The 232,661-nt window shown below is 40.8% G+C and overlaps 3 protein-coding genes and 2 pseudogenes across 5 annotated transcripts; 1 reads left to right on the forward strand and 4 right to left on the reverse strand.

Moving 5' to 3' along the window:
* Positions 1–5,542: 5,542 nt before the first annotated feature.
* On the reverse strand, positions 5,543–137,863 carry IDE (insulin degrading enzyme). Of its 3 annotated transcripts, none has more exons than XM_054436217.2 (25): positions 136,119–137,863; positions 96,807–96,991; positions 94,072–94,279; positions 91,243–91,412; positions 74,133–74,255; positions 63,333–63,445; positions 62,011–62,173; positions 61,399–61,491; positions 60,861–60,952; positions 59,724–59,804; positions 58,083–58,186; positions 43,775–43,877; positions 40,460–40,582; positions 36,559–36,641; positions 31,965–32,109; positions 29,185–29,295; positions 28,140–28,260; positions 23,532–23,623; positions 22,170–22,281; positions 18,958–19,125; positions 17,011–17,283; positions 14,473–14,534; positions 9,679–9,751; positions 8,897–8,964; positions 5,543–7,845 (listed from the first exon to the last, which is right to left on the reverse strand). In XM_054436217.2, the coding sequence occupies exons 1-25, from the start codon at positions 136,214–136,216 to the stop codon at positions 7,750–7,752; spliced, it is 3,060 nt and encodes a 1,019-aa protein (XP_054292192.1). In that variant the 5' UTR covers positions 136,217–137,863; the 3' UTR covers positions 5,543–7,749. The 3 variants fall into 3 exon arrangements, with proteins under 3 accessions (XP_054292192.1, XP_054292191.1, XP_054292193.1); XM_054436216.2 differs by lacking the exon at positions 31,965–32,109 and adding an exon at positions 32,600–32,744; XM_054436218.2 differs by lacking the exons at positions 31,965–32,109; positions 136,119–137,863 and adding exons at positions 32,600–32,744; positions 117,870–117,981.
* A 14,773-nt stretch (positions 137,864–152,636) lies between these two features.
* KIF11 (kinesin family member 11) lies at positions 152,637–217,513 on the forward strand. The gene is made up of 22 exons (XM_054435885.2): positions 152,637–154,913; positions 167,800–167,932; positions 168,154–168,251; positions 168,695–168,773; positions 170,641–170,826; positions 170,978–171,102; positions 174,704–174,794; positions 175,040–175,282; positions 178,380–178,475; positions 183,022–183,110; positions 190,844–190,931; positions 192,203–192,391; positions 194,207–194,414; positions 195,353–195,525; positions 199,540–199,665; positions 199,743–199,901; positions 202,154–202,260; positions 207,787–208,066; positions 210,656–210,878; positions 212,296–212,447; positions 212,871–212,987; positions 215,772–217,513. Exons 1-22 carry the CDS (start codon positions 154,837–154,839, stop codon positions 215,901–215,903), a joined length of 3,171 nt encoding a protein of 1,056 aa, XP_054291860.1. The 5' UTR covers positions 152,637–154,836; the 3' UTR covers positions 215,904–217,513.
* LOC134740196 (large ribosomal subunit protein uL5-like) lies at positions 158,263–166,038 on the reverse strand (annotated as a pseudogene).
* A 4,971-nt stretch (positions 217,514–222,484) lies between the features above and the next one.
* LOC129007048 (U2 spliceosomal RNA) lies at positions 222,485–222,642 on the reverse strand (annotated as a pseudogene).
* Positions 222,643–230,909: 8,267 nt separating this feature from the next.
* LOC129006171 (eukaryotic translation initiation factor 2 subunit 2-like) lies at positions 230,910–231,984 on the reverse strand. Its single transcript, XM_054435575.2, has one exon. The coding sequence runs from the start codon at positions 231,879–231,881 to the stop codon at positions 230,910–230,912; it is 972 nt and encodes a 323-aa protein (XP_054291550.1). The 5' UTR covers positions 231,882–231,984.
* Positions 231,985–232,661: the final 677 nt, after the last annotated feature.

Raw genomic sequence — 232,661 nt, forward strand, 5'->3', positions numbered from 1 at the left:
CATGTTGGCCAGGCTGGTCTCAAACTCCTGACTTCAGGTGATCCACCCGCATCGGCCTCCCAAAGTGCTGGGATTACAGGTGTGAGCCACTGCACCCAGTCCATCCAGTTATTCTGGCATGATTTGTTGAAAGACTATTTTTCATTCATTGAATTACAATGACACTTGTCAAAAACAACTGAAATCAATGTGTGGATCTATTTCTAGACTCTCAATTCTATTTCCTTTATCTATATGCCTGTCCTTAGGGCAATACCACACTGTCTTGATTACTACAGTTTTCTATAAGCTTTGCTATCAGGATGGATAACTTTGTCCCTTTTTTTCAAAATTAACTTAGCTATTCAGGATTCTTTTCATGTCCATGTACGTTTCATTTATTTTTGAGACAGGGTCTTGCTCTGTCGCCCAGGCTGGAGTGCAGTGGTACAATCATGGTTCACTGCAGCCTTGACCTCCTGGGCTCAAGCAATTCTCCCACCTCAGCCTCCCAAGTAGATGGGACTACAAGCACGCACGACCACACCCAGCTAGTTTTTGTATTTTTTGTAGAGATGGGGTTTCACCACGTTGCCCAGGCTGGTCTCAAACTCCTGGGCTCAAGCAATTCAACCACCTTAGCCTCCCAGTGTTGAGTTACAGGCATGAGCCAACATGCCCAGTTGATTTTTTTTGAGACAGGGTCTCAGTCTGTCTTCTAGGCTAGAGTGCAGTGGTGTGATCACAGCTCACTTTAACCTTGAATTCCTGGGCTCAAGGGATCCTCCTGCCTCAGCCTCCCAATTAGCTAGGACTACAGGTTTGCACCACCAGGCCTGGCTAAATTTTATTTTATTTTTTTGTAGTGATGGCAGTGGGGGTCTCACTATGTTGCCCAGGCTGGTCTCAAATTCCTGGCTTCAAGTGATCCTCTCACCTCAGCCTCTCAAAGTGCTAGGATTAAAGGCATGAGCCACTGTGCCTGGCATATCTTATTACATTACAGTATCACAGGACCTCAGTTATGATCCCAAGACAAGTGAGAAATATTTTTCCTCCCATCCATCACCTTCCAATCCATGTGAGCAAACATCCTTTTAGATCTTTAAATTTTTCTCTTAGCAATGCTTTGAAGTTTTCAGTGTACAGGTTTTACACATTTTTAGAACTTTACCCCTAAATTCCTTATATTTTGCTGTGATCGAAAATTCTATTTTAATTTTGTTGCTAGTATATAGACAATTGAATTGTTAATGTTGAGTTATATCCTGCACCTTGTTAATTGTCATTAGTGGTAGCATTTTTAGTATTCTCTATGTATGTGATCATGTAGTCCGTGAACAGTTTTACTTCATCCTTTCCAATGTTTATGCCTTACTACACTGACTAGGACCTCGCAAGTTTGAAGAGAAGTGGTGTCTTGATGCAGATCTAAGGGGAAATTGTTCAATATTTTATCATTAAATGTTACCTGTAGGCTGGGTGCGGTGGCTCACGCCTGTAATCCCAGCACTTTGGGAGGCTGAGGTGGGGTGGATAACCAGAGGTCAGGAGTTCGAGACCAGTCTGGCCAACATGGTGAAACCCCATCTCTACTAAAAATACAAAAATTAGCTGGGCATGGTGGCAGGCACCTATAATCCCAGCAACTTGGGAGGCTGAGGCAGGAGAATCACTTGAACCCGGGAGGTGGAGGTTGCAGTGAGCCAAAATTGTGCCACTGCACTCCAGCCTGGGCAATAAAATGAGACTCCATCTCAAAAAAAGGAAAGAAAAAAAGTTACCTGCAGATATTTTGTAAATTCCCTTTATTACGTTGAGAAAGTTACCTTCTACTCTTTAAGCTTTTATCATGAACTTTGTAAAATGCTTACTGTATCTATTGAAATAATCCATAATGTGTTTTATTTCTGTTACCATGATAAATAACAATAATTGATTTTTTCTTTTCTTTTTTTTTTTTCTGAGACTAAGTCTTGCTCTGTCTCCTAGGCTGGAGTACAGTGGCGTGATCTCAGCTCACTGCAATCTCCACCTCCCGGGTTCAAGCGATTCTCCTGCCTCAGCCTCCCGAGTACCTGGGATTTCTGGTGTGTGCCACCACGCCCAGCTAGTTTTTGAATTTTTAGTAGAGACAGGGTTTTACCATGTTGGCCAGGCTGGTCTCAAACTCCTGATCTCAGGTGATCCGCTGGCCTTGGCTTCCCAAAGTGCTGGACAGGTGTGAGCCACCGGACCCTGCCTGATTTTTTTTTTTTTTTTTTGAGATGGAGTCTTGCTCTGTTGTCCAGGCTGGAGTGCAGTGGCGCCATCTTGGCTCACTGCAACCTCCGCCTCCCAGGTTCAAGCAATTCTCTCACCTCAGCCTCCCAAGTAGCTGGGATTACAGGCACATACCACCATGCCCGGCTAATTTTTGTTATTTTTTTAGTAGAGACAGGGTTTCACCATGTTGGCCAGGCTGGTCTTGAACTCCTGACCTTGTGATCCGCCCACCTCAGCCTCCCAAAGTGCTGAGATTACAGGCGTGAGCCACCACACCCAGCCCTGATTTTCAAATAATATAGCAATCTTGAATTCCTGGGAAAATTCCACTTGGTCATCATGTAAGGTTGGTATAATATTTGAAAATCAATTATATAAAAAATTCATTTTTATATATTGCTGGATTCAAATTGCTAATATTTTGTTAAGGACTTTTGGAATTGTTTTTAAGGGCTTGGAGCTTTCTTTTCTTGAAATATCTTTGATTTGGTATAGGGGTAATACTAGCCTCGTGAAGTGAGTTGGGAAGGGCTTCCCTGTTTTCTAACATGTTATGTAAGATTGGTATAATTCCTTCCTTAAATGTTGAATAGAATTCATTAGTGAAGTCATGTGGGCCTGGAAGTTTCTTTATGGGAAGGGTTTCAATTATGACTCACTTTCTTTAACAGGTAAGGGAATATTCAAATCTTCTATTTCTTTTCATGTCTCTTTTGGCAATTTGTGTCTTTCAAGGAACGTGTCCATCTCATCTAAGTTGTCAGATTTACTGGTATATAGTTGTCTATAGCAAAGAGAAAGAAGACAAAGGCCAGACTTCCCTCTGAGTGACGGAAAATTCCTTATCACATACTGACCTTGTTATTAGAAGACACTTGATGCAGTATTTAGGGGTAAGAGGTCATAACATCTGCAACTTACTCTCAAATGATTTGGCAAAACACATACGTGCGCACGCACACATACACACATGAGAGAGAGAACGGACAGGATATGAAACAAACAACATTGGTCAATACAGGGTGAAGGGTATATGGGAATTCACTGGACTATTTCAACAACTTTTCTGTAGATTAAACATTTTTCAATATATAAAGTTAAATAATATATTCATATTCCATAACCTGGCAATTTAAGGGAATAATCAGAAAATCACACACATACTCTGCACAAGAAAGTTTATCACAGATCAGAACTTGAAAACACCATAAAACCCCCCCAGAGGATTCAATAAACAAACAATACGATACCAAAGAGCCGCTGCCGACAACAACAACAACAAAAGACATACTTTTTTCAAGGGTATCCATGTGGAAAATGCTCAGTATAAATAGGCTACTGAGGGGAAGAGTTCCAACACTGAGTACGTGACCCCTTCCTATATGCACAGGAAGAAGACTGCAGAGAAACACCATGCAAGCAGTGGCTGTCTCCGTGGTGGTGTCACAGGTGAAAATGACTCTTCCTCATACTCCTCTTCCAAACTTTTTTTTTTTTTTTTTTAAGACAGAATATCACTCTGTCGCCCAGGCTGGCGTGCAGTGCCACGATCTCAGCTCACTGCAACCTCCGCTCTCTGCAACCTCCGCCTCCCAGGTTCAAGCGATTCTCTTGCCTCAGCCTCCCGAGTAGCCTGCCACCACACCCAGCTAACTTTGTATTTTTAGTAGAGATGGGGTTTCACCATGTTGGCCAGGCTGGTCTTGAACTCCTGACTTCAAGTGATCCACCCACCTCAGCCTCCCAAAGTGCTGGGATTACAAGCGTGAGCCACCACGCCTGGCCTCTTCCAAACTTCCTGAAAGATCCCAGAAACTATCACTCCAGAGCAATAGGAAAAAGAGCTTACACTGGTTTAAGACCTGGATTGCCCCCAAAAGGAAGGGAAGGAGATTCTGCAGGCAGTGGTGACAACTGTCTCAAAGTAGCCTGGCGAAGTGGACTGGGTAAGACTGTGCGATCTGGTCTCATGCCCTCCAAAATAGACAAGGTTAAGAGATCAAGTAAGACAGTAAATGGGAAAAAGGTAAAGTTATATACACATGTAAAAGCAACTGTCTATTTGTTTTACAAGGACGTTCATCGGCTTGGAAGCTATTACTACAGGAAATCCACATGGTACAATGACAGCTGAAGTCTAAAGAGCTGAGTGGAGGTTTGAATCTGCTTCCTGGATGATCCTGGGCAAACTACTCAGCCTTTCTGAGCCTATTTCCACCTCTGAAAATCTGGGATGATGAAATTTTTTATCACTATCCTCCCTGTTGAAAGACTGTGGGCTGGGTGCAGTGGCTCATACCTGTAATCCCAGCACTTTAGGAGGCCAAGGCGGGTGGATCACCTGAGGTCAGGAGTTTGAGACCAGCCTGGCCAACACGGCAAAACTCCATCTCTACTAAAAATACAAAAAATTAGTGGAGTGCAGTGGCGTGCACAGGTAATCCTAGCTACTCCAGAGGCTGAGGCAGGAGAATCACTGGAACCCAGGAGGCGGGGGTTGCAGTGAGCCGAGATCGCACGACTGCACTCTAGCCTGGCTGACAGAGTGAGACTCTGTCTCAAAAAAAACAAAAACAAAAACAAAAACCCTAAAAAACAATAGGGGGACCTGCTGAGTCCCCTGAGTCCCTCCATGTATCATGAATGAGGGGACGACTGTCCCAACTCATAAATCCTGGAGTTGCTCTGTTGCTCTTGGCCTCTGTGTGGGGCTGCCACATCGTCCCTGAGAACAATGCTGACTGTGCGGGCTGGACCACTGCCTATGCTAGAAAAGTGAGGAACAAGCAGATTCTTCTTGAAATGCCTGCCTGAGCCAGCTGGCCACTACATGAGTAGAAAAATTATTTTGACAGGGATCAAGAAGACAGAGATTGAACACGATATCTGCCTAAACTGCAGCTGGAGATGTGGCAAGAAGATGTAAGGACTCATTGTAGGGGAGAGAAATATTTTTTCTATCCTTTTTATTTTCGTCCCTGTAAGGGCAGGAACAAATCTTTCTGGGTTTGGAGTCAGTGACAATACTCACAGCAACGAGTCCAACATCAAATACTGAGATTCTTGTTTTACAAAAGTGATCTATTCTTAAGGTTGTGAAATTGAGTCTTCTATTTGACAAAAATCATTGTTACCCAGAAACACTTTTAAAATGTTAATATAATTCACTGCTTTCTGCATTATGAACAACGGAAGCAAGAAATCTGGTCAAACTGGGATGTTGAGAGGTAGGCTGAGGACTGGCCACTGTACTATTTCAGTAAAACTGGAAAAATAATACAAATGCAGACTCCAGAGGTGAAATTCAGGCGATTTATTGTAAACAGGATAACCCTAGCACTCCACCATACTGGCTGTGTCACATGCTCCCTCTTTCACATCAACTGGTCAAAAAAGAAGACTTTCTTAAGAAGCCTCAGGTAACTAATAACTTAGTTCCACAAATCTCATTTACTAAGCACTGAGTAAACTGCAGTATCTGGGGTAGTCTGTTATTGCTCATGGACTGCAGCTTGGACCCATCTAAATGAATCCGTTAGTATGCCTGAGTGATCAACAGCAGCTCTAGATCCAACCTGGAAATTGGAAAATGCTGACGCATACTAAACAACAATTGCAGGTTCATGGAAGACTACATGAGATTGCTCTCAGATCTCTTCATGTGTCATTCTCATAAAAAAAGACACTTAAATTTCACCCATTTTTTTAAAAAGAGCTAAAAGTTACTCAATAGCACATAATTTTCCACATAAAAGGTAGGTGGATTTTTATTTACTAGTACAGTGGTGGATCAGAACACTCAGGCCTAATTTTAGATGTCTTGTATATACTTGCAGTTTAATGAAAAGCTGCATAGTCTACAAGTACATAAAACCAGAAGGAAGTGATGATTTCACACACCTTCTGATGGATAGAGACAGGCTTCATATAAGGAGGTTCTTGAAGGTAGGGATAAAAAGATGGTTACAGCACCACATTGATCTGACAGTAGAAATGGAGCCCCGCTTTTGAAAGCAGCCCCATAGTTGTGACTATATCGTTCTTGCCCCAAATTGAGATTTGGAAAATGGCAAATGTAAAAACTTAAGATGTGAAAAGGTATGACTTTACAGAAGAAAGTCCTAGCCAATCAAATCATATGGGGAGGTAAAATGTCCTTCGAAAATGCCATTCTTTACTTTGCCTGAGTTAGTGGATGACAGGGCCACTTACTGTTACTAGTGCTTGTATATGGAAATATATTCACAATTTCTCTTGAAGCAAGTTTTAATAACAGTAAATATTTCAAAACAGCTGTTAAATCTACAGTAACAATTTCACCTAAAATAGTATCTCATGACAAAAATATTTTTTAAAAGTCCACTCCAGTCATCATCTGTGTTTATATGTTTATATTTATATATTCAAAAAATAACTTAACATTTAAGGCAAGATTAGACTGGTAGCAACAAGGGATTTTAGAGTTTTATGAAGACCTGCTATATAAGAATGCAAGGCTTTACTTTTTATATTTCCAAAAAGGTGGCTTTGTATTTGCTGCCTTTTAAACTCATAAAGGGGCAAGATATTTTGGTTCACATACTGACTGCAATTTCACTGTAATAAAAAGTTATATAGGTGGTTACAAAAAGCTGATGTTGGAAAAGCATGTCACACACTCAGTAGGATCCGAAGTTGACCCTATTTGTACGTGTTAAATAAATATGTTGTGTTAAAGCAATATGTTGATGAGGAAAAGTAAAACTCATGGAACACTGCAAACCAACTATGAAGAAGTAGGTCAATATAATTCAATCAGAATGAAAGAAACCACAGTAATCCTGAGAAATTCAGTTTAGGACAAAATTGATGTAAGGTAAGTCTGTATTTCTAGCATTGTAAATAAGTAGGATTTTCTAGCATTTTACTAGTTGGAATAAAAAACATGTTCAAATTTTATAAAAAGATTAAAACCATGCCTTATATAACCAGCATTTCACTAATAAAAGATTACATTGCTTTATCATCTGCCAAATGTAATGTTTTCCACTGATTTACATGAAACCATCAAGTAAAAAGCAAATTTGAGGATCAATTTTTAAAAAGTTATTACCTTTCTAAATGTTGTGAAGCCTTCCATGTCAACCTAGGAGGATTTTAGAAAAGAGTTAACTTTTAACTTTCTTTGGACAAGTGACTATTTTACACAATAGGGAAGGAAGATTCTATAGGAATATCATTCATTTTAAGCATTGTTATATTGGGGAAATTTCTCTCAGTAATCAAAAGAAAAATTTTAAAATATTTAAGAGGCATGTATTTAAAAAATATTCTACATCTATAAGATTTTGTAATTTAATTACTTTGGATTTATAATATTTCTACATAATAACATTTGACAATTTTTTTGTTTGTTTGTTTCTCTAATAGTGAATCAGAAACTATTAAAGTGGCCAAGATGATTTTCTTAGGCTCTGGAAGACTCAGGAATGCATCCACTTGCACTTTCCCATGAATGGGGAATCTTCAGAGTTTTGCAGCCATGAAGTTAATATGTGGTTTCACAAGGGGAAACAGTGGCAGACCACGCTTGAATTCGGTCATGTTCTGAATCACTTCAGGCTGCAAAGAAAAAAGTTTCCTTTTAGTGTATTTAACCTAAACATCAGAATAAGGACATCGACTTTTTTGGGGGGACACTGGGAGCACACCTCAGTTCTACTCAATATACTGGTTTGTTTTGGCCTGAGGCCGCTCTACCTAATAACCCATGTATCATGATCTGCTGACCTTTCTTCTGGATCAGTAGGTCTGGAGGGTCGTGAATTGGTCTGTACAAACCTATGGTAAGTGTCCTTAGTCCTTTTGGTTTTCCTCTGGGCAAACAAGGGCTGGCTCACCAGGAACTTAGGGGCTCCGCATCAAGGCTTCAGCAGAGTAGCAGAGGCTGGTGTGCCCACCCACAAAAAGCCTAGTTACACTGCCAGTTTCCTCCTCTTGCAAGCTAATGTCAATCCTTCTAGATGATTAAAATACACAGGTAACATGGGAGAGAGACTAAGAAGTCTCTCTCCAATATTCAGTGCTGGGAACAGATGTGGCCAGAAATGATCCACTGCAAAATAACACAACTGTTCAAACAGGAGGCAAAGGCAGACAAGGGTAGAGGCTGAGTGACTAGATGTTCAGGGAAGAACTAAAGTAGAGGCTCCAACACCTGGTGACCTGAAACTTTTAGTTCATCACTTTTAGTTCCCAATGAACAAGCTTCTTCTGGCCGGGCACGGTGTCTCGTGCCTGTAATCCCAGCACTCTGGGAGGCCGACGCGGGTGATCACTTGAGGTCAGTAGTTTGAGACCAGCCTGGCCAACATGGTGAAACCCCATCTCCACTAAAAATACAAAAACTAGCTGGGCGTGGTGGCATGTGCCTGTAATCCCAGCTACTCAAGAGGCTGAGGCAGGATAATTGCTTGAACCCGAGAAGTGGAGGTTGTAGTGAGCTGAGATGAGATCGCGCCACTGCACTCCAGCCTGGGTGACTGAGTGAGACTCCATTTCAAAAAAAAAAAAAAAAAAACAAAACAAAAAAACAAACAAAAAAAACCAAGCTGCTTCTTCTAAATAGAAAGTCCTCTGTCAGTACAATCTAACATAACATTAAATTTCTTACCTGTGGCAAGGCTGGTGCTTGTGACAAATTTATGTCATTTTGACATGGGAACTCTCCAACAACAGGACCTATAAGAAAATAAAAGGTTTAATACTTTGTACTTACTGATACTATCACAAAAGAACAACTAAAAAAAACTAAACCAGACTCAGTTAATTAAAAACACTGCACCAGCCCCGTTCATGTACTTCTCAGATCCTCTAAAGGTTGCCTGCTACCCAAGGCCTTTAAGTACTTGTCCTGCCTCCTATCCAGAGCCACCCAGTGATGGCTCATGATATTCCTGAGGTCATAAAACTTTGGCCACAGCAGTTTTAGGGCCCAGGTCTAATGTGACTTTCTGGCCACCTAGAAGGACCTTACTAGGTTTCTAAACTGTTAGTAAACTTACTAGTTTTACTAAACTGCCCAGAAAGCAAGGGAGTTAATGGCCACAGGACAAACTTTGGCCAGTAACAGCCAGGAAACGAGGACTGGGAAGTTAACTTGCTTACCCATACTCCCCACAAGCAGTGGTTCATGCAGCCTGTTTGGAGACGCCCCAACAGCAAGCAGCTGTGTTTTCCTGTGATGCTGTGGCTAGCTCAGCATTCTATCACCTGGTATTGCCTCTCTCCTTCACTGCCTCATTTCTCTTTTCCCCTTATATCTGCAGACCTTATCTCCAGTTTCCGTTCTCTACCTCTTTTACTTTCTGGTGTTATATAAGGCATGTAGCTATGACAAAGGCCAACTATCAGATGGCTCAACATGAGCCTAAAAAGGCAACATTTAATACTTACAAGAATCCATTTCCCTGGCAAGAACATGGACGGATACCTTATGTCTCCTTGGGGCATCTACTGCCAACATTTCCTAGGCAGAAAGAAGAGCAAGGTCACCCTTTTGCTCCACTAAAGAACTTACAATGAGATGTTCTCTGATGACTATGAAGAATCAGCTATCACACAGTCAGATACAGAAAAGATGCTTCCCTTTCTGGCCGGGTGCGGTGGCTCATGCCTGTAATCCCAGCACTTTGGGAGGCCGAGGCAGGTGGATCATTTGAGGTCAGGAGTTCGAGACCAGCTTGGCCAACATAGTGAAACCCTTTTACCAAAAATACAACAATTAGCCAAATGTGGTGGCACATGCTTGTAATCCCAGATACTTGGGAGGCTGAGGTGGGAGGATTGCCTGACACAAGGAAGCAAGTTTGCCACGTGCCGTGAGCCGAGATCACGCCATTGCACTTCAGCCTGGGTGACAGAGCCAGACTCTGTCTCAAAAAAAAAGAAAAGAAGAAGAAAAAGAAAAGATACTTCCCTTTCTTTCCCCTCACTTACATTATTTTATTTAAGCTCTAGAAAGATTTAGCAAGGCAGGCAAGAATTATTCTTTTTTTTTTCCTTTCCTTTTCTTACTCTAAGGAAAGAATTATTCTTAACCCAATTTTACAGATGAGAAAACTGAATCCAAGGAAATTAAAAAACTGCTCAAACTCCTACAGCTAATAAGTGCCTGAGCTAGGATTAAAAACCTAGCCTAGTACTCCCTGGGATGGGCTGTGCAGGGCTGCACTTGGTGATCTTTAGTGTCTACAGAGACAATGGTCTGAGCTTAGTCAGGGATAAGCACAACGCCTGCTCCTCTAAGAACCTTCTCAGATTCTGCTTGTAAACTGTGGTTCATCTACCAAAAGAGAAAGGAAACTAACAATTACTGAGTCCTGCGTTATATCAGGCACTCTCCTATGTCAGTTCACTTAATTCTCTGTGAACTAAGCATCATGATGATTCTTACTTTAGAGGCATGGACTCTTAAGACACAGCAGCTTACATGAATTACATGGGTCACACAGTTCATAGGTGATGGTGTCAGAAGCTAGAGTCTGCTTGCTCTCTCTATTCCACCATGCTGCTTGGAGGGATTCCCCTTAGTTACTACCATGAATGCCAGCAGTGCTAGGCTGGCGGGTGGATCCTGTGGGGAAGTATGTCCCAACCTTTCCCTTAACAGCAGACTTTTACTGTCTTTTCTAAAGGGGTACAAAATTGTGACAAAATTCCTCTTATTCCTTAGCCACAAGCAACGTTTCATATCCTTAGAGGAAAGAAATCATCAGCCAAACCAAATCCACTCAACAGTTATTTACTAATAACTATTACTAGTTACTAGTAACTGGGCAGTTACTAATAAGCCTGGTCCTATGTGACTGCAAGGAAGCCCTGTTGATGTTGCACAGCAATCCTGCCCATGGCTCCCCACTCTACTCCCTGCCAGCAGGCAAAACAGCCCAGATTCTCACAGGCCTGCTCTGACCTCTCCAGCCTCTTTCCAGGAGCTCAGCCCAGGTCTGCCTCTATTAACATGTAGCACCTCATCTAAGAACTTCATCTTACTGGAGTAAAAAGTTTGCTTCCAAAGATCTCTTCTCCATCTCTTGTCACCCAAACCTTCATTACCCCCTTGTCTATCCACATCAGCAGACAGCAGAACACCTTCTCCAGTTTCAGATTGTTCCCGATTTTCTGACCAACTCTGGACGATCCTCATTTTTCTAAAAACAAACAACTGCACCTTCATGCAAACTATTAATATGTTCTAAGGAACACTACAGTCCCGGGAGATATTTATAGGTATTCCGTGTAAAAAAGGATGCATGGTGAAATCAGTTTAGAAAATGTTAGTCAAAATTAAATAAATGCAGGCTAAAGTCTTTACTGTGGGACTTCTTATAATTTCTAAAATACCAATACACTCTGATTCTCTAAGAATGCGAATAGTCTTTCCCAAACTTGTATGGTCATGAAACTCTTTTCCTAGGTACCCCTATTAATATCTTGCATACCCTGGAACACAGCTAGGGAAATGCTGTTCTAGACTTAGCTTAAGCCTGGTTATAAATACTCTCTCTGTTGTTGTTTTTTTTTTTTTTTGAGATGGAGTCTCGCTCTGTCGCCCAGGCTGGAGTGCAGTGGTGCAATCTTGGCTCACTGCAACCTCTGCCTTCTGGGTTCAAGTGATTCTCCTGCCTCAGCCTCCTGAGTAGCTGGGATTACAGGCATGCGTCACCACACCTGGCTAATTTTTGTATTTTTAGTACAGACGGGGTTTCACCATGTTGGTCAGGCTGGTCTCGAACTCCTGACCTCGTGATCTGCCCACCTTGGCCTCCCAAAGTGCTGGGATTACAGGCGTGAGCCACCACGCCCAGCCCCTCTCTCTTTTTTTTGAAACAGGGTCTAGCTATGTTTCCAAGGTTGGTCTTGAACTCCTGGGCTCTAGCGATCTTCCTGTCTCAGCCTCCCCAGCAGGTGGGACTACAGGCTACTATTGCAAAAGAACAAGAGTAATTTAGATGAGACTCTTCTTTTCCTCTATACAATGCAAAGGAAGCCATGAGGTAAAGAAAATCACTTGTCCAGCCATCCATTTTCGTAGCCAAAATGGGTCAAATCTCATTGCTGAAAAAGGTGCTTTCAAAATACTGGCTTCTGCTGCTCAATTCTGAAACTATAGTCTCCTTTCCTTATTGTTAAGGTGATACCAGCTATATTAATACTTGTTTGCATACAGCCTTAATAATTTTGCAGAAGAGTTGCCGAGAGAGGTGTAAGCAACTCATGGATGATACAAAATCACCATTTTTCTCAAAGAAACTATCAGCACCTTCGGGTCAAAGACTGTTACTTTTTCCTTACCCTCTCACTCAGCACTAAGAGTGGTGAATTAAACTAACATTAGAAACCCTAGTACAGGAGAAAATGTGATCAAGCCTCATTGTACCACTAACTTCATAAAGTCATTCTAATGAAAACTGTAAGCACTGACTCCTATGCTGGTAGCTATAGTACATCCCTAGAAAAAAATACTGTAGAGTATCTCTCTAAAAGGATGTGGGCACAGGGCAGGACTGAGTCCCCGACCAAACAACATAATGACAGATACAAACCAGAAATGGCTAGAACATTAAGGGACAATTCTAAGGTACTACGGTAATCACAGAGTATAATTTTGCTCCTTATTTTGAAAAATAGGCATATAAGTATTTTACACAAACTAGAGGCCCCAATATATTACAAAAAACATATGTAACACTTTAGGTGCAACTCCATTGCAGCATAAATTTTGAGTTTTTGCATTTAGCATACTTATTACACATTAATATACCTACTTAATGGAAATTTTGCTATCCTTCTTAGAATTTTTATATAGGGGAAGATTTAGATGGTGTGAACCTCTTTTTTTTGAGACGGAGTCTCGCACTGTCACCCGGGCTGGTGTGCAGTGGTGCGATCTCAGCTCACTGCAACCTCCGCCTGCCGGGTTCAAGTGATTCTCCTGCCTCAGCCTCCCGAGTAGCAGGGATTACAGGCACCCGCCATCACGCCAGGCTAATTTTTTTTATTATTATTATTTTTAGCAGAGACAGGGTTTCACTATGTTGGCCGGACTGGTCTTGAACTCCTGACCTCGTGATTTACCCACCTTGGCCTCCCAAAGTGCTGGGATTACAGGCGTGAGCCAACACGCCCAGCCGGTGTGAATCTCTTAAAGCTTGCTAGGAAGACTTTAATGGTGGTGCCTCCCTTTCCAGTTGATAAACTTCCTAAGTGAGCACAAGCATGTAAAACTTATAATATCTCTGACCACAATTCAAAGGTGAGTAATCATTTATTTTAAAAAGCAGCCACAGTGGCACCTAAATGGGTGAAGATAATTTATAGTTGTCAGAGCTTGGAAAATAATCTGATTCTCAAGTTCTTTTGTTTTCTTTGTTCTTCCTTCCCACCAAACAAGCTCAGCAATATTCTTTGCAGAGCAGGGTGGAGAACAGAGAGAAGAAACTGAAAGGGTGCCTAAAAAGGTAGATCTGGAAGTCAGGAAAGGCTGTCACAGTCCTTGGTTTAGAGCATGGGTCAATCTTTTGGCTTCCTTGGGCCACACTGGAAGAAGAAGAATTGTCATGGGCCACACATAAAATACACTAACAATAGCTGATAAGCTAAAAGAAAAAAAAATTTGCAAAATATCTCGTAATGTGGGCTGCACATGGCCCGCAGGCTGCAGGTTCGGCAAACTTGGTTTAGAGGGAGAGGAAAACAGTACTTGGTTCAATAAAAACTGTCTTTATTCTAAAAGTCATTAAGCGTTTGTGTCAAAAAACTCAGATCCACAAAAACACCTTCATAAATCCAGCCTGAATGGCTTCAAAGGAGCAACACACAATATAGCACATACAATAGGTGTTTTGGTTTTTTTGAGGCACAGTTTCGCTCTGTCACCCAGACTGGAGTGCCGTGGCACGATCTCCACTCACTGCAACCTCTGCCTCCCAGGTTTAAGCGATTCTCATGCTTCAGCCTCCTGAGTAGCTAGGATTACAGGTGTATGCCACTATGCCCAGCTAATTTTTGTATTTTTAGTATAAATGGGGTTTCACCATGTTGGCCAGGCTGGTCTTTAACTCCTGACCTCAAGCGATCCTTCCGCCTTGGCCTCCCGAAGTGCTGGGATTACAGGTGTAGGCCGCCATACCCAGCCCTATAATACTTTCTTATCAGTCAAAATCTAAATATATGAATTTGACTTACCTTGTAGAATTTGATGATATCTTCCTTGGTAAGTGTCTTTAAATATGCAACCTCAGTGCTATCTGAAAAAGTAATCAAACAATATTTTACTAACATTCCCATATGAAGCAGCCCAGAACAGTACATTAAATGACAATATACTTCACTCCAAGACTCTTAAGTATCCATATATATTTTTTTGAGACAGAGTTTCACTCTGTCGCCCACGCTGGAGTGCAGTGGCTCGATCTCGGCTCACTACAACCTCTGCCTCCTAGGTCCAAGTGATTCTCCTGCCTTAAGCCTCCTGAGTAGTTGGGATTACAGGAACAAGCCAACACGTCTGGGTAATTTTTATATTTTCAGTAGAGATGGGGTTTCGCCATGTTGGCTAGGCTGGTCTTGAACTCCTGACCTCAAGTGATCTGTCCACCTCAGCCTCCCAAAGTGCTGGGATTATAGGCATGAGCCATCGTGTCTGGCCAAGTATCCACATTTTTTTTTTTTTTTTTTTTGAGATGGAGTCTTGCTCTGTCACCCAGGCTGTTGTGCAGTGGTGCAATCTCGGCTCACTGTAAGCTCTGCCTCCCGGGTTCATGCCATTCTCCTGCCTCAGCCTCCCAAGTAGCTGGGACTACAGGCGCCTGCCACCATGCCCAGCTAATTTTTTTTTTTTTTTGTATTTTTAGTAGATATGGGGTTTCACCGTGTTAGCCAGGATGGTCTCAATCTCCTAACTCGTGATCCACCCGCCTCGCACTCCCAAAGTGTTGGGATTACAGGCGTGAGCCACTGCGCCTGGCCAAGCATCCACATTTTTACGTGATCATTTGCTTTGATTTCAGGTAAAAGTAAGTGGATGCTGGCTGGGCACAGTGGCTCACGCCTATAATCCCAGCACTTTGGGAGGCCAAGGTGGGTGGATCACTCGAGGCCAGGAGTTTGAGACCAGCCTGGCCAACATGGTGAAACCCCATCTCTACTAAAAATACAAAAACTAGCTGGGTGTGGTGGAGTGTGCCTGTAGACCTAGCTACTTGGGAGAGGCTGAGACATGAGAATCACCTGAACCCGGGAAGCAGAGGTTGCAGTGAGCCAAGATCACATCACTCTACTACAGCCTGGGCGACAGAGCAAAACTGTCTCAAAAAAAAAAAAAAAAAAAAAAGAGGCCAGGTGTGGTGGCTCACACCTGTAGTCCCAGCATTTTGGGAGGCCGAGGCGGGGGGATCACCTAAGGTTGGGAGTTCGAGACCACCCTGACCAACATGGAGAAACCCCGTCTCTACTAAAAATACAAAGTGGTGGCACATGCCCGTAATCCCAACTATTTCGGAGGCTGAGGCAGGAGAATCGCTTGAACCCGGGAGGTGGAGGTTGTGGTGAGCCAGAGATCGTGCCATTGCACTCCAGCCTGGGCAACAAGAGCAAAACTCCATCTTAAAAAATAATAATAATAAGTGGATGTAGTGCAATGGGTAAGAGCCTTGGCTCAGGAGCCAGGCCAGCCTGGATTCATATCCTGGCTCTCTGGTTATGAGCTTTTGGATCTTGGCCATTCATCTCAACTTTCCTGAGCCTTAGTTTCCTCATCTGGAAATTGGGGATAATAACTACTTAATAAGGGCTGCAGTGAGAATTAGGAAAAAGATATATGACAATAACACTGCTAGGTAGATGGTAAACGCTCAATAAATGAGAGATAGTATTATTAATAGTGAATCCAACTGCTAGATAAATTATAGGTAGGCTGGACGTGGTGGCTCATGCCTGTAATCCCAGCACTTTGGGAGTCTGAGGCAGAAGACTCGCTTGAGCCTAGGAATTCAAGGCTACAGTGAGCTATGATGACACACTGTACTCAAGCCTGGCTGATAGAGTGAGATACTGTCTGAAAGAACAAAAAGAAAAATTATGGGTAAGGAAACTGAGGTCCAAAAAAGGTATCTTGACCAAGATTTTTAGCTTGTTGGTGTCAGAATAAGAACACAATCCACATCCCCTGACTTCTAGTACAGCTTAGCACAATCCATTGTTAATCTATGCTCTAGAAGCAAAGTGAAAGGAAGCTGATTCAAGACAGGAGACTTCAAGAATCACAGCTCTCCCAAATCTGAAAGGAGTGAAAAATCTTTGGAGATCCCTACAGGCAAATGTTTGAACTCCTGTGCCTCAAGGACAGCATTTGCCTCAAAGGGGTTCAATCTGGTATTATCTCATTTTTTTAGTATTATGGGAAATAGATACTTAGGTATCTGTGATCAGAATCTCAGGATACGCTGATGAAACAAAAATGTGAAATTGAATTATTATTAATACTTTATTGTGAGATATAGGTAGATCCACGTCTAGGTTTGGAGGAAAAAAGAGATAAGGTTTGTAATAGAAAATTGGAGTTAAATTAAATAACAATTCTTTAGAAGTGCCAGCCATCCCCCCACCCCAACTCCCCAAATAGGTAATGGAATATCACCTACAAAATGAATACCATTTTGTAGAATAGCCTTAATCAAATGTTACTTGAATGCCATAAATGTTAGGGCCCTAATTTTACCTTACCTCTGTCAAAATTATATTGCTGGGAGATGATTTCTCCCCAATATTTAGCACACTCAGCAGACAGCTTCTTTGGTTTGTCTAGTCGACGAATTGCTAATGCTTGAATGTGTTTTTGGAAGGCCTCTTCTGTCATATCCTCTATGGACTTTTCCATGGTAATTAAGAAAGCTTCCACTCTGCTTTCTAGGTAGTGAGGTGGCTTTTCTGACTGGATGATGAATCTCAAGCCCTGTATGCCATTGGCTCGACGTGGCCCGCTGAAGACAATATAGCCTGAAACACAGACATCAGCCAGTCATGACCTTGGCATTTGAGATCTGGGTCATTTTTAATCCTTCAAAAACTAACCTGTCTGAGCAAATAAAATCTAGTTTAAGGTTTTAGATTATTCACCTCTTAAAGAAATAAGAGCACTTAAGATGGTTTCAGTTCCTAAGGACAGAGCAGAAGAGCTCTCTGAAGAATTACAAAGTTGGAGATGACTTTTTCTTCTTCTTAGGAAAAAAATCCTATTCATTATTCAAACTCCCATCTTGTCACTCCTCACTCTCTGCTAGTTAATCCTCTTCAATCTACGCTAAAATTACTCCCAGACTATAAAATGCTGGACTCATTTTCATCCCTTAGTCACAGTCCTAGCTGTGTTTCCTTTAACATCCAAGTTCCATGTATGAACCTGACTCTCCTACTGTATTTCTTGTTAGATAATCCATTCCAGAGCCAATTAATTCAGAATGCAACTCTCTAGAGATCAAGCTAATTAAAAGTCATACTTCCATGTTATCTCATGAGGCCATGCACTACCTCCCTTCAACATCTTTTCAAAACCAAGCTCTTGGCTTATCTCCTTCAGCTGCCCTGCCCTGATCCACCACTTCCAACAGCTGTGGTGCCTCTGGGTCTCACTTCTGAGGAAGTTTCTATCTTCAACATAGCCATTCAAAGTTTGATTTTTTTTGAGATGGAGTCTCGCTCTGTCACCCAAGCTGGAGTGCAGTGGCGCGATCTCTGCTCACTGCAAACTCCACCTCCCAGGTTCAAGTGATTCTCTGCCTCAGCCTCCCGAGTAGCTGGGATTACAGGCATGCACCATCACGCCCAGCTAATTTTTGTATTTTTAGTAGAGATGGGGTCTCACCATGTTGGCCAGTCTGGTCTTGAACTCCTGACCTCAGGTGATCCACCTGCCTCAGCCTCCCAAAGTGCTGGGATTACAGGCGTGCGCCACCGTGCCCGGCCAATAGTTTGAGCTCTTATAATAACATTTACCATGCTGTACTAAAATTATTCCTTTACAGGCCTGCCATCCTGATTTGACTGTGAGCTCCTCAAAAGGAAAGACCATCTGGAGCATCCATTTTCCATGTCCAGCACCTAGCACAATGGGTATTTAAACAATGATAGGTACTTGGAGAGACTCATCCTTTTTTCACTGGTTCCTTTCTGTCATTATTGGGGCTTCTTTGAGCTTCTTTCCTCATTGATTAAATCTGCCAGTACCTCAAGACTTTTAACAGTATCTAAAACTGCAAACACTTGCTGAGTGCCTTCTGTATGTCCCAGGCTTGGGATATAAAGATGAACGAGAAATAATACCTACCCTCAAGGAACTCAAGCTTTAGTGAATCTAAGCTCCTCTGGATGGCTTGTTTCTCATCTTGCTACCCATAAGCTTGTCCTTAGTATCCTTTTCCCCCACCTAAAATGTCCTCTTTATTGACATGTATGTAATATACAGTATCATCTCATAAAGAATTGCTTTACTGTCCATAAGATAGTGATTGCTTATCTTTTAGAAGTGGATTCTCTGTAATAAGGTTTTCTCAAGTCTGTCTAAGTAGAGCATGCCTGATACACAGTGTCAGGTGAAAATGTGGAAAATGTTTTACAGGGAAAACAATTCATCGAAGTCTACAGTACCCTGCTATTTCCCCACTTTCCTCTCACCCAACTGCTCCTTGGTGCGCAGGGTGTTGAAGCAAGGTTCCGAGATAATCTGACAGAAGAGCTCCAGAAACATATTCTCTGAGGTGCTTTGCATGTCTGTTTGGTAGTATATTTCGATGCCACAGTTATTGTGAACTTCATTTCTCTGCTGATAAACAAACCATCCTCCTAGGAAGTTTCAAAAAGACAGCAGCAAGTTCAAAAACTTATTTGGGGTTTAATAAAGTCAATGCTATGTCTGCCCACACTTACAGATGATAATTTAGACATTAATAGAAAAGGGAGGTAGAGAAGCCTGGAGTTGTATTTCATTGATTTCACTTTTCTGATCATGTCCAACTTTGACCAACAGTCAAACTTACTGATTATAAATTGGCAGCACTAAGTTCCCTCTCATCAGAAGGAGGGGAGCCAGCATCATGGCTCACATTTATAGTCCCAGCTACTTGGGAGGCTGAGGCGGGAGGATCACTTGACCCCAGGAGTTTGAGGCTGCAGTGAGCTGTGACTATACCACTAAACTCCAGACCAAGATACAGAGTGAGACTTGTCTCAAAAAAAAAAAAAAAAAAAAGCAGAGAGGAACGTGGCCTGTAAGCCTCTCTCCCTTACCCACCTCACATCCTTCTAGCCTTGTCATACTTTTTTTTTGAGACAAAGTCTTGCTCTGTCACCCAGGCTGGAGTGCAGTGGTGCCATCTCAGCTCACTGCAACCTCCGCCTACCGGGTTCATGCAATTCTCCTGCCGCAACCTCCCGAGTAGCTGGGACTATAGGCATGTGCCACCACACCTGGCTAATTTTTCTATGTTTGGTAGATACGGGGTTTTGCCATGTTGGCCAGGCTGGTCTTGAACTCCTGGCCTCAGGTGATCTGCCTGCCTTGGCCTCCCAAAATGCTGGGATTATAGACATGGGCCACCACGCCTGGCCCTTTTATTTTTTTATTTTATTTTTTTCTTTGAGACGGAGTCTCGCTCTGTCGCCCAGGCTGGAGTGCAGTGGTACAATCTCAGCTCACTGCAACCTCCATCTCCTGGGTTCAAGCAACTCTCCTACCTTAGCCTCCCGAGTAGCCAGGATTACAGGTGCCTGCCACTATGCCCAGCTAATTTTTGTATTTTTAGTAGAGACGGGGTTTCACCACGTTGGCCAGGCTGGTCTCAAACTCCTGACCTTAGGTGATCCACCCACCTCGGCCTCCCAAAGTGCTGAGATTACAGGTGTGAGCCACCACACCCGGCTGCCTGGACCTTTTCATATATATTCTAAAACATCTCCTTGATTGCAGTGAGCTGACACTGCACCACTATACTCCAGCCTGGGTGACAGAGTAAGACTCCATCTCAAAAAATAATAATAACAATAAAGATAAATAAAACATCTCCTTTATAATGCCTGAAAATTTTCCTTTTCACTTGAGATAGTCTCTCACTCTGGCACCCAGACTGGAGTGCAGTGGCACAATCATGGCTCATTGCAGCCTCAACCTCCTTGGCTCAAGCGATCATCCCACCTCAGCCTCCTAAGTAGCTACAGGTATGCGCCACTATGCCCAGCTAATTTTTTTTTATTTTAAATTTTTTGTAGAAACAAGTTCTCACTATTTTACCCAGCCTAGTCTCAAATTCCTGGCTTCAAGCAATCTTTTTACCTTGGCCTCCCAAAGTGCTGGGATTATAGGCATGAGCCACCACTCTGGCCTGAATATTTTATTTTTAAATAGTAAGTGCCTTTCCATGGAGAGTTAAGTGAAGAACTATTTAAAGCATTCACATCTGATCAGTTGGCTAATTCAGAATGATTTCCTACCACCTAGCATTTTGAGAATGAGATGTGAACTGGGCTATTTTTGAACGTGGAGAAATTTGGGAGGGTATTTAGGAGGCAAAAGAGATTAAGATCCTAGGAAAGGAGACAGAAAGAGGGAAGTAGAGTCAAAAGAAGTAAGAAGAATGAATTTCACTTTGAAATATTGTTTCTAGACTGGCCTCACTTTGAAGTCAACTGCTATGGCTCTTGCATAGCATATCCTGAGTCTTTCTCTAATTGTAGTGGAATCAGCATACCCTGAGTCTTGCTCTGGTTATAGTGACTGAGGAATAAACTAGCAAAAGTTGGAAATAAACCACTACAAGATCTGTGATGACTGGTCATGCACAACAACAGAGCTGGGCTCAACATATCTCTAAGCATTCAACAAAGGTATCCTGAAATAATAATATGTTCCAGTTGCTTTAGAAGCTACTCAAATGAACCAGACACAGACTTTGGCTTTAAGGAATGTACAGTCTAATAAGAAGATAGAGATGTACTTCAATCCCAACACAAGAGAAGTGCTAAGTAGCTTGAATAGGGAGGTTCAGAAAAATTGTGCTGCAAGTCCAAAGGTAGATGTGATTATTTCTAGCTGGGAGTTTTAGAAAAAGTTTAGTGGAATAAGTAGCTTATAAAATAGGCCTGAAAGGAGAAGTAGGATGTAGGCACTGGCCCATGAGGAAGAAGGGGGAAAGGAGAATACCATTTTGGGAGGATAAAATAGCTGGGGGGAAAAGGCAGCACAGATGGTTCATGCATAGGGAACAGCCAAACAATCAAGCTTGGTCAAAAAAAGCTTCCCTTCCTTCATTTAATATACCTTCTATTACACAGTTTTGAGCAATATTGACAATAATGCTTAATGAGTTTTTATCAGAAGAAGCCACTGTTAATGTAAAAGTAACCCAACATTGTAAACCCCAATATATAAATTCAATAAAAGTCTTTGTTAATCCCTTATAAAAATATACTTGTAATGATTACATGTTATCTGCACCTGTGGGTTTCCTAAAACTATTTCTGCCAAAGAATCCTATGGGTTTCCAATTAAATATTATAGTTCCAGTTTCCATTTTTATAAATGTATTTTACTTCATGACTCATAGTCAATAGCTTTGTGATATTTTTACTTCCTAATTCCCCTTCATTCAAGTACCCATCAATTCCAGTATCACTCTCTTCAAAATTGTTGCCTATCTCCAATTCTACTTCTTTGGCCCTCCTACCAAAAATTTTTTTGGCAGAATCACCTATCTCTAATCATACTTCTGTAAATAGTAGAGGTTCCCAAGTAAATCTTTGGCATAAAACTATACCAAATTCAGCCCACCTGTAATCACCCACACTGTTATGTCAAAGTAGTCCATTCCCAAAGTAACAACATCTCTACTTACTGTCAGGGAGCTGAACTTCTCTATACCGAACCAGCTGACTTGGAAGGAGAGGTTTGGTATGAGCATGTTCAATGAGGGTGTCTTCAACCATCTGCATAATTCCTAATGCAGCCTATGGAAAAAGATATGTCCCAGCATATTACAAAAACATAAACATATCTTGTTGTGAAATAAACTAGCTTTGTTTATCATAAAAGTGGATTCTAAAATCTTAAATACATTTGATCCTATTTAAATGGATAAAAATTGAATTTGTCAGTATGGTCATTTTGCAGTAAAGTCAATATGGTAGTGGTGAAAGAGACACCCAAACAATCATCAACACTGATGCTGATGCTGGAAAAAAGGCACTGCCAAAGATGGTCTCAAGTGAAATGATCCTGACTACAGGCACCTGGGGTCACAGAAAAGCAAGGGAGGCAAACATAGGCTTTATTGTAGGTAAAATGACCTTGGTAAGAATCTTGCTTCTGCCACTTATTAGCATCCGACCTCGGGCATATTGTTCTGGAGGGGTATAGCAGAGTGGTAGAGACCAAGGGATCTTTTCTTTTTTTTTGAATCAGGGTTTCGTTCTGTTACCCAGGCTGGAGTGCAGTGGCACAATCATAACTCACTGCAGCCTCAACCTCCTAGGCTCAAGAGATACTCTTGCCTCAGCCTCCTGAGTAGCTACGACTACAGGTATGCACTACCACACCTGGCTGTTTTTCAGTTTTTTTGTAGTTATGTTGCCCAGGCTGCTCTCAAACTCTTGGGTTCAAGCAATCCTCCTGCCCCAGGCTCCAAAGTACTGAGATGACAGGCATGAGCCACTGCACCCGGCTGAGACTGAGGGATCTTGAGACAGACTGTCATGGAAATTTTGTAGTGCTTTCCATGTGCTAAGTACTTAGCATGTACTATTTAATCCTTATCACACATGACGTAGGTGCTACTATAACTCTAATTTTACAGAAAAGAAAACAGATAAGCACAGAATTAAGACATTTTCAAAAGATTACAGATCTAGTATATAGCAGAGCCACGATTCGAATCCAGGCTGTCTGAGTCTACAGCATGTGCTCTTATCTACTATACAATTATGCCACCCTATACAGAGTAGGGATAATTACTCCCATTTCCTCCGATAATTGCACAAGGTAGGAAACAGCAGAGGAGGCAGCTGAAAGTAGGTCCTCAGTTAATCACCATCATTCTACTTTCCCTGTGCCCTCTACCTTCCTCCACAGAGCGAGAGAGCTGAGTAAACTCTAATGTGTTTCTTATCACACCATGCTGGTTAACAATCTTGAGAAAGACTAGAGGGAAAAAATACCTTGCAATGATCCACAAAAGATTGCTAAAACCTCAACCACCCACCTGCTTTGTTATATTTCCATGGAGAAGGGCTTCAATGTGTAGCCGTGACAGGAGCTGAGGTATGAAGGCCTTAAGGCGAGGAAGGGTTACATCTGCAAAGGTGTAAGAAGACATAGTGAGCGCTACCTATGAGGGTTTTTTTTTTTTAATTTGAGATGATTTGAGACTTACAGAAGACTTGCAAAAATAGTACAGAGAGTTCCTGTAAACACTTCACTTAGTTTTCCCTAATGTTAACATCTTTCATAACCATCAAAACTAAGAAATTAACATTGATACAATACTGTTAACTAAAGTACCGACTTTATTTGGATTTTTCCCATTTTTGTCTTTTTTTTAATTCCAGGATTTGATCCACAACTCTCCATTACATTTAGCTGTCATGTGTCTTTAGTTCCCTCTAATCTCTGACAGTTTCTCAGTCTTTCCATATATTTCATGACCTTAAGACTTTTGAAGAGTACTGTTCAGTTATTTTATAAAAGTGCCACATTTGGGTTTGTCTAGTGTTTTCTCATGATTAGATTTCATGTCTGTATTACTACAAAGAATACCACAAACGTAATGCGCCTTTCTCACTGCATCCTATCAGGGGACTCATGAAGTTGATATGTTGTAGTACTAGTGATGTTAACACTGATCACTTGGTTAAGGTGGTGTCTGCCAGATGTCCTCACTGTAAATGTATTATTTTATTCTTTTGTTTATAATCTAATAACTCATATGTGCTCTATATGCAATTTGGAAAAGCCCACTTGCCCATCTACACCTATTTTTCCCTTTGTAATTACTAAATATTTATTTTGGGAAAAATAAATGAGATTATACAAATATTTTCTTTTTCTTTAAATTTGACCCACTAATTTTAGCATCCACTGGTGGTTATTGCCTGTAGCAATTATTACTATGGAGTTCTAATGGCAATTTTTCTACTTCCCTCGTTCTTTTCACATATATTGATTTAATCCTTCTGTAAGGAAGAGCTGTCCCTTCTCCATTAGGACACCATAGTAATAATTGCTACATGCAAGATCTACCAATGGATGCTAAAATCAGTGACAGACATTTAAGGAGAAACATGGGAATGGAAATAACAAGTGCTTACCACAGATCAGGAATTTTACAGATGTTATCTTTCACACTATAAAGTAGGTACTATTATCCCCACTTGAAAGATAGGAAAACGAAGTTAAGAAAATTTAAGTTTGTTGTTCAAAGTCATTAAGCTAGTAAATTGCAGAGCTGGATTTGATCCTTGGTCAATTCCAAAGTGGATGTTCATTCTACTCCACTGTACTGCCTTAGGGGTCCTCTTCACTAGGCTCCCTCAGCACTCTCTGCAGCTTTCCACCACAATACTTACCCCCTTGTCTCTCTCTATTAAAATTATCTACTTACATGTATGCTTCACCACCAGAGTAGAGCTCCTTGATCAAAGAAACCCCATCTAATTGATCATTTTAAATTTTTATTTATTTATTTTTGAGACAGAGTCTTGCTCTGTCACCCAGGCTGAAGTGCAGTGGTGCATCCTCTACCTCCCGGGTTCAAGTGATTCTCCTGCCTTAGCCTCTTGAGTAGCTAGGAATACAGGCATGCACCACCATCCCTGGCTAATTTTTGTATTTTTTGTAGAGATGGGGTTTTGCCATGTTTAATTGATCATTTTTTAACCTCAAGCACCTGCAGTCTTGGGCTGGGTGCATGGCAGGCAGTCAGTAAATGCTGCTGGACCACACTGAACCCTGAAGTTCTTGCTACCCTGGCACCTGGATAGCTGAATGATTTAGAGTCACTGAAGAGGGAGCCTCTCACACTGAGTTGTTTCCAAATTAAGCCATTCTGGCATTTTGGATTATTGTAGGAGTATATATATCAAAATGGAATAATTATTTACTTGAGCAGAAAATTTAAACCAAAAAGTACTGACTTTTCTCTTTATAAAATCCATTATAGGAAGACTTCATATCCCTCTGAGATAGTATAGAGCTTATTCTGCTTAAAATTAACATGCCATCTAACCTAGATTCTAACGAAGGGTGAAAAAAGCCCTCAAACCTTTGCTTTTTGATCATTATAAAAGTAGGCTTCGTTTTGGAAAACATTTAAAATTAATTGTGTGGTATTTTTAAAAGATATAATTCTTGCTATTAATTGCATATGACCATAGTCATTTTGCAAAGAAAAGCATATTAACTGTCCCGATAAAAAATGTACCCGTTCTAGTTAATGATTTTTATAATCTAGCCTCCTATCCAATGCCTGAGGCAACCAACAAAATAATGACTTTCAGTACTTTGCTCGATTTGTGTCACTGAAGACATCAAAAGCACAGTGTTACATAAGAACTTGTCATAAAAGGTTATTAAAACATTCAACAGCTTTTTTTTTTTTTTTTTTTTGAGATGGTGTCTCTCTCTGTTGCCAGGCTGGAGTGCAGTGGCACAATCTCGGCTCACTGCAACCTCTGCCTCCTGGGTTCAAGTGATTCTCCTGCCTCAGCCTACCAAGTAGCTGGGACCATGGGCGCGTGCCACCATGCCCACCTAATTTTTGTATTTTTAGTAGAGACGGGTTTCGCCATGTTGGCCAGAATGGTCTCGATCTCTTGACCTTGTGATTCACCCTCCTCAGCCTCCCAAAGTTGCTGAGATTACAGGCATGAGCCACCATGCCCGGCCCAGAATTTTTTTTTTTTTTTTTTTGAGATGGAATCTTGCTCTGTTGCCCAGGCTGGAGTGCAGTGGCATGATCTCGGCTCACTGTAAGCTCCACCTCCCAGGTTCACGCCATTCTCCAGCCTCAGCCTCCCAAGCGGTAGCTGGGACTACAGGCGCCCGCCACAGCGCCCGGCTAATTTTTTGTATTTTCAGAAGAGAGGGGATTTCACCGTGGTCTCCATCTCCTGACCTCGTGATCTGCCTGCCTTGGGCTCCCAAAGGGCTGGGATTACAGGCGTGAGCCACAGCGCCTGGCCCAGAATTCTTTTTATTACATTTTAATGCTTATGGCTGAGCACGCAGAAAGAAAGATTAATTGGTGAGGTAATGTTGAGAAGTAAAAAATCTAAAACAATAATAAAGGGTGATACCAATCTACATTTTTTTCCAAAAAAGAAATCCTGAAAGCAATTTCTTTGCATTCAATAGGCATTCATTAGATACACACTGAGGGCATAATATTATACTAGATACTAAGTAAAGGGGTATGGAAGGAAGGTATAATCACTGCTCTCAAGGAAGCTGGGATTTTCAAGCCAAACTCCTGAAAATTAGATTTAAGATTCTAGAAAAAAAACAACAACAACAAAAGATGACTCTTTAGGCTTTCACATTTTCCAATTTTTAACTGAACTGATCTAAGGATGCTAAAGCAGGAAAAAAAAAAAAAAAAAAAAGCCTGAACATTGTGTGTTAAGACTTTGAAGTTCAGCTAACTTTTTCTTTTCTTAAAACTTCAATATTGGCCGGTCATGGTGGCTCATGCCTGTAATCCCAGCACGCTGGGAGGCCAAGGCGGGCGGATCACTGGAGGTCAGGAGTTCAAGACCAGCCTGGCCAACATGGTGAAACCCTGTCCCTACTAAAAATACAAAAAATTTGCCGGGCGTGGTGGTATACAGCTGTAATCCCAGCTACTCGGGAGGCTGAGGCAGGAAAACTGCTTGAATTCGGGAGGTGGAGGTTGCAATGAGCTGAGATTGCACCACTGCACTCCAGCCTGGGCAACAGAGCAGACTCTGTCTTTAAAAAAACAAACAAACAAAAAACCTTCAATATTAACAGGTTAGTACTTGGGTCAGAGCATTTAGTCTGCAGAAAAAAAATTTTTTTTTTTGGAGGCAGAGACAGAGTCTTGCTCTGTCATCCAAGCTGGAGCACAGTGGCGTAATCACGGTTCACTGCAGCCTCAACTTCCCGGGCGCAAGCAATCCTCTCACCACAGCCTCTTGAGTAAGTGGGACCACAGGTGTATGCCACCACATCCAGCTAATATTTTTATTATTTTTTGTAGAGACAGAGTCTCACTATATTGCCCAGGGTGGTCTCAAACTCCTGGGATCAAGCGATCCTCCTTTCTCCGCCTCCCAAAAGTACTAGGATTACAGGTATGTGCCACCGCACCCAGCCCTTCTGCAGAAATCTAAAAATAGTAATAATTAACTGGTGTAGGTCCAGATTGAAAACAGTAAATGTGGCTAATCTGCCTGAATGCAAAAACCACTTCAAAGCCATCACTGTTTTTTTAGATTTTATTTTTAATTGACAAATAATAATTGTAGATATTCATAGAGTATATAAAATGTTATTATATATACATATAATGTATAGTGATCACATCAGGGTACTAAGCATATCTATCATCTCAAGTTTATTTATCATTTATTTGGGTTGGGAATGTTCAATATCCTCCTTCCACCTATTTAAAAGTATATGTTACTGTTAACTACGGCCATCCTGCCACCACTGTTTTTATAAAACATATGCACAGCCAGCTTTAATAGAACTACAAGTTATTTAAAAGTATAAACAGTCAATATCAGAATAAACCAAAATGAATTTAGGAAAAAAATGAAGAAAGCATTAAGCTTTAAGTAGAAAGTCTCACCATCCAGAGCTTCCTTTAACTCATCTTTAGTCCAGGCCACTTCAGTCATCAGCAAGCGGAGGTAGTACATGGCATGCTGGTGAGGCTGTTCAGCCCGGAAATTGTTAAGAGATCGCATATACTAGTGAAGGAGACATGTGTTCATTAATTTTATAAATCTTTTAAAAATCATTTCAAAAGTCCAGTTATAATCAAATTTCAATTCTCTATAAACTATGTGTTACTAGGATATTCACTTCTTTCCCCTTTCTGAAGTTATATAATTCAGAATGGGGTTTATTCCTCTCTGATCTTTACATAAAAGTGCATGCTTTTTCTTTGTCCAAGCTACATTTGTTCAGCCTCTGACATGGACTATAAGTGCCTTCACTATGGGATATCTTTAGTCCCTCAGAAAGTTATCCCTAGTTTTCAGGGAAGTCTTTTGGAATCTTTAGGTTCTATGCTATAAAGCCATCCCCAAAGTCTCCATAAGCAAGCAACATAAATAGGTAGCCATATAAAATATGGGATCTTTATTTGAAAACTGATGGTGGTTTCTTCTGGTATACAAGAAAAGGTCATAGTTTAGCTTCAGAAGCAGCTGTTCATCCCATACTTCCATTACTGGGCCAAACATGAATTGAATTTAAGTGGAAGATATGTCAAACCCAAATAGTGTGCTCTAATGTGACAAGGTCTTGTGGTAAAGCAGACCTCAGTCTGCTGAATTGTGTGTTCTTCTGAACTAGAGGTTGGGATGGAACCTTCAAGGAGGCCCTGACAGCCACTAAGTGCTTCTCTTTGAAACTGAGAGCTGCAACTCTGAATTGCAGTGAGCTCTTGGCACCCACAGAGAAGAGGACAGGCGTCAACCAGAGTCTACTGGGATTTCTTTCTGGATGGAGTATAGGATTTTGCAACGACAAGGTGAGATGAATGCAACAGGGTTACGAATTCTTCTTTTCCTCCTTGCTTCTTTTGTATTATAAAAACTATTATGAAAACTTTTTATAATATAGCAATATTATCTTATGAATAAAAAAACAAGGTTCAGAAAACTTACTGCTTCTTTGATAATTTCAAATCTTTTTTCATCAATCTCAAAGGTAGCCATTTTCTCAATAATCTTCTTTAGTAAAATTGGCTGCTTGTCATTGTAACCTTTCACTGAAAGCTACAGAAAGAATTCAGGATATTAAAAGTCTAAAAATATCACAAAACAACTTCCAAATAAACGACTTGATTTTTAAACATGTAGAAAATCCCAAGACAGACATATAAAAAATGAAACAAATTCAATTTAATGTCTCATAAATATATAAATATAGTGTAACACATAGGAAGATAACATTAACTATCTTTTTTTTTTTTTTTTTTTTTTTGAGACAGAGTTTCGCTCTTGTTGCCCAGGCTGGAGTGCAACGGCACGATTTCGGTTCACTGCAACCTCAGCCTCCCAAGTTCAGGCAATTCTCCTGTCTCAGCCTCCAGAGTAGCTGGGATTACAGACGTGCACCACCACACCAGGCTAATATTTTGTATTTTTAGTAGAGATGGCGTTTCACCATGTTAGTCAGGCTGGTCTTGAACTCCTGACCTCAGGTGATCCATCTGCCTCGGCCTTCCAAAATGCTGGGATTACAGGTGTGAGCCACCATGCCCAGCCTTAACCATCTTTTTAAAAATATATATTTATTTATTTATTCAAGACAGGGTCTTGCTAGGTACCCAGGCTAGACTCAAACTCCTGAGCTCAAGTGATCTTCCTGCCTCAGTCTCCCAAGTAGCTGGAACTATATGTGTGAGCCACAGTGCCTGGCCATTAACAATCTCTATACCCAAAAGCATAATTTTACTTTTCTGAAACAAAACCAACAGTAAGTAAACTCACCTGACACCGAACTATGGTGGCATATACTATATCATCAAAATTCAAGTTCTTATTATAAAATTAATTGTAGAATGTGGCTAAGTTTTTTCTTCAAAAAGAATATCTAATGAACGGCAGACTTAAGGTTTTTACAGGTGAGGTAAGAAGATAAAAATCACAAGGCATAGTGGCATGTACAAGTCGTCCCAGCTACTTGGAAAGCTGAGATGGAAGGCTTGCTTTAGCCCAAGAGTTTAAGACCAACCTGGGCAACATAGTTAGACTCCTGACCTCAGGTGATCCACCTGCCTCGGCCTCCCAAAGTGCTGGGATTACAGGCACGAGCCACCGTGTCAGGCAGGATCCACAATTCTAACCACTTGCTTATTTGATAAGTTCTGTTGGTGTTCCAAAAGCTAATGACAAAACAAATGTGTAAAAAGGATACACTGTATGTACCATCAGGACCTTGGCTTAGCACATTTTTTTTTTTTTTTTCTGAGACAGGGTCTGGCTCTGCCACCCAGGCTGGAGTGCAGTGGTACAATCTTGGCTGACTGCAACTTCTGCTCTGCAGGCTCAAGCGATCCTCCCACCTCAGCCTCCGGAGTAGCTGGACTACAGGTACACACCACCATGTCTGGCTAATTTTTTGTATTTTTTGTAGAGATGGGGTCTTGCCATGTTGCCCAGGAGGTTGGTCTCAAACTCCTGAGCTCAAAGCAGTCTGCCTGCCTTGGCCTCCCAAAGTGCTGGGATTACAGGCGTGAGCCACTGTGCCCAGCCAACTTAGCACAATTTACTTTGTCTCTAAATGCCTAACATTTTGAAAAGTGGGGAATGGAGAATTTCTATCATGATATTTCCACATGGTGGCACCCAAAGCAGTAGGGGATACACTGCAGCTAGAATATCATGAAAGTCTCTCCGCTGTACAGGATGATAGGCAAGAACCTCAGCAGGAGGGAAGGCCACTGGCCATGGCAAGCACATCATGTTTTCTACTGTAGGAACTAGACTGACAATTAGCAGAAAACCCATTTTGTCATAAATAAAAATTATGTGTTTTGATGGTAATATGCTACTAAAAATCAACAGAAAAAAGAGAAAACAGATGATTACTTTTCTATTTGGAGCTAATTTTGATCTCTGAGCTTCAAACTTCTGTGGACTTTGAGAACGGTTACATTAATATACATTCTTATACATTAAACAAAAGCTACCAGAGAATTTATTTATGTGAATAAAAAAAAGTCACTGGAAAATAAATAAAAATTAAAACTCCTACAATCTTTTGTGTAAGAATTTAAATAACGAGTACCCCAAAATGCTCTCGTTTTCATTTTTACTAAAATATGCAATATATTTTCAAGAAAAGTGAAGATGAATGTGTGCCATAAAAGGGATGTTAACTTGAATTGAGATATAAGCAAGCTTGGAAACACATTCCAAAGAAAGGATCTAGTTATTTCTTAGATGGGTTTAATAATGCTTATTTTAAAACACACATAAAGTAGGTAATGGTGCATGCTACGAAATAAGTTTTAAATTAAAATGTCAGGTGTATCTGAACATAGAAACTTTACAACTACTGTCTGCAGAAATAAAGGGAGCCTATTTATAAGTAAAATTCAATCACCACAACAACTATGGATATCTTCTACTTACAGATGTTAATATACTCAATTATATAGAAAGAACAACATGCTTTCAGGATTAATACGTTAAACATCTCAGGCAGAAGAACATGCAAATAAATGTAGCACACATACATGTTCACAAGATGCACTAAACTTTATTAAATCATTCATTAGTGGAACTAACACTAATTGGAGTTCTTCGATCATCAAAAAGGTGCAAGGAAAAAAACCATCAACTTTCTTGTTTAAAAATGCAGAAGTTAATAGTTTTCCCAAGCTCAACATAATGCTTAAACGGGGTGGTGCCTTTTCTTTGGTTTTCATTTTACTTACAAGTATTGCATTCATTCCTGATGCAATGCCATAGCTCAAACCTGAGAGGCGTGCTGCATATGTATACTCTTTTAAATCATCCTTCAATAACCTGATAAACAGGTATGTCATGTTGCAATGGAGAGGATCAGCATAAATGTAGCGACTAACAAAAAGAAAAACAAAAGAAATGCTTTGATACCTCAAGCAGTGGCATGGTAATGAAGAAACATGACCGAAGAGTATGGATATGCAGCCTCATGATCTGGATTTCTAGGGAAATAGTATATACCAACCTTAGGTTTTACGAAAGAAGGAAGATTTCATTTTCCTTTGCCAAAGACCAAGATTTAAAATACAGAATGGGTAAGATATAAACCTAAATCAGGGTCCAATTTTGTTTGAGTAGAAAAATATGACATTCTGATGAAAGACGTTTAAAAAAAAAAGAAATCAAGGAAAATTTGCATAATATGAATGGTATGTAGTTGAACACTTAGAATAAAAGCTAACTTAAAAATTAAATGAGAAAATATGATTAGCCATAAAGATTAAAAAAAAAGAAATTAAACTCATACCCTCAATCAAAAAATGCTTCCATCAAATCAATATAAAAAATGTTGATGAGTGGAAGGCTCTAAGGCGTGGGTACTTACATACATCCCATAGATGGTATTTTGGAGATCATAGCTCAAGCCTGCTAGCTCTGCTGCATATGCATACTCGTTGAGTGAGTCTTTGAGGAGCTCAAGGTACAAATAGGCCATGTTACAGTGCAAGGGGTCCACATAAGCAAATGGGCTGGAAGAAAATGTTGACAGTAAAATAGCTGATTTTATTACTTCTCAATGCGATATGGCCTTTTGAGATGGATCAAGATATTGAACACTGGTTAATATGATTTCCTGAGGATATGGTTGAATTCTTGAGGCTACATCTTCTTATGAGGAAAAAAACAAGATGTCTGAAAAAGAAGCCTGAAGTGTGTGTGTGTGTGTGTGTGTGCGTGCATGTGCGTGTGCGCGCGCGAGCGCACTGGTGGTAGTGAAGAAGGAGAAGGAACTGCCTACCCCAGATGGTGTGGCAGAACTGACAAGTTAGAAACGCAGGGTATGTGAGGAGTGGGAACGGGCCAAAATGCATGGCTGTGCTTAGGCTAACGGGAGGAACACGGCCAACAGAACAGATACAGCATTTGCGTGTCTTCCCTCTCTCTCCAATAAAGTCACACCCTTGGTGGACAGGAGTAAAGGACTGGGAAATGTGCCTGTGGTAATTACATGAACTTAGAAAAATTGAGACCTGTGAAAATGTTAGCTTATCCCTGAGTTTTCCCCAAAACAGTAAAGCTAGAGAATTGTCAGTAAATTGATAATTTCTATCATATAACAGCAGCCAAAACTAGGGAAAAATAAAATAGAAAAATATTTTAATGAGAAAGAACAAAGAATTATAGAGCACAAGAACTAAACCACCACAGTGATCAACTAAACTTCATTTCCCAGATAAGAAACATAATTTTCTTCAGGTCCCCTGAGTTCGTGGCAGCAGAGCTGGGATTCAAATGCAAGTTAAATGACCTGCTCCTTTGACTATACAACCTTGCTTACCTTTTATCAGAAGAAAGTAAAAGTTTCACTCATTCAACAAATATGTATTATATGCTTACTACAGTGCCAGGCTCTTCTCTAGGCACTGGAAATAAAGAGTGAACAAATCAGGCAAAGTCCCTGACCTCAGAGTTGATAATCTAGCTAGAGGGGACACATAATAATAAATTTAAATTTGACATATTAGTTGGTGACAGTGCTATGGGGTAAAATTAAGCAGGGTAAGGGGAATAGGGAACGATGGGGTGATGGCAGCAGGGAAGAAAGACTGCTGCTTTACATAAGATAGCCAGTCAAGGCCACTCTTACAATGTGACATCTGGACCCAGACCTGAAGGAGGCAAGGGAGTGAGCCCTGGGGATATCTAAGGGGTGGAGTGGAGAACTTCCCAGGCTGAAGAAATAGCTAGTGCTAAAGGCCTGAGGCAGGTGCCTGCTTGGCTTGTTTGGCAGCAAATTAAAAGTTTCACTCTACTTGTAGCACAGTAAATATAACTAATGTACTGATAACAAAGCCAACATTTTGTTTTTTAAAGTTGAGTCAAGGTCTCACTGTGTTGTCCAGGCTGGTCTCGAACTCCTAGGCTCAAGCGATCTTCCTGCCTCGGCTTCCCAAAATGTTAGGATTACAGGTGTGAGCTATTGCACCCAGCCAAAAGCCAACAATTTTATCAAAGCTGATAAAAAAGCAAAAATAGGGATAAAATGTGTAGTCACTTAGAGAATTAAAATCAAAGACAAAGTTCTACAGCTATCCTAATATTCTCCAACTGGAAAATCTGAATAAATGTTCTGCCATTAAATTTTTTAAAGTATGATACACGATGACAGATTTCCTTCTTTGGGCAAATAGCCGCTCAAAAACTTAAGGCACAATTCACAAAAACAAAATCATCAAAACAAAAGAGAGGCTATCACAGCGGTCGGCCCCACAGGCAACTATGCACCTTTCTCAGGTGGAAGTGAAAAGCCAGAAAATCCAAGTTTTGGGTCTCAAAGCACTATGGCTCAGGCTCAGAAAATAATTCCAAGGAGTGTCCTAAAATGCTACATCCAGCCTGGCAAGGTGGCATGTGCCTGTAGTCCCAGCTACTCAGGAGGCTGAGGTGGGAGGATCACTTGAGCCCAAGAGTTTGAGGCTGCAGTAACTGCATTCCAGCCCCGGGTGACAGAGTAAGACTCTGTCTCCTAAAAAAAAAGAACAACAACAAAAACAGCTGTATCCACAGCAGCTGTGCTGGTGAAGTGGCAAAGACCCTAAACTAACTTTTAAAAGAGAATAGGATTCAACTGGGATACCTAAATTCTGGTTCATGTGTAATTTTAAAAATACGTTATTTTGTAACAAGATACTATATGCTTTAATATGGATCACAGGGTTTTAAAAACCATAGCTAACTACACATAATATAATCTTATTTCTGAAAAGATGGAAAGGATATAGACACACACATGAAAGTTTCAATTAAAATGTACAAGAAACAGAACAGTGGTTACCTCTAGGAAGACAGACCAGAGGGAGGGATTTGTGTGGGAGGCAGACATTTTCAGTTCTAGGAAATGTGCTAGGCAGTTTAGAGAACACAAAAATGTAAAATGGTCTCTCAAAGGGTAGTCTAAAGAAATTCATCATCATAGAGGCCAAATGGAAAAGTGGTGACAAGCTGCTTAGAGTGTTAAAAATATTGCTCTCAAATATCAAAAAATAAAAAGCAGCTTTGTAATGCCCTTTACCAATAATAAGCCACAACCTGACAGCCCATGTTTGGTGTAAACAATAAAAAATCTCTGCACAGTTCTAGATAATCTGCAAATCTCATGCTATAAAACCACAATATTTATAATCACTATAATCTCAACATATTTGTTGATGGAAAATCAGATTCTTTTCCCTCTTTCCAAAGCATTTAAACCATATCTACCTTTAATTTCATGTCAAGCCAACTGAATAAAAATTAATGAAAAAGCTGATTATCATATTGAACATTACTGAACAAATGAACCATGATAGGCTTATCTTACAAACCACTGAATTTTAGAAATAGAAAATTATAAAGTATAAACTCACAAAGTAAAATCTGAACCAGGTGATTAACACACAAATAAGTACAGGAAGACAAAGATGAATTGAAGGTGCACTGAGAAATTACTGCAATAGCATTATTCATAAATTTTACTAAACATCTTCTCCCTTTTTATTAGTAATGTTTAAGTAATCAAGCCAGAAATAGAGGAAGCAGTATCTAAGGGCTCCAGACAAAGGATGAAACAAGACTCAGGATCATTTAGTAACTAGTACCTCTTCTTCCAGACAAGTTCCAGGAATACAAAACCAAAGCAATAAAAACACCCTAAATTATTTATTCTTTCTTCAATGAGTCTTCTTCTGGATAAATCTACAGCCTCTTCAGAATCCAAAACCCTGAAGGCTAAGAAGGTCGTCCTAACAATAGCTAACATAAATCATTTCAGCTAAAGGGTATACTCATTAATGGGGAAAGAAAAAAAAAGAATTAACAACACTGGTTTTTAAAATACCTCTTAACAGCAACAGCTCTCCTTTTCTTTTTTTTTTTTTTTTTGAGACAGAGTCTGGCTCTGTCACCCAGGCTGGAGTGCAGTGGTGCGATCTCGGCTGACTACATCCTCCTGCCTCAGCCTCCCGAGTAGCTGGGACTACAGGCGCCCACCACCATGCCCGGCTAATTTTTTGTATTTTTAGTAGAGACGGGGTTTCACCGTGTTAGCCAGGATGGTCTCAATCTCCTGACCTTGTGATCCACCCACCTCGGCCTCCCAAAGTGCTGGGATTACAGGCGTGAGCTACCGTGCCCGGCCAGCCTCTCCTTTTATTTTTATTTATTTTTTTCAGCCTCTCCTTTTCTAGGTGAAATAACTCTAATTCCTTTTATTTCTAGACATGGATGTTTAAGAAGAACAGACAACTTTTGGAAACGTAATTGTTGATTTTTATAAGCTTTATAAGCTAGATTCATCTTACATACCTGAAAAATTCAAAGTTGAGGCAAGCCTTCGGCAAAAAAAACTTATCATCTTGTTTGAACCAGAGTTTGCTCATAGCTGTATCCTGTGATGGAGAAACAATTTGGTTAGGGAAATAGAGGCGCATTCAGCAAAAATGTTCAATCAAATCACTCTTCAAGAGGAGGAGGAGGACAGAAGCAATAGTTAGAGTTTTGTTCTGGAGCTGCTGTCCCATGGCCTTGAAGCATACTCAAGAGTCAGCGGGTAGGAAGCTGGAGACAAGACTGCAGACTCCTGTAGCAGAGTGAAATCTGCCTTCTATTTCCCCTGTATTAGGGAGATGGGGGTACAGTGAAGGAAGAGACAGATCAGAGAAGCCAATACCAACTGTCCTGTCTTCATCTTTCTGGACACTGGGAGGAAGGCAGAGGCAGAAGTCCCTTGCAAGCGTATGGCAGCCAGCTTCCAGGGTGGCCCACAACAATCCTTGCCTGCTGAGATTCACAGCCTTGGGTGGTCCCCTCCCACACTAGATCAGGGTTGGTCTGCCTTACTAACAAAATATGACAGAATTAATGGTATACCTCTGAGACTGCATTATAAAAGACACCACGGCTTGCATCCTGATCACTCACTTTCCCTCTTGGATCATTCACTTTGGGGGAAACCTGCTGCCATGTCAAGCAACTCTACAGAGAGGTCCATGTGGTGAAAAATTAAGGCTGGCCAACAACCACATAACTGAACTAGGAAGAGAATCCTCCAGCCCTGGTTGAACCTTCAGATGACTGAAACCTTGGCCAACAGCTTGACTATAACCTCACAACAAGCCCTGAGCCAGAACTATCCAACTAAGTCACTGCTGGATTCCTGGCCCTCCTCAGAAACTGTGTGAGGACCAGGCGCGGTGGCTTCACTCTTGTAATCCCAGCACTTTGGGACGCTGAGGTGGGTGGATCATGAGGCCAGGAGTTCGAGACCATCCTGGCCAACATGGTGAAACCCCGTCTCTACTAATAATACAAAAATGAGCAGGGTGTGGTGGCTTGTGCCTGTAGTCTCAGCTACTCAGGAGGCTGAGGCAGGAGAATAGTTTGAACCAGGACTCGGGAGGCGGAGGTTGCAGTGAGCCGAGATCGTGCCACTGCACTCCAGCCTGGGCGACAGAGCAAGACTCTATCTCAAAAAACAAAACAAAACAAAAAAAAGAAACTGTGTGTGAGATATGGTGCAGCAGCTCACACCTGTAATCCCAGCACTTTGGGAGGCCAAGGCAGGCAGATCACTTGAGGCCAGGAGTTCGAGACCAGCCTGGCCAAAATAGCAAAACCCTGTCTATATTAAAAATACAAAAATTAGTTGGGCATGGTGGCACATGCCTATAATCCCAGTTATTTAGGAAGCTGAGGCATGAGAATTGCTTGAACCTGGGAGGCGGAGGCTGCAGTGAGCTGAGATTGCACCACTGCATTCCAGCCTGGGCAACGGAGAGAGACTCTCTCGAAAAAAAAAAAAAAGAAAGAAAGAAAAAAAGAAACTGTGTGTGAGAGACCAGGCATGATGAGTTCATGCCTGTAATCCCAGAAATTTGGAAGGCTGAGGCAGGAGGATCGCTTGAGCCTAGGAGTTTGAGATCGGCCTGGGCAACGTAGTGAGATCCCGCCTCTACAAAAATATTGAACAATTAGCTGGGCATGGTAGTGTGTGATTGTAGTCCTAGGTACACAAGAGGCTGAGGTGGGTGGATCACTTTAGCCCAGGAGGCCGAGGCTACAGTGAGCCATGACTGCACCACTTCACCCCAGCCTGGGCAATGCAAGTCTTTTTAAAAAAAGAAAAAAAAACTGTGTGAGATAATAAATGTTGTGGGTTGTTTTTTTTTTCTTTTTTTTTTTTTTTTTGTGACAGGAGTTTCGCTCTTGTTACCCAGGCTGGAGTGCAATGGCGTGATCTCAGCTCACCGCAATCTCTGCCTCCTGGGTTCAAGCGATTCTCCTGCCTCAGCCTCCTGAGTAGCTGGGATAAGGCATGCGCCACCACACCCAACTAATTTTTTTTAATAGAGACGGGGTTTCACCATGTTGGTCAGGCTGGTCTCGAACTCCTGACCTCATGATCGACTCGCCTCAGCCTCCCAAAGTGCTGGGATTACAGGCATGAGCTACTGCATCTGGCCTAACTTAAATGTTGTGGTTTTAAGCTTCTAAATTTTGGAATAATTTAATATGCAACCATGGATAACCAACATGGCCAAGGATGAACAAATAAGCTACTTATCTTGCCTCTCCACTTCACTCATGCTATAGTAAGAATGGCTTTAGTCACTTGAAACTACCTTGAAACTCTGGGAAGAGATATAAATGGTTTAATGTTCTCGTTAGTTTGCTCTGAGAAGGCCTATTTAAAACAAACAGCAAAAGTCGGATATGGTAGCTTACACCTATAATTCCAGCTACTTGAGAGGCCGAAGGGGGATGATCACTTGAGGCCAGGAGTTCCAGACCAGCCCAGGCAACATAGCAAGATCCCATCTCCACAAAAAATTAAAAACAACCTAGCTGGGTGTGGTGTGCGTCTGTAATCCAGCTACTTAGGAGGCTGAGGCCAGAAGATGGTTTGAACCCAGGAGTTTGAGGCTGCAGTGAGCTATGATCCCACCACTGCACTCCAGCCTGGGCAACAGAGAGACCCTGTCTCAATCAATCAATCAATCAATCTAAAGATAAATAATACATAAAAAAACAGCTGAGGTAAATGAACTTTCTCTTTGCATAAGCTAATATAAAACTCTTTAAAATGTCATTTTTAAAGAAAAATGGGCCGGGCATGGTGGCTCATGCCTCTAATCCCAGCACTTTGAGAGGCCGAGGCAGGTGGCTCCCCTGAGGTCAGGAGTTCAAGGCCAGCCTGGCTAACATGGTGAAACCTGTCTCTACTAAAAATACAAAAAATTAGCTGGACATGGTGGCAGGTGCCTATAATCCCAGCTACTCGGGAGGCTAAGGCAGGAGAATCACTTGAACTTGGGAGGCAGAAGTTACAGTGAGCCGAGATCATGCCATTATACTCCACTCTGGGCAACAAGAACAAGACTCTGTCTCAAAAAAGAAAAGCAAAAAAAGACAAATGGTTGCCTCATTAATAATCTACTTGCTTAAGACAAATTTTAATGTTCCTAAACACTAATTGTTATCTCATTGAACTCATCTAAATTCTTCCAAATGTTAGGTCATTTGAAGAAGATAAAAAGATCGATCTGTGTGTGTGTGTGCCTACAGTCATGAGTTTAGAAACAGTTTAGAAGGGAGAAGAAATACGTTTAGAAGGGAGAATGTGCTGTAATAATTTGATAGAATTTTTTACGTACTTTACTCAAGTTCTGAAATAATAGCACGAAAAGGACATTCTGAAAAAGATGGGGAGGGAACCCTACTTCTCAACAGCCCTTCACACTAGTTTATCATTCCATTAATTTGATATAGTCACTATGTCATAATGAATGTTTTTAAGGGCAGGAAATCCAACAGCTCCCCCTGGACTTGCTCTCTTTCAGGCTTTAGAGATCCTTTCTTATCTTTAATGTCCATGATGCAGCATAAACCTACTTCCTTATTGGGTCTTCAGCAGACATGGAAAAGAGGCACAGACCTTTCCACAGACTTGTGGTTACAGCTCAGACTTACTTTTTTCTCCTACAAAGAAAGTGATTCCCTAGATTCTACATTGTTTAGTTTTGTTTGCTTTAATATTTTTAACCTTCTAATATTTCTTGTAGTTATTCTTTCTGCAGCTTTTTTGTCACCTATTAGGATGTGAGCCTCCCCAAATCAACATAGTACCAAATGTAAGAAATCATTTACCCAGTCCCCCATGTATTAGGTCTGTCCCCCAAATTTAAAATCACTGATTCAAACACATTACCTTAATAAGAGCAGGGTATGGTGTCGCGTCTTTTTCTAATGGTAAAATCTCAAAATCTGTAGGAATAAATTCATTCTTTGTAGGAAGTTTAAATTTCCCATTCAGGTCAGCATTTTGCCATTTCTGGATGAATAATGAAACACACAAATGCAGTAAGAGTCTGATTTAAGAGTTTAAAATAGTATCTCTGCTCAACATATGGGCAAATATTAAGTGCACAAATGTCACACAGCATTGTTTTCCATCATATATAAAGGAGGTACTACCAAATCTATTGATGGGTTTTCATGAAACTTGAGTTAGTCTTTCTAGTACTAGCAAAGAATTTGCACTCATATATCTATCCTTCCTCTCCACATCTCCAAAATGACCAGCTGAGGAACAACTGAGACTATGGAACACAGAAAAGCTGACTGGTCCGTATGCAGATCATGTTTATTCTAGCTCTTTAAAGAATGGAGAATAATCTGCCCAGGAATATATTCCCACAACTGCTAGACAATAGGTCATTTATATAAGAGCCATACTTTCAGCTATACTAAGTTATATCCATGTATGGCCTGAAAGCCAGGCTAAAGGGGGTGTCTTTCACTTTAGTACTTCTCTCTTTTTTTTCTTCCTGAGACAGTCTTGCTCTGTCGCCCAGGCTGGAGTGCAGTGGCATGATCTCAACTCACTGCAACCTCCGCCTCCTGCGTTCAAGTGATTCTTGTGCCTGAGCCTCCCAAGTAGCTGGGACTACAGGTGTGCACCACCACACCTGACTAATTTTTGTATTTTTAGTAGAGATGGGGTTTCACTGTTGCCCAGGCTGGTCTTGAACTCCTGGCCTCAACTGATCCACCCACTTCAGCCTCCCAAAGTGCTGGGATTACAGGTATGAGCCACCATGCCCGGCCTCACTTCAGTACTTCTTTTTTTCTTTTTCAGACAGAATCTCACTCTGTTGCCCAGGCTGGAATGCAGCAGCGTGATCTCCACTCACTGCATCCTCCACCTCCCAGGTTCAAACAATTCTTGTGCCTCAGCCTCCTGAGTAGCTGGGATTACAGGTGTGTACCACCACACTCAGCTAATTTCTGTATTTTATTAGAGATGGGGTTTCACTGTATTGCCCACGCTGGTCTCAAACTCCCTTCAATCTGCCCACCTCAGCCTCCTAAAATTCTAGGATTACAGACATGAGCCACTGCGCTCGGCTTTCAGTACTTCTTAAGAACTGGCCCACACCTCTCCCAGATGATCATGTGAACTTTCAAGTGAACCAGTAGTTCAAGCACAAGGTTAAGAACAAAGTTGAGGCCAGGCGCGGTGGCTCACGCCTGTAATCCCAGCACTTTGGGAGGCCGAGATGTGCGGATCACAAGGTCAGGAGTTCGAGACCAGTCTGGCCAACATAGTGAAACCTCGTATCTATTAAAAATACAAAAAATTAGCCGGGTGTGGTGGTATGCACCTGTAATCTCAGCTACTTGGGAGGCTGAGGCAGGAGAATCATGTGAACCTGGGAGGCAGAGGTTGCAGTGAGCCAAGATGGCGCCATTGCACTCCAGCCCAGGCAACAGTACAAGACTCCATCTAAAAGAAAAAAGAAAAAACAAAGTTGAGATTTAGGTTGGGAGGGATTCACACAACCTGTAGTAGACTGGATCTGTTTCCTGTCCTAGTTCCAAAAGCTAAGTGGGACAGATTACAGGCCACTGATTGTTGAACCTAATTTATAAGGCTTTTCATTATTTAAAAAAAAAAAAAAAAAAGCAACTGGCCAGGAGTGAAAAGCAACCAGCCTGGACAACAGAGCAAGGCCCTGTCTATTTAAAAAAAACCCGATTGTCAATAATTCTGGATTTCTGGATTCAGTAATTTGATCTCTAGCTGGTATGGCACAGCCTTGCAGATTTTACAGTTCTTAGTTCCTGCATTTGTGTCTTTCGGCATTGGGGACGTTAGCCATATTTCTTAAGTGGTACCTTAGGGTTCCAGAACGGCTGAATAGGAGGGACTAGGAAACACTCAGTAAGTAATTTCACTACTGAGTTCCCAGATAGATGTGTTCTTAAAAAATTCCCAGCCGTGCACGGTGGCTCACGGCTGTAATCCCAGTACTTTGGGAGGCCGAGGCGGGCGGATCACAAGGTCAAGAGATTGAGACCATCCTGGCCAACATGGTGAAACCCTGTCTCTACTAAAAATACAAAAATTAGCTGGGTGTGGTGGCATGCGCCTATAGTCCCAGCTACTCGGGAGGCTGAGCTAGGAGAATTGCTTGAACCTGAGAGGCGGAGGTTGCAGTGAGCCAAGATTATGCCACTGTACTCCAGCCTGGCGACACAGCGAGAGTCCATCTCAAAAAAAAAAAAAAAAATCCCATTCAGGGCAGGTTTGTTATGGTCAGAGTCCAGTGAACAGGGGGATTCTTTCTTGTTTTAGGACTATTTCAGACCCAGCACTAATTCATGGAAGATCAGCTTTCCTCACAGTTTAGAGAGATGGACATTTTCACACACTGGAGGGCTTTAATGATCTCCTTCTGTATCATGAATATGTCAGAGATCTGTGAAGTACCAGTGATGATTTTCTTTCTTAAACTAATTCCTTTTTTTGTATGTCATCATACAGGTACATTTTTAAAATGTCCATTACTCGAGTTTAACTAGAATCTAGTCAGAGTAAAGTTTTCTGGTCTTTTCCCAGGAATAAGGGACCCAGTCTCAAAGGCACATAGCCAATGAGAACCAAAAGAGAAAAAAGAAAAAGTACTAGATAAGTAGGTAACATTCACAAGCAAAATCCTGACTACTGATGAATGGGACAAAATATTGTTTTAACATACCTGTTCTGAAAATCATAATTCCCCTATGTTGACAAAAAGAACGGTGCTATAACATGAGGCATAAAACATAGCACCTCCTGAAGCGAAGATGGTATGAATCCTAGAGCCTGCTCTCAGCCTGTGTTCACGGCAAGACTGTAGCTCTTTGGAGCCCTTGCATTGGTCTCTCATGCTTTCTACTTCCATCGCTTCTTGCCTTTCTGGTGCCCGTGCCCATGTACTCTGCACTTCAGTTACATTTTATGGCATGAGGCACAACCCTGGTGGTTTGATAGACACATGAGAAGGTGGCTAGAGTACCATGTCTACAGGAAAAGGCTAAACTCCTGCTCCCTATCTACTTGTTGATTTCTCTTAGGATGGTACAAACAACACTAGGTCATCAGTCTTCCACACTCTGGGGCCTTAGTTGGTGGATCTAGGGAGCAATGTTCTTGTGATTCCTCACATGTCAGGCTTATTCATAGATGAGTTAACCCCACCTTGATGACTTCATCTGGTATAGCTTCTTGTTTGTACTGGGTTCCATACCACTCTTCTGTGCGATCAGTTTTTCCTTCAAAAGATTTAGAAACTATTGCAACCCTAGAGATAGAAAAAACAAACAAAAAACCCTGTAAACTCATACTGTATATATGAATTTAAAGAACCTGACTCAGGACAATTTAAATAATATCCGAGAATGTGCTGGGCCTCTTAAGACCCAGCAAATCCTGTAAGGCTTAGTCCAAACAAGCAATATATGAATAGAGGTTTCTGATCATAGTCCCTGTTATCCTTTAGTTACAGTCCATTATTTTTAGTATGAAAAAGTGCTCACAGGAGAGATTCCTCTAGGTTGCTACTGACTAAAATTTAAAAAGAAGAGTAACTACGGGAAAAAAAAAGTAGCAAGGTCAGTTAAAAAGTCAGTTAAAAAACAGTCCTAAAAAAAGCAAAGAAGTTGCGGATGTGGTAGCTTATGCCTGAAATCCCAGCACTTTAGGAAGCTGAGGCAGGAAGATCACTTGAGCCCAGGAGTTCAAGAGCAATCTGGGCAAAATAGTGGGACCTGTCTCTACAAAAAATTTTAATAATTAACCAGGTGAGGTGGCACGCACCTATAGTCCCAGCTACTTGGGAAACTGAGGTGGGAGGATTGCTTGAGCCCACGAGTTTGACGCTGCAGTAGGCTAGAATCACACCACTGCATTCTAGCCTGGGTGACAAGTCAAAACCTTGTTTCTTAAAAAAAAAAAAAAAAAAAGGCAAAAAAAGTACTCCTTCCTAGGAGTATCTCAGGTGCAGAATTAACAGGAATGACTAACAAAACCTGCTGGCTCATCCAGAGATTCTAAAAACGTGACACACATACCCAAGAAACTTTTATTATTGCTTGCTACATTTGTGCTCTATGTTTTTTTCCCTGCCAGAGACTAGCATCAAATTTATCTACTACAAATACACAGGCCTTCCTGCTACTAGGGGAGAAAGGGACAAGACCAAAAAATGTCTACCACTGTAACCTCTGTCTCCCGGGTTCAAGAATTCTCCTGCCTCAACCTCCCAGGTAGCTGGGATTACAGGTGCCCGACACCACGCCTGGCTAATTTTTGTTTTTGTTTTTTTTTTGAGTTGGAGTTTTGCTCTTGCCACCCAGGCTGGAGTGCAATGGTGCGATCCTGGCTCACTGCAACCTCCGCCTCCCAGGTTCAAGCAATTCTCTGGCCTCAGCCTCCCAAGTAGCTGGGATTACAGGTGCCTGCCACCTTGCCCAGCTAATTTTTGTATTGTTAGTAGAGATGGAGTTTCACCATGTTGGCCAGGCTGGTCTTGAACTCCTGACCTCAGGTGATCTGCCTGCCTTAGCCTCCCAAAGTGCTGGGATTACAGGTATCAGCCACTGTGCCCAGCCCAAAAGCTTTTTTTGATGCAACAGTAGAAACAGCCCAGAAGAGAAGTCAGATGGAAAAAAGTGTTCAAGGATGGGTGTGGTGGCTCACGCCTGTAATCCCAGCACTTTGGGAGGCCAAGGCGGACGGATCACAAGGTCAAGAGATCGAGACCATCCTGGCTACCATGGTGAAACGCCGTCTCTACTAAAAATACAAAAAATTAGCCAGGCGTGGTGGCAGGTGCCTGTAGTCCCAGCTACTTGGGAGGCTGAGGCAGGAGAATGGCGTGAACCCAGGAGGCGGAGCTTGCAGTGAGCCAAGATTGCGCCACTACACTCCAGCCTGGGAGACACAGTGAGACTCTGTCTCAAAAAAAAAAAAAAAAAAAGTGTTCAAGGAGGGAAGGCAGAGGTAAAGTGATGTCAAAAGGTAAGTGAACAAAAAAATGACAAGACTAGAGGAGCAAAAGAAGTTCTGAACCAGTGGAACTCTAAGCCATCCCTGTGTAGCACTATCAGGGACACTCCACCTCTACTGCCTTTTAATCATCAAAATTGGAATCATTACACCCCCACCAGTGGACTCAACCACAGGCTGGGACCAATCCTATTTTGAATCTTGTGGGTCAAGGAATTCTAGCCAATTAGCTTGGGCAACTTGGTGTAAAGTCAGTCCTGCTATTGGTTCCACTTCTCCCTTAAGTCCCAATTCCCAATTCAAATAATTAGGTCCATATCTGTTCCTGCTTGTTCTCACCTACCCCCCAGAGGTTTGATTCTAGCCTCTGAATGTTGGCGTCACAGCTGAAAGCCTAGTACTTGTAATTAAAACTCCCCTCTGATGATACTCATCCATTTTGAGAATCCCAATCTCCGTTCCAAATACCTGCCCCTTGTTGAAGCTCCCCAACTTCAATGCTAGTAGTCTGAACTATTGTCTATTTTTTATTTTATACTCTACCTGGCTGACTGGACTTGGTCTTGTTATCTGCTTTTCGGTAGATATCCTAAAGCAAGCTGACTCACCTGTCAGTATGACTGACAAATCTTCCAGCTGTAGGTGTTCCTGATCTGGCCTATCTGTCACTAACCACTACCAGTTCTAGAAAACATGCTAAATAAGAAATACGTTCCAGAGAAAGATACAGAGGAATCAGAGGGTTTGACAGATGAAAGAGTTCTATTATTGTGTCAGAAGGAAGTGATGCATGTTGGTAGTTCAAGAATCCCGTTTGAGGTGTATGGGTAGAGAGTTCACAGAAATCATATAGTTATATGAAGGGTGTATGGTATCTCTTAAGGGCATTCAATACATGATAGAGCCTATGAAGACACAGGCCTAGGAACTCGGGCTTCCACTTTTGTTGATTTCTCAGAGAATGAATGGATTGATTCTTGAGGAGACTTCTAAAAAATATATTGAGCAGAAGAATCTGGTAGATGGTCTTCCCATCTACTCTTCCACGAAACGCTTGATTTCTTTTTTTTTTTTTTTTTTTTTTTTTTTTTAGAGACAGGGTCTCACTGTGACACCCAGGCTGGAGTGGAGTGGACTTGCCCTCTGAAACAAGAAAACCTTAAACTCAGTTCTGAGAGAGAAAGTAAACAAGCTGCCAAGCCAGATGCTCTGGAGGATGACTATCTGACATAGAAAGCAGACACTGAGGCTGTGCAGTAATGCTCAGGTTAAAAAAAAAAGGAGGGGAAAAAGGCAGACTCATCAAGTACAGTCCTTAGGGATTTGGATAGCTATATACCAAAGTGAGGTGTATGGGTAACATTTGAAATGTTATTATAAGGAAACAGACAAGCACAGTTCCTCAGAGTAGGCACAGATCAAATACCAGACTAACAAAAAGAGATACCTTTGCAGACCAAGAGTTCGTATATCATTAAGGAATTCCAGATTGAAATATACAATGAAAGGGTATGTATGAGGTAATAAATAAAGACAGGGAAGAAAATAACGGTAGAGACAGAGTATACACACATCAAACCCATATAGATACCTATGAAGCAGAGTGTGAAAGTACAGGGAAGAGCACTTGAATTAGGAGAAAAGGTCACAGTAATTGAAGTACAGATACCTATGGTATACACAACCGCAGACAGCTGAGAAAAACTAGTACAAATATTGTAGCATTTTAGACCATCTGCTGAAAATCTAATTATTCCAAAAAATAGGGTTTCCTTTTTTTGAGACAGGGTCTCGTACAGTGGTGTGATCATACCTTACTGCAGCCTTGAACTCCTGGGCTCAAGTGATCCTCCTGCCTCAGTCTCTCAAGTAGCTGGGACTACAGGCATATACCACCATACTCAGCCATTTTTTTTTTTTTTTGTGATAGAAATGAGGTCTCACCACGTTGCCCAGGCTGGTCTCAAACTCCTGAGCTCAAACAATCCTCCCACCTCGGCCTCCCAGAGTGCTAGGATTCCAGGCACGAGCCACCACGCCCAGCCCAGTTTTTTTTTTTTTTAATGTGGCTAGAGTGTGGGGGAAGAAAAGGCTGCCAATATGGTAATGATGTGATCCTTAGAAATGAGAGAACAGGCCAGGCACAGTGACTCAAGCCTGTAATCCCAACACTTTGAGAGGCCAAGGCGGGTGGGTCACTTGAGCCCAGGAGTTCGAGGCAAGCCTGGGCAATACAGTGAGACCCTGTCTCTGTTTAAAGAAAAAGAAAGAAATTAAAAAATGAAACATGAGAAAACACAACCTTTTCATACTAAAACTTACAACAGCAAGAAAAGGAAACAGTGGGCTAGAATGAATGCTGTTGACTTCAAGTACATTTAAAAATGTTTGGAGGGAATGCAGCTGTCGAAGCTGGATGGAACTCATCTGGAAACAAAAGGTCTCCTGACTACAGACATGAAAAGGCAATATGGTTCCCAAAGAATAAATTCTCCTGAGATTTTTACAAATGATCCCTGATACAGAATAGGAAAAGGACATCCAAAGAATGAGAAAAGGCTTCATAGGTAATTGTGATTAATTCAAACAATTAGTGGAAAGGGCACAGACTTGGCAATAAGAAACTGAGATTCTGGCAGATACTCTGAATCACTTTCTTTGAAATCTTGCCAAAATCACAGATCTAAGTTAGGCACAAGCCATTTAGCCTCTCTAAACTTCAGTTTCATTAATTTTTAATTTTTCTTTTTTTTTTTTTTGACATGGAATCTTGCTCTGTCGCCCAGGCTGGAGTGCAGTGGTGTGATCTCGGCTCCCTGGAACCTCCACCTCCTGAGTTCAAGCGATTCTCCTGCCTCGGCTTCCATAGTAGCTAGGATTACACCACATCCAGCTTTTTTTTTTTTTTTTTTTTTTAGGTGGAGTCTCACTCTGTTGCCCAGGCTGGAGTGCAGTGGCGCGATCTTGGCTCACCACAACCTCCGCCTTCTGGGTTCAAGAGATTCTCCTGCCTCAGCCTCCTGAGTAGCTGGGACTACAGGCACATGCCACCATGCCTGGCTAATTTTTGTATTTTTAGTAGAGACAGGGTTTCACTATGTTGGCCAGGATGGTCTCAAACTCCTGACCTTGTGATCCGCCCACCTCGGCCTCCCAAAGTGCTGGGATTAGAGGCATGAGCCACTGCACCCGGTCTTTTGTATTTTTAATAGAGATGGGGTTTCGCCATATTGGCCAGGCTGGTCTCCAACTCCTGACCTCAGGTGATCCACCCACCTTGGCCTCCTAAAGTGCTGGGACTACAGGCGTGAGCCACCACAACTGGCCTCATTAATTTTTAAATAGGGATTCAAATTAGATGAACCCTCTCCTTCCACTAGTAAAATTCTACACTATCATGATATCAAATTAGATTTTTAAAGGATACATAGAGAAGACAGAAAGTTGAAAAAAAAATCTATTGATGAGACTCAAAAATCATACTTAAATAGTGATAGGAAAGCTAAAGTGCTAAAGGAATTGAGACTCATGAAGAACGCTAAAAAACTTTTTTTTAAGTGTTTTTTGTTTTGTTTTGTTTTGTTTTGTTTTTTGAGACAGAGTCTCACTCTATCCCCCAGGCTGGAGTGCAGTGGCATGATCTTGGCTCACTGCAACCTCCGCCCCCTGGGTTCAAGCGATTTCCATGCCTCAGCCTTCTGAGTAGCTGCGATTACAGGTGCCTGCCACCATGCCCGGCTAATTTTTGTATTTTTAGTAGAGATAGGGTTTCACCATGTTAGTCAGGCTGGTCTTGAACACCCAACCTCAGGTGACCCACCTGCCTCAGCCTCTCAAAGTGCTGGGATTACAGGCGTGAGCCACCACGCCTGGCCTAAAGTGTTTCTTAAAGTAAGAAAAAAATCAAGAAAGATTAGGCTTAAAGTTTAGAAAATTCAGTCAACTTTTACTGAGTTCTTACCAGGTCAAATTCTGGGAAAGACAAAATATAGTTCCTATTTAGAAGAAACTCATAATTTAATAGGACACATGACCTATAGCAAAATGTAATCAGTTAATCTCATGTTAACAGATGGCAGGACTACTCCTCTCTTATTTACCTTGTCTTTGAAATAAACATGGGTCTTTAAACTGTAAAGGTGGACCAAACACAGAAAAAAGGCGTTAAAAACAGGTGAATGAGCCAAGTATGAAACCACCTCTCTAGCCAGGTGTGGTGGCTCACGCCTGTAATCTCAACAATTTGGGAGGCTGAGGCCGGTGGATCACTTGAGGTCAGGAGTTCAAGACCAGCCTGGCCAATATGGTGAAACCCTATCTCTACTAAAAATACAAAAATTAGCCGGGTGTGGTAGTGGGTGCCTGTAATGCCAGCTACTCGGGAGGCTGAGGCAGGAGAATCCTTTGAACCCAGGAGGCAGAGGTTGCAGTGAGCCGAGATTGTGCCATTGCACTCCAGCCTGGGCAACAGAGCAAGACTCTGTCTCAAAAAAAATAAAAATAAAAAAGGAGAAATCACATCTCCAAACATAGATGAGTCACAATTTCTAATGCTTAGGCAACTACCAAATCCTAACAAAATCATTGTCCATCATCTTTTAGAAATGCTGGAGAACACGAGATGAGGCAGAAAACGAGATGGAGATGGGCAAATGCTGTAACTTTCAAAAAGAAAAAAGGAGTGAAGCCTGAACACCATAAGCCAGTAAATTAGGAATTCATCCCTGACAAAATTCTACAGTTAACTGTCAGACTGTCAAACATTTAGACAAGAAGACCGTCGTTATCACTAGGACTTTCAAGGACTAATTAAGAATAACTTCTCCCAAATAAATGGAATTATTTATGACTAAAGGAAGGCACATGACAAAGACTCTATAGCTGTCTTTGTAGATTTAATATGGTAAAACAGGTACCAAATGATAGGATCGGGGAAGGTGGGTGACAATGATCATGGAGTAATAATAGGTAAACACCTTTGAACAGGTAATCAAGTCTCAAAATTCAAAATAATTTTCTAACAATTAGGAATGGCAAAAATGAAACTGGCTACCTTGGTATTTAATGAGTTCCCCATCCTTGGAAGAAGTTAAACTGAAGCTGGTAACTACTTAGCTGGGATACTGCAGAACAGATACACAGTACCATACTACACACCATTTTATATAAGGGACTTGAGCACCTTGGATTTTGATATCCACGGGGGTCTTGGAACCAATCCCCTGCGGATATGGAGGGCCAAGTGTATACCTAACAGGAGTTGGATTAAATGGCCTCTAAGGTTCCTTTCATTCTTAAGAGTTTCCTGTTTATTTCCCTATCTGGTTGCAATGTTAAACTTGTCTCAGCGGGTATTAAAGAAGGTAATCTTACCCTTGAGCCACCCTAGTCTGGCCTGGCAGCTGACAATATTATCCCAGGCTGTTTTGCACCATGTATCACTGACCTACTGCAATTACAACTGTAACAGTCACAGAGACCAATCCTGTAGAGGAAAAGTGCTTTCTCTTTAAATGCGAGAGTAAAAATTGGTATTTAACTCTAATTGCATAAGATATCAAATTTAGAAATATGCAATTTCAAAAGTAAAACATATGCTCCAGCAAATGCACTCCTACAAAGTGTTGCTGGGTCAATTACTGGCTCTAGAGCAGCAAGAATTGTAATTTAAATCATGGTTTTTTCTTACAAAAATGAAAAAGCACATCCTTATTATATGGTATAACTTTAATACAGCATTACCTTGTGTTTGTACAACACTTTTTGACTTTGCTACATCATTTTACATCATACAGATAAAGCACTATCCCCATTTTGCAGATGAGCAGGGTTCAAGGAAATTAAATGACAGCCAGTATTCATGACATTATATAAAGTTAACTTTTCACAAGTCCCCCTTTCAGGACTGTGAACTCTGAGGTTTCACGTAAGTGATTCAATAAACGTTGAAAGAAAAAAATGATGTATCCAACATCTCATGACTAGTAGTAGGTGACAAAACCACACAAAATTAGTAACTGGAAGGAATCTTAAAGATTGTCTAGTGAGGCCAGGTATGGGGGCTCACGCCTATAATCCCAGCACTTTGGGAGGACGGAGCGGGTGGATCACTTGAGGTCAGGAGTTTGAGACCAGCCTGGCCAACGTAGTGAAATCTTGTCTCTACTAAAAAAAAATACAGGCTGGGCATGGTGGCTCACACCTGTAATCCCAGCACTTTGGGAGGCTGAGGCAGGTGGATCACCTGAGGTCAGGAGTTCGAGACCAGCCTGCCCAACATAGCAAAACCCTGTCTCTACTAAAAATACAAAAAGTTAGCTGGGCGTGGTGGCAGGCACCTGTAATCCCAGCTACTCGGGAGGCTGAGGCAGGAGAATTGTCTGAACCCGGGAGGCGGAGGTGCAGTGAGCCAAGATCGTGCCATTGCACTCCAGCCTAGGCAACAAGAGCGAAACTCCATCTCAAAAAACAAAAAACAAAAATTAGTCAGGCGTGGTGGCGCGTGCATGTTATCCCAGCTACTGGGAGGCTGAGGCAAGAGAATTGCTTGAACCTGGAACAGATTGTCTAACGATTTCTATTGGTAAATCTATAGCTCTTTCTCATGTTGGTAAAAGGTTTTATTTGTAGAAGGTATATGATAAAATTCAACCAGATTTAGGCTGATTTTTCACCCCTGGAAATATAGGTACACTGAGGAAAATACAAATATTTAAACTGTTTTACTTGCCTAAATGAGGCAAGTAAATTAAAACTAGTGTGGCAAGTAAAGTAAAAATTAGTGTGTGTTCTGGGTATTTTTCTTCAATGTATTTTAATGATGTAAGTAAATGCATATATCACTTAAGAGCAGTTTTTAATATTGATGAAGTCCATTTTATCGGTGGTTTTTTTTTTTTTTTTTTTTGAGATGGAGTTTTGCTCTTTTGCCCAGGGTGGAGTAAAGTGGCATGGTCTTGGCTCACTGCAACCTCCAGCCCCCAGGTTCAAGCAATTCTTCTGCCTCAGCCTCCCAAGTAGCTGGAATTACGGTAGAGACAAGGTTTCGCCATGTTGGCCAGGCTGGTCTTGAACTCCTGACCTCAGGTGATCCACCCACTTTGGTCTCCCAAAGTGCTAGGATTATAGGTATGAGCCACTGCGCCCAGCCTTCTTTAAGACAGGGTCTCACCCTGTTGCCCAGGCTGGAGTGCAGTGGTATGATCATGGCTCACTGCAATCTCCACCTCCTGGGCTCAAGTGATCCTTCTGCCTCAGCCTCCTGAGTAGCTGGGACTACAGGCACGCACCACCACACCCTGCTAATTTGCATATTTTTTTAGAGATGGGCTTTCATCATGTTGCCCAGGCTGGTCTCGAACTCCTGAGCTCAAGCAATCCTCCCTCTATGCCTCCCAAAGTGCTGGCATTACGGGTGTGAGCCACTGTGCACGGTCAACGTGTTTTCGTTAGTGGTTACTGCTTTTCATGTTCTATCCGAGAAATCTTTGCCTATCTCAAGGTTTTGAAGATATATTTCTATTTTTTCTGGAAGTTTTATAGATTTAGTGTTTATATTTAGGTCTATGATCTATCTCAAATTTTATAAATAGTATGAGGCAGAGGTCAAGTTTCATCATTTTTCATATAGATATGCAGCTGGTAGAACAGCACCATTTGTTGAAAAGATTTTCCATTCTCAATTATGTTGATGCTCTTCTCAAAAATAAAATCAACTGACTGGCCGGGTGCGGTGGCTCATGCCTGTAATCCCAGCACTTTGGGAGGCTGAGAACGGCGGATCACCTGAGGTCATGAGTTCAAGACCAGCCTGACCAACATGGAGAAACCCCATCTCTACTAAAAATACAAAATTAGCCAAGCATGGTGGTGCGCGCTTGTAATCCCAGCTACTCAGGAGGCTGAGGCAAGAGAATTGCTTAAACTCGGGAGATGGAGGTTGCAGTGAGCTGAGATCGCACCATGGCATTCCAGCCTGGGCAACAAGAGCGAAACTCCATCTCTAAAAAAAAGAAATCCAACTGACTGATAGATGAATGCATAAAGAAAATATGGTACATACAAATAATGGAACATTATTTAGCCTTAAAAAGAAAGGGAATCCTGTCATATGCTACAACATGGATGAACCGTGAAGACGTTATAGTAAGTGAAATGAACCAGGCACAGAAAGATATGTTGTATGATCCTACTTACATTAGGTATCGAAAGTAGTTAAACCCATAGAAACAGAATGTAGAACAGTGCTTATAAGAAGGCAGAGAGAAAAGGGAAGTTGTTTTTTAATCACAACAAAAAAATCAACTGACCATATATGTGTGGAACTATATCTGGACTCTGTTCTGTTCCAATGATTTCTTTGTCTATCCATATGATGTCAATACTACAGTGTCTTAATTACTGAAGCTTTATACTAATGTCCTCAAATCTAGTGGTTTAATTCTTTCCACATTTGGTGATTTTTTTTTTTTTTCAGGAGTGTTCTGACTTATCTAGGTCCTTTGTATGTCCGTATAAATTTTGGAATCAGTTTACCAATTTCTGAAAAAAGAAAAAACAGCCTGGCCAACATGGTGAAACCCCATCTCTACTGAAAATACAAAAATTAGCTGGGCGTGGTGGTATACACCTGTAATCCCAGCTACTCGGGAGGCTGAGGCAAGAGAAACGCTTGAACGTGGGAGGCACACAGTGCAGTAAGCTGAGATCACACCACTGCACTCCAGCCTGGGCGACAGAGTGAGATCCTGTCTCAGAAAAAAAAGAAAAAGAAAAAAAGAAAAAAAAGGCCAGGTGCAGTGGCACATGCCTGTAATCCCAGCACTTTGGGAGGCTGAGGTGGGAGGATCATTTGAGCTCAGGAGTTCGAGACTAATCTGGGCAACATAGTGAGACTCTGTCTACAAAAAAATTTAAAAATTAGCTGGGCATTGGTGGCACATGCCAGTAATCCCAGCTACTTGGGAGGCTGAGGCATGAGAATTGCTTAAACCCAGGAGGAGGAGGTTGCAGTGAGCCAAGATCACACCAGTGCACTCTAGCCCGGGCAACAGAGCAAGACTCTGTCTTCAAAAAAAAAAAACAAAAAACAAAAAAACAACAACAAAAAAACAGGTGCGTTGGCTCATGCCTGTAATCCCAGCACTTTGTGAGGCCAAGGCAGGCAGATCACAAGGTCAAGAGATCGAGACCATCCTGGCCAACATGGTGAAACCCCATCTCTACTAAAAATACAAAAATTAGCTGGGCATGGTGGCGCGTGCCTGTAGTTACAGTTACTGCGGAGGCTAAGGCAGGAGAATCGCTTGATCCCGGGACGCAGAGGTTGCAGTGAGCCAAGATTGCGCCACTGCACTCCAGTCCAGCGACACAGCGAGACTCTGTCTAAAAAAAAAAAAAGAAAAAAGGATCACGCCTGTAATCCCAGCACTTTGGGAGGCTGAGGTGGGCGGATCACCTGAGGTCAGGAGTTCGAGACCAGCCTGGTCAACATGGTGAAACCCCATCTCTACTAAAAATAAAAAAATTAGCCAGGTGTGGTGGCGGGTGCCTGTAATCCCAGCTACTCGGGAGGCTGAGGTAAGAGAATTGCCTGAATCTGGGAGGCGGAGGTTGCAGTAAGCCGAGATTGTACCATTGCACTTCCAGGCTGGGTGACAAGAGTGAAACTCCATCTAAAAAATATAATAATAAATAAACAGGTATAGTGGCTTGCACCCATAGTCCCAGCTACTCAGGAAGCTGATGCAGGAGATCACTTAAGCCCAAGAGGTCAAGGCTGCAGTGAGCTATGATCCCGCCACTATAGTCCAGCCTGGGTGACAATGCAAGACCCTGTCTCTAAATAAATGAATAAAAAGAAGAAAAAGAAAAACAGCCTACCAGGATTTTGGTTATGATTACATTGAGTCTATGAATCAGATTGGAGAGAACTAACATATTAATAATATCAAGTCTCCTAATGTATGACTATAGTATGCTTCTCCACTTATTTAGGTCTTCCTTCATTTTTCTCGGCTACTAATTGCTCTCTTCTACTGTTTTTAGTTTTTTATGTAGAAGTCTTGCTTATCTTTGGTTAAACTCATTCCTAGTAATATTATGCTTTTGTTGCTAGTGTAAATACTTCTTTTAATTTTCTATTTTTTTGTTGCTATATATAGATACGCAATTGATATTTGTATATTGACCTTGCAACCTGTGATTGTGCTGAATTCACTTATTAGTTCCAGATTTTTGAAGGGGAAAGTAGATTCCTTAGGATTTTCTACATACGCAATTATGTGTATCAGTGCATATATCACTTTAAACCATTTAAATTATGTGAACTATATCTCGCCATCCCCCACTAGATTACTTCAGACATGAATAACTTAACATATTACGTTATACAAATATTTAATCTACAACTTTCTCTGTTGTTCACTGAATGGAAAAGGAAAGATTTCTTCATTTTTCAATTCCTCAGTAAAATATCTAGAGTTGAAAAAGAGCATTTGCTGTTAAAGGCAGAATGATCAACTCAGCAATCTCTAATGAATTCACAGCTGTCTGTAACTTCGTCTAGTTTTTCAGTATGATTTTCTGTATCATAATCAATTCTTGAGTAATTAAGGATTAGGCAATAAATGGGGACTTAAAATATTGGCAAGAAACTGCGTAGGAAACATTGTAACCTACTGGGTACCTCAAACCAGAAATTTAATTTCTAAATAATTTCACATGTTATTTTCATTGAAAAAGATTTCTAAATTTTGACCCTTAATATATTTTTTAAACCTCAAAACCATGGTATCTTATTCCAATTTAAAAATTCTAGGCTCAGTAAGAAAAAAGAAAAGAAAAGAAAATTCTAGGCTGGGCACAGTGGCTCACAGCTGTAATCCCAGCACTTTGGGGCGCTAAGCTGGACTGCTTGAGGCCAGGAGTTTGGGATCCACCTGGGCAACACAGTGAGACCCTATCTCTATAAAAAATTGTTCTTGAAGCTAGATAATTATCTGTACTCATCCAAACACTGTATCATAATATAGAAAATCATTAAAACTTTTAAAAATAGAGATGGGGTGTCACTATGCTGCTCAGGCTGGTCTTAAACTCCTAGGCTCAAGTGATCCTCCTCTGCCTTAGCTTTCCAAAAAATAGAATATTTAGCTGAATCCTAGCATGAGGTCAGGTAAAATCTGGCTAATAGTATTTCCTAGAAGAAAGTCACCCGAGTCCACCAACCACCTAGGAGTGACAACAGATAGGCCAAGCCCACCTGAACATTAGAAGACATTAATTATTGTTCTCAACCTAAACAGTATAGTGCAAGTCATATATATGCAACTATCGCTAATGAATCTTTGATAATATGTCTGGAAAAGTTCAAACAATGGTAACTAGGAAAAGACTCTGATAGGATAGTTCTGTCAAAAATACTTTTTTTTTTTTTTTTGAGACGGAGTTTCGCTCTTGTTGCCTAGGCTGGAGTACAATGGCATGATCTCGGCTCACAGCAACCTCCATCTCCTGGGTTCAAGCGATTCTCCTGCTGCAGCCTCCCGAGTAGCTGCGATTACAGATGCATGCCACCATGCCTGGCTAATTTTGTATTTTTAGTAGAGACGGGGTTTCTCCATGTTGGTCAGGCTGGTCTCGAACTCCCGACCTCAGGTGATCCGCCCACCCTGGCCTCCCAAAGTGCTGGGATTACAGGCGGAAGCCACTGCGCCCAGCCAAAAAATATTTTTTTTTTTCAAAAAGTTCTATCACATTGTTGATCTTATTCATAAAACAACTGTTCCAAAAAACGTATTTACTCAATAACCAAATTGCCAGTAGAATTTCAAAAATACTTCCCTAACAGAGGAGAAAAATTAAAAATGTAAAACGTGTCATTCAATTATATTCCCTCTATCATTTGACTTTAGAAAACATAGATGAAATTCAGTTTTAAGGGAGGAATATCATGTGGTAGCTCACAAGCACTTGAAGGACTACTTTCCTCTAGCAAGAATACCTCTGCTACTATAAGAGTTTGGACTTTTGATTTCCTGGTTAACCACTGGTCAATCAGGAGGATTCTGAGATTGTAATCTTTACTGTGGCTTAAGAAAAAGAGGGTGCCTTCAATTGCTTATATGAGTCAGATAGGTGGGCCGATACTATGGGCGTTTGAGTTAGAATAAAGCCAAGTTAAGACAGGTTATTATTCTATTTTATTTATGATAATAAAATTATATTTGTTTTTTAAAATGTCCTCATCTTTTAGAGATATTGCCTCAAAATAATTTAGGGTGGAAGGGGGATGACTGAAGAGGGATGGGTATAGATTAAAAAAGACTGGCCACATATCAATGGTTGAAGCTTGGTGTTGCTTCATTATACTATTCTCTACTTTTGTAACACTTGATAAAATGTTTAAAAGCATTTTATTCACAATTTCAAATTTTTTCAGATTCTAATCATTATTGAAAATTTAGTGTATAATAGTAAAATCTTTATGGTGACTCACCGGACATTTTCTGGTCTGAGTTTATCGAGAACCATCTCTATTAAGTCAGGTCTAAATTCTTCCAGTAAATATTCCGCTGTGAGCACCTCTTCTAGGGGATAATACTTTTAGAAAGGAAAATATAAATAAATAAAATATACAAAGCTACTACATAGTTTATTAAAGCAGATATGTAACACATTAAATTCATTACTGTACACCCTTTCTCTCTTCAATTAAATTTTACTCCATTGGAAAAATTTTCTGTAGCCCTAAATCGTTTTCTCTTTCCTACCACATTGTTAAGCAGTTTCATATTGTTTGATGATTCTGCCAAATATACTGTTAATCCTCAAACATACTTCCATTATAGAGAGCAAAATCACATTTCTTTCAGGGAAAACCATGAATATTTCTGGTTAAAAATTGAGTACTTGTTAATGAAGAAAATTTGATAATAAAATGCTGACACCTACAGGATTTTTAAAATATAAAGTACACACATTTTTATGAACCGAATTTTCTCCTAAATTTCTATGAAACAAATTAGACAAACATTTAAGAAGCAGTTGTGGAAAAAAAAATGGCTTATATTTTTGGCCAGTGTAGAAAAACAATGCAGAAGATGCTTTTTGGTAAGAGCAACTTCCAATATACTGAGACACACTGACTGATTCATTCATCCAATAAATATTTAATGAACATCTACTCTGTGCCAGACACTGTTCCACACACTATGGATACAAAAGTAGGTAAGACACATGAAATCCTTTGTCCTGCAAGAAGCACACAGACATTGTAATTGGGAGGGAGGCAGACAATAAATATTGTAATGTTAGTGAGAGATGCTGTGAAAACAATAAAAAAAGGGGCAGGGGCATTATTTTAGTTTGGGAGGTCAGAGAAGGTCTGAGAAGAACTCTGAGTGGAGACTCAAATGATAAGAACCTAGCCAGGCAAAGATCAGATAGAACAGTGTTTCATGTAGAGAAAATAGCAATGGGGGAGAAATAAACTTAATGCTTGAAAATTAGAGAGCCAGTACAGTTGGAGTGGAATGCAAATGGGAGAGGTGGGCTGGACAGTGGTATAGAAAATGGCCAGATAGGCTGGGGCCACATCACCTTGTAGGCCAAGGAAAATTTTGCATTTTATGCCAACTCTGTTGGGAAACCACTGAAGGAATTTAAACAGAGGAGTGAAACATTCAGATTTTAGTTTTCAAAAGATCATGAGGCTGGAAAAATAAACTACAATGGGGACCAAGAGGAAAATAGGGATCGCAGGTAAAAGACTATCATGGTAGCCCAAGCAAGAAATGATGACAGCTCAGACTAGGATGGTAGCAATGGAAATTTTAAAAAAGTAAATGATCAATAGCTTTAACATAAGTAGCACTTGACATGCTATAGAACTGAAATATATTTAAAGCCAATAAGCAAAATGCATATTTAATAAAAATATTACAGAAAATAAATTTCAGGATGATGAAAATTAAGATTTTAAACATATCCTGACATCAACATTTGCCCTGTTGCTACGAAGTTGAAAGTTTTATACTTCAGCTTCAATTTTAATCATTGACTTATTACTGAAAATATATGCAAGATTGCTGAAATACTCTACACAGCAATGTATACAGTAAAATAACAACAAACTTACATGCAATATTCCTGCAATCTTAGATGTATAGCCCCGTGGCCTCTCTTTGTCTTTAAACCTAAAAGCAACAGCATTCAAGTCCTAAAATAGAAAGTTAATCCAATTAGATATGTCCACCCTTATTTAGAAACACTTTTTTTTTTTTAGTGTTTGGCTTGCACTATAAGCTTTCTACTCCATATTTAACTTTATCACACTTTCTGAAAAAATGGCTATGCTTGATTTAGAAATGTATAGAATATTTTAAAAATTTCTTAATGTGTATAAAATTTAATCCATCAATCTAGGCTTAAAACCAAAAGCAAAATAGGTAAACAACTTTCAATGAAAATAACAAATACAGGATATGGCTCGATAGCCTAAGTTGTTGAAACTAGTAGCCAAAGAATTTAGAAAAACTGTGTGAAAGAACCTTGTGAGATCCAACAATTCCACCACAGATGATTTTGGTGACTCATTCAGAGAACAGCACCCAGATTAGGAGTTATTGTCATAATTTTCAGAAGCAGAGATTATACCTTTAAACTTTTATCTAGTTAAAAAGGATGTTTCTCATACTAAAATACATTTGAGAATCTCGATAGGCTTTAAAGCACATATTTTTAAAAACCCTTTTTTAAAAGGCTTTTAAAAATTTGAAAGACAAACACCATTTGTTTTATGCGAAAAAAAAAAAAAAAAGCCAGGCTCTTCCCATACATACAATAATAAAATCACTTTTAATAACACAATCATACATAAAGCAATTCATTACTTCTTTGAGAGTTTGCTACAAATTTAAAGATCTGAAAATGACAGAGCTCATGCAGCTTCAGGCAGGGAGTAACATAATCCCTGACATATTTCAGCTCAAGAAACTGCTGATTTTCTTCTGAGTGATGGAAAAGCATTGGATTTCTTCCCTTTTCCATCCTAAAAAGGGCTACACGATGCCTTTCCACTTAGTTGTGCCCCAAGTAGCAAATCAGACTAGTACAACTAAGCCTTAACTAATACTATTATACATTGCAAAATTTTAGAGTTCAATTAGGAAAAAAACTTTAAAAGTTTAACTGGGCCTTATATTTAAATTAATTCACACGTATTTGTTCTTGAAAAATAGATTCCTTAAGAAAAATTTTGGTGAAACAAAAGTACCTTGCACTCTTGGAAAACCCATTCTTGAGGTCCTTCTGCACGTAACTTCTGAATGTATTGAAACATGTGCAAAATTATATCTTCAACATGTACTGGAAAAAAGGGGCACACTTAAAAACCATTCAGTCCTTGAATCCTTCAAAGCAGTGAGCTCACTCCTAAGGTAAAGTCAGGTAAGTGGAAGATGGTCCCTCTTAGAAAATGCAGTCCTTACCTCCTTGAGACTGGTTTTAGGTGTCCCACATACATGGCCCTCCGGGCTCAGGGATATGTGACAGAAAGGGTGTTGGGGCAGTAAATGAGCAAATAAAAAGCCAAGTCCACATTTAACAAGTGCAACATAATGATCAGTTGTTAAGGGGGGAAGAATCATCCATGAAACAAAGGCCAAGTTACATATGAAAAATACAATGGATAAGTTGTATGAATTAAAGTGTTATAGCTTTCAACATAAAACAGATCCACAGCATGAAGAAGTTAAAAAACATCATAGAAAGTAAATTTTCATTCAAAAGTAAAAAGGTAAGTCAATACTTACATAATCCTTCCTCGGTCAAGTCCACATTAATGATAAAAAACATAAAACCTCGGGCTCCTTCCTTCTGCCCACCAACAAGAGTATTAACCCAGCCTGCAACATTCAAAGGAAATCAACATGATTGATTGCGTATGTGGCTTCCTTGAAGATAAGAAAAATTTTAAAAATTCATACTGTATGTTCCTAAGATATCAGAATGAACCTCCTGCAAAAAGATTGGGAAAAAAAAAATCAGTTCAGAAAAGCAGTTTCAGATGGTGCAGAAGTGGGGGCTTTCCTGAAGATTCCTCAAATCAATTCCCAGTCAAGAGTAGACTACTGGCTGGGCGCGGTGGCTCATGCCTGTAATCCCAGAACTTTAGGAGGCCAAGACAAGCGGATTACTTTAGACCAGGAGTGTGAGACTAGCCTAGGCAAAATGGCAAAACCCTATCTCTATCTAAAAAAGAAAAAAAAAAAAGACAACAGCATGCCAACAACCACCATCTCACTCACTAACCCAAAATAGTCACATCTAAGAATGTTCCTTCATAGGACAATATTCAGGAGAAAATGAGAGCCAGAGTGAAAAGATGTGGTGGACACTCAGAAGCTGCTGCTCAGGAGACTTACCCTTTGATTTAAGTTCTGATAACAGACTTCCAGGACCTTCATGCCCAATGAGATGACCAAGATAATGACCAGGATTTGATTTGTAGTATTTCTGAAGGTCAGGTATGGGAAATGTCACATAGAGATTCCTAATATCTTTAATGGGTACTATTTTGTAAAGTTGCTGGAGAAAACAAATCAGAGAGATTAGCTGTATACAACTCCTACTGAAGAAAATATTTCTAAACTATGAAGAATGATTTTCATGGAAGAATCCCAAATTTAAGAGCAAATCAATTGCCACAGAAAATGATACACTGACCACAAAGAAATAAATGACTCAGCACTCTCCTAGTGGAATTTCATTACAGTCGGTATATAGCCCATGTTTGACCCCCTGAACCATGCAGCTAAATATTAATGGTTTTGAATGCTTATCTTCAGGTACAGGGTAACAGCTTCAACAGTCTATTGAGACTACAGCTACCAAAACTACTTTTAGCATGTAAAGACCAGAACATACTGATATGTTTTTGGTGATTCATGATCCTAATAAATGTGAGATTGATTTTATTATCCTGACAAATGTTTAAAACCACATGGGGGCCGGGTGCGGTGGCTCACACCTATAATCCTCACACTTTGGGAGGCTGAGGGAGACAGATCACCTGAGGTCAGGAGTTCGACCTCAGCCTGGCCAACATGGTGAAACCCCATTTCTATTAAAATTACAAAAATTAGCCAGGCACGGTGGCATGCACCTATAGTTCCAGCTACTCAGGAGGCTGAGGCAGAAGAATTGCTTGAACCCGGGAAGCAGACGTTGCAGGGAGCCAAGATCGCGCCGCTGCACTCCAGCCTGGGCAACAGAGTGAGACTCCAGGTCAAAAAAACCAAAAACAGAAACAAACAAACAAAAAAAAACTACATAGGGGCTGGGTGAAGTGGCTCACGCCTGTAATCCCAGCATTATGGGAGGCTGAGACAGGTGGGCCACTTGAGATACAGAGTTCGAGATCAGTCAAGGCAACATGGTGAAACCCTGTCTCTACTAAAAATACACAAATTAGCCAGGTGTGGTAGTGTGTGCTTGTAGTCCCAACTACTCAGAACGCTGAGGTGGGAGGATCAATTGAGGCAGGGAGGTTGAGGCTTCAGTGAGTCATGATCGCACCACTGCATTCCAGCCTGGGTGACAATGCAAGACTCTGTTTCCAAAAAAAAAAAAAAAACCACAACATAAATAATGAAACCTCCAAAAATTTTCACCTGTTCTATAGTAAACTAGGTATATATTATGTCCATAAATTAAGAAGACAAAATACCAAAATTTATGCACTTACTTTAAGATGTTCTTCTTGGAAAGGGTGTTCAGGAAATTCTGGCAATGGAACATTTTTGTTCTCTACTTCAGAAAATAACTTTACCACCAGATTAGTCAAGTCATCTAAAGATTCTACAAGAAAACAAACAAGGAATTAAGCGAATCATAACATACAACAGGGAGTGCTTAAAATCTTAGGATCTCCTGAAAAGTCTCAGTACTACTGAAAGAAAAATGTGAAAATGATTACACCTCACACCTATCTCTTTCTACTTTAAAAAATTGTTCACAAATATTATTCAAAATATTATTTCACAAGTATTACAATAAAATTAAAACAAATATTAGAAACAATAATAATTAATTGCATTTGGAAAAATGACTATGATTCCCAACAGGCATATATACTGAACTACTAGCAGAGTATAACATTCACCTTATACATAGATAGAGAATTGCCTTCTATGGTATAAAATTATCTTTTGTGCCTTTAAATGTGAGTATTTGTATTTTATTTATAAAATATGCCTATTTTTGCTTCAGTTTTTTGACATGTATGAAGGACTCCAAAATGCACATTTTATGTGTGTGTGTGTGTATGATATTAGCAAAATTCTACTTTTGGAAGTATAACAAGAAATGAGTTAGGTCTTTGAGAAGAGGGCACAGCAGTCATAGGATGGACTAAAGAACAGCTTGCTTTTTATTTTATACCTTTCTGTGTGGAATTAAATTTTTTCCATTTGTACAAATTACTATTATCCTAAAAAGAAAGCAGTGTAAAAAAAAAAACAAAAACCTATCTTTTTTTTTTTTTTTTTGAGGCAAGGTATTGCTCTGTTGCACAGGCTGGAGTGCAGTGGCACAATCCCAGCTACCTGCAACCTCTGCCTCCCAGGTTCAAGTGGTTCTCATGCTTCAGCCTCCCCAGTAGCTGGGATCACAGGCGTGCGCCACCACACCCTGTTAGTTTTTTGTATTTTTAATAGAGACAGGGTTTCACCATGTTGCCCAGGCTGGTCTCAAACTCCTGAGCTCAAGTGATCTGCTTACCTCAGCCTCCCAAAGTGCTGGAATTACAGATGTGAGCCTCCATGCCCGGCCAAAACCTATCTTTTTATAAACAAGATAACCTCTCATCTTGATTCTGTCTCCTCAAAAATAGGTTATTAATAAATGGTATAAACATTCATAACCTGTTACTGTCAGTAAGCATTTGAATCAAATAAGAATCTTGTGGTGGCAGCCAAGATGGCCAAATAGGAACAGCTCCGGTCTACAGCTCCCAGTGTGAGCGACGCAGAAGACGGGTGATTTCTGCATTTCCATCTGAGGTACCAGGTTCATCTCACTAGGGAGTGCCAGACAGTAGGTGCAGGACAGTGGGTGCAGCGCACCGTGTGCGAGCCAAAGCAGGGCGAGGCATTGCCTCACTCGGGAAGCACAAGGGGTCAGGCAGTTCCCTTTCCTAGTCAAAGAAAGGGGTGACAGACGGCACCTGGAAAATCGGGTCACTCCCACCCTAATACTGTGCTTTTCCGACGGGCTTAAAAAACGGCGCACCAGGAGATTATATCCCGCACCTGGCTCGGAGGGTCCTACGCCCACGGAGTCTCGCTGATTGCTAGCACAGCAGTCTGAGATCAAACTGCAAGGCGGCAGCGAGGCTGGGGGAGGGGCGCCCGCCATTGCCCAGGCTTGCTTAGGTAAACAAAGCAGCTGGGAAGCTCGAACTGGGTGGAGCCCACCACAGCTCAAGGAGGCCTGCCTGCCTCTGTAGGCTCCACCTCTGGGGGCAGGGCACAGACAAACAAAAAGACAGCAGTAACCTCTGCAGACTTAAATGTCCCTGTCTGACAGCTTTGAAGAGAGCAGCATGCAGCTGGAGATCTGAGAACGGGCAGACTGCCTCCTCAAGTGGGTCCCTGACCCCTGACCCCCGAGCAGCCTAACTGGGAGGCACCCCCCAGTAGGGGCAGACTGACACCTCACACAGCCAGGTATTCCTCTGAGACAAAACTTCCAGAGGAAAGATCAGACAGCAGCATTCGCGGTTCACGAAAATCAGCTATTCTGCAGCCACTGCTGCTGATACCCAGGCAAACAGGGTCTAGAGTGGACCTCTAGCAAACTCCAACAGACCTGCAGCTGAGGGTCCTGTCTATTAGAAGGAAAACTAACAAACAGAAAGGACATCCACACCAAAAACCCATCTGTACATCACCATCATCAAAGACCAAAAGTAGATAAAACCACAAATACGGGGAAAAAACAGAGCAGAAAAACTGGAAACTCTAAAAAGCAGAGCACCTCTCCTCCTCCAAAGGAACGCAGTTCCTCACCAGCAACGGAACAAAGCTGGACAGAGAATGACTTTGACGAGTTGAGAGAAGGCTTCAGACGATCAAACTACTATGAGCTACAGGAGGCAATTCAAACCAAAGGCAAAGAAGTTAAAAACTTTGAAAAAAATTTAGACGAATGTATAACTAGAATAACCAATACAGAGAAGTCCTTAAAGGAGGTGATGGAGCTGAAAGCCAAGGCTCGAGAACTACGTGAAGAATGCAGAAGCCTCAGGAGCCGATGCGATCAACTGGAAGAAACAGTATCAGTGATGGAAGATGAAATGAATGAAATGAAGCGAGAAGGGAAGTTTAGAGAAAAAAGAATAAAAAGAAATGAACAAAGCCTCCAAGAAATATGGGACTATGTGAAAAGACCAAATCTATGTCTGATTGGTGTACCTGAAAGTGACGGGGAGAATGGAACCAAGTTGGAAAACACTCTGCAGGATATTATCCAGGAGAACTTCCCCAATCTAGCAAGGCAGGCCAACATTCAGATTCAGGAAATACAGAGAACGCCACAAAGATACTCCTCGAGAAGAGCAACTCCAAGACACATAACTGTCAGATTCACCAAAGTTGAAATGAAGGAAAAAATGCTAAGGGCAGCCAGAGAGAAAGGTCGGGTTACCCTCAAAGGGAAGCCCATCAGACTAACAGCGGATCTCTGGGCAGAAACTCTACAAGCCAGAAGAGAGTGGGGGCCAATAGTCAACATTCTTAAAGAAAAGAATTTTGAACCCAGAATTTCATATCCAGCCAAACTAAGCTTCATAAGTGAAGGAGAAATAAAATCCTTTACAGACAAGCAAATGCTGAGAGATTTTGTCACCACCAGACCTTCCCTAAAAGAGCTCCTGAAGGAAGCACTAAACATGGAAAGGAACAACCGGTACCACCCACTGCAAAATCATGCCAAATTGTAAAGACCATTGAGGCTAGGAAGAAACTGCATCAACTAACGAGCAAAATAACCAGTGAACATCATAATGACAGGATCAAATTCACACATAATAATATTAACTTTAAATGTAAATGGACTAAATGCTCCAATTAAAAGACACAGACTGGCAAATTGGATAAAGAGTCAAGACCCATCAGTGTGCTGTATTCAGGAAACCCATCTCATGCGCAGAGACACACATAGGCTCAAAATAAAAGGATGGAGGAAGATCTACCAAGCAAATGGAAAACAAAAAAAGGCAGGGCTTGCAATCCTAGTCTCTGATAAAACAGACTTTAAACAAACAAAGATCAAAAGAGACAAAGAAGGCCATTACATAATGGTAAAGGGATCAATTCAACAAGAAGAGCTAACTATCCTAAACATATATGCACCCAATACAGGAACACCCAGATTCATAAAGCAAGTCCTGAGTGACCTACAAAGAGACTTAGACTCCCACACAGTAATAATGGGAGACTTTAACACCCCACTGTCAACATTAGACAGATCAACGAGACAGAAAGTTAACAAGGATACCCAGGAATTGAACTCAGCTCTGCACCAAGTGGACCTAATAGACATCTACAGAACTCTCCACCCCAAATCAACAGAATATACATTTTTTTCAGCACCACATCACACCTATTCCAAAATTGACCACATAGTTGGAAGTAAAGCACTCCTCAGCAAATGTAAAAGAACAGAAATTATAACAAACTGTTTCTCAGACCACAGTGCAATCAAACTACAACTCAGGATTAAGAAACTCCCTCAAAACTGCTCAACTACATGGAAACTGAACAACCTGCTCCTGAATGACTACTGGGTACATAACGAAATGAAGGCAGAAATAAAGATGTTCTTTGAAACCAATGAGAACAAAGACACAACATACCAGAATCTCTGGGACACATTCAAAGCAACGTGTAGAGGGAAATTTATAGCACTAAATGCCCACAAGAGAAAGCAGGAAAGATCCAAAATTAACACCCTAACATCACAATTGAAAGAACTAGAAAAGCAAGAGCAAACACATTCAAAAGCTAGCAGAAGGCAAGAAATAACTAAAATCAGAGCAGAACTGAAGGCAATAGAGACACAAAAAACCCTTCAAAAAATTAATGAATCCAGGAGCTGGTTTTTTGAAAGGATCAACAAAATTGATAGACCGCTAGCAAGACTAATAAAGAAGAAAAGAGAGAAGAATCAAACAGACGCAATAAAAAATGATAAAGGGGATATCACCACTGATCCCACAGAAATACAAACTACCATCAGAGAATACTACAAACACCTCTATGCAAATAAACTAGAAAATCTAGAAGAAATGGATAAATTCCTCGACACATACACCCTCCCAAGACTAAACCAGGAAGAAGTTGAATCTCTGAATAGACCAATAACAGGCTCTGAAATTGTGGCAATAATCAACAGCTTACCAACCAAAAAGAGTCCAGGACCAGATGGATTCACAGCCGAATTCTACCAGAGGTATAAGGAGGAACTGGTACCATTCCTTCTGAAATTATTCCAATCAAAAGAAAAAGAGGGAATCCTCCCTAACTCATTTTATGAGGCCAGCATCATCCTGATACCAAAGCCGGGCAGAGACACAACCAAAAAAGAGAATTTTAGACCAATATCCTTGATGAACATCGATGCAAAAATCCTCAATAAAATACTAGCAAACCGAATCCAGCAGCACATCAAAAAGCTTATCCACCATGATCAAGTGGGCTTCATCCCTGGGATGCAAGGCTGGTTCAATATACGCAAATCAATAAATGTAATCCAGCATATAAACAGAACCAAAGACAAAAACCACATGATTATCTCAATAGATGCAGAAAAGGCCTTTGACAAAATTCAACAACCCTTCATGCTAAAAACTCTCAATAAATTAGGTATTGATGGGACGTATCTCAAAATAATAAGAGCTATCTACGACAAACCCACAGCCAATATCATACTGAATGGGCAAAAACTGGAAGCATTCCCTTTGAAAACTGGCACAAGACAGGGATGCCCTCTCTCACCACTCCTATTCAACATAGTGTTGGAAGTTCTGGCCAGGGCAATTAGGCAGGAGAAGGAAATCAAGGGTATTCAATTAGGAAAAGAGGAAGTCAAATTGTCCCTGTTCACAGATGACATGATTGTATATCTAGAAAACCCCATTGTCTCAGCTCAAAATCTCCTTGAGCTGAGAAGCAACTTCAGCAAAGTCTCAGGATACAAAATCAATGTACAAAAATCACAAGCATTCTTATACACCAATAACAGACAAACAGAGAGCCAAATCATGAGTGAACTCCCATTCACAACTGCTTCAAAGAGAATAAAATACCTAGGAATCCAACTTACAAGGGACGTGAAGGACCTCTTCAAGGAGAACTACAAACCACTGCTCAATGAAATAAAAGAGGATACAAACAAATGGAAGAACATTCCATGCTCATGGGTAGGAAGAATCAATATCATGAAAATGGCCATACTGCCCAAGGCAATTTACAGATTCAATGCCATCCCCATCAAGCTACCAATGACTTTCTTCACAGAATTGGAAAAAACTACTTTAAAGTTCATATGGAACCAAAAAAGAGGCCCGCATCGCCAAGTCAATCCTAAGCCAAAAGAACAAAGCTGGAGGCATCATGCTACCTGACTTCAAACTATACTACAAGGCTACAGTAACCAAAACAGCACGGTTCTGGTACCAAAACAGAGATACAGATCAATGGAACAGAACAGAGCCCTCAGAAATAACGCCGCATATCTACAACTATCTGATCTTTGACAAACCTGAGAAAAACAAGCAATGGGGAAAGGATTCCCTATTTAATAAATGGTGCTGGGAAAACTGGCTAGCCATATGTAGAAAGCTGAAACTGGATCCCTTCCTTACACCTTATACAAAAATTAATTCAAGATGGATTAAAGACTTAAACATTAGACCTAAAACCATAAAAACCCTAGAAGAAAACCTAGGCATTACCATTCAGGACATAGGCATGGGCAAGGACTTCATGTCTAAAACACCAAAAGCAATGGCAACAAAAGCCAAAATTGACAAATGGGATCTAATTAAACTAAAGAGCTTCTGCACAGCAAAAGAAACTACCATCAGAGTGAACAGGCAACCTGAAAAATGGGAGAAAATTTTCGCAACCTACTCATTTGACAAAGGGCTAATATCCAGAATCTACAAAGAACTCAAACAAATTTACAAGAAAAAAACAAACAACCCCATCAAAAAGTGGGCGAAGGGCATGAACAGACACTTCTCAAAAGAAGACATTTATGCAGCCAAAAACACATGAAAAAATGCTCACCATCACTGGCCATCAGAGAAATGCAAATCAAAACCACAATGAGATACCATCTCACACCAGTTAGAATGGCAATCATTAAAAAGTCAGGAAATAACAGGTGCTGGAGAGGATGTGGAGAAATAGGAACACTTTTACACTGTTATTGGGACTGTAAACTAGTTCAACCATTGTGGAAGGCAGTGTGGCGATTCCTCAGGGATCTAGAACTAGAAATACCATTTGACCCAACCATCCCATTACTGGGTATATACCCAAAGGACTATAAATCATGCTGCTATAAAGACACATGCACACGTATGTTTATTGTGGCACTATTCACAATAGCAAAGACTTGGAACAAACCCAAATGTCCAACAATGATAGACTGGATTAAGAAAATGTGGCACATATACACCATGGAATACTATGCAGCCATAAAAAATGATGAGTTCATGTCCTTTGTAGGGACATGGATGAAACTGGAAATCATCATTCTCAGTAAACTATCGCAAGGACAAAAAACCAAACACCGCATGTTCTCACTCATAGGTGGGAATTGAACAATGAGAACACATGGACACAGGAAGGGGAACATCACACTCTCGGGACTGTTGTGGGGTGGGGGGAGGGGGGAGGGATAGCATTAGGAGATATACCTAATGCTAAATGACGAGTTAATGGGTGCAGCACACCAGCATGGCACATGTATACATATGTAACTAACCTGCACATTGTGCACATGTACCCTAAAACTTAAAGTATAATAATAATAAATATATATATATTAAAAAAAAATAAGAATCTTGCCTTGATATTCTATGACCCATTTGGAACTTTTCCATGAATTCTCCAGAGTACTAAATGACTATTTGAGAGCTGCCTTTATATGGTGTAAAATTCTCTTTTGTGCCTTTAAGTGTAGGCATTTGCATTTTATTTATAAAATATACCTACTTTGCTTCAAATTTTTAACATGCATGAAGGACTCCAAAATGTCCAGAGCCAAATAAAAGACAGACCAGTGGCTGCTTGTTATATGACAAGTGAATTTAGGAATGGATAGGGAATATTGTAGCAAGAGATGTCAGAGACATCTTTTTTTTTCAGATGGGACGTATGACTTGAAACAAGGTGAGCAGTCAAGAAAGGTTTGTGGGCCTGCAGTACTGGTGACAGCAACACCCTGAGCAAGGTTCTACCAGGTGTATCTTTCCTCTTGCATATTTCTACCCTATAAGCATAAATTCACAGTGTCACTTTTTAAAGGTAAGGGAGCTAAACACTATTGCACAGTCTGTCTACCCCACTAAACTGTGAGCTCCCCAGAGATCAGGGAACTGAGTCCCACTCACCTTCATATCATCAAGGTTTGGCAACCTCAGTGTCTGTGCTTGATGATTACCTATGTGGCAAGTGTTCAGACAATTAGTGCTTCCACAACTAGAGAGACAGCTCCAGGCAAGAACAGAAAAACTTTTTGTTCCCTGGTGACAGAGATCCTTCCACATGGTTACTCTTCCTCTCTCCTCCCGTCAAAAGAAGGAGTGGATTATCTTTTAATCCTCCAAGAGATCCAGTTTCCTCCTCATACCTCTATACTGTAAAGACATCTCTCTTGGGTTCAGCACAGGAAGTCAGTCACAATGGGAGAGTGATGTGTATGGATCAGGGAACTGAGACACTTTTAGATTCTGATTCTGTCATTTCCACTAAACCAAGAACATTCTGAGGACAGGGATCAGGTTTGATTCATCTATTGCCATTGTTACTTGCCCATTAAATGTTTACTGAAATCATGTGTTTAATCTCAAATATAACACAGATTAAAAAAAAAACAAACCCAGCTTTGGCACCTATTCCCAGGACTGGGTTCTAAACAGCAAGTGATATTTTAACATTCTAAACCCACCTACCTGAAGCAAGCACGTAGCATTACAGAGTATGCTTTTTTTTAATTGTCCTCTCTCCCTGAATCCATTTTACATCCTGGTTCTTGCTACCAACTTAAAAAATAGTTTATTTTCTAACTATAAAAGTAACATTTGCCAATAGCAGAAAACTTAGAAACAAAAGCTAGATTATGGTAACAAAAGTTACCATAATTTCATGATTATAAAGATGCTAGAGCGGCTACTACCATTTGTGGAGCATTTGCTATGTGCCATGCACCTTGCTAAACACTTAGTATTATGTCAATTAAACCTCACAACAGGTACAAGGTACCACCCACCACTTTACAAATGTGAAAACTGAAGTTTGAAAAACCTAAGTAAGTTTGTTAGCTCACAGCCACACAGCTAAGTAAGTGGTATATTTGGAATGAAAAGCCAGGTTGTTGGACTGTAGAATGTGAGTTCTTAATTACTATACATTATTAAATTTCTAGTACATGCTTTTCCATTTTGTCTTTTACCTACACCATATATGGTATATTAGAGTTTTTGGTGTTTTTTGTTGTTGTTTGTTTGTTTTTTTGAGACAGAGTCTCACTCTGTTGCCCAGGCTGGAGTGCAGTGGCACAATCTTGGCTCACTGCAGCCTCCACCTCCCAGGTTCAAGTGATTCTCCTGCCTCAGCCTCCCAAGTAGCTGGGATTACAGGTGCCTGCCACCATGCCCGGTTAATTTTTATATTTTTAGTAGAGATGGGGTTTCGCCATATTGGCCGGGCTGGTCTCAAACTCCAGACCACAAGTGATCCACCTGCCTCGGCCTTCCGAAGTGCTGGAATTACAGGTGTGAGCCACTGCGCCTGGACCCTATTAGAGTTTTTAAAAATTTTGTGGGGGGAATATGTCTTGGAATTTTTAATAAATCCCAAAATGGGACCATATAGCACATGTTTTTGTAAACAGCTTTTGTTTTCTCTTTAATACATTAAGAACATTTAAAAAATTATAATATATTCTTATATATGATATACATATATTAATTAAAAATGTTTAGTTATAATTATATATGCATATATAAGAATATATATTCATATATATGAGAATATATTAAGAATATCTTCCCATGGTATTAAAATGCTGTCATAAAACTGTTTATTCATTCAATATATATTTACCTATGATGTGCCAAGCATGAGCCCAGGTACTGAGGACAAAGCAGTGAACAAAACAAAGTTTCTATTCTCAAGTAATTTACACTTTGGTAGGGTGGACAACAAAAACACACAAATATTTAATACCTGAGGTATTAATAAATACTATAAAGAAAAAGCAGGTAAGATGGAAAGTAGAATAAGAAATGCTATTTTTCTATAAGATATTCTATTTGCAATTATAAAATCAGTATTTAGCCAATGTCCTATTAACATTTAGATTTCTAAATTTTTGCTAATATATACTATCCTGACAGAAACATCCTTTTATATCTCCTATTTGAACTCTGATTATTTCCTAAGATTACATTTTTAAAAGTAAAAATGCATATTTACTTTTAAGATTGATATTGTTAAACTGCCCTCCAGAAAGACTAGAGCAATTGATACCAACATTACCAATACAAAAAAGCAATACCATCGGCAGTGGGTATTACTTAAAAACAAAACTGTGATAATTTAACAGCAGGAAACAATGTTAGTAGTTAATCTGCATTTTAAAAATCAAACCGTTGTTTACATTCCAAATGGTTTCCCAAGTTTATCGTCATCTGCTTTTTTTTTTCCAGTTTTTTGAATTGTTATAAGGTCAAATCTGCCAATCTTTGTCCTTTTTGTGTGTTTTTTTTTAAATATGGGATCTCTCTCTGCCACCCAGGCTGGAGTGCAGTGGTGTGGTGATCACAGCCTTTAATTGCAGCCTTTAACTCCTGGGCTCAAGCGATCTTCCTCCTTCAGCCTCCCTAGCAGCTAGGACTACAGGTGCAGACTACCACCTGTAGTCTTAAAAAATTTAAAAAAATTTGTTTTGGTAGAGACAGGATCTTACTATGTTGCCCAGGCTGGGCTTGCCTTGCTTTTATATGCTTAGAGCACCTATTACTGTAGTAATTTGTATTTTTTTTTTCAGATCTCCACTTAAACTTCTTTTGGGAACACAATGATTTAAACATAAAAATCCCCACCTATGTATTCTCTAACAAGTAGATCATTTTCAAAAGATGCTGAGCAAATAAGCAGCTCTATCTTATATCCATCTTCTAACACTGTGAAAAAGCCAACATGAAAAACTTACATTATCCAATTCTATAAAAAATTGTAAGGGTTCTTACCTCGACCTAAAACACAAACAGCCATTAAGTTGGATGAATAGTAAGCAGAATGGAATTTCAGTAGCTCTTGTCTTACATCAATGCCTTCTTGGTTTGGTCTAGTCTCCAGAGTGTATTTGTTACCTGGAAGGGAAGAAAAGGCATTTCTTAGAAAAAGCAAAATATGTGGACTTTTAAAGTTTTGTAATTATCACTGATATTTCTTAAGATGAACTTTAAAAATAGAGTTCTAATACACATAATAACTCAAATTTATTTGAATGTTAAGTGAATAAACAGGATAATAGAGTACAAACCAGCAACATTTTAAACTATAGTCATCTCTACGGAATTAAAAGTGTCTTTTTTTTTTTTCTGAGACGGAGTCTTGCTCTGTCGCCCAGGCTGCAGTACAGTGGTGTGATCTCAGCTCACGGCAAGCTCCGCCTCCCGGGTTCACGCCATTCTCCTGCCTCAGCCTCCTGAGTAGCTGGGACTACAGACGCCCACCACCATACCTGGCTAATTTTTTGTATTTTTAGTAGAGATGGGGTTTCACTGTGTTAGCCAGGCTGGTCTCGATCTCCTGACCTCGTGATCCGCCCGCCTCAGCCTCCCAAAGTGCTGGGATTACAGGCATGAGCAACCGCGCACCCGCCATTTTTTTTTTTTTTTTTTTTGCGACGGAATTTCGCTTTTATTGCTCAGGCTGGAGTGCAACGGCGCGATCTCGGCTCACCCCAACCTCCGCCTCCTGGGTTCAAGTGATTCTCCTGCCTCTGCCTCTCTAGTAGCTGGATTACAGGCATGTGCCACCATGCCTGGCTAATTTTGTATTTTTAGTAGAGACGGGGTTTCTCCATATTGGTCAGGCTGGTCTTAAACTCCCGACCTCAGGTGATCTGCCCGCCTCGGCCTCCCAAAATGCTGGGATTACAGGCCTAAGCCACCAGGCCCGGCCTAAAAGTGTTTTATAAAAATTATACTTTTGGCCGGGTACGTGGCTCATGCCTATAATCCAAGCACTTTGGGAGGCTGAGGCAGGCGGATCACCTGAGGTCAGGAGTTCAAGACCAGCCTGACCAACGTGGAGAAACCCCGTCTCTATTAAAAATACAAAATTAGCCAGGCGTGGTGGCACATGCCTGTAATCCCAGCTACTGGGGAGGTTGAGGCGGGAGAATCACCTGAACCCAGGAGGCAGAAGTTGCGGTGAGCCAAGATCGTGCCGAGTCAAGATTGTGCCATTGCACTCCAGCCTGGGCAACAAGAGGGAAACTCCGTCTCAAAAAAAAAAAAAAAATTATACTTCTTGGCTGGGGTGAGTGGCTCACACCTGTAATCCCAGCACTTTGGGAGGCCAAGACGGGTGGATCACCTGAGGTGAGGAGTTCAAGACCAGCCTGGCCAACGTGGTGAAAATCCCTCTCTATTAAAAATACAAAAATTAGCCCGGCATGGTTGTGGGCGCCTATAGTCTCGGCTACTCGGGAGGCTGAGGGATGAGAAAATCACTTGAATCTGGGAGGCAGAGGTTGCATTGAGCCAAGATCGTACCACCGTACTCCTGGGCAACAGAGTGAGACTCTGTCTCAAAAAAAATATCTATATCTGTATCTATATCTCTACTTCTTAAAATCCCTGAGATAGTAGGTATTATGAGCGCTTAAAAGACAAAATAAGATCCACATGGCCTCCATTCATGCTTATTTTAATTTTCAATTCCCTGTGTACTCCATAATTAATTGAACAGAGTCACTGAGGGATTTTTTTTAGAACTTGCCAAGTTACTTGTGGAAAGAAATTTACTATTTCGGGCCAAACTATTAAATTTGTGATGTGAATTCTCATAGATGTGATCTAGACTGGTTAAAAAAAGGATGCAATGCTATTTTTATAACTCTCCAGCGATGTATGTAGTGTACCACTAACAGCTCTCATGAAATCTTAATCACTAATTCAAGTAGGGTAAAATACGTAAGTCAAAAACAAATGGTCAAATTCTCTAAATAATACCTTGCAGATTAGGGACTGGGAGATGAAATTCCAATGATTGGTGTCTCTCCAAAATGGCATCTTGACTGGAAATATCCTAAGATCCTGGCATAATAACTTTTATTATTGGTTCTACTTACACTACTAAGTGAGAGCCTGTCTTTCTTCTGCAGAGATAAAACTATGGTAGAGTATGTTCTTGATGTGGTTTAATTTTTTTTTTTCTTGTGTTTTTATAATATCTGATAATAGGGGCACTGGGAAAGTCCCTCTTTCATGAAATTGGATGTCTACAGAAAGCCACCAGATGGCGCTCTCAAACTCAGTCTTTAGCTCAGTAGTGCTGCGCAGTACTGAGTCAAGATTCCTCTCCCAGAGTACTTAACAGATCCAGTGAAGACAGAATGTGCATGAAACAGCCTAGCAAGTAACCTTAACCTTAACTCATTAACTTTTTCCTAGTCACAAAGTAATCATATGCATTCATACTCACTAGATGTAGCCTATCACCTAAGTTTCCAGGTTGTTCTTGTTTTTGTTTAAGATAGGGTCTCTTACTCTGTTGCCCAGGCTAGACTGCAGTGGTGTAATCATAGCTCACTGCAGCCTCGACCTCCTGGGCTCAAGCAATCCTTCTACCTCAGCCTCCAGAGTAGCTGGGACCACAAGCATGTACCATCACGTCCAGCTATTTTTTTTATTTTATTTTATTTTTTTGGTAGAACCAGGGTCTATGTTACCCAGGTTGGTTCCAGGTTCTTAATTAGTCCTCTCATTTTCTCACTAATGACCAGTTCAAGCTGGGCACAGTGGGTCATGCCTGTAATCTCAGCACTTTGGGAGGCCAAGGCAGGTGCATCACTTGAGGCCAGGAGTTCAAGACCAGCCTGGCAAGCATGGTGGCATGCCTATCATCCCAGCTACTCAGGAGGCTGAGGCATGAGAATCACTTGAAACCAGGAGGCAGAGACTGCAGTGAGCCAAGATCACACCATTGCACTCCAGCCTGGGTGACAGAGTGAGACTCTGTCTGATTGATTGATTGATAGATAAATAAATAAAATAATATAAATAAACAAATAAGACCTAGTTCTGCTTTACTGCCCAGAGAAGTCCTGAAACATTCTCTCACTCTACCTGAGGGGTCCAGATGCTCTTAGGTGCATACCCATAGTCCTAACTCCTTAGGGAAAAAAAAAAAAGGCCTTTTGCTGGTGAATGTTTAAAGTTCTCTCATATCAAGGTGAAAACTGAGTATTGATGATGCCTTTCTTTTCTACTAAATGAAGATTCTAAAAGCCACAGTTCTAGAGGGAGTTTTGCTTAAGCTCCTTAGTGCTTTACACTGCCATCTCGGCTCACTGCAACCTCCACCTCCAAGATTCAATTGATTCTCCTGGGGCCAGGTATCTTCTGACTGCATAGCCTTGAACAAGTTACTTTACTTCACTTCTCTGTGGCTCAATCTCCTAAACTGATATTAGTGGACTTACAGTACATAATGAGAAAAATACATGTAAAAAAAGTATAAGACTATTACTTAACAAAAATGTTAAAGTCTTACGACACCAACTGTTGTTTAGTATGCAGAGAATGAGAACTCAGACACTGCCTGAGGGAGTGCATCTTGAATCAATCACTACAGGAAACAATCTAGTCAATCTGAAGATTTCCATATCCTACTACATAGTAATTCCACTCCTGGATATATGTATCCAGAGAAGTCTGTGTACAAGGAGACATGTACAAGAATTCCATAGTAACACTGTTTCATTAACAGGAAAATGAATAAATAGTGGTACAGTCATTCAATGAATTTTTCAAAGAGCAATAAAATAAAAAAATTATCAGAGGAATACTTATCAATACGGACAACTCTTACAAAACAAAATGTTGACTGAAAAAATACAAGCGGCAGAGATTACACACAATAAAATACTATTTCCATGAAACCTAAAAACATATAAAACTATAAACATGGAAATGATAGTCATTAAAGAAGATAGTGGTTATCTCTCAGGAGCAGGAAGGAAAATGCAATTGAAGTGTACACCGGATGCTCAAAGTGCATTTGTAACGTTCTCTTTCTTTAAGCAGTGTGACAGAGAATGATCTGGCAAATGTCTGTGTACCTACCTCTTCGTATGACAACTACATCATAAATCTGTAAAAATACTGAAGTATTTAACATAATACTTAATCAATAAACAACAGAAAATAAACAACAAACAGTAGCTACTGCTGTTACAATTTGAATTGTAGGAAAGACTCTTGGCTTCTAAGTGAATCATTGAACAAAAAGATGTACTCCCCAAAGAAAAAAATTAAAATTGTGGCTAGAAGCTGAGTAAATGGTCCAGATGACTGCTCCCAACACCTAAGAATCCATGTATGGAGAACAACATGAATAAGGCTGGGATAATAAATACCAATTCAGTCTCTAGACACATACTGTCCTAATTTTGTGCTCATTCAGCTGGGTCATTTATGTCAAATTAAAATGCTGCTACTTGTACTAAAATCTTGAATCCTACCTTTCTGGCTCTGTTGCCACCCAGGTGAGCTCCAGCAGTGAATGGAGGAGCAGGGTTGCTCACCTACTGTGACCCTTCCACTCTAGGCCTGCTAGGCGAGAACACTGCCTTGGCATTTAGGAATTCAGGGATTCTTGTCCTGACTCCATCATGTGCTAATTAAGCAACCTTGGAAAAGTCTCCAAATATCTCCAAGGTGTCATTTATTTCATCTGTAAAATGGGGATAATATGGATATATGTCCAGTTGTGTAAGAGCAAGGAAGGGCTCAATCCCTGACTCTCCTTCATTTCCTAGCTGTGAGACACAGGCAGGTTTCTTAACCTCTCTTACGCCTCAGTTTACTGATTCATAAATGGGAATAATAAGAGAACCAACCTCACAGGATTGCTGTAAGAATTAAAATATAAATAATCTGCCAGGCGCGGTGGCTGATGCCTGTAATCCCAACACTTTAGGAGGCTGAGGCAGGTGGATCACCTGAGGTCAGGAGCTTGAGACCAGCCTGGCCAACATGGCGAAACCCCGTCCTACTAAAAATACAAAAATTAGCCGGGCATGGTGGCGGGCACCTGTAGTCCCAGCTACTCGGGGAGGCCGAGGCAGGAGAATCGCTTGAACCTGGGAGGTGGAGGTTGCAGTGAGCCGAAATCAAGCCATGCACTCCAGCCTGGGCAACAGAGCAAGACTCCATCTCATAAATAAATAAATAATCCATGTTAAGGCTCAGCATAGCATCTATCAGACAATAGTTACTCAGTATTAACATTGGGTTTTGTGAAGCCTAAGAAATGTAATAATGGATGTGAAGAGGAGTTGGTAAATTGTAAAATCCAGTAAGTGCTACTTTATATTTTCATTTTAACAACTATTTTAAATTCTGTTTAGAATAAATAAAGCTTACAAACTCAGTACTAATGTATATGAATACTGATTTTCAAGGGAATAAAATTTATTTTCCTGGAAAATTCTGAAGCCAGCAATATATTTCTTATACTGGGAAGGAATGAGTTTTAAGTTTTAGAAACGTCTTAGAAACCAGAGGTTTCTCCAATAGTATGTTCTCAGGGAAAGGTCAACTTGATAGTTATAACCCATTATAATTTTATCTGTTCTCTGAAAACCCAAGATCCTGAAAGTTAGGCTAACATACCTAACTTTCAAGTAGTTACTTGGAATTATTACAAACTTTTTTAAAAGCCCTTTCTTCTTGCTATAGCAATCTTCTAAAAATCCTGGAAGTGAGAGACTAAAGCCTTTTGATATATGTGAATTTTCCCACAAAATTTAAACCGACAATTCCTCTGCAGCTGAGTAAGTATATGCAAGTATAAGATATGAGTTATAAGAGGGGACTTTCAGCGAAAACCTCTTAAATGCCATCAGAAAACACTCCTACACTTGATTGGTCCAGCTCTTGTTTTCAGTAAATTTCTAGTTTTCCACAGACACATATCCCAGTAACGGGAAAAAAGATAGTAACAAAATCCATGGAAAAGCTTAGGGAACAATAAATGATTACATGGACTAAAATATATGAAATGTTTTTATATCCACGAGTCTATGTGATACTCAAAAAACAAATTAGTCACCCTGAAGGATGCTGACGAACCAATTCATTATTTCGAAAACTGGTAAATAAATGGAATGGAATAAAAGCATTTATCCTGCCTTTCCCATAGTAACTGTACCACTGACTAGCCAAATAGTAGAAAAGGAGATTTTACAGCAGTACTCAAGTTAATCAAAAGAGATGGAATAACAGAATTAGCATTAGAAAAACCAAAATTAGGGAGGTGATGCACTGAGAACCAATATTTGCAACATCATAAATGACCAGACATTGTATGCCCAATGGAAAAATACATCACCACCTATGAAGATGTCTTGTCAAAAAGTCAAACACAAATTTGATCAAGCCTCTATATCCAACTGCCAATTTGTAGAAATACAGAAGACAGAGGAACTTGTTAAACTACATTGTTAGGGGTGCAGTAAAAAAAAAATCTAGGCTATGAGAAGTTCGATAAAACAAACAACCTGATTATTCAATAAATAAATTCCAAGAGGAGAGTGAGGGAAAGGAGTAGAGGAAGAGATGAAGGATGAACTTATAAACTAAAAAGAGACTTAAAAGACATATCAGACTGGAGTGGTGGCTCACTTTGGGTGGCTCACTTTGGGGTCCTAGCACTTTGGGTGGTCAAGGTGGGAGAATCACTTGAAGCTAGGATTTCAAGACAAGCCTGGACAACATAGTGAGATCCTGTCTCTACAAAAATTAAAATAATAATAATAATAATAATAATAATAAAAGACATATCAAACAATCACTAATATGTGAACCTTATTTGGACTCTGATTCAAATAAACTTTAAAAATTATGATTTTTATAAGAACACTAGAAATTTGAACACTAACTGGATATTTGATAATAATGGTAACAATAATGGTATTTTTTTGTTTTTAAAAATGAATTGTTATGTTTTACAGATATATACTGAAATATTTATGAGCAAAATGATATCTAGAATCTCTTCAAAATAATACAAAAGGGTGAATGGAAATGTGGATTGTACAGAATTGGCCAGGGGCAGGGTGATGCACACATAGGGTCATTATAGTATTTTGTGTTCTTTTGTGTATGTTTTAAATTCTTCACGAAAAAAAAAATGGTGAAGGGAAGAAAAGAGGAAATAAGGGTGGGAGGGAAGAGAGAAAAAAGTAATTGAACTTGTATTAGAGTCTGATTTGGTGTGTTATTATCTTTACCACAGGATCAGGAGTCACTGAACTACCCTCTGGTTCATATTCCACAATTTTATTGGGTTCTATTTTTCTATTCTATTCCTTCCTACTTCTCTATGCAAAAGCATCCTTTGTTATACTCAAACTATCCTAACTCATGTTCTCCAAAAGAAACCAGGCTCACTCCTTGATCTTTTCTTCATGTCATGGTTTTGGGGGTCAACCTAATTATTATCATGAAGAACATAGGCTTTGAGTTCAGACTGACTTGATAATTGAATTCCATAACTTATACAGATAGTTCCACTACCACCCTATCTCTCTCCTCTCTGTACTCCCTGCAAGACTAAAACATTAGTCAAATACAATAAATATTAGTTCCTTTTCTTTTTCCCCTTGAATGGCTCTTCCTTCTGCTTAAGGAAATCTTATCTATACTTCAGGAGAAGTGAAACTGCATCTCCGCTAAGATCCTGGAGAATTAAATTCTGGGCAACACTAAAACAGGCAAAATAGGATAGTGTTTAAAAGCTCCAAATCTGGGCACAGATCCCGACTCCAGCACTTAAAAGCTGAGGGACCCGAGGCAATTTAATTATCTTCTCTTAAGTCTTAATCTACTCATATATAAGATGGAAATAAGAGCATCTACCTACTGGGGTTACTGTGAGAATTATTAGAAATTAAATAATCCACGTAAAGTGCTTAGCATAGCACCCAATAAAAAATAGGAAGAAAAAGAAGGAAGAAAATGGAGAGATGATGATCCTGGAAAATCAAAGCTAAAATTACACTCAATGAAATCCTGGGTTTGCCTTGCTTCCCCAACTAAACTTTCAGCACCTTGAGTGCAATGACACTGGTTACGCTTCTTTGCATTTTCTAATGCACTTTACATGTAGGGGGACTAAAAAAATTACTTGTTAACTGAGAGAGAGAAAATTCGGGCTCATTTATATTTATAATCCTGTGAACTTGCAATAAGCATACTAGAGTAAATAGCAGCGGAGTCAGGCAGATGACTTGAGCTCAGAAGTTCGAGACTAGCCTGGTAAACACGGTGAAACCCTGTCTCTACTAAAAACACAAAAACTAGCCAGGTGTGATGGCACATGCCTTTAATCCCAGCTACTTCAGAGGCTGAGGCAGGAGAACCGTTTGAACCCAGGAGACGGAAGCTGCAGTGAGCCGAGATCATGCAACTGCACTCCAGCCTGAATGACAGAAGGAAACCCTGTCTCAAAGAAAGAAAAGAAAAGAAAAGAAAGAAATTTTCTTTCTTTTCACTTGCTGGGCGCAGTGGCTCACACCATAATCCTAGCACTTTGGGAGGCCAAGGCAGGCAAATGACCTGAGGTCAGGAGTTCGAGACCAGCCTGGCCAACACGGTGAAACCCCCGTCTCTACTTAAAAAAAAAAAAAAAACTTAGCTGGGCATTGTGGTATGTGCCTATAATCCCAGCAACTTGGGTGGCTGAGACACGATAACCACTTAAACCTAGAAGGCAGAGGTTGCAGTGAGTCAAGATCATGCCATGTCACTCCAGTGTGGGCGACAAGAGTAAGACTCAGTCTTAAAAAAAAAAAAAAAAAAAAAAGTCACCCACACCTAAAATACAGCTCCACCCTCTATATTCTTGTCTTCTACTTTGCCTTTCATTCTACCTATATGTGAAGGAGTACCTGTTTTGTTGCTCCCACCCACTCTTTGACTCCTTCTTTTATTTCCCTCCCAGCTGACTAAACCCAGTTGCTCCCACAGTGTCGGTAGGGTTATGTTTGGAGAAACAGATCAGTAAGGAATAACAAGAACTAAGTTTTTCCTTTTACTATTCTAAACCTACTTGAAAACATTCAACTGCTCCTACTTTAATTCCATTGAGAGGCAAACAAAAAAACAAAATAAGGCAGAAAAATGGTTTCTAGTTTATCAGGAACTATGAAACTAAAGGCATATGTGAATAATGAAGAGAAAAAGCGTAAGTGGATACCAACTGAATTCAATAACATATTAAAAATATCATTCAATTCATAAATTAGCTGGGCATGGTGGCAGGCATGTAATCGCAGCTACTTGGGAGGCTGAGGCAGAACTGCTTGAACCCGGGAGATGGAGGTTGCGGTAAGCTGAGATTGTGCCACTGCACTCCAGCCTGGGTGACAGAGTGAGACTCTGTCTCAAAAAAATATATATATATATAATATTATATTATATATTATATATGATATTATATATTATATATAATATTATATATGATATTATATATTATATATATTATATATGATATTATATATTATATATGATATTATATATGATATATTATATTATATATGATATTATATATTATATATTATATTATATATGATATGATATGATATATGATATATGATATTATATTATATATTATATTATATATTATATTATATATTATATATTATATATTATATTATATATTATATATTATATCATATATAATATATAATATATATATCATATATTATATATATTATATATCATATATTATATATATTATATATATCATATATATTATATATCATATATTATATATAATATATATCATATATATTATCTATTATATATCTCATATATATTATATATTATATATATATATCATTCAACATGATCAAGCGGGATTAATCTCAGAGATGCAAAGATGGTTCAACATAAACAAATCAGGCTGGGCACAGTGGTTCACGCCTGTAATCCCAGCACTTTGAGAGGCCGAGGCGGGTGGATCACCTGAGGTCAGAAGTTTGAGATCAGCCTGGCCAACATAGCAAAACCCCATCTCTACTAAAAATACAAAAATTAACCAGACGTGGTGGTGGGCGCTGCAATCCCAGCTTCTTAAAAGGCTGAAGCAGGAGAATCGCTTGAACACAGAAGGCGGAGGTTGCAGTGAGCCGAGATGGCACCACTGTACTCCAGCCTGGGTGAAAGAGTGAGACTCCATCTCAAACAAACAAACAAACAAAAATATATACAAATATATACAAATCAATAAACACGATACATCACAGGGCCAGGTGTAATGGCTCATGCCTGTAATCCCAGCACTTTGGGAGGCCGAGGTGGGTGGATCACTTGAGATCAAGAGTTCAAGACCAGCCTGGCCAACATGGCAAAACACAGTCTCTACTAAAAATACAAAAATTAGCCAGGTGTGTGCCTGTAATCCCAGCTACTGGGGAGGCTGAGGCAAGAGAATCACCTGAACCCGGGAGGCAGAGGTTGCAGTAAGCTGAGATTGCACCATTGCCCTCCAGCCTGGGCAACAGAGTGAGACTGTCTCAAAACAAAATAAAACAAAAACATGATACATCACAATAACAGAATCAAGGACAAACACCGTAAGCTGAAAAAGGCATTCGATAAAATTCAACATCCCTTCATGATAAACATTCTCAACACACTGGGTACAGAAGGAACATATGTCAAAACAATAAAGGCTGTATATGACAAACTCAGAGCTAACATCATATGGAACAGCGAAAAATTGAAAGCCTTTGCTCTAAGATCTGAAGAAGACAAGCATCCCCACTTTTACCACTTTATACAGCATAGTACTGGAAGTCCTAGCCAGAGCCATTAGACAAGACATAAAGGGCATCCAAAATGGAAAGAAAGAGGTCAAACTGTCATTGTTCGTAGACAACATAATCTTATATTTTGAAAAACCTAAAGACTCTACCAAAAACACCTGTTAGAACTGACAAATGAATTCAGTAAAGTTGCAGGATACAAAAGTCAGCATATCAAAATCAGTAGCATTTCTATATGCCAACAGTGAACAATCTGAAAAAAAAAACAAAACAAACAAACAAACAAAAAAACCAAGAAATCAATCCCATTTATAATAGCTACAAAAAACAAAAAACAAACAAACAACAAAAAAGCCCTCTAAGAACAAACTGAACCAAAAAAGTAAAAGGTCTCAGGCTGGGCACAGTGGCTCACACTTCTAATCCCAGAACTTTGGTAGGCCAAGGTGGGCGGATCACTCGAGCTCAAAAGTTTGAGACCAGCCTGGCCAACATGCGAAACTTCATCTCTACTAAAAATACAAAAATCAGCTGGGCGTTGTGGTGAAAGCCTGTAATCCCATCTACTTGGGAGGCTGAGGCAGAATTACTTGAACCCAGGAGGTGGAGGCTGCAGTGAGCTGAGATGGTGCCACTGCACTCCAGCCTGAGAGAAAGAGCAGGACTCCGTCTCAAAAAAAAAAAAAAAAAAAGTAAAAGATCTCTACAATGAAAACTATAAAATACTAATGAGAGAAATTAAAGAGGGCATACACAAAAAGGAAAGATATCCTGTGTTCATGGACTGGAAGAACTAATATTGTTAAAATGTCCATACTATCCAAAGCTATCTACAGATTCAATGCAACCCCTATCAAAATACCAATGACAATCTTCACAGAAATAGAAAAAAAAAATCCTAAAATCTATATGGAATCAAGACAAGGACTTTTTCAGAATCCTACTGTCCTTTCACAGCTACCAATCAGGTATTATACTATTAATATGATTTATTTAACATTATTATGGGCTTCACATGCACAATCTCATTTAATATTGACATCAACCTGACGTGGAAAGGAACTGGGGCTTAGAGAAATTAAGAGGCTGGGCACGATGGTTCATGCCTGTAACCCTAGCACTTTGGGAAGCTGAGGCAGGAGGATCACTTGAGCCTAGGAGTTTGAGACCAGCTTAGGCAACATAGGGAGACCTTATCTCTACAAAAGATTAAATAATTAGCTGAGTTGTGGTAGTGTGTGCGTGTAATCTCAGCTACTTGGGAGGCTGGGGTAGGAGGATCATTTGAGCCCAGGAGAAGGAGGTTACAGAGGGCCAAGATTGCACCACTGCATTCTAGCCTGGGCAACAGGGTAAGGCCCTGTCTCAAAAAAAAAAAAAAAAAAAAAAAAAAAAAAGGACAGGGTCTCACTACGTTGCCTAGACTGGTCTTGAACTTCTGGGTGCAAACCATCCTCCTGCCTCAGCCTCCTGAGAAGCTGCAATTACAGGTGCATACCACCACATCTAGCTTTTTGTGTCTCTTTTGAACAAGGATTTTAAATTTCAATGAGGTCAAGTTTATCTCTAAACCTATGGTTTATCTCTATCTTTATGGGTTTTTTTGTGTGTTTAAGAATATTTCTTCTATCTGAAGATAAAAAAAATTCTCATATATTTTCTTTTAAAAGTTGTAGCGAACCAGACTCAGTGGCACGTGCGTGTAGTCTATAGAAAGTCTACATAAAGTCCTAAGAAAGAACTATATTTTTTTCATTTGTAATGTACCTCTGCCTTATATCAAGTTTCCATATGTTTGTGGATGTTTCCAAGGCCTATAATCTGTTCTACTTGTATCTTCATGCACCCCTGCTTCAATTCTACTACTGTAACAACTAGAACTTTATAATAAGTCTTGGTACCTGGTAGAAGTAGCTTTCCTTGTTCTTCAAAATTATCTTAGCTATTCTTGGCCTTTTACTCTCTTATTATTTTTATAATGAGATTATAAAATTCCTAAAAAAAAAACTTACAGGACTTTCAACTGGCACTGCATTGAATTTAGAGAAATCTGGGGAGTATTTACATTTATGTTATATAGAGTTTAACCATCCATGTGCATGATATACCTCCCCATTTAGGCATTTTTTTATATCTATTACATATTTCTTGCAACTCTTTCATTGGATTTATTTCTGAATATTTTACAGCTTTGTTAAATATGCAAATGAAATAATTTTTACGCCAGCATTTTCCTGTAATTGATTATTGATACAAGAACATGGCCGGGCACAGTGGCTAATGCCTGTAATCCCAACACTTTGGGAGGCCAAGGCGGGTGGATCACGAGGCCGGGAGATCAAGACCATGCTGACTAACATGGTGAAACCCCGTCTCTACTAAAAATACAAAAAATTAGCTGGGCGTGGTGGCACATGCCTGTAATCCCAACTACTTGGGAAGCTGAGACAGGGGAGTCGTTTGAACCTGGGAGGCGGAGGTGGCAGTGAGCCAAGGTCACGCCACTGTACTCCAGCCTGGGTGACAGAGTCTCCGTCTCAAAAAAAAAAAAAAAAGAAGAACGCAATTTTAGTGTGTTTCTCTTCTTTCTGGCAACCTTGCTGAATTATTTTTAATGACTGATCTGAAGATTTTCTTCAGTATTTTTATGGAGACAATCCTATCATATGGAAATAAGGAAACAGGTTTTGTTGTGCTTCCTTTCCATCTCTTATAACCACATTTTCCCCCTTGACTAATTGTAATGATTAATACCTGTAAGTATAGCCAAACAAAAAGTGATAGTGGGCATCCTTATTTTTTCAACAGAAATCCTTTGAAACCTCCATTAATCATGATGTTTGACAACAGTTTTTAATCAGCTTAAAAGTTTTTTATTGTTGTGGTTTATTTTTGTTCATGGATGAGTGCTGTGTTTTATCCAATGCTCAGAGTCTATTGTCTACCACTTTGGACTACTAAAACTGTGGGTCAGGACCCATTATATTGTAATTAAATGCATTTAAAGTATTAGCAGATCAGAGTTTCTCTAGAAAAAAAAAAAAAAAAAAAACAGAATATAACAGAAAGTGCCAGACTACATCCCATGATGTAAGATAGTATTTGACAAAACTTTTGTTTCAGCTGCTTACACAAACACATATATGTACTCTGAACTGCTAAATAAAATGTGCTTCTTACTATGAGTTGTATACAAAAAAGAGTTTGAAAGCCACTAATCTATACTATTTCTGAAGCATGAAAAACGACTGTTAGGGACAAACATCTTACCGTAAAGTTTTCTTAAAACAGATAATACAATGTGTGGTTTTTATTCATTCAAAAATACATACCTTTTCCTGGTATTATTATTTTAAATCAAAATCCCTTGATGAGACAAGGCGTGATGGCTCATGCCTGTAATTCCAGCACTTTGGGAGGCTGAGGCGGGCAGATCACTTGAGGTCAGGAGTTCGAGCCCAGCCTGGCTAACATGGTGAAACCCCATCTCTACTAAAAATACAAAAATTAGCTGGGCATAGTGGTGGGTGCCTGTAATCTCAGCTACTCAGAAGGCTGAGGCAGGAGAATCGCTTGAACCTGAGAGGCAGAGGTTGCAGTGAGCCAAGATCACCATACTGCACTCCAGCCTGGGCGACAAAGCAAGACTGTCTCAAAAAAACAAAAACAAAACAAAAAATCCCCTGATGAACAAGTGGCCCACATTCACAAAAACATCTGAGGCCAAAGCAATCTACATAAATTAGCATGAATTTCTGACAAGGAACCTACTTCAAGGATCACTTTTGCAAAGTTTTAAATATGCATAATATCTGAGACGAGGGCATACAACTGTCATCAAATTTTCAAATGTACCTGTGACCTTAAAAATACACAGAACTTCTACTCCAAAAAATTCAACGTAAGTTTATAATTCTAAAATAAGAAGGTAACTTGACATTTGCATTACTTATATCACATTTTCTGTACTGTGTACTGAGTCTGGCTCACTTGTTTCTCAGCTGTTTATATTATCTTGTACTTTGCTAACTGCCTAGCTTTGTCAGGCTATAAAAAGAAATATGCCCTGAAACTTCACCCATATGGATATGCCATGCAATGTATCTCTTTGCCCATCATTCCTGAAACCCTTCTATAGAATATTTTAAGATTGTTCTTGTGGCCAGGCATGGTGGCTCATGCCTATAATCTCAGCACTTTGGGAGGCGAGGCGGGAAGAATACTTGAGGCCAGGAGTTCAAGACCAGCCTGGTCAACACAGTGAGACCCCACCTCTACAGGAAAAAGAAATGTTCCTTTTTTGTGATCAGAAGTAACGTTACTCACCTTATTCACTGGATTTATTTCTGGAAAATGTGTAACTGCTTTCTGATTATGCTGATTATAATTTGTCACCAGTGAAGCTATTTAAAAATAGGCAACTCCCAAAGAGGAGCTCCAACATATTCTGCACAATAGCAGCATTGTTTGTGTAAGCATCTAACATACCAAAAGGACTACTTTAAAAAACAAATAATCGCCAGGCGCAGTGGCTTACGCCTGTAATCCCAGCACTTTGGTAGGCTGAGGCAGGCGGATCACCTGAGGTCAGGATTTTGAGACCATCCTGACCAACATGGAGAAACCCCGTCTCTACTAAAAGTACACAAATTAGCCGGGCGTGGTGGCGGGCGCCTGTAATCCCAGCTACTCAGGAGGCTGAGGCAGGAGAATTGCTGGAACCTAGGAGGCAGAGGTTGCAGCAAGCTGAGATCAGGCCACTGCATTCCAGCCTGGGTGACAAGAGCCAGACTCTGTCTCAATAAATAAATAAATAAATAAATAAATAACCATTTGAATGTAATGCTTTTGAAAAAACAAAAAAAAAGTTGGGTTTTTTTTTTTGAGACAGGGTCTTACTATCACCCAGGCTGGAGTGCAGTGGCTCACTGCAGTTGACCTCACTGGCTCAAGCCATCCTCAGCCTCCCAGGTAGCTCGGACTACAGGCACACATCACCATGCCTGGCTAATTATTTTATTTTCTTGTAGAGATAGTGTCTCACTATGTTGCCCAGGCTAGTCTCAAACTCCTGAACTCAAGAAATCCTCCCACCTTGGTCTTCCAAAGTGTTGCAGTTACAGGCATAAGCCACCATGCCTGGCCTGATACTTGTTTTTTAAAACTCACATTCCATTCTTGACATACCATGTATGCTGATGTTCTCCAGAAAAATCACTTTTTAAAAAATTCAGCATTATGTAGACATTCCAAGAACCACACTATTCATCTTGGCAATTATGTTAATATTGAGTGCCAAGTACCACAGTTCTGAAGAATATAATATCACTGCTTCAAAGTATAATTTTTGAAAACTCCTAATTCTGTAAAGCTATGCTAATTTCTCTGACTGCTGTTGGATATATTAGAATGATATCCAAACTTAAAGAAAGTTGTCTTTATGGTTTTAAAAAGTTCCCAAAACTAATTTATAAAATAAGCATGTTCTCATAATAGAGAAGTGAATTTTTAAGCATAAATTTCTAAGTACATTAAATAATATATTATTATTCTTACATACTTTTATAATACCCAAAACAGTATTTTAAAAATATAGCAATCTGTTAACAATGATTACCTCTGGTGAGTAGGACTGGCAGGAATAGATAAAGAATAGACAGACTTTGTGTTTCTGCTTTTATTTTTACTCTAAATGCTTTTGTACTGTTTAAATATTTAAACAAGTACTTTTTAATGAAAAATTGAAGAAAAAGGTACAATTATAAAGTCAAGAGTCTCCACATTTATCTTATTCTACTTCCTATTATCCCCATTTCTTATCTCCCTGTAGGAGATTGTAGCACTTTAAGAGCAGGGATCTTGTGTGTCTTCCACAGTGTCCTATCTCCCACACAGCTAACCCCACAGCAGACGCTATGCATCTGGATTAGTAGAAGTGGAGGCAATGAGGACAAGTGGATTCAACAATACTATAGTGAGCCTTTACAAAAAAAAGTACTTTGGAAGGTAGGCTTTGGAATAAAAGAATCTATTATCTTCTCCATATGGAATGCTGGTTAATATCTATTCATAACTCTAACTGCTCTGCTCCTTAAACATTTAGAACCCTGTTTGAACAGGATGTAAGTAGAAATGTGGAATTTTGAAATCTATCCTGAATTGTAAAATATGCCATGAACTGTATATGCCATGGGTTATATACATAAATATATTTTATATATACATAAAATATAATACTATGCAGTGGCCATGGGTTTAAATGAGGTCAAGGAAAGCAGCTGTTGACAAACCTGTCCCAAATTTACTGAAGGGGTGTTTAGGATTCCCTGTAGCTTTTTCCAATTGAAAGAGTCTCCAGGCATCATTCATCACATTCTTCTCATGTTCTGAATCAACTGCATTCACCTCTCTGTCTTTGCAACTTTCATCGAACAAGGGGCACAGAAAAAACTGTGCAAACCTAAGGGTACAAAACATAATTAAAACTTGAAAGATGTCATTTTAAAACAATAGCGTTTTAGAAAGATTTTTGGAACTTATCAGATAGGAAATGTAAATTTTGCAGAATCAGAAACAAAACTACCATTGCTATTAAGAAAAAAGGAATATAAAATAAGTGCTACGTAACAGAAGAAAAATCTAATATTGAACAGAGGTAAATGCAGAGGAGTTGATCTACCCCAGAGATGATAAATAGTGAAAATTTAAAAAATTAACACCAAAAAAGGCAGGTTATGGACAACAGCAGTCTATTTAAGATTTTTAATTTGGTACGTCTATAAAAACTTTGTTATATGTGGCTAATGCTCAAAAAAAAAAAAAAAGAGAAAGAAAGAAAAAGGCAGGTCATAGTTTTTAGGCCAATCTTAAATTTACAGTTTTAGGTGCAATTTCACTAAGACTCAGGCACCTTAGGACAAACAAGTGACCTACTTTTAACAGGCTCAATTTGAATATTTCTTTCTTCTTATGCAGAAAAACAAACTTGAATTAGTAGGAAAAAACATAATGCAGTGAAAAACCTGAGGTATGACATAGTTTGACTAAGCCATGATTATGCACTTTTATGAAATCATAAGAGAAACAGTCCATAAAATTTTAATAAGCAGTGATTCAATCAATAACATGGTATGTAACTTTAACATAAGTAACCAATATGCCTTTCTTGAGGCTATTCCTTAATAATAGTACCAAAATTTAAGATACCTACAGCTAATAAATTAACTCTTCTATATCTGGTTGAATTTAACTCATGATTCCTGTAGTAATTCTTAAGAAACTTTACATCCCATTTTATAGAATAAGACTTGATTCAGATGAAGCTAAGAGCAGAGGCTCTGAATAGGACTACTTTATTCAGTGGGCCTAAGGAACTCTTGGATCTATAAACATCTCAGTTACTACGCCTCACAGTCCAGCTGTCACAGAAGCCATTATCATTACTTGTTATTTACTTTAAGTGCATAAGTAAATATGATACTGTGCTAAGTACTTTACATATACCACAAGGGGAAACTCTATCTATCTGGAGTCTATAATCAAAGATGTATGAAAACAGATAATTTCTGGCCACATAACATCTTTTACCCACCTCAGTACCTCCAGGCTGGGAAAAATGTCTAATAGCTACATACCAAAGCTGGATAGGCCCAGATAAAGGGTCATGTTATGACACAGTATAATAAAGTTTTTTAAATGATCCTCTTATACAAGTGGATTTTTAGTTTGAGCCAAGTAACAGACATCCGCCACCATACAGAGATTATATGAACATCTGCTGCAGCATTTGTAAAGCAAGAAATGAAATTCAGTGTATGATCCCAGGGAACTAATTAATGGAAGTCTTCTGGGAATACATATCAGAGATGATTACACCTCAAAGCTGCTGCCTAAAGACTGAAACATAAAATAGAATAAGTAGGAAACAGACTACTTTGGCCCAGCACATATCATAAACCCATGCCCTTGCCTTGATAATGTTTTTTCAAGAATATAATAACTATTATTAAAAGTAAGCAAATAAAGCTGACAGTGACTAAAACTGTCAAATTTCATTATAGATCCAAAAAGTTGCTGAATTACACCTTGGCATCACAGAAAACTATAAATATTCACCAAGGATAAACAAATAACTACTGCCTACCATAATGCTTTGGACTACCAGAGTGTAGTCCATTATTTGAGTCAAATAACGAATCAAATCACTGATGTAACAAAAAAATTAGAAATTGTTAGCTGTATAAAAAATTGACAAAAAAAAAAAAAAAGCTGACCAATGCTGGGCGCAGTGGCTCACGCCTGTAATCCCAGCACTCTGGAAGGCCCAGGTGGGTGGATCAACTGAAGTCAGGAGTTCGAGACCAGCCTGACCAACATGGTGAAACCCCATCTCTACTAAAAATACAAAATTAGCCAGGCGTGGTGGCACATGCCTGTAATCCCAATTACTTGGGAGGCTGAGGCAGGAGAATTGCTTGAACCAAGGAGGCAAAGGTTGCAGTAAGCCAAGACTGCACCATTGCATTCCAGCCTGGGAAACAAGTGCGAAACTCCGTCTAAAAAAAAAAAAAAAAAAAAATTGACCAAGAAATAAAATCAGCCTAATGGAGCTTGCTCCAGAAAACACTTTCAAAATATCCCCACGGTTGACCAAAAAATTAAATCGGCCTAATGCAGCTTGCTCCAGAAAACACTTTCAAAATATCCCCACGGTTGAAACAGCAGGTCAAAACGTTCTGTATCTACTAAGCATCCTTGAGAAGCAAGGAAATGAATGAGGAGAGAATATTTAAGGTTTAGCATTCTGGAACAGAAGTATGTCTGAAAAGAGATCAATGACACTATCACAGGTTAGTCCTCATCACATGCTTTATATGTAACACCAGTTAGAATGGAAAGGGCTGCTGAAAATTCTATACCTCAATAAAATATTTTGTAGGCCTGAAGGCTCATTTAAAATATGACATCACTCATTTTTTCTTTTTCAGAAAACACAGGGAAAAACACTGCTTAAAATACCTTTTGTTAAACTATGAAGCCATCTCTGTAGAAATAATAATTATTATTATTAATGTGATAAGTACACAAAGTTGGATAATTCATAGGGTATTCTGCATTACCTGTCTAGGGCACCTTCTAGGTGTTCATGAGAAACATCAAAATAGTAATTGGTATGCTCTCCACTAGTAAAGGCATTTGAACTTCCTGCATGCTCACTGAGAAACTGGCTGTATTCATTTTCTTTAGGGTATTTCTTTGTTCCCAAAAAAAGCATATGTTCACAAAAATGACTTAAGCCAGCAATATTTGGAGGATCCGACAATGAACCTGAAAGAGAAAACACATATATAATAAATCATTGTCTTATGTTGAAAGTTAGTAAGTACAGATGATTTGTAGTTCTTGTTAGCATGACAACTCCAACTATATAATCAGAGAAAGTTAAGCACAAGCTACCTAAAATGGTATTATTTAGAAAGTAAATCAGCAGTAAGAAGACTGGTTTCTAGTGCCTGCTCTTGACGCTAATTAGTTGGTAACCTCGGGCAGGTTACTTAGTGTCTCTGAACATTAGTTTCCCCACATGCTGGAGAGGAAGAAGGAGCTGGATTCACAGTTTTAAGAGCCAGAATTTTCTTTTTATTTATTTATTTATTTTTGAGACAGTCTTGGTCTGTCGCCCAGGCTGGAGTGCAGTGGCGTGATCTCGGCTCACTGCAAGCTCTGCCTCCCAGGTTCACGCCATTCTCCTGCCTCAGCCTCCCGAGTAGCTGGGACTACAGGCGCCCGCCACCGCGCCCAGCTAATTTTTTGTATTTTTAGTAGAGGCGGGGTTTCACCGTGTTAGCCAGGATGGTCTTGATCTCCTAACCTCATGATCCGCCAGCCTCGGCCTCCCAAAGTGCTGAGATTACAGGCTTGAGCCACCACGCCTGGCAAGAGCTAGAATTTTCTTGTCATGATTTTATTGCAGGAGACTATACAGCACAGTGCTAACAGCATGCGTTTGGGGGTTACCAGCTCTACTGGCTGTGAAACGGTAAGCACAATACTGTACCTGTCTTGACTCATTTGCTTCAATATATACCCATCTTAGAGGGCTGTGTGAGTACAAATTAGATGACATATGCAAATCACCCTGGTAGTCTAAAGAATTATGGTAGGCAGTAGTTATTTGCTCAATATTACCTTATTTCTTCAGTTCTAAAATGACACTGAGTTAAAAGCTTTTCAAAGAGGACAAAAAGAAACACTGTCCCACTAACGGTACACATACATAAAAAGCAACTCAGCCGGGCACAGTGGCCCACACCCGTAATCCCAGCACTTTGGGAGGACGAGGTGGGCAGATCATCTGAGGTCAGGAGTTTGAGATCAGCCTGGCCTACATGGCAAAACCTCGTCTCTAATAAAAATACAAAAACTAGCTGGGCGTGGTGGTGGGCGCCTATAATCCCAGCTACTAGGGAGGCTGAGGTAGGAAAATTGCTTGAACCTTGAAGGTGGAGGCTGCAGGGAGCGGAGATTGCACCACTGCACTCCAGCCCGGGCAACAGAGTGAGACTTTGTCTCAGAGAAAAAAAAAAAAGAAGCAACCTGATTAAAGCAACATTAAATGTGTAAGAAATGTGCACATGGCAGGGCGTGGTGGCTCTCGCCTGTAATCCCAGCACTTTGGGAGGCTGAGGCGAGTGGATCACCTGAGGTCAGGAGTTTGAGACCAGCCTGGCCAACGTGGTGAAACCCCATCTCTACTAAAAATACACAAATTAGCTGGGCGTGGTGGTGGATGCCTGTAATCCCAGCTACTCAGGAGGGTGAGGCAGGAAAATCGCTTGAACCTGGGAGGTGGAGGTTGCAATCAGCCGAGATCACATGATTGCACTCCAGCCCGGGCGACAGCACAAGGCTGGGTGCGGTGGCTCACGCCTGTAATCCCTGCACTTTGGGAGGCCGAGGCGGGCAGATGACCTGAGGCTGGGAGTTCAAGACCAGCCTGACCAACATGGAGAAACCCCGTCTCCACTAAAAATACAAAATTAGGCGGGCGTGGTGGCACACGCCTGTAATCCCAGCTACTTGGGAGGCTGAGGTAGGAGAATTGCTTGAACCCGGGAGGCGGAGGTTGAGGTAAGCCGAGATCACACCATTGCACTCCAGCCTGGGCAACAAGAGCAAAACTCCTACTCAAAAAAAAAAAAAAAAAAGAAAAAAGAAATGTGCACACAAAAACCTATGAAATATGGTATCAGGCCAGGCACGGTGGCTCACACCTGTAATCCCAGCACTTTGGGAGGCCGAGGTGGGTAGATCACAGGGTCAAGAGATCGAGACCATCCTGGCCAACATGGTGAAACCCCATCTCTAATAAAAATACAAAAATTAGCTGGGCATGGAGGCACATGCCTGTAGTCCCAGCTACTCAGGAGGCTGAGGCAGGTGAATTGCTTGAACTCAGGAGGCAGAGGTTGCAGTGAGCCGAGATTGCGCCACTGCACTCCAGCCTGGCGACAGAGTAAACTCTGTCTCAAAAAAAAAGAAAAAGAAAAAGGAATATTATATTAAATGTACCAAGGTAAAAAAAAAATCGTAACTGTTACTGTAAAGAATGGCAATGAATTTTTGCTGCTAGGTCACTTAAGGTGGGAACCTAACAAGATGTCCTTAGAAAATGTAAGATTATTTGACTGAGACAATTGCAGTTTACCAATAGCTTTACGAGGGTTCTGGTATAAAATAAAGTACATGGAACCGGTAACTATTGAGTATTTAAACACGTATGGAAAGTTCTAATAAATGTCAACATTAGGTCAATGAAACAAAACAAAGCTTAATTCACAATTTTCAATTGTACCTATGTGCACATCAAGTGCTGCTGATGACTTATCCGTGGTAGGATCACTGATAAGAAGTACTTTGATACCATTGGCCAGCTCTAGCCCTCGATATTCTCGTTTGTCTTCAGGAGACTTGGTAATGTGATTTCCTATTCTCTTGATGGCTGGATTATTCATTTTGCTGTAAGTCTTTTTTTGGCAACTGAAAAGAAAGAGATTTTTAATTGTTGATTTGTGACTTTATATTTAAGGACAAACAATAACGTCAAGTAAACCCATATAATACATCATCAGATTTTTTTAAATGCTGGAGGAAACCTTTTATAGCCACTCTACAGGGTGCAGTCATTCCTTTCCTCCCTCTTACCCCTCATTCTTTCTGAGAAATGCTAACAAAATTGTTTTCATGGAGCCATATTTGTATCTGAAAGAGCACATGGATAGGGATTTGAGACAGGGTGGGTTAGACCATGTGTTGGTCTGTATGCAGAACTAGAATAGAGTTTTTTTGCTGGTTTTTTGTTTTTGTTTTTTTGAGACAGGGTCTCAGTTTGTCACCTAGGCTTGTATGCAGTAGCGTGATTTTGGCTCACTGCAGGCCTCAACCTCTTGGGCTCAAGTGGACCTCATCCTCCTGCCTCAGTCCCCTCAAGCAGCTGGGACCACAGGCGCTCACCATCACACCCAGTTAATTTTTCATATTTTTTGTAGAGACGGGGTTTCAACTTGTTACCCATGCTGGTCTTGAACTCCTGAGCTCAAGCCATCTGTCCATCTCAGCCTCCCAATGTGCTAGGATTACAAGTGTGAGCCACTACGCCCGGCCTAGAATAGAGTTTTATTTCACACTATTTCAGAGGTATTTGCTAGAATAAGTGAGGTGAGATGTTGTGTAAGAATTATTACTGGGTTAGCTCAAACACTGCTCAAACTGATGATATTGAAAGATAGGGTAGATCTGGAACTCGCAGGTCTGATATACACATGCTCAGAACATAGGGAACAACCCCCAATGAGGAACAATCCTGTAAAGTTCTAATATAAAATAAGAGACCTGTGCTGTCCTATGATGGCAGCAATAACAAGGACATAAAACAAACAAACAAAAAGTTGGAAGGACCCCAAGTATTTTTGTAACCTGCTGAAGAGCTGAATGCCAGAGCAGGAAAAGTCTGGCAATCTTAACAGAGATGTCAGAAAAATTCTCTTACAAAAGGCTTCCTCTGACAGTCTTCTTTCTTCTCTAGAACGGCTAGATTACAGTGATGGGAAAGGACTATCAGTACACAGAATCCTGTAGGGATGTTGGTTGGAATTAGTGCAGTGAAGGGACTTTCCAGAGTCTGGGGTATGCATGTTTTTTGAGAGCAGGGTAGATGTAACTTTTGTCTATACTGGAGATTGCTTAATAGACCAAAAAAAAAAAAAAAATTGAATCTGCTACTACTGGCAGGTTAATACACTGCCAGTATATAATTAATTAAAGCCAAAAACATATCTGAAACTACAGAGGAAAAATAACCCTCTATGAGCACATCTGCTTCTTACCTGCAAGACAAAACTAAAAAGATTTGACTGTTCCTTAAAGACTGACAGCTAGATTTAAAGGTAAGTAACAGGGGGAAGAAATAGGCATACAATTATTTTAGATAAGTTTTTTCTGTGTTAAAATCTCTAGAGATTGAGAGAGGAAAAAAAATCTAGTTTGCTTTCACCATTATATTTTCCTCTCTGAAATCACCTATAACTATTCTTCCAATCTGCATAACAATTGATAAACCAAAGGGGTTTGTTGCTACTAAGACTGTCCCCTAGATCCCCTAGATCTTTTTTTTTTCTCTCACCCTCTCTTACAGTGCTGATAGATCTTCTTTAGAGGAGAAGAGATAAGGAATTTTAAAGATCAACATATCATACTAAATGTAAATACTGGTTTTAAAAATCACATAGTACTTTACAACAGATAGTGCTAATGGTCTTCTATTTATAGTAAAAATCATTTCTTGAAAAACAAAGCATAAAATATAATACTAACATATTGGGGCTATGTTAGTAGGTCACTGTTGGAAAATTCAAAAGCAACTTGAAACTGAAAAGCCATTATTAACAATTATTTTAGGCCAGGCACGGTGGCTCGCGCCTGTAATCCCAGCACTTTGGGAGGCTGAGACGGGCGGATCACAAGGTCAGGAGATCAAGATCATCCTGGCCAACATGGTAAAACCCTGTCTCTACTAAAAATACAAAAATTAGATGGGCGTGGTGGCGTGCACCTGTAGTCCCAACTACTTGGGAGGCTGAGGCAAGAGAATCGCTTCAACCCGGGAGGCAGAGGTTGCAATGAGCTGAGGTCAAGCCACTGCACTCCAGCCTGGCGACAGCATTAGACCCCGTCTCAAAGGAAAAAAAAAATTATTTTCTTTCTCATTAGCCACAAGCCACTAAAATTCAATGTCAACGATGAAAATATCTGAGTGCAAAGTCTAAAAAATGGTGTTTGTGGTAAAATAGTAATAATTCTCAGGGTGACAGGAAATAGTCTATTTCAGACTCTAAAGAGGGGTACAAGAAACCTCAGATAACAGTCCTAGGCCAGGCACAGTGACTCACGCCTGTAATCCTAGCACTTCGGGAGACCGAGGCGGGCAGATCACCTGAGGTCAGGAGTTCGAGACCAGCCTGGTCAATATGGTGAAACCCCGTCTTTACTAAAAATACAAGAAATTAGCTGGACATGGTGGCGGGTGCCTGTAATCCCAGCTATTTGGGAGACTGAGGCAGCAGAATCACTTGAACCGGGGAGGCAGAGGCTGCAGTGAGCCGAGATCATGCCACTGCACTCCAGCCTGGGCGCGACAGAGCGAGACTCTGTCTCAAAAGAAAAAAAAAACAAAACAGTTCTGGTTAAGACATTTGGCAAAGGACAATCTGTTTAGACTGCAGCAAATGCCTTCAGTGTGTACATAGTTTGTTTCAAAAACATTAATCTGAGTTCAATATAAATTAAACTATTTTTAAAAATGAGTCCAACTTAGCAGCGACATAACACTAAATAAGTCAGTCACAAGGCAGCCTCCATTAAGACTCCCAGCAAGAAGGGCAGTGTTAAAACGGCAGTGTTAGTAAGAACCTCCGTGTGTACCAAAGAGAATGCCTGAACTTACCCCAGGCAACAATCTACTCCAGGGAGAAAAGGGGTTGGTCTTCTAGTGATAGTTATACTCAATTTCCTCTGTGGTGCTTGACCTAGTGAGTTTGACTTAGGTAACCAAGAATTACAAATGATTAAAATGTAATAATGATGATGATGATGGTCTAAAACTTCCGTCCAAACCACAACTGTGTAGAGGGGAGATGAAATATAGCTCACTTTGGTAGTATAAATTATCTTACTATGTGGGAGGTTAAAAACTCTATATAAAGATAACCACCTCAACTATAAGCTACACTCTGTACTTTTTTTTCAGGGTTCCAACTTCCCTTATCTGGATTTTAATTTTTTTAGACAAAAAAAATTTAAATTGTAAAACACAGAGTAGGATGTAGGTAGACAGAACAGTTCCAGCCCAGTAAAAACTATTTACAAATGATCAGAATCCATCACAGCCATGGATATAACTTGTTTGGACGCTGAAGTTGTGCTGGATTAATATTCCTGATATGGTTGAGAATAAGGAGATGGATTTATTCTACAAGTCACACATAAAAATTAGTCCAACTACTTGTGTACAAAGGATCAAAAAAACCTAAAAATTTCCAAGGTGGCAATACTCCCTAATCAAATATCATGACTTATTGAGGAAGTAAAATCCAAAAGAAATAGTAGCAACATTTTCAAACAAAACCTATTCCCGGCAATCCTATTCAATACAAAGTCTGGGTTTACCTATAGCATATCTATAAACACTTTCTACAACGATTTGATTCTCACCTTCTGGAGAAGTGAAGACAATGACTGGGAACTCTTCCTCCTCTGATGATGAATTCATCAACAGCTTGCCTGTCTCTGTATTTATACTCATAAGATCACCTGTCTATCTACTTCAGATCATTAGCATAAAGCCTTCAAGAGCAATTTTATTTATGGCAAATGTTCTCCAATAAGCAAGCATACTGACAATTTAGATGATGAGCTAGTGTTAACTCAAATGCTTTCCCAGACATTTATATTTTTAACTTGTTAAAGTTAAAATTTTAGGAGCAATAAAATTACTTTCAATTCTAGGGACATTGACATACACTGGAAACTTCATAAGAAACAGAATTGTCTTTTCAGCACTCTGATAAACTGGAGAGATATTTAGTAATTACAACACATATTTTGTCATTTTGCTCAGAATTTAAAACAATGACTATAATCACAGAAGATAAAAGCTGGAAGAGCCACTAGATGTTATCTAGTCCTTTGCAGTTCATGGACTGGCTACACTGGCTTCTCCTGGGAGCTTGTTAAAAATGCAAAATATCAGAAGCCACCAGAGACCTACTGAGCCATAATCTGCATTTTAACAAGATCCCCAGGTGGGCTAGATCCCCTCATCTTACATACAAGGAAACTGAACCTCAAGGAGTTTAATAAATCAGTTGCCCAAGATCATACAACAAAAAGTTATAATCAAACTCAGTCTTAACTCCCAGTCCTGTGTCCAGCCTCCCCTCCACATCCAAACAAACACTTAAGGAAGTCTATTAAGGTCCAGGCATCACACTATGCAAATGGTTACAAAGATGAGTACATCAGAGCCCTTGTTTTGAAGGAACCTAGACTAGTGATGAAGTCAGATATAAAAACAGGTCATTATCTTTTTTTTCTATTTTTTGAGACAGGGTTTCACTCTGTCACCCAGGCAAAATCTTGGTTCACTATAGGCTCAACATCCCAGACTCAGGTGATCCTCCCACCTCAGCCTCCCCGGTAGCTGGGACTATAGACACTCACCACCGTACCCAGCTAATTTTTTGTTTTGTTTTATAGACAGGGTTTCGCCATGCTGGCCAGACTGGTCTCAAACTCCTGGCTTCAAGCAATCCACCCGCCTTGGCCTCCCAAAGTTCTGGGACTACAGGCATGAGCCACCGTGCCTAGTCTCTAGGTAATTTTTTTGTAGAGATGGGGTTTTGCCATGTTGTCCGGGCTGGTCTTTCAAACTCCTGGGTGCAAGAGACTGCCGCCTTGGCCTCCCAAAGTGCTGGGATTACAGGCATGAGATGCTACACCCAGGCCAGGTCATTATCTTTTAAGTGTGGTGACAAAATTGTCCCCGGGGCACTATGGGAGTAACCCTGTCTAGGAGGGGAGAGTAGAAGCACACCAAATAAAAGGCAAGGGGACAATCAATCAAAGTAGAAGGGAATTCGTGAGCGAAGCCTGACAATGAGGAAAAAGCATGAGGAATATAGTGGAAAAACAAGAAGCGTGGTGCTAATGACCTACAACAGGAACTCCAGGTCAAGATCATGGACTAAGACATGCAAAGGCCTAAATTTCAGGTTTACAAAAACAAATCCCCAAATGTAAGGTCATTTCCAAATTCCACACCAAGAGTAAATTTTACGCTGCAAAGAATCTTTTATTCAGGTGACCTTTCAGTCTTTCTCATCTCTCTTTAAAGTGTTTCATGATCAATATAGTAGCAGATTGGGAAATTTTACTTTGCTTTTTGCTTCCTACTCACCTCCATTGGTCTCTCACAAATTTAAAGTCAGACCTGATTTAGAAATAACGACCTATAAACCTGAACAGGTGAGTGATCATGTTAATAGTGAATTACAAACCAAAACCTCCCTTCTGTGGAATCCATCCACCCACTCCCAAGACCATAGGTGGAAGTCAAGGCCTATAGCACTCATGCACGTGGAGGAGGAGCCCAGAGAGAAAAGGCATGAAATCAAAACCACACCACATAACATTCCCACTTCCTTGCAGAAGGTAGAGGTAAATAAGCAGAGGGTGACAAGATAGTGGTGGTATGAGCCCAAGGATGCCTCAACATATTAATGCTTAAAACCATATACCCCAAGTACTATTAATAATACATGAACTAAAAAATAACAACATATCTTAGGGAGCCACCTACCCAAAGCTCTTCAGTTATAGCAACAGGTACACCTAACTTCATACACCAGCTAGATCATAAAGTTGGGTACAAAATAAAATCCTGTCAGTTAAATCTTATTCACCCCTGATGTTTTGCCTTTGTGCCAGGCAGAATATCAGCTGTCGTAACTCTATGTCCTGGCCCTCTGGAAAGGAGATTATGATCAACAAATAAACCCTTAAATGAAGTAGGGTGGTTGCAATTTAAAGAAGTTCTAAAGCAGTATCATTCTAGACAGAAGTGCTTTTGCAAATGTTGTTTTAGTTTGATGCATGCCTATCAATGGTTGTTCATTCCAAAAGTGACAAGCTTAACACAGAACACTTTATAGAAACGTTATAAAGTTTAAGCAAATGAACAAAACCTCTGTTTTAGACCTTGTGCCACAGAGGTAACTATAGAAAGTTTCTTAAAGTTGTAGTTTGGGTACCAAGGGTGTTTCACAAGTATCCTTCTTCCACATGGAGTTTTCAGGGCTGTTAGGAAATGTAAGATATAGGCCGGGTGCGGTGGCTCACGCCTGTAATCCCAACACTTTGGGAGCCTGAGGTGGGCGGATCACCTGAGGTCAGGAGTTCGAGACCAACCTGGCCAACATGGTGAAACTCTGTCTCTACTGAAAATACAAAAATTAGCCAAGCATGGTGGCGCATGCCTGTAATCCCAGCTACTTGGGAGGCTGAGGCAGGAGAATTGCTTGAACCCAGGAGGCGGAAGTTGCAGTGAGCCAAGATTGCGCCACTGCACTCCAGCCTGGGTGACAGAGCAAGACTCCATCTCAAAAAAAAAAAAAAAAAAAAGATAGAATACCATTGTATAAATCTAATCCTAAGAATCGCTCTTATTTTTTTAAAGTGTCATAGGCTTTATAAACTGTTCATTTAATCTTTCCATTCTCCCTAAGTGGTGGGTCGTAACAGCTGTTCACAGTCATCCTCTTCAACTCCAAATGAGAAACAAAAGCTCAGTCAGTGCTTGCATACTAAAGTATAACCAAAAAGACAAAAAAAAAAAAAAGATAAGTGGTTAAGTGACTTGCCCAAGGGCAAGCTGATTGTGGTAAAGCTGGAACTACAGAGAAAGAGGAAGCGTGGGAAGGGGAGGGACAGAGGTGGTGCTGAAGGAAATCATACACTAGTTTATTCTCCAGCTCCTGTTTATCACCCTCACAGTCTTTCCCTGACCCCATTCTTCTTCCCTTACAATCCCAAATAACAAAAGCCAGGAAACAAAAATTAAAGTAGGTCAAAACAAATGCTCCAAGGAAAGTTTTCAGTTTTTTACTCCTTCTTCCGCATATAAAACAGAGGTAGTAGGGGGAGTCTGCAATGCTTCTAATCTACCAAAGGAGTCCCTTAGCTAAGAACCATAATACATAGCAGGATTAAATGTATAACAGGTTTAAAGCGAGAGAGTATATGTACAGAACTGACTCATGCATGAAAGGAAACAAAAATAAGTACTACAGTAGACATGAATGGGTTTAAGTATACTATTTTTTAAAAGTATACATTAAACCATATGATCAGAAAAAAGAGAAGAAAATCATAATCATCTCGGTAGGTGCAGAAAAGTACTTAAATTCAACAACCACTCATGTATTTTTTTAAAGTCAGCAAACTGGAATTAAATTTCTCCATTTTAAAAAGAATATCGCAGAAACTATGGTAATTATCATATTCAATGGTATACTCAATAGTTTACATTACAATTAATGTAAACAATCTCCCGCCCTCCCCACCAACACGATGCCACTAACACTTCTTCTATTTCAACATTGTATTGGTAGTTCTAACCAGTCCAAATAAACCAAGAAAAAGAAACAAAACACATAGAGATGGGAAAGGAAAGAGGAAAAAAATTAACATAATTCTCAAGCAATATGATTATGTATACAGAAAATCCCAAGAATCTACTGACAACTTCCACTTCTGGGTAGGATATAGCAGCTCATGGCAAACTAATTCAGCTTCAACAACTAGAAAAGGCCAGGATAAATTACAAAAATCACATTTGCAAAGATGCTGGAAAGTTGTGCAAGCAACAAGGATTGGATAAACCAGTTCCAGAAAGGCGAGCAACCTCTGAGGTGAGCTGATAATCATCATTCATTTTCTTCTCTGGGAATATCTGCTAATTCTGAGTGCAGACTGAAGATCATGCTTGCCCTAAGCAAAGGGACTCTATTGGATGAAGAGGTATCACTGAGGCTTCAGTGGTGGCATGAAGTTGGTGTGACAGATTAAAGTCCCAGGAGGTCCCAAATTTGCAACTAACTTTCCCAACAGAAGATTTTCTGAGATACTACTACATGTTTACCAGAATAGCTAAAAAGAAAAAGAGGGCAAATACCAAGTGTTAGAGAAGTTAACAAACTCTCACACACTGCTATAGACATGCAATTTGGTATGGGTACAACCATTTTCAAAAACTGGCACTATACACTAAAGCTCACACTATGACCTAACAATGCTAGTAACAGATAAATAACCCAAATAAATGCATTTATATGTTCATAGCAACACTATTCAAACTAGCCCAAACTAGAAATGATCAAATGACAATCAACAGTGAAATGATAAATTGTACATTCACACAATGGAAAGTATACAGCAATAAAAAGGAATAATATAGAACAAAGCACAATAAACATGAATCTCACTAATATAAGGTTGAGTGAAAGAGGCTAGACACAAAAGAGTAAATACTGTAACCTTCCATTTATACAAAGCAGAAGAGGAAGTAAAATCAAGCTATGCCTTCATCCCAGGATAGTCATTACCCTTGGGAGTGGGAGTAGTGATTGGATTTGGAAAGGAGAATGAAGGGGGCTTTGGGGTTCCAGGTCATGTGCTGGTTATACAGGTATGTTCAGTTCGTAAAAATGCATTAAGTTGAACACTGACATCTTTCAATAAAAAGTTCTTAAAAATAAAGCTTTTCAAAATATCATAAAACACAGTAAAATAAAAGGAAGGGGGAGATACATGAATTACTGATATTACAAATATCAACCACCAAAAATCATCTGGAAATAGTACCACTTGAATACTGGAAAGTAGCTACACATACCAAAGAGGTGCTAAACTAAGAAGGCTCACTAAGGAACAGTAGTACAATTAACATAATTAAACCTTCTCAGGTGTGTCTCGAGACAATTATTTCAAATATTTCTGTTGATGCTATCTTGGCCACAAGAAATAGGAGGCCCATGTAAGTACAGCATCAGTTAACTAAGTTAATTCAGTATGCTAAATCTTTTAACTCAGGACTTTACTCATTACATATTATTTGAAAACTAGCTTTTAGTAATTACTTTAGACTCTAGTTAAGATCTAAAAATAAAACTTGACACTTCCAGTAACTAAGAGCTAAGTATAACACAGATAAAAGCAAAATGATTAAACTTTGAATAAATTCTCCCCTCAACAATTTCCAATATTTATACCAAACAACTTCTAATTCAGGATTTGAATAAGAAAAATTATTTTTAAAACAAAATTAAAAGAATACCATATAACGTTAACATTTCTTCAAACTCAACTAATTTTACATATGGGCAACCTCCCATAGATGCTTCATGAACCCAGAACAGCAAGGGCAGCTTAAAGACAACTGTCATGGTTTTCTTCTTCTTCTTTTTTTTAAGATAGGGTCTCACTCCCATCGCCCAGGCTGGAGTGCAGTGGCGCTATCATGGCTCATGACTTCCTGGGCTCAGGTGATCCTCCCACCTCAGCCTCCTGCGCAGCTGGGACTACAGGCATACGCCACCATGCCCGGCTAATTTTTTGTATTTTTATTTTTAGTAGAGACAGGGTTTTGCCATGTTTCCCAGAATGACTCGAACTCCTGGGCTCAAGCAATCTGTCCACTTCAGCCTCCCAAAATGCTGGGATTACAGGCATAAGCCACTGCACCTGGCCTGGTTTCTAAACATCAATTCAAATCACAGGCTGGGAAGAGTTATTGACCCGTAACTAATTCTCTCAAGATAGCCCTCTAAAAAAAGCAAACCATAAATATCCCTTATCAAAAATGGTTGGGATCAGATGTGTTTCAGATTTTCCTGGATTTTTAAATATTTGCATTACATTTACCAATACAGCATCTACTTTGAGCATCATGTTGGTGCTCAAAAAATTTAGAATTTTGGAGCATTTCTGATTTTGAATTTTGAATTTTTTCAGATTTGGAATGCTCAACCTGTATTCTGTACAGACGGTTCAGTTCCACCCATATGTACAGAAGATAATCTGCCCAACTCAGAGAATGCTGCCTCACGAAACTTGACCTGTACTTTGCCTTAGTATGATTCTTCACTGTCTGCACTGATCTACTGACCACTTCCAGCTTGTGTTCGATAATTACATACCCTCACCTTTACCAGATGACCTCTCTGCTCCTGAGGTACTGGATACTACTGGACTATTCTGGTCAAACCAGACTTTCTGGCCTCATCTAGCTTGTTTTTTTAAAAAACAGTTCTCCCTATGTTGCGCAGGCTGAACTTGAACACCCAGGCCCAAGCAATCCTCCCATCTCAGCCTCCCAACTAGGATGGTGTGCCATCATGCCCATCTTGGCCTCATCTAGTTTTGACAATCAAGAGTCAGATGAGGCCAGGCGTGATGGCTCACGCCTGTAATCCCAGCACTTTGGGAGGCCGAGGCAGGCGGATCACCTGAGGTCGGGAGTTCAAGACCAGCCTGACCAACGTGGAGAAACCCCCATCTCTACTAAAAATACCAAAATTAGCCAGGCGTGGTGGCAGACTCCTGTAATCCCAGCTACTCGGGAGGCTGAGGCAGGAGAATCGCTTGAACCCGGGAGGCAGAGGTTGCGGTGAACCAAGATCAACCTGGGCAACAAGAGCAAAACTCCATCTCAAAAAAAAAAAAAAAAAAAAGAGTCAGATGAAATGTATACATGGCCCATTAAATTGACAGGGGCACCTATAGTTGCATCACACTCAGGCAACCTTCACAGAGTTTCTCCTGTAAAATATGTTTATATAAACTTCACCAAGGCATAGTTCCTGGTACACAGTAGTCATCCACGAATGGTAACTTGATTATTATAAAATCATCATCATTATTATGGTCATAGTGACTAAGGTGCAAATGGACCACCTCCATAACCACCATGTTATTACCAGCATTCTTAACACATACTTATGTGAATTCCAGATGTTATTTGTCATCTCTGGAGGTCAAAAACATTCATTAGGTAGGCTGATAATAGGATTATACTTTATAAGACTATTAGGAAACCAGGTAAATAATTATCCCTTTATAATTGCTATAGATGAACCAGTGTTTATAGTAAGTAGTTCTCAATGGGTGACTATTCCCACTCACCAACCCCCACTGAGGACATATAGCAATGACTAGAGGCATTTTTTATTGTCACAACTGAAGGTGCTAATGGCATATAGTGAGTAGAGGCCAGGGATGCCACTAAGCAACCTACACTGTACGGGATATCTCCCACAAGAAAGAATTATTTGGCCCACACCTGTAATCCCAGCACTTTGGGAGGCTGAGGCGGGAGGATCACATGAGGCCAGGAGTTCGAAACCAGCCTGGCCAACATGTTGAAACACTGTCTCTACTAAAAATACAAAAATCAGCTTGGCATGGTGGCACAAACCTGTAATCCCAGCTACTCGGGAGGCTGAGGCACAAGAATCACTTGAATCTGGGAGGCAGATGTTGTGTGAGCCAAGACTGTGCCACTGCACTCCAGCCTGGGCAACAGAGTGAGACTGTGTCTTTAAAAAAAAAAAAGAAAAAAAGATTTTGGCACAAAATATCAATAGCGCTAAGGATGAAAGACCCTAGTTTATAATTCTGATTTTATTACCCCCCAAATAATGGATGAATATCAATGCAACCAATTCTATCCACTTAAATCCAAGAGACAGCCTCATTAAAGTACAGAACTCTTCTATAATTAAACTCCCATCTATGTATCTATATATCTCTCAATCAATCAATCAAATCTAAGCCACAAAAGATTTACATGAAGAGAGGGGAAAAACTGATAATGAAAGAGAAAGAGAGAAGGAAACTTTACAGGAACCTTGTCCTAGAGTAAGGAATCTAACACATAAGTGAAGGGGTTAAGCTTAGAAAGAAGCAAAGCCAGTATGTCAGAACAGATGCTTACTGAATACTCAGTCAGTATCTTGCAGCACATATACTTGCTTGGGGAATAAATCTATTATATATTATACATATATATAATATATTCAATAAACCCCTTATATAGATCCTATTAGTCCCATTTTTTACTGGACAGGGAAATTAAAGCTCAGAAAAGTTATTTGGTTGGAACCACATAGGTATAAAATAGAAGAGCTAGGATTCAAACCCAAGTCTTTAGACACAAAATGACCATGCTGTTAAACACTCCACCAAGTTAAAAGTTCATCTCAACACTTTGGGAGGCCAAGGCAGGCAGATCACCTGAGGTCAGGAGTTCAAGACCAGCCTGACCAACATGGAGAAACCCTGTCTCTACTAAAAACATAAAATTAGCCAGGCATGGTGGCGCATGCCTATAATCTCAGCTACTCCGGAGGCTGAGGCAGGAGAATGGCTTGAACCTGGGAGGTGGAGGTTGCAGTAGGCCGAGATTGTGGCACTGCACTCCAGCCTGGGCAACAAGAGCGAAGCTCCGTCTCAAAAAAAAAAAAAAAAAAAAAAGAAAAGAAAAAACATTTAAAAAAAGGAACTAGTTTGTTGGCTCACAACTGGGGCGATTTCCAAAACGATTTTTTAAATGGTTTGTCGGGTGAAAGATTCAAGCAGACAATGGAACAGAACCCACAGCCTAATTCTAACACCTACTTTCCTCACTCAACTGCTAATCTAATGTGGTTTGGCCCAATGTTGCTTCAATTTTAGGTTCCACTTTGTTTCTTTGTGCACACAGGATAATAACTGCTGGAAGTTTAGAAAGTTAGCAGCCTAGATTCTGACTCTTTCTTACCACCGATGCTATTCTATTTCTTTAGATATAAACTTTGTATTTTTTTTGTGTGTGTGGGTACATAGCAGGTGTATAGACATAGACTTTAAGAAAAGTCACCCCCAGCCAGGCACGGTGGCTCACGCCTGTAATCCTAGCACTTTGGGAGGCCGAGGTGGGTGGATCGTGAGGTCAGGAGTTCGAGACCAGCCTGACCAACATGGTGAAACCCCGTCTCTACTAAAAATACAAAAATCAGCCGGGCATAATGGTGTGTGCCTATAATCCCAGCTACTCAGGAGGCTGAGGTAGGAGAATCACTTGAACCCGGGAGGCGGAGGTGGCAGTGAGCCCAGATCGCACCATTGCACTCCAGCGTGGGCAACAAAGCGAGACTCTGTCTCAAAAAAAAAAAAGTCACCCCCTCCAACCCCCATCTAGCATCTAGCTAGCTGTCTACAACTTTGAAATTATACCCTGTTGTCATCCATCTAGAAATAATTACTTCTCCTCTCCCTAGTAATGTCACATTATTAGTCCACATTTATTAAACATTTACTATATGCTAGGGACATACACATTACATGCATTTTCTCACTGAATTCTCACCACACACCTATGAGGCAGATACTATTATGGTCCACATTTTGCTGATGAGGAAACGGGCTTGCGAAAGGCGATTGGGAGACCCAGGCCACACAAAGGCAAATGATGTACAAGATTCAAGTACAAGCATTGTTGCTCCAGAATCCCAGCAGCAATGCAAGCTAAAGAATGATTACCTATATTCCCTTCAACCCCATTAAAATGGACTCATCCATAAAACTGTGACCAATCGATAAAAGCAATCCTCAAGTATTCAAGACTATTAGGTAAAAAAGTAAACCCACTTTTTATTGCCACAGTAGGCAAAACTAGGCTCAATGTTGGTAGACACAAGGAGAGCAACTGATGCTTATATAGACAATCTAATCTAGTCTTCACAGACAAGGCTGTGTCAGCAGTATCACACCACCAAGCATTCAAGTAGAGGCTACTTTATGATATAGGTTTCAAACTATTTTTTAAAAAAGAAATACGCTGTCTTCCACTGAAATCTTATGGAAATCTAATTCATAAAATGAAATGACTGGTTCAAGAAGGGAAGAGGAAATCAGTGACACCCTCCCCCTATCCAAATAAACAAAACAAAACAAAAATTCTGGGCTCCATCAGTGTTGGTGATACTGACAAGGATTCCCAAAGCTCTGTCAAGTATAGTTTAAAAATTAATGCAGAACCCCAATAAAAATACCAAAAAGCTATTTTATGGAGACATACTGATGTTAAAGTTTATACGGAAAAACAAACACACAAGAATAAATAGCAAAGAAAGGCCAGGCATGGTGGCTCACACCTGTAATCCCAGCACTTTGGGAGATAAAGGCAGGTGAATCACCTAAGGTCGGGAGTTCGAGACCAGCCTGGCCAACAAGGTGAAACCTTGTCTCTACTAAAAATACAAAAATTAGCCAGGCACAGTGGCAGGCACCTGTAGTCCCAGCTACTTGGTAGGCTGAGGCAGGAGAATCACTTGAACCCCGGAGGCAGAGGTTGCCACTGCACTCCAGCCTGGGTGACAGAGCAAGACTCTGGCTTGGAAAACAAACAAACAAAAAAGACAGATAGAACAACAGAAAAGACTAGAAAGTACAGAATTAGACTGAAATACATATGGAAACATAGCTTTTAACAAAAGTGGCATTTCAATTCAGTGTAAAAGATGGACTTTTAATAGTGTCTGGACAATTGAGTTGCCATCAGGAAAAAGACAAAATCAGATCCACATCTAACATCATTCACAAAAATAAACTCCCAATAAATAAGAAAACAAAATGTAAAAAATGAAACTATGTAAGTGATATGGTTTGGATCTGTGTCCCCACCAAATCTCAAGCTGAACTGTAAACCCCAGTGTTGGAGGTGGGGCCTGGTGGGAGGTGACTGGATCATGGGGGCAGAGTTCTCATGAATGGGTTAGCAGCATCCTCTTGGTGCTGTTCTTGTGATAGTGAGTGAGTGAGATCTGGTTGTTTAAAAGTGTGTAGCACCTCCCTCCTCCTTGGTCCTGCTCCTGCCATGTAAGTGGTGCTTTCTTCCCCTTTGCCTTCCACTATGACTGAAAGTTTCCAAGGCCTCCCCAGAAACCGAGCAGATGCCAGCAAGATGCTTCCTGCACAGCCTGCAGAACTGTGAGCCAATTAAACCTCTTTTCTTTATAAATTACCCAGTCTCAGGTATTTCTTTATAGCAATGCGAGAACTGAGCAATACAGTAAGTACTGGATAAAAGATAGTTGAATTCCTCTTATTCTTTAACTTTGGTGTAGAAAAAAAATCCGGGGCATGGATAAAAAAAATATATATATAAGAGCTAAAATCATAAAACTCTTAGAAGAAAACATAGGGCAAAGGCTTCATGACACTGGATTGGGCAATGATTTCCTGGATATGACACCAAAAACACAGCCAATAAAAGAAAAAAATAAACTGAATTGGCCAGGCGTGGTGGCTCACGCCTGTAATCCCAGCACTTTGGGAGGTCAAGGCAGGCAGATCACCTGAAGTCAGGAGTTCAAGACCAGCCTGACCAACATGGAGAAACCCTGTCTCCACTAAAAATACAAAATTAGCCGAGCATGGTGGCGCGTGCCTGTAATCCCAGCTACTCAGGAGGCTGAGGCAGAAGAATCTCTTGAACCTGGGAAGTGGAGGTTGCGGTGAGCCGAGATCACACCATTGCACTCCAGCCTAGGCCATCTCAAAAACTAAATACATAAGTAAATAAATAAATAAACTGACCTATATTAAAATAAAAAATTTCTGTGCAAAGGACACAGCGAAAAGGCAACCTGTGGAGTGGGAAAAAATATCTGATAAGGGGTTAATATCCAGAATATATTAAAATCTCCAACAAAACAACAAAAAATTTCTAAATGGGCAAAGGTCTTGAAAAGCCACTTCTCCAAAGAAGATACACAAATGGCCAATAAGCATATAAAAAGATGCTCAACATCACTAATCATTAGAAAAGTACAAATCAAAACTAAAATGAAATACTACTTCATACCGATTAGGATAATTATTTTAAAAACACTGTGAATACAAAAGATTAGCCCGGTGTGGTGGCGGGTGCCTATAGTCCCAGCCAATCGGGAGGCTGAGACAGGAGAACAGTGTGAACCCGGGAGGCGTAGCTTGCAGTGAGCAGAGATAGCGCCACTACACTCCAGCCTGGGCGACAGAGCGAGACTTCGTCTCAAAAAAAAAAAAAAAAAAATCCTGGCCAACATGGTGAAACCCCGTCTCTACTAAAAATATAAAAATTAGCTGGGTGTGGTGGCATGCGCCTGTAGTCCCAGCTACTCGGGAGGCTGAGGCAGGAGAATGGCGTGAACCCGGGAGGCAGAGCTTGCAGGAGCCGAGATCGTGCCATTGCACTCCAGCCTGGCAACAGAGCGAGACTCGGTCTCAAAACATAATATTAAAAAATAAAATAAAATAAATAATAAGTGCAGGTGAGGATGTGGAAAAACTGGAACCTGTGCACACTGCTAGTGAGAATACAAAATGGTACAGCAGTATGGAAAACAGTATGGCAGTTCCTCAGAAAATTAGAAATAGAATTACCATGTGATGTAACAATTCCACTGCTGGATACATATACAAAAGAAATGAAACCAAAGACTCAAACAGATATTTGTACAGCTATGTTCATAGCAGCAGTACTGGCAACAGCCAAAAGGTGGAAGATACCCCAGTGTCCATTGATGGATGAATCAATAAACAAAATGTAGTTTATATAATAAAATTTATTCAGCCTTAAAAAGGAAAAAAATTCTGGCACATGCTACCATATGAACCTAGAAGACATACTAAATGAAATAAGCTGGCTGGGCACGGTGGCTCATGCCTGCAATCCCAGCATTTTGGGAAGCCAAGGCAGGCGGATCAGGAGGTCAAGAGATTGAGACCATCCTGGCCAACATGGTGAAACCCCATATCTACCAAAAATACAAAAATTAGCTGGGAGTGGTGGTGTGCACCTGTAGTCCCAGCTACTCAGGAGGCTGAGGCAGGAGAATTGCTTGAACCTGGGAGGCAGAGGTTGCAGTTAGGCAAGACTGCACCAGTGCACTCCAGCCTGGTGACAGAGCAAGACTCCATCTCAAAAAAAAAAAAAAAAAAAAAGAAATCAGTTAATCACAAAAGGACAAACACTACACTACACAACTCCACTTACATAAGGTACCTAGAGTAGTCAAATTCACAGACAGAAAACAGACTGGTGGTTGCAAGGGTCTGAAGGGAGGGGAAATGGTGAGTTATTATTTGATGGGCACAGAATTTCAGTTTGGTGAGATGAAAAAAGTTCTAGAGATGGGTGATGGTGATGGTTACACAACAACGTGGATGTATTTATTGCCACTGAACAATACACTTAAAAATGCTCAAAATGGGCCAGATGCAGTGGCTCATGCTTGTTACCCCAGTACTTTGGAAAGCCAAGGTAGGAAGATACTTGAGGCCAGGAGTTTGAGACCAGTCTGGGCAACATAGTCAGACCCCATCTATACACACACACAAAAAGGTCAAAATGATAAATTTTATGTTATATATTCTTTATCACAAGAATAAAACCAACTATGATGGGGGGTGGGGTGGGAAACAGAATCAAAATTCTAACAAACTAACCTAACAACTATAAATGAGTAACATAATCACATTGAAGGAGTGTAAAAGAAAAGAACTTAACCATGGAAAGCTGGATTTTGACTGGATACAATAAAGCTTAAGAGAAAAAGAACTATATGTAAATATCGTGACCTATTTTAAAAGTGTTTCTCACAGGTGAGCTAGCAATTATGAAACTATGTGTACACTAGAATTGAGGAAATAAGAAAGTAAATTGTAGAAAATGAAATCCAGTGTTCTCACTGTTGGAAAAAGAAGTTATAAATAAGAAACGGGAAAAGGTTACAATTGTGGTACTAAGTTGGAATCAAAGGTATCAATACAAACTTATATTTTTAATATATACAAAAGGACATAGAAATATAAAAATGTGTATATGTGGCTGTCCACCAGAGGCACTAGACTGGCCACTAGAAGCAATGACACCTTAGCAACAATGAGCACATCTAGTGCCCAGATCTTGGTCTGTGAAGATTATTTTCCGGACAGGTGAGTTGGCTCACGCTTGTAATCCCAGGACTTTGGGAGGCTGAGGCGAGCAGATCACCTCAGGTCAGGAGTTTGAGACCAGCCTGGCCAACATGGTGAAATCCCATCTCTACTAAAAATACAAAAATTAGCCAGGCATGGTGGCACATGCCTGTAATCCCAGCTACCTGGGAGGCTGAGGCAGGAAAATTGCTTGAACCTGGGAGGCAGAGGTTGCAATGAGCCGAGATCACACCATTGTACTCCAGCCTGGGTGACAGAGTAAGACTCAGTCTCAAAATAAAATAAAAAAATTATTTTCCAATAAAAGGAACTAAGTGATTGATTCAAGGGCTAGGACAAGAAAAATATAAGATGAGTCTAGAACAGAAGTAAAACAATACTCTAAAAAAGATGTGGCTTATTCAAAATACACAGGAGCCAAAATGAAGAAACTCCTAAGGGTCAAAGCCATAATAATTTGAGCAACAAAACAAAGAATGATAGTATTGAATTTTCAGCTGTAAGTTAAGATAAATGTATGTTCATAGCAATATAAATAAATAAGAAAAAGAAAAAGCAGGCTGGGCACGGTGGCTCACACCTGTAATCCCAGCACTTTGGGAGGCTGAGGAAGGCGGATCACCTGAAGTCAGGGGTTCAAGACCAGGTTGGCAGACATGGTGAAATCCTGTCTCTATTAAAACTACAAAAATTAGCCAGGTGTGGTGGCACACGCCTGTAGTCCCAGGTACTCGGGAGGCTGAGGCAGGAGAATTGCTTGAACCTGGGAGGCAGAGGTTGCAGTGAGCCAAGACTGTGCCATTGCACTCCAGCCTGGGCAACAGAGTGAGACTCTGTCTCAAAAAAAAAAAAGAATACCAATCTTTCTCAAATTCTTCCAAAAAAGAAGAAGAGAGAATACCTCCAAACTCATTTTATGAAATCAGTATTACCCTGATACTAAAGCCAGACAAGGACACTACAAGAAAAGAAAATTACAGGCCAATAACCTTGATGAATATAGACAAACATTTAGCCAGACTAAGAAAAAAAGAGAGACGACACAAAATCAGAGATGAAAAAGGAGACATTACAACTGATACCACAAAAATTCAAAAGATCATTAGTGGCTATTATGAGCAACTATATGCCAATAAATTGAAAAATCTAGAAGAAATGGATAAATTCATAGACACATACAACCTACCAAGATTGAACCATGAAGAAATCCAAAACCTGAACACACCAACAAGTAACAAGATTGAAGCTGTAATTAAGTCTCCTAGCAAAGAAAAGCCCAGGACCCATGGCTTTCCTGCTGAATTCTACTAAATATTTAAAGAACTAATACCAATTCTACTCAAATTATTCCAAAAAATAGAGAAGGAAGGAATAACTCCAAACTCATTCTGTGAGGCCAGTATTACCCTGATACCAAAACTACACAAAGACACATCAAAAAAGGAAAACTACAGGCCAATATCACTGCTGAATATTGATGCAAATACCCTCAACAAAATACTAGCAAACCAAATTCAACAGCACGTTAAAAGGATCATTCACCTTGATCAAGTGAGATTTATTCCTGCAATGCAAGGATGGTTCAACATCAACACACTTATTGCAAATCAATAAATGTGATATACCACATTAACAGAATGAAGGGGGAACAACCCCACACAATCATCTCAATAGATGCAGAAAAAAGGCTAAGTATAGTGGCTCATGACTGTCATCCCAGCATTTTGGGAGGCTGGGGTGGGAGGATGGCTTGAGTTCAAGAGCTCAAGACCAGCCTGGGCAACACAGCAAGACACCATCTCTACAAAAACAGCTGGGCATGATGGCACATGCCTATATTCCCAAGTACTCAGGGATGCTAAGGTAGAAAGATTCCTTGAGCCCAAGAGTTTAGGTCTGCAGTGAGCCATGATTGCACCATTGCACTCCAATCAGGCTGACAAGAATGCAATAGTGTCTTAAAAAAAAAAAAGATGGTCAGGTGCAGTGGCTCACGCCTGTAATCCCAACACTTCGAGAGGCCAAGGCAGGCAGATCACCTGAGGTCAGGAGTTCAAGACCAGCCTGACCAACATGGGAAAACCCCGTCTCCACTAAAAATACAAAATTAGCCAAGTGTGGTGGCACATGACTGTAATCCCAGCTACTCAGGAGGCTGAGGCAGGAGAATCGCTTGAACCTGGGAGGCAGAGGTTGCAGTGAGCCAAGATCTTGCCACTGCACTCTTGCACTCTAGCCTGAGCAACAAGAGCAAAACTCCATCTCAAAAAAAAAAACAAACAAAAAAATACCTCCTCACAGACAGCTTTCAGATGCCACATGCAGGATCTGTGAAAAAAGGCAGGGAAAAATAGAGCAGAAAAATAATTTGACAAAATTCAACAGCTTTTCATGGTAAAAACTCTCAACAAATTAGGTATACAAGGAATACCTCCATTGTGTACTTCAGTACAATAAGGGCCATGGAAGACAAGCAAACAATGAACATATTCAGCAGTGAAAAGCTGAAAGCCTTTCCTCTATAATCAGGAACAAGCATGACAAGGATGCCCACTCTCATTTCTATTCATCAATAATTTTCTGATTCTGATGGTATTGTGATGATATAGAAAATCACACTAAAGAGGCCAGGCATGGTGGCTCACGCCTGTAATCCCAACACTTTGGGAGGCTGAGGTGGGGGGGATCACCAGAGGTCAGGAGTTCGAGACCAGCCTGTCCAACATGGTGAAATCCCATCTCTACTAAAAATACAAAATTAGCCAGGCGTGGGGGCACATACCTGTAATCCCAGCTACTCAGGAAGCTGAGGCAGGAGAATCACTTGAACTCGGGAGGCGGAGGTTGCAGTGAGCCGTGATAGTGCCATTGCACTCCAGCCTGGGCAACAACAGCAAAACTTTGTCTCAAAAAAAAAAAAAAGAAAATCACACTAAAGTATCCAATGGTCAAATTACTGTAATTGGTTCAGTAAAAAAATTATTTGTGCTATAATGTACAATAACAACTTTTCACTATGAGATTGTTTCAAAAATACAGTATATCTCTTTCATGACAAAAACGCTGATCAAACTAGGAATAAAAGAGAATTTCCTCAACCTGAAAAAGGGACTCTATGAATAAGCTACTGCTAGCATCGTACTTAATGGTGACAGATAATGTTTTCACCATTAAGATCGAGAAGATGACAAGGATTTCCACTCTTGCCACTTCTATTCAACACTGTCCTGGAAGTTCTAAACAGACCAATTAGGCAAGAAAATGAAATAAACGGTGTACAAATTAGAAAGAAAAAAGTAAAATTAGCTCCATTTGCAGAAGACACGATCTTGAATATAAAAATATCAATTGTATTTCTATACAGTAGCAATGAACAAACTAAAAATAAGAAAACAATTTATAATAGCATCAAAAAATAAAATACTGGCTGGGCACAGTGGCTCATGCCTGTAACCCTAGCACTTTGAGAGGCCGAGGCAGGTGGATGACCTGAGGTCAGGAGTTCGAGACCAGCCTAACCAACATGGTGAAACTCTGTCTCTCAAAAAATACAAAAATTAGGCTGGGTGCAGTGGCTCACCCCTATAATCCCAGCACTTTGGGAGGCCAAGGCAGGTGATCACCTGAGGTCAGGAGTTCGAGACCAGCCTGGCCAACATGGTAAAACCCTGTCTCTACTAAAACTACAAAAATTAGCCGGGCATGGTGGCACATACCTGTAATCCCAGCTACTCGGGAGGCTGAGGCAGGAGAATCGCTTGGACCCAGGAGGCGGAGGTTGCAGTGAGCCGAGATCACGCCACTGCACTCCAGCCTGGGTGACAGAGCAAAAGTCTGTCTCAAAAACAAAAACAAAAATTAGCTGAACACGGTGGCGGGCGCCTGTAAGCCCAGCTACTAGGGAAGCTGAGACAAGAGAATTGCTTGAACCTGGGAGGTGGAGGTTTCAGTGAGCCAAGATCTTGCCATTGCACTCCACCTGGGCTACAGAGTGAGACTCCGCCTCAAAAAAAAAAAAAAAAACTTACGAATAAATTTAACAAAAGAAATGTAAAACTTAAACTTTAAATGGAAAGACTCCCATGTTCATGGATGGGAAGACAGTATTTTTAAGATAATGGTAATCCCCAAATAGATCAAAATCCCACCTAAGACTCCTTTTTTGCAGAAATTGACAAATTGATCCTAAAACATCTTTGGAAATGCAGAGGACCCAGAATGGTCAAAAAAGTCTTGAGAAAGAAGAACAAAGCTGGAAGACTCAAACTGCCTGACTTCAAAACAATTGTAAACAAAATAGTGTGATACTGGCATCAGGATAAACATACAGATTAATGGGCCAGGCACGGCGGCTCACACCTGTAATCCCAGCGCTTTGGGAGGCCGAGGCAGGCGGATCATGAGGTCAGGAGATCGAGAACATCCTGGTTAACACGGTGAAACCCCGTCTCTACTAAAAATACAAAAAATTAGTCAGGCTTGGTGGCAGGCGCCTGTAGTCCCAGCTACTCAGGAGGCTGAGGCAGGAGAATGGCGTGAACCTGGGAGGCGGAGCTTGCAGTGAGCCGAGATAGCGCCACTGCAGTCCAGCCTGGGAGAAAGACTCCATCTCAAAAAAAAACCATACAGATTAATGGAACAGAACAGAAAGCTCCGAGATAAACCCTCACCTTTTGATCAACTTATTTTTGAAAGGATGATGGCCGGGCATGTTGTAATCCCAGCACTTTGGGAGGCCAAGGTGGGCAGATCACTTGATGCCAAGAGTTCGAGACTAGCCTGGCCAAGATGGTGAAACACCATTTCTACTAAAAATACAAAAATTATCTGGGCACGGTGGCCAACGCCTGTAGTCCCAGCTACTCGGGAGGCTGAGGCATAAGAATTGTTTAAACCTGGGAGGCGGAGGTTGCAGTCACTGCACTCCAACCTGGGCAACAGAGCAAGACTCCATCTCAAAAAAAAAAAAAAAAAAAAAAAAAGGATGCCAAAACAATTCAATGAGGAAGGACTAGTCTTTTCAACAAACTGTACTGGATATCCACATGTAAAAAGATGAAGTTGGACTCTTACCTCACACCATACATAAAAACTAATTCAAAATAGATCAAAGACTTCCATGTAACAGCTAAATAATTAAACAATACAACTTTTTTTTTGAGATAGTGTTTTGCTCTTGTTGTCCAGGCTGGAGTGCAAAGGTGTGATCTCAGCTCACCGCAACGTCCACCTCCTGGGTTCAAGCGATTCTCCTGTCTCAGCCTCCTGACTAGCTGGGATTACAGGCGCCTGTCACTACGCCCGGCTAATTTTTGGTATTTTTAGTACAGACAGGGTTTCACCATGTTAGCCAGGCTGGTCTCGAACTCCTGACCTCAGGTGATCTGCCCACCTCGGCCTCCCACAGTGCTAGGATTACAGGTGTGAGCCACCATGCCTGGCCAATAATACAAATCTTAAAAGAAAACTTAAATCTTTGTGACCCTGGATTAGGCAGTGGCTTCTTAGATATGACATCAAAAGCACAACCAGTTTTTTAAAAAGACAAATTAGACTTCACCAAAATTTAACACTTTCTGCTTCAAAGAACACCATCAAGAAAGTGAAAAGACAACCTATAGAATGGAATAAAATATTTGTAAATCATATATCTGATAAGAGACTTGTATAGAGAATATATTTTTTCATTTGCATATTTTTGAAGATGGAGCTTTACTCTCGTCACCCAGGCTGGAGTGCAGTGGCACAATCTTGCCTCACTGCAACCTCCGCCTCAAGGGTTCAAGCGATTCTCCTGCCTCAGTCTCCCAAGTAGCTGGGGTTACAGGCATGTACCACCACGCCCAGCTAATTTTTGTATTATTAGTAGAGATGGGGTTTCACCTTGTTGGTCAGGCTGGTCCTGGGAACTCCTGACCGCAGGTGATCCACCTGCCTCATCCTCCCAAAATGCTGGGATTACAGGCATGAGCCAACACGCCCAGCCTAGAGAATATATTTTAAAACTCTTACAACTTTAATAAAAAAAAAACCCAATTAACAAATAGAAAAAGGATCTGAGTAGACATTTCTCTAAAGAAGATATATAAATGGCCAAGAAGCATATGAAAATATACTCACTGGTCATCAGGAAAATGAAAGTCAAAATTCCAATGAGACATCACTTCACACCCACCAGGATGGCTTATAACAAAAGTACATATATCCTTGACAACAAAAGTGTTGTCAAGGATATAGAGAAATTGGAATTTTCACACACTGCTGGTGGAAATGCAAAATAGTGCCGCTGCTTTGAAAAACAACCTGGTAGTTCCTGAAAAGGTTAAACACAAGAGTTAGCATATGACCTAGCAATTCCACTCCTATGCATATCCCCAAGAGAAACGAAAATGAGTGTTCACATGAAAACTTGTACACGAATGCCCAAAGCAGCATTATTCATTATTATCTCAAGACTGAAAATAATCCAAATGTCCATCAACTAATGAATGGATAAATAAAATCTGGTTTATCCATACAATGGAATACTACGAGTACTAAAAAGGAATGAAGTACTGACACATACTACAATATGAATGAACTTTGAAAACATTATGTTAAGTGAAAGCCAGACACAAAAGACCACATGTTGTTTGATGTCATTTATATGAATGGTCCAGAACAGGCAAATCCATAGAAAGAAAGATGAGTGGCTGCCATGGGCTCAGGGAAGAGTGGAATAGAGTGTAACTGCCAAAGGGTATAATGTTTCTTTTTGAGGTGATGAAAATGTTTTAAAATGATTGTGGTGATGGTTGCACAACTCTGCGAATATACTAAAACCCATGAATGGTATACTTTTTTTTTTTTTTTGAGACAGGGTATCACTGTCACCCAGGCTGAAGCGCAATGGTGTAATCATGGCTCACTGCAGCTTTGACTTCCCAGGCTCAAGCAATCCTCCCACCTCAGCCTCTGGAATAGCTGAGATTACAGGCATGTGCCTCCATACTCAGCTAATTTTTTATTTTTTGTAGAGAGAGGGTCCCACTATGTTGCACAGGCTAGTCTCCAACTCTTGGACTCAAGCAATCCTCCTGCCTCAGTCTGGGAGTCACAGGATTTACTTATTTAAAAACTCAATTGTTTAAGGGAAAGGGTTAAACTCTAGTGTGCTTCATTGATTTCCTCTGCCCCTTTTGCTGTTTTATGACAATTCCTAATTTGTTCATTAATATTTCTAGAAAGATGTTATGTTGTTGCCATATAATAATATCGATAATAGTTTGGCTGGTTGACTGTAAGTACAAATAAGATATTCATTTTCCTTAAAAGTCTGTTAGTTTAACCCTGTATCTGACTGGCTAGATAGTCTTATCTATTCGGCTTCTGAGAACGGTGGCTTCCCAGTGTCAAGGTTCCTATCTGCCTTATTTATGTGACCTGACTGACCAGAAATCCTAATGTAGCCATCTTGCTCCAAAAGGTTCTTGGTCTTCCCTACCTTGTTACATTATACTCATCATCTTCTTGACTTACTGTACACTGTTTGCTCTCTTTTCTCCCTCTCTTCTTGGTGAGCAGCTCGAGAGATGCCTCAAAGGTTGAGAGAAGTGGGCTGGGCACGGTGGCTGGGCACGGTGGCTCCCAGCACTTTGGGAGGCCCAAGCACGTGGATCACCTGAGGACAGGAGTTCAAGACCAGCCTGTCCAACAAGGGGAAACCTCGTCTCTACTAAAAATACAAAAATTAGCCAGGCATGGTGGCTGGCACACGCCTGTAGTCTCAGCTACTCAGGAGGCTGAGGCAGAAGAATCACTTGAACCCAGGAGGCGGAGGTTGCAGTGAGCCAAGATGGAGCCACTGCACTCCAGCCTAGGCGACAGAGCAAGACTCCGTCTCAAAAAAAAAAAAAAAAAAGATTGAGAGAAGTGACTTGTTACTCCTTTTATGCATGCTCACAGAGCTCAGGCTGATAGCTCTACTTACTTTCCTAGAAGCAAAGCTAACATGCTCTTCCACACCCACCGCCTTCACTCCATCCTCACCTGGGTTCTAGACAATAAGGCAAACTCAGGCCGGGTGTGGTGGCTCAGGCTGGGCGTGGTGGCTCACACCTGTAATCCCAGCACTTTGGGAGGCCAAGGCGGATGATCACCTGAGGTCAGGAGTTCAAAACCAGCTTGGCCAACATGGTGAAACCCTGTCTTTCTACTAAAAAAATACAAACATTAGTGGGCAATGGTGGCGGGCACCTGTAATCCCAGCTATTCGGGAGGCTGAGGCAGGAGAATCACTTGAACCTGGGAGGTGGAGGTTGCAGTGAGCCGAGATGGCACCACTGCACTCCAGCCTGGGCAACAAGAGTGAAACTCCGTCTAAAAAAAAATAAGTAAGTAAATAAATAAATAAATAAGGCGAACTCAGCAGTAGCAGAGCTGTCTAAAGTAGACTTCTTATGAGCTGTGGGACTTTTCATTTCTCTGTCAACTACCTATAGTTGCCATAAGGATCAAATAAGATGACGTGATCATCTTCGTAAACTTTAAATGAGGCAAAGGGTAGTCCTGCAAGGATCAAATAAGATGATGTAAGCTGGGCGCAGCAGCTCACGCCTGTAACCCCAGCCCTTTGGGAGGCCAAGGTGGGCGGATCACCTGAGGTCAGGAGTTCAAGACCGTCCTGGCTAACACGGTGAAACCCCATCTCTACTAAAAATACAAAAAAGAAAAAAAATTAGCTGGGCGTGGTGGTGGGTGCCTGTAGTCCCAGCTACCTGGGAGGCTGAGGCAGGAGAATGGCTTGAACATGGGAGGCAGAGCTTGCAGTGAGCGGAGATCGTGCCACTGCACTCCAGCCCAGGTGACAGAGCGAGACTCTGTCACCAAAAAAATAAAATAAAATAAGATGATGTGATAATCTTCATAAACTTTAAATGAGGCAAAGCGTAGTGCTGATTACACAATCATTTCTGTACTTTCGGGGCAATTTACATGTGTATTTTGTTTCATTTTTATTATTAACAAAAACCTCCAGTATGTCTGAAAACTACTAAGACTGACTTCCTCCAATCACTGTATAGAACGGTTCACAAATATGTTTACAAGGCCAAAAATGTAATGTAAATAAGCAAAGCAGGCTGTAAGAAGGAATGCATGCCCCTTCTGAAAGACAAATCTTCCCTAGCTCAAGCTAATTGCTGCCAGGCAGGAATGTGGGCCCACTGTTATCAGATTATCCCTTTTTCCCAAAAGGAACTGAACTCTCAGGATTTCTAAGTGTTGATTCTCATTTAAAATATAACAACTGCAAAACATATCCACATGCCACATCCCAGCCTACTGGTCTACACTGACCTCATTTATAGCCGGTCATACTCTCTAAAATAAAAGCAACATCAAGTGAGGAGTTAGTGATATGTAAGCACAAGAAAGGAAAAAGAACTATGCACCTGTAGAAGCCAATGTTCAGAAACCAAAACTTGGTAGGATTAATAAAGATATTTGAAGCTACTTAGTCTAGTGGCTAGGAAAAAGACTCATGCAAACTAACCAATTCAAGATAAAAAGAATAACCAAGTGCCAAGTCAGAGTAACTTTTCCACTACATCACACTGGCTCCCAAGGGGATAGACTATAGAGAGAATAAGGCATTTTTTCAACTGGATGGCAGTTTAAAGTAGTTTGGAGTACAAACTTAGAACAGGTGTCAATCTTACTGATATCTTCCTGGAACAGAAGCTGAATTCAAGAATATTTTACCCTGGACCAAATGCTATCCAACACTCCCAGCCTATATTGGCCTTCAGCAGAGCATACAGAAACCACAGAGTAGCCCAACAATGGGAAGGGAGAAACTTTCACCAACTCAAGAAAGAAAAAAAAAGAAGGAAAATCAGGTGACTAATGTTTGTTTTCATTATTTCTTGTTTTAAAAGCAAAATTTCAAATGTACTTCCTCCATAAAAAGAAAAGTAGGCTGGGCGTGGTGGCTCACGTCTGTAATCCCAGCACTTTGGGAGGCCAAGGCAGGTGGATCATCTGAAGTCAGGAGTTCAAGACCAGCCTGGTCAACATGGTGAAACCCTGGCTGGGCACAGTGGCTCACGCCCGTAATCCCAGCACTTTGGGAGGCCGAGGTGGACAGATCAACTGAGGTCAGGAGTTCGAGACCAGCCTGGCCAACATGGTGAAACCACGTCTCTACTAAAAGTACAAAAATTAGCCAGGCGTGGTGGCAGGCGCCTGTAATCCCAGCTACTTGGGAGGCTGAGACAGGAGAATTGCTTGAACCCGGGAGGCAGAGGCTGCAGTGAGCCAAGACCACACCATTGCACTCCAGCCTGGGCAACAAGAGCAAAACTCCACCTCGGGGGGGAAAAAAAAAACAACATGATGAAACCCCCATCTCTATTAAAAATACAAAAATTAGCTGGGTGTGGTGGTGCATGCCTGTAGTTCCAGCTACTTAGGAGGCTGAAGCAGAATCACTTGAATCTGGGATGCGGAGGTTGTGGTGAGCCGAGATTGCACCATTGCACTCCAGCCTGGGCTACAGAGTGAGATTCTGTCTCAAAAAGAAAAAAAAAAAAGACCATGGTGGCTCACACCTGTAATTCCAGCACTTTGGGAGGCTGAGGCAGGCAGATAACAAGGTCAAGAGATTGAGACCATCCTGGCCAACATGGTGAAACCCCATCTCTACTAAAAATACAAAAATTAGCTGGGTGTGATGGCACGTGCCTGTAGTCCCAACTACGTGGGAGGCTGAGGCAGGAGAATCGCTTCAACCTGGGGCAGAGGTTGCAGTGAGCCGGGATCACGCCACTGCACTCTAGCTGGGCACCTGAGCAAGACTCCGTCTCAAAAAAAAAAAGAAAGAAAAAAAGAAAAGAAAAGAAAATCTTTAAGTTCAATTAAAAAAACTTAAAGTTCAATTTTAAAGGGAGGGGGAAAAAAGAAGCCATATGTCTTTTTTGTCAAAGTCTCGCAAAGGATATCCTTGAAAGCTTGCTGCTTTAACCATATGCTAGATAATCTGTAAAATAACTTAATTCCCAAGTACTTACAATACTAGAATTCTAGAGCTGGATGGAGGGAGTGGAAGCCATTCAGGTCATCTCTCTCACTTTTGTAGTCTTATTCTACAAAGGTGTAGATTCACACTAGAACCCAGATCTATACTTTTCTGTTTGGAAATCAGAAGAGCTACAAAAAGTTATCTCCCATGTAGTCTTTACATGAAAGCTTGTTCCAACATACAACTACTCTTGAATGAAGGAGCAAGCCAAGAAAGAAAAAAATTTGAGAACCAGGAAACAGATCCATTAAAGGAGAGAAGCAAAGGGAAATTCCAGGCAACCATTCTGTAGCAAGCCTGGAGAAAACTAGTTCAAACTACAGCAAGAAGGAAAAAGTGTCCTGAAGGATAGTCTCCAAGGAGAAAATATGGAACCAACAGACCATCTAATAGATTTGATCATATAAGAAATTGTACTAGGCCGGGCAAGGTAACTTACACCTGTAATCCCAGCACTTTAGGAGTCAGAGGCAGGCAGATCTCTTGAGGTCAGGAGTTGGAGACCAGCCTGGCCAACATGACGAAACCCCGTCTCTCTATTAAAAAAATACAAAAATTAGTGGGCATGGTGGCACATGCCTGTAGTCCCAGCTACTCAGGAGGCTGAGGCAAGAGAATGCTTGAACACGGGAGACAGGGATTGCAGTAAGCCGAGACTGTGCCACTGCATTCCAGCCTGGGCAATAAAGCAAGACTGTCTCAAAAACAAAAAACAAAAAACAAAAAACAAAAAAAAACACTGAAACTGTACTAAATGTCCATAGTACCACAGGATCAAGTAGGAAGAATCAGAAATATGTAAATAGTTGGGTGTGATGGCTCATACCTGTAATCCTTGCTACTTGGGAGGCTGAGCAGAACGATCACTTGAGGCCAGGAGTTCAAGACCAAACTCTGCAACATAGTAAGACCCCACCTCTAAAAAAATAAAATAGCTGGGCATAACATAGCAACAGAAGATTTCTAAAATTAAGAGATCAAGAAATAACAGTAGCTGGGTGTGCTGGCTCATGCCTGTAATCCCAGCACTTTGGGAGGCCGAGGTGGGTGGATCACCTGAGGTCAGGAGTTTGAGACCAGCCTGGCCAACATGGTGAAACCCCATCTCTACTAAAAATACAAAAAAATTAGCCGGCGTGGTGGCGGGCACCTGTAATTCCAGCTACTCAGGAGGATGAGGCAGAATTGCTTGAACCTGGGAGGCAGAGGTTGCAGTGGGTCAAGATCTCGCCACTGCACTCCAGCCTGGGTGACAGAGCAAGACTCTGTCTCAGAAAAAAAAAGAAAAAAGAAAAATTAGCTGGGCATGGTGGCAGGCACCTGTACTTGCAGCTACTCAGGAGGCTAAGGAATGAGAATTGCTTGAACTCAGGAGGCAGAGGTTGCAGTGAGTACCACTGCACTCCAGCCTGGGAAACAAAGCGAGACTCCATCTCAAAAAAAAAAAAAAAAAAGAAAAAGAAAAGAAAGAAAGAAATGGTATTTGTTCTTTTCTCAAGACCCTATTCTCCCCAAAATCTCTTTGGCTAGAACTTCAGGCTATTTCACTTCCGATATCATCTTCCACCTCTCTAACTCCCAACCCCTCCAACTATGTTTCCTTCTTACACCTAAATGTGAGCATTGTCAAGGCTGCCCCCTCCCCCACCACATCTAAACATGGATTATTTTTCCTATATCCATCCGTGTCTGTGTCTTCAACTCTATGCTCAGATTTAGGAAATCAGCTCAGGCCTTCTTACCAAGTTCCAGTCATATTTCAAATGCTTCCTGCAGATCTCCCCTTGGCTATCCAGTAATCACTTCAGACTCAATATCATCAACTACCATGTATATTTTTTCTAAAAAAAACTCCCTGTTTTAACGTTCCCATCTCTACTAAAGATATTGTGCTACCTCTAGGAAGAATATAATGGCCAACCCCTGAGGTTCTTGAGTGAGCCCAGTTGAATTCATATCTCGCTAAGCCACTTACTAGCTGTGTATCCTTGAGCAAGTTAACCTCTTTGAGCTTCAATATCCTTATCTGAAAGAAAAAAAAAAAAAAGACTACCACCACCACTCTCCCACATAATTACCGTGGCCATTAAACAAGACAACATATGTAGCCAGGTGCAGTGGTTCACGCCTATAATCCCAGTACTTTGGGAGGCCAAGGTAGGCGGACTGCTTGAACCGAGGAGTTTAAGACCAGTCTGGGCAACATGACGAAACCCTGTCTCTAAAAAAAAAAAAAATCTCCAAAAAATTAGCCAGGTATGGTGGTATGTGCCAAGTTCCAGTTACTAGCCCCAGCTACCCGGGAAATGGGAGTACTCAGATGGCGGGAGAATCACCTGAGCCCAGAGAGGTCAAGGCTGCAGTGAGCCCTGATCACGCCACTGCACTCCACCTAGGGGTGACAGGGTCAGACTCTGTCTCTCTCTCTCTCTCACACATACACACACACACACACACACACACACACACACAAACACAGGCAAAGCTCCTAATAAAATGCATAAACTGGGGGTTATGATGATAAGTGAAATAAGCCAGGCACAGAAAGACAGACATCACATGTTCTTACTTATTTGTGGGATCTAAAAATCAAAACAATTGAACTCATGGAGATAGAGAGTAGAAGGATGGTTACCAGAGGCTGGGAAGGGTAGTGGGTGGTTGAGGGCAGGTGGGGATGGTTAATGGGTACCAAAGAAAAAAAAAAAGACCTAGTATTTGATAGCACAACAGGGTGACTATAATCAATAATAATTTAATTGCACATTTCAAAATAACTAAAAGAGTTTAATTGGATTGTTTGTAACAAAGAATAAATGCTTGAGGGGATGACTACCCCCCACCCAAAAAAGCATAACATACAATAGGCATTCAATAAATATTAGCTACTACATCTTTTATGGTTAACATTATCAGCAGCAGCAAGAGCGTTACAGCTGAATCCACTTAGACCCCAGCACAGGTCAGACTTGTTCTAGGCTCTGGATCCATTTCCTATCCTTAAACAAAACAAATAAGAAACCCCAGTAGTAGGTCAGTATTCATCAATATGGTTCTGATCTTCTAATTGAACTACTCCCTGAGCTACCAATCTACAAACTAGATTTCATTCCCTTGGGTATTTAAGGACTGCTCAGTCCTGTCCACTACCCTACGGGACCTGAGGGTAACAGCCAGCCCAAAAGTGCCTACAAGACTGTGCCCACTGCTGTACCCAACCAACCTGTTCTTTTGGTATGCCTTTGGAAAACCTGCCACCTGCCAGGCAGGACAAACATCTCACCTAGCTGAACTTCTTCCCAGAGCTGGGTCTCCCTGACAAGAGTTTTCCCTACGCTGGTGGCCCCTCCTATTCTAGACTCAGTCACTCAGGCTCAAGACCTCAGGCTTCTCTGACTCTCCCATCGTCCCTACATCCAATCAATAACTAAACCCTGCTGAATCCTTCTTGCACATGTCTTCTGCAGACACTCTTCTTTCCTTGTCATTTGTACTACCTTCTTTATCCCTCACCAGTCTCTGCCTGCGTTTCAAACTGTGCTTACAAAAAACAGCCAGATTAATTAGCCAAAAATACAGCTTTCATATGTCACTCTATTGCTCAAAAAGTATCTGAGGTTCTCTATATCCAATAAGACAAAATTTCACTTTCCTTTGCTGATATTGTGAATTTCCCTACTTCTGAACCTTTGCTAATACCATTCCTTCTATCTAAAATATTTTCTCTTCTGGTTGTGGTGGCTTATGCCTGTAATCACAGCACTTTGGGAGCCAGAGGCAGGAAGATTGCTTGAAGCCAGGAGTTAGAGATCAGTATGGACAACATAGCAAGATCTTGCCTCTACAAAAATTTAAAAAATTAGCCAGGCATGGTGGCACAAGTCTGTAGTCCTAGCTACTCAGGAGGCTGAGGTGAGAGGATCACTTGAGCCCAGGAGTTCAAGGCTGCAGTGAGTTTTGATCGTGCCACTGCACTCCAGCCTGGGTGACAGAGTGAGATCCTGTCTCCAAAAAATAAAATATTTTCTCAATTTACCTTCTTTGTTCATCCAAAGTCAATACTTCCTTCAAAGACTCTTGTTCAAATCCTATGTTCTCTGCAAAGCTCTCCCCATTCTTACTAGTAGCAGGGTGTTCTCAGCAGAGGGAAAACAATGCAAATGATCTGAGGTAAGAGCAAGTCAAGCAAGGAGACCAGTGTGACTCATATTGTTGAGTAGGAAGTTTATTACTTAAAACTGAAATTTGAGGGAGAGGTTCTGGCTGGAGAAATACATTTGGGAGTTGTCAGAATATAGATTAGGCCTACCTTACAGAATTTTTGCAATGATCAATATGATACCAGGGCATATTTGCATGACTGCCATTCAGCAGTGAACTCATACATCTTTATGAATGATGTTAAGTGAATGTTAAATGAAAAAAAGTAACTCAGAAAAGTTTGTAATAAAGGTCAAAAGCTATAAAACTAAAACAATAAAACTAAACAATATACTGCTTAAGAAGTATTCAAATGTGATAAAGCTATAAAGAAAGCTAAGGAAATTGTTATCCAAATATAGGATAATACAGCCGGGCACGGTGGCCCACGCCTGTAATCCCAGCACTTTGGGAGGCTGAGGTGGGTGGATCACCTGAGGTCAGGGGTTTAAGACCAGCCTGGGCAACATGGTGAAACCCCATGTCTACTAAAAATACAAAAATTAGCCAGGCATGGTGGCACACACCTGTAGTCCCAGCTACTTGGGAGGCTGAGGCAGGAGAATCGCTTGAAGCTGGGAGGCGGAGGTTGCAGTGAGCCGAGATTGCGCCACTGTACTCCAGCCTGGGCAACAAGGCCAGACTCTTTCTCAAAAAAAAAAAAAATAATAATAATAATACTAATAATACCTTTACAGGGGAGGAATAGAGTTATAATTGGGCAGGTGAGCACAGACAGCTTCAAAGTTGCTGGAAATGTTTGTTTCCTAAAATAGATGGTACACAGGTGTTCGTTTTGTTTTTCTTCTTTGTCCTATATACTCTGGCATGTACAATATCAAATAAGAGAGTAAAAAAATAAGAGGCAATATATAAACATCAAATAGATGTTTCACAATGTTTTTAAAAATTATTAAGTTGAGAAAAAGGAAGAGTAATTGTGTGACCTGTATAACAAGGCCTAAAAAGAATAAAGGATTTAGTCATATAAAGAAAAGACAGAAAGGGCATCTCGGAATTGGGAATGAATAGGTCATGTAAAAGGAGACAGCAAATTGGTAAGTCTGACTGGAGAAGAGTTAGGCTGAAAAGTTGGGCTAAGGCCAGCCAACAGAATGCTTACATGCTGGGTCAAGAAGTTTGAACTTGATCTTGAAATAGCGCAGAGCCACTGGTGATATTTAGGCGAGACAACAGCTTGGGAAAAGTGGTTTTTTAATCTGACGTGATGATAAGAATCAACTAGTAGGGAGACAGAAGGCTGGAAAAGTCAGTTCTAAAACCTGTTCAGGTGAGATAATCTCACTGATGTAAGATGTTACTGAAGATGATCATGGCCTGAAGTAGGATGGTGATGAGGGTCAAGATCATTCCAAGAAACTTTAGGCGTCTTTAGGATGAAAGACTCAGGAGGACTGGGTCTTGGGAATAGGCAGTGAGGGAAAAAGATTCAAAGATTTTCAAGCTAAACTGAAAACTCTCATCTTCAAGCTAAACTGAAAACTCTCATTTTCAAGCTAAACTGAAAAAATGATAACAACATAGCAAAACTAAGGACTCTACAGAAAAAAATAGTTTTGAAAAACGACCATTAATCAAGTTATGCAGTAAATGTGTACTGAGTACCTACTATGTGTCAGGCAGAGTGTGATGCCTTCCCTTCAGAAAGCAGATTGTGAGTCCTACTTTAAAAAGTTATTCCGAGCGCAGTGGCTCACGCCTGTAATCCAGCACTTTGGAAGGCCGAGGTTGGCGGATCACCTGAGGTCAGGAGTTCGAGACCAGCCTGGCCATCATGGTGAAATCCCATCTCTACTAAAAATACAAAAATTAGTTGTGTGTGGTGGCACACACCTGTAATCCCAGCTACTCTGGAGGCTGAGGCAGGAGGATCACTTGAACCCGGGAGTTGGAAGTTGCAGTGAGCCAAGATCGTGTCACTCTCCAGCCTGTGTGACAGAACGAGACCCAGTCTCAAAAAAAAAAAAAAAGTTATACGTTTAATAGGCAAAAAGAAACTAAACAGTTCTTTGAGAAGAATAAAATAATTTTGTGAGTCCCACTTTTTAAAAAAGTAATCAGTATGGTGATAAAAAAATACTAAGTTGTTTTTCAAAATTAATTGAAAGAAACAACAAAACATAAAAGTGGAGGTGTCCAGTAAAAGGTCAGACGTAAAGCAGTTTACTGTTTATTACTGAAAGCTCCTTGAGGACAAGATTTATGGCTATCTTTGCATTTACACAGTACTGGACACAGTGTGTGATCACTACAGAGTAGACATTCAAATAATGTCTAAACTAACAGAACAGTGAGAACAGACTGAAGACAAGCCAACTGAGAAGGTTCCAGAACCTAACATAGCTACACAGGATCTACCCCTGTGGAAGGAAAGTGCTCTAGCCTTGTCATCCTGGCTAAAAGGTAGCCTGATCCTCTGGCTACATGTTTAGGAGATATAAAATACCAACAGAAAAACAGAAAGGAAACCAGTGTTTACGAAACATATACTGGGCCTGGCACAGTGGCTCATGCCTGTAACGCCAGCACTTTGGGAGGCAGGGGGATTGCTTCAGCCCAGGAGTTTGAGACCACCCTGGGCAACATGGCGAAACCCCATCTCTACCAAAAATACAAAAATTAGTTGTGGGGTGGTGGTGTGAGTCTGCAGTCCCAGCTACTCAGGAGGCTGAGGTGGGAGGATCACTTGAACCCAAGAGATGAAGGCTGCAGTGAGCTGAGATCACACCACTGCACTCCAGCCTGGGCGACAGAGTGAAACCCTGTCTTGAACTTTAAAAAAAAGAAAACATACTGAACTTTTTCTCCCCTACCCTGGGGAGACTGTCCCCACCCCAACTCCTTTTTTTTTAAGGCAGAGTCTCGCTCAGTCACCCAGGCTGGAGTGCAGTGGCACGATCTCAGCTCACTGCACCTCCGCCTCCTGGGTTCAAGCGATTCTCCTGCCTCAGCCTCATGAGTAGCTGGGATTACAAGCGCCCACCACCACACCCGGCTAATTTTTTTGTATTTTTAGTAGAGATGGGGTTTCACCATGTTGCCCAGGCTGGTCTTGAACTCCTGACCTCAAGTGATCCACCCACCTCGCCCTCTCAAAGTGTTGGGATTACAGGCGTGAGCCACCCCACCTGGCCTCAACCCTAACTTTCAAGACAGGCAGAATGTGTGGATTAGGTTAAAGAAACTTCAGGGGTACCCTGTCCTTTTACACTATTAAAAGGCATTTTTCTGATTAAAAGTTTAAAAGCTTGAATGTTGATAGTCCCAACTGACATACCACTGTTTCCTAAGCCTTTGGAACAGGGAAATGCAAAGTAGGGCTGCCTGCAAAGTGAGATGACTGATGCCCAGGTGGCTCAAGTTGTTGCCAGGGAATGGGCTATTATCTCCAGGTGCCCCAATAGTTCAGATAATTCCACACAGTCCCAAGTTATAAAATATGGCTGAACACAGAACAAGGAGGTTACTCTGTAAATGGACTGATCTTACATAAATGCTTTAAGACCATCTCTGTCTCAAGAGGTTAGACCAGAAAACGAATGCCAAAATACCAGCAGAGGCAGTACTTGTGTTTGCAAATACATAACAGTTAGGAAGAGCTCAGGCTCCGATGCCAGAAAGACATGGGTTAAATCTCAGCTCTTCCAGCAAATAGCTGTGTGGCTATATCTGTTAAGACAGTCTTCTGACTATGTACAGTAGGGCTGATTGCATTCCTTAAGATGTGAATATGTGGTAGCTTCAGATGTTAGTGCTTTCCTTCCTAAAACTATGCCCTAATCCCTTTGGTTGGACCTGTATTTTCCTCAAAAGCCTCACTCACTCATTTTAGGGTAGAGCTTTCTAGCTGGCTCATCTCATTCATTATGCTTTGAATCTCTCAAATTTCCATCTTTGAGAAAAATATATCTTAAAACTCTGGATGGTCGACTGGACTTAATAACTACAGAGAAAATGTAATTTTAACTAGAACATACAAACCACTTAGTTATATAAGACTTAAAATTGGTGCTTTCTTTAAAAATCACAAATGCTATATGCTGGAGACAGTATGGAGATAGCTAAGCCTAGCCTATCAGTAATGAATTTAGAACAAAAGCGGACTGACCCAAAAGAGGACAAGAGGAGGCATCCTGCCTGTGCTTACCACCTGATTCTCTAAGCTCAGGGGTCTCTTGCACATTGTAGGAGATTTTGTGATGTAGTGGAAAACAGAGGAGAACAAGTTTCATAGAGTCTTCATTTGTATTAGCTTATCTTAGTGCCCCACTGCTACCATCCTAATACAGGCAGTAAAGACTAAGTCCCAACAGGTTTCTCTGCCTCAGGACTCTCTCCACTTCCTGACATCCTGCACACAGCCACCAAACTACTTTCCTAAATCCCTAGTTCCATCAGATAACTTTCCAGCTCAAAAACTTAATGGCTCCCTACCTACTACGCATTGGGAAAATCCCAACTAAAATTCAAGACCCAGGCCAGCATTACCCTACTGTTATAATACAGGACTTGTGTCCTTCTAATTCTCCCAGGGAAATTCTATAAAGCATCAACCAGACTAATCGGCTCACTGTTCCCCCAACACAAACTGCCCGCCTATCTAGGCTGGATTACGCCCACGCCAGCCCTCACTCCAACCTTTCTGCCATTCCTTCCAAAGCCAGCCTATCCCCCACTTTTCTATCTCTGCCCCCACACACTACCCATACTACCCATCTTCTGACCCTCATCAACACACCCTTTTAGCTATCTCAATTCCCGTGGCATCCCAATCCGCTCCAATCAAGTCAAAGTTCCTTGGAAGGCAGACACATACTTTACATAGAGGGTCCAGCACAGTGCCCTGCACTTAGTAGGTGCTGGCTATTACTGATTAAAACCAGGAGGAGTTCAAATAATGTTTCTAGGGAGGGCAAGATAATACTGCCTATCCTCTTCCATTCGTAGTAAAAAGTATTCAGCGTTCACTTCAAGCCTGAAAATGCCTAGCGTACGCAGATCAACGGTGCAGTGGAGAGGGCACGCCACCGGATGGCAAAAAACCTGTGTCCTAATCCTGGTTTTGCCACAATCTCGGCAACTGCTGGGAAATCAAGCCATCTCTCGGAGCTCCGGTTGTCTCCGACGTAAAACAAGGGAGCTGCTGTAGAGGATCCCAAGGTATCTTTCGGCTCCTAAATGTCCCCCGATAGGAAACCCCACACTCGTCTTCTCACTAAGGCGGGAGGCAGGCAAACTTTTTTCCCAGCGCGGGCATTCCACACGGTCCTGGAAACTCAGTGCCCGGAGGAAAGGGCAGGGCTGAGGGCAAGGTGAGAAGCGGTCCCCCCGAAGTCGCCGGATTCCTTTACCCCATGGCTCGAGTCCGCCTCAGGTTCCCGGCCCCCTCACAGGCGGACTCCGGGAGAGTGACGCGGCGCGGCTCCCGGGTGGAGGCCAGATGACTCTGTCCGGCCCCGCGCCCCCCGCACTAGTGGCACACGCCCCGTGGCCCCGGGTAACGGCCCCGGCCCCTCACCAGCCCGAGGGACCTCCCCGACTCTGGACCAGGCCTCTGGCTCCCGCCTGGCGAGCCGCTCTTCCGGGCCCTGGGGTGGCCTCAGCGCGGCAGTACGGGCCCCAGGCCGGCGGGACCGGCGGCGTGAGGGGCAGCGGTGGCGGCTTTAAGTGCTGAATCACCACTTTGCAACCCGAGCGCCAAACCACTGTGACCCACGGGGCCCGAGGGCCCGGGCGCTCCATTCCGCTTACCCAGACAGGCGCTCCGGGGGCGTCAGGCGGGCGCCGAGGACTGAGCGGAAGGTGCTGGGCAGCGCGGGGTGCAGAAGCCACGCTAGCCGGTACCGCATTAGCCAGCGCAGTCGTCGGGATCACCGCAAACGCTTCCTGCTTGCGCTTCGAGCCGGCCCTGCGCACTGCGCATGCCCTAGCCGAAGCGCCGCGCGGTCTCCCGGGAGCTGCGGAGAGGTAGCCGCTCCGGGTTTTGCCTGGAGCCGGATGGGGCGAGGACGCGGGCGAGAACTGTGAAGACCGCGGACAGCCGAGGCCTGACCAGGCGGACTGGCGGGACAGGGGTCTGGCCGGGGCGCTTTAGGAGCCAGCACCCAGACTTTCCCCAGGCGGGGAGGTCCCCAGCTAGGTCCCACCGGCCGCACTTGTGAGGGTGGCGACGTGTGTCTGACTGTGAGGGGGCGAGGGGCCGCTGATGAATCCAGTGAGGGCACACAGGACTATGTTTTCTGAGGCACCCCCACTAACTAGCGTGCCGGACCCTGCAGGTGTTGGAACAAGGTTCGTGTTCGCGGCGGCCTCACATAAAATGAATCCGCGGCGGGCGCGCGGCCCGCGGGCTCCCTCTAGAGCGCGGTGGGGACGTGGACCGCGAAGGCACAGATGCGCTGGAGACAAGGCTCGAGTGCGGCGTGGGGGAAATTCAGACGCAGGGGTCCGCGATAGAGACGCCAGGACCGAGGGGGACGTTTCCATCCTTGGAGAAGCTAGCAGCTCTCTTAAGAGGAAGGTGCGGATGGGACGGGCGGCACAGCAAAACAAGCCTTCAAATCCAGAGTAGAAACTACTACTCTTATTAGTACTCCGTACTAGGAATACTACTGTCAGTCGGCTTCAGTCGCTACTTTTTAAACAAAGAGTTTTCTCCCCAATGGCTTTATGGGGCTTTGCACCCACGAACAACCTAATGGTTGTTATGAATCTAACTTTCCATAATACCTTATGAGAGTCTTTAAGGAAGAATGCGATTAGGGATGATTTCCCAGCTTAAGTACTTTTAGGTTTCTGATTGGCAGACCATCAAGACTGCAGCCAAAAAGTGTCCTTAGTCCAAGTATTGCTTTAAATGGGAATTCAGTAGGAGGGTTCCTTAATCAAGTTGATGCTTTATCGAAGACGTACCCACGATCTTTTTAACAGTGCAGTTTCACCTAAAGGCAAACCTTTGGATGAAAACAGGTAAAAAATATGGCAAGCCTCGTAGTGGTGTTTGCAAGTGCATGGTTTTAAGAACCTTTAAATTACCAGTCCCAATGCAGAGTAGTCAATCACCTTGAAGCAGCTCCTCTGAGAGTGTTAATGCAGCCTTTCTGAATACATTTATGCTCCATTAATGGAATCTATAAATGGGCTGGGTCAAGGGTAGATTCAGACTTGGAGGGCTTGAAACATATACAATTTGGGGGACCTCTTTGAGACATGAAATACAAATTATAAATACAAAACTAGCAATCAAAAGATTACGATAGAGAGAAAATACATCACAACAAATACTCGAGACTTGGAGATTAGTACCCTTTCTTTTCCTGAGATTTCTTTAGGCTATTTATTAGAAATGCTTACATAAAAATGCTTCCAGATGGCCGGGCGTGGTGGCTCATGCCTGTAATCCCAGCACTTTGGGAGGCCAAGCCGGGCGGATCACGAGATCAGGAGTTCGAGACCAGCCTGACCAAAATGGTGAAACCCCGTGTCTACTAAAAATACAAAAATTAGCCAGGCGTGGTGGCATGCGCCTGTAATTCCAGCTACTGAGGAGGCTGAGGCAGGAGAATCACTTGAACCCGGGAGGCGGAGGTTGCAGTGAGCCAAGATCATGCCACTGCACTCCAGCCTGGGCAACAAAATGAGACTCTATGTCTCAAAAAAAGAAAAAAAAATGCTTCCAAACAACAACTGGCTTTCCCTCTACAACTCCCAGTTTGGAGCCAGTGCAAGTGAGCAGCCCTGAAGTTTAAACTTCATTAACTTCATGATAAATTTCCCTCTAGTTGGAGTAGATGTCCTGGATAAGAAAGAATAATATTAATATAGTCTCATAACTATCATCTCAATAAAGAGGAGGTGGATGGAAAAGTAACAATTTTGAGGGTCTACTCTGTGTCTGGCATTGTACATGGATCCTTCATTAGTCATCATGACCACCCTCTGTAATGGATATTTCCTCACCTACCAGAGATGAGGAAGCTGTGGCAGAGAGAGGTTGAGTAACTTGCCAACAATTGGACAAAAAGAGTGGAGTTGTAATTTGAACCCAGGACTGTCTGATTCCAAAACCTGTGATTTGCTCATCTCATTTATGACTTGACAAATATTTGTTGAATGCCTTACAGATACCAGGTATTATAAAGGTGCTGGGGATACAGCAGTGGACAAAAAAGACAAAAGTTTCTGTCTTGATGGAGGTTACCTTCTAGCTGTGTGGGAAAAACAGATAATAATCAAGTAAGTGATATGAAGGAACAGGTGGTCAGGAAAGGCCTCTTTGAGGAAGTGACATTCAGGCAGACCCCAGAATGATGAGAAAAAGTAGGAAATGTGAAGATCTGGGGTATAATCTTTCCCACTCTCACTCAAACAAGTATAAGGTGTAAACCACCTAGACAACTTTTTTTCTTTTCTTTCTTTCTTTTTTTTTTAGATGGAGTCTCGCTCTGTTGCCAGGCTGGAGTGCAGTGGTGCGATCTCGGCTCACTGCAGCCTCCACCTCCCAGATTCATGCGATTCTCCTACCTCAGCCTCCGGAGTAACTGGGACTACCGGCGCATGCCACCATGCCCAGCTAATTTTTGTGTTTTTAGTAGAGACGGGGTTTCTCCATGTTGGTCAGGCTGGTCTCCAACTCCCGACCTCAGGTGATCCGCCTGTCTCGGCCTCCCAAGGTGCTGGGATTACAGGCGTGAGCCACCGCGCCCGGCCAAGAATTTTTTTTCTTTTTTTTTTTTTTAAATAGGCTGGGTGCGGTGGCTCACACCTATAATCCCAGCTGTTTGGGAGGCTGAGGCAGGTGAATCACTTGAGGTGAGGAGTTTGAGACCAGCCTGGCTAACATGGTGAAACCCTGTCTCTACAAAAAAATTTAAAAATTAGCTGGGCATGATGGTGTGCACCTGTAGTCCCAGCTACTTGGGAGGCTGAGGCACAAGAATCGCTTGAACCTGGGAGGCAGAGGTTGCAGTGAGCTGAGATCGTGCCACTGCACTCCAGCCTAGGTAACAGAGTGAGACCCTGTCTCAAAAGTAAAACTTAAAATGTCTTTTGAGGCTGGGCACAGTGACTCACACCTGTAATCCCAACACTTTGGGAGGCCAAGGTGGGCGGATCACCTGAGGTTGGGAGTTTGAGACCAGCCTGACCAACATGGAGAAAACCCGTCTCTACTAAAAATACAAAATTAACTGGGCATGGTGGTGCGTGCCTGTAATCCCAGCTACTCGGAAGGCTGAGGCAGGAGAATTGCTTGAACCCGGGAGGTGGAGGTTGCAGTGAGCCGAGATCAAGCCATTGCACTCCAGCCTGGGCAACAAGAGTGAAACGCCATCTCAAAAAAAAAAAAAAAAGTCTTTTGAACTAATCTAGCCTAATGTTATATATTCAAAATCAAAATCTGAATTCTGAATCCACCAACTCAAAATTTTGTACAAATAGCTAAAGAGAAAGCATACCTAGGTAGTTAATAACAAAGGAAAATTTAAAGTTAGGGCCAGACGCAGTGGCTCATGCCTGTAATCCCAACAATTTGGGAGGCAGTGGTGAGAGGGTGCTTGAGCTCAGGAGTTCAAGACCAGCTTTGGCAACATAGTCAGGCCTTGTCTATATAAAAAAATAAAAATAAAATTAGGCAGCAGGTGCAGTGGCTCATGCCTGTAATGCTAGCACTTTGGGAGGCCAAAGCAGGAGGATCACTTGAGCTTAGTTCAAGACCAGCCTGGGCAACATAGACCTCATCTCTATTTAAAATAAAGATAAAATCAAAACAAAACCAAAAATTAGCTGGGCATGGTGGTGCATGCCTGTGCTCCCAACTACTCTGGATGTTGAGGAGGGAGGATGGCTTGAGCCCAGGAGGTGGAGGTTGCAGTGAGCCAAAATCATGCCACTGCACTCCAGCCTGGGCAAGACTGCCAGACCCTGTCTCAAACAACAGTTCTTACAAGACCTTAAACATTTTTCATAAACATCATTTTTATTTATTATTTTTTAAGGCTCTTGAGCAACACCAATTCTTTAATGAACAGCTGAGGAACATTGATTTTAACCATCAATTTTCTTTTTCTCAAAAGAAAAATGTCTCAAAAGACTTTTTTTTTTTTTTATTGAGACAGAGTCTCACTCTGTCACCCAGGCTGGAGTGCAATGGTGTGGTCTTGGCTCACTGCAACCTCTACCTTCCAGGTTCAAGCGATTCTCCTGCCTCAGCCTCCTGAGTAGCTAGGATTATAGGCACCCGCCACCACGCTCAGCTAATTTTTGTATTTTTAGTAGAGACGGGGTTTCACCATGTTGGCCAGGCTGGTCTCAAACTCCTGACTTCAGGTAATCCATCCACCTCAGCCTCCCGAAGTGCTGGGATTACAGGCATGAGCCACTGCACCCAGCCTTTTTTATCTTTTTAAGACGGGGTCTCCCTCTGTGGCCCAGGCTGGAGTGCAGTGGAGTGATCTCGGCTCACTGCAACCTCTGCCTCCCGGGTTCAAGCGATTCTCCTGCCTCAGCCTCCCAAGTAGCTAGGACTACAGGCATGAGCCACCATGCCCTGCTGATTTTTTTGTATTTTTAGTTGAGACGGGGTTTCACCATGTTGGCCAAGCTGGTCTCGAACCCCTGACCTCAAGTGATCTGCCCACCTCGGCCTCCCAAAGTGCTGGGATTACAGGCATGAACCAACGCACCCGGCCTTATTTTATGTGTCTTAATTTACTCATTTATCTCCCTCACTAACATGTAAATACCACAAGCATAGAAACCTGGTTGCTCGTTTCTCTGATGTATCCTCAACATTGAAAGCAAGCCCTCAGCCCATAATATTTCCTGAATGGATAGATCAAGAGTTGTCTTAACTGTGTGTGGAAAATATGAATTATAGATCCTGCCCATAAAGTAACTCAAATTTACCTTTAAGGACTAGCAAAGATGAGTCATTTAGGAAAACTCTTAACAAATTTATAATTAATCGCTTATCTATAAAACATTTTTAAAAATTCATGTTGCTTTTAGGATTTTATTACCATAGTATTGTACTTAAAACTAATATACATTTTAAAACTTTTTATTGGGAGGGGCACGGTGGCTCACGCCTGTAATCCCAGCACTTGGGGAGGCTGAGACGGGTGGCTCACCTAAGGTCAGGAGTTCGAGACCAGCCTGGCCAATGTAATGAAACCCCGACTCTACTAAAAATACAAAAAATTAGCCGGGTACAGTGGCAGGCGTTTGTAGTCCCAGCTACCCGGGAGGCTGAGGCAGGAGAATTGCTTGAACCCAGGAGGCAGAGGTTGCAGTGAGCCAAAATCAAGCCATTGCACTCCAGCCTGGGCAACAAGAGCGAAACTCCATCTCATTAAAAAAAAAAAAAAAAGCCGGGCACGGTGGCTCACGCCTGTAATCCCAACACTTTGGGAGGCCGAGCTAGGCGCATCACCTGAGGTCGAGAGTTGGAGACCAGCCTGACCAACATGGAGAAACCCCGTCTCTGTTAATACCAAATTAGCCAGGCGTGGTGGTGCATGCCTGTAATCCCAGCTACTCAGGAGGCTGAGGCAGGAGAATTGCTTAAACCTGGGAGGTGGAGGTTGCAGTGAGCTGAGATCACGCCATTGCCCTCCGGCCTGAGCAACAAGAGCAAAACTCTGTCTCAAAAAAAAAAAAAAAAAAAAAAAAAGAAAGAAGAGAAAACTGTATTATGGAACAAGTAGTCAAACATATACAAAAGAAAAGAAAATAGTATAACTATTCCAGGCAAAATATAATTTTAGAATTCTATAGCCCAACAATGTCAACATAGATTTTGTAATTTAGGATAAAAACATTTTGAAAAATACGATTTTAGAATTCCACAGCCAAACAATGTCAATAAATAAATACCCCAGGCATCCACTCATTATTCAGCTTCCATAATTACCAGTTCATGGCCAATATTGTTCTATCTTTTCCTCCAACTCCCTCAACCTCCACCAAATTATTCTGAACCAAATACCGGGCATCATCTTATTAATATTTCATCTCAGTATTTCAGTATATGTCTCAAAGGACTTAAAGAAAATCCACAGGCACTAACATACTTAAAACATTAAGATAATTATTTAATATAATCAAATATCTAGTCAGTGTTCCCACTTTCCTGAGTGTTCCCACTTTCCTGATCGCCTCAAATGTTTCTTTTTCACAATGCGTTTGTTCAAATCAGGATCCAAACAAGAACAAAACACTTCATGTAATTAATATGTTTCCTTTTTTTGTTTTGTTTTGTATCTTTTGAAGATTATCTTTTTTGAAGAGTTTATTGAAGTATTGCAAACAGAAAAGTAAACAAGTGATAAGTGTACAGCTCAGTGAATTTTCAAAAACTGAACACATCCCTGTAAACACACCCAGAAGCTCTGCCTTATTCTCCCTTTCAGTCACTGTCACCCCAAGGGTAAACACTAACCTGACTTCTAACATGATAAATTAGTTTTGCCTGGATTACAGTTTAATATAAATGCACTCATACAGTATATACTCTTTTGGGTCTGGCTTTGTTTAACTATCTGGTGAGATTTATCCATATTTTTTAGAATAATTTTTGTTTGTTCACTTTCTTTTCTTTTCTTTTTTTTTTTTTTTTTTGAGATAGAGTCTTGCTCTGTTGCCCAGGCTGGAGTGCAGTGGCGTGATCTCAGCTCACTGCAACCTCTGCCTTTCAGGTTTAAGTGATTCTCCTGCCTCAGCCTCCAAAGTAGCTGGGATTACAGGGGCCCACCACCACGCCCTGCTAATTTGTTTTTTTTGTTTGTTTGTTTGTTTGTTTTTAGTAGAGACCAGGTTTCACAATGTTGGTCAGGCTGGTCTTAGACTCCTGACCTCAGATGATCCTCCTGCCTCAGTCTCCCAAAGTTCTGGGATTACAGACATGAGCCACCGCGCCTGCCTGTTTATTTATTTATTTATGTATTTTGAGATGAAGTCTCACTCTGTCAGCAGGCTGGAGTGCAGTGGTGCAATCTTGGCTCACTGCAACCTCCGATTCCCTGGTTTAAGCAATTCTCCTGTCTCAACCTCCCGAGTAGCTGGGATTACAGGCACGTGCCACCATGCCCAGCTAACTTTTTGTATTTTTAGTAAAGACGGGGTTTTCACTGTGTTAACCAGGATGGTCTCAATCTCCTGACCTCAGGTGATCCACCTGCTTTGGCCTCCCAAAGTGCTGGGATTATAGGCGTGAGCCACCGTGCCTGGCCCATAGCTTGTCAATTCTAAATCTTTTATTTATTTATTTATTTTGTTTGTTTGTTTGTTTGAGACAGAGTCCTGCTCTGTCACCCAGGCTAGAGTGCAGTGGCAGGATGTCGGCCCACTGCAACCTCCACCTCCTGTGTTCAAGAGATTCTCCTGCCTCAGCCTCCTGAGTAGCTGGGATTACAGGTGCATGCCACCATGCCTGGCTAATTTTTGTATTTTTAGTAGAGATGGGGTTTCACCATATTGGTCAGGCTGGTCTTAATCTCCTGACCTCACAATCCATCCGGCTTGGCCTCCCAAAGTGCTGGGATTACAGCCGTGAGCCACCACGCCTGGCCAATTTTTGTATTTTTTTAGTAGAGATGGGGTTTTGCCATGTTGGTCAAGCTGGTCTTAAACTCCTGACGGGTGATCCAGCTGCCTTGGCCTGCCAAAGTGCTAGGATTACAGGCATGAGCCACTGCACCCAGCCTCTCCCTCCTCTTTTTTATTTTACAATTTATTTGTCAAAGGAGTTGAGTCATTTATCCTATAGTGTTCCCAACATTCTAAATTTTGCTGACTGTATTCTTTTTATTTTTATTTTTTTGAGACGGAGTTTCACTCTTGTTGCCCAGGCTGGAGTGCAATGGAGTGACCTCGGCTCACTATAACCTCCGCCTCCTGGGTTCAAGCGATTCTCCTGCCTCAGCCTCCTGAGTAGATGGGATTACAGGTGTGCACCACCAAGCTCAGCTAATTTTTTTGTATTTTTTAGTAGAGACAGGGTTTCACCATGTTGCCCAGGCTGGTCTTGAACTCCTGACCTCAAGCGATCCACCCGCCTCAGTCTCCCAAAGTGCTGGGATTCCAGGCGTGAGCCAGCGTGCCCAGCCTGCTGACTGTATTCTTACAATGTGACTTAACATGTTTGTTTCTTATATTTCCTGTAAATGGTAGTTACATCCACCGATTTGATCAGATTCAGCAAATATGCATTTGACAAGCGTTTACTAAGCACCATGCTTGCTGCTAGGTGGGATACAAAAATGACTAAGACATCACTCCTAATCTATTGTTTATTATGAATATGAAAGGTTAAGGCCGGGCGTGGTGGCTCACACCTGTAATCCCAGCACTTTGGGAGGCTGAGGCAGCCGGATCACTTGAGGTCAGGAGTTGGGGACCAGACTGGCCAACAATGCAAAACCCCGTCTCTACTAAAAATACAAAAAGTAGTGGCTGGGTGCGGTGGCTCACACCTGTAATCCCAGCACTTTGGGAAGCTGAGACAGGCAGATCACCTGAGATCAGGGGTTCGAGACCAGCTTGACCAACATGGAGAAACCCCGTCTCTACTAAAAATACAAAATTAGCCGGGTGTGGTGGTGCATGCCTGTAATCCTAGCTACTTGGAAGGCTGAGGCAGGAGAATCACTTGAAGCTGGGAGATGGAGGTTGCGGTGAGCTGAGATTGCACCCTTGCACTCCAGCCTGGGCAACAAGAGTAAAACTCTGTCTCAAAAAAAAAACTAAAAATACAAAAAGTAGCCGGGTTTGGTGGTGCACACCTGTAGTCCTAGCTACTTGGGACACTGAGGCGGAAGACTCCCTTGAATCCGGGAGGCAAAGGCTGCAGTGAGCCGAGATCATGCCACTGCACCCCAGCCTGGGTGACAGAGGGAGACCCTGTCTGCCTGTTTTTTTTGTTTGTTTGTTTTGTTTTTGTTTTTGTTTTTTCTGAGACGGAGTTTTGCTCTTTTTGCCCAGGCTGGAATGCAATGCCATGATCTCGGCTCATCGCAACTTCTGCCTCCCAGGTTCAAGCAGTTCTCCCGCCTCAGCCTTCCAAGTAACTGAGATTACCGCCATGTGCCACCATGCCCAGTTAATTTTGTATTTTTAGTAGAGACAGGGTTTCTCCATGTTGGTCAGGCTGGTCTTGAACTCCCAACCTCAGGTGATCTGCCCGCCTCGGCCTCGCAAAGTGCTGGGATTACAGCTGTGAGCCACCATGCCTGGCAGGGCAGGACTTTTTAAATTCATTTTTGTGACTATCACAGGGTATGCACCTAAGCTCAGCAAACATTTGTTGAGTAATTAAAACTAACTAAAGGTGTTTTTGTTTTTCCTTTTTTTTTTTTTTTTGAGATGGAGTCTTGCTGTGTCGCCCAGGCTGGAGTGCAGTGGCGCAATCTCAGCTCACTACAAGCTCCGCCTCCCGGGTTCACACCATTCTCTTGCCTCAGCCTCCCAAGTAGCTGGGACTACAGGTGCCCGCCACCACACCCGGCTAATTTTTTTTGTACTTTTAGTAGAGATGGAGTTTCACCGTGTTAGCCAGGATGGTCTCGATCTCCTGACCTGCCTCGGCCTCCCAAAGTGCTGGGATTACAGGCATAAGCCACCGCTCCTGGCCCCCGTTTTTTTTTTTTTTCAAGATAAGATCTTGCTCTGTCACCCAGGCTGGAGTGCACTGGTATGATAATGACTCACTGCAGCCTCACCTCCCAGGCTCGAGTGATGCTCCCAGCTCAGCCTCCTGAGTAGTTGGGATCACAGGTGAGTGCCACCATAGCTGAGACTATTTTCATTTTTTGTAGAGATGAGGTCTGGACAGTCTTGGAAGAATTCTTATGTTAAATAAAAATTCAGGATGCAAAATTCTATATTCAGGTTGAGCATAGTGGCTTACCCCTGTAATCCCAGCACTTAAGGAGGTAGAGGCAGAATGATAGTTTGAGTCCAGGAGTTCAAGACCTGCCTGGGCAACATAGTGAGACCCTGTTCTCCATAAAAAGGGGGGAAAGACCAAAGAACCCTATATATTCAATTATGATCTCAATTATTGAAAATATGCAAATAGACAAGTGGAAAGAAATACATCAAAATATTAATGGTAGTAATTGCTGGGTGGTAGAAATCTGCTATCTCTATATAGGAGTTCCAGGAAGAAAGAACAGATGTGACAAGTGAAATAGTCAATGAATAATTCAAAAACATTTCCCAGACTGAAGGTAACAACTTGCCAGACTGAAAGGCTCAGCCCAATTAATGAAAGTAGATGCACACATTGGCCGGGCGCGGTGGCTCACGCCTGTAATCCCAGCACTTCGGGAGGCCAAGGCGGGCAGATCATGAGGTCAGGAGATCGAGACCATCCTGGTTAACATGGTGAAACCCCCTCTTTACTAAAAATACAAAAAAATTAGCCGGGCGTGGTGGCAGGTGCCTGTAGTCCCAGCTACTCGGGAGGCTGAGGCAGGAGAATAGTGTGAACCCAGGAGGCGGAGCTTTCAGTGAGCCAAGATTGGGCCACTGCACCCAGCCTGGGCGACAGTGTGAGACTCCGTGTCAAAAAAAAAAAAAAGAAAGAGAGAAAGTAGATGCACACCAAGGCACATCATTGCAAGATTTCTTTCTTTTTTTTTGAGACAGCGTCTCACTCTGCCAGCTAGAGTACAGTGGCGTGATCTCGGCTCACTGCAACCTCCGCCTCCCGGGTTCAAGCAATTCTCCTGCCTCAGCCTCCCGAGTAGCTGGGACTACAGGCATGCACCACCATGCCCGGCTAATTTTTGTATTTACAGTAGAGATGGGGTTTCACCATATTGGCCAGGCTGGTCTCGAACTCCTGACCTCGTGATCCGCCCACCTCAGCTTCCCAAAGTGCTGGGATTACAGGCGTGAGCCACCGTGCCTGGCTGCAAGATTTCTTTCTTTTTTTCTTTTCTTTTATTTTTTTGAGATGGAGTCTTGCTCTGTCGCCCAGGCTGGAGTGCAGTGGTGCAATCTTGGCTCACTGTAACCTCCACCTCCCAGGTTCAAGCGATTGTCATGCCTCAGCCTCCAAGTAGCTGGGCGTGCATCACCATGCCCGGCTAATTTTTATATTTTTAGTAAGATGCAGTTTCACCATGATTGGCCAGGCTGGTCTCAAACTCCCAACTTCAGGTGATCCACCTGCCTCGGGCTCTCAAAGTGCTGGGATTACAGGCATGAGCCACCACGCCCCGCCTCATTGCAAAATTTCTAGTCACTAGAATGAAATGCTCAGCTATGAACAGACATAATAACCTGAATACAGATAATTGATTTAACCAGAAATTGTAATATTGGGTATATGGAGAAGGAAATGCAGAGAGGATGGTAAAGTTTGAGAACTAAACCTCACCTACCATAAGATGTCAATAAATAATGTCTAAAATGGATTAATCAAAAGATAATGGTATAGGTCTGGCACAGGGGTGGCTCATGCCTATAATCCTAGCACTTTGGAAGGATGAGACGGAGGATTGCTTGAGTCCAGCAGCTTGAGACCAGCCTGGGTAACAAAGCAATACCCTGTGTCTATGAACAATTTTAAAAATTAGTGGGTATGGTGGTGTGCGCCTGTAGTCCCAGCTACTCATGAGGCTGAGGCAGTAAGATCACTTCAACTGATGCAGTTGAGGCTATTCAGGAGGTGGAAGTGGATTGCTGGAACCCAGGAGGTCAAGGGCCAGGCGTGGTGGCTCATGCCTGTAATTCCAGCACTTTGGGAGGCCAAGGTGGGGGAATCACTTGAGCCCAGGAGTTCAAGACCAGCCTGGACAACAAAGTGAGACCCTGTCTCTATAAAAAATAGAAAAAAATTTGCCAGGTGTAGTGACATGTGCCTGTGGTCCCAGCTACTCAGGAGGCTGAGGCAATAGGATTGCTTCAATGGGAGCAGTTGAGGCTGCAGTGATACCTGATAGAGCCACTGCACTCTAGCCTGGGCAACAGAGTGAGACCCTGTCTCAAAAAAATAATAAATAAATAAATAAATACAAATAACAGTATATACAAATTCCTTATGAAAATAGAAATGTGTAAACGCCAGCAAAAACAACTAAAGTGGTTGGTTGTTTCTGGGGTAAAGGTCTAGAGGCATTGGTGTGGGATAAGGCTGAGAAAATACTGGTTTTTTTTTTGTTACAAGCCTTTTAGAACTATTTAACTTTATAAAACATTTCCAAGTTTTTCTTTTCTTTCTTTTTTTTTTTTTTTTGAGACAAAGTCATACTCTGTCACCCAGGCTGGAGTGCAGTGGTATGCTCTTGGCACACTGCAACCTCTGCCTCCCAGGTTCAGGCAATTCTCCTGCCTGGTATTACAGGTATGAGCTGCCATGCCCAGCCTCCATGTTTTTCTTTAAGAAAAATAAAAATCAATTTAAAATAGTTTATTCGAGAAGTACATGTACTCCTGAAAGAGAAATGCCAGAGCAAACACGTGGGCAACGATGTTGCATTGTTAGAATTCAGTTTAACTAGACTTAAATTATTATAATTATTATTATTATTGAGACGGAGTCTTGCTGTGTCACCAGGCTGGTGTGTAGTGGCGTGATCTTGGCTCACTGCAGCCTCTGCCTCCCAAGTTCAAGTGATTCTCCTGCCTCAGTCTCCCGAGTAGCTGGGACCACTGGCACACGCCACCATGCTAATTTTTTTTTTCTTTTGTATTTTTAGTAGAGACAAGGTTTCACCATATTGGCCAGGATGGTCTCAAACTCCTGACCTGGTGATCTGCCCATCTTGGCCTCCCAAAGTGCTGGGATTACAGGTGTGAGCCACCACGCTCGGCCCCAGCTAATTTGTTTGTTTTGAGATGAAGCCTCCCTCTGTTGCCCAGGCTGGAGTGCAATGGCATGATCTCAGCTCACTGCAATCTCCACCTCCAGGGTTCAAGCGATTCTCCTGCCTTAGCCCCCCAAGTAGCTGGGATTACAGGCACGTGCCACCACACCCAGCTAATTTTTGTATTTTTAGTAGAGATGGGGTTTCGCCATGTTGGCCAGGCTGGTCTCGAACCCCTGACCTCAGGTGATCTACCTGCCTTGGCCTCCCAAAGTGCTGGGTTTACAGGTGTGAGCCTCCGTGCCCAGCCGAAAAATGTTGATTATTAGCCTGAGTAGTTTGAACTCAACAAAGGCAATGTAAAATGACATTTCAGGGACTGCTTAGTGCAACAAAACACTTACATGGGGCCATTAGACCCTGACTATCTCTATTAGACTTAGCCCTGAGGGCAAGTACAATAATTCAGCCTGTTTCATTGCTAGGCCCACAGTAAGCATTTCAAAAAGAGTATGATAAAAGTGGATGTGACCAGGCGTGGTGGTTCACGCCTGTAATCTCAGCACTTTGAGAGGCCGAGGCGGGCGGATCACAAGGTCAGGAGTTCAAGACCATCCTGGCCAATATGGCAAAACCTCGTCTCTACTAAAAATACAAAAATTAGCTGGGTGTGGTAGCGCGTGCCTGTAAACCCAGCTACTTGGAAGTTGAGGCATTGGAATCGCTTGAACCCGGGAGGCAGAGGTTGCAGTGAGCCAAGATTGTGCCACTGCACTCCAGCCTGGCGACAGAGCGGGACTCCGTCTCAATAAAAAAAAAAAAAAAAAGAATACATGTGCACTTAGCAAATGAAAAAAACTCAGTGGGAAAGACAGTAGTTAAGAACCTGGGAGTTGGAATGGGAAAGAATTCTAAGTTCCTTCCCTAATAGTTAAACTTACACTATGATTAAAGTGTAAATACAGTCATATGCTGTATGACTACAGACAAACTTATTTGGCTAGTTTACTGATAAAATAGTGGAAAATAATAGTTCCTACTTCACAAAGTTGTTCTGAAGATTAAATGAGATGATACACACAAAGTCTTTAGCATGGAGTCTGACTCACAGTAAACCCTAGGTAAATGGTAGCTGTATCTATTATCAAATGGAGACCCTTGAATTTCATGCGTCAACCCATGTGACAGTTAACGTATATATATTGTTTGAACATTTGCTAAAGAGAAAGGAAAGACGGCCCAGCAGGGTAGCTCATGCCTATAATCCCAGCAGTTTGGGAGGCTGAGGTGGGAGGATTACTTGAGACCAGGAGTTCAAGACCAGCCTGGGCAGCATAGGGAGACCCCCATATCTACCAAAGGAAAAAAAAATTAGCCAGGTCTGGTGGCTTGTGCCTATAGTCCCAGCTACTCAGGAGGCTGAGATGGGAGGATCCCTTGAGCCCAGGAGGTCCAGGCTTCAGTGAGCCGTGATGGTATATTGTACTCCAGCCTTGGTGATAGGGCGAGACCCTGACTCAAAAAAAAAAAACCAAAATGAAAGAAAAGGGGATTTTTTTTTTTTGAGACAGAGTCTAGCTCTGTCACCCAGGCTGGAGTCCAGTGGTGCCATCTCGGCTCACTGCAACCTCTACCTCTTGGGTTGAAGCGATTCTCCTGCCTCAGCCTCCTGAATAGCTGGGACTATAGGCGCCCACCACCAAGCCTGGCTACTTTTTTTTGTATTTTTAGTAGAGACAGGGTTTTACCATATTTATTGGCCAAACTGGTCTTGAATTCCTGACCTTATGATCTGCCCATCTCGGCCTCCCAAAGTGCTGGGATTAAAGGCATGAGCCACCGTGCCCAGCCAAAAAGGAGAAATTAAGATTTTTTTTTTCCTATTATATCCCAGGCACTTTATATGTTATTTTAATCCTCACAATAACAGTAATTATTATTATCTCCATTTTACAGATGAGGAAACCAAGGCTGATAGAGGTGAAGTAATTTCCTTCAGGTACTCAATATATATTTATTGAGTAAAGCCTTACTTTGGTGTAAGGCTTGTTCAAGACACTGGGAAAATAATACTGAACAAAAAGACAGGGTCCCTAATGAAACTTACATTCTATCCAGGGAGACACACAATATATTGCCTGCAGTGTTATGAAGAAAATAGACAGGGTTCTGAGATAGAAAGTTATGAGGAAGGCCAGGTGCAGTGGCTCACATCTGTAATCCCAGCACTTTGGGAGGCCAAGGAGGGCAGATTACTTGAGGTCAGGAGTTCGAGACTAGCCTGGCCAACATGGTGAAACCTAGTCTCTACTAAAAATATAAAAAAAAATTAGCCGGGCGTAGTGGGGCACTTGTAATCCCACCTATTCAGGAGGCTGAGGCACAAGAATTGCTTGAACCCAGGAGGCGGAGGTTGTGATGAGCCGAGATCCCACCACTGCACTTCGGCATGGGGGACAGGGCAAGACTCCATCTCAAAAAAAAAAAAAGAAAATTATGAAGAATGTGCTTTAGATAGGGTGGTCAGGAGAGGTGTTTTTAAAAGAGAAAGTTCAACTGAGAGCTGAAGAATGAGATGGGTAAGCCATGCAAAGAGCCAGAGTTCAGGGCAGAGGGTACGTCAGGTACAAGGGCCTGGTCACAGGAAAAAGCTAGGAGCTCCGAAGCATGGTGATGAGATTTTTGGAAAGTGCCTTTAGTTGGTGGTATGGACAAAGGCCAGATCATAAGGACCCTACAGGGCATGGTAATGAGTTTGGATTTCATTCTAAATACAAATGAGAAGGTAGTGTAAGATTAAAAAGCAGATGAAGAGCATAATCTTATTTTCCTATTTCTTAAAAGACGCTTCCCTTGCTGAGTAAATGTAGTGGAGGGGTCGGGGGGAGGAGAAAAAGGCAGAAGAGAAACTTGTTAAGGAGGTAGATGACAGTTGTTCAGGGAAGAGATAAGAGCCTTGGACTAGGGTGATCATCGCAGGGGAGATAAAATCAACAGGACTCCACTACACGTGGAGGAATCAAAGGTTCTGGTTAGCACCAGTATCCAGATGAGAAAAGATTAGGGTAGAGATAAGAAGATAGGGTTCCGTTTGGGATAGGTCCCATTTTGAAATGCCAGCGAGCCACCTAAGAGGAGATATCAATAGACAGCTGGCTACTCAAAATAGAGATGACCAGCAGAAGGAGCTGTAGATGCAGTTATTTCCTTGGGGCGGGGGGCTGGGGTGGGGGGGTGGGGGTGGCGCATGTAGGGGATTAGCAAGTGGAGGAACACAAAAAGGACGTCAGAACTTTCCACTACACCGGGCTATTACTTAATAGACTAACACGACATTTAGGTTCCCATGGGTTGTGTGGGCCAGAAGCGCAGTTCCAGGAACCGACTACAACATAGCGTGGGATACGATGTTTCTCTTCAAATAACCCGATCAATCTTTTATTCTTGAATTCATGGTACCCTCTCTTTTTTCTCTTTTTCTCCTTTTTTCCTTTTTGCTTTTGTTAAATGCCCAGGCACGCCACAATACCAGGCGTTATCAATACCAGCTCACATTTCTTTCCTTATTTGAAAAGAGGACTAACTTTCTAGCTCATTACAGACACCCCTTCCCCTTTCCTCTCCGCTTTCTTTTACGTGCCCACCTTAGCAAAAAAAAATCAAATGTTTAGCCAACCGGATTAGTTTAGATTATACGACCCGACCCCAGCCAATGGGAAAAAGATACAGGGGCGGGACTTGCGTCAAAAATAAAGACTCATGCCCCTTCGTTCAGGTGTGCTCTCATGGCGACTGGCCAAAAAGGCACCCCTCTGCGCAAAAATAAAATTGCTTTGCTAAAAATCCTTTGTTCAAGTGTTCAATTTCCTTAAGATTTTAAAAGTTATTCATAACAATAGGCTCCTGTTTCAGTATTTCCTGGTGCGGCATACCACACCTACAGCGGTCGAGTCACGCCAGGCACTGCCAAGACCCCGAAAAGTTCGCCCGCAGCAGGCCGGAGGTGACCGAGGGCGCGCAGGCCCCAGCGAGCACTGCATGCTGGGATCCGTAGGCCGGGGCGGCGGATGTTTGCGCAGCTTCCTTGAGATGCCACCGCCCGCTGCGCCGCGCAGAAACCGAGAGCGCAGCGCGCCCGCGGCCTGCGTCAGTCGGTCAGTGCAGTCGTTCTAAAATCGAGGCGGACCCTGCTTTCTTGCCTGGAGTCGCTTAGAGATGATGACTAAAGGATAAATTCAGTGTCTTCCAAATGGCATCCAGTGTCCATTTCATCACGATTTGGAACCTGTAGTAGCCTTATCTCTTAACACTTCCTAATTATTATTATTATTTTCTTTTTGAGAAAGGGCATTGCTCTGTCGCCTAGGCTGGAGTAATCCAGCGGCATAATCCCGGCTCACTGCAGCCTCGATCTCCCGTGTTCAGCGATCCTTCTTCCTCAGCCTCCCGAGTAGATGGGACCAGAAGGCACGTACCACCACACCAGGCTATTTTTCCCCCCTATTTTTTGTTGAGACTTGTTGGGACCCTATGTCGCCCAGGCTGGTCTCAAACTCCTGGAACTTAAGCTATCCTCCTACCTCGGCCCGTTAAAGTGTTGGGATTACAGGCGTGAGCCACCGGGCCCCAACATTAATTATTCTTCAAGACTATCCTGGACCGGGCGCGGTGGCTCACGCCTGTAATCCCAGCACTTTGGGAGGCCGAGGCGGGTGGATCATCTGAGGTCAGGAGTTCGAGACCAGCCTGGCCAACATGGTGAAACCACATCTCTACTGAAAATACAAATATTAGCCGGGCGTGGTGGCACGCACCTGTAATCCCAGCTACTCGGGGGCTGAAGCAGCAGAATCGCTTGAACCCGGGAGGCGGAGGTTGCAGTGAGCCGAGATCGCGCCACTGCACTCCAGCCTGGGTGACAAGAGCGAGACTCCGTCTCACAAAAAAAAAAAGACTAGTCTGGCCTCTGCCTCCGGGATGGCGGCTCGCTTTGGACCTCTCTTCTGTGCTTCTACTGCCCTCTCTTACAATTCTTTAATAATTATAATCATGGCGAGTGCTTACCATATATTCCAATCTATTTACTTCCACAAGCTCATTAATTCTCACCCTAACCCTCTGAGATGGTTACTATTATTTCCTCTCTGCAGCTGAGGGAATTTTGGGCTAGGGACGTTATGTAAGTTGAACCACACTACGCTAAAAGTTCCACACCAAGTTCTAGCGTCTCGGCTCCGGACTACCAAGTTCCGGAGCAAGCGGACAGACCATCTCTTTACGTTCCCGTAGGCCACGCTCCGGGGGCGGGGCTCCGGTGAGGATACTGCATCCCATGGTCCCTTGCGCGCCAGCGCAGCCATTGGTCCGGCTACTCGGTCCCTTTTTCAAATTGAGGCGCCGAGTCGTTGCTCGGTTTCTGGGGATTCGAGCGGAGACGAGATTAGTGATTTGGCGGCTCCGGCTGGCGCGGGACAAACGCCACGGCCAGAGTACCGAGTAGAGAGCGGGGACGCCGAGCTGCGTGCGTCGGTCCTCCAGGCCACGCCAGCGCCCGAGAGGGACCAGGGAGACTCCGGCTCCTGCCGGCCGCCAAGCCCCTCCGCTCCTCACAGCGCCCAGGTCAGCGGCCGGGCCTTGATTTTTTGGCGGGGACCGTCATGGCGTCGCAGCCAAATTCGTCTGCGAAGAAGAAAGAGGAGAAGGGGAAGAACATCCAGGTGGTGGTGAGATGCAGGTAGGGAGAGGGCTGACAGGATTCCGAGCGCCGGGGCTTCGCTGCTGGGCCCTCTACTGCGCGGTCCAGGGAGAGGGATTTTATTTGCATTTTCTGAGGGTCCCAGTTTCTTGGTTCTCCGCGTTCTGTTCAATAAAAATGACACCCGGTTGCTGTGTGTGTCTGATTTTTAGGAGAAAATAGCATGTTTGATTTGATCACTGTTCCATACTGAAAAGTGCGTTCTTATTTTTAAACTATAGTCAATAAAGATTTAGGTGTCACTTTTATATGCTACTTCATGTAGTTTGTCAGTTTGGAAGTAAGACTGAATACCTGTTTGCAGATGGTTAAGCACTTACGTTGGTATTATTACCTCTAAAAAGCAATCAATCACTGTTCTCTTTATTCTAGATGCAATATTTTCTGCATCCCTACTAAACAAGTAAACATTTCTGTCCTTAAACATTAAAAATTAAGTTATAAAGTGAGTTTATGTTTTTTAAAAGATCAAGACAAGTTAAGCTAGTGTAAATTTCTGATTGTGCTGCAGTTTTCTCTTTCATTTGCCTGTTTGTTCATAGACCAAATTAAACGGATATTTCGAGATAAGGGGTTGTGGAGGGGTGTTCGGCCCTCCCCTGACTGGTTTCCAAGTAACTTCCCAATTTTAAAATGAGCTAGAAACTGCTGCTTAGTTAGAATTGATTTATTCAACTTTTTAGAGGCTCTCCACAGTTTACTAAGTATGTGTGTTTTGTGTGTGTGTTTTTGTGGCTGTTAACAGTTGCTGTTGCAACTTTTCTGTAAACCCCAAAGTATTCTAAAATTAAAAGGTTATTTTTTAGAAAAACTTGTATCAACAAACTTTCTTAGGCTATTGTTTACTCAGACCTGGTAACTTGAATTGTGGATATCGAAGGTGATGACTAGGTTTCTAAACTAGGTGCCAGAGAGGAAATTGGGTGGCAATCTTAAGTCTAGCCAGTGACACTTACTAGTTGTTGTACTCTGGGGCTTCTGTTAATAGTTGTTTGAAGATTTTTATTTAAAAATGCAGTGCATATAACAAGTGCAAATTTTAAAATTATTTTGGTTGTTTAATAAAACCAGGCAATATTACCTTTTCCGTATGCGTTTATTTAATTTTTTTTAATGTTAGTTACAAAATACTTCAGACTTACAAAAAATTATTAAGAACAATGTAATAAACATTTGTATATTCATCACCCAGATTAAGAAACAAAACAATCATTGCTGGAGCCGCCCTTTTCCCTCTCCATCCCTTTTCCTCCAGCCACAGTTAACCATTATCTTGAAGTTGATGTTTATGATCCATATACATTTCAAGTCTTGCCTTAGAAGAGATTTACTTTATCACCAATGAATAGTTCTTTGCTTGTGTCTAATATTTACAATAATTTTTGTGTAAAGAGATTTTTTTTTCAGATTAGCCTTTTTTCAAATAGCCTTCCTGGTGCAAGTCTGTTATTAAGCTTTAGTAAATAGGCGACTTATGAGTTGCAAGGTCCTCAGGGGTTGGTAAGCCTTTTCTGTAAAGGGCCCAGAGAAATAAATATTTATTTTATTTAAATACTTTAGGCTTTGTGGATCACATATGGTTTATCATTTTTTTTGAGACAGGGTCTCGCTCTCTTAGGCCGTAGTGCAGTGATGCAATCTCAGCTCACTGCAACCTCCGCCTCCCGGATTCAAGCGATTTTCCCACTTCAGCCTCTCAGATAGCTGGGATTACAGGCGCACACTGCTATGCCTAGCTAATTTTTGTATTTTTAGTAGACATGGGGTTTCACCATGTTGGCCAGGGTGGTCTCGAACCCCTGACCTCAGAGAATCCACCTGCCTTGGCCTCCCAAAGTGCTGGGATTATAGACGTGAGCTACCGTACCCCTCTACATGTGGTTTCTGTCGCATTATTTTCTGATCTTTTTTTTTTTTTAAGAACACTTTAAAACTGTAAAAATCATTCTTAAATCTGGCAGGGCAGGGGCCAGGTTTGACCCACAGATTAAAGTTTACAGATCCCTACATAATGTGCTACTGGTTCTCTTTCTTATGCCCCTCCTACTCCCTCCCCTATTTTTTTCCCAATTTAAAAAGTCGTTTTCAAATACACATAATATAAAATTTAACATCTTAACCACTTTTAAGTGTACAGTTCAGTGATATTAAATACATAATATTCTGCAACCATTACTACCATCCATCTCCATAACTCTTTTCATCATGAAAAACTGAAACTCCATACACATTAAACAATAACTCCCCATTTCCCTCTCCCATCAACCCCTGACACCTACCATTGGACTGTCTATGATTTTGACTACTCTAAGTACTTCATAAAGTGGAGTCATAATACAGTATTTATCCTTTTGTGACTTGCTCATTCCACTTAGGCATAATGTCTTCCAGGTTGGACCATGTTGTAGCAAATGTCAGGGTTTTCTTCGTTTTTAAGGCTGAATAGTATTTGTTATATGTATATACCACATTTTGCTTGTACCTTCATATGTCAATGGACACTTGAGTTACTTCTTTTCTTTTTCTTTTTCTTTTTTTGAGACCGAGTCTCGCTCTCTTGCCCAGGCTGGAGTGCAGTGGTGCGGTCTTGGCTCACTGCAAGCTCCATCTCCCGGGTTCACGCCATTCTCCTGCCTCAGCCTCCTGAGGAGCTGGGACTACAGGCATCCACCATCTCGCCTGGCTAATTTTTTGTATTTTTAGTAGAGACAGGGTTTCACCATATTAGCCAGGATGGTCTCGATCTCCTGACCTCGTGATCTGCCCACCTTGGCCTCCCTAAGAGCCGGGATTACAGGCGTGCGCCACCGCGCCCGGCCTTGAGTTACTTCTTAATTTTAGCTATTATGAATAACGTTGCTATGAATATGGGTTTTCAATTCGTTTGGGTATTTACCCAGAATTGTAATTGTTGGATCATATGATAATTCTATTTTAAAGTTTTTGAGGAATCAACAAACTATTTTCCACAGTGGCTGGACCATTTTACATTCCCACCAACAGTGCATAAGGGTTCCAATTTCTCCACATTCTCACCAACATTTATTTTCTGTTTTTTTTTTTTCAAGTAGCCATCCATTGAGTGTGAGGTGGTATCTCATTGTAGTTTTGATTTGTATTTCCCTAATGATTAATGATGTTGAGCATCTTTTCATGTGTTTACTGGCCATTTTGTGTATCTTTGGAGAAATGTCTGTTTAAGTCCTTTGCCCATTTTTAAATTGGTTTGCTTTTTTGTTGTTGAGTTTTAGGAATTTTCTATATATTTTGGATATTTTCAGATATATGAACGGCAAAAATTTTTTCCCCATTACTGTGGGTTGCCTTTTTACTCATTGATACCGTGTGGTCTTTTCCTTTCTTTTACTTTTTGGAACCAGCGCATGGCCTCTTTGTTGATTCTGTGTTTGGCCCCAGTGCAGCCTGTTCTGTGCTATGTGTCTGCAGTGCTGAAACCAGGTCTACCCAGCACCATATAGAAGTCCAGGCTGTAGATACCAATGCATGGGTCACATTTGATACCCAAATCTATGTGTTCCTGGATTTCCAAACCAAAGTTTCCAGTATCCGAGAAGTTGAAGTTGTTCTTTCTTGATTCACACTCCTGCATCTTTAGACCTTTCTCCAGGGTTTCTTCTGCTTTGGCTCTTTGTGCAGTGGGTGGCAATCTTTTCATTTCTCCTGATGCCAAAGGATCTGACAATGTATTTGACTTTGGAGAACACAGGGGTCTGGCTTATGAGCTGCTCCAACACCTTGGCTGCTGGGGTCAGTCGTCTCCAGTCTCCTCCATACAGATATTGAGACAGAAAATCGCTCTGTCACCCAGGCTGGAGTGCAGTGGCACAATCTCGGCTCACTGTAACCTCTGCCTGCCAGGTTCAAGCAATTCTTATGCTTCAGCCTCCCAAGTAGCTGGGATTACAGGTGTGCACCACCATGCCTGGCTAATTTTTTGTATTTTTAGTAGAGATGGAGTTTTCCCTTGTTGGCCAGGCTGGTCTTGAACTACTGGCCTCAAGTGATCCACCCATTTTGGCCTCCCAAAGTGCTGGGATTATGAGTGTGAGCCCTCGTCTGGCCAGAGTTCTCTTTTTTTACCTTGATCCTGCACCATGATGGAAAAAAACCTTATTTTTTTTCCCCCTTAGGTTTTTTTGTTTGTTTGTTTGTTTTTTGAGACGGAATTTTGCTCTCATTGCCTAGGCTGGATGGAGTGCATTGGTGCAATCTTGGCTTACTGCAACCTCTGCCTCCTGGGTTCAAGCGATTTTCCTGCCTCAGCCTCCCAAGTAGCTGGGATTACAGGCATGCGCCACCATGCCTGGCTAATTTTGTATTTTTAGTAGAGATGGGGTTTCACCATGTTGGTCAGGCTGGTCTTCAACTCCTGATCTCAGGTGATCTGCCCACCCTGGCCTCCCAAAGTGCTGGGATTACAGGCGTGAGCCCATGCCTGGGCTATTTTTCCCCCCCTTTAAATATAGTATCTTGCTTTATTGCTCAGACTGGTTGTGAACTCCTGGGCTCAAGTAGTCCTTCTACCTCAGCCTTGCAGGTAGCTGGGATCACAGGGATGCTGTCTTTTGATACACAAACATTTTAAATTTTTATGAAGTCCAGTTTGTCTTTTTGTTTTTGTTCCCTGTATCTTTGGTGTTATATCCAAGAAATCATTGCCAAATCCATTGTTGGGAAGCTTTTGCCTTATGTTTTCTTCTAAGAGTTTTATAGCTTTAGGTCTTACATACATTTTTGATCCATTTTGAGTTAATTTTTGTATATTGTGTTAGATAAGGGTCCAACCTCATTCTTTTGCATATGGATATTTAGTTTCCCAGCACCATTTGTTGAAAAGATTGTCTTTTTCTGATTGAATGGTCTTGGCAACCTTATTAAAAATCATTTGCCCATATATAAGAGGGCTTATTTCTAAGTGCTATTCTGTTCCATTGGTCTATAAGTCTGTCTTTATGTCAGTACCACATGGATTTGATTATTGCAGCTTTGTATTAAGTTTTGAAATCAGGAAGTGTGAATCCTCCAGCTTTGTTCTTTTTCAAGATTGTTTTGGCTATCTGGACTCCCTTGGGATTCCATATGAATTTGAGGATGGATTTTTCTATTTGTGTGAAACACGTCATTGGGATTTTAATAGGGATTACATTGAATCTATAGATCACTTTGGGTAGTATTGGCATCTTAACAATATTAAGTCTTTCAGTTCATGAACAAGGGATGTGTTTCCATTTATTTATGCACCTTAATTTCTGTCAGCAGTTTTTTTTTTTTTGAGACGGAGTTTTGCTCTTGTTGTCCAGGCTGGAGTGCAGTGGCGCAATCTTGGCTCATTGCAACCTCCACCTCCTGAGTTCAAGTGATTCTCCTGCCTCGGCCTCCCGAGTAGCTGGGATTACAGGTATGCGGCACCACGACCAGCTAATTTTTGTATTTTTACTAGAGACAAGGTTTCACCATGTTGGTCAGGCTGGTCACGAACTCTTGACCTCAGGTGATCCACCCGCCTTGGCCTCCCAAACTGCTGGGATTATAGGCATGAGCCACTGCGCCTGGCCTCAGCAGTGTTTTATAGTTTTCATTTTATAAGTCTTTCACCTCCTTGGTTAAATTAATTATTAATATTTTATTCTTTTTGATGCTATTTTAAATTGAGTTGTTTTTGTAATTTCCTTTTTAGATTGTTCATTCTTAGTGTATAAAAATGTAACTGGAAGCTGGGTGCAGTGGCTCTCACCTGTTATCACAGCACTTTGGGAGGCAAGGTGGGCGGATCACGAGATCAGGAGTTCGAGACAAGCCTGGCCAACATAGTGAGACCCTGTCTCTACTAAAAATACAAAAATTAGCCAGGCATGGTGGCGCACGCCTGTAGTCCCAGCTACTTAGGAGGCTGAGGCAGGAGAATTGCTTGAACCCGGAAGGTGGAGATTGTGGTGAGCCAAGCCACCACAGGCTGGAGGTGTACTCCAGCCTGGGCAACAGAGTGAGACTCTGTCTCAAAAAAAAAGAAAAAAAAAAAGAAACGTTGCTGGATTTTGCATGTTGACTTTGTATCCAGCTACTTTGCTGAATTCATTTATTAGTTCTAAGTTTTTTTGTGTGTGTGTGTGGAATTTTAGGGTTTTCTTTTTTTTTTTTTTTGAGATGGAGTCTTGCTCTGTTGCCAGGCTGGAGTGCAGTGGTGTGATCTCGGCTCACTGCAACCTCTACCTCCCAGGTTCAAGTGATTCTCCTGCCTCAGCCTCCCGAGTAGCTGGGACTACAGGCGCACGCTACGACACCCAGCTAATTTTTGTATTTTTAGTAGAGACGGGGTTTCCCCATGTTGGCCAGGATGGTCTCGATCTCTTGACCTCGTGATCCACCCGTCTCGGCCTCCCAAAGTTCTGGGATTACAGCCGTGAACCACTGTGCCCGGCTTTTTTTTTTTAAATTAACTATTGAACCTTAGTTTATTATTATTATTATTTTTTTATTTTTATTTATTTATTTATTTATTTTTTTTTTTTGAGACGAAATCTCGGTCTATCGCCCAGGCGGGAGTGCAGTGGTGTGATCTCGGCTCACTGCAATCTCTGCCTCCCGGGTTCAAGCAATTCTGTGCCTCATCTTCTGGAGTAGCTGGGGTTATAGGCACCCGCCACCACGCCAGGCCAGTTTTTGTATTTTTAGTAGAGATGGGGTTTCACCATGTTGGTCAGGCTGGTCTTGAACTCCTGACCTCGTGATCCTCCCGCTTCGGCCTCCCGAAGTGTTGGGATTACAGGCGTGAGCCACCGCACTCGGCCTTATTTTTATTATTTTTTTCATCAACTTTTAAGTTCTGGGGTACATGTGCAGGATGTGCAGGTTTATCACATAGGTAAACCTGTGCCATCATAGTTTGCTGCACAGATCAACCCATCACCTAGCTATTAAGCCCGATATCCACTAGCTATTCTTCTCGATGCTCTAGCTCCTTTTGCCCCGATGAATTTTACGGTTTTCTTTCTTTTCCTTTTTCTTTTGAGACGGAGTCTTCCTCTGCTGCACAGGCTGGAGTGCAGTGGCGCGATCTTGGCTCATTGCAACCTCTGCCTCCTGGGTTCAAGCGATTCTCCTGCCTCAGCCTCCCGAGTAGCTGGGACTACAGGCATGCGCTCATGCCTAGCTAAGTTTTTGTAGTTTTAGTAGAGACGGGGTTTCACTATGTTGGCAAGGCTGGTCTCAAACTCCTGACCTCAAATCCCCTTGGGTTCCCGAAGTACTGGGATTATAGGTGTGAGCCACCATGCCCGGCCAGGTTTTCTATATAAAAGATCATATAATCTGCAGACAGATAATTTTACTTTTTCCTTTTCTTTCTTTTTTTCTTTTTTTGAGATGGAGTCTCGCTCTGTCACCCAGGCTGGAGTGCAGTGGCGCCATCTCGGCTCACTGTTACCTCTGCCTCCTGGGTTCAAGCAGTTCTCTGCCTCAGCCTCCCAAGTAGCTGGGATTACATGCACATGCCACCACGCCCAGCTAATTTTTGTATTTTTAGTAGAGATGGGAGTTCATCATCTTGGCCAGGCTGGTCTTGAACTCCTGACCTCGTGATCCATCCACCTTGGCCTCCCAAAGTGCTGGGATTACAGGCATGAGCCACCGCTCTCAGCCCTCAACCTTTACCTTTTCAATTTGGATGCCTTTTATTTTTCTTTTTTCTTTTTCTTTCTTTTTTTTTTTTCTTTTTCTTTTTTTTTTTTTTTTTTGAGATGGAGGCTCACTCTGGTGCGATCTCTGCTCACTGCAACCTCCGCCTCCTGGGTTCAAACGATTCTCCTGCCTCAGCCTTCCGAGTAGCTGATACTACAGGCATGTGCCACCATAACTGGCTAATTTTTTTTTTTTTTTTTTTATGTATTTTTAGCAGAGATGGGGTTTCGCTGTTTTAGCCAGGCTGGTCTTGATCTCCTGATCTCGCGATCTGCCTGCCTCAGCCTCCCAAAGTGCTGGGATTACAGGCGTGAGCCACCATGCCCGGCCCTTATTTTTCTTTCTTGCCTAATTGCTCTAGCTAGAACTTACAGTATTATGTCGAATGGAAGTGGCGAAAGTGGGCATTGGGCATCCTTGTCTTGCTCCTGTTCTTTTATTTATTAGTTTGAGATCCTCCTGCCTCAGTTTCCTGAGTAGCTGGGACTACTCAGAGATGGGGTCTCGCTGTGTTTCCCATGCTGATCCTGAACTCCTGGCTTCAAGTGATCCTCTCCTCTTAGTGCTCCATAGTGCTGTGATTACAGGCGTGAGCCACTGTGCTGGCCCTGTTCTTGTTTTTAGAGGAACATTCTTCAGTCTTTGACCATCAATTATGTTTGCTGTGGGTTTTTCATATGTTGCTTTTATTTTGTTGAGGTAGTTTCACTCTATTCCTAGTTTGTTGAGCATTTTTATGACTAATGGATTTTGAGTTTTGTCACATGCTTTTCCTGCATCGATTGACATGATCCTTTGGTTTCCTTCATTCTGTTAATTTGGTATATTACATTGATCAATTTTTACATGTTGAACCATCCCTATATTCCAGGAATAAATCCCACTTGGTCATGGTGTATAATTCTTGTGCTGCTCAGTTCAATGTGTTGGTATTTTGTTGAGGATTTTTTTTATCAGTGTTCATAAGGGATGGTGATCTGTAGTTTTCTTGTAGTTGCCTTTATCTGGCTTTGGTATCAGGGTAATGCTTGCCTCACAAAATGAGTTGGGAGGTGTTCTCTCCTTTACTAGATTTTTTTCTGGGAAAAGATTGAGAAGAACTGGTATTAGATCTTCTTGAAATGTTTTGTATAATTCACCTGTGAAACTATCAGATCTAGGGCTTTTCTTTGTCAGGAGATTTTTGGTTAGTGAGTCCACCTCTTTACTGGTTATAGCTCCATTCAGAATTTCCATTTCTTTGTGATTTAGTCTTTGTAGGTATTGTGTTTCTAGGAATTTGTTCAGCTGGGTTATCCGATTTGTTGGCATACAATTGTTGAAAATACTCTTTCAACAATAAGAGAGAAGATACAAATAACTAGTTCTTCTGTTTCCAGTTCCTTAAGTTGTAAAGTTAGGGTATTGATACGAGATCTTTCTTGCTTTTTAATGTAAGCATTCATAGCTATAAATTTCCCCCTTAGCACTGCTTTTGCTGTGTCCCGTAAGTTTTGGTATGTTGTATTTTCATTTTCATTAATCTCTAAAATTTTCTGTGATGTCTTTGAACCCTGGTTACTTAAACACACACGTGTGTGTGTGTGTGTGTGTGTGTGTGTGTGTGTGTGTGTGTGTGTGTGTGTGTGTGTGTGTGTGTGTGTGTGTGTGTGTGTGTGTGTGTGTGTGTGTGTGTGTGTGTGTGTGTGTGTGTGTGTGTGTGTGTGTGTGTGTGTGTGTGTGTGTGTGTGTGTGTGTGTGTGTGTGTGTGTGTGTTTTTTGTTTGTTTTGAGACTGAGTTTCGCTCTTGTTGCCCAGGCTGGAGTGCAGTGGCGCAATCTCGGCTCAGTGCAACCTCCGCCTCCCGGTTCAAGCGATTCTCATGTCTCAGCCTCCGGAGTAGCTGGGATTACAGGAGCGTGCCACCACGCCTGGCTGATTTCACACACACATTTAAAAAATACATCTACCTGCTTTTACTTCAGAATCTTTGCAATTTCTGTTCTCTCTGCCTGAAAAATTTTTCCATCAAAATACCTACAGGGCCTGGCTCCCTTGCTTTTTAGGTTCTGCTTAAATATCACCTGCATAGAAGCATTCCCTAACTACCCTAAAATAGCAACCAACTATCTTCCCCTCTCAGCACTTCCTGTCCCCCTTAAACTGCTTTCTTTTCTTTTTCTTTTTTTTTTTTTTTTGAGACAGAGTCTTGCTCTGTTGCCCAGGCCTGGAGTGCAGTGGCGCATTCTTGGCTCACTGCAACCTCTGCTTCAGCCTCCCAAGTAGCTGGGACTGTAGGTGGCTGCCACCATGCCTGACTAATTTTTTTTTTTTTTTTTTTGAGATGGAGTCTCACTCTTTCGCCCAGGCTGGAGTGTAGTGGCACAGTCTCGGCTCGCTGCAACCTCGTCTCCCAGGTTCAAGTGATTTCTGGCTAATTTTTGTATTTTTAGTAGAGATGAGGTTTCACCATATTGGCGAGGGTTAGTTTCGAACTTCTGACCTCAAGTGATCTGCCCACCTTGGCCTCCCAAAGTGCTAGGATTACAGGTGTGAGCCACTGTGCCCAGCCTAATTTTTGTATTTTTAATAGAGATGGGTTTTTACCATGTTGGCCAGGCTGATCTCAAACTCCTGACCTCAAGTGATTCACCCACCTCAGCCTCCCAAAGTGCTGAGATTACGGGCATGAGCCACTGTGCCTGGCCTGCTTTATTTTCATTTCTAATTTATCAGCATCTAATATATTTATTCATTTGATAGTCATCTCTTCCTTCCTTTAACTAAATTAAAAGCTCCCTGAGCACAGGATTTTGGTGTTTTTTTCTTTCCTTTAACTTTGTATTGTTCATTGCTATATCTCCAGTGTCTAGAAAATTACATATCACATAGTAAGTACTTGATGAATATTTGTGGAATGAGTTAATTTAGCACCTCTCCTCAGGATAGGACTTAGGTTTTTTTAATCCTCAATCTCCCTTCCCTCACCATTTTGATTGTTTGAATTTTTATATAACTATAGTGAAGCCAACAAACTGATGGATTTGTTAGTGTGAGCAGCCGAAACTTTGCAATTTCTAATAAGTTAGAGAAGTCTCGGTAGGAAACTAATGACTTGGCAGTACTCTTTCTTAGAGTACAGATAGTCCCTAAAGCTTCTCTGAGAATTTTGATAACTTTTAGGAATGTGTGATCTGTATGAATTTCCTATCACTCAGTCCTGACAATGTGAATGGTATACATTTGGTAACTTAATTTTATATGTCCAGGCAAGATACTAGTTTAGGGGATGCCAAAAATAATAGACTAATTGGAAAAGCTTTAGCCACATGAGAGCAATTCATTCCACTTGATGCTCTTGGCCTACCTCAGTATAAGTTGGTTCTGCCTTAGTTTTGTTGAAGTTTTAATAATACTGTACATTCATGTCGGTTATATGCATTGTGTAGGTTTTAGTATAGTTGGCAAATGAAAGCATTACCAGATACTACCTGGGAGTTAAGTTTCCTAGGATCACAGATTTGGTCTTCTGATCACTCAGAAGTATACTCAGAGTGGGCTGTGCCAGGGGAAGTTGAGGTATCCTTCTTAAATAAGTAGCAACTTGATTTATCTAGTGATAAGGGGAAAATAATTTCCTGTTTGGCACTTTCTCCAAAATATATGGTACTCAATGGGAAAAATGAACTCAGGTCAAGATTATGTCTCTCCCTTTGGCCCAGACATGTATTAAGTATATAATTATCTTATGGATGCTACTCTGTGGACTGTGATTATTTTTAGTTTTCCCATAATTCCTCTTAGGATGACATTTATTAGGCAATGTAGTTTAACAGATATTTGAGAACCTACTGTGTGCTGAGCATAGTAGTTGTTGCTGGGGAAACAGTAAACTAGACAGGATTTCTTAATCTAGTAATCTGAGGTTTAGTGGGTAACACATTAAAAAAAAGATGATAAGAGAGGTGATGTTTAGGAAGGGTGTATAAAGGGTGCTGTAGGAATATATAGCAGACATTTAATGTGGTCTTGGTTGGAGCAGGTTGGGGAGGCACGTAGGATGGAAAGGACTTCCTGAGGAAATAATCATTTCAACTAAATACCTACTCAGGCATTTCCATAGAATGAGGACTCTTGATCCAGTTGGCAGTGTAGACCTTCTGTGTCTATTCACTCATTTAAAAATGGGGCTAATAATATTACCAACCTCACAGTGTTGTGTGGACAAACTGAGCACAATGCAAAGCACTTGAAACAATAAGTACCTGGCACATAGTAAGTACTCAACTTATTAGTCATTATTTTTATGTACTTTTATTTTGTGCCAGGTATCTACTGGCAGATTAGTATTTTGAACACAAATTTGACATGTTTTTTCTACTACATCATAACCTAATTTGATCAGATTTTTTTTTTTTTTTTTTTTTTTTGAGATGGAGTTTTGCTCTTGTTGCCCAGGCTGGAGTGCAATGGCGCACTCTTGGCTCACCGCAACCTCTGCCTCCCAGGTTCAAGCAATTCTGCCTCAGCCTCCCGAGTAGCTGGGATTACAGGCATGTGCCACCATGCCCAGCTAATTTTGTATTTTTAATAGAGACTGAGTTACTCCATGTTGGTCAGGCAGGTCTCGAACTCCCGACCTCAGGTGATCCGCCTGCCGCAGCCTCCCAAAGTGCTGGGATTAGAGGTGTGAGCCACTGCGCCCAGCCTTGATGAGATTTTAAGAATAGGAGAAATGGAATTCTGAAAAATAAGTTTGGCATTTTTACAAGTTAAAACCTGTTAGTGGCTGGGCACAGTGTCTCACATCTGTAATACTAGCACCTTGGGAAGCTGAGGTGGGATGATCACTTGAGCCCAGAAGTTTGAGACCAGCCTGTGCAACACAGCGAGACCCTATCTCTACCGTCAAAACAAAACAATTCTATTAGTATCTACTCTAAGAAGCTGCCAGAATTGTAATGTCTTAACATATCTTTGAACATTTAAAAAATTATATTCGTGAAACTTGAGACACTTATAATTTTACTGTCTGCTTTAGCAGTATCATTTAGTCCTGATTTAATCTCCATCACCAACAATGTGGTCAGAACTTCGCATTTTTCTTGACAAATGTAGTTAGTGAAAATGTCATTGATAACCTGAGAACTAAGAGCTCTTGAATGACTTTGTGTATTTCTTTTTATAGACCATTTAATTTGGCAGAGCGGAAAGCTAGCGCCCATTCAATAGTAGAATGTGATCCTGTACGAAAAGAAGTTAGTGTACGAACTGGAGGATTGGCTGACAAGAGCTCAAGGAAGACATATACTTTTGATATGGTAACATATGGTACAATTTCTTGATTATCCACTAATTAAAATAATTTTAATATACATATTTTACCTGGAAAATTGTGTATACTTAGAAATTTCAGTTGTCTCTGAATTGTCAGATGGCTGCTAATGGGCTGAATTATGAATTAGTTAACATATGAACAACAAAATTATTAAAATGAGTAATTTTGAGGTTGATTTTTTTTTTTAATTCTTTTTTTCATTAGGTGTTTGGAGCATCTACTAAACAGATTGATGTTTACCGAAGTGTTGTTTGTCCAATTCTGGATGAAGTTATTATGGGCTATAATTGCACTATCTTTGCGTAAGTAAAAGGGTGTTTTTTCAGATTTATGAAAAAGCTTAAATGCTTGTGTTTTTTGTTGTTGTTTGTTTGTTTTTTGAGATGGAGTTTCACTCTTGTTGCCCAGGCTGGAGTGCAATGGCGCGATCTCAGCTCACTGCAACCTCTGCCTCCTGGGTTCAAGCAATTCTCCTATTTCAGCCTCCCAAGTAGCTGGGATTACAGGTGCCTGCCACCATGCCTGGCTAATTTTTGTATTTTTAGTAGAGACATGGTTTCACCGTGTTGGCCAGGCTGGTCTCGAACTCCTGACCTCAGGTGATCCGCCCACCTCGGCCTCCCAAAGTGTTGGGATTATAGGTGTGAGCCACTGCGCCGGGCCTGTTTTTCGTTTTTTTAGTCTATCACTAAGAGTCATATGGGTACGTGTTTCTTTTTGATTTAACACTTGTTCATCTTTACAGGTATGGCCAAACTGGCACTGGAAAAACTTTTACAATGGAAGGTGAAAGGTCACCTAATGAAGAGTATACCTGGGAAGAGGTATTTATTGTTTATAACATATTTTTATCTCTAATGTGGCTGAAATTTAACTGTATAAAACTTGTTTGAGGGCCTCTGTCTTGAAATAGAGAAGATCAGAGTACCTATGTCAAAATGAACTTAGGATAAACCACTACTACAGTAAAATTAAACTGCATGGTATGACTCCTGCTTAAGAAACAGCCTCAGTGGAAGAGGAAGGACCAATATATATGGCACAGTTATATGACAAAAGAGGGGTCTATTTATGACAGAATGGTTGGAGCAGAATATTGTAGAAAAGTTGGAATATGAGTGAGGCTTGAAGGCACAGAGGGCTTTGTACTGAAGGAATGGGTCTCAGAAAGTTAGCATGGCCAGGGGAAGTATATTACTTTATTCATGATGATCTTAAGTGTTCAAGAAATTAAGATGAATGTATTGTTTAATATTGCAGAAAGCATATACTATGTTTTACAAAGATTTCCATGAATTTAAGTGAGTTTAATAACTAAGGGAGAGAACCAATACTGGAAGAAAGTTGAAAGAAGAGCAAAGACAAGCTGAACTAGAGCTGAAGTGTTAAAACTTTTTAAAAAAAATTTAGTTTTAAATTTAGTAATGTGTTTAAATTTAAATGAGTTTAATAATTAGATAATTGGCTGGGCGCGGTGGCTCATGCCTGTAATCCTAGCACTTTGGGAGGCCGAGGCGGGCAGATCACCTGAGGTCAGCAGTTGGAGACCAGCCTGGCCAACATGGTGAAACCCGGTCTCTACTAAAAATACAAAAATTAGCTGGGTGTGGTGGCACATACCTGTAATCCCAGCTACCCAAGAGGCTGAGGCAGGAGATTCACTGGAACCCGGGAGGCAGATGCTGCAGTGAGCTGAGGTGGTGCCACTGCACTCCAGCCTGGGCAACAGAAGGAGACTCTGTCTCAAAAAAACCAAAAAAAACCAAAAAACTAGTTAATTTAGAAAAAAAAAAAGAAATTTTTTTTGTTTTTTTAATTTTAAAGTGATGGGGTCCCACTGTGTTCCCCAGGCCAGTCTTGAACTCTTGGGCTTCAGGAGTCCTCCTACCTCAGCCTCCTGAGTAGCTGGGATTAGAGGCACATACTACCTTGCCCAGCTAATTTTCCAAATTACTGACAGTTTGGTAGAACCTTTTTTTCTAGTGTTTACATAATTGAGTCATTAACTTACTTTACATATATGGATAATAAAGTTATAAAATTGTAACCATAGGAGATACGGAATAGGCTTAAAGCATAGTTTCGTTGGGCAGAATTATTGAACTTGGCTTTTTTTTTTTTTTTTTTTGAGACGGAGTCTCACTCTGTTGCCCAGGCTGGAGTACAATGGCTCGATCTCGGCTCACTGCAACCTCCACCTCCTGGGTTCAAGTGATTCTCCTGCGTCAGCCTCCTGAGTAGCTGGGACTACAGGTGCACGCCACCAAGCCCGGCTAATTTTTGTATTTTTAGTAGAGATGGGGTTTCACCATGTTGGCCGGGATGGTCTTGATCTCCTGACCTCGTGATCCACCTGCCTTGGCCTCCCAAAGTGCTGGGATTATAGGGGTGAGCCACCGTGCCCGGGTGAACTTGGCTTTTTAAGTAGATAGGTTCCATTGGTTTCTATGTAATGCTCAGGGATGAAGATGGCTAAGAAGTGTGACGGGTTTATGGAGGGTGTGAAGACTACTGTTGAACAGACTGTTGTAAATGACTTCTCTAACATTAGGTTAGTTGTTTCTTTTTTTGTTTTGTTTTAACTTGCTTTGCCATACTTATGTTTAAATATATTATAAAGGAGTCCCATGTATTTTAACTGCCACAGTAAATGGCATTCTTCCTTTATATTAGTCCTTATTATAATTTCAGGATCCCTTGGCTGGTATAATTCCACGTACCCTTCATCAAATTTTTGAGAAACTTACTGATAATGGTACTGAATTTTCAGTCAAAGTGTCTCTGTTGGAGATCTATAATGAAGAGCTTTTTGATCTTCTTAATCCATCATCTGATGTTTCTGAGAGACTACAGATGTTTGATGATCCCCGTAACAAGGTAATTCAGTCTTTGAGAATGAAATGTCTCTGAATTTTAATGTGTGAGGCTTTGAGAAGTCAGAGAGAGTGTGTGTGTGTGTGAGTGTGTGTGTGAGTGTATGTGTGTGTTTTAACCAATCTAATGGATGTTCTTTTGGTATTTTGGTCAGAGAGGAGTGATAATTAAAGGTTTAGAAGAAATTACAGTACACAACAAGGATGAAGTCTATCAAATTTTAGAAAAGGGAGCAGCAAAAAGGACAACTGCAGCTACTCTGATGAATGCATACTCTAGGTAAGAAAGCCATAGTCTCTTCCCTAGCCCCATTTTCTTTTAAGAAGAATTAGAAACTTGGAGAAAGTCAAATTGGGGTGGGTCAGGGTATGTGGGTCACGTACCTAGATTTTGTGTTATAAGGAGGGGTTGTTGGTAATTGGCTTGAGATTTATAGGGAAGGAACCAATATTGGAATAATGGTGAAAGGAGGACAAAGATAAGTTGAACCATAGCTGAAGTATTAAACTTTTTTTTTTTTCTTTTTTGAGACCAAGTTTCGCTCTTGTTACCCAGGCTGGAGTGCAGTGGTGCGATCTTGACTCATTGCAACCTCTGCCCACCGCGTTGAGGCAATTCTCCTGCCTCAGCCTCTTGAGTAGCTGGGATTACAGCTGTCCGCCACTATGCCCAGCTAATTTTTGTATTTTTGGTAGAGATGTGGTTTCACCATGTTGGCCAGGCTGGTCTCAAACTCCTGACCTCAGGTGAACTACCTGCCTTGGCCTCCCAAAGTGCTGAGATTACAGGTGTGAGCCACTGTGCCCGGCCTAAACTTTCTTAAAGTGGGAGAATCCTTTTATTCTAGTGACATCATATATGGAAGCCCAGGATAAAATGTGGCTGCTATAGTTGATTTTGGAATGGGACGCTCTGAGGCTTACCTCCTTAGCCTTATGAAGGGGTCCCTGAGGCACTTTTGTGGAGCCCCGTACTGATATTAGAATATAGTTTGAAAACCCTTGCATTGAATAAGGATTAGAAGTCAGGTCTTTTAAAATGGCTTCATTTTAATGTGGGAGACAGATGGTCACTAACACCGGCTTTCGTGGGGTGAAAGGGATAATTTTTTTTCTCTCTAAATTATCTTTTACTGAAATATAAAATTCCTTTTTAAAAAATTGTTTATTTTCCTCTCTTACCACTCTATTCATTGAAATATAAAATACCTGTCATAAATTTACGTAAGTTAGGAACTCCTTTTTTCTTGTAAAGACCCCTACAGGACAAATTCTAAACTCTACAAATATAGTTTACTAAAACAGAAGTGTTTTTGTGTGTGTGTGTGGTCTTTAAACCTCAGAATGTAATAGAAAAAGCAATGGATTGCAAATTAGATATTTGTGTGTAGTCTCAGTTTCGCAGTTAATTCAGCATATGACTTTTTGTAAATAAGTGAATTTATCTGCTTATCAGTTTCTCTGAGCTACAAAATTATTGTTAGGATTAGAAGTCTTATTTCTTTGCTGGCTTGTAGTTGAAAATTTGTGTAAAATGCCATAACAATTACAGTTGCAACTCTAAAAAAAGTTGGCATTTAAAGAAAGAAGAAAAATATAACATAAAAGTGATTTAAGATCATGGAATTTTGGATGATTTCAAAATTTTAATTAAATTTTCACTTAATGGCTTTCCAATAAAATGGAAATTTTATTCTGTGGTTGATTTATAACTTAATTTCATGTAGAATTTTGAGAACTGAACTGAAGACTAGGTAAAATTTCTTTAGGTACATTTCACTAAAGTATAAAAGTATACAATTTTATACTAAAGTATACTAAAGTGTACTAAAGTATAAAATTTCTATTTTTCCTTTTTTCTTGTATGTAGACTTGTATAAAGGTCACTTTTTATGAAGCTATGTGACAAAGAGGAGAAGCTAATTCAGTTTTCCCAAATTAGAGCTAACTTCAATGCTTATTTGTATTAATTGCCTAATCTGGATTAGGAATGGGTAGATAATGGTAGAAAAACATGAGATGAATATTATTATTATTATTATTATTATTATTATTATTATTATTTTTGGGACGGAGCCTCTCTCTGTCCCCCACGCTGGAGGGAAGTGATGCAATCTCGGCTCACTGCAAGCTCTGCCTCCTGGGTTCACGCCATTCTCCTGCCTCAGCCTCCTGAGTAGCTGGGACTGCAGGTGCCCGCCACCACGCCTGGCTCATTTTTTGTATTTTTAGTAGAGACGGGGTATCACTGTGTTAGCCAGGATGGTCTCAATCTCCTGACCTCGTGATCCGCCCGCCTCGGCCTTTCAAAGTGATTTCAGGCGTGAGGCACCATGCCCGGTGGAGATGAATATTATAATTCATATCTATAGTTTACATTTATGTTTTTCCTTGGATCTTCCTCCTTTTCTGTAATTTAAAATAATTTAAATAATTTTATAAAAATGATACTTGGCTGGGCACGATGGCTGATGCCTATAATCCCAGCAATTTCGGAGGCCAAGGCAGGTGGATCACTTGAGGTCCAGAGTTTGAGACCAGCCTGGCCAATGTGGTAAAACCCCATCTCTACTAAAAATACAAAAATTAGCTGGGTGTGGTGGCGTGTACCTGTAATTCCAGATACTCGGTAGGCTGAGGCAGGAGAACTGCTTGAACTCAGGAGGCAGAAGTTGCATTGAGCCAAGATCGCGCCATTGCACTCTAGTCTGGGCAATAAGTCTCAAATAAATAAATAAATAAATAAATGATTTTTAAAAAGATACTTAATTTTTTTTTAAAGTAACGTGAAAGTACAAAGAAGAAAATTGAAACTTACCAGATTCTCTGTCAATTGTCAGTGATATTAACAAACATAATAATGTTCACCAAATGCCATTGGATACAGAAAGAATGTCTTTGGTCATCTGTATAATTTTTTTTACCCCTAAGATAAAAGCACAATATTTGTTTTGTTTTGTTTTGTTTTGTTTTGTTTGAGACAGCATCTCACTTTGTCACCCAGGCTGGAGTGCAGTGACTCAATCATGGCTTACTGCAGCCTTGACCTCCTGGGCTAAAGTGATCCTCCCACCTGAGCCTCCAGGGTAGCTGGAACTGTAGGAGCGTGCCACCACGCCCAGCTAATTTTTAAATTTTTTTGTAGAGATGGCGGTCCCACTATGTTGCCCAGGCTGGTTTTGAACTCCTGGGTTAAAGTGACCCTCCTACCTTGGCCTCCCAAAGTGTTAGGATTACAGGCATGAGCTACCACCCCAGCCTGAATATCAGTATTTAGCATAAGGTAGACTTTTGAACATTTTATAATCTAGCAGTGATTATCTTGTAGTGTTTTAGTAATCATGCTGTTTACTATTTCTGCTGTTAGGGGATAGGAGTCATCTATTTCTGATGACAGTCTTGAAGCAGAGAAGTGTACTTGTGCATGTACACAACAGCATGTACACATGGATGGGGAGGTGGAAGAGTAAACTAATGCCTTACCTGGTACCATTTGAATTTGTGGTAATGACATATTTCAAATGGTTCTTATGAATAGAAGATTGATTACAAGCCATCTCTTCTTGACATACCAGGCAACTGTTTCGACCCCACCCACATCCAGCTTTCAGAGGTGCCTCAGGATTCTAAGTCTTTTAGAGTTTTTTTTCAGATAGCTTCTTATTGATGCCTCTTTTGCAGGCAGTAGATATGAGAAAACAAAATCCTAATCACTGTTCTATCCATCTCCTGTCTTCCAAAATATTCTTGATATCTCCTGTCTGATGTTATCTTTCTCTGCTCATGTGGATTTAGATCTTCCTTTCCTGTTTTCAGTTTTTCAGAAGCAGCAAATGCTATTTTACATTATAATGACTGGGCAACTTGATATTGTTTTCTAGTCGTTCCCACTCAGTTTTCTCTGTTACAATACATATGAAAGAAACTACGATTGATGGAGAAGAGCTTGTTAAAATTGGGAAGTTGAACTTGGTAAGCATCCACCTTAATACTACTGTTTCACTCTTAAACACCTTATAGAGCAGCTTGAAATTTTGTCCTTGAGACAAAATTTTTGTGGTCACTGGGTGATTAGCTTTGTAGTGGGAGAAGAAATTTGTTAATTACAGAAAAATTATTTTGCTGGCTATTTAATAAATTATGCATACTGTGAGAATGAAAGTCTTTGAATCCAAATCCAATAGACTCACTTTTTATTTTTATTTTTAAAATTAAAGGTTGATCTTGCGGGAAGTGAAAACATTGGCCGTTCTGGAGCTGTTGATAAGAGAGCTCGGGAAGCTGGAAATATAAATCAATCCCTGTTGACTTTGGGAAGGGTCATTACCGCCCTTGTAGAAAGAACACCTCATGTTCCTTACCGAGAATCTAAACTAACTAGAATCCTCCAGGATTCTCTTGGAGGGCGTACAAGAACATCTATAATTGCAACAATTTCTCCTGCATCTCTCAATCTTGAGGTAAGCCCTTTGAAAGGAAGCTGCGAGTATAGTAGCTGTAATTGTTATTTAGGTATTATATATTTTAAAAGCTCATTTACTAGGATGGGCACAGTGACTCACACCTGTAAACCTAGCACTTCGGAAGTCCAAGGTGGGCAGATCACTTGAGCTTAGGAGTTTGAGACCAGCCTGGGCAACATGCCGAAACCCTGTCTCTACCAAAAATACAAAAAATTAGCTGGGTTTGGTGGTGTACACCTGTGGTCCCAGCTACTTGCGGGGCTGAGGTGGAAGGATCACTTAAGCCTGGGAGGCAGAAGTTGCATTGAGCTGAGATCATGCCACTACACTCCAACCTGGGTGGCAGAGGGAGACTCCATCTCAAAAAAAAAAAGTGTATGTATATACACACACACACATACACATATATATAGTGGGGGAAAAAAGTTCATTTAGTAGCTTCATTCTTTTTTTTTTTTTTTTTTTGAGACAAATCCCACTCTTGTCCCCCAGGCTGGAGTGCGATGACGCGATCTCGGCTCACTGCAACCTCCACCTCCTGGGTTCAAGTGATTCTCCTGCCTCAGCCTCCCAAGTAGCTGGGATTACAGGCGCCTGCCACCATGCCTACCTAATTTTTGTATTTCTAGTAGAAACATGGTTTCACCTTGTTGGCCAGGCTGGTCTCAAACCCCTGACCTCAGGTGAGCCACCCGCCTTTGTCTCCCAAAGTTCTGGGATTACACGCGTGCGCCACCACCCGGCCTAGCTTCGTTCATTCTATGCTATAATGTAAAAGAATCTGGACATTGCATATGAATATATATAGGAGGACACTCCTGAAGAAGTTATCTTTTTCCTTCCTGGCAGAGTTTTTAACCTTAAAAAGCCAGTTTCTTAATGGCTTTTTCCACACAGTCTTCAAAGAAAATTGCTGTGGTCATTAGCAGTGGGTGGTGTATGGAGATTTAATTGAGGACTTAGAAGCAGGTCAAGTGAATGCTCGCTAGTGTGGTAGAGGCTGCTTAGAGAACACTGAAGATGGCTTTGGATGTGTGAGAACAGAGAGGAAAACCAAGAGAAGTAACAAAGATGGTAAAATGTACGCTTATTTTATTGCTGTCATCTGCCTTAAGTGGAAATTTTATTTATTTATTAATTTTTTTATTTTTAGAGGTAGAGTCTCATACTGTTGCCAAGGCCGCAGTACAGTAGCATGATCATGGCTCACTGCAACTTAAATTTCTGGACTCAAGTGATTCCCCTAACCACAGCCTCCTGAGTAGCTAGTACTACAGGTGTGAGCCACCAGGCCTGGCTAAGTTTTGTTTTTGTTTAAATAGAGACGGAGGTCTCACTATGTTGCCCAGGCTGGTCTTGAACTCCTGGACTCGAGGGATCCTCCTACCTCAGCCTCCCAAAGTGCTGCAATTACAGGCATGAGCCACCTCGCTTGACCTAAATGGATTTTAAAAAGCTTTTTTAGGCCAGGCACGGTGGCTTACGCCTGTAATCCCAGCACTTTGGGAGGCTGAGGTGAGTGGATCATCTGAGCTCAGGAGTTCAAGACCAGCCTGAGCAACATGGTGAAACCTCATCTCTACTAAAAAATACAAAAAATTAGCTGGGCATTGTGGTGTGTGCCTGTAATCCCAACTACTCAGGAGGCTGAGGCGGGAGAGTTGCTTGAACCCAGGAGGTGGAGGCTGTAGTGAGCTGAGATTGTGCCATTGCACTCAAGCCTGGGTGACAGAGCGAGACTCTGTCTCAAAAAAACAAAAAAGCTTTTTTAAGGTCTCCAGCTTCCCCTTCATTAAAAAAAAATCTTTGTTGAGATTTAATTCACATACCATAAAATTCACCAATTTAAAGTATATTAATTTAATAATTTTAGTATATTTACAGTGTTGTCCAACCATCACCAAAATCTAAGTTTTGAACATTTTCACAATCTCAGAAAGAAAGGCTGTACCCATTGAAATTACCTTTCCATTTGCCCCACTCCCATCTCTACTGCTTTTTGCATCTATATATTTGCCTATTCTGGATATTTCATATAAATGGAATTATGTAATATGTAGTTTTTTGTGACTGGCTTCTTTCACTTAGCATAATATTTTCAAGGTTCATCTGTGTTGTAGCAGCAATACTTTATTCCTTTTTATGGGTGAATAATATTCTATAGTATGGATATGGGATTTTTTTTTTTTTTTTTTTTTTTTTTTGAGATGGAGTCTCACTCTGTTGCCCAGGCTGGAGTGCAATGGCATGGTCTTGGCTCACTGCAACCTTCGCCGCCTGGGTTCAAGTGATTCTCCTGCCTCAGCCTCCTGAGTAGCTGGGATTACAGGCATCTGCCACCATGCCTGGCTAATTTTTGTATTTTTAGTAGAGACAGGGTTTCACCATGTTGGCCAGGCTGGTCTCAAACTCTTGACCTCATGATCCACCCGCCCCGGCCTTCCAAAGTGCTGGGATTACAGGCGTGAGCCACTGTGCCTGGCCGATATAGGACATTTTGTTTATTCATCAGTTGGTTGATTCATTGAGCTTTGTGGTTTTTTGTTTTGTTTTGCTTTGTTTTGTTTGTTTGTTTGTTTTGAGACAAGGTCCCTCTCTGTTGCCCAGGCTGGAGTGCAGTGGCACATTCACTGCAACCTCAACCTCGTGGCCTTAAGTGATCCTCCCACCTTAGACTCCCAAGTAGGTGGGACTATAGGCACATACTACCATGCCCAGCTAATATTTATTTATTTATTGTAGAAACAGGATCTCCCTATGTTGCCAAGGCTGGTCTCGAACTCCTGGGCTCAAGTGACCCTCATGCCTTGGCCTCCAAAGTGCTGGGATTACAAATGTGAGCCATCATTGAGTTTAAGAATAGTCTAAAGGAAATTATCCTAAGGGTCGAGACTCTGAAAATTGAAGAGAAGGGAAAAAAGGATTGGACAACTTCCTTTTTAAAGGTTGGGCATAGTGGTCTTAATGACTAGATTTCAAAATTAGATATAATTATAAAATATTACTTGTAAGTTATTATATAACATATTTTAGATAACAGAACTACATTATTCTCACAATATCTTCAGTAATTGACCTTTCCTTTCCATGACAGGAAACTCTGAGTACATTGGAATATGCTCATAGAGCAAAGAACATACTGAATAAGCCTGAAGTGAATCAGAAACTCACCAAAAAAGCTCTTATTAAGGTAACTGTGAATTTTTGTAGAGTAATGTAATCTTGTCTGACAAATGTGAAAATAAGAAACTGAAGTGGGAGATAATAGTTAAAGAAGATTTGTTAAATTGCCCATGGAAGGCTTTTTATATAGTGATTTAAACTAAATGTCTTACATGTTAACATATTTTTTTTCTAATGCTAATATGTTGACTTTACCAACTTTATCAACTGAGTTGGTACTCTTAGCAAAATTTTCATTTATTTACATTTACAAAATTTATTTATTTGCATTTTTGAGGTATAATTTACATGCCATAACATCCACCTAATGTAAGCATACAATTCAATGATTTATAGTGCATTTACGGAGTTGTGGAATATAACCACGATCTAGTTTAGAAAATCACTATCCAGTTTCCCTTTGCTCCTTTACAATCATGTGGCCACTGACCTGCTTTCTGTCTATAGATTTGCCTTTTCTGGACATTTCCTATACATGGAATCATGTAGTATTTGGTCTTTTGCATCTAGTTTCTTTTGCCTAGCATAATATTTGGGGTTCCACTTATAACATGTATCAGTAGTTTATTTCTTTTTATTGCTGAATAGTATTCAATTATATGCTGATAATATGACATTTGGATCATTTCCAGTAATGCCATTGTGAACATTTCTGTACATGTCTTTGTGTTGATGTGTTTTTATTTCTCTTGGGTAGATAGATATCTAGGGATTTAATTTCTGGGTTGTATAGTAGAAACTTTTCCAAGTAGCTGTACCACTTTGTATTTCCTACAGCAGTTTATGAGGTCTGCAGTTTCTCCACCTCCTCTTTAACACTTGTTATGGTCGGTCTTTTTAATTTTAACCATTCTAAGGAGTATAAAGTGGTACTTCAGTATGGTTTTTTTTTTTGTTTGTTTGTTTTTTTTTTGAGATGAAGTCTCGCTCTTTAGCCCAGGCTGGAGTGCAGTGGCACGATCTTGACTCACTGCAACCTCCGCGTCCCAGGTTCAAGCGATTCTTCGGCCTCAGTCTCCCGAGTAGCTGGGACTACAGGTGTGCACCACCACGTCTAGCTAATTTTTGTACTTTTAGTAGAGATGGGGTTTCACCATGTTGGCCAGGCTGGTCTTGAACTCCTGACCTCGTGATCCGCCCGCCTCAGCCTCCCAAAGTGCTGGGATCACAGGCATGAGCCAATACGCCTGGCCCCAGTATGGTTTTAATTAGTATTTCCCTAATGACTAATGATGTTGAACATCTTTTCTTGTGCTTATTATCTATTTGTTTATCTTTTTTGGTGAAATGTCTATTAAAATGCTTTGCCCAATTTTAATTGGTTTGTCTTATTAAGTTTTAAGGAGTTCATGTAGTCTAGATACAAGCCCTTAATGAGATATGATTTGCAAATATTTCCTCCCAGTCTGGCTTTACTTTTTCCTTTCCTTGATTTTTTTTTTTTAAATAAAGTTTTTAGTATTGAGATAATTATAGATTCACATGCAGTTATAAGAAATAATACAGAGAAAACAGGCCAGGCACAGTGGCTCATGCCTGTAATTCCAGCACTTTGAAAGGCCGAGGTAAGCGGATTGCTTTAGATCAGGAGTTCGAGACCAGCCTGGCCAACATAGTGAAACCCTCATCTCTACTAAAAATACAAAAATTAGCTGGGTGTAGTGGTGTGTGCCTATAATCCCAGTTACTCAGGAGGCTGAGACAGGAGAATTGCTTGAACTCAGGAGACGGGTTGCAGTGAGCAGAGATCGTGTCACTGCACTCCAGCCTGGGAGACAGAGTGAGGCTCTGTCTCAAAAAAAAAAAAAAAAAAAAAAAAAGTAATAATACAGAGAAATCCTTTGTACATTTTGTTGAACTATAGAATATTACCACAGGGATATTGATATTAATAACAATCCACTGATCTTTCCCAATTTTCCTTACACGTGTATGTGTATGTGTATTTAATTCTAGACAGTTTTGTCACATGTATAGGTTCATGTATTCACCACCACAATCAAGATACTGAACAGTTCCATCACCACCGGGACCCCTCATATTGCTCTTTTGTAACCGCTTTTCTTCCCACCATATCCTTCCTTTCCTGGTACCCAGTAATCTGGCCTCTATCATTTCAAGACTGTTATTGATTGGAATCATACATTATGTAAACGTTTGAGATTGCCTTATTTATTTTATTTATTTTGAGACGGAGTCTCACTCTGTCGCCCAGGCTGAAGTGCAGTGGTGCGATCTCAGCTCACTGCAACCTCCGCCTCCCGGGTTCAAGCGATTCTCCTGCCTCACTCTCCCAAGTAGCTGGGATTACAGGTGTTTGCCACTATGTCCAGATAATTTTTTGTATTTTTAGTAGAGACAGGGTTTCACCATGTTCGCCAGGCTGGGTCTCAAACTCTTGACCTTGTGATCCACCCACCTTGGCCTCCCAAAGTGCTGGGATTACAGGCGTGAGCCACCACACCCAGCAGATCTTTCTTTTTTAGTACTAAGTAGTAGTCCATGGTGAGTATGTACCATACATACAGTTTTTGTAACCATTCAGTTATTGAATGACATATGAGCTAATTTCAGTTTTTTTGCTATTACAAACAAAACTGCTATTGACATTCATTTATAGGTATTTATGTAAACATAAATTTTTATTTCTCTGGGATAATTGCCCAAGAGTGCAATTGCTGGGTTGTATAATAATTGAATGTTTATTATTTTAGGGAACTGCCTGTTTTTCAAATTGGCTATATCATTTTACAGTGTATGAGTGATCTAGTTTCTTCACATCCTCACCAGCATTTGCTGGTGTAACTTTTTTATTTTAGTCATTCTGATAGGTGTCGTAGGTGATAGATATCTCATTGTGATTTTTGACTTGAATTTTTCTAAAGGCTAATGATGTTGAGCATCTTTTTAATGTGCTTATTTGATGTTTATATATTTATGTATATATAGCATATACATATATTGCATATTTACATATATAACATATATATGTGTATATGTATTTATTTCCCATTGTAATTTAATTGTGGAAATATCTGTATATTTGTCCCGTAGAGTTTTACCGTAGTATCTTTTGACGTGTTCCTCTGTTCTTTGTATTTTCTGTAAATTGGTAGCTGAATCTTGAGGCTTGATTAAATTCAAGTTTTGTCTTATTTATTTTTGGCAAAACTAATTCATAAGCAGTAGTGTCTTCTTCCATTTAGAAGTATATAATGTCTGGTTCTTTGTCTTTTTTGTTTTTTTTGAGGCGGAGTCTCGCTCTGTTGCCCAGGCTAGAGTGCAGTGGTGCCATCTTGGCTCACTGCAAGCTCCGCCTCCCGGGTTCACGCCATTCTGCCTCAGCCTCCTGAGTAGCTGGGACTACAGGCGCCTGCCACCACACCCGGCTAATTTTTTGTATTTTTAGTAGAGATGGGGTTTCACCATGTTAGCCAGGATGGTCTCGATCTCCTGACCTTGTGATCCGCCTGCGTCGGATCCCAAAGTGCTCGGATCCCGCCACTCCCAAAGTGCTGGGATTACAGGCGTGAGCCACCGCGTCTGGCCAGAGGTATAGTTCTTACAGGAAAGGCAGGACACATGCTTGACTAATTTCCTTCATTTGCCAATTTTGAGAATAATGAGTTGGTTTCCTAGGTTTCTTAGTGTCCTTATAAACTCATAGATTTAAACTATTTGTGTTAACCCATTGTAGTTGTTCTCCTCACTGATGCTCAGATTGGCTCATCTTTGGCCAGGGGTATATTAGTCTGTTTTCATGCTGCTGATAAAGACATACCCGAGACTGGGCAATTTACAAAAGAAAGAGGTTTATTGGACTTACAATTCCACATGGCCGGGGAGGCCTCATAATCATGGCAGAAGGCAAGGACGAGCAAGTCACATCTTAAGTGGGTGGCAGCAGGCAAAGAGAGAGAGCTTGTGCGGAGAAACTCCTGTTTTTAAAACCATCAGATCTCGTGAGACCCATTCCCTGTCATGAGAACAGCATGGGAAAGATCCACCCCTATGATTCAATCATCTTCCACCGGGTCCCTCCCACAATGAGTGGGAATTATGGGAGCTACAAGATGAGATTTGGGTGCGGACACAGAGCCAAACTATATTAAGGGGTTACATCTTCAAGTGGCTTATTGAGTCCTTTTGATTAACCTAGTAGGCTTTGCTTAGCTTATTTCCTTGTCTTATTTGTCAAGATGTTCTGTGTTCATCTTGAATATTTCCTGCCTCAGTCCTGGAATCAAATGCTTTTATAAGGAATCCTGGTTCATTTTAGTGTGAAATACTGCTACCAACCTGGGTATTGGAGGTTGCGGTTATTCTTGGGAAGTCCATATTTTTAGAATGAGTGCATTTAAAAAGGAGCTTTGAAAGACTTTATTTCTAAACAAATTAATATTGATTAAAAAGTATGGTTATAACTTTTTATCATACTTCTTTAAGTTTTAAAAGACATAAAAAAACTAACTTTACATTGTATTTGATGCATATCCTTCCCAAACTGAATGAAAAAAGTACTAAACTGACATCTACGTATTCCTCTTGTGTAGGAGTATACGGAGGAGATAGAGCGTTTAAAACGAGATCTTGCTGCAGCCCGTGAGAAAAATGGAGTGTACATTTCTGAAGAAAATTTTAGGTAAGCCCTTGGCTATGGAGTTAATTTCCAAGAATAAGCATTTCTGATAACAGGCTATTTGAAGTAAAACTTATGTAGCAGTAAGTAAAATCTTTATATCCAGTACCGATAAATACTTCATTTTGTGTGTGTGTGTGTTTTCTTTTGAGACGGAGTCTCGCACTGTCACCCAGACTGGAGTGCAGTGGCACAATCTTGGCTCACTACGTCCTCAATCTCCTGGGCTCAAGCGATCCTCCTGCCTCAGCCTCCCAAGTAGCTGAGATTATAGGCATGAGCCACCACACCCTGCTAATTTTTGCATTTTTTATAGAGACAGGGTTTCACCATGCTGCCTAGGCTTCTATTTTGTTTTGACATTAACAAGTAGCTATCAAACACTTTTTATAAAATCTTTTACTAACTTTTAATTTTTAAATCATTAATTCACATGACATTTCAAGAAGAATACAAGAGAGCTTTCATGTATTCTTTACCCAGTCTTCCTCAGCGGTTATCTCTTGTATAATTATAGTACAAGGCTGGGTGTGGTGGCTCACACCTGTGAATCCCAGCACTTTGGGAGGCCAAGGCAGGCGGATCACCTGAGGTTGGGAGTTTGAGATTAGTCTGACCAACATGGAGAAACCCAATCACTACTAAAAACACAAAATTAGCCGGGTGCGGTGGTACATGCCTGTAATCATAGCTACTCCAGAGGCTGAGGCAGTAGAATTGCTTGAACCTGGGAGGCGGAGGTTGTGGTGAGCCGAGATCGCACCATTGCACTCCAGCCTGGGCAACGAGAATGAAACTCTGTCTCAAAAAAAATAAAATAAATAAATAAATAAAAAATAGACTGGGTGCCATGGCTCACCCTTTGGGTAAGCACTTTGGGAAGCTGAGGCAGGCAGATCACCTGAGGTCAGGAGTTCAAGACCAGCCTGGTCAACATGGTGAAACCCCGTCTCTACTAAAAATACTAAAATTAGCCAGGTATGGTTGCAGGTGCCTGTAATCCCAGCTACTCAGGAGGCTGAGGCAGGAGAATCGCTTGAACCTGGGAGGCAGAGGTTGCAGTGAGCTCAGATAGCAGCATTGCACTCAGCCTGGGGAACAAGAGCGAGACTTCATCTCCAAAAAAGAAAAAAATAATAAAATAAATAAAAAATAATTATAGTACAATATCAAAGCTGGGAAGTTGATCTTGATACAATATGTATATTAGTTTGTTCTTATACTACTATAGAGAACCACCTGAGACTGGGTAATTTATAAAGAAAAGAGGTTTAATTGGCTCACAGTTCCATAGGCTGTACAGGAGTCATGGCTGGGGAGGCCTCAGGAAACTTACAATCCTGGTAGAAGAGCTAAGGAGAAGCAAGCACGTCTTCATATGGCGGCAGGAGAGAGAAAGTGAAGAGGAAAGCACTGCACACTTTTAGACAACCAGATCTTGTGAGAACAGCAAGGGGGAAATCCATCTTTATCATTCACTTATCTCCCACCAGGCCCCTCCTCCAACATGTGGGGATTATAATTCAACATGAGATTTCGGTGGGGACAGAGAGCCAGACGATATCAACATGTGTATATAGTTCTATGCCATTTTGTCACTTGTATAGATTTGTGTAACCACCACTGCAATCAAGATACAGAACTTATCCTATCATCACAAGGATCTCTCTTGCTGATTCACTATAGTCACACTCACCTCATCTTCTCCATGATTCCTAACCCCTGGCAACCACTAATCTGTTCACTTTTTAAAGCCCTGGAGTAATTTGTTCAAAGGAAAGCTTTTATTGAGGCCTATTATATAAAACAACAATAATAACAGAGAAAACAAGGGGAAGAAGGTAAGTGGGATGCAAAGGACTATAACTTGAAAATTCCTGATTGTGTTTATCCTGAAGATATTAGGAAGCAAGACTTTCACAGAGCATTTTTTAAAAGTTAATAGTGATAAAAGATATTAGACGTAATTAATAATAACCAGAAGCATTTTAGTGTAATCTTTTACTGAACTTTTTTGTAGATGTTAACACTCTAATAGTATATAAATCATTTAATAAACTTAAGTTTTTTCTGTGTTATTTCCAACTGTCATAATGTATTCCATGAATGTGTAAGATGCCCTAGAATCAGAACAATGTAAGATTGTGGGTTAGTTAACAGTTTACCATCACTAAACGAGGTGTCCTTTTTTTGATACTTTGAAGTAAAAAATAATTGGTGAGGCACTCAATCCTGGCCTGTAATCTTTAGAAATGATATCGATTATTGGCAGCTTTCATCTTTCTGATTTTATTTTTGAACTTAAGAAGTAACTTTGGTTTTCATTTGTTTAGTCCCATGATTGAAAATATGGTTTTTGCTCTCTTTTTTTTTAACTTTTATTTTAGTTTCAGGAGTACATGTGCAGGTTTGTTTTACAGATAGATTGCATGTAACAGGAGTTGGTGTATATATTATTTTGTCACCCAGATAATAACCATAGAACCTGATGGATAGCATTTCAATCCTTACTCTCCTCTTACCCTCCACCCTCAAAGAGGCCCAGGTGACTATTGTTCCCTTCTTCATGTCCATGTGTACTCAGGGTTTAGCTCCTACTTATAAGTGAGAACATTTGGTGTTTGGTTTTCTGTTCCTATGTTAGTTTGTTTAGGACAATGGCATCCAGCTCCATCCATGTTGCTGCAAAGGACATGATCTCGTTCTTTTTTTTTTTTTTTTTTTCCTAGACAGTCTTGCTCTGTCACCCAGGCTGGAGTGTAGTGGTGTGATCTTGGCTCACTGCAACCTCTGCCTCCCAGGTTCAAGTGATTCTCCTACCCCAGCTGCCCGAGTAGCTGGGATTACAGGCACCTGCCACCATGCCCAGAGAATTTTTTTTTTTTTTTTAAAGTAGAGATGGGGTTTCACCATGCACCATGTTGGCCAGGCTGGTCTTGAATTCCTGGCCTCAAGTGATCAACTCACCTCGGTCTCCTGGAGTACTGGGATTACAGGCATGTGCCACTGCACCCAGCCATCTTGCTCTTTTTTATGCCTGTGTAGTATTCCATGGTGTATATGTACCACATTTTCTTTATCCAGTCTACTGTGGATGGATAGCTAGGTTGATTCCACATCTTTGCTGCTGTGAATAGTGCTATGATGAACATATGTGTGCATGTGTCTTTATGGTAGAACAATTTATATTCCTTTGGGTATATACCCAGTAATGGGATTGCTGGCTCGAATAATATTTCTCTGTGTTTTTTTTTTTTTTTTTTGAGATGGAGTCTTGCTCTGTTGTCCAGGGTGGACTGCAGTGGCACAATCTCGGCTCACTGCAAACTCTGCCCCCTAGGTTCAAGCAATTCTCCTGCCTCCGCCTCCCAAGTAGCTGGGATTATAGGCACCCGCCACTGCACCTGGCTAATTTTTGTATTTTTAGTAGAGGCGGGGTTTCACCATGTTAGCCAGGCTGGTCTCGAACTCCTAACCTCAAGTGATCTGCTCACCTTGGCCTCCCAAAGTGCTGGATTACAGGTATGAGCCACCATGCCCTGCCAGTATGTCTGTTTTAAGTTCTTTGAGAAATTGCCAAACTACTTTCCATAATGGCTGAACTAATTTTCATTAGCAGTGTATAGGCGTTCCCTTTTCTCCACAACTTTACCACCATGTGTTATTTTTTGACTTTTTAATAATAGCCATTCTGACTGGTGAGATGGTTTCTCATTGTGGTTTTGATTTGCATTTCTCTAACAATTAATGGTGTTAAACGTATTTTCATATGCTTCTTAGCCACATGTATATCTTCTTTTGAAAAATGTCCACGTCATTTGCCCACTTTTTTTTTTTTTTTTTTTTTGAGACACAGTTTCACTGTTGCCCAGGCTGGAGTGCAGTGTCGCGTGATCTCCGCTCACTTCAACCTCCACCTCCTGGATTCAAGCGATTCTCCTGCCTCAGCCTCCGAAGTAGCTGGGATTGCAGGTGCCTGCCACCATGCCCGGCTAATTTTTGTATTTTTAGTAGAGATCGGGTTTCACCATGTTGGCCAGGCTGGTCTCACACTCCTGACTTCAGGTGATCCACCCACTTCAGCCTTCTAAAGTGCTGGGATTACAGGCGTGAGCCACCACGCCCTGCGATAGTTTCTTTTGTTATGCAGAAGCTCTTTAATTACCTCCCATTTGTTAATTTCTGGTTTGTTGCAATTGCTGTTAGCATCTTCATCATGAAATCTTTGTCAGGGCCTATACTAGTTTTTTTTTTGAGACGAATCTCACTTTCTTGCCCAGGCTGGAGTGCAGTGGCGTGATCTTGGCTCACTGCATCCTCTGCCTCCTGCATTCAAGCAATTCTCCTGCCTCAGCCTTCTAAGTAGCTGGGATTACAGGCACCTGCCACCACACCCGGCTAATTTTTGTATTTTTAGTAGAGATGGGGTTTCACCATGTCGGCCAGGCTGGTCTTGAATTCCTGACCTCAAGTGATCTGCCCACCTCCGCCTCCCAAACTGCTGGGATTACAGGTGTTAGCTACTGTGCCCAGCTGGGCCTATATGATTTTATGCTTAGACAATCCCATAGTCTCTGTCCATAAGCTCCTAGATCTGATAAACAATTTAAGCAGAGTTTCTAGATACACAATCATTGTACAAAAATCAGTAGCATTCCTATATACCAATAATGTCCGAGTGCCAAACAAGAATGCAATTCCCTTCACAATAGCCACAAAAACAGTAAAATACCTAGGAATACAACTAACCAGAGGTGAAAGATCTCTATGGTAAGAATTATAAAACACTGCTGAAAGAAATCAGACTTGACACTAACAAATGGAAAAACTTTCCATGCTCATGGATAAGAAGAATCAATATTGTTAAAATGGCCATACCACCCAAAGCCATTTACAGATTAAATGCTGTTTCTCTCAAACTACCAATGACATTCTTCACAGAAGAAACTATTGTAAAATTCACATGGAACTGGAAAAGAGCCCGAATAGCCAAAGCAGTCCTAGGCAAAAAGAACAAAGCTGGAGGCATTGCATTACCTGACTTCAAACTGTACTACAGGGCTACAGTAACCAAAACATCATGGTACTGGTACAAAAACAGACACATAGACCAATGGAACTGAATAGAGAGCCCAGAAATAAAGCCACACACCTACAGCCATCTGATCTTCGACAGAATATGCAATGGGGTTAAAACTGCCTGTTCAATAAATGGTGCTGGGATAACTGGCTATCCATATGCAGAAGATTGAAACTGGACCCCTTCCTTAACGCCCATATACAGAAATCAACTCAAGATGGTTTAAAAACTTAAATGTAAAACCTAAAACTAAAAACCCTTGTAAAAAACCTAGGTGTTTGTTCTCTAATAGACATGAGGCATAATCTGAGATAGTTTTGTCTGAAAAAGCTTTTGGAATTAGTACAGTGTCAGTCAGAGAAGAATCACAAAGACTACAGCCAACATTTAAAACAGGATAATGCTTTATTTAAGCCAAGCTTAATAGACATTTTAAAACCATATCAAAATCATCTCATCCATACAATAACAATGTTGTATTACCCCTTGGCATTCACTATAAAAAAGCATTTCAAATAATCCCATTTTACATAAAAGATGTATTTCTATTTATTTTTATTTTTATTTTATTTTATTTTATTTTTATTTTTATTTTTGAGATGGAGTCTCACTCTGTCACCCAGGCTGGAGTGCAGTGGCGCGATCTTGGCTCACTGCAAGCTCTGCCTCCTGGGTTCACACCATTCTCTCGCCTCAGCCTCCTGAGTAGCTGGGACTACAGGCGCCCGCCACCACGCCCTGCTAATTTTGTTTTTGTATTTTTAGTAGAGATGGGGTTTCACCAGGATGTTAGCCAGGATGGTCCTGATCTGCTGACTTCGTGATCTTCCCGCCTCGGCCTCCCAAAGTGCTGGGATTACAGGCGTGAGCCACCGCGCCTGGCTGTAGAAGATCCATTTCTAATAAAAAGCTAATATATTTAATCAAAAGACTATTCGAATTAACTCTTCTCTTACAGCTCATTTCTAGCTTTTCCTTTAGTCAGCAATATCTCTAGCTAATATGTTAAGGGAATTTGTATTCATGGAAGAATCTTTGTCATTTAAGCATAATGTGAAATAGAAAATTGTTGGTTGTTACCAAAGAGTTAGATGAGCAAATACAGGCATTCATTTCTGAAACTTACTAATACTCAAGAAATCGGAGACCCATTAAAGTGGGTTTGGAAGACCTGTGAGCTTTGTGCTTGAGAAAAGCATTGCTCTGTTTTACTTTTTATGACTTCTTTTGACTTTGACTTCATCTACTAATATTTTTGTTGAATTTCATTTCTGCTGTCAAATTTTTAGTTTCTAAAAACTCTTTTCTGCCATCCCTGTCCCTCCTTTTGAAAAATATAGCATCCTTTTATTTTATGGATCTATTCCTTATCTCAGAAACATTATTAATGTTATTAAAGTTTTCTTTTATGTTTTTCTGTCCTTTGGGATCTTTTTTTTCCCTGTTGTGATATCTGTCATTTGTATTTATTTTCTTCAAATGTCTAGTGATTTTTGCCTGGCAATTAAGATGGATTAGAAGCTTTGTACATGGGTGAGGATTATGGACCTGTAAGTTCACTATAGATGAAAAAGTGGTGATCTCAGTCTTAAGTCTGGGCTTCCATCAGATATCATTCTTTGTTGGATTTTTTTTCTTTTGGACAAGGCCTCAGTCTTTCCTGAGAAGATTTGCCCAGTTTGCTTGGAGATTTTTCTAGCTGCTGATATTTTTTGATTAGAGTGGGTATAGGGGGCTGAGGATTCCATCATTTAGTATGTAGATTTACACTTAAATGCTCATTTCTAGTCCCTAAACCTTCTACAGTCCATGGTGTCTACTGAAAGTGAACCTGGAAATTCTGCTGCAATTCCTATAGACTAGTGGCTCTCAACGGAAGTGGTGTTGAGGGACTGGTGGTGGTGGGTGGTTTTGTCCCCCAGAGGACATTTGGCAGGGTCCAGAGACATTTTTTACTGTCATGAATTGGATGGTACTGAACATCCTAAAATGTACAGGACATCCCCACAATGAAGAATTATTTGATCCACTAGTGCTGAGGCTGAGAAACTCTGCTCTAGAGAGTAATCCTTTGTTCTCATGGGGGTTATGTGGTGGGGTGAGAGTGGTGTTTGTGCTGGTGTATGTGTGTGTTGCAGCAGCAGGGGGTGTAATTGCTCTGTATACATACTTTAAGTCTCAGTTTTTAACCCCTAATCTTACCCCTTCCTTCTAAGATACCTGATGCCTTCAAGTCCCACATTTTTCCAGCATTCTGTGGGGCATATTTATATTCTATATCCCTGATTATAGATACTTAGGTTGCATTCCCTCCTCTCTCTACTTTGAGTTATAGTCAGTCCTCTGTTAGCTTTCTAGCTTCTCAAATTTGATACACACATGCTTTTCCCCTCATAGGTAGGGATTCTTAGTTTCAGAATTGAGGGCAAGGGAAAAATATTTCATTTATAAAACAAAGACAAGGAATATAATTTGTTCTTTGTAATTTGTATTTATTGCTTATTGACACTTAGGTATCAAGTGACACTTGGGTATCAAGTGATGGTGATAAATGTTGGAAATGAGTTTGTGTAGCTGTCACAATTGTGTTAGAATACATTTTGTAGGAGTTAGAAAAAAATATTAACTGTTAAACTCATATTAAACTTTATTTTAGAGTCATGAGTGGAAAATTAACTGTTCAAGAAGAACAGATAGTAGAATTGATGGAAAAAATTGGTGCTGTTGAGGAGGAGCTGAATAGGGTAAGCATTTAAAATGATATTTACTGTTATGTGAAAAGCAAATATTGAAAGAAAATTTTAGAATGTGAAAGACCCAATATTTTTTCCTTCAAGATTTTTTTTTTTTTTAGACGGAGTCTCGCTCTGTCACCCAGGCTGGAGTGCAATGGCGTGATCTCAGCTCACTGTAATCTCTGCCTCCCGGGGTCAAGCGATTCTCCTGCCTCAACTTCCCGAGTAGCTGGGGTTACAGGCGTGCACCACCATGCCCAGCTAATTTTTTTTGTATTTTTAGTAGAGACAGGGTTTCACCATGCTGGCCAGGCTGGTCTTGAACTCCTGACCTCATGATCCACCCATCTTGGCCTCCCAAAATGCTGGGATTACAGGCGTGAGCCACCACACCCAGCTCCTTCTTTAAGATTTTATTTTGCTGACCCTTATACTGAAAGTAAGTTATATTATGATTTTTTGCTATCATTAATCACATCAAAAAAGCTGACAGCTTATATTAATAAAACATTACAAGAAATTAACTGAATTGTTTGATTTTGTTATTAAAACTACAAAATAGTGAATGCTGAAGCATTTTTGTTAACATGTTTATCAGATAAAGGAATACAGATATTGGGAGAGACTGGATGTTAAATAAAAGTAATATAACTAGGGTAGGCAAGAGGCCTGACCTTTCAGGGCCACCCTCATATTAATACCTTTATTTATTTATTTTTAATTATTTTTTAGAGACAGGGTCTTGCTCTGATGCCCAGGCTACAGTGCAGTGGCATAATCATATCTTACTGCAGCCTCAAACTTCTGATCTCAAGCAACTCTCCTGCCTCAGCCTCCTGAGTAGCTGGACTTCAGGCATGTACCACCATGCCCGGCTAATTATTTTATTTTTTTGTAGAGATGGAGTCAGTCTTGCTATGTTGCCCAGGCTGGTCTCAAACTCTGGGGCTCAAGTGATCCTCCTGCTTTGGCCTCCCAAAGTGCTGGAGTTACAGGCATGAACCACCTTGCCGGGCCACATTAACACTGTTATATTCAAATCCATTGACAATGTTGAAGGAAACTGAAGAATTAATAGTACTACACCAAACCTATTATTTAATCTCAAAGTGTTGAGTAAGATTACAGAAAGAAACAGGATGACATATTTGTGTTAACCTACTGGGTAACTTGTTAAAACTTTTGCATGGAAATAATTTGTTTCATTTTTCTAATCTTATGAACTAGCCAGATATCCTACCAGCCAGATCAGCGTTTTTTAAATTCTGTGTTATATTTAGGTTACAGAGTTGTTTATGGATAATAAAAATGAGCTTGACCAGTGTAAATCTGACCTGCAAAATAAAACACAAGAACTTGAAACCACTCAAAAACATTTGCAAGAAACTAAATTACAACTTGTTAAAGAAGAATATATCACATCAGCTTTGGAAAGTACTGAGGAGAAACTTCATGATGCTGCCAGCAAGGTTTGTCCCTTGTGTTGATTTGTACTCATATTAAATAGAGAATGGGTAGAAAATATTTTCTGTGCTTAAGCATTAAATATTCTGTTTATTCACCCCAAATGGTATTTCCGTCCATTTAAAAAACATTATTTTACTATTTCATCCATATTTTTCTCAGTGGAGATGTCGACTTATGAAAAAACTACTCCTGCTCCTGGAGTTTTGAAAATAGAACATAACTTAGCCGGGCGTGGTGGCTCACGCCTATAATCCCAGCACTTTGGGAGGCCAAGGCGGGCGGATTGACCTGAGGTCAGGTGTTTGAGACCAGCCTGACCAACATGGAGAAACCCGTCTCTACTAAAAATACAAAATTAGCTGGGCGTGGTGGCGCATGCCTGTAATCCCAGCTACTTGGGAAGGCTGAGGCGGAAGAATCGCTTGAACCCGGGAGGCAGAGGTTGCGGTGAGCCGAAATCACACCTTTGCACTCCAGACTGGGCAACAAGAGCGAAACTCCGTCTCAATAAAAAAAAAAAAGAAAATAGAACATAACTTTATAATATATTTTGTAGACATTTAGAATAGTGATGCTGTGATGCTTCTTCTTTGTGGGGATGATTGAACCTAATTAGTCATTAAGAATTTAGTATGTTCTGGCCAGGCGTGATGGCTTACGCCTGTAATCCCAGCACTTTGGGAGGCCGAGGTGGGTGGATTGCTTGAGGTTAGGAGTTCGAGATCAGCCTGACCAACATGGTAAAACCCCATCTCTACTTTAAAAAAAAATACAAAAATTAGCCAGGCGTGGTGGCACATGCCTATAATCCCATCTACTTGGGAGGCTGAGGCAAGAGAATTGCTTGAACCCAGGAGGCAGAGGTTGCAGTGAGCCGAGATCATGCCACTGCACTCCAGCCTGGGTAACAGAGCAAGACTCTGCCTCAAAAAAAAAAAAAAAGTAATTAGTATGTTCTGATGATGAAAGATGTTGAAAGTATTTAATTTTTTATTAGTTGTACTTTTTTTTTTTGAGACAGACTCTTGCTTTGTAGTCAAGGCTGGAGTGCAGTGGCATCATCTCAGCTCACTGTAACCTTTGCCTCCCGGGTTCAAGCGATTCTCCTGCTTCAGCCTCCCAAGCAGCTGGGATTACAAGCGCCTGCCACCACACCCAGCTAATTTTGTATTTTTAGTAGAGACGGGGTTTCACCACGTTGGCCAGGCTGGTCTCAAACTCCTGACCTCAGGTGATCTGCCTGCGTAGGCCTCCCAAAGTGTTGGGATTACAGGTGTAAGCCACCACGCCCGGCCATTAGGTGTACTTTTGAGGAAATAGTAGAACATAGAAGGAAAAAAATTTCTGAGGAAGCATAATTATTGCAATAACTGACAAAATCAGTTTTCCGTGCTTGCGTAGATGGCTACAGGAAGGGAAATAAACATTACTGGGCATCTGGATAAATTAGCATGAGTTAAAGCATTTCTTCTGATACGATGTTTAAATTGACTATTTTTTTTTTTTTTTTTTTTTGAGACAGAGTCTCTCTCTGTCACCCGGGCTGGAGTGGCAGTGGCACAATCTCTGGCTCACTGCAACCTCCACCTCCCAGGTTCAAACAATTCTTCTGCCTCAGCCTCTTGAGTAGCTGGAACTACAAGTGTGTACCACCACGCCCGGCTAATTTTTGTATTTTTAGTAGAGACGGGGTTTCACCATGTTGGCCAGGCTGGAAAATTTACTAGTTCTTATCAAGATAAATCCTTGCGTAGATACTTTCCTCAGATTCCTTTCGCCATATCCATTTTGTCTAACACTTATTTTTAAAAATATAGCTGCTTAACACAGTTGAAGAAACTACAAAAGATGTATCTGGTCTCCATTCCAAACTGGATCGTAAGAAGGCAGTTGACCAACACAATGCAGAAGCTCAGGATATTTTTGGCAGAAACCTGAATAGTCTGTTTAATAATATGGAAGAATTAATTAAGGATGGCAGCTCAAAGCAAAAGGCCATGCTAGAAGTACATAAGACCTTATTTGGTAAGTTCAGGCTGTTCTGTTCTAGTCTTGATGTGTTAAGTGTGATGTTGATTTCAAAACTGATAATTTAATTTTGTGAAACATAGATGACAGTGTCACCAATACTCTCTACCATGCACAAACTATTTGTTCAGGCTGAAGATTAATGCTTTTATTGTCTTTGAATTAAAACAAATCTTTTTCCCTCCCCACCCTCCCTTCTGTTTTCTATAAAATGTTACATTTATTAAGTAACTAAGTATATAAATGTTAGAAGTAGAAGTCCTCTTTTTCCCTGACTCTGGCTTCTGACCCTGGGTCATTCACCATAGGTGTTATTGTTAAATTTCTTGGGCCTTTTTCTAGAAATTTTCTGTGCATAAACATTCTGCAACTTGTTTTGCGGAGGGGCATATGTATCTTGATGGTTTGCTATATTGTCAGAATATGTTTGTGTCTCATTGTTTTTAACTATTATCTCCCTTTAGAAAAAAGTATGTTTATTTAGTGTGAAATACTATCCTCATGGAAAATTTGGACATCCAGAAATATAAAAATTTAAAAAATCATCTAGACTCTAGTCTCACTAAGCCAAGCACTATACATTTTGGTATTGATTTCCAGTTTTTCTTTTCTTCTGTAAACTTACCGTAATTCTGTATATTATTTTTAGTTAGAGATTAATTGTAGAATATTCTAATTCTTTGTGTACTATATGAATTATAGTTATGGGTCTGATACACTTACAAATATGTTAAGGGTTTACAGAGCACTATAGAAAATTGTAATGTATATTTAAATATTTCCTTGCTTTGTAGTGAGCCAGTTCTTTTAAGCTCGTTATTACAAATTCTACAACAAGGGTATACTTTTGCCAACTTCTTTGAAATGGTTTGAACTGTATTTAATATATTTATGTCAAAGTTTACATCTTTCTGTTTTTTGTTTGTTTGTTATAGGTAATCTGCTGTCTTCCAGTGTCTCTGCATTAGATAACATTACTACAGTAGCACTTGGATCTCTCACATCTATTCCAGAAAATGTGTCTACTCATGTTTCTCAGATTTTTAATATGATACTGAAAGAACAATCATTAGCAGCAGAAAGTAAAACTGTACTACAGGAATTGATTGTTAGTACATCCTTTAAAATATTTTTGAAGGGTTACATTTGATAAATATTTGATAAAATATTTTAAAGGGTTACATTTGATAAGTCTATAAACAATGTTAACTGCTATTCTTCCATCTTGAGCTTTGCTAGACACAGTCATAGACACGCTCTGTGAGAGAGTACATATATTTTGTTTTGTTTTGTTTGTTTGTTTGTTTTGAGATGGAGTCTTGCTCTGTTGCCCAGGAGTGCAGTGATGCCCAGGAGTGGCGTGATCTCGGCTCACTGCAAGCTCTACCTACTGGGTTCATGCCATTCTCCTGCCTTAGCCTCCCGAGTAGCTGGGACTACAGGTGCTTGCCACCACACCCAGCTAATTTTTTGTATTTTTAGTAGAGACAGGGTTTCACCGTGTTAGCCAGGATGGTCTCGATCTCCTGACCTCGTGATCTGCCTGCCTCGGCCTCCCAAAGTGCTGGGATTACAGGCGTGAGCCACCTTGCCCGGCCAGCCTCTCCTTTTCTTTATTTTTCTTTATTTATTTTTTTCAGCCTCTCCTTTTCTCGGCTCACTGCAACCTCTGCCTCCTGGGTTCAAGCGATTCTCTTGCCTCAGCCTCCTGAGTAGGTGGGATTATAGGCATGTGCCACCACATCTGGCTAATTTTTGTATTTTTTTTTAGTAGAGATGGGGTTTTACCATGTTGGTCAGGCTGGTCTCGAACTCCTAACCTCAAGCAATCCACCCACCTTGGCCTCCCAGAGTGCTGGGATTACAGGCGTGAGCCACCGTGCCCGGCCGAGAGTACGTTTATATTTTTAAAGACAGACCTCTGCACTGTTTATTCTCTCCCAGAAAGGTTATTTTCAAATGTATGGAACTAACTTTTGAAACCTTTTTCACTCATGTCTTGTAACATTAGGAGTAGGAGTTATTAGTGAGGCTTCTAATGACTAAAGGGCAAGTTTAGCACCACATGATATCAAGGGACTTGTTAGTTGGCCCAGAAATTGGCAAGTCACTCTTTCCCCAGGGGTCCTGGACCCAACCAGAAGGGGATATTGGGTAGTTAATTTTAAAACTACAGTAATAAATGATAGTAATAATGGTGCAAGAAAAATATCTTAGAATTCTGGGAACACATATCAATTCTTAGGGTTAGATCTGTGTGGCTATGCCCTTCTGGGCCATAACTATAAATCTTTTCTCCAGAGTTCTATGGAAGTCACACATCTAATTGCACTTAATATTACCTCCTTCATACTTGATTTATATATAGTCTTTATTTTATAATTGTATAGTTGGTCTAGGAAGTTCTTAGCCATATAATTTATTTGTTTTCTTTGTGCAGAGTCTTTGCCTCCCTTTTTCAGTTTAACAATATTTATTAAACAATTTCCAAGTAAATACTACAAATGTTAGCTGACCCTCTGCCTCAATTCAGTGCTTAGATGACATTACTTGATAGGTTTTCTCAATCACCCAAATTTGACAAAGTTAAAAGATATCCTGTCAGTACTAACTTTTCTTTTTTTTTTTCTTCATTTTTCTTTTTTTTTTTTATTATTATTATTATGCTTTAAGTTTTAGGATACATGTGCACAATGTGCAGGTTAGTTACATATGTATACATGTGCCATGCTGGTGTGCTGCACCCATTAACTTGCCATTTAGCATTAGGTATATCTCTTAATGCTATCCCTCCGCCCTCCCCCCACCCCACAACAGTCCCCAGAGTGTGATGTTCCCCTTCCTGTGTCCATGTGTTCTCATTGTTCAATTCCCATCTGTGAGTGAGAACATGCAGTGTTTGGTTTTTTGTCGTTGCGATAGTTTACTGAGAATGATGATTTCCAATTTCATCCATGTCCCTACAAAGGACATGAACTCATCATTTTTTATGGCTGCATAGTATTCCATGGTGTATATGTGCCACATTTTCTTAATCCAGTCTATCATTGTTGGACATTTGGGTTTGTTCCAAGTCTTTGCTATTGTGAATAGTGCCGCAATAAACATACGTGTGCATGTGTCTTTATAGCAGCATGATTTATAGTCCTTTGGGTTTATACCCAGTAATGGGACTGTAAACTAGTTCAACCATTGTGGAAGTCAGTGTGGCGATTCCTCAGGGATCTAGAACTAACTTTTCAAATATTGATTCATTCATTAAATGGTTGTCTGTATATATACAGGCATATTTCAGAGATATTGCAGGTATGCTTCCGGACCACTGCAATAAAGTGAATATTACAATAAAGCAAGTCATGAATTTTTTGCTTTCCCAGTGCATATAAAGGTTATGTTGACCAGGCGCAGTGGCTCACACCTGTAATTCCAGCACACACCTGGTGGGACAATCAGAACACAAACAACGTTTATCAGTTACATTTGCTGTCTTATAGGGGTACAGTTTATGGTACCCCAAGACAATTACAATAGTAACATCAAAGATCATTGATCACAGTGTATAATGAAAAAGTTTGAAATACTGCAGTAGTTACCAACATGTGATGCAGAGACAGAAAGTGAGCACATGATATTTGAAGAAAGTCACTGATAGACTTGCTCAAGGTAGGGTTGCCACAAACCTTCAATTTGTAAAAATTTGGTATCTTTGACGCATAGTAAGGTGAAGCACAATAAAATAAGCTATGCCTGAATTGATATATTTCTACTTACCAAGTTACAATTTTTGCTTGAATTAAAAGAGGCATGTTGCTCTCACAAAATTAGTTGAAATTGGTATGCTAGCTCTTTCCAAAAGAATGTCAGTAGGCCTATAGGTATTTACTAATGTATTTCTGTTATACTTCCTCAGCCCTATCCTACCAAAAGGAGCTTAGATCAGGATTTTTTTTCTTTTTATAAATATTTCCAATCTATACTACATTCTTAATTTTCCCTATTTCTTGACAAGAACAACATCTTTCACAAGTTCTTCTGATACACTAGGATGTAAGTCATCTCAGATCTTCAAAGTTAAATACTTCCAGCCCAAGGGCTAATCTTGATGACTACTTGGTCTCAGCCTTTTTGACTGGTAACCTAAACTTGTTTGAAATTTATTTTCTTAAAATATACCTATAGGTTTTTTAAAATTTATTTTCTTTGGAGTGCTGAAATCTTATTAACTGTCATTTTCCTCTCTTTTGAATTCTTCTGACTTCTATTTCATTAAACTATTAAGAAACAGTTCTGGCTGGGTGCGGTGGCTCATCTCAGCACTTTGGGAGGCCAAGGTGGGCAGATCACTTGAGGTCAGGAGTTTGAGACCAGCCTGGCCAACATGGTGAAACCCTGTCTTTACTGAAATACAAACATTAGCTAGGCATGGTAGCAGGTGCCTGTAATCCCAGCTACTTGGGAGGCTGAGGCAGGAGAATCGCTTGAACCCAGGAGGCGAAGGTTGCAGTGAGCCGAGATCACGCCATTGCACTCCAGCCTGGGCCACAAGAGTGAAACTCTATCTCAAAAAAAGAAAAAAAGAAATTCTATGTTTTCACTGGGCTTGAAAAAAGAGAAATTATTATATTTATTGTAATATAATAAATTATTGTATTATTGTATTGATTTATCTATGTAGACTATAAAAAATGGAGAATGGGGCTGGGTGCGGTGGCTCACGCCTGTAATCTCAGCACTTTGGGAGGCCAAGGTGGGCGGATCACCTGAAGTCAGGAGTTCGAGACCAGCCTGGCCAACATGGCAAAACCCCATGTCTACTGAAAATACAAAAATTAGCTGGGTGTGGTAGCTCACATCTGTAATCCCAGCTACTTGGGAGGCTGAGGCAGGAGAATCACTTGAACCCAGGAGGCAGAGGTTGTTGCAGTGAGCCAAGATCTTGCCACTGTACTCCAACCTGGGCGACAGAATGAGACTGTCTCAAAAAAAAAAAAAGAATGGAGAATGGAAATGTAAATTTTAATGTGAATGTTTAGCTACCAAAGTATTTAAGATATCATTTAGAAAGGTTTATGGAAGTGGAAATATTCTTTTTAAAGACCTATTTGTTTATTTTTGAAACCAGAATGTACTCAAGACTGATCTTCTAAGTTCACTGGAAACGATTTTGTCCCCAGCTGTGGTGTCTATACTGAAAATCAATAGTCAACTAAAGCATATTTTCAAGACTTCATTGACAGTGGCCGATAAGGTAACAAATGCTATGTTCTTAATATCTCAAAATTGATGTGTTGTTTAAGAAGGAAACTCATTTTTGTTTCTTCAAAGATAGAAGATCAAAAAAAGGAACTAGATGGCTTTCTCAGTATACTGTGTAACAATCTACATGAACTACAAGAAAATACCGTTTCTTCCTTGGTTGAGTCACAAAAGCAATGTGGAAACCTAACTGAAGACCTGAAGACAATAAAGCAGACCCATTCCCAGGTATGTTGTTTAGCTGACTTGGGGAGTACAGAAAGAGAGTTTTAGGAGGATTTGATATGACTTGATAATTAATCTATGTTATACAATCTGAATACTGTAAAACCTGAAACCTGAAAATACCATAGCCACTGTTGCTTATAACAGTAATTATTGTAGAACAATTGAGAATACTTCTCTTAATATTTGAAGTTTTGCTACATCTAGAACCCCATGGAGAACCACAATATGACAAAACAGTCCTTTTCTCATATCAAGATGAAAGATGAATCTGGAAAAGCATACCTTTAGAGAAGAATGGTTATAACATTTAAAGTGAACATGTATCTACATTAAAACCTGCTAAGTTGTTTCTTTCTAGGATGGCATGGATAGTTGTCTTTCATAAACCAAGTCCTACTTTCTCTTATTTCTGTCTCACTGATAGACTTTTAAAACATAGTAAATTGATACAATTTTTAATTCTTATTGATTGTAAATGTAATTCATGATTTATCTTCCCTGTAAACTGTTCCTCATTATATGAGGCTTTAAACCAAAACCAAGCCTTCAAACCATAATCTGTAAATATCAGATATCTGAAAAACAGCTTCTGGTATTCTTAAGACTTTAATAATGACTGTCTAAAGTTTTATTAAATGAGCTTATTATAATATGACAGAACTCTTATAATAGTTAACATTTATTGAGCAATTCACTGTGTGTTTATTCCTCCCATCAATATAGATATAAATTATAATACTAGTCAGATTTTTAATGAGGAAACTGAGACCCTGTGAGCATCTAATAGTATGTAGATCATCTTACAGAAAGTGGTAGTGATTGTACTACCTGAAAAGCATCCATGTTTGAGTGGCTCTTCTATGTGTTTCTTGGCAACTTAAAACTGCAGCATTTTCTCATACATCTGCATAGGGTATTTCCCTTAAACCTGTTGAGAACTTTTTAGGTGTATATTCTAAGGCTGATCCCCTTTTTATAAATTTGCTGTTTTGAAATGCTTAAAATTGTTAGGCAGCTGTTTAAAAAAGCAATACAAAAAAATCTGATCTGAAAAGTATCTTAGCATGAATGGTTTGGCTTCCCTGGCTTTAAGGAAGCAAGTTCAGTATGTGAGCTTTTTCTTAGATTTTTCAGAACTTGAAATGAGCACTACTGAAATAATTATGTAAAACTTTGAACACATTTACATATAGATAAATATGATACTACCTGCATTAGCATTCAAATTATTAATCTAATAATACCTTTGAGACTAGTAAAAATACTGACAGACTTTATTCATAATCGGAATGTTAGATATGTATTGTCAACTGATGTGTTATTCAGAGATACTGGCCAACCGGCAGACTGAACAGTGAATAAGAATGTTGGATGCATTTTCAGTTCTTCTTTGGTCATTAGGATGGCTTCTTCATTTTGCAGTGTAGCATGTTATATGCCTATAAGAGCTTGTTTTCAAAGATGTAAAATATGAGCAAAGATAAGACTATTTACATTTTGTTAATATGATCCAACTAGGTTCTGTAACATTTTTTAGCTCCAGTAATTGATAATATTTTTGGATTGCTTGACCTGTTAGTATATCACATTAATTTTCCCTTCTAGTAGTGTTATCAGTTAAAAAGCAACTATATATATCTGTCAAAGTGGGTCTTAAACATAATGTGATATATGGGGTTGTTTGATTAGTTTTGAGGTACACTGAAAGCAATTTGTTACTTACAGCTAAAATAGTAAAGTTTGCTAATTATTTACTTTTTAAAAAATCCTGGCTGGATGTGATGGCTCATGTCTGTAATCTCAGCACTTTGAGAGGCTGAGGCAGGGTGATCACTTGAGGCTAGGAGTTCAAGACCAGCCTGGTCAACATAGTGAGATCACGTCTCTACAAAAAAAAATTGTTTAAATTAGCCAGGCATAGTGGCTTATGCCCATAGTCCCAACTACTTGGAGGCTGAGGAAGGAGGATCCCTTGAGCCCAGGAGGTTGAAGCTGCAGTGAGCCTTGATTGTGCCACTGCACTATAGCTTGGACAACAGAGTGCGACCCTGTCTCTAAAAAAAAAAAAAATCCTATATTTTAATATCACTTCCACTGCTTTCCTCTGGAAGAAAGGTAAAGTTAAAAGATCTCTTGTCAAGAATTTATATAATTCTCACCTATGGACAATACTTCTTGTTTTGTTATCAGTCATAAAAAATGTTCAAATGTCATAATTTTAAGTCTCTTCACTTCCCACACCTTTCTTCCAGGAACTTTGCCAGTTAATCAATCTTTGGACAGACAGATTCTGTGCTTTGGAGGAAAAGTGTGAAAATATACAGAAACCACTTAGTAGTGTCCAGGAAAATATACAGCAGTAAGCTATTTTTAAATTCTCTTAAACTTTTCTGTAAGTCTGAAATTATTTAAGAAGAAAAAGCTTTAAATAGTACAAATAATTCCTCTGTGTACTTTCAAATTTCTCTTTCGTTAATATTTTATTATGTATGTGTGTATGTGTATATATACATGCATATAAATGTCTTTTCATTGCATATTTGTGCTCTCTTTTAAGACACTGAAAAACCTGGCTGTTATCCACAATATATTTTCGAATTTCCTCAATCTTAGAAAACACACTAAGTAATTTCACAATTTCTAACCTATATTACTGATGAAAAATATACTAACTAGAGCAGGCTTTGGCAAACTATGGCTAGCAGGCTGGATGCCTGTTATTGCAAATAATTTCATTGGACACTGTCATACCCATCTGTTTACATGTTGTCTTTGGCTGCCTTTGCACTGCAGTGGCAAAGTTGAGTCATTGCATCCAAGTCATTGAACAATAGCCTAAAATATTTGCTATCTGGCGTTTCAAGAAAAAGTTTGCTGATTCCTGTATTAGGGTTTTGGTTTTGGTTTTGGTTTTGTTTTTGAGACGGAGTCTTGCTCTGTCGCCCAGGCTGGAGTGCAGTGGAGCGATCTCAGCTCACTGCAAGCTCCACCTCCTGGGCTCACGCCATTCTCCTGCCTCAGCCTCCCGAGTAGCTGGGACTACAGACGCCCGCCACCACGCTTGGCTAATTTTTTGTATTTTTAGTAGAGACGGGGTTTCACCATGTTAGCCAGGATGGTCTCGATCTCCTGACCTCGTGATTCGCCCACCTCGGCCTCCCAAAGTGCTGGGATTATAGGCGTGAGCCACGGCGCCCGGCCCTGTTTTGTTTTTTCAGACAAAAACAAACAGCCTGCTCTGTAGCCCAGGCTGAAGTACAGTGGCGCGAGTGCAGTGGTGTGATCTTGGCTCACTGCAACCTCTGCCTCCCGAGTTCAAGCGATTCTCCTGCCTCAGCCTCCTGAGTAGCTGGGATTACAGGCACATACCACCATGCGTGGCTAGTTTTTTGTATTTTTAGTAGAGATGGGGTTTCACCATGTTGGCCAGGCTGATCTTGAACTCCTGGTCTCAACTGATCCTCCCACCTCGGCCTCCCAAAGTGCTGGGATTGCAGGTGTGAGTCACTGCTCCCGACCTGTATTAGAGTTTAATGTTGCTTTGTAGCCTCATTGCTTGCCAGTTCCACATACTTACCATACACTACAGTCAGACCTATGTTTTCTTTTAGGAATTTTATGACTTTATGGTTTAACATTTATATTCATGATCCATTTAAAAATTTTTATAAAACATAGGAGATTTGTCAAGTTTCAGTTTTTTGCCTATTGAGTATTCTATACTCATGAGGAGAAAGATACTATATTTACCCTATTTTTCCCCATTTAATTCCTAAATTAAACTTCCTAAAGTTTCAGGCTTTCTTTGGTGGGAAGAACTTCTTGTAGTCTTTAAGGGTGGGTCTGCTGGACATAAATTCTGTTTTTCTTTGTCCAAGAATGTCTTGATTTCCCCTTCATTCCTGAAAGGTATTTTCACTGGCTGTGGAATTCAGGGTTGACAATTATTTTTTTCCAGCATTTGAAATATGCTGTTCCATTTTCTTCTTCTGGCCTCTATGAAATGAGAAATCCACTGCCATTCAAGTAATTGTTCCCTTATAGGCAATCTCCCTACAGCTGCTTTCAAAACTTTTTTGTCTTTAGAAACTTGATTATATTTTGTCTACTTATATTTCTTTGAGTTTATTCTATTTGGGTTTTGTTTAGCTTCTTGAATCTGTAGGCTTATGCCTTTCACCAAAACTTGGGAAATTTTCATCTATTAATTCTTTGAATACTTTTCAGCCCTATACTCTTTTTCATCTGCCCCTATGACTTTGATGACACAAATGTTAGATCTTTTATTTTGGTCCCTCAGGAGATATGTAGAATATATTTCTTATAGATAAATATATTCTCTTTATTGTTCACATTGGGGAAATTTTATTGATCTGTCTTCATATTCACTGAGTCTCCTTCTGTCATCTCTAACCTACTGTTAAAACAATTTAATGAGGTGTTTTATTTCAGTTATTGCTTTTTTTAGTTTTATAATTTTCATTTGCTTTTTTTATACCTTGTTTCTTAGCTAGGATTTTTTTTTTTTTCGGGAGTATTTCAATTTCTATTTGGAGCATTTTTTGATGGTTGCTTTAAAATCCTTGCCAGACAATTCCAACATCTGAGTTTTCTTGTTGTTGGCATCTATTGATTGTCTTTTCTCATTCAACTTGTGATTTTTGTGGTTCTTGATATATGATAAGTGATTTCCTATTGTACCTTGAAGATTTTGGGTATTATGTTAGGAGATTCAAGATCCTATTTAAGTATTTTTTAGCTGGCATTTACCCTGTTTAGGCTTAGCATACAGATCCAGGCTCACTTTTATGGGCTGTGGTTCCACTGATAATTTAGTTTTTAGAGCCCTTGCAGTGTTATTCTGATAATGCTTTGTTTGTGTGCTACCCACATGAGAAAAATTTGTATTCTGCTTTTGTTGGATGAAGTGTTCTGTATGTGTCACTTTGATCAAGTTGATTGATAGTGCTATTCAGGTCATCCACGGCCTTACTGAGTTTCTGCCTATTTGTTCTATCAATGACTTAGAGAGGAGTATTGAAATCTCTAATTGTAGATTTATTTATTATTTTTAATTAGTTCTATCAGTTTTTGCCTCGTGTATCTGAAACTCTTGTTGGGTGCATATACATTTAGGATTATTATATCTCCTTGGAGAATTGACCTCTTTATCATTATGTAATATCCACTTTTATTTCTGATAATCTTTCTTGTTCTGAAGTCTGTTTTGTCTGAAATGAATACAGGTTCTCCAGCTTTCCTTTGATTGCTATTTGTATGATGTACCCTTCTCCATCTCTTTACTTTTGGTCTAAGTCTTTATATTTAAAGTGGGTTTCTTATAGACAGCATATAGTTGGGTCTTGCTTTTTCATCAGATTTATAATCTATGATGTTTTATTTTTATTTATTTATTTGAGACAGAGTCTTGCTCCGTGGCCCAGGCTGGAGTACAGTGGTGCAATCTTGGCTCACTGCAACCTCTGCCTCCTGGGTTCAAGTGATTCTCCTGCCTCAGCCTCCTGAGTAGCTGGGGCTACAGGCACACACCACCATGCCCAGCTAATTTTTGTATTTTTACTAGAGATGGGGTTTCACCATGTTGGCCAGGCTGGTTTCGAACTCCTGACCTCAAGTGATTTACCTGCCCTGGCCTCCCAAAGTGCTGGGATTACAGGTGTGAGCCACTGCACCCAGCTGCCTTTCCTCATTTAAGTTGAGCACTTTTTATGTTTTTATCTCTTCCATTGACTTATTTATACTTTTTAAATTTTCCCTTTTTAGTAGTATTTCTAGGATTTAAAGTATACATTTTAAGATAATTTGAATCCATTATCAAATAATTTGCTGTTTCATGTGTAGTGAGAGGACATTATAATAGTATATTCCTGTTTCCTCTTTCCCATTTGTCATTATTTTCATATATTTTACTTAGGTGTTTATATGTGCAATAAACACCTAATACATTGTTACTTGAATTGCTTTATCTATTTTATTTTTTAATGTATCTACTAGATTTTTTTTTTTTTTTGAGAGGGAGTCTTGGTCTGTTGCCCAGGCTGGAGGGCAGTGGTGCAATCTTGGCTCACTACAACCTGTGCTTCCCAGTTTCAAGCAATTCTCCTGCCTCAGCCTCCCGAGTAGCTGGGATTACAGGCACCCACCACCACGCCTGGCTAATTTTTGTATTTTTAGTAGAGACGGGGGTTTCACCATGTTGGCCAGGCTAGTCTCAAACTCCTGACCTTGTGATTGCCCGCCTCAGCCTCCCAAAGTGCTGGGATTACAGGTGTGAGCCACTGCACCTGGCCGAAAATTTTTAATTGCATATGTGGCTTCTATTATACTTCTGTTGAGCAGTGCTGCTGTGGAACTCTAGCTATCATTTATATATCCCTACCTAACTTCTGTCATTTGTTTTTCAACCCTGTTTTTGATCCTGTTAAGTACAGCATGTTCCATTGTGAACTCTTCCTATATGCTGAATCAAAAAAGTATGTCCTACTTTTTATTCCTAGTATCTAGACTGATGGATTTCTAGGCCATTCCATAGCTGTGGAGGAAATACTAGAGTAGGATTGCAGTAGGAAGGGAAGTACGATATACTTTCTTAAGGCCCATGCAAATCATTTTTCCTGCTTTCCTGACATTTACTGTCTACACCAGTTTCCCAGTATGGTCGAGGGACTTTGTATTCATCACTCAGGAATCTAGGTGATGTTTATGTACACACTGAACCAACTGCGTTTGGCATTTATTGTCATGGCTTATAGTACTTTTAACTCAATCTCATCTTCCCATTAAGTTGTGAGATTTTGTTTTGTTTTTTGTTTTTTGTTTTTTTTTTGAGACAGAGTCTTGCTCTGTCGCCCAGGCTGGAGTACAATGACACAATCTCAACTCACTGCAACCTCCGCCTCCCAGGGTCAGCCAATTCTCCTGCCTCACTCTCTCCCAAGTAGCTGAGATTACAGGCACCCACCATCACGCCCGGCTAATTTATTGTATTTTTAATAGAGACAGGGCTTCACCATATTGGCCAGACTGGTCTCTAACTCCTGACCTCAGGTGATCTGCCTGCCTCGGCCTCCCAAAGTGCTGGGATTACAGGTGTGAGCCACTGTGCCTTGCCCTTTTTTCAATCATGTGACTTTCATGTGTAGGTTTGGTTTTCAACATCTTTGCTGACTCACTTGGTTTACCCACGTGGTGTACCATCTAGTGGTAATAGAGAGTCACTTCATTCCATGAGGTTTAAATCTTGTCCTGTAAGATAACTTGGAATGCTATTATAGGGCAACTTACCGAGAGGGAAATTATCAATGAATTTTAAATGTATGTCTAACCAACATTAATATTATATCAAGTTTATGTTATATTGTTCTATATGTATAATTTGTCACACCCCAATATAATTTTCTTTTAATTATTAGAAAGCTTTATAGCTAATTTAAACATAACATTTGTAATGTTCATGATTTGTTTTATATACTAGGCAAAGGAAACTGCTTAATAACAGAATAAATGACTGATTATCCAATTTAGGGACTAGACAAGAGGCTGTAGTAGATACCCTGAAGTAACATTGCCTACTAAGAGGAATAAAACAAGCAGACAGATTTTGAAAGCATCATCACTGGAGGAGGGCTGTGAAAGGTTTCATGAGCAAAGATGATCCTTTCAAAGGTCATTTAATGGCAATGCTGTGAAAAGACAGTGGCCAAGGCATCCATTCTCAATGCAGAAGATTTATTAAGATCACGGGCCCTGAAGCCAGACTGCCCACGTTCAGATCTGCCACTTAAGAGCTGAGTGATCTTGGGAAGTTATATATCCTTTGAGTCTTAATTCCCCATTTCAACAGTGTCATTCTCTTTTCCTATAGGAAATCTAAGGATATAGTCAACAAAATGACTTTTCACAGTCAAAAATTTTGTGCTGATTCTGATGGCTTGTCACAGGAACTCAGAAATTTTAACCAAGAAGGTACAAAATTGGTTGAAGAGTCTGTGAAACACTCTGATAAACTCAATGGCAACCTAGAAAAAATATCTCAAGAGACTGAACAGAGATGTGAGTCTCTGAACACAAGAACAGTTTATTTTTCTGAACAGTGGGTATCTTCCTTAAATGAAAGGGAACAGGAACTTCAGAACTTATTGGAGGTAATAACTTTGTAACTGGAACTTAATTTGGGGAGAATAATAATCAGAAAATTAAATATTCTTGGCTAAGAATACATTTCAAAACAAATGATATTTTAAGCTATAATGACTTAAACTTTTAAGTATAATATTTGGTATGCTTACAGATGATCTCGTTTTGTGCTTTGGTGTATGTCTTCTCAATCTTGGAATTAATTTAACATTTGTACAGTTTCTTTCCTGTATTTATCCTTTGGTTTCTGACTTAGTAGTTTCTTCAAAGAAGGGCACCCTGTCTTTTGATATGTAATACCTTCAACTTATATATGCTTTTTTTTTTTTTTTTTTTTTTTTTTTGAGATGGAGTCTCACTCTGTTGCCCAGGCTGGAGTGCAATGGCACGATCTCAGCTCACTGCAATCTCTGCCTCCCAGGTTCAAGCAATTCTCCTGCCTCAGCCTCCCGAGTAGTTGGGATTATAGGCACCTGCCACCACACCCGGCTAATTTTTTTGTATTTTTAGTAGAGATGGGGTTTCACTATATTGGCCAGGCTGGTGTTGAACTCCTGACCTCATGATCCACCCGCCTCAGCCTCCCAAAGTGCTGGGATTACAGGCATGAGCCACTGCGCCTGGCCTATCTTTGCTTTTTACTTTTCTCCAAGTACATTCAAACCTATTATTATTTTAAGTATTTAGGTTATTGTTCTGGTAACCAAAGGATACTTGATAGGTTTATGGATTTGCTTGAACTTAACGCTTGCATGAGCCCTTTGTAACTTGGTTTTTTCTTTCTTTGCATTAGAAGGATTTTACTAACATTCTCAGGAAGTGGGTATAAAGAATTAAAAATTTTAATCTATATAAGCTGTTTTCACTAAAAGGAACTAGAGTTTGTATACAAATAGCTAATTTCAGATTTGCGATAGGAAATGTACAATATATGAGCCTAGAGATCTTGTCATACCAGAAAGTAAGGAAGCTGTTAAAGATTTCTGAGGTTGTCAGAAGGTCTTAGTAGCCAACCCCCCCATCTTCAAAGGTGGTACAATCTGAGCATCAAAAAGAATAATGGCCATAATGAATTAAAACACATCAAATATATTAAAACTTACGAACTCATAAAAATTTCATAGGTCTCCTTTGGATCATGCTAGGGAAGCAACACGTTGTCCTGAAATGGGTAAAGAAGAAGAAAAAATATAGCATCCATCTGCCTTTCCTAAAAGAACCATATCTTGGTTTAGCAGGGTAATGAAGAAAAGTGTTTCATTAGACTCTAAGCTAATAAAATGGAGAAGAAATGATAGGATTAATATATCACCAGTATGCAACTCTTAATAAAATAACCCCTGTGGATGTTAATGATGGCTTAAACCATTTGATCAAAAGCTGTTGGGGAACTTTATAATTAATAGGCTAACCATACCTGAACTCACTTATAAATCTTAACATGAGAGACACAGCAAAGCATTTTGTATTTGCAGTACTACCTATGAAATAGTCTTGCTAAAAAATTAAACCTGAATTAAATCAAGCCTTTAGGTCTAACCAGTTTGTAGAAAGTAAAGCATAGAAATGCAGTTGACCAAATCCAGAATTTGAGATGTTCAATGGGGTAAAGACCTCATATCTTCAGCAACAAGTTTTTTTTTTTTCAAGGGAAAAAATATGAGAAAAGATAACCTGTAGATCAAAAGAAACTTAAGACTAGAGGTCCTTAAGTCTTAGTTTGCCTGAGGCAGTCCTTGTTGACATTGTTGTATTAGAATGATTATTAAGAATGGGCCCTTTCACTCTAAAAGGTGTCCCAATTTGGATGATAAATTATATAGTCACCGACGTAAGACCTATAAACCAAATCTAGTGGTGAATTCTGGTTCAAACAAAGCAATTGTGACACACATTTGAGACAATTGGTGAAGTTTGAACATGGACTAGACATTTGATAGGAAGGAATCAGTGTTAACCTTTTTAGATGTGATAGTGGTCTTAAAGTGCTCTTACCTCTTAAAGATACATGCTGAAGTAAATGGATGAAATGATACAGGATTTGTTTCAAAATAATCCTGGGTTTGTGGAGGAGTTAAGTGGCCAGTCCTGTTGGTAAATGTTTGTACTCCACTTGTTGGTGAATGTTGAAGCTGGGTAATGAATACAAGGGGGTTAATTATACTGTTCTCTCTACTTTTTTATGTGTTTTTAAATCTTTTATTACTGAAGGCCAGGCATGGTGGCTCATGCCTGTAATCTTTGGAGGCCAAGGTGGGCAGACTGCTTGAGCCCAGGAGTTTGAGACCACCTTGGGCAACATGGTGAAACGCCACCTCTTCAAAAAATACAAAAATTAGCCAGGCATGGTGGTACATGCCTATAGTCCCAGCTACCTGGGAGGCTGAGATGGGAGGATGGCTTGAGCCTGGGAGGTCAAGGCTGTAGTGAGCACTAGTCATGCCACTGCACTCCAACCTGGGCAACAGAGTGAGACTTGTCTCAAAAAAAAAAAAAAAAAAAAAAAAATTATGGAAAAGGTAAGGGAAAATATGATATTGAATAAAACACTGGCAACTTTAATTTTAGTAATAAACACTTATTTGCATCATTTACAGGTTGTAAACCAATGTTGTGAGGCTTCAAGTTCAGACATCACTGAGAAATCAAATGGACATAAGACAGCTCATGAGAAACAGCATAACATTTTTCTTGATCAGATGACTATTGATGAAGATAAATTGATAGCACAAAATCTAGAACTTAATGAAACCATAAAAATTGGTTTGACTAAGCTTAATTGCTTTCTGGAACAGGATCTGAAACTGGATATCCCAACAGGTACTTTAAAAGAGAAATAGAATTGTTAAATTTTTTGAAGTCGAATTAAACTCTATGTAGTGTCAGATGTTCAGAAAAATTAGGTCCTTCCATTGCCTGACAGGAATTTACCATCTCACTGTAATCAACTCAAAATGGGAAAACTGGAACCTTAAAATAGTTTTAATCAAGTATCATGATACAGGTGGTATCACAATTCAGTAAAATTTCACATACATTCAGGGAGTTGACTTTGTTAATAGCGGATATTTTTAAAACAACTACAAACCTAGCACTGTTTGTAAAAGGACATTTTAATACCACAAATATGGGAGAGATGTAACTGACTAAATCTAGTTTAATGCAAAGTTTACCACATTGTGCATTTTGTTCTGTGTCCCTCTCATTTTGTCATAGACTATTGCCATTTAGGAATCCCTGTTTTAAGAGATCAGGGATCACCGTGGACCATTAGCATTTAGGAATCAACATTTTGAGAGATCAGATATGGCAAAGATCACTGTAGGCTGTAATGATTCAGGGAGGTCTTCATGAAGAGATGTAACAAGCTGTTTTACACAGCATGAATAATTGGGTTCTTCATTGGATTGTGGTGATGGTTGCACACCCTCTGTAAACTCACTAAAATCCACTGAATTATACACATAAAATGAGTGTTTTATGGTATGTAAATTATATCACAAAACTCTTTTTTTTTTTTTAATTTAAAAAGCAATTGTTAAAATGGGATGGTGCTACATAGAATGTTGGTTTATTTTTTCCCCAAGAGACCTGTAAGATTTACTGTCTACTTTTCAATGAAGTTAGGAATGTAAATGTTGAGTGAAAAGGCAAGTACTTTTGTAAACTATGAGAACATGAGCTCATTACAGAGAAATATAACTGGGGTCCTGATGCGGTGGCTCACGCCTATAATCCCAGCACTTTGGGAGGCCAAGGCAGAAGGATCGTTTGAGCCCAGGAGTTCAAGACCAGCCTGGGCAACATAGTATATATATATATATGTATAACTAGTTAATATTTAACCACCACACCACATTTATAGTGAAATGATTACTCCTATCAAAGTAATCATGTTGGGAAATCTACTCATTCCAATAATGCTGCCATTTTTTTCAGAACACTATAACTCCTTTTAGAGCTTATAGCACATCTTTTATACATCCTTAGAGATGGTAAACTTCATATTTTAGAGAGTAGGATGAATCTTGAAAATAGTAAAGTCTGTTGTCAAATTAGAAAATATTGTTAGTTGCAAACAGTGTCTGACAGGTAGCAAGACTGATCCTCATATATGGCAATTATATTTTTATATTTTATATTTTTAGAAGACAAGACTAGGAAGTTTTAGTTTTTTTTTTTTAAATATTTACATCTCATACTTTAATTTTTACCTCTTTTCTAATGTCCATTAAAGGTATGACACCACAGAGGAAAAATTATTTATACCCATCAACACTGGTAAGAACTGAACCACGTGAACATCTCCTTGATCAGTTGAAAAGGAAACAGCCTGAGCTGTTAATGATGCTAAACTGTTCAGAAAACCACAAAGAAGAGACAATTCCGGTAAATTTAAAGGATCATAATTTTATAATAGAACTCTTTTATGAACTCTTGATGTGGTTGACTTCATGTGAAGAATTTTACTGTTTACCCCTCAATCTTACCCTGCCTCTGCATTAATGATAGGCCTAGCCCTTAGGCTTGTTTCTTTTAATCTTACTAGTTTTTAAATTATGCTAGTAGATAATAATAGCCAATACTTAATATTGTGCTTAGTAACATTGTTATATAGGAACCTCTACTCTCTATAAAAATATATTAGGAATTATTTTCATTAATTTGTAGACTTTCTAATAATTTTGTTGAGGTTTAACTTTTATATTATACCATGGGCATTGTGTTACATTCAAAGAAGAAAACTGCTGTTACTGTTGTGATGACTTTTAAGCCCTTGGACTTAGTCACTCATCCAGTTTCTTCTTTTAGGATGTGGATGTAGAAGAGGCAGTTCTGGGGCAGTATACTGAAGAACCTCTAAGTCAAGAGCCATCTGTAGATGCTGGTGTGGATTGTTCATCAATTGGTGGGGTTCCATTTTTCCAGGTATATCATATCAGATAACCCTTCCATATCTGATGTAAGTCATTCATTTACTATTCAGTATAAAGGTATTATTCGTGGTGAGTAGAACAACAAAAACCTTTCAATTATTCCTTAGGATGGCTTGTTAACACTTATGATTTGAATTATTTACAAAAATCTGATATTGATAAGGGGTTTTCTGTAGAATAAATGAAGGCAGAATTTGACTTAATCTACATCCTTAGCTGATAATCTTTAGCTATTGTATTTATTCCTTTTCTGCTTCCTATATACTCGGACACTGAGAGCAGTCATTTCTCTTCCTTCTACCTTTGACATGTAAGTCTTGGAACCTATCTCTGCCCATAATCAGACTTTGAAGGCAAAGTGATTGAAAAGATTGAGAGACTGGAGGCTTCTTAGGTTATATTAGTGATTTCTTCTACCTGAGGCTCTTCTCTTGTGAACTGTTGCCTCATGTTTCCTGAGTACCTTGCCTGCTCTAATCCAATGTAATTAAATCCTGTGACCCCTCCTACACACTTTTTTTTTTTTTGAGACTGAGTCACCCAGGCTGAAGTGGAGTGGCATGATCTTGGCTCACTCAACCTCCACCTCCTGAGTTCAAGTGATTCTCCTGACAGCCTCCCAGGTAGCTAGGATTACAGGTGTGCACCACCACACCTGGCTAATTTTTTTTGTATTTTTAGTAGAGACGGGGTTTCACTATGTGGGCCAGGCTAGTCTCAAACTCCTGACCTCAAATTATCCACCCTCCTTGGCCTCCCAAAGTGCTGGGATTACAGGCGTGAGCCACTGTGCCCGGCCCCCTACCCACTTTTTTTTTTTTCTTGAGACAGAGTTTCGCTCTTGTTGCCCAGGCTGGAGTGCAATGGCGCGATTTTGGCTCACCGCAACCTCCACCTCCTGGGTTCAAGTGATTCTGCTGCCTCAGCCTCCCGAGTAGCCAGGATTACAGGCATGTGCCACCATGCTTGGCTAATTTTGTATTTTTTTTTTTAGTAGAGGGGGGGTTTCTCTATGTTGGTCAGGCTGGTCTCGAACTCCCAACCTCAGGTGATCCTCCTGCCTTGGCCTCCCATAGTGCTGGGATTACAGGTGTGAGCCACCGGCCCGGCCCGGCCCCTCCTACCCACTTTTTAACACTGTTGAGAACATAGTTGGTTTATGATTCATCTCAGCATTGATGACTGAGTACACAATAAATGTCACCAGTCCCTTAATGTTCTCTATGGGTAAGTAGGAGGATTCCAATGAAATACAGCTTCCAAGTGAGGCTCTATAAAGTGCTGGTATCTTTTCCTCTAATTTGAAGGTACAAGCCTAGACAGAATGTGTGAAGGAAAAATTTCCTTACGTAGGACATTGGTATCTACATTTACAGTTGAAGTTCTGCTTCTGAGATGCATATGCTTGTACCTTTTTTTTTTTTTTTTTTAAATATATAGAGAGACAGGGTCTTGCTATGTTGGCCAGATTGGTCTTGAACTCTTGTCCTCAAGCAGCCCTCCTACCTCAGCCTCCCAAAATGCTGGGATTACAAGCGTGAGCCACTGCGCTCGGCCTGTAACTGTTTTTAATAGATCTACAGCTCCTTCCCTTAAGGTCTAAAGATTCTCCATCCCTGCTTTCAATAGTTAACAAAGTTCCAACTCAGATTCTCATAAATTCCTCCCTGTCTTCTCTCTGGGCAATTTTATTCCCAAATTCTTGCCACCTTTTGCTTTATTCCTTACAGTTAGAGAACTATAAATATGTGTCCTTCAGTTTTCATCCTTCTATCTTATCAAGTTAGGAAAGGGGGAAGGATAAGAGAACCTGGTGACTACTTAATCCCTGGTCAGAAATTCTTTTATTATTATTATCTGTGGCATTTTGAATTAGGCTTAGTGATTCAGCTATGGTAAGGAAGTCCCTACAGTAGCAGAAAGGGTTTGGGATGGGGTTTTAGACCTTCAGCTGAAGTCCAGAAATGATCTTTTCCCTAGTAGCAGTGTGATGTAGGGATTTTTCTCTGGGTTTAAAACTTTAAAAGTTGGTTTATAATTTGTCTCAGCATTGATGACTGAGTGTACAATGAATGTCACCAGTCCATTAATGTTCTGTATGGGTAAGTAGGATCCCAATGAAATAGAACTTCCAAATGAGGAATATGAAATAGGTTTTACAAATAAAATAAAATACAATTTTAAAAAACAAGCAAAAGTGTTTTTAAGGTGGCCCATGTACCAGTTTCTCTGCTTAAAACAGAATTGGCTTTTCTGCATGACAGCAAATCTGTTTCCTTAGAGCAGGGTTTCTTGACAGCAGTGCTATTGGCATTTTAAACTGGATAATTCTTTGTTGTGATGGGCTTTCCTATGGACTGTACTACGTCGATACACAAGAAAAACAGTGTACTATGTGAATACTCACTCAAAGCCAGTAGCACTCCCTGATTGTAACACCAAAAAAGTCTCTAAGCATTGCCAAACGTCCCCTGTGGGAGCAGAATCAATCCCTGATGAGAATCACTACCCTGGAGTAAAATCTGTAACTATATCTTAGAAAATAACACAGAAAATTAATATTTCTTTCACTCTACTCCTTCCATTAGTGATCAAATAAAGAAGGCATTTGGTGCTACTTGCCAAATTGTTGGCTCAAACTTGTGCTGAACCTTTTCTGGTTTTCTACACTTAAGTTTTTTTGCCTATAACCCAGAGAACTTTGAAAATAGAGTGTAGTTAATGTGTATCAAATGTTACTTTATATTGACTTAATTTTCCCGCCTTAAATCCACAGCATAAAAAATCACATGGAAAAGACAAAGAAAACAGAGGCATTAACACACTGGAGAGGTCTAAAGTGGAAGAAACTACAGAGCACTTGGTTACAAAGAGCAGATTACCTCTGCGAGCCCAGATCAACCTTTAATTCACTTGGGGGTTGGCAATTTTATTTTTAAAGAAAACTTAAAAATAAAACCTGAAACCCCAGAACTTGAGCCTTGTGTATAGATTTTAAAAGAATATATATATCAGCCGGGCGCGGTGGCTCATGCCTGTAATCCCAGCACTTTGGGAGGCTGAGGCGGGTGGACTGCTTGAGCCCAGGAGTTTGAGACCAGCCTGGCCAACTTGGCAAAACCTCGTCTCTGTTAAAAATTAGCCAGGCGTGGTGGCACACTCCTGTAATCCCAGCTACTGGGGAGGCTGAGGCACGAGAATCACTTGAACCCAGGAAGCAGGGGTTGCAGTGAGCCGAGATTACACCACTACACTCCAGCCTGGGCAACAGAGCAAGACTCGGTCTCAAAAACAAAATTTAAAAAAGATATAAGGCAGTACTGTAAATTTAGTTGAATTTTGATATCCACCCATTTTTCTGTCATCCCTATAGTTCACTTTGTATTAAATTGGGTTTCATTTGGGATTTGCAATGTAAATATGTATTTCTAGTTTTCATATAAAGTAGTTCTTTTATAACAAATGAAAAGTATTTTTCTTGTATATTATTAAGTAATAAATATATAAGAACTGTACTCTTCTCAGCTTGAGCTTACATAGGTAAATATCACCAACACCTGGCCTTAGAAAGGACCATCTCATGTTTTTTTTCTTGCTATGACTTGTGTATTTTCTTGCCTCCTCCCTAGACTTCTCTATTTCGCTTTCTTCTCGGCTCACTTTTTCCCTTTTTATTTTTCACCAAACCATTTGTAGAGCTACAAAAGGTATCCTTTCTTATTTTCAGTAGCCAGAATTTTATCTAGAAATCTTTTAACACCTTTTTAGTGGTTATTTCTAAAATCACTGTCAACAATAAATCTAACCCTAGTTGTATCCCTCCTTTCAATATTTTTCACTTGTTGCCCCAAATGTGAAAGCATTTCATTCCTTTAAGAGGCCTAACTCATTCACCCTGACAGAGGTCACAAAAAGCCCACTTCTTTAGAGTATACATTGCTATTATGGGAGACCACACAGACATCTGACTAATGGCTCTGTGCCCACACTCCAAGACCTGTGTCTTTTGGAGAAGCTCACAATGATTTAAGGACTTTTTGAAACTTCCAATTATGTCTATAATTTATATTATTTTGTTTACATGATGAAACTTTTTGTTGTTGCTTGTTTGTATATAATAAAATATGTATATGTATGTATCTTTTTCTCGATTCAAATCTTAACCCTTAGAAGGACTCTGGTATTTTTGATCTGGCAACCATATTTCTGGAAGTTGAGATGTTTCAGCTTGAAGAACCAAAACACTTAGAAGGAATATGTACAAAGAATAAATTTTCTGCCCATGATGAGTTTAGTGTGTAAAGTTTAGAGACATTTGACTTTGATAGCTAAATTAAACCAAACCCTATTGAAGAATTGAATATATGCTACTTCAAGAAACTAAATTGATCTTGTAGAATTATCTTAATAAAATAATGGCTATAATTTCTCTGCAAAATCAGATGTCAGCATAAGCTATGGATAATATCTAATAAACTGCCCTCAGTAAATCCATGGTTAATAAATGTGGTTTCTGCATTAACCTGCTTGCTTCATAATTTCTTATCTGGCAATGGGTATGTTTAGAGAGTTAGGCAAGCTGCATTCACATTCCCAAAATAAACTATGCAGGTACCACCAAAGAAGAAGGAGCCTAGTAAACATGCAGGCTTTTAGTTGCACTCCAAGGGGCTATCCTAGTGAGAAATAGGTCCTCACACAGCCTGAACTCCAGCTTTAAGTCATCTCATTCCATGACTGTTTAAAAGTTATCTGAGAATGCTGATGCAACTAATTTCACTGCCTCACAGAAGCAAAAATAAATCTCCAGAGAATTTTTAACATCCAGAGCCATAAATTAGCTCTACCAATTTTCATACACAATGTCGGGCCCTCAGAATGTAACCAAGAGTAGCATCAGCAAAAATGGCCAAGTAGGTAGCTTCAAGGACCTTTTCCTCCACAGAAACATTGAAAAATCAAGCAAAAACATTCAGAAACAACTTTGTCAGAACCCAGGAAAATAGTTTACGGCACCAAGCATTTGCTGAGTCAAGAAAAAGGCAACCTAAAAAGAGAAGGAAAGCTTGGCAGTGTTTTACTTGCCCTTTCCCCATTCTCAGCTCTGCAACAGTCTTGAAGACACACAGACCACATTCTCAGCGTGGGGTCCTGGTCTTGGGTTTCTAGGGAGAAGAGTTTTTTTTTTTTTTTGGAGACAGTCTCACTGTCACCCAGGCCAGAGTGCGTTGGCATGATCTCGGCTCACTGCAACCTCCCGGCTTCAAGCAATTCGTGCCTCAGCCTCCCAAGTAGCTGGGACCGCAGGCACACACCACGACACCCGGCTAATTTTTGTATTCTTAATAGAGACGGGGTTTCACCATGTTGGCCAGGCTGGTCTCAAACTCCTGACCTCAGGTGATCCACCCTTTTCGGCCTCCCAAAGTGCTTGGATTATAGGCGTGAGCCACCGCACCCAGCCCCAGAGATTTTATTCTTGAAAGATTATGTTCTGACCTGTCTGGCAGCCTCAAAGACTGACAAAAGGCACCTGCATTTGTTTCATCTAACTCAGAACTCAATCATGGTGGGAAATTGGCAGGTTTGTCTCTAAATATTGTAAGGCAAATGAACAACCCGCTGCCACCTGAGGCAAAAAATTACAGTTGAGGTAAACAAAGGAGTGCCTAAAGCCTGAGAGGAAAGCAGCAGAATTTCTTAGGGAAATTAGGTTATTCAAAAGCACCCATGTATATTGGGGGATTTAGAAAGCCATGCACAGTCCCAGGTCAGTCTGCACATTCAAACCTGGGAAGACCCCATTTCATGTCTGGCTGATGTGTAGGCTCAGTGCAAGCAGGAAGTAAAGGCTAAGGCCAATTTCAGATGGCCTGGATAGGCACTGAGGGTGTGTCCCAACACAGCCAATCAGCAAAAACAGGGTTTTTTTCTTCCTTTGTCAATTTTTGGGGCAACCAGTTTTCAAAGAAATCTCAACACACTGAACGCAAGCAAAAGGAAGACACCTTACAGACCGTGTAAGTCAAAGAACAGAAACTTTACAAAAACAGGTCAGAAAAGTCAGTAGGACCGGGTGCTGTGGCTCACGCCTGTAATCTCAGTACTTTTGGAGGCTGAGGTGGGAGGATCACTTGAACCCAGAAGTTTGAGACCTGCCTGGGCAACATAGTGAGAGCTCATCTCTATAAAAAAAAAATTTTTTTTAATTAGTTGGGCATGGTGGCACAGGCCTATAGTCCCAACCACTTGGGAGGCTGAGGTGGAAGGATCGATTGAGCCCAGGGGTTTGAGGCTGCAGTGAGCTATGATTGCGCCACTGCATTCCAGCCTCAGGAACAGAGTGAGACCTTGTCTCTAAATATATATAAGTCACTAAACAGACCACCACAACCCATAGCAAGTAACAAAAACCCTGAGGAGTGAAGAATCTGATTTCCAGAGTTAATAGTAAAGTAATATTCAGCTTTCAACAAAAAACTATCAAGCATGCAAAGAAAGTATAGCCCACTCACAGAAAAAATTAGAATAAACTATGAGGAAGCACAGACATTGGACTTTAAGACAAAATTTGTAAATCAACTGTCTCAAAAGTGCTCAAAGAGCTAAGGGAATACAGGAAACAATGTCTCATAGAGATTGTCCAAGAAATTATAAAAAGGAACCATAAAAATTAGCTGAAAAGTACAATAAAAAAGGGGGAAAATGGTTCTAATAGCAGATATGGCCAGAATAGAAAGAATCAGTGAAGCTGAAGGTAGATCAACTGAAATTGTCCATCTGAGGAGCAGAAGAACAAAGGAAAGAAGCAATTTAAGAAAGCTGTGGATTACCACCAAGCAAACCAACCTTTGCAAAATAGGAGTTTCAGAAGGAGAGGAGAGACAAAGGGGCAGAAAGAATATTTGAAGAAATAATGGCCCCAAACACCTCAAATTTGTGAAAACACTTGAATGTACCCACCCAAGAAGTTTGCGGAACTCCAAATAGGATAAATCAGGAGAGATCCATGTCGAGACATACATAAACTGTCCAAAACTGAAGAGAGGATCTTGGAGTCAGAAAGACAGTGGCAATCAGAGACATGCAAATCCAAATTACAGTGAGATACCACTTCACATCCAGAAAGATGGCTATAACAAAAAATATAGAAAAAAAAAGTGTTGTTGGGGATGCTGGAAAATGGGAAACTTTTTGTTTTCTGAGATGGAGTGTCGTTCTGTCACCCAGGCTGGAGTGCAGTGGCACTATCTCAGCTCACTGCAACCTCCGCCTTTTGGGTTCCAGTGATTCTCTTGCCTCAGCCTCTGGAGTAGCTGGGATTACAGGTGCCCACCATCACACCCAGCTAATTTTTTTTCCGGCTAATTTTTATATTTTTAGTAGAAATGGGGTTTCGCCATGTTGCCCAGGTTAGTTTTGAGCTCCTGATCTCAAGTGAGCCACCTGTCTTGGCCTCCCAAAGTATTAAGATTTCAGGCGTGAGCCACCCCACCCAGCCTGAAAATGGGAATCTTGTACGTTGCTCATGGGAATGTAAAATGGTTCAGCCACTGTAGATAAAGAATTTGGTGGTTCCTGAAAAAGATAAACAATTACCATATAGCCCAGCAGCTCCATTCCTAGCTGTCTGCCCAAGAGAAAAGAAAACATGCATCCACAAAAATTTATACACAGATGCTATAGCAGCACTATTCACAATGACCCAATGGTGTAAACAACCCATCAATATATGAATGGATAAACAAAATGTATTATATACATATGATAGATTACTCAGCCATAAAGATGAAGTACAGATACAGGCTACCATATGGATAAACCTCGAAAACATTATGCTAAGTGAAAGAAGACACAAAAATTCACATATTCTATGATTCCAGTTTTATGAAATATCCAAAATAGGTAAATTCATAGAATCAGCAGACGGGTGGTGGTTAAATCTGGTGTGAGGAGAATGAAGAGTGACTGCTTAATGGGTATGGGATTTTCTTCTGGGGTGTTGGAAATATGTTGGAACTAGCCTGTAATCCCAACACTTTGGGAGGCCAACGAGGGCGGATTACCTGAGGTCAACAGTTTGAGACCAGCCTGAGCAATATTGTGAAACCCTGTCTCTACTAAAAATACAAAAAATAGCCAGGTGTGGTGTCGGGCGCCTGTAATCCCAGCTACTTGGGAGGCTGAGGCAGGAGAATAGCTTGAACTTGGGAGGCGGAGGTCGCAGTGAGCCGAATTTGCACCACTGCACTTCAACCTGAGTGACAGAGTGATACTCTTTTTCTTATTTGTTTTTGAGACACAGTTTTGTTCTTGTTTCCCAGGCTGGAGTGCATTGGTGCAATCTCGGCTCACTGCAACCTCTTTCTCCCAGGTTCAAGCGATTCTCTTGCCTCAGCCTCCCAAGTAGCTGGGATTACAAGCGCCTGCCACCATGCCCGGCTGATTTTTGTATTTTTAGTAGATACGGGGTTTCTCCATGTTGGTCAGGCTGGTCTTGAACTCCCGACCTCAGATGATTCGCCCACCTCGGCCTCCCAAAGTGCTGGAATTACAGGCAGGAGCCACTGCGCCTAGCCAGGGTTCTTAAACTATATATGAATCAGTATAATAATTTTTGAAAGCAGACCATGATTAATTCATGATGTATATTGTAAGGCTTTGGGCAATAACTAGGCAAAATTTTTAATGGATATAAAACAGATTCATAAAAGTACTCAGTTAATTTTAGAATTACAGAAAATGAGGAAAAGGGGACAAAGAACAAAGAAAACAAACAGAAAAGAAGTAGCAAATGGATATATTTAAGCCCAATAACCACATTAAATGTAAGCAGTTTAAATAAACTAATTAAAAGATAGATCATCAGATTGGATAAAAAGTAATTATAATCTATCTACAAGAAGCCCATTTCAAATAGAAAAGATATATACAGATTAACAAGAAAAGGATGGGAAAAGATATACAAACCCTCATCAAAAGAAAGCTGGAGTGTCTATATTACTACCAAAGTTGACTTTAGAATATGGAATGTCATCAAGGATAAAAAGGAACATTACATAATGATAAAGATGTTAATTCACAAAGAGGTATAACAATTCTACATATGTATGTACCTAACAACAGAGGTGCTAGAAACTGACAGGACTGAAAGGAGAAATAAACAAATCCACAGTTATAGCTAGAGACTTGAGCATTTTAAGTAACAGAACTAGAGAGAAAATCAATAAAGATATTGAAGACCTGACAACTCTGTCAACCACCTTGACCTAATGAATATTTATAGAACAATACACCCAACAATAGGGGAATATATTATTTGTGAAGTGCTTGAAACATTCAAACAATATGAACTATATTCTGGTTCATTAAAAAACATCTCCACAAGTTTTAAAGAATTGAAATCATACAAGTATGAAGTCAATACACACAACTTGAAGTCAATACAAGTCATACAACTTGAAGTCAATACAAGTCATACAACTTGAAGTTAATAATACATAGTTGGGGATTTTCCAACTATGTATTATTGACTTCAAGTTTAACTCAATTTTAAGTCAAGTTTAATTCCCCAAATATGTCCAAATATTTGGAAATTAAACAACACACTTCTACACTTGATCTTAGCCAAAAGGCCGAGAAACAATAAACAACACACTTCTAAACCCACTGATCAAAGAGGAAGTCACATGTAAAACTAGAAAATTGTAAACGGTGGCTTGTGCCTATAATCTTAGCTACTCTGGAGGCTGAGGCAGGAGGATCACTTGTCAGGAATGTGAGAGCAGCCTGAGCAACACAGCAAGACCCCATCTCTACAAAACAAAAAAAATTAAAAATTTGGCTGGGTGCAGTGGCTCACGCCTTCCATCCAACACTTTGGGAGTCAAAGGCAGGCAGATCAGTTGAGCTTGGGAATTCGAGACCAGCCTAGGCAACCTGGTGGGACCCCCATCTCTACCAAAAATAGAAAAAATTAGCTGGGTGTGGTGGAGCATGTCTCTATTCCTAGCTTCTTGGGGAGGCTGAGGTGGGAGGATTGCTTGAGCCCAGGAGGCAGAGGTGGCAGTGAGCCAAGATTGTGCCACCGCATTCTGGCCTGAGTGATGGAGTGAGATCCCATTTCCAAAAAAAAAAAATTAGCTGAGTATGGTGACACACACCTGTAGTCCCAGCTGAGGCTAAGGCAGGAGGATCACTTGATACATATATGCATACATACATACATATATGTATGTAGGTATAATTATATAATACATGTAGGTATGTACAACTGTAAATTTCTTCCTAAGCACTGCTTTAGTTACATCCCATAAATTTTGGTATGTTGTATATTTGTTTCATTCCTCTCATAGTATTTTATAATATCCCTTGTGACTTTTTGTTTTACCAACGGGTTATTTAGGAGTGTGTTGTCTAATTTCCTCATATTTGTGAACTTCTCAAATGTCCTTCTGTTGTTTATTTCTAATTTTGTTGCGTTATAGTTGGAGAAAAATACTTTGTATTACTGCAATCAATTTAAATGTATTGAGATTTGTTTTATGGCCTAACATATGGTCTATCCTGGAAATGTTCCATCCCCACTTGAGAAAAATGTATCTTATACTGTTGTTTGGTAGAATGTTCTATAAAAATCTATTAGGTCTAATTGGATTATAGTATTGTTCAAGTCTTTTATTGCCCTCTCAATCGTCCGCCTATTTGTTTTATTAGTAAAAGTGGCATATTTAAGTCTCCAACTGTTATTTTTTAATTGTCTGTTTCTCTCTTCCATTCTGTTATTTTTTGTTTCATGTATTTTGGGGTTCTGTTGTTAATTACATATGTTTATAGTTATGCCTTGCTAATAAATTGATACTTTTATCATTAAAATATATCCCTTTTTATAACTGGTAACAATTTTTGCCTTAAAGTCTATTTTGTGGGATATTAGAATAGCCACTGCAGGTCTCTCTGAGTTACTGTATGCATGGAATAGCTTTTGCCATCTTTTTTTTTTTTTTTTTGAGATGGAGTCTCACTTGTCACCCAGGCCGGGGGGCAATGGCATGGTCTCGGCTCACTGCAACCTCCGCCTCCCGGGTTCAAGCAATTCTCCTGCCTCAGCCACCTGAGTAGCTGGGACTACAGGCTCATGCCACCACACCCAGCTAATTTTTGTATTTTTAGTAGAGACGGGGTTCACTATGTTGGCCAAGCTGGTCTCGAACTCCTGACCTCATGATCCGCCTGCCTTGGCCTCTCAAAGTGCTGGGATTACAGGTGTGAGCCACCGCGCCTGGCCGCCAACCTTTTACTTTCAACATATTCATGTCTTTGAATCTAGTGTGTCACTTGTAAGACAACATATAGTTGAATCATTTTTTAAATCCATTCTGCCATTCTCTTACTTTTGACTGGGGTGTTTAATCAATTTCATGTCATTACTATTAAGGAAGGAATTATGTCTGCCATTTTGCTATGTTCTCTGTATGTCTTATGTCATTTTTCCTTTCTATTTTCCATTATTGTCCTCTTTTGTATTAAATAGATATTTTCTAATATACCATTTTAATTCCTTTGTCATTTCTTTTTTTTTTTTTACTATGTATAATTTTGAGTCATTTCCCTTGTTGTTTTGGAGATTACAATTAACAACTTAATTTAACAATCTAGTTTAGGTTACTACCAACTTAATATCAATAGTATACAAAATCTAGCTCCTATGTAGCTCTGTTCCCTTTCCCCTTCTTGGCAATGTTGTCATAATTACATCTTCATACATTGTGTGCCCATCAGCACAGGTTTATAATTATAACTTTATGCAGTAGTCTTTAAAAATCATTTAAAAGATAAAAAGAATTATAAGCAAAAATATATTCATATGGTCTTTTATATTTATCTATTTAGTTACCTTTACCAGTGCTCTTTATTTCTTCATGTGGTCTCAAATTACTGTCTAGTGTTCTTTCATTTCAACTTGATGGACTCCCTTTAGTATTTCTTGCGTGACAGGTTTGCTAATGACAAATTGTCTCAGTTTTGTTTATCTGGGAATGACTTACATTTTGCTTCATCTTTGAAGGCTGGTTTTGTTGGATATAAAATTCTTGGTTGACAGTCTTTTTTTCAGCACTTTGAATGTCATCCTATGGCTTTCTGGCCTCCATGGTTACTGATAAGAAGTCAGCTGTTAATCATGTGAAGGAGCTCTTCTAAATGATTAATTGCATTTCTCTTTCTTCAAGACTCTTTTCTTTGGATTTTGACAGTTGGATTATGATGATGTGTATAGGTGTGGATCTTTTTAAGTTTGTCCTAGTTGGAGTTCATTGAGCTTCTTGGATATGGAGATAAATGTTTTTCAGCAAATTTATTTTATTTTTCAGCAAAAAATGTTTTTCAGCAAATTGTTTCTTCAAATATTATTTCTGTCCGTTTCTATTCTCTTCTACTAGAACTCTCATTATGTGTATGTTGGTATACTTGATAATGTCCCGCAGATCTCTGATGTTCTATTCATTTTTATTTATCCTTCTTCCTTTCTGTTCCTCAGACTAGACAATCACAATAGACTTTTCTTCAATTTTTCTTCAGCTGACTTTTTTAAGAACTTCAAGATGTCTCCTGCATGAATTGTAGGTTTTGTTTGTGAGTTATCGTTGACTCTAAAGGAACATCTCATTGCAGAAACAGGAACCAGGTCTAGGAGTTTTACTGTTAATTCATAGAAATATGCCTGACAGTAGGCCTTGAGCCATTTAATATATTCTTCACTGATAATTCTGGTGTTTCCTAGAGATCCAATGGATCCAAAAAGACTTTTGCTGAGTCTTGGTTTTTGCTTAATCACATTTGCTTGTGAGTCCCTCTAGTGAATTTTTAATTTCAGTTATTGCACTTTTTAACATTTTTAAAAACATGATTTCCTTTAATGCTTTGAACACATTTAAAATATCCTCAAGGATAGTTTCTATAGATTGCTATTTTCCTGTGTAAGAACAATACTTTATTTCTTTGCTTGTCTCATAATTTTATACAGAAAGCTGACATTTCTTTTTTGTTGTTGTTATTTTTTGAGACAGAGTCTCACTGTTGCCTAGGCTGGAGTGCACTGTTGCTATCTCAGCTCATTGCAACCTCTGCCTCCCGGACTTAAGCAGTTCTCATGCCTCAGTTTCCCGAGTAGCTGAGACTAAAGGCATGTGCCACCAAAGCCTGGCTAATTTTTGTATTTTTAGTAGAGACGAGGTTTCAGCATGTTGGCCAGGCTGGTCCTAACCTCTTGACCTCAAATGACCCGCCTGCCTCGGCCTCTCAAAGTGCTGGGATTACAGGCATGAACTACCATGCTGGGCCAAAAACGGACATTTCTAATAATACAATGTGACTACTCTGGAAATCAAACTATTTCCCCTTCTAAGGACTTATTGATGTTTTTTTGTTGTTGTTGTTGATGTTGGGTTTTTTTTTAGTGGCTTTTCCAAATGAATCTATGAAGTATGTCTTCTTTGTCACTGAATTCTCTGCTCACTTAGCTTAGTGGTCAGCTAGTGATTAGATAGTTACTTAAATGACTGAATCTATTTACCCTCCCAGCCATTTCTAAGAGGCTCTGTGTATGTTTGTGTTGGGGCACCCTTCACACTCAGGCAGGCATTTAAAAATGCTGACTTAGCTTTCGTCATTTTTTTGCAGTGCCTCAAGCTCAGCCAGATGTTGTGTTAGAACTTAGGACCTTCTTAGGTCTTTCCTGGGCATGTGGACAGATTTGAGCATGCACATACGCCCATGTATGTGCGTGGCCTTCTAGAGTCCCATGAAATATGTCAGCAGTTTTGTTTGTTTTTTTTTTTTGAGATGGAGCTTAGTTTTTGTTGCCCTGTCTGGAGTGCAATGGCGCAATCTCAGCTCACTGCAACCTCCACCTCCTGGGTTCAAGCAATTCTCCTGCCTCAGCCTCCCGAGTAGCTGGCATTACAGGCGCCTGCCACCATGCCTGGCTAATTTTGTATTTTTAGTAGAGATAGGGTTTCACCATGTTGGTCAGGCTGGTCTCGAACTCCCAACCTCAGGTGATCCGCCTGCCCTTGCCTCCCAAAGTGTTGGATTACAGGCATGAGCCACTGCACCCAGCCCCTAATTTTTGTATTTTTAGTGGAGACAGGGTTTCACCATGTTGGCCAGGCTGGTCTCGAACTCCTGACCTCAGGTGATCTGCCTGTCTCAGCCTCCCAAAGTGCTGGGATTACAGTTGTGCGCCACTGCACCCAGTCATGTCAGCAGTCTTGAAAGCCTCCTATGGCCACCTCATTCCCCAGCTCTTCTTTCGATGGTTTTTTTTTTTGGCTGGGGGGCAGCTTATTTGCCCCAACTGTTACCACTACCTTAGTTAGCTGCATGTTAGCCATGCTACTGATTATTTTCAACAAATGTCCCAGGTGAAAGGCTATTCTCACCGAGCATGGTCTGAGTTGGGTCAAATAAAGGCAAACATTTGTTTCTTTTTTTCTTTAGAGACAGGGTCTTGCTCTATCACCCAGGTTGGAGTGCAGTGGTATGACCATAGCTCACTGAAGCCTCGAACTCCTGGGCTCAAGCAATTCTCCTGCTTCAGCCTCCCGAGTCGCTGAGACTACAGGTGTGTGCCACCACACCTAATTTTTTCTTTATTTGTTGTAGGGGCAGTGTCTCACTCTGTTGCCCAGGCTGGTCTTGAACACCTAGCCTCACACAATCCTTCCACCTCAGCCTCCCAAAGTAATGGGATTATAGGCCTGAGCCACCGTGGCTGGCTAAGCCAAGTCTTGTGAATGAGGGTTTCCAGGGAATTGTCAGACAGGCCAAATAAGGACAGTTCTCAAATAATGCTATTTTGGGGATCTCCAAACCCATTCTGTCCTAGCAAGTGGCTGCTAGGCTACTGGTCTTCACTATGATTGCAGAACTGTTGGTTTTGAAGACTAATGAGGAGTTGAGGAGAGCGTTGAGGATAAGGCAAGTTAAAACACCACAAAGCTCACCATTCTTACTGAGATACAGCCTTTAAAAAAAAAAGTTCCTTGGGTTGTTGCAAAGCTTTGGTTAATTTCAGAATTCTGAAAATTTTTATTTTACAAGTTATCTCAATATTCTCATTGCTTTTATGTAGGAAGAGGTTTTTAGAGGCCCTTACTCCACCATTCCTACTGACCTCACCTCATTCAGTAATTTGAAGGCATCATGCCATTGTCTGCTTCAATTTTTTCTGTTGCAAAATCATAGTCAGTTTAATTATTGTTCCTATGAAAATAATCTTTTTATCCTTGGTTACTTTTTTTTTCTTCTTTGAGACAGGGTCTGGCTCTGTCACTCAGGCTGGAATGCAATGGCACGATTTCAGCTCACTCCAACTTCCATCTCCCGGGCTCAAGCCATCCTCCCACCTCAGCCTCCTGAGTAGCTAAGAATACAGGCACGCACCACCATGCCCAGTTAGTTTTTGTATTTTTAGTAGAGACAGGGTTTTGCCATGTTGCCCAGGCTGGTCTTGAACTCCTTGGCTCAAAGCAATCTACCTGCCTCTGCTCTTTGGTTAGTTTTAAGATATTTCTTTATCTTTGGTTTTTAGCAGTTTTGCTCTGATATACCTCAGTGTGACTTTGTATGTATCCTGCTTAGGGTTTATACAGTGCTATAAGACCTAATTGTGTCTCCCCACCCCCCAATCCACATATTGAAGCCCTAACTCTCAATGTGAATGTATTTGGAAATAGGGCCTATAAGGAGTGAATTAAGGTTTAATGAGGTCTTGAGGGTGGGGTTCTGATACTACAGAATGTGTCCTTGTAAAGAAATACCAGAGAGTGCCCTTTACTCCGCATCCTACTCTGCCATGTAAGAACACAGTGAAAAAGCACCATCTGCAAGCCAGGAAGTGAGCTCTCACCAGAACCCAACTGTGCTGGCACCCTGATCCCAGACTTCCAGCCTCCACAATTTGAAAACATTTCTGTTCAAGCCACCCATTCTGGCTGGGCGTGGTGGCTCACACCTGTAATCCCAGAACTTTGGGAGGCCAAGCCAGAAGGATCACCTGAGGTCAGGAGTTCGAGACCAGTCTGGCTAACATGGTGAAACTACGTCTCTACTAAAAATACAAAAATTAGCCAGGCATGATAGCACGCACCTGTAGTCTCAGCTACTTGGGAGGCTGAGGCATGAGAATGGCTTGAACCCGGGAGGCGGAGGTTGCAGTGAGCTGAGGTTGCGCCACTCTGCTCCACACTGAGCAAAACTCCATCTAAAAAAAAAAAAAAAAAAAAAAAAGCCACCCATTCTATGGTATTTTATGGCAGCATGAGCTAATACATAGAGCTTCAGCCCCATTCTTTTTTTCTGAGATGCCAGTTACATGTATGTTAGACTTCTTTACCATAACCGCTTTATGTTTCTCATCCTTTTGCCTACCCATGCCTTAGTAACAGATGACCCTTAAATAATGCAGGGGTTAGGGGTGCTGTCCCACCCCATGCAGTCGAAAATTTGTGTATAACTTTTTTTTTTTTTTTAAGATGGAGTCTTGCTCTGTTGCCAGACTGGAGCGCAGTGGGATGATCTTGGCTCACTGCAACCTCCGCCTCCTGGGTTCAGGGTTCAAGCGATTCTCCTGCCTCAGCCTCCCGAGTAGCTGGGATTACAGGTGTGAGCTACTGTGCCCAGCCGTGTATAAGTTTTGACTCCCCCAGAACTCAGCTATGAATAGCTTACTGTTGACTGGAAGCCTTACTTGAATATGTCCATTAACACATATTTTGTATATGTATTATATACTGTATTCTTACAATAAGTAAGCTACAGGGAATAAAATGTTATTTAAAAAGTCATAAGGAAAATATATCTACTATTAAGTGGAAGTGGATCATCATAAAGGTATTTGTCTTTATGGTCTTCATGCTGAGGAGGAGAAAAAGGAGGAAGAAGAAGAGGAGGGGGAGGAGGAGGAGGAAGGGTTGGTCTTGCTGTCTCAGGAGCAGCAGAGGTGGAAGAAAATCTATGTATAAGTGGATCCACATGGTTCAAGCCCATGTTTTTCAAGGGTCAACTGTAACTATTTTCTTACAACTATCACCCAGTCTTTTTCTCTTTTTAACTGACTAGCCAGTAAGTAAATCCATCTCGTTTATAATTTTTTGCATTTTTCAATTCTAGAATTTCCATCCGATTACTTTTTATAGTTTCCAGCCAAAGTACTCCATCTTGTCTTTAAAGTTTTTGAAAACTCAATTTTTAAAAATTTTGTTTGGGCTGGGCCTGGTGGCTCTGGCCTATAATACCTGCACTTTGGGAGGCCGACGTGGAAGGATTGCTTGAGGCCAGGAGTTCAGGACCAGCCTGGGCAACATAGAGAGACTCTGTCTCTACAAAAAATTAAAAAATTACACCAGTATGGTGGCATGCACCTGTAGTCCTAGCTACTTGGGAGGCTGAGGTGGGAGGATCACCTGAGCCCAAGAGTTGAAGCTGCAGTGAGATATAATCACACCACTGCACTCCAGCCTAAATACAGAGCAAGACCCTGTCTCAAAATCTTGTTTTGCAACTCCATTAGCTGTATGGTGCTTTTTTTTTTTCACTGTTATAATAACTTTAATTTATCTTGCATTTTACAGAAGTCTATGAACAATTTTTAAAAAGCACCTCCTTACCTCATATCATGTTTCTCTGACAGGTGTTAAAGTAGGCAGTGAGTATGTCAACAGCTTGAGCATCAGCGTCTTGTAAGGACTTCAGACCAATCAACCACTCGCCAAAAATCTTGGCAGCTTTTTTATCTTGTTTTTAATACAACGGCATATCCACTCTGATGGCAAATCTGTCCAGCCACATCTCCACAACACGCTTTGCAAAATCAGTGATTAGCAAATTAGTTAGCTTTGGCACGGAGGTATGCTCACTTGCCCATGACAGCCTGGAAGCTGGTTTTGATGCTGGCAACAGAACATCTAGAATGACAACTTTCGCACTGTAGGAAATAGAGTTGCGTGTCCTTCTGCAGGATTGTGTCCAGTAATCGGCACGTGTGACAAGTGACATATTCCTTGATATATCTTCTCAAGACATTTTCTATCTGTTTCTGTTGGAATCTTCCTTTGATTACAAGTTGGTTATTACCATCTATAGAACCACTTGTACCCAATTCAGCCAACAAAAATGCATGGAGATGTTTGGGCTGACGATGTAATAGTTTACAGATATGTGTAAAATTGACAAAAGAAGTTTTCTTGGTTCCTACTCGGACGACCTGTGGAGTTTTCATGACAAATTTCCTTATCTCCCCAGCAACCATATCTGGATTCTTTTCCCTCATGATGTTGAACACTCGATTCAGTAGCTCCTCGTATGTGTAGTCTCTTTCTGAGCCTGCCCAAGCAGGGCCTGTCTGATTACTGAATGAGATACCATCATCTTTTTTGCTGTCTTCCTCTTCTAGAACTTCATCTTTCTCTAGTATTTCATCCTCATCTGGGAACTTGACCTTCTTTTTCTTCTTTTTCTTGCCAAGCATAATGTCAAGGTCATTCTCTGGTTCAGTTGGTTCTTGAACATCACTTTCAATCTTAAGATCCTTTACACCTTCTTCAGCTTCATCAATATCAAATATCTTTTTAGTTTTTTTTTTCTTTTTCTTTTGATTAAAGAAGTTCAAGTCATCTAGATCACCAGAAGCATCTTTTTTCCTAGTGTCCTCTTCATCAGCTTCCAAATCTTTGTCCTCAGTTGGCTCTGGCTCCACTTCTTTTGTTTCTGAAGGCTGGGTTATCTCTGTTTGGGTATCCCCTTCCTCATCTAACATAAAAGGCTTCTTGATCTTCTTTTTCTTTTTGCTCATAGTAGGATCAAAAATCGTCTCGTCCCCAGACATGGCTGCGGCTCGAGTGGGCTTGGCACGGACGGGAAGTCAGACGGGTCAGCCCCAGACCCCAGCGGCAGCGCTGCTCCTGCCAGTACCTCTCCCACCACCTCACTGGTGCTTTTTGTTGTTTTTTTTTTCTTTCTTTCTATTGTCTGTCTTTTCTCTTGGTTTTGGATCAAGGGCTATCTCCTTGTATATCAGGGGTTTTTTGTTTGTTTGTTTTTTTGAGATGGAGTCTTGCTCTGTCGCCCAGGCTGGAGTGCAATGGCAGGATCTCGGCTCACTGCAACCTCTGCCTCCTGGGTTGAAGCGATTCTCCTGCCTCAGCCTCCCACGTAGCTAGGACCAGAGGCGTCTGCCACCACACCCAGCTAATTTTTTGTATTTTTAGTAGAGACAGTGTTTCGCCGTGTTAGCCAGGATGGTCTCGATTTCCTGACCTCATGATCCGCCCGCCTCGGCCTCCCAAAGTGGTGGGATTACAGGCGTGAGCCACTGCGCCCGGCCCGTATACCAGGTTCTTTTTTTAAGGAGTGTAAACAGCTGTATTTTATGGGTGCACAATATTTTTAAAATTGTAACATTTAAGAACTTTTTCATATCTGCTAATTAATTCTACGAACAATATTGACGCCTCTTTAATATATGATAGGACACTATTTACTTATTTATTTTCTTTTTTAAAAATTTTTAATTAAAAAAAAGACTATTGGCTGGACGCAGTGGCTCATGCCTGTAATCCCAGCGCTTTGGGAGGCCAAGGCGGGCAATCACCTGAGGTCGAGAGTT

Source organism: Pongo pygmaeus, chromosome 8, assembly GCF_028885625.2.
Source record: "Pongo pygmaeus isolate AG05252 chromosome 8, NHGRI_mPonPyg2-v2.0_pri, whole genome shotgun sequence".
Taxonomy (NCBI): Eukaryota; Metazoa; Chordata; class Mammalia; order Primates; family Hominidae; genus Pongo; species Pongo pygmaeus.

Coding starts and splice junctions, on each gene's coding strand:
- IDE (XM_054436217.2), bottom strand. CDS start 136,216: ATGCGGTACCGGCTAGCGTGGCTTCTGCACCCCGCGCTGCCCAGCACC. Junction 74,256..91,242: donor CTTCAGTAAATTTGGGACAG/GTTTGTCAACAG, acceptor CTTCCCTTCCAG/GTAACAAATACACTCTGGAG. Junction 63,446..74,132: donor TGTTTGTGTTTTAGGTCGAG/GTAAGAACCCTT, acceptor GTTTTCTTGTAG/AATCTTTAGATGACTTGACT.
- KIF11 (XM_054435885.2), top strand. CDS start 154,837: ATGGCGTCGCAGCCAAATTCGTCTGCGAAGAAGAAAGAGGAGAAGGGG. Junction 167,933..168,153: donor AGACATATACTTTTGATATG/GTAACATATGGT, acceptor TTTTTTCATTAG/GTGTTTGGAGCATCTACTAA. Junction 199,902..202,153: donor TAAAGCAGACCCATTCCCAG/GTATGTTGTTTA, acceptor CCTTTCTTCCAG/GAACTTTGCCAGTTAATCAA.
- LOC129006171 (XM_054435575.2), bottom strand. CDS start 231,881: ATGTCTGGGGACGAGACGATTTTTGATCCTACTATGAGCAAAAAGAAA.